Genomic DNA, 225473 nt, shown 5'->3' on the forward strand with positions numbered 1-225473 from the left:
AGCAGCCGGCACCAGCCTCCAAGACACCAACACAGAGACGTGGATGAGTTCCGCTCCACAGGACACAGGCACAGGGGGAAACTGTCTTCAGACAGGATTTCCTCAGGTGTGTCCCAGGGGGTATTAGTCCCAGAAATGCTTGGCCCCAAGTAGGCATTTGAGCGGTGGCAGGGGGGAGCTCACTCCAAAGTCACTGAGTTTGAGAACTCCTGCATTTCAATTGCCCCTACCAGAGATTAAATACACAGAAAGCAGTAAGAGTCTTAACATCTCTGGCCATCAGGAAGCCTGATTAATGTCCCTTAATACAATATTTCCCACATTTATTTGACCACAAAACTGTTTTTTTCCCCATGACCCCTATTAATATCTCCACAAACAGGTCAGGGTCAAAGACAGCTTCAGAAAGACAACTCTTACAACCTGAATTATAAGGCTTAAAATAAGTGAGGAGCTACAGAAGAGGAAGGGAACGAAGGGGAAGAGACTGGTTCAGGTCTGGCAGACTTTGAGACCGGACAAAACAAAGGACAACCAATGATTGCAATGAATGTCCGGAACGTTCCGCCTACTGGTAGTGCCTTTTTTTCCAGCTCATTCCTGGTAGGCAGAGGCCGGGGTCGCTGTGTTCGTGTTCCCGTAGCTCATGGCCACCGGAAGGGGACTGTGGGAATTAGAAGTGACACTGTATCAGTTCCCTGCCTGTGCACTTTCTTCCTTTCAATTTTATCTCACTGTGGCAAACATTTCCCTGGGAAGAGCAGAAAAATGAAATACCCTGTCCATTCAGTTCAGCAAATAATCCACCCCGGTGCCAGCCTTGTGCTACATGCCAGGACCACGTGGATGCACAAGCCATGTTTAGATAACAACCCAGTCGGGAGGGCAGCAAGGGCAGCAAGTTCAGCAAGGAGGCAAAGGGCCCCTCCCTCGGGGCGCCCAGGTTCCTGGGAGCACACAGAAGAGTGTGGTCTGGCCGGTTGTCAGGGTTTCCTGCAGCCTCGAGAAGCACACCTTCTCCCTGCTTCCAGGCGGAGGGCTGAGCTGCAGGAAGGGGAGAGGAACCTCCCGGCAGAGAGATCTGCAAGCGCAGTCTTGGAGGCAGGGGAGAGAGGGTGGGGTGGCCTGGGGCCTGCTGTAAGTGGCTCGGGCTGGAGCAGAGTTTGGCAGGATGGGGAGGGTGTGGACAGACAGATTAGAACAGATTCTACCTGGAAGGAAGCAGTGGAGCTGGTTGCTGACGCAGTGAGTTGCAGTTGTTGATAAGGGGGTAAGTAAAGAGGAGGGAGGAGTGGAAGATGACTCAAAGGGGGTGAGCAAGTGCCTGGAAGAGGAGAGACGTGGGAGCAGACTGAGAAAGTCAGTAAATCTGGATGCAGGAAGGAGGTGGAAAGACAAGTTCAGACCTCAACAAGTTAAACAGGTTATCTAAGAAGTCCAAGCATTGGTGATGTCGGTAGTGATAATGACAAGGAAGATGACTGTGAACTCCCTCCTCCCTCTTTCTCTCCTGGCTATAGGAGTTGTGCAGGGGATTGGCAGAAGGACAGTGATCATAAGAGAGAGTGTGTCTTCTCTAGAGAGTCCTTGGGAGCAGGTAGAGCTGATGCAAATTTCTCCCTCCATCTCTGACACCCTCCACGCATTCATTCTTCTGCAGAAGACAGACTGGACTGGTCAGGATGGTCCTGCACGACCACCCCCAGAGCCCCAGTGGTCCAAAATCAGGATCTCTTCTTTCCACTCTCCTCCCTCCCCTTCACAAAAGACTGGCCCTACTAGCCCTACCCCAACCCCTTGTGGGGTAATTCCATCCTCCTCCTTCTGGAAAATCATGATCCAGACTGGCCACCACCTTAGCCCCTCCACCCCCAGCTTCTAAGGAGCCTGGGGGAGCCATCTACCTGAAGAAGCAGAGAGCCAGTACCACTACATACAGAACAGAGCCATGCAGAAAACAGAATACCGAGGCACCCTCCTCTTAGGATGCATTATCTTCAGGGTAGATGCTAAATTCTAGTAACACATTCCCTGGGGCGTTTTCAAATCCAGGCACACTGGAGCTTTGTTCCAGCCTCACTCTGGCCAAGGCCTGGGCTTACCTCCAGCTTCCGACTGGCTCTGGCTGCTGCCCCTGCTCAGATCTGGCAGGTACCACCTAATAAGCCAAGATTGCTGCCCCGGTGCTGTGGGCAGTGAGCTCTGTTAACTCCACCCTCAGGCCCCCATTTGCCCACTTCTGTTTTGGTATGTTCCTGCTCCTTCCTGATGCTTCTAAATGCCACATTTTTCTGCCAAGAGCTCAGGCATTGGCACATCTCAGCCCCATCTTCAGTGATCTTGTGGTTCTTTGTCACATACAGAGTCCACCTCTTTACCACCCACGTCTGGGCAGACAAGCAGGAATTGCCTGTTTTAAAGACTTCCCAATTTCTTCCAGAGTTCAATTTCTTCCAAAGAGCCTGGCATATCCTAGCTGCCAATGTGAACTGTGAGTTCCCAGAGAGGCTGAAGGCACTTTTCAACATGCGTCACTTTTGACACATCTAAAATATCCTGCTCCCAACACTCCACGAGCACCAGCCCAGATGGACTAGCTGCTGGGGAAGCGTGGGTCTCTGAAAGGCCTCTGAGAGCCCTGGGCAGAATCTTCCTGAGAAGTGTGCACTTTCCTCTCGCCCCCTCCACCCCTTCCAAGCTAAACCAGCCAAGTGGGCACCTCACTGCAGGCTTCCAAGCTCTAAGCCAGATGCCTCTCATAGAACTCCACACAGGCTCCCCATGGCTCCAAGCACTAGCATCTGCCAGGCCTGTTCTGCCCTAGAGGAAGCTGCCTACTAAGGAATCACCTTTATTCTTTTAGTTGACTGAGAACCCTTGGGAGCTTGACTTTCTGACCAACAGCTGAAATCAAGAGCCCCTAGGGCTAAGCTTCGTGAAAGCATACATGCATGGGTTTACTGCTGGGATCTTAATCCTGTTCCACTGGTCAAATGTATGTGGTTTTACGCCATATCATACTGTTTTGATTACTGTAGCTTTGTAATATAGTTTAAAATAAAAAAGTGTGATGCCTCTAGTTTTGTTTTCTCTCAAGCTTGCTTTGGCTATTTGGGATCTTTTGTGGTTCTATACAAATTTTAGGATTGTTCTTTCTATTTCTGTGAAAAATGCCATTGGAATTTTTATAGGGATTGCACTGAACAGTGAGGTTATTTTCTTTATTTCTTTTTTTTTTTTTTTTAATCTTTATTGTTGGATGTAAAATGTATTACAGATGTTCCACATTTTTCCCCCATTGACCTCCTCCTCCCCACTCTCGCGCCCCTCCCACCTTTTCCCACACTATTGTCTGTGTCCATTGGTTATGCATATAAGTTCTTTGGTTTATCTCTTCCCACCCCCCCAACCCCTTTCCCTTTGAGGTTTGTCAGTCTAGCAATGAATGTGTACTTCTTAATACCTTCACCTTTTTCACCCATTCTCCCAGTCCCCCTACCAACTGGCAACCAACAAAATGTTCTCTGTATCTATGAGAATGTTTCTGTTCTACCTGTTCATTTTGTTTGTAGATTCCATTGTTGATAGATATGTATCCATTGCCATTTTGTTTGTACATATATTTTATCTTTTTCTTCAAAAAGACCCTTCATCATTTCATATAATAACGGTTTGGTGGTGATGAACTCCTTTAACTTTTTCTTGTCTGGGAAAGTCTTTATATGGCCATAGATTCTAAATGACAGCTTTGCAGGATAGAGTAATCTTGGTTGTAGGTTCTTGCTTTTCATCACTCTGAATATTTCTTGCCACTCCCTTCTGGCCTGCAAAGTTGCTTTTGAGAAATCAGCTGACAGCCTAATGGGAACTCCCTTGTAGGTAACTAACTGCCTTTCTCTTGCTGCTTTTAAGATTCTCTCTTTGTCTTGAACCTTTTGCATTTTGGTGATGATGTGTCTTGGTGTGTGCCTCTTGGGGTTCATCTTGTTTGGGACTCTCTGTGCTTCCTGGACTTCTATGTCTGTTTCCTTCGCCGAGTTAGGAAAGTTTTCTGCCATTATTGTTTCAAACAGGTTTTCGATTTCTTGTTCTCGCTCTTCTCCTTCTGGCACCCCCAAGATGCGAATGTTGGCATGCTTGAAGTTGTCCCAGAGGCTCCTTACACTCTCCTCATTTTTTTGGATTCTTTTTTCTTTTTGCTGTTCTGATTGGGCATTTTTTGCTTCCTTATATTCCAAATCGATGGTTTCCTTCTTGGATTTACGTACTCTATTATTGAAGCTGTGTAAATTATTCTTTATTTCAGTTAATGCCTCCTTCAATTCTAACTGTGTATCCATGATTTCTAACTGGTCCTTTTTTATGCTCTTGAGGCCCTCCCTAAGTTCACTGAGGTTCTCACTAAGTTCAATGAGCATCCTTAGAAGCAGTATTTTGAACTCAGTATCTGTTAGGTTGCTTACCTCCATTTCTCTTAGTTCTTTTATTGGGGTTTTGTTCTGTTCTTTCATTTGGGACCTGTTTCTTTGTCTCCTCATTTTGGCTGCCTCCCTGTTTGTTTCAGTGTATTACTTAACGAGAGGTATGGGGCTCGCTGAGACCAGATGCTGCTCGTTTGAAAGAATTTAGGAAAAACCTGAAGCAGGATCCAAGACAGACCAATCCTATGGTTAAGCAAGTGGCAACAGCTTGGGTGGGCCTGAAAGTTGGGTGGGATGGGGCAGGGCCTCAGGGAGTCAGCAGGGCGGGGCTACCAGTGTGAGCCAGGTTGCTGGAGTCCCAGATATGGCTTCTGTCTGCCGCCCAGGGAAGGGCTCACCAAAGGAACAAAGGCCTCTAACAGCACGTTTGTCCCGGAGAAAGCCCCCTCTCCAGCCCTCGCTCCAATGCCAAACAGCTGAGTTCTCCCCTGTGTGTCTCTGGTGCCCCTCGAGCTGCGTCCCCTCCAACCTTAGAGGGAGAGAGTCAGATAAGTCTGTGCGCGGGCCCTTTAAGGAGCTGCCTGGGGCTCCAGCCGCTTCAGCCTCCCTGAGCCTCAGTTCCTGCTGGTTTTTCAAGCCAAAAGTGATGGGGACTCTCTTCCTGGCACTGGAACCCTGAGCAGGGCACCTGGTGTGGGACAGGGACCCCTCAGTCCTCAGGGAGGGCCTTCCCAGCCGAGGTGTCCTCCTGATTTTTATCCGCCACACTTGGGTGTGGGACCAGCCCCTCGCGCCTCCGCCCCTTCTACCAGTCTGGATGTGGCTGCTGCTTTAATTCCGTAGTTGTAGGACTTCCATTCAGCTTGATTTCAGGCGGTTTTGAATGATGGTTGTTCTGTAGTTTAGTTGTAACTTTGATGTGGTTGTGGGAGGACGCGATACCGCATTTACCTACCCGCCATCTTGACCGGAAGTCCTCTTTATTTCTTTTTCATGTAGTTTATTGTTTGTTGTATAGAAATGTGACTGATTTTTATGTTGATTTTGTATCCTGACACTTTACTGAATTCATGGTTAGATCTACTAGTGTTTTGGTAGAATCTTTGGAATTTCCTATATATAAGATTATGTTATCTAATAGAGACAGTTTTACTTCTTCCTTTCTGACTTGGATGCCTTTTATTTCTTTTTCTTGCCTAATGCTCTTGCTATGGCTTCCAGTACTATGCTGAATAGGAGTGAAGAGAGTGGGCACCTTGTTTTGTTCCTGATCTTATAGAGGAAAACATTACCCCATTGAGTATGATGTTAGCTGTGGTTTTGTCGTACATACCCTTTATCGTGTTGAGGTATGTTCCTTCTATACCCAATTTGTTGAGAGTTTTTATCATGAAGGATGTTGAATTTTGTCAAATATTTTTCTGTGTTTATTGAGATGATCATATATATTTTTGTCTTTTCATTAATTGGGTGCATCACTCGATTTGTGTATATTGAACCATCCTTGCATCCCAGATATAAATCTCACTTGATCATAGGGTATGATCCTTTTAATGTATTGTTGAATTTGGTTTGCTAATATTGTGTTGAGAACTTTAGTATCTATATTCATCAGAGATATCCAATGCTTATATTCTTAACCACTAGGCAACTTATTCTCAGAATGATCTGCCATCTTGGGGCAATGCAGATCTCAGGCCTTGCCAGACCTACTGAATCAGCTGCTCTGAAGATCTTAAGCACATAGTTATGTGAGAATCACTGCCCTCCAATACAGAATATTAGGTAAAATACAAGGGATCCTGAAAGGGAAGTATTCATTTAGCAGTGGCTTAAGGGCAGAACCCTGGTTGGGTGTGTTTTGCAGTCAGAGATTTATTTCCCCATTGACCTGTAGCCTGGTTTGCCTCCTAAAACTGCCTGATTTAAATGGCATGGCTGGAGCACCCAGTAACAGGGGCAGAGACCTAGCCTAGTAGTCTCCAGAGCTGGCAAGTACGGTCAATAGACTTCTACTGCCCAAAATAGCCCAGACAAATGGAAAAGGGGAGGCTGATATCCTCACTCCAAGGAGGGGCCTCCTCTTCTTGGCACAAAGGCACAATGCTCTTGCCAAGACATGCAATGTGCTGCCTGAAGGGGGTACACAGAGTTCACAGAAAAGTGCTAATGAGGCTGGCAAAGACCTGAGTAGGTAAGTACCAGAGAGTGTCTGGAAGAAACCATGTTGTGTCAGACATGAAATGCCAGAGATCCTAGGTAAGTTCTAAAAGGACAGAGAAGTGACGTACTGAATGCCAAGCTCCGTGTCAATGTCACTGAGTTTCAACCAGTTCTCACAATGACCCTACAAGATGTAGATTCATATTTGCAGTTTAAGGGAAAGAAACTGAGGCTTCCAGGTTAAGTGGGCTTCCCACGATCACACCGGTAATAACTGATAGAGTTATTAACTAATAACCAATAGATCAAATACAAAGCCACTGGCTCCAAAGCCAGTGCCCTTTCCACCATTGCTTTCCATGGTGCCCCAGCAATTGTTGGGGTGCATGTCCACAGTCTGAAGGGGGCAGGCAGCAGTGCCTCTAGACACAGGCAGTAGAAGGAGAACATGGGTCCAAACAAATCTCTAAGGGAGAGTGGAGCAAGGAGAAAAGCTCAGACCCGGAGAAGTGTCACAGTCCTGGAACCTAGATGTATGGAGAGTGAGATAGAGAAACGGGATTCTGGTCCTGGTTTGATTATTTTAGCCAGCTGTTGGTCTGGGGCCAGACACTGAACCCCTTCTTATTTCTTCATCAGGGAATGGACACAGCCGTGCTGTGGACACCAGGGCCTAGGGAGCCTCCAAGGAGTTGGGGAGTACTGAGGGTCTCAGGAAAACAGCCATGGCCTCAAGCTCCTTGAGTCTTGAGGTAACATAGTGATCACACATGGGCTCATCTTCCTCCCACATTCTATAGTCCTTCCCTCCCATCAGGACCAGCCTTTGATTTGAAATGCCCAAGATTACCTGAGGAATTGGTGGCACTGCTCACCAATGGGGTACTCTGGCTGCCTTCACACCAGCCACCCTAGGGCTGGGGAGGTGCCTCTACTATTAGTCAGTCATTGAAACACTTACCAAGTTGTGTAACAATTGTCTATTTACTTGCTTCCACCAGATGACCATGAACTTCTTAAAAGCACAGTCTTATTTACTGTTGTATCCGCAATATTAAGCACAGTCCTGCCACATAGTAGGTGCTCACTAAATGTGTGGTGCAATGAACAAATGAATGGCAACATGGTGGGCCCTCAATCTCTAAAATGGAAGGTTGAAGAGGAACCAGTGACCTGCCCTCTCAGCCCCAGGCTGCAGCCCCGGGAAGTTCCAGGGATGCTCAGGGGGTGGTGGGTCAGGAATATTCCTCAGCAGGGAGCCCCCAAGCCCTGCCCTAGAGAGCACATTCCACTTATTCAACTCACACTTCCCCACACACAATTTACTTTGCCTTAAAGAGTAACCTTGGAGCGCTCTGTCCAGATGCTTTCCTCCGGCTGCTGGTGTTTACCTTGCAAAGCATCGGGCTCAGATTCCAGCACAGGAGGGGAGCGTTTCCGTGGGAACGGAGCCAGGAGTCTCCAGGTCACCGATGCTCTGACTCTCACTTTTCTTTTTGCCTGATTAACTCTGGCCTCAAAAACACTTCCCTCTGGCATCTTTTATTTACTCAAAGTCAGAGACAGGACAGTCAGGACTCACATACCTCAGAACCAGAGAGATTCTGGAAACTTCTCCCCACCTCTTGATTTTCCAGAGGTGGAAACTGAGGCCCAGCTGGGTTGGAGGCAAAGCCAGGTCTAGAACCCTGGTCCAGCTGACTCCAGGAGCTGAGGACATCTCACTGTATCACCACGGGGGTCTCAGATCTGGCTGGTCCAAACTCCTCACTTTCCAGAGGAGGAAGCTGAGGCCTAGAACGTTCAATGACTGGCCCAAGGTCAACCAGGATGCATTAACAAGAAACTAGGACCTCACAGAGATCTGCCAACACGCAGTCACATGTGATCCACCAAGAGCTAAATACACATGAAATAGCTCTGAGGGTCCAAGGCCGCGGCGTCTGCGAGGAGAGGCAGCGGACAGACGGGGCGTGCCCAGCCGCTCACCTCGTGACACACTTCACGTCAGGCTCTGCGCTCTCTTCCAAATGAACACAGAAATGCCGTTGGGCACAGCCACACTCTAGACCCCGGAGGTGCAACTGTGAAGACCCATTTCAACCACCTCGTGGTCGGCAAGCCTCCTGTGGGGTGCCGAGGGCCTGGCAAAGGAGGTTATGGGCCTGGCCCACTGGGTGACTTCAGTGTCCTGAACTGCAAAGGAGCTGCTCTCAGCAGGAGGCTCAACTCAGTTACTTCCTGTGACCTTGGTCAAGACACTTATTTTCTCTGAGACCTGTTTTCTTTTGGGAAAACCTACTCACAGGGGTATTATGAGGATTGAATAAAATAAGGAATTCTGAGTTACCAGCAAAAAGAAAGTGATGGCCACATAAACCGCCCTGTAACCTGCCATACCAATTCCACCTGCTCCCCAGCACCCCATCACCACATTTAATGAGAACTTTTGGGTCTTGTGGGTCCTCCAGGTTGGTCATAATTGTGGCCGACACCCTGTGGGGGAGTTACTTGTAAGATTGCTTTAACTCCCATGTCAGCAAAACGATCTCACCATTTAACCGAGTAATTCCATAGCAGGTAATGCATCCTAGAGGAAATAATTCTCTGAAAGGAAAAGCTCTCTGCATGAAGTTCATCGCAGCTCTTTCCATGAAGGTAAAAAATTGGAAACATACTGCTTGTCCCAGAGAGTGAAATGGAATCGTAAATTACAGACCATTCCCCCCGTGGAATATTACTCAGCCTTTAAAAATGATGAGTATGAACACTGTAGGAATATGGAGAGATTTTCATTATATAATGTGAAATGAAAAAAGCAAGTTATATCTGCACTGTTACAAGACAAATATATTTGCTTCTGGATGCCGGGGAGAAACACAGGAAAATAAAAAGCCAATCCATTAGGATGATGAGAATGCGAGTACATTTTTTAGCATTTTGTTTTCTGCTGTTACTCTGCCTCTGTGCACTTCCATTTTTAAAAGAATAAGGAAGGAAACCTGATACTTGCTCCAGAAACAATTTAGTGGAAGGTGAGTTTCATCTGCGGGAGAACGCCTGGCACAGAGCAGGGACGCAGGGAGTGTTGGCAGAAAGAATGAATGAGTAGTCCTAGAAATACTGGAGTCGGTGTTGCCCATGTTGATCATGGGCCTGACCACAGCGGCCAAGGTCAGGGCTATGGCTATGTCTATCTCGGGTTTCTTCCACCCTGAGCAGAGGACATGGCTTGAAGGCCTTTTAGGGTAATCATGAAAATCTGGTCTTCTAGAGGACCTCTCCCCCTAGTCCCAGGTCTGAGAATATTTTCAGTAGTTCAGTTAACAAAAGGAAATCACACACACACACGTTAGCAATTTATATCACGAATGTGAAGACATTTTACAAACAACGCTGTGAGGCGCACAGTAATACATGCAGCTGCCGTCTTTGGTCACTGTGTCCCCAGCAGCCGCCGGTACATGGGAGGTGCTTGACAAACATTGAACTGAGCAGAAGCATTCAGTCCAGTCACCACGAGCAGAAGACGGGTTCTGACTCCTTCTAGAGCCTTCTACTACAGAATCTTTGGTTCTCTCCTACACCCACTCATTCATTGCAGGCACCCACCTAATGATGTCCTTACCCAAAAGAAAATGAAATCATTTGTTCTCGTATGAAATATTAGGATCCCTCAAGCCTGAGGGCTGACTTAGGAATAGAGAAGTCATTGCTGCAAGGAATCTCATATTGGAAACGTAATGGCTGCACTCAGCTTCTTCTGACTAATTTGAGGAAGCTTAGCTGCCTCAGGACCTTGCTGTCTTGTGGAGGGATCCCCACGTCTTCCCAGCCCATCATCCCGCTTGCCAGATGACGGGGACTGACTCCCTCCAATTGGCCATTTACTTTGGTTAATATTCTCTCTCTCAAAACCACCACCTCATCCCCAGAGTCTCTTTTTTAATTGGATGTATTGGGGTGACATTGGTTAATAAAATTATACAGGTTTCAGGTGTACAGTTCTATAATGCATCATCTGTATACCATACTGTGTGATCACCACCCCAAGTCAGGTCTCCTTCCTCATCCCCAGATTCTTGTCATGGGCGTGCCTTTATTTCTTCTAAAGACACAAGAAATGGACAATTTCAGAAGACATGTCTGGAGAGGGAGCTGCTCCTAGCGAACACAGTGGCAGCAGATGTCCTCAGCCGATGGGCCCCTCGGGCTTGCTCCCAGCACACTCACAGAGCTGCTTGAGGCCTCAGTGAGTTCGTACAAATCAGACCACTGAGAAGGGCCTGGCACAGACAAGGCACTCGATAAATATTAGCTTACAAGGTGCTGAAAATCAATATAGATCTGTATGCCTCTAAAAAGAGAGAGATATAAGATTACACCTAAGGAGCCAATGACTCTACTTTGGGGAATCTATACTAAGAAAATTCTCATAGATTCAGATGAATATTTATCCATAAAAATGGTCATCAGAGTATTGTTTATAATAGAAAGAAAAAAAAAGAAACCTGGAAACAACGTAAATGTCTAATAAAGGAACAAGTAAGCAAACTATGCCACTTTTCAAAAGCATGTTATTTAAGAATTTTATTGCTCTAAGAATTATCATGACAGGTGAAGAGGGATATAAAACCATCCATATAACATGGTCTCTGTTAATAGACACGCCAGATAAATATCCATGAAATAAATATCTGCGTAAGATTGGAAGGAAATACTCCAAATATTACTTGTGTTTTTTCTGAATAGTGAGATTTTTTATTCACCTCAGCATTTTTCAGATTGTATACATGTGAGTAGCAGGTATAAATTCTATAAATAAGAAAATTAAATATAAAACATTTAAGAGTCTATTACAATACAACTTGGAAAAAACAAGATGCTTCCTAGACTAGGCCAGCAGCAGGGGCAGAGCAGACCATCCTGAGTCTGAGTCCTCAGTATCTGATGGCCCTGGTGGGGTGCCAAGGGGACAGAAAGGGCATTTTATGACAGCTCTAAGCTTTCTAGCTTGAGAAATGGAATGGATGAATGATGGTGTTACAAACCACAACAGGAAATGTAGAAAAAGAAGAATGAATTGGGAGGAGAGAAAATCAATCCAGTTTGGCCTCACTGAGTTTTCAGTGCCAAAAGTTCCCTGGGTAGAGATGCCCAGTCAAGAGCTGGCTCTGTGCAGGGCTGAAGCCCGGGGGAGAGAGTTCAGTAAAGATGTGGGTATAAGCAACAGCAGTGAGTCCTTGAAGCCATGGCCTGGCTGAGGATGATTCCGTATTCTGTGTGTTCTGCAAAGGGGACAATCAGACTGTCACAGCAGCTCAGAGCTTCACTCCTTCCACCCAAAATGTGACCTGAAGTGGCCCTGCCTCCCTCAGTCGTGGGACTCCTGCTAGATTACAGTGAAGAGCCTCGCAGATTCCCTGTGACTTCAATGCTGCTTGGCGCTGCAGCCACTGCTTCCAGTGAGGGTTGCAGACCGCTCTCAGAGTCGACCACATAAAACTTGCTACTGTGTAGGAATGATGTTCAAGACGATGGCCATTGTCTCACCCAGTGACCGTCTTTTAACAATAATGCGTAAGGAAACTCTCTCAGGCTTCAGGGCCAGGAAAGTGTGAGCAAGAAGACACCATGAATCCTATAACTGCTCCTGTTTCCCTTTTTGATTTGGCCAGTAGGAAGCTCAGAATAAAATCTGTGGCCCACCTCCAGCAGCCTGATAGGATCACATACTGTGCATGTTAGGGTGCTAACTTAGTAACATTTCTTTGTTGTTTTACTGCCTTTATTTTCTTTTTTTTTTTTTTAATCCTCACCCAAGAATATTTTTCCATTTTTTGTACAGATAGAGTGGGAGGGAGAGAGAGGAAGGGAGAGAGAGAGAGAAACATCGATGTGAAGGGACACATCGAGTGGCTGCCACCCGCATGACCAACCAGGGGAAAAACTGCAACCGAAGTACGTGCCCTTAGCGGGAACTGAACCCGGGTCTCTCCGGACCGCAGGCTGATGCTCTAACCGCTGAGCCAAACTGGCCAGGGCGCCTTTATTTTCTTTGTTCCTATTTTTTCTACCATGAATTTTTGTGAACTACTTAAAGTCAAAAATTTTCTTCCATGTCATGCCTATCCATGTCATGCTTCCTATTCTCCTAGTTAAATCCAGAGTCAATACACATAAGACAGAATTGGTCCTATGAGGGCAACTGGGGTAAATTTGCACAGAAAGGATTTCACAGATCAAAAATGCAAGATGGTGGATCCAATCTGTACTTATTTTAACCACACAGCCCTACATTCCTGCTAACCACGTGCCAAGCACTGTTCTGAGCTGTTCACAGATATCATCTTATTTAATCCTTATAACAACTTCATGAGATAGGTACTATTCTACCCCCATTTATTTTCATATAGTCCTCTTAGCACTCCGGTCAGCTGTCCTGAAATGAAGAAAGATGTAGTTATTTGGCCACTGAATAAAAGAAAATTAGTTACATTTAACACCAATGCATAAATGGATGGGAAATCAAATGTTAGCCTTTGATCTGAGCCCTGGATCCCACAGATCCCACCAAGAATTCACTGAGCATCTCCCAGTACTGGTGGAGGAAACACCACACACCTAAATAAATAAATTGCCAGGCATCACAACAAGGACATTGGGATCAGGGAGGGGACAGCAAGAGAGGCTTCCCAGAGAAGGTGATGTCTGAGATCCGTTTTAATGAAAAGACCAGAGATCACTGGGGAGCAGCAAAGATGAGGAGGAAGCAAAATTGTGAGGGTGCAGGGGTGGGAGATGGCATTTGGGGGGCCTGCTGGCAGTCTGGGGTAGCAAGAGAACAGAGAGAGGGGAGGATTTGGGGAACCAGAGACTAACATTTAAGTCATGGCTTTGGCTGCAATACCAAGAAACTTAAAGTCACGAAAGGATCCAATAGTCACTTCTGTTCTAGAAAGATCCTTGGAGCAGCAATGTGAGGGAGGATGACTAGACCCAACATCGGCTGTTCCAATAATCCAAGCAAGAAACAGTGTGCGCCTGAACGAGGGCCCTGGGGTCTCGGAGGATGTGGCAGGCGGGTACGGCTGTTCGAGGTGACACCCCGGCTTCTGGCTTAGACTACAGGAGGGCAGTGCACACCCTGAAATGGGGAGGACAGACGGGGAGCGTGTTTGCAGGGTGAGGTATGCTCTGACAGTCCCCAAGCTTGGGATAGCCACACTGGGCAGCAGGAATCTTCATGATCTCAGAGACGTTATTCCAATTCTCATCCACATCTCCTTTTTTTTAATCCTCATCCAAGGACATTTTTGCATTTATCTTCAGATAGAGCAAGAAGGGGAGAGGAAGAGAAACATCAACGTGAGAGGGACACATCAACTGGTTGCCACCCACACGACCACAACCAGGGCCGGGGGTAAACTGCAACCGAGGCACGTGTCCTTAGCGGCAACCGAACCCAGGACTCTCTGGTCTGCGGGCTGACACTCTAACCACTGAGCCAAAACAGCCAGGGCTCATTCACATCTCCTTTAAATAAAACATGATGCATTTCATTCTGCCATCATAGTGCAAAAGCATTGCCCTTCGCCAGAAATTAATAACCTTTTGAATTAATAACCTTTGGGTAGAAAAACCAGTTTCATTAATGCCTCCCCTTGCACTTTGTAGGTCCATCATCTCTCGGTCCTGCTATCCCCTGAAACTGGGAGCCCACAGTTAGCACTTGAGAAGACTGAATGACTCTGTACTCAGAAAGAATGATTGGGGTCCTTGGTAATTGGGCTGAATTTAGTTCACAGACAAAAAATGCTTGTATGGCCTGTGTCTGCCCCTCAGCCACAGGGAAGCCCACCCTCTGCTGGGAGGGAGGGTGATTGGCCAGATCCTTTATCTTGGCAGAAAAGATGTCAACCATCCTGGGGTGCCACGACCCTGAACACAGGGCACCTCCTTAGGCTTCACCCAGCCTCCGGACAGAGGTGTGTGTCTTTGGACGATACCATGGTCTAACTAGCTGTCGGACTGCCTTGCAGAGTTGGGTGACTCCCCAACCCCTGCCCTAAAGTGTGGGTGGCTCAGGGACAGGGTGAGGCTCCTCCAGAAGAGAGATTCAAAGACCTTTCAGAAAATCAACAAAAGGTGAAATCTTAAAAGAAATCTTTCTTTCCCTACCCCACGCCGTGCAGTCTTTGAGAACTTCCAAACAGATATTTATCCTTTCTGCTCAAAATCTTTGGCAGCAGCTGATCACCTAGCCTAGAGTACAAAGTCCAGATCCCTCAGCATCTCAGGGCTGCTCACCCTCTGGATGCCCAGCCTTGTCCCCTGCCTCTGAGCCCTTACTTAGCTGTTCCCTCCCTCAGAAAGCCCTACTCCCTCCCACCTCCCACCTCCCACCACCCACACATACACACAAGCTTCTTTCATCCTTCAAGGCTAGAATCAGCATCACCTTCCCTGAAAACTTCTCCCTGGATGCCACACCCCCACCAAGCAAAACTGACCCCTCCTTTATGATCTTCCCCACCCCGGCCCTACCTGGTCCATGCCAGGCTACGTGATGTAATGTGTCTGCAAGTGACAACAGGTGAAGCTATATGAAAGAATGCACAGTGTCATCTAACTAAGATGCTCTATTCACTGTCTCCCTAGCACAGGAATATAGGGAATTGGAGTCAGAGAGACATGGGTTTAAATCCCCACTTGACCACTTCTTGGCAGTGTGTTTTGGTGAAACCCTTGTCCTCCCTGAGCCTCTGTCCCTACTGCCTCTCCCATACTCCTAGTGTCCTAGAGTTGCTCTAGTTTCTGACTAGCTGGTCCTGTAGCCACTGGGAGGGCAGAATGGAGGCGGCCCTCTCCACCTGTGTGTCGGTGCTCTAGGTCACCCTCCACCATCTCCCAGGGGAGAAAGGCTCATTCTCCTGGACATGTTCTTTGGGGTTCCCCAAAGCTGCAGCTCATGACCATCTCCATCACCTCCCGGGAACTCCACTGACTGTTCTTCCCAGCCTTGGGGTGTCCCGGAGCTGGCAGGAGTGGAAGAGATGCCAGGCTAAGCACCGTTCTTTATCTTCTGTTCCAGAGCCATTTGGAAGAAGACCTCAAGTTGGAAAAGGTGAAACGTTGCAGCAGACGGAGACCAGACTCCTGCTCTTCGAAGGGGGAACTGACCAGGGCTGTCAGATTCAGCTCCACCGCCCGGACACCTTGCGGCAGTGTGGCTTCAACTCCTCCCTGCCGCTGGTGATGATAATTCACGGCTGGTCGGTAGGAAATGCTGACATGTCTTTTTTTCTCTCTGCCTTTACATTTTCTTTTTTTTCTCACTCATGTGTCCAATTTTAATAAAAAGATAGGGAGCTGGTGATAACAGCTTCATGCATAATATTTGTAAAGCACATTCTAATTTTCCAAGTGCTTCCCCATACATTATCTCAAGGATTATCTCAACTCCATGAGTAAGCAAGGAGGGGAAAGTATAATCATCTCCACGTTTCAGATAATAGAATATGACTCAAAGATGTCGCACAGCAATGAAGGCCCTTTGGGATGGCAGCCCGTGCAGGTGAAGCTGCAGGTCTCACAAGAGGAGATAGGGAGCTAAAAGACAGTCTCTCAGTGAGATTAGTTGTCACAGTTAAGTTTAGTTGCAAATAACAGAAACCTAATTGGCAGGGGTTATAATACATCAGAAGTTTGTTTCTATTTCACACAACAGTCCAGAGATATGTAATCCAAAACTGGGTTAATGGCTTTGGTCAACGAAGTCCTCTAACACCCAGTTCATTTCCTTAGAGGTGGCCCTCGTCCTCATAGTCCAATAGGGCAGCTAGAGCACGAGCCATCACATCTTTATTCCAGAGAGTAAAGGGTGTACACAAGGGGTCAAAGAGCACTGAGATATACTTATTGAGATATAATTCACATACCATACAATTCATCCATTTAGAGCGTACAATTCAATGGCTTTGGTATAAGAGTGTTTTTTCAGGTTAACCTCCCAGAAGCATCCATGGAAAACTTCCAATTACACCCATTGACCACACCTAAATGGAAAGGTGGCTGAGACAGGTACAGCCTCTTAGAGAAAGTGTAGCCTTTTAGTGATGCTAAGAATTCTATTACTATGGAAGAAAGGGAGAGAGAATATTGTGGGCAATAACTGGAGCCAGACTCAGTGAGGCCTTATCTCCAAGAGGAAATTCTGACTCCCTGGTTACCAGCCCACCCACAATTTGAAGCTAAGTTCACGATATGAAACTTCCAGGATCTGGGGATCTGGTTCATGACATGGAAACCTTTTCCTGCCACCCAGTTGGAAATACTCCTGACACCCTCATACATTCTACCCTAGAGGGCAAAATGGGCCCGTCTACCCACACCACTCTTTCCATGTGCATTCTGAGAGCCTGCTGCCTGAGGCTAGCGCCTCACACGAACAAGGCGGACCCTATGCCTGGCCTTGTGGGGTGTTAGGAGCCACATGATGCCTCTGGGTGTGAGGAGTGCCTTCTCCTGCCATCCCAGAATAGCACAGAGGCTCCTGCAGTCTGCCAGCAGCTTCCCTCCCAGGATTTAAAGGGGTCCTTCCCTAGAGAAATGGGGGTTGGCAGTGAAGGCAGTGGGGGGCTTTTCTGCCCCTATAGAAGGGACCTAACATAGACTGAGGACCAACCAACTGAGCTGTCCAGCCAGGGCTGGGGAAACACTTATTAAATGAATGGATCTTACCCTGGACAGCATGCCAAGCCATCAGCTTTACTCTTCGCCCCTGTGGTCTAGTCTTCAACCACACCTGCCTCTTCTCCTCTCCCCAGACATACCACTGTCCCTTTGAGGTTCTGCACGTACTCTTCCTTCAACCTGCAACACCCTATATAACCCCACCACCACCACCACACTCAGCGGCCCACCCTTATTCTTCTAAGAGAACGCCTATTTATCCTTGAAGACATAGCATAAATGTTGTTGCTCTGTGGACCCATCAAAAGTGCCCTGCAAATTGGTTCTCAAACAAGGCACATACATAGAACAAGTCCCCGTAAACATTTCATGAGCTCCTCCTAGGTTTGGCTCATGGTGCTAGTCCCTCCAAAGCAAGCAGAATGCAGTGAGGGAGAGGACAGAAAACACAGTGGTTCTCAGTCTGGGGCTGGGGGTGGTAGCCCCCAGGAAACATTTGGCAAAGTCGGGAGAATTTTTTGTTTTCCTAACTGGGGGCAGATGGAGGCCAGAGACGCTGCTAACCTTCCTACAATGCACGACAGTCCCCACAACAAAGACGCATCCGGCCCCAAATGTTAATCATGCAGAGGCCGGGAAACCCCTCAAGCCCTTTCTCTTGGAGAGAAGGATCCAGCATTAGCCAAGAGTTGGAGGGGAGAGAGAGATGAATAGGGAGAAAGAGGAACCGAGTGCGGGCTCCCTGCGTGCCCGCCTGGGGGCGCTGACTACCCTGTGGGCCCACCCTCAGGTGGACGGCGTGCTGGAGAGCTGGATCTGGCAGATGGTGTCCGCGCTGAAGTCTCAGCTGGCCCAGCCAGTGAACGTGGCGCTGGCGGACTGGATCACCCTGGCCCGGAACCACTACGCCATTGCCGTCCGCAACACCCGCCTCGTGGGCCAGGAGGTGGCAGCGATTCTCCGGTGGCTGGAGGTAGGACCTGCCCCCACCTCCCTTCCTCTCCCCTCCTCTCCGACCAGGTGAACTAAGCTGGTGTTCGACAGCAACCCCGACAGGAGAACACCTCTAAGCTCGCAGGAATGGGAAGGCCCGGGAGGAGACCCAGGCCCAGGGCTCTCTCAGCTGCCTCACTGGCACCCCATCTTTGTAGAATCATCTTCTCCCCCCACCCCATCCACTAGTCCTTTTATGTTCCCTCCTTGGACATGCGAAGGCATCTAAACACAGCAGACCCCACACCGATGAACGGGATGGCTTCTGCAGGCCGTTCACCTCCAGGTGCAGGCAGGCAGGCGGCAGCACCGCCAGGCGGGTCCGGTGACAAAGAACAGGGTGGGAGCCGGAACCAGCTGACCCACAGGGGCTTCTGCCCAGGCAGCGCCTCCCTTCCTGCCACCGCCGTCCTGCTGTCTTCCAGGAGGCCGCTCAGCTCTCTCCAAGCAAAGTTCATCTAATCGGGTACAGCCTGGGTGCGCACGTGTCGGGGTTCGCTGGCAGTCACATCGGAAAGCACAAGATTGGGAGGATCACAGGTAACCACGCCCGATAACTGTCGGCTCCAAGCTGCCCCGCGCCCGGAGCCCAGGCCCGCTCCCCGGCCTCGGGGTGAACGCGCCGCTGCCCGGCCGCCCTGGGCTCCGGCCGGAGCCCAGCTCTGAAACAGGGGCGTCCGAGACCCCTGCTCCGAGAACTCGGAATCAGCCCCCATCACTGCCTTTCGTCAAACGGAGGCCTCTCATAAGCCAGGCAGGATCGAAAAAGGAGACTATCTGTACACTTTTGTAGCTGGAAGGAGTTCAATTTTCAACCTATAGTTTAAAAAGCCCAACGTGAGCGAGTTAAAGAATAACAGCCCTAAATCTGCTGTAACATCAGCCATGTTTGTGCCTCAGTTTCTGCATCTGTGAAACCCCTGGGTCTTACTCTGGGACCCATTTTATTTGAGGGAGGAAGCTCTGTTCCAAAAACCTCACCCCAAGCTCTGTGCCTACCCGGAAACGACCCTCCATGCTCAGGAAGAGATAAAGTCGTGCAAAGCCTCTCCTCCCACGTGCCCCTAACACCACTGCACCCCCAGGCTGCCCAGAGCTACATTAGGAAAAACACACCTGATCGAACCTTTCCCCAGCCAAGCCCCTGAGGCCCACCAATTCCCACAGTGACCCAGGCCACCCCTTAGTGTAGTGTGCCCACAGCTCCAACTTCTCCTCTGGCAGCCCCCTTCCTATAATCCGAGGATTCCATAACACCCTATCTTTCTCCACTTTACAAACACACTGTGGCCTCTGGTGCTGCTGGGCCTTTGCATGTACTGTTCCCTTTGCCTGGAATAACTTGCTGCCACTCATCCGCCCAGCTCTAGTCTACCCTCAAACTCCTACTCATCCTTCAAGACTGAGCAGCCTAAAGCAATATTTCACAGGCTAGAACAATCCAAAGGAAATTTAAGATGAATAGCATTGCTGTGACCTTTTACTTTATCAAGTAAGAACACTTTTGGCAACTACTATCTACTGGCATCATTACTTCATAAAAGAGGACATTTATTTTAATACAAAAAAAGAAAGGGATAATGGCAGGCATTTAAACCAAATAAATTTGTTATTATGAGAATCCTTTTTTTGTTTTTAAATCTTGCCAGTGACTGGGAGGCCTTGTCCCCAAACCAGTAATTGTGTCCCCACCGCTGAGATGTAACACTCAGTAGCCTGGGTGTGAGCAGACCCTCCCTCCACAGAAGGCCAACGAGGTCCATTGGCAAGGAACCAGGCCTAAAGGCTGGGTCGGAATCACAGAGGCCGCCCCAAGCCCAGGCCCCTCTTCACTCTGGCTGGTGTCGTGGGCCACGTCGGGCATTTTTAGGCAGGCCCACAAGTCAGAGGCAGCAGCATGGCTAATTAGTTGTCATCTTATAGTCAGCCTGATGGAGAAAGGCATATAAATCACACCAAGACATCCTCACTTATAGCTGGAGAGCAGGAATCCCCCCTGGCCTCCTGTCCATTCCTTCACCTCATCACGGATGAAAGCCAGGGCTGATGTGGGACATCAAAGGGCCCTCCAGAGAAGGTGAAGGAAGAAAGAGAAAACCCTGGCTGCATAAATGCTCCCCAACTACCGTCAGCCAACGACTGTCAGCCTGGAGCCGCCACTGGTCTCATGCAAACACATCTGTCACTTGAGGACTGCCGCTTTGAGCCATCCTGTTTGCTCACAATATTTTCACCAGGGAACAGTGATGTCCCAAGGCTGTTCTGGACATTCCAATGAAATGACATTAGTGCAGGAGAAAAGCCAGCTTGTTTAGAAAAATTATTGACGACATGCTGGCAAATAAATTCTTTCTTGATGGGTGGGTTAGAGCTACTTACAGTAAGCACAGTGGGCCTTTTGTATGCAAACAGATGCTGTTGAAAGTAACTGGAGAGGTACTTAAAATTGATTTGTTTAAATAAATCAAGCATTCCCTCATAACCTTATTTCTACCACCAGATAGTTCCTGCAAACCTCTTTTCTCGATAGATAATGTGCAGACTGTGTTCAATTTTCAACACCGTGGATTACTGTGGTTTTACTGCAAAAAGGTTGTGGCAAGATTTTCTGGAGAAAGATTATGCCCCAGGATTTTCTTCTTCCTGCTAGCTCATGAATGTGTAACAACATGCAAAAGCTAAAAAGAGCATTTCTCCTCTCCTTCCCTTGTTCCCACCTAAACCTTACCCTTGCTTTCCTATTAGGGTTGGATGCCGCAGGCCCTCTGTTTGAAGGAGCTGGCCCCAATGACCGTCTTTCACCAGATGATGCCAAATTTGTGGACTCCATTCACACCTTTACCCGGGAGCACATGGGCCTGAGTGTGGGCATCAAAGAGCCCATAGCACACTATGACTTCTACCCCAACGGGGGCTCCTTCCAGCCCGGCTGCTACTTCCTCGAGCTCTACAAACATATTGCCAAGTATGGCCTGAATGGTAAGGAAGAAGGCATGGCCCAGAGCACTGGCCTACACTCCCGCACCTGCATGGGGCCTCTGGATCCAGTGAAATCTACCAAGCCTATGGGTTCTGGGAAGAGTTTGGCAAAGATGCAGGACCAGGGTATATGTTCACCAAGTCCATTCAGAGAGAGGGTATGTGGGAGTGTGTGAGGGGCTTGCTGTTCCCCCAGAGAGCTCCTCCTCTTATCAGACAGAGACCCTTGGAGCCCAAGCTCTGAGCTGAGGGCACCACCAGGAATCCCCACCTCTTACCCCAACTCGGTCCAAAGTCTCTCCTGGGGTATTAACCCTTCTGAAAGTTGAGTCCTGATGCCTGTGGTTATTTCCCCTCCTCCAGAAGCTTCCTCACTCAGGCAACTTCCACCATCCTGGCTCACATGAGGATTCATTTAATAGATCATGGTTTCTTGAGCCTTAGTCTCACAAGAGTGTGAAGAATTCTTCCACCCCCGTGAGGTTTCATCAGCTGATCCTCCAGGACAGTCCTGAGATTCTTCCAATTCAAAGTTCAGCTTTAAATATACCCTCGTGACTTCCTTTGGCTCAGGGCAAAAGCTGAACTTGGCATTATCTGGGTTGTGATCCCACTTTCGGATTTGGTTGCCCTCAAATCTGAAACATTAGCATGTACATTGATAACATGCACAGGATTAAAAAAACAAAACTGTCAACAAATACCAAAATTTCCATAGACATTCCAAATTTCTCCTTTTTATAAAATATTATCCTAATCCAAACATGCCAGTTCACTGGAAGCCAACTGGAGACCCCCGCCCCCACATACCGCTCTCACCCCCATCACCCCAAACCGAGCTGAGAACACACTCTCTCTGCAACTGCCTCACCATCATCACCTCTCCTACCAGGATGACCTTCACATTCTGCATCATCCCATTTTGGCAGGACACCCAGCCTCCCAGCTACCCAGGCCTGAGAGCACCTTCTGGGAACTTCTCCGGTCAGTCCTCACATCTCCATGGGGTCATCACCCCTTTAGCCACCAGCAGCTCCTGCCTGACTGTCCATCCAGCCCTCCTCTCGGGTCTTCACCCTCCTGGAGCTCAGCACAGACCTCTCGGGTGGGCTGAGTAACTAGTTGCCTAGTAAATGCATCTCTGGCCAATGAGTGCTATTTGCTCTTTTGTGCTCAAATTCAAAGCGACACTTATTTAGCTTGCCCATTCTCAGTGTGGCTTTTCTCAGTTTTCTTCACCCTTCTGTTGGAAAGTGATCCCGTTCTGCAGTGGTTCTCACAACCGTAGTTGAACAGAAGGTAACTTGATAACTGCTTTACCATCCTCATCACCTAGGTGAGGCTAGGTGAGCTCGGATAAGTTAGTGAATGTCTTTGAAGCTCCGTTTCCTCACTTACAACGGCTGCCTCCAGGAGCCGTAGATGCAGGGAGTAGATGATGGAGGCACTCGGCTGGGTACCAGCCTCCTAGCAAGTGCTCAGCAAACGCAGCCACTAGTGCCCAAGAGCTGAGATGACTACTCTCGGGGAAAGAGCTTTGGGCAAAGTTACCTGTGATCTGCTTTCACATTAGGTACTTCACAGGTCTGGTGGTGGTTTCTCAACTTTCTTTGAGAATCATTTACTCAAGATTAGGTTAAGATTTGGAAAGTTTAAAAAAAAACAAAGGTAGCTAAACCACCTTAGCTTGCTGGAGGGGTTAGAGCCCCTCAGCCTGGGTCACAGGGGTGTGTTTTCCTGGAAGCCCACCCCAGTGTTGGTTTTACAGGCAAGTACCCCAGGGACACAGTGGCTGCTTCGGGACAGAATACAGACAATGTCAGAGGGGCCTCAGCTCTCACCAGACCATCAGCTGAGCCACTGGAGTGCCTGGGCCCCGGTTGCCCTCCGTTAGTAAGAGAAACAGCCCACACCGGCCTTTCCACGGCCCGGTTGCCCTCCTTTAGTAAGAGAAACCGTCCACACCGGCCTTTCCACGGCCCGGTTCCCCTCCTTTAGTAAGAGGAACAGCCCACACCGGCCTTTCCACGGCCCGGTTCCCCTCCTTTAGTAAGAGGAACAGCCCACACCGGCCCTTCCACGGCCCGGTTGCCCTCCTTTAGTAAGAGGAACAGCCCACACCGGCCTTCCCAGCTAATTCCCCACCAAGGCATCAGCACCTGTGCACATTCAGCCATCTGAGGAAGAAATATTTCTAAAAGGAATTATACCATCCTGCTTTCTTAAATAATTGTCTGTTTTCTTAGTGACTTGGGGTTCCTTCTAAAACACCTACTGTAACATGCTGTGGTTGCAGGGTGCCTGGGACTAGGCCTCCACACTGAGTGATGAGAGGGGACTCCTCTTCCTGAAGTTTTCGGTCACTTGTTATGTGCACCATTGTTGTGGGTCGACCTCAGCAGCCCCACCCCTCTGTCCTAAGGTGTTGCTACTCTGCCCTGAGAAACAAGATGATTCTTTGAGCTGAAGGTACTTTGGATTACAGGTTGATAATACCCTTCCTGCCTTGTGTTCCAGCCTTCACCCAGACCATAAAATGCGCCCACGAGCGGTCGGTGCACCTCTTTATCGACTCCTTGCAGCACCCTGACATGCAGAGCACAGCCTACCTGTGCAACAACATGGACACCTTCAGCCAGGGCCTGTGCCTGAGCTGCAAGAAGGGCCGCTGCAACAGGCTGGGCTACTACATCCGCCAGGGGCAGCAGAGCAAGAAGAGCAAGAAGCTCTTCCTGGTGACACGAGCCCAGTCCCCGTTCAAAGGTGGGTGCGGGCGCCCAGGGCCTTCGCAAGGACGGGAGGCGGCCAGGGCTGCAGGTTCAGAAGTTCCCTGAAGTCTTTTCCTGGAGTGACCTCAGGTTCTATTTTAGTGTTTCTGAAACTGCACAGAGTCCATGCAGTGATACTGACAACGCCTCTGTTCTCCCAAGAATGTGGCCACTGTGCGGCCCAAAACGAAAAGCCTTACTAACTCTGGACTGATCCTTGGGTAGGCCTCTCTCCATCCATTTCCATGGTCCCCTTAGCGGCTCCCTCCGCCACCCAGGTCTCATTATTACAGGGGCCTGGAGGCATCTCAAACCCAGGCTAGAGCCCAGTGCTTCCATCTGCTCCTGACCCCCATGAAAAAACAGCCCCAGGCTACACTGGCAGCTCCTCGTTTCCCCAAAAGTTTGAATTAGCTGCTCTTACAGGACGTGGTGGCCCTGTGAAGCGCTTTCCAAGATGAATTTCAGCTTCTACTGTTTCCCAGTCAGATCCTCACCTCAGGCAGAAACCGGGCCCTTGCCCGTCTCTGGGTAGAACAGGAGGTCAGGGCAAGGGCTGTGGCCACATCTTGGGCTGAAGCCAGCAGAGAAGTACTCCACTGAAGCCTCAATGTTCCTGGAGGGAACCAGGTGACATCTGTTGCCATTACCATTTCTGCCTAATCCTTCAAACAGTTCTTGAATGATTTAGCCTATTTTCCTGGCACGGGCTCACCTGCGCTGGGCGGAGCCCGTGTTGTGCTGTTTGATGATGACCATGCAAACCTGCCGAAGGCGGACGCATCGGCATCACCACTTTGCATTTGCACAGTGTTTTAAACAAAACAGTACATGCAGCCATTGATTCCCCTTCAGCCAAGCAAGGTCAGCCATGCTGGCTACTATATATGCACCCCATTTTAAAAGGAAGGCAAAACTCGGATGGAGTGACCTGCCCACAGCCTGGAGGGAGGCCTAGCACCCAGGTTCACCCAACTTCCAGTCCCGTGTTCTTTTTTTACTACCAGGCTCCTGGGGACTTTCTTTGCCCCAAAACTTTTATTTTACTTATTTTTTGTTAATCCTCACCCAAGGATATTTTTTCCATTAACTTTTTAAGAGAGAGTGGAAGGGAGGAAGGGAGTGGAGGGGGACAGAGAGAGAGAGAAACATCAGTGTGAGCGAGACATACATCAGTGGTCGATGCCTCCCACATGCGCCCGACCCGGGCTGGGGATCTTATTTTTTAGGCACAGGATTCCTCTGTTTATCTGAACTTTTTCTCTCCAGCCAGATTTCCCTTCCCAGAGCCAAGCCAGCCCAGGAAAGACAGAAATCTGCTGTGGGTGGTTGATGGCTTCTGCGAGTACTGGGCGTGAGGGCAGCCTTTCCCCACCTGAGGGGCCAGAGGGTGCCCTCTACCTTAGGGTGGAGGAGCCGGTGGTTTCTGGGAGCAGGTGAGGGAATCTGGAAGGCCTCCTACTTCGGGGAGCTCCCCTGCCACAGGCAGCCAATTAGACACTCACTCATTTGGATTAACCAGCTCTTCTTTGAAATGGCAAAGCCTCCTGGAGTGATTAAGCCTCTCAGATAATCACATTCCACTGGATCTACTTTAATCCTGCAGTGTTAGCATTTCGAGAGACTGTTCAACTTGCCAATTCCACATGCAGGGAAACCGAGGCCCAGATGGGGGAAATCATTTGCCCAAGATCACAAAGTGGATTCTTGGCAGAGCCAGCATTTAGACCCAGACCTCAAACAACTAGTTGAGTGATTTTTATTACCCCAGGAACCTGCCCTGGTCTGTTTGTTGGGGTTGAGGAGGCAGGAGAGGAGGGGTTGTTCCTTCTTGAGATCAGCTGGGAAGAAAGGCATTTTTTGCTTTTCAGGGCTGGGCTGTGCGTTTGAAGTGAGGGGCTTGGTCCAGCCCAAGGAGATCGGCTGGGGGCCTGGAGATGGGGGAGGTGGAAGAGTGTCAAGGAAAGGAGGAAGGGGAAGAAAGAGCAGTGGGCACAAGTCAGGCTGAGTTCATCCCTTTTACCAAGGCCCCAGGCTGCCCAACCACCCTGTGCTCAGGTGTGAGCTCCTTTCTAGAAAGAGACCAAAGAATCACATTAGGAAGCATTGCTCAAAACTACCAGAACTGATGTGATCACTTACTCATTTCTTCTTCAAACATCAACTAAACCAAGGTAGACTGAATCTCTACTTCAGGGAGTTTGGGGGAGACCAACCCCTGCCATGCAGTATGTGCTCAGTGCTGTCCCAGGAAAACGGACCCTGAGTCTCTTGGAAACTACACTTGGGTCTCTACCCATCTTGATGGGAATGGACCCCACGGGGCCAGTGATAACGGAGGCAGGACTGCCTGACACTGGTCAAAACCTAAACCTCCAGCACCTGACAGGTTCCAGTGATGTGCTGTGGCCTGCACTGCCCCCTCCCCTCCTCAGCACCCTCCAAATTCTCCCCAGTTCTGCCTTCATCTGTCCAGTGAGCCACCACTGGCGGTGGGGAGGAAGAGCCCTGCAGTCACACCAAGTCACCCTGAGAATGGTTCACTGGAATTACTCTCAGGTGCGACTCCACCCATTTGGAAGCGGCCGCGCCCCGAGGTGCTATTTGTATAATGCTATGCCGTCCGTATGGTAGCCGCTAACCACATGTGGCTATTTAAATTAAATCAAAAATGTAATTCCAATGTCACACGAGCCATCTTTCAACTGCTCAAATATATGGTTGCTGTATCAGAGAGCACAGAAATAGATCTCCATCGCCGCAGAAAGTTCTCTGGCTGGTGCTAGGATGAAGCCTTTAATCTGAGCCACCACAGCCACACCCATCTCCGCCCTTTGTGGCTTGATCATCTCTGACTCGGCCCCCAAGCCTGCCTCACTGGCCACCCCTGGCACTCGATGAATATGTCTCCATTCATAGAAGACCAGACTTGCCCAACCCTGGCCGCATAGAACCACATCCATAGTTCTCAAGGACATCTCATTGGACTGTGTATCTTAGTGCAGGGTCTGGCTGGGCAAGATTAAAATCGCCTCCTGGCTGTAGTTGCACAGAGGATGACTAACTTGGCCCTCATTCCTCTGGCTCCCAAGATATTTAGACAAAACCATCAAAGGATCTATTTTGTACAACCGCCCAAGAACGAGGTGGACACTGGGCGAGGACAGCCCTGCGGAGAACAGGGAGGCGGTCGCCAAGTGAACCGAGGCCATTTATCGCCCACTTCCGTCCTCCCTCTCCCAGGAGGAACCTTTAGCAGTTTGGAGCCAGTTTTTTAAGAGAGTGGAGAGGGGCACAAACCGGTGTTGGGTAAACCCTTATCTGATTAGTCCTGGGAGCAGTGGGATGAGGTAGAGGGGAGGGGAGGGGTGGGGAGGGGAGGGGTGGGGTGGGGAGGGGAGGGGCGGGGAGGGGCGGGGTGCGGCGCAGTCCAGGCACCGTGCTGGATGCTGCACAGGTCACGGAGTTCAGTATTTAATCCTCACAACCACCCAGACAGGCAGACCGAGAGAGAGGGGACAGACAGAGACAGATGTGTGGGGAGTGCGATTAATTTTCCAATAAATAAATTGAGATTCAAAGAAGTTAAATCTTCCCAAAGTCACACCATTTGTGAATAGCAAATGGCAGTGTTTGACCCCAGGTCCCTAATACTGCCCTTGCCCCTTTCACTCCACTTGGCCTTCCCACCCCCACCCTATGTCCTCCCCCTCCCCTCCCCCTCCCCTTCCCCTCCCCCTTCCCCTCCCTTCCCCTCTTCTCCTCTCCTCTTTCTCTCCACTCGGCCTCACCAGCCTTGGGAGCCGGCTTCCAGCTGGTAAGAGCACCCTTACCAGCGACTGTGACTTGGGGAGTCCGTGAGTCTTTGGCTTTTGCTCAGCTACTTCTTTGGAAGGTTGTCCCTGATTTCCAAGGACAGGTCCAGAAAAAGCAGTACACAGAGGAGAGAAAGTGCAGACTTGGGATTAGGACAAGGAGTGTCCAGAAGTGGGCTTTGCTGCCAACACATATGTGACCTTGACCTAGTGACAAGCCTATGTAGGCCACGAAGTGATTGTGTGTGAATGGGGTGACTCATTGAACCTGGCCCTATGGTGGGGCTCAGAACTGTGCCTGGGCAGTCCAGTAAGGGAACAGATGTCGCTGGGCTAATGCCTTCTAGAAGCCAGGCCTTCTACACATGGTCTCCTCGCCTCCCCACAACTACCCCGGAGGGAGCCCAAGGCCCACTTTTAAAGGAGGAACTTGAGCTTCCGAGGGGCTGCCAGTGCCCAGCTCACCACCAGGAGTGGAGGGCAGAGCTGAACTCCACTGGGGTTCCTGTCCCTCGGGTGAGGACATCCCACACCAAGCGCCAACATGGGCAGCAGGACACACTCAGCACAACACTCCTTACCCCTCACAGTCACACACACTCCTTACCCCTCACACACACACACACTCCTTAACCCTCATAGTCACACATCCTTATCCTTCACACTCACACACACTCCTTACCCCTCACACACACACACACACTCCTTACCCCTCACGCTCACACACTCCTTACCCCTCACATGCACACACACACTCCTTACCCCTCACGCTCACACACACACTCCTTACCCCTCACAGTCACACACACTCCTTACCCCTCACGCTCACACACATACTCCTTACCCCTCACACTCACACAATCCTTACCCCTCACACTCACACACACTCCTTACCCCTCACACTCACACACACACTCCTTACCCCTCACAGTCACACACACACTCCTTACCCCTCACACTCACACAATCCTTACCCCTCACACTCACACACACTCCTTACCCCTCACACTCACACACCCCTTACCCCTCACACGCACACACACACTCCTTACCCCTCACAGTCACACACACACTCCTTACCCCTCACGCTCACACACCCCTTACCCCTCACACTCACACACACACTCCTTACCCCTCACACTCACACAATCCTTACCCCTCACACTCACACACACTCCTTACCCCTCACACTCACACACACACTCCTTACCCCTCACGCTCACACACCCCTTACCCCTCAAGCTCACACACATACTCCTTACCCCTCACACTCACACAATCCTTACCCCTCACACTCACACACACTCCTTACCCCTCACACTCACACACACACTCCTTACCCCTCACACTCACACACACACTCCTTACCCCTCACGCTCACACACCCCTTACCCCTCACGCTCACACACATACTCCTTACCCCTCACACTCACACAATCCTTACCCCTCACACTCACACACACTCCTTACCCCTCACAGTCACACACACACTCCTTACCCCTCACACTCACACACCCCTTACCCCTCACACTCACACACACACTCCTTACCCCTCACAGTCACACACACACTCCTTACCCCTCACACTCACACAATCCTTACCCCTCACACTCACACACACTCCTTACCCCTCACACTCACACACCCCTTACCCCTCACACGCACACACACACTCCTTACCCCTCACGCTCACACACCCCTTACCCCTCACACGCACACACACACCCCTTACCCCTCACACGCACGCACACACTCCTTACCCCTCACACTCACACACACTCCTTACCCCTCACGCTCACACACTCCTTACCCCTCACGCTCACACACCCCTTACCCCTCACATGCACACACACACTCCTTACCCCTCACACTCACACACCCCTTACCCCTCACACACACACACACACTCCTTACCCCTCACACTCACACACACACTCCTTACCCCTCACACTCACACACTCCCCTGTCCCCACCCCAGCAGAAGGGGCAAGCATCCAGTCTGTGCCATTGGCATCACTCTAGTGGGGGTGAAGCCCAGATGCAGTCACCAGCCGAAGCTCACAAGCACATGCTAACACACCCGCTTGCCCCTCCGCCTCCTCCTTGGGCCTCACTGAGTTCAGCAGCGCCCCCGGTCTGCCCGCCTCGAGCGGTGGCCTTCTGCACAGCCCGTCCGCCGGCCTTTCGTCCCGTGACCTTCAGCCTCCCTCTTGGGTTAGCGGCGCCTCAGATCTAGGACAAGCCCTCGGTGCTGCGAGAAAACACAAGAGATCTCGTCTCCCATCTCCACCAGGGAAAAGCCATCCACAGGGAAAAGCCCTCTTTGATGTTTGCAAAGACAATCAGAATACCTCCCAGAGCTAGTAGCTAGTGATTCCGAATCATTTTTCCATGAGACCAAAAAAAAAAAGAATAAAAATGTTCACTCCTCATAAATTTCACAGCCTAATGCTCACAGTGGCTGCCTTGTGAAAATAAATGTAAGCTGTTTTAAGTGGCACCAGTGGTTCCCACAGATTAGAACCCAGGATTCTTAGGGTGTCGGAACCCAGGAGGACTCTGGTGAGGAGAACCTTTGGCAGCCGCACATTCTGGCTGTAGGTGGCGTTTGCTGACTCATTCAGGGTTAATTTCATGCTTTTCATCTTTAAGACCTGAAACCATTTCTCCTGCCCCAACAGAGGAATGTGTAGTGCTGGCCTCCTTGCACTCACAGGAGCAAAAGCATTTTCCCTAAATCATTTTTTAAATCCTTATGAAACATGTCATAAAGTAAAGTGAGCAAAATTACACTTTTTTTCTTAATGTTTGTAACAGCATCATTGTCCTAGAAGGGGGACAGGGGGATGCTAGGCAAATTGTCTTTTCTTTTTTCCCAAGAAAAACACATAGAAGAATTCAAAATAAGAATAAAGAATAATATAAGTCCCTTTTATTGTTAAAAATGTTAATTTCAAGACTTCTCCAAAAAAAGAGGCTTTCCTGGGGTAGGCGGCCATGGGCCTCCCTGTCTGTCCACGTGCTGGGAGCCCCAGCCGGGCTCCCGGGGACACCAGGGCCCTCGTTCCCTCATCTCTGTCCCTCCTCCACTGTCCACACCTTTTCTGTGAGCTCACTCAGGCCTGTTTCAGCTCACACCTCTGGAGGTTCTGACTTTCTGCAGAGGGGTGAGGAGGAGAGACAGATGATTCTCCTTCATAGGATATGAGAGCTGAAGGGTCCTTTGCAATCATAAGCGGACCTGGGTTTTACACAAGCACCCTCCCCAGAATCGGGGAACCATGGCATCTAAGACATGGAAATCAATCTCCTCCTACTGGCAATTTAAGAACAAAGGAAGACAAAAACCCATCTCCAGCACACAGACAGGAAACGTGCATCCCCACTCAGGGAGAACATTCGAGGGACGGGTGGGAGGATCCCACAGCAGTGATAGCCCAGGATGGATGTCCAGGGGTGGGAGCGGCAGGCACTTGGTCTTGGTGCCTTTGTCGAGCAGGTTTTGACCACAGATTTTCTTCGGGGGCTGAGGGTCTGCCTTTTGTGTTCAAAGGGTAGATTCAGCTTGTAGAACCGGAGCCCCAGGAGACAGTGGGGAGGGTCTTTTGGAATCACACAGGCAACTGGGTTCAAATTCTCCTCCACTTCTAAGTATCTGGGTGACCTTGGACAGGTCTCCAAGTCTCTGCCTCCTTATCTGTAATGCACCAGGATGGTTGACACCCTATCTGTCTAGGTTTCAGCAGAAAACAGGACTCCACTGGCCTGGGTCAGCAAAAGAGAGCAGGCAGGACTCCTTACCCTTGGCAGACAGTTTTAAAGAAATGAGCACAGGGTGTCAATGCACCCCGGATCTGACAACAGGCCAGAAAGAGTGAGGGGAGGGAATAGCCCAGGAAAGGGCGCTGTGGAGGAGTGGGGTGCAGTTACTGTGTTGTCAGGCTCCAGGGCAGGAAGGAGCCTCGCTCTGATCTCCTGCTGGTGCCTCCCCGGAGGTCAGTTTCGACCACAAGGCGTCCTGCAAGGCGACCCAGGCCATGCAGGCCATGGGCTCACATCCTGGAGTCCAGAGCCGGGCAGAAAGTGGATGCAGACAGCAAGAGTAGATGTAGAAAACGCCATCTAAGCAGCACGTTGTCCTTATTTAGTCTTGTTATGAGGACAGAAATAATGTGTGTAACACATTTAGTATGTGGCCTGATGCATAGTTCGATCTCAACAAATGGGAACTATTTCCTCATTGGTCCTATTTACACGTAGGGCCTTCATTGCAGCGTGTGTCCTGCCTTGTTTTCACACAAAGAGCCCTAAGCAGTCCTTAGGCGCCTGGTGCGTGCTGTGACCTGGGGACATGCTGCATCACTATGAGCAAGAATGCCCTCGGGAGGTAGAATGGGCACCGGTGCCCATCAGGCAGAGGGTGAAAAGAGGCACAGAAGCCTTCCCAGCTGCAAACCCCTCAGGCCAGGACCACAGTTCTGCTTCTCGTTTTCTTAATACTTTCTGTTGTTGTTGTTGTTGTTAATCCTTCCCCGAGAATATTTTTCCATTGATTTTTAGAGAGAGTAGAAGGGAGGGAGGGGGAGAGAGGTCATGCCCCAACCGGGGCCAGGGATCGAACCTGCCACCAGGTATGTGTCCTTGACTGGAATCGAACCCTCAGCCCTTCGGTCCTGCTGAGCCAACCAGCCAGAAGCTTTCTTGGTATTTTTTAAAACTTTTTTCTTCCAGTGAGATGCTAATAAAATGCACGCTTATTGTGACAATGCGGGACGTGTAGGAAAGCAGAGACGAGAATGAAGAGGAGCTCTCTGGCCTCTGAGACAGACTCCTCAGCTCTGACTGCCTCCCCTGTGCATTGTCTTCGTCAGCCTCACAGGACGCAGACGGTTTAATAGCCTGGTTATTGTTTGGAGTTTTCCCCCCACTTCTTTCATAAGTATTGAAATCATTCCGAAAGGATCTCTTAATGAACTTATAGGAGTAAATCACATGGCTGGGAATCTGAGCTCAGAATCAGCAGACCAGCGTCTAACTGCAGCTCACCGGGTCGTCACCGCACGACAACAGACACGTCGCTTACCTTCCGCTTCTTCATTGGTCCAGTGACGCGGGAGGGAGAAGGAAGCAGGCATCTTACAAAGTTGTTGCAAAGCAAAACGAAGTATTTACTTATGGGAAACCATTGGCTCAGTGTCTGGGACCTAGCAAAGAGCTACCTGAGAGTTATCACAATGGTCATTAACAGTCCATAGTCATTCCTCTATTCGTGAATATTTACAGTGTTTCTGATTTATTTGTAATTAAATAATTCTGTTAAGACATGTTTTAACTTAAATCTTCTTTCCACGCTTCAGCTTTTCCCCTGGGGTATAGAAAGCTATTGGTCTCAGGTTTAATTTCTGGAGCCAGATGGCCTGTACTTACATCCCAGCTATGCCTGTGTGGTCCTGGAAAAGTCACTTAACCTCTCTATGCTTCTGTTACCTCCACTCTAACAGATCATGATGTAAGGATTAAAAGAGATAATAAATGCAAAATATTTGGCACAGTTAAAATAAACACTAGCCAACATTATCATCATGCATACTGCCAGCTACACCCTTACTTTATCTCTGACAGCTTTTAGCACTGGGCTGAACCCCAGTAGACTTCCAATTAATACATATTAAACAAGGTTAAAATTGGTTGTTAGTAGTGTTTCTTGGCTCCTCTGGAAGATGCCCTGCCTCCTGATTAGGAGATCACCCCCCGTTCGGCCCTCCCACCTCATCCTGTCCACATCATACCCACCTCCCCCGCCCATGCCTATGGCCTGTGTCTTTGGGACGACCTTTCCTTTGGCCTTAGTTCAACTTGTAACACTGTTTCTTGTGACAGAGATCCCTAGACAGTCCTTAAATAGTGTAAGACCTCTCCAGAGGCTTCTGGGATGATAGGCCAAAGCCCTTGTCTTCATTGCTGCCACCCAAAGGTTCATAGACCCTTCTGGGACTTGACCCACAGCACTTATCTTATTTCTCATCCACCGTCTCATAGTTCTGAGAGTATCAAACTACTTTATTCTGGGCTGGAGGATTTAAGGATCTATTATGTACAGGTCGTTGGAGTAAATCCACCACAAAACCCAAATGGGAAGATTGGTTTATGCTAAAGGGTAGGTTTGTGTAAATAACCCAGAAACCCAGCAATCCAGGCACACCCTGCAGCTGGGCCGTTGGCAACACTCCATTCGCCACAGCTGCTAGGTTTGTGTGTAGCTACCAACCTCCAGTAGAAATGCACCATTTACGAGTTAGTAGAATGATTCATGAGGGGATAGATTTCCACATGCAGGGTACATGATATGGATGACCAAGTGTTTAGTTCTAGGATGTATGCTACCCAGTAAGAATTCTCATATAAAAAAGCTTGAAACTCAAGCCTTGAATTCTCAGAAGTGATTTTCCATCTTGCTAAATGTTAATTCATATCCTAATACTCCCAAGCAAACTTGGTCATTCATCCCACAAATGTTTAGTAAGCACCGACTGTGTGCAAGGCACTGTATCAGGACTAGTGGATTAGTTGTTGTTTAGACTCGGAAAGGCAAGTATGCAGCAAGCATGCCATAAATCCCCTATCCTTTGCTCAAGACAGACACTAGTCTTCCCAAGAGCCTGGGCATGGTCTCAGAACCCATTTCAACATAGGGCTCTAGGCAGCCTTTCAATTAACATGCCATATTAAACCTGTTTGCAATCTTGGAGCTAAAACACTACAGGTACTTAGAAAATATGGACACAGCAAGAAAAAGAAGTCTGAGCAGCCATCAGCCAATTTGGAATGAGGGAGAGGAATTTTGAAAACAGCCCACAGCTGGTTGGTATGACATTGCAGGCAAAGCCAAGGCCATCTTAGAAACCTTGCAATAGGTCCAGGCTAAGAGCACAGATGCTGCTGTGTGACCTTGAGCTAGTCACTTCACCTCTCTGAGCCCTAGTTTTCTGATTTATAAAATAAAGATGATAATTACACTACCTACCTCACAGAGTTGTTATGACAAGTTAATGAGATGATGCAATGGGAAATATTTAACAATACCTGCCTACTAGTAAGCAATTTGTTTGTTTTTTATTGGTGAAATATAGACTGTATTTAGGCAAAGAAGAATAAAATAAAATTTCCTCTTCCAAACAACCCAGTAGAAGTATATTCTGGACATTTGATAAGATAGAGAACTTTTGCCCTGGCTGGTTTGGTTCAGCGGTTAGAGCGTTGGCCTGCGGGCCAGAGAGTCCCGGGTTCGGTTCCCGCTAAGGGCATGTTCTTCGGTTGCAGTTTGTCCCCAGCCCCTGTTGGTGTCGTGAGGGTGGCAACCAGTCGATGTGTCTCTCTCACATCAATGTTTCTCTCTCTCTTCCCCCCTCTCTCCCTCTCGCTCTATCTGAGGATAAATGCAAAATTGTCCTTGGGTAAGGATAAAAAAAAAAAAAGAGCACTTTTAGGCCCAAGTACTAGAACTCGAGTTATCTTATTTCCATTGGAAAATGTGCTCATTGAACCCCCCTCCCCCAGGGCTAATTCCCAGGAACTGCCCCAGAATATAGAGCTGTGGTCATTGGGGCATATGTCTTAGCCAGAGTTCTGCCTCACCCAACACTGCCCATCAAACAGAGGCTAAAGTAAAAATGTCCGTGTGTTCTCTCGCCCTTTGCAGGGCTTAAAGGGCACAAACCCTTTGATCTATGAAAGGGGACCCCTACCACGCACCTGGGATATCCAACAGAATTGCATTCAGAAACGTGGCCATGCTGTACTCCTGTTCTACCTTCTTTTGTTGGATAATAATTATTATTATTTTGCAGACATAATATATGTCCTCTATAGACATTTAGAAAATACAGAGAAAGAAAAAGAAGAAAATAAAAAGCATTCACAATTCCACCACCCGGGGGGTGGGGGCTGTAACTGGATTATCTATCCATTCAGGCTTTTCCCTCTGCATTTAAAAATTTTTTAAACATGAGACTTTTAATTTTAAATTTGTCTGATTAAATTCTCTTTCTCTCTCCCTCCTATCCCCTCCCTGCTCCCAGTGTATCATTATCAGTTCAAGATCCAGTTCCTCAACCAAATTGAGAAGCCGGTGGAGCCCACGTTTACCATGTCGCTCCTGGGAACGGAAGAGGAGATGCAGAAGATCCCCGTCACCCTGTGAGTATGAGGAGCAACCTCTCTATGGTGACAGGCTGTTTTCTCACCGGGACTGGATGGACTCGAAACTTTTCAACCCGCTCTTCTCAGCCCATGATCATTGCCCCAAACATCCTAGCAGATGAGACATCCACCCAAACCAACGCCTCATCATCCCTCCCTGGCCTCACCCAGTCCCACCAATTGCTTTACGCTGGTGTTGCCTGCGGAGGGGGCGGGCCCACTGCCTGGTGTTGCCTGCGGAGGGGGCGGGCCCACTGCCTGGTGTTGCCTGCGGAGGGGGCGGGTCCACTGCCTGGTGTTGCCTGCGGAGGGGGCGGGCCCACTGCCTGGTGTTGCCTGCGGAGGGGGCGGGCCCACTGCCTGGTGTTGCCTGCGGAGGGGCGGGTCCACTGCCTGGTGTTGCCTGCGGAGGGGGCGGGTCCACTGCCTGGTGTTGCCTGCGGAGGGGGCGGGCCCACTGCCTGGTGTTGCCTGTGGAGGGGGCGGGCCCACTGCCTGGTGTTGCCTGTGGAGGGGGCGGGCTCACTGCCTGGTGTTGCCTGTGGAGGGGGCGGGTCCACTGCCTGGTGTTGCCTGTGGAGGGGCGGGCCCACTGCCTGGTGTTGCCTGTGGAGGGGGCGGGCTCACTGCCTGGTGTTGCCTGTGGAGGGGGCGGGTCCACTGCCTGGTGTTGCCTGTGGAGGGGCGGGTTCACTGCCTGGTGTTGCCTGTGGAGGGGGCGGGCCCACTGCCTGGTGTTGCCTGCGGAGGGGGCGGGCCCACTGCCTGGTGTTGCCTGTGGAGGGGGCGGGCCCACTGCCTGGTGTTGCCTGTGGAGGGGGCGGGCCCACTGCCGTGTGGGCTGAGCGCAGTGCAGGAGGTAGATACGAGCAGGGAGGAGGGGTGAGGCCAGAGCAGGTGTCCACAGGAAGGCCCTGAGTGCCTTTCCAGTGATTTCTGAAAAGTAGCCCAGAAATAAAACTGGTATCATTCAACTTGGCACCAACTTCCCATCCCAGCCCGCCTGCATGCCAGCCCTTCCCATCTGTCCTTCGTCCTGTTACACACCTGCTCCCAGCACACGCAGTGGCCTCGCGCCTCCCTCGGAGGCTCCCTGGCTAGAAAAGGCCCAATAGCTGCTCTTTCTCCGCATCTCTGCTCTCAGTGTGTGCTCTTCTTAGAAGTGACACTAACCTTTCACTCACTCCAGGGACGGCTCAGCTTTCAAAATTTGCCCCCAGGCTTTGGTGTCTGACCCTCACACTGCTTCAGTGGGTCGGGAAGTACTTGCTGGTGCTCTGCTCTAGAGGCAGGGAGGACCCTCAGGACGCCCCAGTGATTCCCCACAGCATTCTGCAGGAAATTATAATGAGCCAATCAAAGAAACTCTCTATCCGTCTGTCTCACCCTAAATCTAATGTTACCCACGCCCTGTCCCAGACCTCTCCCTGGGGGATTGTTCTAAGAGTGCGAAGGGTGTCCAGGTGCTCTCACTGTTGGGACATTTTTAATGTCTTGGAGATTAGTGAGTCAACTGATAATGAGGATACCGATGACTGTGCCCTGAAATCTGGCTCTAAATCAGTGCATCCTTTTAATACATGGTTTCCTATTACTGTTATGCTCTGTTGTTTAAAAGAAGCTTCTGTTTGTATGGGGAGAGACAAGCCTTGGGGGAGAGGAGGCCGTGGTGAGCTCTGCTCTGCTCATCCACCCTGCAGAGAGCGGAGCACGCAGAGGCCGTCGCCAAAGCCCACTGTCTCATGGGCAGTTTTCCCAATTTGTTCACATAAAAACTAGGAAGCCTGCGCTAACCAAAGTTAACTAGATTTTTTTTTTTATTATGGAACTCTCAGAGCCTTTATAATAGGCTACCACAGAAAACAGTACGGTTTTTTCAATGTTACTGGTCTAGAAACCCCTTTTGTATCCTGGTGTATCTATTGCTTATCTCGAAGAATAATCTGTCCAACACGTTTGAGAAATGTAGCAGAAACGGCCGTCTCAAGTCACACAGGCAAGCCTAACACATCCTGAATGTATCTAAGCATCACTTTGCTGTTACAAAGAAACTGACTGTGTCTGGTTTTCTTTGTATCTTCAAGGGGCGAAGGAATTACCAATAATAAAACCTATTCCTTTCTTATCACATTGGATTCGGATATTGGCGAGCTGGTCTCAATCAAATTCAAGTGGGAAAACAGCGCAGTATGGGCCAATGTCTGGAACACGGTCCAGACCATCATTCCATGGGGCAGCGGGCCCCTCTACTCGGGCCTTGTTCTAAAGAGCATCAAAGTCAAAGCAGGAGAAACCCAGCAAAGGTGAGTGCTGATTCGACCTCCTCCTAACATCTATTAAGCATCTACAAGTGCCAGCACTTTTATAAGGTAATACTTGCATTGATCTTATAAAGTGGGCATTATTATGTACTAATAATGGAGGACGGACCCTCAGAAAGGTGAAATGCCCACCCCAGGTTCACTCAGCCATAGGTGGAAGGACCAGGATCTGTGTCTGGGTCCTCTGAGTCCCAGTCTGTGTTCAAGTCGCCTGCCTGCGGAGTTTGAGAACCACCTCACTAACCCAGCACTTCCCAAATCCCAGCATGTGGACGCATCACCGGGTGATGTCAGCGCTGCTGGTCCAAGTGTCACACTTTGAGCGGCAAGCACCCAGATTCGACATTTCTTTTTTGTTGCTTACTCAGAGGAATGCTTTTGACAGATCACAATTGCAAAATCTTACTCCGTAGTGGCGCTTTTCAAACCCTACAGTGCCAGAGGATCACTGGAGAGTGTATTAAATATGCATAATTCCACCTGCAGAGCTTCTGACTCACTGAGGTCTGTGAAGGAACCCAGGACACACACTGTTACTGAGAAATCCTGACGTGGAACCCTGGATTACCCTTGAGAAATGCTGCTCTGTGTGATTTAACATCTCCCTCGGCCCCACGGTCCTTGGGGAGGAGACAGGGAAAAAAGGAAAGAAAGTCTCTAACTGCTACTTCAGCCCTCTCAGCAGAGCAAAGAGATGCCCAGCATATTTGCCATGGCAACCGTATTTGTCTATAGTTCTGCAAGTCTCCATGAGAGGAGATTCTGTGCTCCCCAGACATTTTCCTACCCCTTCCCCCTGCGTTCGGGACACTTGTCTCTCCTCTCCCACTGTCTTTGTTCGGAAGCACATTTCTCTCTTGGCTCGTCCCCAGGAGGGATGGAAAACAGCAGGTCCCTCACTGCTGAACTACATGCCTCCCTCACTCTCCAGGTTTCATGCCAGGAGGAGCCCAGAGCAGACTTATGCCCCCTGAGTCCCTCCCACAACTGCACTCAGATTTTATCTTCCTGGGACACACAATCCTGGCAACTGTGGAGAGCATACTCTACAGTCTGCCAACGGATTTCTCCACATGATCAATTTGGAAAATTAAACTGCTTCCCTCCTCTTCTACGCTTAGCTGTTCTTGCCTGACTCTTTGGCCTTTACATCAGCACTGTCTAAGCACATCACCCCCCCCCCACACACACACACACACACACACACACACACTCACACACTCTCAGCTGGAGAGTAATGCCTCTGCTTAGTGGCTTCACGGTGAGCTCTATGTGACTTGACCTGAAAGGTTGTATGAAAGACAACACTACCTTCTCCACTGGTGTTTATGTTGTGGCTCTCGAGAAGGAAAGAGGAGGCCCTGGCCGGGTAGTTCAGTTGGTTAGAGTGTCATCCTGATACACCAAGGTTGCGGGTTCAATTCTTGGTCAGGTCACATACAAGAATCAACCAATGAACGCATAAATTAATGGGACACCAAATCGCTGTTTCTCTCTCTCTCTCTCTCTTCCCATCCCTCCCTCCCCTTCCTCTCTAAAAAGTCAATAAATGAAAAATAAAAAAAGAAGGAAAGAGAAGAAGGAAGGGAAGGGCATTGCCGAGCTCCAACAGCCTGGCGGGCATTGAACTCCGTGCCCCTGAGCAGTGCTCTCATGTAATCTCCCCAGTGACCCTCGGAAACGGGTGGCATTGACCGTGCAGACTTGGAATCTTAGGCTCACAGAAGTCACACCGCTTGGGGACTTGGCTAATAATTGTGCAAGCCCAGACCTGGCTCGGGTTTGTCCCAGCATGGCCATTTGTTGCCCGTGCACTGTCTCCAGCGGGTCCTTCTTGCAATACTCTTGGCCCCACTGATCCGACTTTCCTCGGTGTCCTCTAAGAGTGCAGCCCTGGACACTACCGTACGTGGAATTAAACCCTTCCTGTGGCTGTGGGAGGCGCATGCTGAAAAGAGGGGAGGGGCTATGGGACCTGTAGTTTTTGATCAGTAAGTCAGTACTCGGCGCCTCTGTGTGTCGTCACAGTACCAGACATGACTCGGGAAGACCAACAAAAACGTCTGAGCTGTGGCTCTTCGCATAAATGAAAACAAGATGCATTAATTTTACTAATAATGTGCTTCAACCCTGGGCTTCTCCGGCCTAAATGTCCACACAGATCACCTGGGAATCGTGTTAAACTGCAGCTCTGCTTCAGTAGGTCTGGGGTGGGGCATGAGACTGATTTTCTAACAAGCTCCCTGGTGCTGCTGATGCTGTGAGTCCATGGACCACACCTGGACTAGCGAGGGTCTGGTACTGCATGGCCTAGGAAGTTCAAGAAGAAAGTCGTCAGTTCAGGTTGGTGGTGCTGGGGCTGTGCTGCGACGGGTTTGAGGAGGCCAGGAGGCGCTCCCAGAGAGAGGCGGGGAGCAAAGCGATACGAAGCAGGAGCTAATGGCCGCTCCATCAGCCAGTCCTGAACTCTAACTCTGACTTCACTGCTTACCACCTCTGCAGAATAAACATGTAGAATAATGGAGACAATAACCGAACCTCTCTGAGACTCCACTCTTTAGCAATAAATGGGAATTATGTAGCTCCTGAGACTAATAACAATTACTAATTTTTAATTACCTTCTACAAACCAAAATCCCAGAGCCAGGACGCAGACTCTTAGCCTCACACTCTTAATCCCTCTGCTGACTACCGGGGCGGGGTTGGTCCGGCGCTTGCTCTGTGACTCCACGGGAGATTCTTCCCTCCCAAGGCACGAAGTCAGACCAGAGGGTCTGTTCTGGGCTGAGGAGAAAGGGCAGAGAAGGTTAGCCCTACAGAAGGACATCAAAAGCAATTGGCTAACTGTAATGAGATGTTCAATTTCCACAGTCATCATATAATTCAAAACAAAAATCAGTGAATTTATCTCTGGTCAGCCATCAGTTTGGCAGGAATTAAAAGACAGATCACATCCAGAGTTGGAGAAGGTGTGGAGCGATGGGCATTCTCCTACCCCAGGGGTGAGAGTACAATGACAGAGCTTCTGCGGGAATTCCACTCGACAGCTGGCATTGGGCGACACCGACCTTATGCCCGGCGCTATTGTGGGCACTGGACACACAGCAGTGAACAGACGAGACAAAGGCCTTGGTCTCAGGGAGCTTACGTTATCAAAATTCCACATATGCGGAATATATTTGGCCAAGCCTGTGACATGACATGGCATTTCACTTCTAGGCGTCTGTCCTGGAGAAACACTAATTCGGTCTGCAAGGGGTATATATGCACAGTGTCTGCCGCAGTACTGTTTGCACTGGGAAAGTCTGTGTCCATCAGTAGGAAATGTGTCTCTGTGCACAGTGGGATGCGATGCCGCAGGTGGGGAAGAATGAAAAGATTTATGTGCACTAACATGACCCGTCTCCAAGTATGTGATTTGGTAACAAGAAAATTTTTCAGAAAAATACCTACAGAAAAACCTTTATGTTTGCATATAAACATTGACATATGTGTGAACGCACTGGAAAGACAGAGTCCAAGCCCTGAAATGAGGAGGGAGGGACACTGGTGAGGGGGACGAAAAGGATCTTTTTATATTTTTTACCCTCAACCAAGGACATTTTTGCATTCATCTTCAGATAGAGCAGGAGGGAGAGAGGGAGGAAGAGAGAGAGAGAAACATCGATGTGAAAGAGACACATCAAGTAGTTGCCACCCACACGACTCCATCCAGGACCAGGGACAAACTGCAACCGAGGTACGTGCCCTTCGCGGGAACTGAACCGGGGTCTCTGGACCGCAGGCCGACGCTCTAACCGCTGAGCCAAACCAGCCAGGGCACGGAGAGGATCTTTAATATTTGACTTTATTCTCTATTATTTGCTTTTTCAAGAATGCATTTATAGATTACTCATGACACTTTTATTTCGGCTTTAACCCTAGCAAACAAAACTGTAAGATATTTAAAGTGTACCTCACTGTGATTTGTGCCAAGTAGATTTACAGTGGTGAGTACACAAAACAGAGTTTATTCTTACATTACTATTTACTAATTACTGTATCAGTTATTAGTTACAGCTGTAAACCCACCTTGGCCCCACCCTGTACAAATACACTGTGGATTCCACCCGAAGTTAACACATTCATCACCTCACATATTTATCATTATTTTGTTTTGAGGACATTTACATGTATTCTGTTAGCAAATTTCATTTATAACGTACAGTGTGACCAACTATAGTCATCATGTTTTACATTAGAGCGTCAGACCTTATTCTGTAGCTGAAAGTTTAGACCCTTTTACCAACTGCTCCCTATTCCCCTCCCCCCGCTCCTGGCAACCACTTTTCTATGCTTTCTCTATGAGTCCAACTCTTTTTAGATTTCACATGTAAGTGATACCGTGCCGTTTTTGTCTGACTACTGCTAATTTTTTTCTAATAGGTGCAGTTGAAGCTAGTAAAACAAAGTAGCTCCACAGGCCAAGCTACTGGTCAAAGCGGTCTAGCTGCTGGTCTCCAAGAGAGGCCCAAACAATTGTGACGTCCCCTTCGGCTGGACAAGGTCTGCACCAGAGAGAGGACAGGGCAGGGCCTACACGACTGAGCCAGGCAGAGGCTGGTGTCACTGGCCTCATGCCCAGGGACCTGTAAGACCAGCAGTGACAAACGGGAGGGCGCCCTGAAGGAAGGCTGGAGTGAACCTGTCTGAGTGAACAGGAGTAGAAGTTGCGAATGTTTGCCAGGAGTCAGGACGAGGTAGTGAAAGGAACAGCAGCTACCCTCAAATCTGTGATGAGCAGGTACAGGGAGGACAAAGGGGGACTTTCTGTTCCTTACAACTGGAGTCACCCCGACTAGAGCTCCAGAAGCCTTACACTGGCTGCTTTCACCGACTTCGGTTGTGCTTTTCTCTGGAGTTAAGAAAATATTTGCAAACATAAGAATCTAATTTAAAAAGAAAAAAACATAGCGTGTGTTATATCAATTGAATATTTGACAAAGGATGAAATATTTCAATAAGCTCCATCTAAAACTTAATGCTGTGTTTGCTTTATGTTTTCTATTCAGAATGACATTTTGCTCAGAAAACTTGGATGACCTACAACTTCACCCAACCCAGGAGAAAAACTTTGTGAGATGTGATATAAACGCTAAAAAAATGAAGCAAAAGAACAGATGAGTTTTCATGAAGACCCAGTGTAAAGAATAAATGATCTCATTCCTTATCTGCAATTCCTTTCCTTATTTGGAAACCAGTTATATAAAGGAACCTTGCATAAAGTTTAGACATGGGGGGGGGGGTACATTTCACTATTATAAACTAAGCTTTCAATAACTATATTATGTAACTCTATTCAAATATTAGTGTAACCAAATATTTCCCAATTTCATCTTAAATGGTAATATATGCAAATAAGCACAAATATAAGTGCCATTTTAGATCTGTTGTTCTAATTTAAAATGTATTTTCCAATGAAGGCAAATTTCCCAAAATTCTTTGCTAGTTTATTCGGATCGGTTTGTGAGCCACGCTGGAAGGGCACCTCTTTATTACATAACTGGTGCTTCAATAAAGTGAAATTAATCACTAGCCCTGATTTTTCTCTTTTACCACTGCTTGCAACAAAAGGGATATTCCAAGTTAGGTATCAAATTTCAAACAGTCCAATAAGTGAAATAATGATGTTTGACCAGCAAATTTCATCACAGAACATGTGATGGAAACAGTAGGTATGGTGATCCCTTGGATATGTGTTTCAAGTGCTTCAGAGAGAAGGAGCATGCTGTACACATTTCATCACCGAACCTGACATTTGCACAGGCTCAGCTCTACACAGCTCACGGTGCACGTGCCCTCCCCAGAGCCGGGTAAACCAGGGCTAGTGAAAACAGGAGTCCTGAACAGACATCTGCCTCTAATCAATTTAAGATTATCTTGCATGATTCTTTTTTTTTTTTTTTAATCTTCACCTGAGGATATTTTTTCTATTTATCTTCAGATAAAGTGGGAGGGAGAGAAAGGGAGGAAGAGAGAAACATCGATGTGAGATGGGCACATCGACTGGCTGCCTCCCACACGACCCTGCCCAGGGCCGGGGACGAACCACAATCGAGGAACGTGCCCTTGACCGGAATCAAACACGCAACTCATTGGTCTGCAGGCCAACTCTCTAACCGCTGAGCCAAACTGGCCAGGGTGCATGATTCACTTTTATGTCCCTTGTAAAGACCCACAAAACTAAAGGATATGGGACCTGGCCGGTTTGGTTCAGCAGTTAGAGCCTCTGCCTGCGGTCCGGAGAGACCCGGGTTCGGTTCCCGCTAAGGGCATGTACCTCGGTTGCAGTTTGTCCCCAGCCCTGGTTGGTTGTGCGGGTGGCAGCCACTCGATGTGTCCCTTTCACGTCAATGTCTCTCTCTCTCTCTCTCTCTCTCTCTCTCTGTTCCTCTCTCTCCCTCCCACTCTACCTGAACAACAACAACAACAACAACAAAAAGGAAAACTAAAGGATATGGGGGAAGAGCAAGGAAAAACAGCTGGGTCCATGTTGCATTGTGTCCTGAATGCTACTCTAGCCTGCAAAAGTAGCTGACCACATTTTTAGGTAAAGTGTGTGTGTGTGTGTGTGTGTCTAGAAAGGAAAGATATTAAAATGAACAATATTTCCCATTATTGCTAAAATACTAGATTTACAATAAAATTATGTTTGCATTGGATTGGCATGTTTTGTTTTGTTTTTATCCTCACCTGAGAACATTTTTCCATTTTCTGCTCAGATAGAGTGGGAGGGAGAGAGAGGAAGAGAGAGAAAGAGAGAAACATCGACGTGAAAGGGACACATTGAGTGGCTGCCTCCCGCACAACCCAACCAGCGCTGGGGACAAACTGCAACCGAGGTACGTGCCCTTAGCGGGAACCAAACCCAGGTCTCTCTGGACCACAGGCTGACACTCTAACCGCTGAGCCAAACCGGCCAGGGCTGGATTGACATGTTTTATCATTAACTATCCAGAATGAGTCTGAAATAGCATGGTCCCCCATCCCCTTGTCCTTGGTTTCAATAACCCAGTTTCAGTTACCCTTGGTCAACCACAGTCCAAAACTATTAAATGGAAAAATTCCAGAAATAACTCACAAGATGTAAATCGTGAGCTGTTCTGAGTAGTGTGATGAAATCTTGCACTGTCCCGCTCCATCCCGTTTGGGATATGAATCATCCCTTTGTCCAGTGTCTCCATCTGTATATGCTCCCTACCGGTTAGTCACTTAGTTGCTGCTTCAGGCATCAGACCGACTGTAGAGGCATCATTGTGCTTGTGCTCACGCCACCCTTGTTTTACTTAATAATGACCCCAAAGCACAAGAGTAGTGAGGCTGACAATTCAGGTACACCAAAGAGAAACTATCAATTGCTTCCTTTAAGTGAAAAGATTTGTACATATAGGAAAAAACATAATATATATAAGGTTTGGTATTATCCATGAAATCACAACCAGAAATAGCCCAAATATTCATTAATACAATGCATAAGTGAATGGTGGTATATTCTTCCTAATGGAATATTAAACAGCAGTGAAAAAGATGAGCCACAGCTATACACACAAGAACAGGACTAACTCTAGAGTGAGACAAGGAGGCATTCAGGGTACAAAATGGGATTGTGCATTTTCACAGACACACACACACATATAGTATGATACAAACAAAACTAAACTTTATCATTAGGAATAGAGAAATAGGTAGTAAACTCTAAGTAAAAGCAATAAACAGTGACACTGAGGTAACTCTAGAAAGGAGGAAGAGCACACCAGAGTTCCAGGTGCCTGTAAGATTGTACTTCACTCTAGGTGGTGGTTGCACTGGTGTTTGTTTTTATAACCATTTTTTAAACTGTACATATACATTTAATGCACTCACTTTTGGCAGGAATGTCACATTTTGCAATAAATAAAGGGTAGAGTTAAAACCAACAATTTCCCACTTCAATGTGATGCCTTTTGATATTAATATGGTTTCACACAAAATATAATTAGAAATTATTTCACCTCTCACAGGAAAACTTGAAGTGACACAGTAGCTCAAAACACTTTGGGCAGAGAACTGAAGGAGCAGCCAATGTGGCAAAGGGTTAACTGGCACCTTTGAACCTCCTCTTGGTGCGGATCGCTTTCCTTGGGAAATGTGCTCATCGACACCCCCTTTCCTGAAGCACAGCTCGGTAAGGAAGTCAAACAGGGAAACTGAATAATGCAGCCACATCTTTTTCACTGCGCATGCAAAATGCTGGCTCGTGTGCTGATTTTACACACCTCTCTCCAAAGAATCTCTACTTATGAGCCCACTCAGGAAAGATAACTACTGGCAGCTAGCCTCTCAGAAAAGCCTGTTTGTGCTTTTTCTTGTAAGAGAACATAAGGAAAGAAACGGAGTGTCAATTACACGGCAGCTGGGCGCTCCGAGGCTCCTGAAGTTGGAGGGAAGGAAGCAAGCCCTCCATTCAAGCCCGGAGTGAATGCTGTCTCCTCCACGGCAAAGCTGGCTACCCTCCGTGTTCACCTTGATGATGTTGCCGCAAATATTACAAAGGCTTTGATTGCACTGAGGCACGCCCAGGGAGGCAAAGCAAGAAGCCAGCTGTGCAGTGTCGTGTCTGCTCTCCCATAGAGGGAAGTCGGGATTAGAGGAAAGTCAGATGGATGCGAGATAGAGACAAGCAGGAGGTCGCTAGATGGATAGGGGTGTGGGACTGGGTGAAAAAAGGCGAAGGGATTAGGTACAAATTGGCAGTTAAAAAGTCAAGGGGATGTAAAATACAGAATAGGGAATATTGTCAGCGACAGTGTAATAACTATGCATGGTGCCAGGTGGGCACTAGACTTGCTGGGATGGTCACATAGTAAGGTACATAAATGTCTAATCACTATGTTGTACACCTGAAACTAATATAATATTGTATGACAACCGCAACTGAAAAATACATTTAAAGAAATTTTTCAAAGAGACAAGCAAGAGGAAGACTAAAGAAGTCAATCCCCAAAGTCACCATCCACCTGCTAACCAGACCTTACACGACCTGCTTCTCCTCGGATCCCAGTGGCCTGCGCATGGTGACTGGCGCCCCGCACACCTCATGCCTTCCTCTCTCTGCATTTTCCTATACCTCCTCCTCCTCCTTCCTCTCCCCAGGATTGTCTCCTCCCTGCCTAACTGAATCTTACCTACCCACCCAGGCCCGGTTATTTTCACCAGGCATTTCCTAGCTCCGACCAGCCCACGATCTCTCCCTCCTCACGGTCTCCCTGTAACGGGAGCGACGCCCTGCACTTCGCTGGGCCCTCCGCTGCCGCCGGCGCCTCGCTGCGCGCCCTGCCCCGGCCTCCCCAGGCGCGCACTGCCCTGCTCACGCGGCTTTCTCTTCGGCAACCTCACCCGCCGCCGTGGCCTTGGTTCTGACGCACACAGGCCAACCATTCCCACATTAGACTTCTCCCCTTCGCTGTCTCACAGGCTCAGAATGTTCAAAACTGAACCCCTTATGTCCTCCCGGCACCCCAAGCCTGCTCCTCCCCATTCTCCCTGTTCTGCAGCCCAGGGGATGTCGGCCCCGCCCCTCAGTTGCTGGTGCCAGACCCCGGGATGGGAGAGGGGGGTCGTCCATGATGTGTCCTCTTCTCTGGCCCCTCATAATCAATCCCCAATCCTGTGAATTCCACCTGTATGTCTTACATGCGTCCGCATCTCTCCACCTCTGCTACCATCATCCCTCCCCACCACTCTCTCTGACCTGGACGTTTGCAACTCTTCCTGCTGCATCTGCTCTTCTCTCTGGATCCATTCTCATCACAGCAGCCGGAGTGATCTCAGGGGAGCAAATCAGATCATATCATTCCCTGCTTCAAGCCTTTAAAATGAATTTTTCCTCTTTGGAAACATTCCAAAACAATTACCCCAGCCCAGAGGCCTCCAGTCACGTCTCCCACTACCGCTCCCTCCTTCGCTACATCATTCCTTGTCCACTGGTCCCAACCGGCCTGCGCATTGGAACAGCCTTGGAAGCTTTACAAGCTGCCCAGGTCTCAGCCCCACACCTAGAGTTTGATTGACTCGGTCTGGGGCAAGGCCTGGGGACTGAGACCTAACAGCTTTCTAGGTGGCTCTAACATGCGCTACATCTGAGAACTGTGGGTCTGGACACATGGACCATCTTTCATCCCTTCCAAAGTGTAAAGCTCCCTCCTGCCTCTGGGCCTTCACGGGTTCTGTGGCTCCACCCCCTCCCTCCTCTTCGCCCAGCTTCTGCAGGGGCTTCCGGTCCCCACTTAGCTGCCACCGCATCAGGGATGGTTCAGCAGGGAATCCCACCCCACCCAAGCTTCCTCAGCTCGCTTAACATCTTTTCAGTCTTCTGGTAAAATTATTGTAGCCATGCCGTGTGGAGCCATGAACAAATGCACTTGCCAAAAAAATGTCTAAAAAGAAACACTTAACGGACCACAATGAGTTTTTTCTGTAGGAATTCTTCCAACTCTACTCTTCTAGGCTGGAGTAAAAGGTTGCAATGGCAAGTGTAAATTACATCTGGATTATTATGAGTTTACTTCATTTTAAAAGGGAGAAAGAAAGAAATACTATAGAACAATATCTTTTTCTCCCTAGAAAGGAAGCTTTTACTTTTATAGTCCAAGCCAGGACTAATGAGGCAAGCAAGGCGCCGGGGTCCTGGGGTTCAGGGAGGCGGGACTGCAGGTGGCACCTCACCTGCGCTGAGGGAGGGGCCAGGGGGCCCTGGTGGGCACTTGCACAAGTTTGTCTTCTTGAATTTTGTCCCCTGAGCACTCACTTGCCTCTGAGAGTTCCAAATCTGTTTCCATTCATTCCTTATTCATACTTTCTTTGGCTTTGTTTTGTTTTTGAGAGAATGTGTTCCATAGAAAAACAAGTTCTTTCATTTTTATTCTTCTTTCATGCTAATGGCATGTACGCTTACAAATTTTAGTTATTCTTCTTTAATGATAATGGTAAGTTTATAAACTTTCCTCTAAGTACAGAATTTGATGTATTCTCCTTTTCACTACTATCTAGACCGTTTGCAGTTTTAGCTCTAAATTCCATTTTGTTCCCAAGGTTATCCAGGAAGTATTCCGTAATTTATAAATAGACCATTCTGGACACTTTTAGGTTGCTTATTTCTAATTTTATTGAATGTGGCTACAAAAATCTCTCATTTTTAAATTTGGTAAGGCTTTCTTTGTGATCAAGCACACAATCAGTTTTTATAATGTTCTATTGGATATATGAAACTTTTTTGTTTTTTACTTGAGGGACTTACAATGATTTATATATCTATTAAATTATGTTGCTTATATTATTCTTGTCCTTAATTTTTGTATATTAGATCTGTTTCTGAAAAAATGTTTTGAAGTCTATAATATTTTTATCAAGTTGTCTTTGAATTTACATTGTTTGGTACACATAAGTTTCCCAATGTTAATTCTTCATATGTGTTTTATACGTTTCATAGTATCGCTCTTATAGTACCTTTAACCTTAAATTCCTCCTTGTCTGCCATTAATTTTGCTATCCCTATTTTCTTTATTATATTCAATTAGTATATTTGTAAATCCCTTTATTATCAACTTTTCTTTATACTTTGTTTCTATAAAATTTTTAAAGATATTTTCTTTTTAGATAGTATATAGCTGGTTTATATTTTTAGTTCAATCTAAGTGGCCCCGACTTTTAATGGGAAAATCTAGTCCATTTACATTTAGTGTAATGATTGGACTCCTATCTTATTTTATTTATTTATTTATTTATTTTTACTTTTTTCTTCCTTTTACTTGTAGTTATTTATTTTAATCCTCACCTGAGGATATATTTTTGATTTTGATATTTTTTTTAGAGAGAGAGAGAGAAACACCAATCAGTTGCCTCCCTTACTGACCCCACCCAGGAATCAAACCTGCAACCTAAGTATGTGCCTTGACCGAGAATTAACCCACAACACTTTGGTGCATGGGACGAAGCTCCAACCAACTGAGCCACCCAGCCAGGGCTACTTATATTTATTTTTGCAGATTAATAAAATTGCCATTAATTTCCCCTTTTTATCTTGTTAATATAACTTCTCTTGTAGATTTTCATTCTATTTTAAGCTACTTCCATTCCCTGATGCCCATAATCAGATAAAATTTTCTTTACCATTACGTGAAAGTTAGACATATTTCTCCTATCCAAATACTCCATTCTCCCACTGTGGCCTAAACTTTCACCTGCACACCAGCTCCACGGCCACTCCCCAGAAGAGACCTTTGAAATGCTTCCCTCTTTTCAACCCACCCCCAATGCCCAGATTTGCTTATTATTTTTAGTTAGACTGTTTTTAGAAGAGTTGTCAAGGCAGATGGTGATCAATTCAGGAAAAGAAAAGACTTTTACAGAATGGAAGACGCAGCCTTACTCAACAGGCAGGGGGAGAGCGTCTCTGGACTCTCAGTATCCCGGTGAGGGCAACACTCCCTGATTTGGGTGATAATCCCTTTCTCCTAATATTTTATATTCTGGTCCTTCCCCACTCTCCTGGAGACTTCAAGTATATTTGCTCACTAAGTAACAGCAACTGGCAATATATTCTTGGGTTACTTTGCAAGACTGAATGAATGGAAGACAGGACTTCTACCTAGGTCAATTTCCAGTCCCTTACTCCCAGTGGTCAGCAGTTTTTCATATTGTAGCTTCTGGTGTTGCAGATAAGCAGTCCGATGTTAGGATGATTCTTTCTCAGTTGGGAGTAATTGGTTCTTCTCTGTGGAAACTTGTGAGATTTTTCTCTATTCTTATAGCTCAGAGATACAATATACCTAGGAGGCTTTTTATCAATTCTTCCTGGAACCCTGTGAGATACAAGTCTCTCTTCAGCTCAGAAACTTTTCTTATATCACCGGTTGCCTCTTCTGTGACATCCCTCAGCCCCTTCTCGGTTTCTATCCATTTTCTGATTTATCTCTTTGTATTTTTGCTCTGTGCTTTGAGGTGCGTCATTCTCTTATCTTCCAGGACATTAATTCACACATCAACAGTTACTACTCTCTCCTTCAATTATTAGTCTCTTGAAATTTTTACATCAAAATCATCTTTTTCAATCTCGGGGGGAAAAACTGTTTTTGTGTGTGTGCTGCATTTGAATCTCAAGTTGTTTTTCTTTTTTGTTTTTGTGTGTGTGTGTGAGAGAGATTTTTTTGTGGGTTTTCTTTTTTTTTTTTTGGTTCCAGTTATCTATGCCAGCAGTTATTTCTGTATGGTGGGTTCTGCTGGTTATCCTCCTCCCTGGCTACTGAGCCACACCAGGAATCTTTTTCTCCTTTGGTTGCTCACTGGGGCTCTGTTTCCGCCACTGGTGTGTCATCAGCGGCAGCATTCCCAAAGCTGCAGAAGGAACCGTCACAGCCTGGCCTGGCCTGGGCAGCAGGGGGTGCCGGTCCTCTGGCGAGGCTCCAGGAGGAAACCCTTCCTGGTCTCCTCCTCCCCAGCTCAGGGGTGGTGGCAACTCAACCCACATGGTCAGCTCCTTGGAAACCAGGGAGCCCAGGCACACAGAGGCCTTCCCCCGTCCCCTCCTTAGAGCCCACAGAGCCCAGGTCACAGTCCTCAGGCAGGAAGACGGTCCTGCCCCAACCCTCGCGCAGGATTCCTGAAGCCTCACCCACACCCCAGGCGTCGCCTGCCTCCCGGAGGTCCCAGCAACTGCTTCTCACAGCAGAGGCAGATGGGTTCAACTTTAAGTAGAAAAGAAGCAGGATGTGTTCAAGCTGCTGCCTTTCCAGAAGCCACGGCTCCTCACCCTTCAGAACGTCTTGACTTCTTGTTTATTTTTGCATCCAGGGTGCTCAATAAATATGACTGAATACATGCCACCATCCTACCTCAGATCTTCTCAGGCACAGGGTCTGTTCATTGTGATGCTTTGGGAAGCTAACTCAAACTGGTTTAAACTTTTTAAAAATTGTTTTTAATATCACCAAAACAAAGTCCCAAGGTAGGGTGGGCTCCATGACGACGCGAGTTTTCTTTGCTCTGCCATCCTCGATGTTGGCTTCATCCTCGATGTTGGCTTCATCCTCGATGTTGGCTTCATCCTCGATGTTGGCTTCATCCTCGGGCCGAGAGCAAGCTGGCCGCTGATTCCAGGCAGCACGCTCAGGCCTGACAACATCGAGAAAAAGAGGGGTAGAACCCCACCTCCTAACGTGTTATCGGCCCCACCGGGTTACATGCCCACTCCTAAACCTGGCAAGGGAAACGGGATGACCAAACGCCAATCGTCCCTGACCACGTGGCTGGGCAGAGGATGCTTCCTAACCAGGGAACTCCGCTCACAAGCCACTGTTCTGGGTGCAAGCAGCCTCTCACGTGAACACAAGGGTGGTGGGCACGCGAGGGTCGCCACGTGCAAGGTCCTTACAAACGTTCTCATTGAACCCTCATCAAGGTCCGAGGTCGGCTGATGTTATCTTTGTTTCACAGGTGAAGTACCTAGAGCTTAACTAAGGTTTACAAGGTCACACAGGTAATGAACCATCGTTTCCCTCTTTAATTTTTATTTTTTTTATCCTCACCTGAGGACACTTTTTCATTCTTTGTTCAGATAGAGCAGGAGGGAGAGAGGGAGAGAGAGAAACATCGATGCGAAAGGGACACATCGAGTGGCTGCCACCCGCACGACCAACCAGGGCCGGGGACAAACTGCAACCGAGGTACATGCCCTTAGCGGGAACCGAACCCGGGTCTCTCCGGACCGCAGGCCGACGCTCTAACCTCTGAGCCAAACCAGCCAGGGCCGTTTCCCTCTTTAGAGATCCTCTGTGTCTATGAAAGCAGCCTAGCATGGCAGTCAGCAGTAGAAAACGTCCTTTATATATTGTCTTGGACCCCATGTGAGAGCTATAATTACGTCTCTTCTTTAAGACGCTGTCTTTCATATTCTGGAGCCTAGTAACTAGCAGATCATTCCTGAAGGACCACTAGCGCTCTCCCTGAAGCTGCTGGGGCTGTGCGGAGGCACTGGCTTTGCCTTGGAGGTTTTTTTTGTTTTTGTTTTAGTTTTGTTGATCCTCACCCGAGGATATTTTTCCATCCATTTTTAGATAAAGTGGAATCGGGGGGGTGGGGGGAAGAAATATCAATGTGAGAGAGACACATCAATTGGCTGCTTCCCACATGTGCCTTGACTGGGGCTGGGGATCGAACCTGCAACCCAGGTACATGTCCTTGACTGGAAATCAAACCCGAGACCCTTTGGTCCGAGGTCGATGCTCTAACCACTGAGAAAACCAGCCAGAGCTGCCTTGGAGTTTCACCTTTCTTTTATTATATAACAAGCACAAGAATCCTTACAAAACAATCCTCAGATCTTATCATGGAACAGCTGAGCCCTACACATTGCACATTCATTTTATACACACCCTTAGAAATGAACAGGAACCGGGGAAGTCCAACAAGGACGTCGTACTCCCGACTACACATGGAACTCTGCCATGGCGGCCCTGCAGCGTGTGCCGAGTGGTTCCCCTTCCTTTCCAGAGCAGTACATGCTCACAGAGCGCATCGGAGGGAAGGAACCCCAAGTTCTAGCCCCTAGCTCCCCTCCCACCCCAAGACAGTGATTCTGTTAACTATGTGGTGTGTTCCGTAGACTAGTTTAGCAATGCATTTATTTTCATTTATTTTTAACTTTTATTATGGAAATATTCAAATATACATAAAAGTCGAAACCGTGTAATGAAGCCCAGTGTTCCTATTACCCAACTTCAACAATCAACATTGACAATGTCACATGTTTGACCTCACAATGTATTTAGTGATTTTAAAAGCTATTTATTAACAAAAGAACCGGAGTTCATAAAAAAATGCAAGCAGTATGGAAAGATAAAAGTAAAATTTAAAATACTCTTCCTCTTCCAAGACCCTGAATTCTAACGTGTAGAAATAAGATGTCCATGTAACAATCTAGACATTTTCTATAAATATTTTTACAAACTTAAATTCCACACACAAGAAATCAGACCATACATATTTATTACTACTTGCTTTTCCACTCTCTATATCTCTGAATTCCTTCAGCAGTAAATACGGAGAAGTGGCCTGCAGATTTCAACAGCTATAGGGGCCCGTGGAAAGCACACTCACCCCGGGGGGTGCGGGGAGGTGACAGGTGATTTGCGTAAGTAAATTCTGTCTCTCACAGCCAGAGATTTACAAAGTGGGCTGTGTACAAAATGACCCTAGGTGTGTGCAAAATGACCCACTGGAATGTGGGGAAAATAGAACCTCCATTAATTTTTATATCATCCCTTAAAATTTTTGCATATTTTAATATACATATAGTAATTGTGCAACAATACATTTTTGTAACTTAGAAATGTTTCCATATTAGAAGCGTGTCCTCAAGATTTTTAAGTGTGGGGTACAAGATCAACGAAGTGAGACCACTGTCCCAAGCCGCGGTTCTCATGAGGAGCACAGAAAGCAGCCACTGAAGGGGGACGGAGTGGGTTCCCGGCCTGTCCCCTAATCTCTGCCACTCGTGGCCTGTCAGGGCTAACTGCTGTAACAGACCTGACACTCCAAGCCCAGTGAGAATCCCTGGGTAAGAAGTACCTGTGCCTGGCTGGGACCCTGCAGAAGCACCCACCATCTAAGCAGCAATTCCCAAAATGCTTCTCCAGGGGAAGAACAGAAGAGTTACCTAGTTTGGGAGCCTGTAAGGCTTTTGTACAGATCACAGTCAGTGTTACTACACTAAGTACCTCATTAAAAAAAATAAATAAATGAAAATAAAAGCAAAAACCTGTTTGATGTTAACTCGGTATTTCTATTTGACTGGAATCCATACCTACTCCCAACTTTTTTTTCCCATTTATTTAAAAACCTATGGAACTAAATTTTGTGGGAAAACTTTATAAAGAAATGTTGATCAGGAGGTTTCCTGCAAGAAACCACTATCTACAAAATGTTTAACTCACACCATTATGAAACAAATACCATAGATTAGAAAATGCTTGTCCATACCCATGAAGAATGAGGGCTTCATATTTAATTTCTAATTCGAGCCTTCCGAGTCCCCTTCTTCTGCCAGGAGTTATAATTTGTTGCTTACATGCTCCAAAGCTAAGCTGTGCTTTGCCATTTGTGCAAAACGTGGTGGGTACATTTTATATTCTATAAATACACGTGCATATTAGATTTGGAAAGATAATTTCTCCCTGGGGATGAGAGGAGGTGGTTGTGCCAAGGGGATTCAGAATCAGAGATGTTACAAGTTACAAGGGGTGTTGGTCATGTGTTATGAGATTAACCTTTGTGCTTATCTTGTGCAATTAGCTTCACTGCCTATTTACAAAACACACACCCTTTGTTAAAACGCAGATGTTTACTGAACACTTCCTCTAACCAAGTTCATGGAAACAGAGAGCAGTAAAGTGCAGTCCTGGAGAACCAAGAGGGAGGGCAATCCAGGCAGAGGGACAGCAAACCCACTGGCACACGGTAAGGAACAGTCAAGGAGCTGCCTTGCAGTCACATCATTTCTAAAAGCTTGTGACGGGAAGCAAGACTTCTGTGAGAGCGAGTTTGTTAGAGCAAACTTTTACAGAAAGTCTGAAACTCAGCTCAAGCATATCACCTTTGGGAAGTCTTGGCTCACAGATGCATCTCCTCTGAGTTTCCAGGTACCCCATATTTGTATCTTTGACAACACAAATCCCTCTGCATTGTAATTGTTGAGCCTCTTTCTTTCCACGAAACTTTGAGCTCCCTAAAGGCATGAATTGTATTTCCTGGGGGCTATGAGGACAAAATGCAGTTGATAAGTGAATGAAAATTGAAGTTGCCACCGAGAATAGATGATTGGTTCAAGAGCTTGGCTTCCACGAGGCAGGATTACATCGCAATGTGGTGTGTGCTACAACAGGAAGGTGTGCAGAACGCCAGACAGCACATCAGAGGACCCTTCATTTGGCATGGCGGGAGGCTCAATGTCCTGGTTCTCAGTGTATGGTTGTTAACAACTGCCAAAGTAGAAGCCAGCTCTTCAGGAAATAAACACAATGCTAAACAAAAATGAAAAAGCATTTAAAAAATACACAAAAGGGCCCTGGCCGGTTTGGCTCAGCGGTTTGAGTGTCGACCTGCAGACCAGAGAGTCCTGGGTTCGGTTCCCACTAAGGGCATGTACCTTGGTTGCGGTTCGTCCCCGGCACCGGTTGGGGTCATGCAGGTGGCAACCACTCGATGTGCCTCTCTCACATCGATGTCTCTCTCCCTCTCTCCCTCCTTCCTGCTCTATGTGAAGATAAGTGGAAAAATATCCTTGGCTGAGGATTAAAAAGAAACACACACACACAAAGGAATCCGAATGGCTAAGTTTATATATAATAAAATCAGGAGCAAATGATTAAAAACCCTATTTAACCTCTTTTCACCCATTAGATTTGGGCTCAAGCATCACTGCCATGGGGAAGTAGTCCCTGACCTGCCTGACTGGGTCCCACCTCCTTCTCCTGTCCCATCCCTGCGTAATCTGCATGGATCACCAAAGTCTTCCCCATCACAGCACTTCTCATGGTTGGAATCGCACATGTGGTCACGATTCTTTGTTAATATCTGTCTCACCTACCAGACCATAAGCTTCACACAGGCAGGGACATTGTTCGGTTCACTGCTGTATTCCTATCACCTAGCAGAGGTGCTGGCACAGCCAAGTGCTCACGGAATATCTGTCCAATGAATAACTGAGGTTAACTGGCCCATGCGAATCAGCACATGCCTACCAGAGGAGCCAGAGAATTCCAACACCCGATGGTAAGATTTCCAGGGAGAAAGGGAAAACGTGGTTAACAGGACAATTCACTTAATCAGAGGTGCCACTAATGGGGACTTATGGAAAGTAAAAATTACAATAACAAAACTAAATAATGATAAATTAATCACAACAGATTGACACCTTAATTTATAAAAATTGGCCTTTTGTGTTTAGAAATATAAAGGCTAAGTCCCATGCCCAAAAGGCAGGAGGGAAAAAATATATATATATATTTTTTTTATCCTCACCCAAGGACATTTTTCCATTTTTTGTTCAGATAGAGTGGGGGGGGGGGGAGAGAGAGAGAGAGAGAGAGAGAGAGAGAGAGAAACATCAACATGAAAGGGACACATTGAATGGTTGCCACATGCACGTCCCAACCAGGGCCTGGGACAAACTGCAACTGAGGTACGCACCCTTAGTGGGAACCAAACCCAGGTCTCTCTGGACCGCAGGCCGACGCTCTAACCACTGAGCCAAACCGGCCAAAGCGAATATATATATATATATATATATATATATATATATATATATATAATGAAAAATGATGACTTAATGTGTTGGTAATAACCTTCACTTTTCCAAAATGTTTTCTAAAACTTATACTTTGTATATGAGACAACCCTACACTATATCCAACTATTCTAATTCCTTTATTCTGAGACCAAACAAGATATCTTTTCAAAGATACATTTCCATCTCTGGGTATCATTATCATTTCAACAAGAGTTTGCTATACCAAGCTACTTAGCATTTATTCTAATCTGTGACACACAGGTTAAGTGTGGATAACCCGATCGCACTCCCTGACATGTTTCAGCAGAAAACCTAACACTTTCCTTGAACAGCTGGCTGGCAGTCCCCACAAAAACCAGGAGCAAGGAGGGGGTCTAACGGCCTGCTTGCTGAGACTGCTGAATGACTGATAGCTTCAAGCATTCACCCTAGCAGTTAAAATCAATTAATCATTCATTATAACTGGAGCAGAATATAATTAATTATGTTAGCTTGGCTGGTTCAAGTTTAATTCCACTAAAAAAATCATTATAAAAAGTCATTATGAATATAGGCCATTATCATGAATTACTGCTAAAATAAAAACAGTAATGAAAGAATTTCTATATGAATTTGAATCACATTTTTAAGAAACCTTTATGGAAATGTTCTAATACAAACATAGGAAGAGAAAATAGTATAATGAATTCCCAAGTATCCATCACCCAGCTTTAAGTTATCAACTCACATCAATCTTGTTTCAACTATATTCCCACACTACCTACTCCAACTCCTTAATTATTTCTAAGCAAATCCTAAATACCGTATCATTTTAAGCATTTTAATTTGCATCTCTAAAAGGGCTACTTTTAAAAATGTAAACACAGCCCTGGCCGGTTTTCTCAGTGGTTAGAGTGTCGGCCCGCAGACCAGAGTCCTGGGTTCGGTTCCTGCTAAGGGCACGTTACCTCAGTTGCAGTTTGTCCCCGGCCCAGTTGGGGTCGTGTGGGTGGCAGCCAGTTGATGTGTCTCTCTCACATCGATGTATCTCTCTTCCTCCCACTCTATCTGAAGACAAATGCAAAAATGTCCTTGAGGATAAAAAATAAACAAAAATGTAAACACGATACCATCATCACACTTAAAAATAATTGTAAAAATCCTTAAAATCATCAAACATCCAGTTAGTTTTCCTATGTCCACTATGGTCTCATTTTTATTGTTTGTTCAAATCAGGATCCAAATAAGTCCATAAATTGGATTGGTAGATATAGCTCTTAAGTCTCTTTTAATGTATCTTTTTCTTTTTCTTTGCAATTCTATTGTTGAAGAAACAGGGTCACTTTTCCGGTAGTTTTCCATCTGGATTTCTCTGACTGAAACCCTTGTGGTATCACTAAATGTGTTCCTTTGTTTTCTGTATTTCTAATAAAGAGGTAGTTAGATCCAGAGGTTTAATCAGGATGAGACTGGACTTTGGGCAGGAATGCTTAAGTAGCATGTGCATTTCCATTAGGAGGCATAAAATTTTTGACTACTCTCTCTTTGAGAGGTTATTAGAAGTCACTGGTGACTACTGTCTACATCCATTAATCATTGGAGGATAAAATGGTGATAGTCTATCATTCTTCAACTTATCAGCTAGAATATTTCCTTAACAGCATACTTCCAAGGTAACCATGATTTTGTAAACTATCCTTAGTAATCAAGGAGTAAAACATGAGCTTCAATCTCTTGCAGATATGATCCTTACTGATGCTAAAACTCTCTCAGCTTTCGCCAGTCGGAAGTTCTTCAACGTGGCTCCTGAATCTTTTAGACAGAATTCTAATAGCTTCCTTGCTCTCTGCTATGACAGTGTTTTCTGGACTCTTCATGAGCATTTCTTTCCCTAGATCTGGAATTAGCCATTTATCCAAGGATGTCCAAAGCTAAGAGTCAATTAAGCAGGAGTCTTCTACTTTTGTTTTTAATAAATTCATGTGGTGGCATACCTGTGAACGTTTAAGCATGGAGCTCTCAGATTTAAAACAAAAATCTTATCTATATAATCTGCTAAAGGTGGAAGTATTCTTATAGTTATGAAAGGAGCATAACTTGGTATATCCATCTGGAAGACAATGTCAAAACTTTAATCAATGACCTTTAAAAAACCTTTAACCCAATTATTCCACTTTTAGGAATTATTAGGTTTAGGATTTCCATTGCAGGATTGTTTAAAATAATGAACAATCTGAAAACCCAAATGTCCAAACAATAGGGAATTGGTTAATTTTTAAGTGTATAATACATCCATACAATAAAGTATTTACTCATTAAAATGATGCAGATACAGTATCACTGTATTGTTAAGAAAAATAGATTACAAAAGTGTGCATGTTATGCCTTTAGCCACATGCGTAGGAAGATGTCCTGTAGGCTATATCCCGAAATCCTAACACTGCAGACGGCTGTTCTCGTGTTTCCACTGCTGGTTCAGAACTGGCATCCCTGGGTCTGTCTGCCAAGTCAGCTACTACTCTTCTATCTGCTTTCCAGCGCCAAACTTTTCTTCTTATCTTTTCTCCAATATTCCTTGTCCTTGTCAGATTATACTTTCTTTCTCCAATCGCTGTGATTTGGGTGGAGATTTTGGGAAGCAGAGGCTAACAAATTTTGTTCAACCCTCCATTTGTACCTATCATCTCATTGCTTTTTATAGGAGAGAACAGACACTCTGCAGAGCCTATCAATAATAAAATATAAAATTTTCTACTGAAAATAGTGCATACATGTATATATATCTAAGACACACAATATAGCGGTACAGAACACAAGGGCTCACTTGTATACAGCCAAACCTCAGTTTTCAAATGTTTCCCATCTGAACAATTCGCTTCTCAAGCCAACAGCCCTTTCATGCTACCTGCATGATCGGTCGCTTTTCTCAGGCGACAAACAATGGAGAGAATGTGAGAGCATGAGGCAGTTTACCACTAAACCTCATGTTGTTAATATCTCAGGAAATTGTGTTGTGAATATTTGTTTTTTGCTTTTGTTGTTGCTTATTATTAAATTTTCTTTTCTTTCTTTATCTTCACCTGAGGATAGTTTTCTATTTACTATCTTCAGATGGAGTGGGAAGAAGGAAAAAAGAGAAACATCAATGTGAGAGGGACACATAGACTGGCTGCCTCCCACACAACCCTGACCAGGGCTGGGGATGAACCACAACTGAGGTACGTGCCCTTGATCTGAATCGAACCCGTGACTCATTGATCCGCAGGCTGATGCTTTAACCACTGAGCCAAACCAGCCGGGGCTAAATTTTCATTTTTTACTATACATTTCATTTCCTTTTTGTTAAATCTTCATTTACATTTCATGTCCTTTTTATTTTTAAAGTATTTATTTACAGATTAAACAGTACATTAGGCATGTTCTGTGTATAAGAAAGGTTAATACAGCAATCATTTTTGGGATCTGGAATGGATTAATTCAATTTACATGATTTCTAATGGGAAAAAATGCTTCGGTTTTCAAACAGCCTTCCAGAATGAATTAGGTTCGAGAACTGAGGTTCCACTATACCAATAATACAAAGGGTTGGATACAAAAACAATAATGGCAAAACTAAACTGGTAATAAATGGAAAAAGAGATTCAAATAGACGTTTCTTGTGATCAAGGACATGAAACCAGAAATGCTGAAACTGAAGCTGAGCTCTGTGGGGCAAACTGATCACCTATCTAGTTACTTAGAAGTCAAACATGCTTTTCAGGAAACTCATTTCCCACAATTTTAGTGACTTCTCTATGAACTGTTTCTGGTAGCTGCTTAGAACTATGCTCAACTTACTCTCTAAATCTAGATAATGAACATTTCTCATACTACTGAAGATGGGCTGTCCAGTTTTATAATGCATCTACTACAGTGACTCTCTTAGACTTTCAATTAAAGGGATTAACCAAAAAAAAACATATATACATAACACAGACACAGACAACAGTGTGATGACAGCCAGAGGGAAATGGGGTGCAAGGTAGGTGGAAGGGGCAAAGGGAGGGAAATGGGGACGGAAAGAGGCTTTGCTTGGGGCAATGAGAGCATGAGCAGGTGATGCAGTGAGCAGATGGTGTTTTACTGAGTTGTACACTTGAAACCTGTATGGTTTTGCAAACCAATGTCAACCCAATAAATACAATTTAAAAAAAGAAATATTTAACAAGAAATTAAAAGCCTTGTCAAGCACAAGCACCCACAACTGCACAGCTGCCAAGGGCACTAATCCCATTTTTGGAGAAATAATCATCATTAGGTCTTAAAATGTACAGACCATGGGAACAGATGTAAGAACTTAAGAGGAGTAGTTTGCTCAACTGGGAGAAATCCTCAGTTTTCACTAATCTGTGAATATGACAAAAATGAAGTGTTGAAAACACCTCAGAAAACAAAACTGATCAGACAGAGTTGTCTTTCCCTTAAAGTAGTCCTTCACCACCCTGGCTGGCTTGGCTCAGGGTTAGAGTATCAGCTCCACACCAAAGAGTCGTGGGATTGATTCTGGTCAAGGGCACATATCTTGGTTGTGGTTCTGTCCCTGGTCGTGCAGGAGGCAACCAGTCAATATGTCTGTCTCACACTGACGTTTCTCTCTCTCTTTTTCCCACTCACTCTATCTGAAGATAAATGAATCCTCGGGTGAGGATTAAAAAAGAGAAGTCCTTCGCCAAACTATATGATATTGCCTAATACTATGAGGATCACTAAATCCAGAAACTGATAACCAATTTTACTGCTGATTTTGTTTGTAAGTTGTTGCCTAAATTTAGAAAACTGAAAAAAATTCTAAACAAAATCTAAGCATCCAATTGTAAGCAAAAATAACAAATTTGCAGTCATCTGAATTAATCAGTATTGATGGTTTCATGAACAGAATTAAACATAACATACATCTTAATGTATCTAAATTAAACAAAAAAGTATGGCATGGCACGTTTATTCACTTAACAAATACTACTTACTAACAACTATAGCTGGCCTCAATTTTTTAAAAAAGAAAAAGAATTGGGGACAGATTATACTATGCAGGGCACCATTCTGGGTTCATATAGTGGAACCTCGGTTCTCAAACTTAATTTGTCCTGGAAGGCTGTTCAAGAAGCTATTTATTTAAAATCAAATCATTGCCCTGGCCGGGTTGGCTCAGCGGTTAGAGCGTTCGTCTGCGGTCAGGAGAGACCCGGTTCGGTTCCCGCTAAGGGCACGTACCTCGGTTGCAGTTTGTCCCCGGCCCTGGTTGGTCATGCGGGTGGCAGCCACTCGATGTGTCCCTTTCACATCGATGTTTCTCTCTCTCTCTCTCTTCCTCTCTCTCCCTCCCACTCTATCTGTACAAAAAATGGAAAAATGTCCTCGGGTGAGGATAAAAAAAATAAAAATAAAATAAAATCATTTGTTCCCATTAGAAATAATGTAAATTGAATTAATTCGTTCCAGACCTCCAAATGATTGTTTTAACCTTTCTTATATACAGTCTAATGTACTGCTTAATCTATAAACAAACACTTCCTTTCTTAAATTCATTGTGCGCGCGTTCCAGCTGTCTTTCAGGTCGGCAGGCAGCATCTTCACTTTTCCATTATCACTGCTTCCGAGATGTTATCACTGCGAACTGCTTTCTGTTAATCCAAATCAACAGTTTTTCTACCTCTTTAACTGCCTGTGATCATTGTTTCTTTCACACTCTTAAATACATTAGCACTCTTGATGGCCTCTTCATATTTTAAAATTGTGCTAATCATCCACTTTGCTAGCAACAAAAGCAAATTCAAAACACACACACACACACACACACACAAATATTCACAGCACAATTCCCTAAGATGTTAACAATGCAAAGTATAGCTATAAACTGACTCAGACTGGTACATTCTCTCCTTTGGTTGTGGCCTGAGAGACAATTTCTGTCATGCTGATGTATCAGCATGAAAAGGTCGTCAGGTCGAGAACTGAAATTTTGTGCCACAACGGAGACACTTTTTCCGTGAACTTGATCAAGAATCAAATTCTTCAAGATGGGAGACATTCAAGAACTGAGGTTTGACTATAATTATTTTTCTAGGTAAGACTGAAATGTCAAGTCTCTCCTTATTTGCTATGAATTTGACAAAGGAAAAAGATACTCAGAATTTTAAAATATTAAACTAGACTCTTAAAATAAATGAGATACTTAGCATTCAAAACTTTGCAAAATACATATATAGTAGGTCCTCAAATAACATTGTTCAGTTCAACATTTTGCTATAACTTTGATGAGATGTTGTAGGATCTTATCTCTTGTTTATATAAATCAGCCTATGGTAAAATTGGTTTCATTATACATTGTTTTGCTTTAAGTCACAGAACCTATGGACCAAGTTAAGTGAGGACTTACTGTCAATAAGACCAGGTCCCAAAATGTCAGCTCTTCCACCAAGACAAACACTTTTAAACACAAATGAATAATGACTGAGCCTAGTTAAGTGTTTTTAAAATGTGCAGATACAGAGATATCTAATCATACTTTTTTTTATATGGACTCCTAACTAGGAATAAAGATTATCTGCACTTATATGGAAAGAGACAACCCCCTTTCTACTTAACAATCTCTTTCATTTATTAAGAAAAAGTTGCCTCGTGGGAAGCATCTTTTGGTAGTTCTCGGAGTTCAAGAGAATGGAATCTTCAATTTGATTTCATCAAGTCTATTTATTAATGCATTTCAAGTTTCAAAAAACCTTACATCTTTGCACAATACTTTATTTTTTTGCAATTTTTAGTAAAAATTTCCAAAGTGAACAAAAAGATACTGTATAAAACACAGTGGACATTAAACTGACAGTAGTATTAGATCTCATTTATCTTGATCCTTTTGTTTTACCACATCTTGATTTGCCGTGGAGAGTTCAGTGCACGTATCTCTTTTCAGAAAACATTTAACTTAGACTCAAAATAAAATAGGGCAGTGTATACCTGCCAAAACCTTACCACAGGATAACATTACAAGCAAAAAATGTACATGTTCCAAAGTCTGCCACACTCAAGAAGTTACTAAGAACTCTTGCAGAATAAAAGTCACCATTTTAGAAATGCAAACCCACTTCCAAACCTTTGCACAGTCCAAAAACAAAGGCATTTAAATGATTTAAAAGCAATTACATACATATCTACCTACTTGTGTTTAGAATTATTTATAATCTATCTGGGGGTTTCATGTACAAAATTTGTCTCTAAATCATGTACAAAAAGCTGTATTTTGAAAAAAGTCACCACATACTATACAAGTTTACAAGGAAGAGATCCCATTATTTTCTCTAGCATTTTTGGCCTTGCTGGCTTGCGTCACATTATGAGAATGATTGTGTAAACCTTATACTCTTAAGAAAAAAAGGAAAAAAAGAAGCCAAAACACAAATGTTTTCAACTTTCCCTAAACTTGCCTCCTACATGAAGCCAGGAAAATCATAGCTATTTATGTCTAATTTAAGTAATGTAGTTGGAAAACAGAAGCAATAAATATGTCACAAGCTTAAAATATTCTTGTAATGCCCCCTTCCAGTCTGCATAGCAATAAGCCTGTTAATACATTAAATGCTTTTGCTTTCTTTCTTTAAAAAGCCAATTATTTACATGTGTTTAAAAAATAAATTTGGAATGGGACATTGTGCTGTTTCACCTCCTTTGTTGTTAAAATATTTTAGTGGGAAAAAAAAGTCAGAAGGCCTATCAACAGTTTTAACTACTAGTTGAGCAAATCACTCTTCTTTAGTGGTTACCAATGATCAGTGATAATATGCTAAAAAAACTGTTCAAACATTTTGATAAAATAAAGACACAGCTTTTCTTTTCCATATCAGACAAAAACCAAAAACATAATTAGCATACTTTAGATATATGGAAACATAAAAATGAGAGGTTACAAATAAAAAGAATCATTTCACTGACGTAATTTCTACTGAAGCATGAAAAAAATGTCACCTATCAATTCAAAAATGGAATTGAATTAACTGAAATAAGCAGAAATCAGACACTTACATAAAGAACTAACTCTGAAGTAGTATGCTGCATATGTCCAGTTTGCACAACACTTAACTGTGTTCTTCAGGGTAGTCACTCATGTGCTCTTAGCAGCCATTTGATAAAGACAAAATGAGTATCAGAACCAACTCCATCATAAGAAAAAGGTAAATTAATTCTCATTTCAAAACTGCCTGTGTAAAGCATTACAGAATCCTGGACCACTGAATACCACCATTCTCTGTTATCCTGAGTATGTCAATTAAACAGTAATTTTTCATTAAGAGCGGAAAAATTTTATAATACAAAGAAACATCCATATTGCAATTTCTGTTTACAATTGCACACAGAAGTACAGTGTACGTAAGAAATACATGTCTGCATATAACAAGGTATGTACATTGGCAAGTGATGTCTCCAATGTTGAGGTGGTCAAGCCTCCTAGCCTTGATTGGCAGTTGAAAAAAATATATATATATATATTTCAATTTGTGATAAAAGTTGATAGAGAGCCAAGTTTGCCTGCAAGTGAAGAAAATGCAGCAACGAAGAACAGGGAACACAGGGCACATAATAATATTCTAAGACTTTTGTGCCATTAGGTTAAAAATATCTGTCCATAAGAAAATCGGGTTCATTTTCCACCCCCCACCCCCAAATTGGAATTTTCAGGCTTTAAATTTTAAGTAATTCCACCTGGTCTGAGGACATGATCTCTTGCCATTTTTTTCTTCGACTGTTATTTGTGAGGGTTTTGTTTGGGGATGATTTAATAGGTGTCTCTTTGGAGTGAAGTTTTCCCATTGTAGGCACTAGGAAGAACCAAGGCAAAAGCTGCAGTTAACGTCTCATATGTCCCATTTGATAACTCTCCCGGGGCCTCTGACGCTGGGGTTGTTGAATGGGCTGTGGAGGTCTCCTCCTCTTTAAAGTGCCTGCGAGTCACAAACAAAAGACAGATTTACCGTAAGCTTTATACTCTTTAAAAACAAAGCTGCCATGTCAATGAGGAAGGTTCTAGATTGGTGGTATCCAACAGAAATATAATACAAGCCATATATGTAATTTAAATTTTTCAGTAGCTGTAATAAATAGTAAAAAAATAAATAAATGGAGTATTTTTTTTATTTCACTTAATCCAATATAGCCAAAATATTATTTCAAGATGTAATAGACAAAATAATGAAATATTTCATTCTTTTTTATACATTAAACCTTCAAAGTCTGATATGTATTTTACATTTACACACATCTCAACTAGCTACTCTCAAATGTGCAACAGCCACAACTTACTAAACTAATATGGACTCTGAGGACAAGATCTATGACAAAGAAATTACTGAGTGTCTTTGAGTAAATGACTTAACCTCTCTGCAACTCAAATGCCTTGTCTATAAAACAGGGATAACTAACTCATATAGTCTATTTGCGAGGATGATATGATAATTCATGTAAAAACGCTTAACACTTTGTGTGAGGGTTCAATAAATGGTGGCTAGGGGTTTGTTTTAAGTTTTAAAGGTGGAATTTGCTTCAAGTTCAAGAATTGTTTCCATGATGAAAATATAATCAGTAACGCATCTAAAAAGTGTCATGAGGTCCTTGGAAATTCCTAAGAAACTGGTATAAATTCCAGAGAGCTAAACATTAAAATTTATGTAAAGCAATGATAAAAAGTCAAATTTCCTGATTCTCACGAAGATACTATCCCAGCATGAATATATTGAGCTCTCTTGCCCCAAGTAAATGCAAGAAAACAACTAAGGGAAAATGGGGACAAATGTAAGAAACCCCTACTTTTAATCTGTTTTCTGTAGGGTAGTGGACTTGGCCTGAGACAAGAAGCTTCATGAGAAATCTGGGAGGGAGAAGAGGCAACCACATTGTATAGTTCAGGTTCTCCTCTGCCACTGCCTTGGGACAGTGTCCACCCCAACTCTAGTAAACTGAGTGCTGATCCAGGAGTCCTGAGGGCAGTATAGAAGCCACAAATACCTTGGGGAAGGTGAGGGAGAAATAGAGGGGAACTAAATAATCTGGAGCAGTTGTTCCCTACCCTTTTCTTCTGTAAATCCCTGGAGCTCATCTAAATCCTCCCTATGCTGTGTCTTCCTGAGGTAAAGGGGGAAGACCTAACCTTAGGAGTTATTTTCAGAGATGACGAATAGTTATTAGGTGACTAAAAGCCTCCACCCTAAGACTCTCCCATGGATTCTGTTTCCCCATAAGCATCATCTCTAGGGAAAATGAGCTTATGTGCCAGAAAATATATGATGCACATGAACATTAAAAACACTAACAGAAGCATAGCTATTAAAATACAAGGACCAATCATTTAAAACAAAAATGGAAGATTTTAGAATATAAAAATGAAAACAAGAAAATAAGTACCAAGCGAAAACAAAACTTTCTAGGTCTGTATGTTTCTAGACACTCAGGGTAGATTAACATTAAATTGCCAGCCATTAGCTACATTGGATTGATTTAAAAAAAAAAAAAAAACACTTAAAAATCAACTAAATAATTCATCCAGCAATCCCATTCTCAAGAAGAAAGTACTATAAAATCAGTTACTAAAGACTCATTTATAATTTAATTCTACCTGCTGAATGGTTCTGTGTTATAAATATACATACCTTCTTCAAATTATCTTACCTGGAAGAGGTTTAGGAGGAGGCAACTTTGGATTACTACTTGGAGTATGAACACTGCATATCTTAATAAATCCAGCCATTAACATGATCAGGGCAATTCCCATAAGCATTACTGCCCACCAATTATCCTAGAAAAAAAAAGATTTTTCTACTGAAAAAACTACAAAATATTTTACAATATTTTATATTATATAAAATACAGATTAGAATATATTTTAATTTTTAAAGAACATTTGTTCGTTGGGAGTTGTATACATATCATATATAAGAACATACATCTTATTTTTTAAGTATAAAAATGTATAAAGAAGAAAATAAAAATCACACATTACTTCACTTCCTAGGAAACCACTCAATCTTATTTTCCTGTCAGTCTCTTTTCTAGATAACTATGTCATACACATGGATAAACACAAAACTGGGGTCATCCTGCATACAGTTTTATATGGTATTTTTCCACATTATTAAATATTATCTGGTTTAAATATTTCCCCCTTTTTGGCCTATTACTCATATAGACCATGTTTTGTTTGAGTTTATACTCTCCATTTTAAATTCTACTACTGAGTCCAGCCGGTATGGCTCACTGGTTGAGCATCGACCCATGCACTAAGAGGTTGCTGGTTTGATTCCCGGTCAGGGCACATGCCCAGGTTCTGGGCCCGATCCCCAGTGGGGGGCATGCAGGAGACAGTGAGTCAATGTTCTCTCTCATCAATGTTTCTATCTCTCTGTCCCTCTCCCTTCCTCTGTCTCTCTAATATATGAATAAAGAAAGAAAGAAAGAAAAAATTCTACTACTGAGCCCTGGCCGGTTTTGCTCAGTGGTTAGAGCATCGGCCTGTGGTCCAGAGAGACCTGGGTTCGGTTCCCACTAAGGGCATGTACCTTGGTTGCAGTGTGTCCCCAGGCCTGGTTGGGTTGTGTGGATGGCAGCCACTCGATCTGTCCCTTTCCCGTCGATGTTTCTCCCTATCTCTCTCCCCCTCCCTCCCACTCTATCTGAACAAAAAGTGGAAAAATGTCAAGTGAGGATAAAAAAAAAGTTACAAAATAAATAAATAAATTCTACTACTGAACAGAATTGTATACTTCAATTTTTTTCTAATCATCAAAGTTAAGACTAAAATTCTACCTTTTCTGAGACCCCCCTTTTCCTGTTACTCTACTTCATTTGCAATTTGAGACCCAGTCTACCGTTGTGAAATTATTTTTATATGCTATATCTTAATTTTTATTCTATTATACAGATATATCATAGTATATTGTGTATATTCACTTATTTAAAGGTTAATGGTCTTTTTAATATGAAAAGTGGAGAATATACATATTCTAGAAGCAGGCAAACTTTACCCAGTCTAAAAAGGGACTAAAAATGTTTACTTCTAACTTAAATCATATTAAACAAATCAATCAGCTAAAGAAACAAACAAAAAAACACATTCAAGCCCTGGCCGGTTTGGCTCAGCGGTTAGAGCGTCCGCCTGAGGTCCGGAGAGGGCCGGGTTCGGTTCCCGCTAAGGGCATGTACCTGGGTTGCAGTTTGTCCCCGGCCCTGGTTGGTCGTGCGGGTGGCAGCCACTCGATGTGTCCCTTTCACATCGATGTTTCCCTCTCTCTCTCTCTCCCACTCTGTCTGTACAAAGAATGGAAAAATGTCCTCGGATGAGGATAAAAAAAAAGAAAAAAAACACATTCAAAATTTGGTATAATTTATAGAAAAATTATTGTTTCCAGTCTTAATAAATTATGTCTACTTTGCAATTCAAAATATTCAAATTGTAACATAGCATGTATAAAAGAGTCACAACTTTAAAACTATGAACCTTCACAATGGCTTAACACAGATTGTTATAATACATACATAAGTTGCTTATTACAAATAAAAATCTCATTTAAGAAGATTTTTTTATGTCTTATAACAAATAGCCTATACCATTTTCTTTATCCAGCAGTGACAACATAATTAAAGTAACAGAAACTAAAATAAAAATGCATGTTGTGGAAAAATATCCCAGGTCACTTTTCCATATGTGCATAAAGCCTTACACACACACACACACACACACACACACACACCCCCACCCCTTCTGTATTTAATTTTGAAGGAATTTCAAACTTATAGACAAGTTGAAAGTATAATACAAAGAACTTTTAAAACTGAAACCATCTGAGAGTACATTGTTAGCATGCTCTGTTATACCCGAACAGCTTAGCATATAGCTTCTACAACATTAGGGTGTTTTCCTAGACAACCACAACACAATCATCAATCAGGAAATTAGCACTGATACACTACTACCATTTAGTTCTCAGACCCCACTTAAGTTTTGCCATTTGTCCCAATACCATCCAATTCAGAATTACATGTTGCATTTAGCTGCCATGTTTCTTTAGTTTCCTGCAATCTGGGAAAAATTCCAGTCCTTCCTTGGTTTATATAATCTTGACATTTTGAAAGAGTATAGGCTAGTTATTTTGTATCACAATGTCCTTCAATCTGGATTTCTCAGATGTTTCCTTATGATTCGATTCAGGTTATACATCTTTGGTAAGAAAATCATAGAAGGGCCTGGCTGTTGTGGCTCAGTGGATTGAGCATCATCCCATGGAATAAAAGGTCCCAGTTCAATTCCCGGTCAGGGCACATGCCTGAGTTGTGGCCTCCACCCCCAGTAGGGTTGTATGGGAGGCAACCAGTGGATGTGTCTCGCTCACGTCAATGTTTATCTCCCTCCCTTCTACGCGCTATAGAAATCAATGAAAAAAATATCCTCGGGTAAGGATTAACAAAAATCAAAAAGTTCTAGGTTCATCTTGTTCTTTCCCTGTACCAGCCCTGGCATCAGCCATTTCTCCACCAAGCCCTGGATCCTTTTAGAACTGCAACTCCCCCCACCCCAACTCCACCAGCACACTACACAGATACCCTCCCACAGCATTTGTACTCTGACATCCCAAGCCAGCTCCCCCCTGAACAGGGCACCCTTCCCACCCTGCTTGGGCTCTAACACCCCATATACTGGTCTTCTTCCCTTTCCATCACTGCCCCATTCTGGTCAGGCTCCAATACCCTGCTCTATGCCATTATAGCCTCCCCATCTGGCACCCTGCTTGGCCTCATTTAATGGTTTTAGAACTGAACTGTCAAAGAAAAGAGAGTAAGGCCTAATGCAATTCAGCCTTACTGCTGAAAGATTTGGTTTTTTAAGAGAAGCTACAAATGTGAATTTCTATGTGAAAACTATTTTTAAATGCTAGCAACGCATTCAAATTTTCTAAAAACAATATATACACCATTCAAGACATATTTACACAGTTGAATCTGGCTTGAAAACCATAGTTTACAATCTACTTTTCAGAGCCATTTCTTGTATCTTACTGAGACTGCCAAATAGTTTTCTAAAATTTTCTTCGGATTTCTATAGAAAATAATGTTCAGAGAACTGTTCTCCCTGTGAGTCTTTAGGATAGTATTCCGTTTCCCCATTATATAAATTTCTATAGTCTCCTGTTGTTTTGTTTTATTTATACTCCAAATAGTAAACCCACTATTTATCAGAAGGCAGGACATTAAGGCCTGCCCTCCATCTGTCAAGTGCTGGCTGAGTGCTCTCTTCACCTCTGCCCACTGTCACATGAAGAACTATAAGCACAGCTTCTGTCCTTTTAAATACGTCATTTAATGAAGCAGGACTTTCTTCTACCTCCACTGTTTAGATTTCTGACACTCTGACCTAGTAAAATAAAGAACCAAAATTACCAGTTTGTACTGCTGTATGTGTTCTTCCTTCCTTATATCAGTGATTCTAAACCCTGGCTGCACATTACAATCACCTGAAAAGTTTAAAACTCAGGCACCAAGACCAAATTGCAGACCTAAATGGGGTAGGGGTGAGATCCTAACATCAGTAATTTTGTTAAAGCTGCCAGATGATTCCATTATGCAGCCAAAACTGAGTTACTAGTCTTTACCAGGGGTCAGCAAACCTTTCTATAAAGGGCCAAACAATAAATGTTTGTGGCCGATGTGGTCTCTGTCACAACTTATCATTGTTGCCACTGTAGTGAAAAAGCAGCCGTAGCTAACAGGTGAACAAATGAGTAGGGATGTATTCCTTTAAAACATTACAGTTAGCCATCCTTAACCATGGGTTTCCCATCTGTGGATTCAATCAATTGCAGCTCAAAAACAGTACTATTTTCAACCTATGGATGCAGAGAGTCAACTGTATGCACTGTTCTATGCCATTTTAAATAAGGAATTTGAGTCCTGACCAGTTTAGCTCAGTAGTTAGAGCATCGACCTGCGATTCAAAGAATCACGGGTTCAATTCCCAGTCAAGGGCACATACTTCAAGGACCTGGGTGCCACATTTTAGTGAATATCTGTTGATCTGAATTGAGACTAGGTCCTTTTGACTTCTGTTTTCTACAAAGTTATAACCATTATTAAATCCGGGCCTTGTCTCTCCAGTCTGCTTGTCTTACTGCCATATTTCTTGAATCTTTTTAAAAAGACTGTATATAGGTACAGAAAAACTAGTATCAGAGCTATCAAAACCACAATTTTTGTGGATAATCTAAAAACAATAACTGAGCTGTTAGAAGTGTTTCAAAAAAAATCAGTATTTGAAATATTTGGTGTATAATTTGCACTCATTAAATGTTTGTTGAATAAATGATAGCTCTCTTTTCTTTCAGACTCTGACAAGTGGACAAGTCATGCGTGATCTTTTCTTTTGAGACAGAACACATATTTTACATTCATTAACTTGGTTGTTATTCTTTCCCCTTTGAGATAACAGTGTTCTTAGCCTTCCTCCAAATATTTTAAGGTAACTATATATCTCAAAAGCCCAAAGCTTGAGGTGTTTTAATGACAATGGTAGCTTTTCAGAGTTTAGTGTCTGGGAAAATGAAACATCATGAATAGAAGATAGCAAGAAAAAATAAACAAAACAATGGTATATTTGAGTGTTAGTAAGTATGGCCACCTTTGGTAGAAGGAATAGTTTAATGCTCTCTTTAAAAAAGAATTATTAGAGAGTGTATTAAATGCTAAATTACACGTCTTCTCTTTTATATATAGTACTATAAAATTAGGGGAAAGAATACCAACCAAGTTAATAGATGTAAAATATGTGTTCTATCTCAAAAGACAAGAATGATTTGTCCAATTGTCAGAGTCTGAATGAAAAGAGAGCTATCATTTATTCAACAAACATTTAATGAGTGTAAATTATACACCAAGCTCTTATCTTTTATAGATACAGGGCTATGGGAAACTTAAGAGACAAAGAGAAGCCATGGCCAGTTTGGCTCAGAGGTTAGAGCAATGGCCTGTGAACCAAAGAGTCCCGGGTTCGAGTCTGGTCAAGGGCACACATCTTGGTTGCAGTACAATCCCCAGCCCTGGTTGGGGTCATGCAGAAGGCAACCAATCAATGTGTCTCTCTCACATCAATGTTTCTCTCCCCATCCCCCCTTCCCTCCTATTCTATCTGGAAAAATATCCTCAGGTGAGGATTAAAAAAAGAGAGAGAGAGAGAGACAAAGAGAAAACATTCAAATATTTATTTATTTATTTTATATCTTCACCTAGGACTTTTTTTTTGCATTTATCTTGCGAAATAGAGCGGGAGGGAGAGAAGGATGAAGAGAAAAACATTGATGTGAGAGAGACACACCGAGTGGTTGCCACCCACACGGCCCCAACCGGGGCTGGGGACAAACTGCAACCGAGGTACGTGCCCTTAGCAGGAACCAAACCTGGGACTCTCTGGTCCTCAGGCCGACGCTCTAACCGCTGAGCCAAACCAGCCAGGGCTCAAGCGTTTATTTATCAGTCTAATTTGTTATGTACCAATTATAATAGTTTTTTATTTAATACTAATCTAAATAAACAAAAAGGACCTATAAGATAACAAAATGATAACACAGGTATCACCCAAAAAAACTGTGAGGGAAAAAGAGTAAAACATGTAGTCAAGTCACTTTAGACAAAATAATCTTTACTGTTTCTAAAGATCCCCAGAAAAAGTCAACCATATATTTTCAGTGAATGTTCCAATATTTAACTCTCCCTCACAGCAAACACACTCTAGGCTTCCTATGGGTCACAAAAGCATGTGGGCCCACAATTCCTTGTGGTGATATTGATTGTGCCATCCTGAAGGGGGCAGAGAGCTTCCTTTCTATCCTTCAGAAGAAACTATAATCTGGACTTGGACTAAGTGTTCTATTCAACACCCCATGTGCCACTTCTCACACCAGTCTGCCAAGAGGAAAGCAACTGGGTACTAATCTTTTAGTTACTTAAGCTCTGCCTGGGCTGGCATGATAAAATGCCACTGAGAGAAACCTAAAAACATTAGAGTCTCAAAGTGCATATGCACAATTTTTATTCTTTTCTATATAAATAATGACATTTAAGAAATCTGCTTCCTTCATCTAGCAAATGTATACTGAATCCTTACTATATGCCAAGCCCTGTGACAATATGGCATCTTTGTTGTTCAAGTTTCATTAAGTGACAGCTATGTGGCCTATTCCACTAGGCAATGAAGGACTTTAGAGAACCACAGCCATCTTCCATTTTCAAGGTATTAGAATGATAAGGTAGAAATTTTCTGTTACAAGTTTTTTTAAAAGGAGCTGTTACATAGCAGAGATTGAAAAAAAATGGTTCCCAAACTTTAACACGCACTATCACCTACTGGCTCAGTGGGTCCAGGGTGGGCTTAACAATTTGCACTTCTATCAAGTTCCCAGGTGATGCTAATGATGCTGGTCAGGGGACTATAGTTTGAACCTACTGCACTAGGTCAGGGGTTGGCAAACATTTCCTATAAAAGGCCAGACATATATTTTAGGCTCTGTGGGACCATACAGTCTCTGATGCAATTACTCAAAGTGCAAAAGCAGCCATAGACAATATGTAACAAAATGGGTGTGCCCATGTTCCAATAAATCATCATTTATGGACAATGAAATCTGAATTTCATGTATTTTTCAAAAGCACGTTAATTTGATATCTTTTGGTTTTTTATAACTATTTAAAACCAGAAACCATTCTTAGCTTGTGAGCCATACAAAAACAGGTGGTGTGCTGGATTTGGCTCAGGAGCCATAATTTGCCAACTCCATTCTAGATGAATGGTTAGTTCTCAATCCTGGCTCCTCATCAGAAATACTTAAGCCCCATCCCAAGAGATTCTATGTTAATGGTTTTAAGCCCTAAGATGATTCTCATGTACAACCAGGAATGAGAACTACTGCTCTTAATGTTCCCCCAACTGACTTCTAAGGATATTTAGGGTTTAATAAGCCTTATATCAATAAAGATTTCTGGGGTCAAGTAAGTTTTAAAATAAAGTTAAAAATTTTTTTTTACTGCAGGATTTGTCACAATATGCTCACAAATCTGTAAGAGGGGACTATAGTATGTGATATTTTCCAGATTTATTTGACCACTAAACCCATAGATCTAGTGTTCTATGAAGTACTTGGGAAAGAAACACTTCTCTAAATCTTTCATAAAGAATACCAGATATTTAATACTTAAATTCATATATGTACAGCAAAATATGAGCAGAAATTAATTGAAAAATGAGAAATACAGTTGGTTATTGTCAAAACAAAAAATTTAGCTCTGGCCGGTTTGGCTCAGCGGTTAGAGCGTCGGCCTGCGGTCCTGAGAGACCCGGGTTCGGTTCCCGCTAAGGGCACGTACTTCGGTTGCAGTTTGTCCGCGGCCCTGGTCAGTCGTGCGGGTGGCAGCCACTCGATGTGTCCCTTTCACGTCGATGTTTCTCTCTCTCTCTCTGTTCCTCTCTCTCCCTCCCACTCTACCTGAACAAAAAAAATGGGAAAATGTCCTCGGGTGAGGATAAAAAAAAAAAAAAAAAAAATTTAAAAGTCAAGCTCCTGTAAATCTGAACAAATAAAAAATTCAAAAAGCCACAAAATAACAGACAAGTCTTTAAAAAGAAAGGGGAAAATATAATGATCAATTGGACCAAAAAATCAAAATCAAAGACGGTTTCTACAAGGTCAAACCTAACACTAAAGATGTAGAAAATATTAACACATCAGTAACTCTGGAAGAAACTAAAAAAAGAATTGTCAATGCCCTAAAACCCCCATTTAAAGAAAAGGAGATAATGATACAGGGTCTCAATAGATTTACTGGTAAATACTCTCAAACTTTTCGAGAACTTAATAAATCCAAAGGATTTTAGCATTATCTACTGGCCAGATAGATACACAGTAGGCACTCAACAGAGTAAACATATTTTTGAGAAATACATTCAAAACAATGTCAAAAACAACTTTATTCTAGAAAAGAAAAGTCTTTGTATCACATCATTTCCATGGTACCAGTAGCAGTCAGTAACTCATGCCCTGAAGCATTGAACTGCTAAGGTTCTTCCTCCTCAACCCTACATGAGGAGAAAAGATACAACAGTATATAACTAAAAAGAAACAACAGTATATAACTAAAAAGAAACAAAAAGCTACCAGGGACCACTGAAAAGAAAAGTCAGTGAAACTAACCCCTTATTTCGTTCAAACCAGAGTATCCCAGTAACCTATATGACTAATTAAAAGGACACTTTCCTGACATGATGAAAGACCAAAGCACAAGCTATTAATGTAGCTAAATAAACTCTACCACGTAAGTGAACTCTGCAGATAATACAAATGAGACAAATAACTTCTAGGGAACTGTATGTTTGTTATCTTACTATTTGATGTGGTTAATGGCCACAAATGCAGCAACAGCCTAATGGTACCCTTCAGGCAGTATGGGTCACACTATCCAAAAGCGTGGCATGTGTATATCAACAGTGATATAAAATAACAGCATTCTACATTCAAAGACAACTTATACAAACCAATAAGTGCCTAATGAGTTCCGGAGCACAAGAAAAGACTTCATATTACTAATTCATTGTAAGCAACACTTCACTAAATCCTCAATTCTAAAATATGAAAAAAAGGTTTTATAAATAGTTTAAATAAAAAGATCATTTCTATTAAATATTTTAATATGAATCAATGAGCTATTGCAAGTCTAAATAAAATTGAGTCAAGATTAGAGAAAGACAATGAAGGGAAAAAATACTCTTTTTAGATGACATGACAGCCTATTTAGAAAACCTAAAATATCTGGCACAACATATACTCAGTGCAACATAACTCTGAGATCACCATTATCAGATTTATTTTCAGAACATATTGTCCTCTATAGTAGACAAGTATAGCAGACCACACCTTATTCTTAATAGAGATAATCTGAAAAAAGAAATGGATCTGAGTTGAAAATAGGTAAGTACAGGGCCAAGAAAGGTAAGTTAATTAAAGTCATAGAACTGACAAAGGCCAGAAGGATGATCTGAATCCTTGTATAATTAATTCCCAAGCCTGTACTTGTTCCACCTCACCGTAGTGTCACAAGGCACCTTTAGTTTAAAGATAGTTTCTGAACACCTACTTTGCACCAAGCACAGAAATATAAAAATGAGTAATATACCATGTTTTAAAGAGACCTAAGTTAAATCAATTGCCTAATTATTTGCTTTAAAACCTACGTCTCCTAAATCCAACTTCAATGATCCTCCCACCACAGTCACTACATATCTAAAAACCATATATTCTAACATGCAAAGTATTACTCTTCCTATGTGTAATAAATACCATTTAATTGTTATTGTAGAAGGTTATTCTAAGAGCACCAAAAAGTGACAATTCACACAATTTTATGGTGTGCTTTTGAGGCATCCTCAGTCCTAGACACACACAAAAAAGGTGAGAAAAAACTGGGGGAGGAGGAAAGCAGAAGAGCTGAGTTCTAAGTCAATTTCCAAAGCAAACTAATTCAGTTTGGGTATAGCACATTCTCAAATACATCACTTGTAAGCTTCCTACTTATATTTTAATGTAATCACTTAGAAACATGAATATTTGAGTGACTTAAGATAGTCATTCTCAGCAATCTTCTAAATATTTCAGGTAATTTAACATCTGTATAACTTGGAGAAATGTGGGCTTAAAAATAATACAGTTCAGTGGATTTATGTTGGAATGAACATCCATAATCATTAACAAATCTGCAAAAGGCTCTGTATCTGATCTTACCCCGTTCAACATTCCTATCACGGACAAGATGAAGACCCAGAAATTATATTGAAACATCAGAAAAAACCTTCAGAAAATCACCAATTTCTTTTTCATCTCTCCTGTTCAGCAAAGTAGAACCCGCAGCTGGCTATCTGTCATATTGAGACAAGGGAGAAGTATAAAAAGCAAGCAGGGCTTTCCAAAACAACTCGAGGAAAAACTCCCATGAAAATGTCCTAATCATATGGACCAAAGGAGGAAGTAACCCATCCAGGACACAAACTAGGGAGCAGAGTAAACCAGAGTGACTCCCATCACCTACCAACCAATGAACAATACACATGTGGAGATTCTGATCACATTACAAGAAATTAATACCCAGGGATATTTAAACTTTAAAAGTCATTTTTGAAATAAAGTAATTCCAGTATAAACAGAAAAGTGATTTTCTCATTAACACTGGTGACCTCTGACCAAGTAAAATTATGATCAAAACATTTTAAGGTAAGTTTTCTTTATAAATAAAAACTATACTTACCACAATCCATTCAGCAATGTTTTCATAGAGTTCTGGACTAAAAATTGCTTTCTTAAGCCTAGCTAAAGGACCATCAGCATCTACTAATCTGCACCGCATGAAAACATCACAGTAGCCTCTAAAATCATTGCAAGGGGATCCAGGTTGCAGAGTGATGGTTTGACCCATAAAATGCTTGCTCCACTGTACAGACCCTGTACTGGCACAAGTTGATAGGTCCACTGCAAAAGAAGTGCCAAATATAAGTTGAAGATCAGATTTCCTAGTGGGCTTGTTGGGGAAAAAGGGAGGAAAGGAAGAAACTGCCTAAAATCATTATCATGACACGTTACATAGACTTTCATTAGTTAGGCTAGATAAAACCACTGGTAATTCACCTTAAATGTTACAATGTAAGTAAACAACCAGCAACTCTTCTCTTAATGCCTACAATGGCTTTAAAATCTTCTAACAGTGTTTATATTAAATATAGCCATAAAGCTAGCAGGTTTTTGTCTAGTTTACCATTTTAAAAATACTGTAGGGATCTAATACTAGAAACACAATGCTATACTACATTTAAAGTTTTTCTCAAGAGGATCAGTTTAGCTGAAAATTATCTGTGCAAAGTGTATGTCAAAGTTTAACACTTGAAATATAGAAGAAAATAAGGTTTTGAAACAAATTTTATACTCTTCTAGTATTTTTAAAAGCCTTACTCTTCTTCATACAGCAGACATGGCACAATTCCTTATCATCTTTGCTATCAGAACTGGCACAGGTACACTCCTCCAAGCCATATTTCTCACAGATAGAACCTGCACATTGCTGAAAGAAAAAACAGAAGATCAATTATTTAATCTCTATATAGTGAAGCCTACTATCCACAATAATATGCAGATATAAGCCTCCAATGCTAAAATAATTAAGTAGAAATACAAGCTGTGGGGGAGGGGTGGAAGCATAGATTAGTATCAGAAATTAATATAAACACATTTGAAAAAGAGTAAGTGCAAATAACACAGTACATCTTTTACAGAAATGGCAACTTAAAAAAAATCTTTACAAAGCTAAAACAGAAAAAGAGAGTAGATGAGTATCAATTTTATGTTAGTTATTATGGCTCTTTTATAAGAAGAGAAAAATGAAATTTCCCTCATGTAGAAGAAAATGATCATTTAGCCAAGAAAGCTTCAAAGGCTTCACATTCTTTAATTTAGGCTATTAAAAAGATATTAATTTATAAAACTTAAAAGCAGTACAAAATCACAAGACTAGTTATATAACTATTTTTCTCTAGAGAATATCGAACACACTCAGTGGAAAGATGAAAGTCAAGTCAGTAACTAACAGAATGCCACCAGCCATATAATACATCATGGCTTTGTGGGGAAATAGGAATGTTACTGAAACAGGGATCGAGATTAATTTTTTTTTAATTGTTTTTTTTTTTATCTTCACCCGAGGACATTTTTTTTGCATTTATCTTCAGATACAGTGAGAGGAAGAGAGGGAGGAAGAGAGAGAGAGAGACATAGATGTGAGAGACACGTCGACTGGCTGCCACCCACATGACCTCAACCAGGGTGGGGACAAATGAGGTACATGCCCATACCCTTAGCAGGAACTGAAGCCAGGACTTTCTGGTCCACGGGCCGACGCTCTAACCGCTGAGCCAAACCAGCCAGGGCGAGATTAATTACTTTAAATATGCAGCTTTAAGCATTAACAACTATTCTGAAAAAGTAGGTTTTATAAAACTAAATTAAAAGTATATAAATCAAATGCTTACCCCATTAATGCATACTTGTGTATGTCTATTACAGTCTGTAAAGTTTGGTTTAGGGTCAGATGCTGGGCAGAGAGCTGTAATGCCATTACATATTCCTTCTTTTGCACAGTCTGAATCATCCCGACACTTTTCAGTTTTTGCCTTGAATGTACACTGTGCTGTACAACAGGGACCTTGACTTGGACTAGAAGAAACATTAAATGATTAAAGAAAATCACTAGGATATTTCTTATATATACAGATGTGGTCTTAATTTTTAAATCATAAATATTGTCCTTTAAATTGTATGTTACTGACATACAATTTCAAATATTGGGATAAGAGGCTACTAAATTTAAACATTCTAGTAAGTGTAGAAAAGAAATTGTCTTATTTTTATAAGCAAGGCATTCTTAGTCTATTTGTTGTAAGTAAAAGGCTATAATAGAAAATGGATTTAGTGTTAGGCAAGTTATATCACTGTTTTTCATAGTTACATCATTCATTAATCAATTTATCAATTTGCTCATATTTATATGCTAAAATCAAACTAGGATAAACAGACCAGTCATTTAAAAAGAATCACACAAATAATATTCTATTGCTTATATCAATTACTACCCAAAGTAATTTGACAGGTGAAATAATTATATGATACTAAGTCATAAGAGTGTATAAAATCCATATTACTTAAATATTTAAAATTGAGATTCTAAAAATATGAACTATAGTCACACTTTTAAAGATAAGAACTAAATAACATGTATTTCATTGAGCATCCTTTGCATGTCCTTTTTTAACACCCACCACACAAATTACAATTACAAGCAGATCAATCTGCTAACAACAGTGTACTAATCAATGCTACAGAGTAGAAATAAATAAAATATATTGTAGAAAGAAACAAAACAACAAATAAAGTTCAAGTTTCAAAACCATATGCATCTCTTAATCTGTTTTAAATTTGTCATAAATGCCTTTAGGTGACTTTATAGGAACATAAACATAACTGGAATTAGCAAGGCACCTGCACTGTTTTCCAGGCCTTAGCTTGCATTTTCTCCCCTCTGGCTGGTTTGCATCATAGCAGCACTCATCTTTACACTGGTCGCTATAGCCACAATCACATTCTTCACCTTGCTCTACCATTCCATTTCCACAAATAGGTTGGCCAGACTCTGAGGAAAATAAACAAGACAAAGTAAGCAGTACATGTACACATTAATTTGATTTTGGAAATTAGGAGACCTAATTCTAACACTGGCTCAGTCACTAACTGGCAATGTGGCCTGGGCAATTCGCTTCCCCTGTTTTGGGCCTCAGTTTCCTCATCTATATAGTAAGGGGAATTGACCTAATTGGTCTCCTCTCAGGTCCCTTCTAAAAGTGGTAACATTCTATTTAGGCCATATCACACTGAGCTTTACTGAACAATGACAGCACTATTTATATTGTACAAATACAAATTAAGTTAGTGGTTTATGAACCAAAAAAAATTAAACAACTTTTTTAGAGAGAAAATTTCACATCTACATAGCAGTAGTAATAAAATAAGTACAATGAACTCCTATTTACCACTCAGCTTTAACAACTATCAAAAATACATTACGAACAACTCCACCTAACATATTCATGTTTTGTAAATATTCCAGGATGAATCTTAGAGATAAGTTTTCTCTTTTTTAAATCTAATCATAATACCATTATCGCATCTGACAAAATTAATCATATGCTTAATAGCATCCGACTGCCAATCCTTGTTCAGTTTTCAACTGTCTCTCTATAATTGGTTTATCTGAACCAAGTTCTGCAAAAGGTTCCTCCAAACCTTCTCCTTATGGTTGACATGTGTCTTAGGTTATTTAAATATATAACAGATTCACTCATTTTATTTTTACATGCTTTATTATCCTGTGAAATTTCCCACATTCTAATTGGCTGATTGTATCTTAGTCCATAGGTAATTATTTTTAAATTTACATTAGTTTTGCTCCTCAACTAGACCAAGCTCCTTAAGGGAAGATTGGGTCAAATATTTTGGTTCATTAAAGTCAGACTGCCTGATCTAAGCATAGTGAATAATTTTAGAGAAAATGTTAGGCTCTCTTTTAAAGTTATTTGATTTTGTCAGTCAGGTTTAAAATTAGAACAAGAATGTTACCCTTTGTAAGATCATAAAAATCACAAAACTTCAGTATCTGTAGAAAAATGATATTAATCAAATGTCTTCGTTTTACAGAAAATAAAACCTGTAGGAAAATGATATTAATCAAATGTCTTCGTTTTACAGAAAATAAAACTAACTTCTAGAGAGTTTGTGACTTGCAGGAAACCATATACCCCAGTATGGGCAAAAGACTAAACCCAAACCTCCCAGACCTAAAATCTGGTGTTCTTTTCTTTCTATACTAAATCAATGTGGAAAACAATTGTAGTACAGTTTTCAAATGGAGACTGAATAAGTAGAAGGGACTACATCTCAAATGCAGAAACTCAAAACAGAGATGGCTGAATCAAAAAGATTTTAGGAAGCCTAACTTTATATTTAGAAAGTTCGTTGTTATCTTTAACCACATAAAATACTAAAGCCCTATCCCTCTTCCCCTTTATACCTTTGCTTTTATTATATAAAACTAGATGCATGCCCTGGCCAGTTTGGCTCAGTGGTTGAGCATCGGCCTGTGGACCAGAGAGTCTCGGGTTCGGTTCCCGCTAGGGGCATGTACCACAAAAAAAACAAAAACAAAACCTAGATGCATGCACTGCACATATAAAATAAGCAAAAAATAACAATTTTTCTAAAGTCTAGTAATAATCACTTTCTAATCCATGTGACATGGAATTAAAGAGAAAGGGAGAATGATAAAGTCAGAAAACCTTTGATGCAATACTTTCTGCACATTAATTTACATCTCATATAGAAATATTACTTTAATCGGCGAATTGCTAACAGTTTAAACACAGAAAAGGAGCTTACATGCAAAAATTATAATAGGTACATATTTTGTTTTAAGAAACTAGTTTCTTTCCCATGATACTTACAAAGCAATATGCTCATTTTTTAAACCTCAACTTCAACCAGAAAGTGTATTGTGAAAACCCAGTTTACAAATGAAGAATTTATGCAGCACATTTAGAAGCTTTAGTCCTGGCCGGTTTGGCTCAGTGGTTAAAGCGTTGGCCTGTGGTCCAGAGAGAAGCTTTAGAAAAACTACACTGATAACAACAATAACAAAAATGACATCAGTGTAATTTTAATCTACCCTAAAAAAACCAAAAAGATGGCTTCAAAAAGAAAGCCAATCAATAAAAGTAAAAATTTATAATTTGAACCTTATCAACATTTAACTTTCTCCAGGAGAGACTGTGAAAAAGATAAAAAGACAAGCTACAAACTGGAAGAAAATATTTGCAGATCAGTATCTGACAAATGACTATTCTAGACTGTATAAAGAACTCTCAAAACTCAGCAGAAAAAAATACAATTAGAAATGGCCAAGAAATATGGACATTTCACCAAATACACACATGAAAAGATGTTCAACATCATTCATTAGTCATCAGAAAAATATAAATTAAAATCACAATGAGATATCACTATATATCTACTAGAAAAGATAAAATAAAAATACTAGATCACTTATACACTGCTGGTGATAATGTAAAATAGTGCAACCACTTCCCTAACCTGGAACTCACTAGCTTAGTTGGTTAAAATATCATCCCAATACGCTAAGGTTGCAGGTTCAGTCCCCAGTCAGGGTACACACAAGAATCAACCAGTGAATACATAAATAAGTGGAAAAATAAACCAACGTCTATCTGTCTCTCTCTCCCTTCCTCTCTCTCTAAAAATCAATCAATAAAAATTTTTTTAAAGAATAAAATAGTAGCCCTGGCCAGTTTGGCTCAGCAGTGAGAGCATTGGCCTGTGGTCCAGAGAGACCCGGGTTCGGTTCCCACTAGGGGCATGTACTTTGGTTGCAGTTTGTCCCCAGCCCTGGGTGGGTCATGCGGGTGGCGGCCACTCAATGTGTCCCTTTCACGTTGATGTGTCCCTTTCACGTCAATGTTTCTCTCTCTCTCTCTTCCTCTCTTTCCCTCCCGCTCTGTCTGAATAAAGAACAGAAAAATGTTCTTGGGTGAGGATTAAAAAAAATAAAAGAATAAAATAGTACAAACAAACACTCTAGAAAACAGTTTGGCAGTTAAATAGAAACAAATAATTACTAAATAATCCACCAGTTGGATTTGAGGGTATTTATTCCAGATAAATAAAAACTTACATTCACATAAAAAACATATATAAGCCCTGGCCAGTTTTGCTCAGCGGTTAGAGCATCAGCCAATGACTTGCGGGTTTGATTCCGGTCCGAGGCACATACCTCGGTTGCGGTTCGCACCGACCCTGGTCGTCATATGGGAGGTGACCAGTCGATGTGTCTATCACATCGATGTTTCTCTCTCTCCCTCCCACTCTATCTGAAAATAGATGGAAAAATATCCTCGAGAGAGGATTAAAAAAAAACAAAACCTGTATATGAATGTTTCTAGTTGCTTTATTCGTAACAGTCAAAAGTGAAAATAGCCCAGATGTCCTTTAACAAGTGGATGGTTAAACAAACCATGCTACAAAGATACCATGGAATATTACTCAGCAACAAAAAGGAACAAACTATTGATACAGGCAACAATTTGGATGAATCTCCAGAGAACTATGCTGGATAAAAGAGCCAATACCAAAAGGTTATATATGTTATATAATTTCAATTACATAACATTTCGGAAGTGATAAAAATCTTAGAAACAGAATGGTTTATTGGGGAAAGTGAGGGGAGAGCAGGAGGAAGGTGAGTGTGGTTATTAAAGGGAACGCTGAGGTTTCCTTGTTGTAACAATTGTTCTGTATCTTGACTGTGGTGGTAGATTCTTATACCTACCTACATATGTTATAAAACTGTATAGAACCAAACACATACACACACAGACAGAAATGAGAACAAGAAAAATGAGAAATCTGAATAAGATCTGTAGATTGCATCAATGTTAATATCCTGGTTGTGATACTCTAGTATACAATTTTGTAAGATGTTACCACTTCTTACAAAATTGTATACTAGAGCCCTGGCCGGTTTGGCTCAACAGTTAGAGCGTTGGCCTGCGGTCTGGAGATACCCGGGTTCGGTTCCCGCTAAGGACACATACCTCGGTCGCAGTTTGTCCCGGACCTGGTTGGGTCGGGTGGGTGGCGGCCACTCGATGTGTCCCTTTCACGTCAATGTTTCTCTCTCTCTCTCCCTCCCTCCCACTCTATCTGAACAAAATATTGAAAAATGTCCTCCGGTGAGGATAAGAAAAAAAAATTGTATACTAGAGGGTGAGGGGTACATGGAATCTGTTATTTCTTATAACTGCATGTAAACCTAAACTAAAAAATTATAGTTAAAAACAGTAGGCCACAAGGTTATGTCAATTATATCTCAATCTTTTTTTTTAATCCAGCTTAAAAAAAAAAAAAAAAAAAAGCCATGTTTATCTAGAAATCCTTCTCAGTTCTTTCTCATTTGCTGCCATATGGTTAAATCCATCTCTGAGTGTTCTTTATGTGCAAAGTGAGCAGCCTCAATTTTGCCCTCAAGAAACTTACAGTTTTGTGAAATAGAACTACATCCAAAAAAACCATAATACAAGGCAGATTACTTAGAATATTGAATGCCACAAGAGATGCTAACAGATGAATGGATAAACATGTCATATCTATACAATGGAATGTTGTTCAGCCATTAGAAAGTACCACAATGAGCCCTGGCCAGTTTGGCTCAGAGGTTAGAGTGTCTGCCCGTGGATCAATGAGTTGTGGGCTGGATTCCGGTCAAGAGCACATACCACAGTTGCTGTTCTTTTCCCGGCCCTGGTCGGGTCATATGGGAGGCAACCAATTGATGTGTCTCTCTCACATCAATGTTTGTTTCTCTCTCTCCCTCTCTCCCTCCCTCCTACTCTATCTGAAGATAAATAGAAAAATATCCCCAGGTGAGGATTTAAAAATAAAAAAGTACGACTCTCTGATACATGCTACAACTTAGATGAATACTAAAAATATTATGCTAAGTGAAATAAGCCAGAATCACACAAGTACAGATACTGTATGATCCCACTTATATGAGGTACCTAGAATAGGCAAATTCATAGAGGCAGAAAATAGATGAGAGGTCACCAGGGGATAGGGAAAGAGGGAACAGAAGTCATTGTTTAATGATTACAGGATTTCTATTTGGAGTGATGAAAATGTTTGGACATGGATAGTGGTGATGGTTGTACAACACTGTGACTGTACCTAATGCCACTGAATTATACACTTAAAATTAGTTTGAATATTTTATGTTATATATATTTAACTACAATAAGAAAAAAATTTAGAGCATTTTAATTCATATTAGCCCAAATCTGAAAAGCCTGGGTGTTAACAAGGAAAAGAGTGGATGAGCAAACTGCAATACTATGCAATACTACTCAGCAATAACATACAATACTAATGATAAATCTCAAAATATCATGCTAAGTGAAAGCAGAAGAGTACAAACTATATGATTCCATTTATGTGAAGTAAAACGAGCAAAATTTATCAATGGGAAAATCAATCAGAATAGTGGTGACGTGTGTGTGTGTGTGTCGGGAGCACAGGCTGATTGGGAAGGCAAATGAAATAACTTTCTGGGGTGATAGAAATGTTCTGTATCTTGACAGGTTACACAGGTAAATGCATTTGTCAAAGCTCAGCAAATTGTGGGCTTAGGATTTGTGTATTTTACTTATGTAAGAAATAAAAGATTCACAAACAATACTGAACTCTAATGATATGTATGCTGAACTATTTAGGGGTGAAATATAATGACATAATACACTTTAAATTACAACAAAAAATATGGACTGAAGGATGGATTGCTAAATGTGATAAAGCAAATACAACAAAGTGTTAATCATAAAATATAGGTGGTGGGTACATAGGTGTTTACTATATAATTCTTTCAAGTTTGAAAGTATTCATAATAAAATGTTTGGAAACTATACATACCAACAAAACAGTTGTTTCTCTTCTTCTCCAGAACTTGGCTTATATTTCTAATGCTACAGAGTGAAAATTTATTATTGTTGAGTTTGTCCCCAGATGTTGCTCTTGCATACATGATGTAATTGCCATTTTCTTTTTGTCCCAAATTCTTAGATTCTCCTGGAGTGCACTCTGTTCCAGAATCATGCTGTCAAACAGAATATAGAGTTACATAAACAGGGAAGTCAAAGAAGGTTTCCAGGTCATCTGATTAAATGTCATTTTCTCATCAGAAGAACAATGGAAGCTTGTTGACTTTCCTTTAGAAAAGATCTTACAATTGTTTTAGACTGTGAGATGGAAAACAATCTGCTCTTTTAAGGCTGTCTTAGAAAAGAAGGAAAAAAATCAGTGAAACTCTAACCATAACTTATAGCTTTGTAAGTAGGGAGTAGAATGGAGGACAAACTATCATAAAAGTCTATTAAAAATAAGTTCACCTACTTTTAAAACTACTAATAAGAATATAAACTACTTAAAAACTACTAAATATTCATTAAAATACATGTTAAAATAAGTTATGGCCAATACAGAGATGACAGAGGTGAAGGAAAGACAGGAAACAAAAGAGAATGGTATGGGGTTAAATACTACAGGATGGGCATCTAAGAGAGTTGAAGATTTGCTAATTCTTACATAAGAAAGATAGGTAAATGCCGAATAGGGCTAAAAATACAACAATCTGCTTTAAAATAAAAATTAAGACAAATCAGGAGGTAAAACCAAAACACTGCTTTGTAGAATAAAACAGGAGACATACATGTCTATGTACAGAAACAGTTTATGGTGTTGGTAACTACTACTAAAGTATCAGATACATACAGGAAAGTACCAAACCACAGCTCCATGGATTTTCTCAAAGTAAATATACTTAACAAGACCAGCACTGAGATCAGGAAAGAGAACACTACCAGATCTCCCCAAACCCCCGGGGGGAGGGGGGGATATGCATTCAAAAATAAAACAACCGAACCTTACCATGCTCCACAAACAATTCAAAACTTGTCAGTAAGAGTGAAAAACAATGGGTTCTAGAATAATAGTTGTATTTAATTAAATTGTTTTGAATACCCTACCCTCCAGAAAGAAAGGGACTGCCCATGGGCATTTTGTTTCTTCCCAGAGTCCATCTAAATCCTCCCTAATCTGAAGCAACTATTAAAGCAACTACTTTCATCTTTATTCTTCCTGATAGCTATTGCCTTTCTCCTGAAACTAGGTTCAGCATTTAACGACTCTTTACTATTCACCAATATTATCTTACTTTATGTTTTCATCCTATAGAACTCAGTCTGGTTTCTGATAATGTATGGCACTAGAATTATTCTCAGCATTAGAATTTTAGAAAGAGAAAGAGAAAAAAAATCCCAATACTGTTTAACTCTTGATGTCATCACAGAATATTTTACCACCTTTCAATTCAATAACTATGAAATGTGTGTTCAATATTATACATGAAAAAAACAAAATATATGAAAATATAAAGATGAATTAAGCACCATCCTGAGCCCTCAAAGGACTTACATTCTATTTTAAAGGGCTAGCAAATTTTGATATCCTTTCCTAGTCTGACTCCCTGCCCCATAAATCCATTACAGATATCACTAATCAATTATTATTTTACTAGCCGAAAGAAGATTATAATTGGTCATTAATTGCCATGGAAGGAAGAATGCATTATAAGCAAGTATGCCAGTTATTTGTCATCCTCAGAAAAGCAACACATAAAACAAACATAATATAAAGGCCATTTTGACTGTACCCCCAAAAATGCTTTGAGAGTTCAAATAAAGAGAATAGTTTCACAAGGAAACGATAATCTCAGTTTGATAAGAAAACGGAAAAGCTTTTTCCTGACTATAAAAACAACATATATTCCTTTAGAAATTTTAGAAAATAAAAACTGGATAAAGAAAAATGAGATTATAATCCACCAACCACAACTACTATTAATATTTTGTTCTATTTCCTACCTGATTTGTACCTGGTAATATTATTTTAATACAAACTTTTGGCTATACTCTGTGTACAGTGATATAAACGGATTCTTTCAGTTTAACATAGAGCAAGCTTTCAAACTTTATTTTTAAACGATGGTAGAGCATTCCATGATACTTTCCTAGTGTGGGGGAATATAGGCTGTTTAACAGTTGGATCTCCAGAGGTAGAGTTACTCAGTAAAAAGGTCAAACATTTTAAGGGTCTTGATATACACTGTCAAACTGCCTGACAAAAGGGCCATATTAATTTACATTATGTAACAGCATGGATCACGATTTCAACAGGCAAAGATGGGAAGGAATTGGTTTCCTGACAGAAGAAACATTTTAAAGAACTATAAATTACTTAATTTGACAAGAGAGAGGAGATAACATTGAAAAAATACTTGGACCCAAATTATGGAAAACTCTAAATGCTAAGATAAGGAAATTTTTATCAGCAGGTACTAGAAGTAAACTGTAAACAGAAGTGATTTGATCAGAATAATCAGAACTATAACTAGACAAAGATTAATCTGGTAAGAGTGGGCACATATTAGAATTTTCATATTGAGAGACAATTTGTCTCTCACACAATAAAGTTTATAAAGTGGTTAGCAATAGTTGTGCAATAATATTTGGAACAGGATAAATAAATATAAGGGATAGTGTGAACCACTCAGAGAGAAAGTAACTGACATAGAATACAGATTTATAACAGGAGAGATAAAGACAGATTTCAGATAATGATGTCAAGGAAGGCAGGAGTTTATTGGTTCTGGCTGATCTTACTATTAAATTACTTAAATATTTACTAAGTATCTACTATGTATATGAATGGCAGCATGAACGACACGTACAAAGGAATGGGGGTGTTTAAGCATGGTAGAACCATTAAAACTAGTCTGGTATTGAGACAAGGTATGTGGTGAAAGGGATGTAACCGATAGGGCTACAAGGATCAACCTTCAACAGATTTATGGCTTAGAACCAACTGAAGGCCAGGTCATCCAACATAGTGACTAATTTCACCTTGCAGTGACCCCTAGTCTCACTGCTCATTCACTGTAATTCGTTAGCATACTAAACAACTCCCCCAACACACACACACACACACACACACACACACACACACACGAAAAATGAAAAGCTCATATAAAGACACAAAATGACCGACAGTGTTCTTCCAAGTAGTCTCCACCCCTTTCCCTGAAAAATCCTGAATATTCTTCCCTCTTATTGAATGCCCTTCGATTAAATGAGCCTCAATAAAAGAAGTAAATCCCACTAGGGAGTGGCTGCTCTGTCTGTGGAGTAGCCAATCTGACTCACTGTTTCACTAATAAACTCTCTTTCACTTTAAATTCTATGCTAGCTCTTATGTGAGTTCTTTCCTGCTCAAAGCCAAGAATCCCACAGTGGATCACAGATCTTCAGACCCCAGACCCCTGACCCCTGGAATGCCTGCATCAGTAAGATAGGAAAAGATGGCAAGAGAGACAAAATGTGTCAACCAATTTATCCATTAGACGGTAAGTAATGTAACATAATGTACTAAAAACACCTCTCCAGCAACTGTGTAGGGTATGGATTAGACAGGAAGTGAAAAGAGAATAGACTAGATTCCCTACTCCAAGTGTGTTCCACAGACCAGCAGCAACAGCAGCATAAGGGAGTTTCTTAGAAATGTGGAAACACATGCCCCACCAAAGACTCACTGAACCAAAATCTGTATTTCAAGATCCTCAATTACTTATAAGCACATTAAGCTTTGAGAGGATGTAAACTAAAGGAGTGAAGAGCAGTTACAAGGGTGCTAAAATTCCTTTGGTGAGGGTTGGAATCAAAGGAACTGGAAGAGAAGAGAGGACACTTAACTGTCTTGGGAAACACAAATTAACCATGAACAACAGTTCTCTGTTCATCTCTAAAACTTAAATTACTCTTTTAAGAACAGATCACAAGCCCTGGCCGGTTTGGCTCAGCGGTTGGAGCGTCGGCCTGCGGTACAGAGAGACGCGGGTTCGGTTCCCGCTGAGGGCATGTATCTCGGATGCAGTTTGTCCCCGACCCTGGTTGGTCATGCGGGTGGCAGCCACTCGATGTGTCCCTTCACATCGATGTTTCTCTCTCTCTCTACCTCTCTCTCCCTCCCGCTCTATCTGAACAAAGAATGGAGAAGTGTCCTCGGGTGAGGATTAAAAAAAAAACAAAAAAACGAACAGATCACAAAAGCAGTCAAGAGGTAGAGAGATTAAATACATTTTAAAGCCCTGGCTGGTCTGGCTCTGTGGTTAGAGTGTTGGTCTGCGGTCTGTGGGTTCGGTTCCAACAAAGGGCACATACCTCGGTTGCAATTTGTCCCCAGCCCTGGTTGGGTCATGTGGGTGGCAACCACTCGATGTGTCCTTTTCACGTCGATCTTTCTCTCTCTCCCCCCACCCCCATTCTATCTGAACAAAATATCAAAAAAAAAAAAAAAAAGTCCTCTGCTGAGGATTAAAAAAAAACACAAACATTTAAAATACTTTCTCCAAAAATATTGATAATTATCTATCAATTTCTGATTGGGACTTAGAAGAGGAAAGACTTGCAACTTAGGGAGATGGCACTTATATTTTACAAACTGAAGAAAATTACAGAAGTACATTTGAGGATTTTAAACTGTAGTATATATTTTTCTAGACTCATAAAAATTTCAATTTTTACAAGTGATAAGGTACAAGTAAAATAAAGCTACAAATAGTTTTTAAATGAAAATTTCCCAAACTTGTTACTTTTACAAGCCCTAACAAAATCACAAAGGATATCTTTCAGTATTTTACATTTCTGTGTGTATTAATCTTTAGGTCACTTGAAAATCAATATAATGGACTGAGTATTAAATGATACCAAAGAATTGTTAATTTTGTCAGGTATCATAATCACACTGTGGTTATATAAGAAATATCTACTTTTTTAAAAAGAAATGTTATACTAAAATATTTAAGAATGAATGAATTTGCTTCAAATACCTTACAAAGAAAAAGGAAGAAATGTAGCAAAATTTTGATATTTGTTGAATCTGAATGCAAGCCACAACCTATTTTAAAGCATCCTAAGCTAAAAATAGTTCTTCCATGTATAAAGGACTTTAAAATAACAGAAATATTACCCCAAAGCCTAGAATATTTACTAACTGGCCCTATACAGAAAAAGTCTGCTGACCCCTGTTCTGAACATGATAGTATGCTGTACTATATAGCTCTACTTTTATGTATGTTAAAAATTTTTCATACTAGCCCTGGCTGGTTTGGCTCAGCGGTTAGAGCATCAGCCTGCGGTCCCGAGAGACCCCGGTTCAGTTCCCGCTAAGGGCACGTACCTTGGTTGCAGTTTGTCCCCGGCCCTGGTTGGGTCGTGCGGGTGGCAGCCACTCGATGTGTCCCTTTCACGTCGATGTTTCTCTCTCTCTCTCTCTCCCTCCTACTCTATCTGAACAAAAAATGTCCTCGGGTGAGGATTAAAAAAAAAAAAAATTTCATACTAAAGGATTTTAAAATATCAATCTCATTCCACAGTAGAGAAAGACAAATCTAGTAAGCCCCAATAATGTTTAAAGGAAATCAAGCAAAACCACCTTTCCACAATTTACTAACATTCAAAATGTACTTTAATAAAAAGTGATTCTCATTTAATGACTATTTTAATTAATCACATATCAAGCACTGTTCTGGGGTTGGGAGACATAGAAGTGAATGAAACAGACAAAATCCCTTGCCTTCATAAAATTCTGGCATTGTTAGGTTGACTTTTCTTTTTTTAATCACAAATATTCTATTTTCCTCCCTTTCCATATGGTCAAGTACATGTCTGTGTTCTGACATATAAAATCTAAACATTCATACATAGTTGTTTTCATTGTAATCATACCAAAAAAATCACTGACATAAAAGGTAGGTTAATAATTTTTATTATTTTATTTTAAATCTGGTAAGTAGGCAATACTTACTGGAGATCCAAAGTTATGTCCAACTTCATGAGCAAAAGTAATATGAGAGACTTTGGGGGGTACATGAGACCCATAGTTCTGAACAGTAATAATTCCAGTGTTTAAGGACTTCTTCTTACCATCTGAATAGAGCTTACTTTTTTCACATATTCCTCCAGAGCTTCCTAATTCAGAGCAAAAGATGGCTAAATTAGTATGTTTCACATATACAAAAAATTAACTTTCTAATACGTGCTGTATTAAAGGAAGACATTTTATATTTTGAGTCCAAAATACAATTAGTTCCCATATATATCAAATACTCAAAAGTTTCGTTGGTCCAAGATTAGGAGGTCATTTCAAATAAAAGTTTTAATGAAGAAACTCCCAGGATTGAGTACAAAGCCTTTATAAAATATTCCTCTTCAAAATCAAAATGTCCCCAAAATTTTACTCCCATTAATTTAGCAAAACAAATATTTAAGTTTCTGTTAAATCTGAATATATCAGAATTTACACTGAGTTCAGCCTATACCTTTCATCTTTTAAAGGGAAAACCAAGTAAATGTAAGTTGAGTAAAATATTCTCAAGTAAACTCTGAGAAAGTCACTTCTATAAATAAAAGCAGTGATGCACAGGAGTATGTATGTGATTCACTATCCTGAGAGGCAATATACTATTTATTTATTTTTTTGTACATACCCCTAGTGGGAACCAAACCTGGGAATCTCTGGTCCTCAGGTGAACGCTCCAACCGCTGAGCCAAACTGGCCAGGGCACAATTTATTTTTTAAAAGAAAAGAATTAGGGGTTGCCAGGGAATAGGAGAGTGAGGGTGGGAGAAATAGGGAGAGATTGGTAAAAGGTACAAACTTTCAGTTATAAGATGAATAAGGTTTCACAATGTATACGAATAGCAAATCATTGCAATGCATACTTCAAATATCTTACAATTTTATTTGTCAATACCTCAATAAAACTGGAAGAAAAAAAAATTATGCCACATAGGTAGAAAAAAAAAAACAAGGGAAGAGGGAAGGAAGGAGACGGGGTGAAGGAAGAAAGGTACAGCAAATGGTAACTATCAGCTATCCATTGTATTACTCTCGCAACTTTTTGGCATGTTTGAAGTTTTTCTTTTTTTTTTTAATCCTCACCCGAGGACATTTTTCCATTTTTTGTTCAGATAGAGTGGGAGGGAGAGAGAGGAAGAAAGAGAGAGAGAGAGGAAGAGAGAGAGGGGGAGAGGGGGAAAGAGAGAGAGAGAGAGAGAGAGAGAGAGAGAGGGAGAGAGAAACGCTGACGTGAAAGAGACTCACTGAGTGGCTGCCACCCGCACGACCAACCAGGGCCGGAGACAAACTGCAACCGAGGTATGCACCCTTAGCAGAAACTGAACCCAGGTCTCTTTGGACCATAGCCCGACGCTGAGCCAAACCGGCTAGGGCATGTTTGAAGTTTGTCAAAATAAATTCGAAAAATTGAATTATGATTTTCCCATGTGTCTTGAGAATACTTCCAAATTTTAAAAGGAAACCCATATTTTTATTTATACAGATTAAATCAGTGTATGGTAATAGTTCCTGAACTTCAGAGTTTAATACCAAAATTAAAATGCTTTCACATCTAAAGGCAGTTAACGTAAGAAATTAGAAAAAGAACCAACATGAAAATTAGACAGTGGCTGGCCAATCCATGTCTTTATTTACATTGTACTAAGAAAACCATAGTTCTCTGAATAACTACTGAAGACTTTTAGTGAGGAGTTCTTTAGTTTATATTCACATGTAAAAGGTTTCTCTATTCGCCCGGCTGGTGTGGCTCAGTGGTTGAGCGTTGACCTGTGCACTAAGAGGTCACCGGTTCAATTCCTGGTCAGAGCACATACCCAGGTTGTATGCCAAATCCCCCGTGAGGGGCATACAGGAGGAGGTGGCCAACTGATATTCTCTCTCATCAATGTTTCTATTTCTCTCTCCCTCTCCCTTCCTCTCTCTAAAATCAATAAAGAAAAAAAAAAAAGGTTTCTCTATTTGATTTTGTGTTAAAATACAATAAAATGGATTAACATATTCTGATAAATTATCAAATTATTTTCATACATGTATGCAAAGTTATAACCAAGTCATTAAATCATTTTTAAAAACCCAATATTTATAATTCTTGATAAAGCATATAATAAAAAGCAACTAAAAATGGATCTGCAAGAATGGCATGATACAATTACCGTCTTCTTCCTTTTAAAAATCAGAAAGTAGCCCTGGCCGGTTTGGCTCAGCAGTTAGAGCATTGGCCCGCAGACCAGATTCCAGGGTTCGGTTCCTGCTAAGGGCACGTACCTTGGTTGCAGTTTGTCCCCAGCCCCAGCTGGGGTCATGTGGGAGGCAACCACTTGATGTGTCTCTCTCACATCGATGTTTCTCTTTCTCTACCTCCCTCTCTCCCTCCCGCTCTATCTGAAGATAAATGCAAAAAAAAAAAAAAAAAAATGTCCTTGGGTGAGGATAAAAATAAATAAAATTAGAAAGTATACAGCAACAAACATAAGTTTAAACTACCATTATGATACAATTTAGGAAGCTGAAATATAATGTACTTCACAGAAAATACACTGAAAGACTATGCCATGGGTAGATTTTAACCAGCAAAAGATTGAGAACCTTCATGATAGTCAAAACTTACTACCTTTTCTACACAGAAAATTAAATAAAAAGGAAACAGCTAATGATTTATGAATATTTAATGTATTTTCTTAAGGTACCTCTGCTTTGGAGATGAGTCCTAAAGACTATATCACTATTTCTAGAAAGTAGAAAAGACAGGAATAAGGACTCTGTATATAATAACAATGTTATACATATTTTAGTTGAACAAATAGTAAATCAATATCCTGCCTTAGCGAAGATTTGTCATATGCAAATTGGTCCAATGTAGTACTGTCAGACTTGAATTAAATATAGAAGACTCCACACTGCAAATTTATCAGTCAAAAAAAGAGTAAAGAACACATATTAAAAACTCTGATAATACACTTTTCTATATTTTTTAAATCTATCTAGTATAAAAGAAGTTCATACAAAAACTTGAGTGTACTTTTCTGAAATATAGCCTTTAATTCATATCTTATTTAACATCTTAAACAACTGCATTTGGTCTTAATGACTATTACTTATAGGAAAGGTTATTTGTTACAGGTTAATAGCATATGTTGGAATAACTCAATTATACAGAAAGAAATAAAATACTATATTCTAATTTTATAAGTTATGGTTTAATTTTTTAAAATACTGTAACTAGTTTTGATATGCTGAAAAATAAATTATTAATAATATATCATATATGCCTATAACTGAACCATAACTGAGGCGCAACAATTGCTTTATATTAAAAATTTAAGATTTTACTACGTATGTCATCATTGAAAAACACATTTATGATTGACAATGAGAAGGGTGCAATGTTTTAAATTCAAGTCAAAAGCAATTACTATAGATGGATGACTCAATGACCAACAAAATATAATCACACTTTTCTATCTACAGAATAGTCTGAGAGCTAAAGTCATAGACTATCAGTCCTAAACTTTAAAAGAGACCCCCCTTTTACCCCCCGAAAATTAGAAAAACTGCATTGGTAATATAATACCTTCACAGAGTCCAAAAATACAGTTTTGATGTCAGCAGGTCTAAATGCCTAAAACTTAATAGTAGTATGCTGACTAAACAACATTGATCTGAGCTGTAATTCTGAACCAGACAGTAGTACCACTCCCATACAGGTTAAGAAATATCTGTGGCCATTTCTTTGTATTTCATGTCTGGGGGACAGTACTCACATGTAATGAGTAGGGATCAGAGATGTTAAACATTCTACAAGAGGCAATCCAGACTGAACAAAATGCCAATATAAAGTGTTCTGTTGCAATATTCTAATGATGTAATTCTCCTAGCCTTGTAATTAGACTTTTACACAACAGGTTAAGAATTCAATAGGCTGTTGATTATCTTGAGAATCCATGTGAGGTACTGTATGCCCTCAAATCCTAACATGTAAAATTAAACTCAAGCTTCTAAAGTAAGAAAAACAAAAAAGACTATTTCTACCAAATGAAATGTGTCAAAAAATGTTCTTCAGGGGGACTTCCAGTTAAGACGGCAGCGTAGGTAAACGCGGTATGGTGTCCTCCCACAACGACATCAAAGTTACAACTAAACTACAGAACAACCATCATTCAAAACCGCCTGAAATCAAGCTGAATGGAAGTCCTACAACTACGGAATTAAAGCAGCAGCCACATCCAGACTGGTAGGAGGGGCAGAGGCAGACAGGCTGGTCCCACACCCATGTGTGGGGGATAAAAATCAGGATACCTGGGCAGGGAAGGTCCTCCCTGAGGACTGAGGGGTCCCCATCCCACACCAGGTACCTTGCTCAGGGTTCCAGTGCCAGGAAGAGAAGTCCCCATAACTTCTGGCTGGAAAAACCAGCGGGAACTGAGGCTCAGGGAAGCTGACGCAGCTGGAGCCCCAGGCAGCTCCTTAAAGGGCCCCAGCACAGACTTACCGGACTCACTCCCTCTAAGTTTGGAGGGGACGCAGCTCGAGGGGCACCAGAAACAAACAGGGAAGAACGGAGCTGTTTGGCACTGGAGCAAGGGCTGGAGAGGGGGCTTTCTCCGGGACAAACGTGCTGTCAGAGGCCTTTGTTCCTTTGGTGAGCCCTTCCCTGGGGCAGCAGACAGAAGCTATATCTGGGACTCCAGCAACCTGGCTCACACTAGTAGCCCCACCCTGGTGATTCCCTGAGGCCCCGCCCCACCCAATTTTCAGGCCCACCCAAGCTGTTGCCACTTGCTTAACCATAGGATTGGCCTGTCTTGGATCCGGCTTCAGGTTTTCCTAAATTCTTTTAAACAAGCAGCATCTGGTCTCAGATAGCCCCATAATGTTTGTTAAGTAATATATAGAAACAAACACAGGGAGGCAGCCAAAGTGAGGAGACAAACAGGTCCCAAATGAAAGAACAGAACAAAACCCAAAAAAAAGAACTAAGCGAAATGGAGATAAGCAACCAAACGGATGCTGAGTTCAAAATACTGCTTCTAAGGATGCTCAATGAACTTAGTGAGAACCTCAGTGAACTTAGTGAGGGCCTCAAGAACATAAAAAAGGACCAGTCAGAAATCATGGATGCACAGTCAGAAATGAAGGAGGCATTAACTGAAATAAAGAATAATTTACACAGATTCAATAGTAGAGTACGTAAATCCAAGAAGCAAACCATCGATTTGGAATATAAGGAAGCAAAAAGTGCCCAATCAGAACAGCAAAAAGAAAAAAGAATCCAAAAAAATGAGGAGAGTGTAAGGAGCCTCTGGGACAACTTCAAGCGTGCCAACATTTGCATCTTGGGTGTGCCAGAAGGAGAAGAGCGAGAACAAGAAATTGAAAACTTGTTTGAAAATAATGGCAGAAAACTTCCCTAACTTGGTGAAGGAAACAGACATACAAATACAGGAAGCACAGGGTCCCAAACAAGATGAACCCCAAGAGGCCCACACCAAGACACGTCATCATCAAAATGCAAACGGTTCAAGACAAAGAGAGAATCTTAAAAGCAGCAAGAGAAAGGCAGCTAGTTACCTACAAGGGAGTTCCCATAAGGCTGTCAGCTGATTTCTCAAAAGCAACTTTGCAGGCCAGAAGGGAGTGGCAAGAAATATTCAGTGATGAAAAGCAAGAACCTACAACCAAGATTACTCTATCCCACAAAGCTGTCATTTAGAATCGATGGCCATATAAAGAGTTTCCGAGACAAGAAAAAGCTAAAGGAGTTCATCACCACCAAACCATTATTATATGAAGTGTTGAAGGGTCTTTTTGAAGAAAAAGATAAAATATATGAACAAACCAAATGGCAATGAATACATATCTATCGACAATGAAATCTACAAACAAAATGAACAGGCAGAACAGAAACATTCTCATAGATACAGAGAACATTTTGTTGGCTGCCACATGGGAGGGGGATTGGGGGAATGGGTGAAAAAGGTGAAGGGATTAAGAAGTACAAATTCATTGCTAGACTGACAAACCTCAAAGGGAAAGGGGTTGGGGGGTGGGAAGAAATAAACCAAAAAACTTATATGCATAACCAATGAACACAGACAACAATGTGGGAAAAGGCCGGAGGGGGGAGGGATTTAGGAGGAGGGGGGGTCAATGGGGGAAAAATGAGGAACATATGTAATACATTCAACAATAAAGATTTTTAAAAAAGAAAAATGTTCTTCGCAAATGGTCAGAGAAATACTGAATGGTTCAGGATTAACTATGGAGAGGAATTATAGAGCTAGCATCATTCAGTAACCTGCCTGAAGTTTGACTACATTCATTAGGTTAACCGATAACATTAAGATAAATAATATACAAGCAGAATGCATCTTAATAACGCCCCCCAAACAATGGCCCCTCAAAAGAAGTGTTAGAAGAGTATAGCAAGTGAAGCAGAACAAAGGAATTATTTAACATGAAGAATTTACTTTGTTAAGGAACCAATGTTTCAGTCTCTAAATTAAATAAGAGGCTACCTGCTTGACACAGAATTGTACTTATATAAAGTTTAGAGTAGTATTTCCAGATTCATATTCAAGATTGACTTTGTTTTGGGAGACTACACTCCCTTTTTTGGGCTCTCTTCAAGGCCCAGTATAATTTTAATTTGGAGGTTCCAAGTCAGCCCAGTTCATTAGCTGTTTATACTTATTACAGAGTTGAGGCAAAAGGTACTGTTTTCCTCGTTAACAAAACCCAAGACAGCACTCAACTACAATATGAAGTTAAATACAAACAAATAAAAAGTAGTGTAAAAATGACTTGAAGACAAGAAATCTACTAGTCAAACTTTTCAACCTTCATTGTTTTCCCTGGCTTAACTAAGTAACTGAAGGGGAAATAGCTAATAATTTGAGTAATTGTTCTGTGAAAATTAACACAACAAAATCCTTTCCACTACCATATATTTGAATAGTGATATATTTACAGCGTTAAATGAAATTAAGCTAAATAATACAACAGAATCAAAATTAATTAGGCCAAATAAAAATGAAAAAAAGATTAAGAAACAGTAACAGATCACAAGTTGAACAGATCAGCTATGAAATGCTGTTTTTAAAAAACAAGAGAAAGCATTACTAAGATCTACAGGCAGAAACATGAAATTTCAAAGGAAGGGTAAAGATAGAACATATTAAGGTGAAAAATAAACAACGTGAAGCAATATGATTTACCTGAATTTATAGAAACAAAACCAGTAAGTAGGCAGTTTCACGGCTCCCCAACCAGTGCTCTTCCTATTATGCCATAACAGTTAACCAAAATTATATTAAATATTATAGAGTAGTACTATTTATAACTGCTCTCTCTTAAGAAGAAAATGGATTCCAACAATATAAAACTTCTACAAAGATGCAGGAAACATTTTAATTTATTAGAAATGTCTTAGAAAGAGATAGCTTAAATGTTACAGTATATGGTACCTCGTAAAATAACTACCAAATGCACTAACCCTAGAGTCTAAAGGTCCAGATTCTACATTCTGTGTGATACTGGGTTGGTCAGCCTCTGAACTCAAGTTTTCTCACCTTCTCCAAAGAAGACATATGAAAAGATGCTAGTCACTAATCATCAGAGAGATGCTAATTAAAACCACAATAAGATATCACCTCATACCTGCCTGAATGGCTACCACCAATAAATCAACAAACAAGAAGTGCTGGTGAGGATGTGGAGAAAAGGGAACCCTAGTGCATTGTTGGTGGGAATACAGGTTGATGCAGCCACTGTGGAAAACAGTCTGGAGTTTTCTCAAAAAAATCAAAATGAAACTGCCTTTTGACCCAGCAATCCCACTTCTAGAAATATATCTTAAGAATCCTGAAACACAGATCAGAAAGAATATATGCACCCCTGTGTTCATAGTAGTGTTATTTACAATAGCCAAGATCTGGAAATTGCCCAAGTGGCGATAGGTAGATAAGTGGATAAAAAAAAAGCTATGGAATACTACACAGCTGTAAAAAGGAAAGAACTCTTACCTTTTGTGACAGCGTGAATGGACCTGGTTATTATAATGCTAAGTGAGGTAAACCAGTCAGAGAAAGGAAATACCATATGATCTCACTTATATATGGAATCTAATGAACAAAATAAACTGACGAACAAAATAGAACCAGAGTCACGGATACATGGTACAGACTGACAGGTGTTAGAGGGGAGGTTGGTGGGGCAGACGGGATGAAAGAAGGTGAAGAGAATAGCCAAAGAATGGATATACATAACCCACCGACACAGACAACAATGCAGTTAGGGCCAGAGGGAGGGAGGGTGGGGTCTGGGTAGAGAGGGGCAAAAGTGGGGGGAAAATGAGGTACATATCTAATAATGTGAACAATAAAAATAAATTTTTTAAAAAAGAAGCTTTGAAAATTGTAAAAAGGATATTCATTGCTAACCTAAAAAACAGAGCAAGAGCCCTGGCAAGTGAGGCTCAGTTGACTGAGCGACCACCCATGTACCAAGTCCTTGGTTGGATTCCTCGTCAGGGAGCATGCCCAGGGTTTCGGGCTTGTTTCCCAGTAGGGGTTGTGTGGGAGGCAGCTGATAGATGTCTCTCATATTGATGTTTCTCTCTCTCTCTCTCTCCCTATCCCTTCCTCTCGCTCTAAAAAATCAATAAAAACATATTTAAAAAAATAAAAAATAGACTAAGAAATAGAAAGGCAAGGCAACAGAACAAAAGATGCTATAATATTAATAACAAATCATAGAATAAACTAATAAAAAAGGAATAGAAAAGCCTGTCTTAGCCTGGATAAAGCAGAAGTTGACTTTTTAAAAAGATAAAAATGATGCATCGGAAGAATTGTTGTATATATAGCTCAGAAAATGATAGACTAGTGATCAAACTATATATAGCAAAATTCATATTCAAAGAGTCGATGATTCTTTCCACTGATCTTTCAATTAATAAATTTGTATTTCTCTAAACTAGGCTATTGAACTTATTATACTGCAACTCACAGACGCTCACCCCCACTACAGTGGGAAGGGAATTATCCTATCCCAGCTTTCTCAATGACAGAAGCTTTCATGACTAAGGCAGAAACCCCAGCAGAGTGCTGGCCCAGGTGGTGAGGCCAGTGGAGTTGTGAGAACTGGGGCCTCCTGCCTACATCTTCATTTTTGTTAAAATAATGACTAAAGAAACCTGGCCAAGTGGCTCAGTTGGTTGGAGTGTTGTCTTATGACCAAAAAAGTTGTGGGTTTGTTTCTCAGTCAGGACACATACCTAGGTTACAATTTCAATTCCTGGGCAGGGCGTGTTCTAGAGGTAACCAATCGATGTTTCTTTCTCTCTCTCTCTCAAAAATCAATAAACATATCCCCAAATAAAAAATAATAATAATAATAATGACTAGAAAAAATAATAATAAAGGCAGGCTTTCATTTCTTTCTACCTGCTGCTCCTGACCAGGGTTACTCTCCTTTCTAACTCGCTATAGAACAGAAGCAAGAACATAATTTTCCCCTCTTGACTCTAAAACTTTCTTTTAAACATTATTTAAAAAATAATTTCTAACATTAACTTTTGTGAAAAAAAAAAAATTTTGCTTTTGGTTTCAGAAATGAGTACCATTTTTTTTCCCATAAATTTATTTATTTCAGCTACTGGGTGTACCAAATGTTAGGATATCTCCCTATTGGTACTCATTTCAAAATAAAAAGCTGCTTCCTCTATTTTTCCATTTATATCATGTTAATTAATCTTGTATAGGCATCACTTTCTCCTACACTTTATAAAATTCAGTCTGCCCTGAAAATTGCTTTTTGTTTCAAGTATTACATCAAGCAAGACATAGTTAGATAAACTACCTGAAGGTGCTCCAACCCAAGCCAGACCCAGAACACCATCATCAAAATCTCGGTCTGTGAAGACATAGGCCAAACAGTAATCATCATGATTCTGCTCAGAATTCAATTCCAGAAACTTCTCCACACCAATATTTGGAAAACGGAAGGGATTTGTGGGGTCTTTCTCATCAGCAGTTGTATTGATCTAAAATCCAAAAACAATTAATGTTAGCAGAGTCTTAGTGTAAGTCTTTATTCACATCTTTCTGATCTGTGTGAACAATATGTTTGGGGCTCCTAGGAAAGCAGGCCTCAATTAAGGCTTTTACAGTTGTACCCACTGTCCCCAATCCCTGAGCTGATTACAGAAGCCAAAAAGAAAGACAAGATAGAATGTTACATTTCTGAGCAAGTATTCACCAGATTCCTGGACACTGAACACTTGGGATGGAAAAACAAGTTCTGCTTTCAAGACTTCTACTAAAGTACGAACAGTTTCTCAAATTTAATCATCTGAGCAAGTCTCTTTAAGTTCTAATCGCCTATTTATGGTGACAAATGTAAGAACATAAACCCACCTTTCAGCTAATTACCAGAACATAAAACAAATATTGAACCCAAGACTGTCAATTCAGCAGATAAACCATTTTCTTGGTTCTCCTTGCAAGTTCAATTTTTGTTCCTGATGTGGCAAAAAATGAATAAATAAATAAAAAATTTTCCCTGACAATTTATTTCTTGTACTATGTCAGGTTGAGTTCCTCTAGAATGTTTCTTTTGACACTTAGCTACTGTACTCCCAGTACAGGTTCTTCCTTTACAACCTGAAGAATAATAGGGTTCTGATAACAAACTTTTGCTAAACAAAAGCTCTCATTCATAAGCCCCTGCTTTGTTTCAGAGACCACACCCCTATCTGTCCTTTGAAGTCCTAGAACAATCTGGCTTTCCTCAAGTAAGTCAGAGAATTACATACATATTGTTATTAGAGAGTAAAAAGGAGTATGCGTGAAAGTAAACAGTTTTTAGAAGGCAAACCTCAGTCTATGTCAGAAAATGTCAGTAGTAAGGGAGGATATTAACAGTTGATAAAATAAGAATTACTGGTCTGTTTAGGATACATGCTCTTCAGTAAAACCAAGGGACTTAGCAGCAGAATAGTAATTGCTAGGGATGGATTTCAGAACATCCATTTATCCATTAACAATTAACCAAAAAAAATCAGTTGTAGTCATCTAACACACACACCCACAAAAATAATTCAAAAATAGCCCTGGCCAGTTTGGCTCAGCGGTTGGAGCATTGGCCTGCGGTCTGGAGAGACCTGGGTTCAGTTTCCGCTAAGGGCACATACCTCGGTTGCAGTTTGTCCCGGCCCTAGTTGGGTCGTGCGGGTGGCAGCCACTCGATGTGTCCCTTTCACGTTGATGTTTCTCTCTCTCTCTCCCTCCCAATCTGAACAAAAAAAAATAATAATAATCCAAAAATAAGCACGCTATATATGATAAATAGCCCATGCTTAGAAACATGCTTTAGATGGCTTTCCCCCACTAAATATAGAAATGAAATTCCCTGATACTTCTATAAATACCATAAACAATACACTATACACTATAAATAAAAAGTGTACCTAAATTTTAGTTATCTATGTTAAAAATGAAAGTATTAATAGTTAAATATTTGCTAATATAAATTTCTAATTATTTGATGAGTCACAAGTAATCTTCAACAGATGAAATTTAAAGTTTTAATCCCAGTTAAAGCCTGAAAACAACCAACTGACACATTACCCATTTTTACAGTATGTGCATTTCGTCATAATGAAAATAATTTTACTAAAAAAAAAATGTTTCACTAAAATTTGTTCAGGTGGTCACTACTTTTCACTCCTTTACACTTTATTGCTCTACCTAGTAAACAGCAATACTTACACCAGTTACTACTTTTACGTGCTCATTTAAAGATTTATATTGCTCTTAAAATACAGGAAAACAATTACAAATAGTTCTTACATTATCTTTCTATAAACGATATTTCACCTTAAAATAACCCAGTTTTATATTTAACCATACTACTTCTAAAAGGACCATCTTCAGCTACGTTATTAGATATATTATATGTAAGTACTAATATTATAAGTAGTCAATCACATTGTAAGAAAAATAAGAACACAAATATAACAACAAAACCCTAAGGCAAATACTTTTATAAGATAATTTTTTTTTAATCCTTACCCGAGGATATTTCTCTATTTATCTTCAGATAGAGTGGGAGGGAGAGAAACGGAGAGAGAAACATTGACGTGACAAGGACACAGGGCCAGGGACGAACCGCAACCGGAGTACGTGCCCTTGGCCGGAATCGAACCCAAGACTCATTGGTCTGCAGGCTGAACCTCTACCACTGAGCCAAACTAGCCAGAGCTATAAGATGATTTTTTTAAAAACTCAGGTTATTTATCTAGTTTATAAATTCAGATTCTTAAAAGCTATAGACATTGAAACAATTCATATGTAGAAAACTTTTGAAACAATTAGCCCAATTTTGTTAGTAATGGAATATTTACTTATTTGCAATTTATAAGATTACAATTAATAATAAGTGGCCTGATCAGCATTTCTCAAAACGTGTCTGCAGTTCCTTGGAGTCTCAACTGATGTTAATATAAAAAAAGGTTCAATGATCAAATTTATTTAGAAAAATATGGGTTTCTTTCACGAAGGGCTTCTCAAAATCTGCAATATGTTAGTGTGCACTGTGAATTTTCAAGAAGATGGTATATAGAATTAAGTAGTTTTTCAACTTTCAATTTTATAAACCACTGTATCTATCCTTCCCTCTGCTGGAATACACTGAAATACACTGCACAAGGTGAATCTTTAAAAACTGGGGAATAATACCAAGAGGAAAAAATGTCAAGTACTGTGTAGTTATTGAGAAGTTAGAACTTTCTAACTGGAATGTTAATCAGATAGAAAACAGTACCGCCATACCTATTTTGCAGCCCAGATTAAAGTCCTATAGATTTCATTCTAAAATCATAAACCCAGGTATCCCCTCTACGTGCGTGCATATGTGTATGTGTATAAAAGCCAAGAGTAAAGACAAATTGCATCAGTAAATACAATTTAAACTATTTAATGTATATAAATGAAGTAAAAAGTACACCTTTTTCTTTTAGTAAACACGGTCCTTATTATTTCTCTTTTGTAACATTCTTAACTATTAAAACTCCTTACCCTTATGCGTTTCACCATAAAACTGATGTTACGGATTCCAGAGAAGTCTGTGGTCTGATAAATTGTATCAATTGCTTTAACATGACTGGATATCTACCAATTCAAAAAAAAAAGAGAAAAACATTTTAGACACAATGTTAAATGTGGAAAAGACAATTTCCATCTTCCAAATCAGAAATTATTCATTTTCCACCACATTCAAATTTTAAAATGTCTACATCATATACCACATGAAAAAATGAAACAAATTAGTAAGCTGGAGCTAAAAGGAAAATATTTTATTCTTTTTCCAGACTCCTCTCTGGTCCAAACCAAACATGCGCTCTTCTCAGCCATATAAAACTATTTCCTATATGATACTTTTATGCCTTCTCACATGCTGTTTCCTTATGCCTAGGGTATTCACCCTTCAGACTCAGCTCAGCTCAAACATCTATGAGAACTTCCCTGATAGTATCAGAACGTTCAGTCATTATCTGACTTGGTCTTTCTATTACAGCACTAGTACACATTCTGTAAGGTGTTTTGTTTTTTCAAACTATTTTTAAATTTTATTTGTTTTGTTGATCACTTACTATATATACCAGGCACTGTTTTAGATGCTGAGGATATAAAGGTGAACAAAATAGAAAAGGTACCTATTAATTCATAGATATTTATTTGCCAGGATTGGGGGGGGGGGGCAGGGAGTAGTAATAAAAAAATAAATAAGATGTTCAGATTTTGCTAAATTCTAGTAAGAGATTAACATGGAATACAGTAATAGAATACAAAACGATCCTCTATTTACCTACCTGACTACCAGTTAAACTCTCTTGCGTCTAAACCCCTCTGTATAGAGAGCCTGGCTGGTGTGGCTCAGTGGATCAAGCATCAGACCAAAGACTGAGAGGTCCAGGTTCGATTCCTAGTCAGGGTACATGCCTGGGTTGCAGGCTCAATCCCAAGTAGGGGGCGTAAGAAGACAGCCGATCGATGTTTCTTTCTCAAATCAATGTTTCTATCTCTCAATGTTCCCTTCCCTTCCTCTTTCTCAAAAATCAATAAAAACATATTTAAAATAAATAAATAAATAAACAAACCATTCTGTATACAACCTTCCCATCTTCATTTACAAAAAGTACTTGCTGTCTGGCCAGTGTGGCTCAGTAGTTGAAAGCTGACCCATGCACCAAGAGGCTGCCGGTTTGATTTCCAATCAGGACACATGCCCAGGTTGTGGGCCCGATCCCCGGTGCGGGACATTGTCTAGCTCTCTCGCCCTCTCCCTTCCTCTCTCTCTAAACCCAATAGAGGAAAACAGATTTTTTTTTAAAAAAGAAAAACTTGCCCTGGCCAGTTTGGCTCAGCGGTTAGAGCGTCGGCCTGCGGTCCTGAGAGACCCGGGTTCGGTTCCCGCTAAGGGCGCGTACCTCAGTTGCAGTTTGTCCCAGGCCCTGGTCGGTTGTGCGGGTGGGAGCCACTCGATGTGTTCCTTTCACATCGATGTTTCTCTCTCTCCCTCTCTGTTCCTCTCTCCCCCTCCCACTCTACCTGAACAAAAAATGGAAAAATGTCCTCAGGTGAGGATAAAAAAAAAAAAAAAAAAAGAAAGAAAAGAAAAAGTACTTGCTACCATTTATGTCAAAACATTGTTTTATACACACACACACACACTATTTTCAAAGAAATTATATAAGATAGTCAAGTAGAAGCATTAACAATAAAAATTTCAAAAGTAGCCCAGGTTGTAAAACATTGATAAAGAAAAGTTTTAACAATGCTGATAGATTACATTAAAAATTCATGTTGTCGCCCTGGCCGGTTTGGCTCAGTGGTTGGAGCGTTGGCCTGCGGTCCAGAGAGACCTGGGTTCGGTTCCCGCTAAGGGCACATACCTCAGCTGCAGTTTGTCCCCGGGCCCTGGTAGGGTCGTGCGGGTGGCAACCACTCGATGTGTCCCTTTCACGTCGATGTTTCTCTCTCTCTCTCTCTTTTCCTCTCTCTCCTTCCCACACTATCTGAACAAAAAATGGGAAAATGTCCTCGGGTGAGGATATAAAAAAAAAATTCATGTTGTCTATGGACAGACCTGGAGATTATTATGCTAAGTTAAATAAGCCAATCCGAGAAAGACAAATATCATATGATCTCACTTATATATAGAATCTAAAGAACAAAATAAACTGATGAACAAAACAGATCCACAGATATGGAAGCATGGAACAGACTGACAGATCCCAGAGGATAGGTGGGAAGGAGATCCGGAAGAGATTAATCAAAGAACATATATGCATATAAGCATAGCCCATGGACACAGACAATAGGTGAAGGCTAGGGTGGGGTGGGAGAATGGTGGAGGGGGGCAAATTGGGGATATCTGTAATACTCTCAACAATAAAATAAATTTAAAATATAAAAAAATAAAATTTAAAAAATGAAAAAGGAATCATCACTAGTGATCAGATGGACATTAAAATCACAAAATATAATGCTAAATACAATGGGTATACAGAACAGAAATTAAATACTTCTTGTTGAAACAATTCCTCTATCCTTTACTCTTTTAAGACCACAAATGAAAATTCAATCCTCTCTTCGAAGCTAAGTTTCAGTGTCATCTTCTTTTATAGTATACTTTTCTTACACCTCTCTTTTGAATAACATTAAAATATCCTAACTGGTCTTTCAGTTATCTGTGTACTTATCTTACATATTTTATTATATCACAATTGAAAATATATACTCTTTATTTTTCAAAAATGAGGTACGTGCTTTTACTTTTTATAAAAATTTTTTATAGAGAGAGGAAGGGGAGGGGGAGAGAGAGAGAGAGAGAGAGAGAGAGAGAGAGAGAGAGAGAGAGAGAAACATCAGTTGGCTTCTTCCTGCATGGGGATCGAGCCTGCAACCTGGGCCTGTGCCCTGACCAGTGGAACCAGCAACCTCTCAGTATGTGGGATGACACGCAATCCACTGAGCCATAGCAGCTGGACAAAGTTTTTAATTTTTAGAGGAAAATATAGCTATAATGATACAAGAACTCCTAAAATAGTAGGAAAATTATAAATACCTGGGCAATCACAGCTTCTCGTGTTCCATAATATTTAAAGAACAGATGATCAGTCTGAATATAAAGCTGACAAGTATTTTTTTCAGCTACAGTTGTACGTTTTTTCCTCAAGAGTTCGGGACCATTAACAGCATGTTCTTCTTTAGGTGTCTATATGTCAAAGAGAGACATTTCTAATGATTAGCATGCTTCACTAACATAATTTTATACAGAACACATTACAATTTCATATTTTGCTTTATTATGAGTATACAATATAAACTATTTCATATTATAAACAAGAGTACACATTATAAAAATTTCATATTCTGCTTTACTGTGTAACACCATATGCATTTCCCCATACCATTAAAAATTCTTCATAAACATCACTTTCAGCCTTATAACATCTACTTCAGAGATGTTTGTTTATTCAAGTGATTCTTTCACATTTTAAACATTTTCTAAACATACCTTTTAATATGTAATCATTTGAATATAAAGCAAGTCTTATAGTAATTTATTAAATACTTTGATATCTTCTTCCATCTCAACTCTGTAAACCCAATCTATCACCTAGCCCTGTAAAATTTGTCTCCTAAATACCTAAGGAACCTACCTAATATCTCTGGCTCTATCACATTAGCCCACGCTACCATCATTTATTAACAACAGTGCTGCAATAAGAGCAATATAATCTATCCATATCCATTACTGGCCTTTAATCTATTCTCTATACTGTAATCTTTTCAAAATGCAAACTTGAAAGTATTACCCACCTGCAGAATATATTTCAATGACTTCCTATTTCTCTAAGGATAAAGCCCTAAATCAGCACTTTTAGACTCTACTTACCTGTCCAATTCCTTCCCATTCCATATTACTTCACAGAGCGACCCTACAACAATACCCAACTCTAGCTCTCTGTGTACAGCTACACAGGCCTTCTTTCCAATTATCCAAGAGAGTCCTTGCACATTCTGTTGCTACCTCTTCTGATCTAGTTAACTTCTTCCTTTATACTTAGTGAAGGTCAATTCATCCATTATAGTACCTCATAGAACCATGTCCCATGTCCTTACGCAAAGGAACTTTACAGTTTATTGTGTGGTTATTTGATTAATGTCTGTTCCCAGCCTAACACCTATTACTTCAACCACTAGAACATGAGTTCTAGAAAAAAGACACCATCTCTGTGTTTGCTTCTCAGTATATTGCCATCACCTAACAGACTTGGCAGGCAAAAGGAATGTTCAATAAGTACTTGTTTAAAGAATTACCACTGCAATCAAATCCAAGTACTTACACATTTGTTGACATGTAAAAGCACCATTTTAAAAGAATTTTGATGACACCGTAATAGAGAATTCAAATTAAATTTTAAGCCACAATTTCAAATTTACAATTTTGTTCTTCCTTGACAACTCCATGTTTGACTATTCTCTTAGGTATTGTCTTCATTTTAATGTTACCTATTTTCACAGAGTACATCATTCTAGGTTGGCAGTAACTCTGTTTCAAAACATTCCATTGTCTTCTGGTTTCGACTGTTCCCAATGAGGAATGAGCTGTCATTTTTACTGTTGCTTCTTTGAAGGTAACTGGACTTTTTTTATTGGTGCTTTAAAGAGTATATCTTTTGGTTTTTGTACTTTTGTAATAATGTGCTAGAATGTCATTTTCATCATTATAAAGTATTTATCATGCTCTAATTACAGGGCTTACTAAATTTATTGTTTGATATCCTGTGACATTTAGAAAATTCTCTGCCATTATCCCTAGTTCACTCTCATCTTTTTCTGAGATATCAATTATACACGTTAGACCTTAGTAATGTATTACCTATATCTCTTATGCTCTTTTCTGTATTTTCTCTCCTGTCTTCTTATGACATGCATCTTGATCTAAATCCACCAAATTCTTAATTTCTGTTGTATTTTTGAAGTTTAGAATTTCCATTGGTTTTTTTGTCCATTTTTAATTTTTTGCTACAATTTTAATTATCTCCTAAATAAGTTTTTATTTTTTTCCCTTTTTATTAAATTTATTGGGGTAACATTGGTTAACAAAATTATACAAATTTCAGAAGCACAAGTCCACAATGCATCATCTATACACTGTATTTTTTATTTTAAAGAATAGTTTATTGAGCCCTGGCCGATTTTGCTCAGTGGTTAAAGCATCGGCCTGTGGTCCAGAGAGACCCAGGTTCGGTTCTCGCTAAGGGCATGTACCTCGGTTACAGTTTGTCCCCGGCCGGCCCTGGTTGGGTCGTGTGGGTGGCGACCACTTGATGTGTCCCTTTCACGTCGATGTTTCTCTCTCTCTCTCTCCCCCTCCCACTCTATCTGAACAAAATATCAAAGGGTGTCCTCGGGTGAGGATAAAAAAAAAGAATAGTTTATTGATTTTTAGAAAGAGAGGAAGGGAGAGGGAAAGAGAGAGAAACAGCTATGTAAGAGTGCAACACCAGTTGTCTCCTGCATGCTCCCTACCAGGCATCGAGCCTGCAACCCAGGGAATATGCTCTTGACTGGGAATTTAACCAGCAACCTCCTGGTACATGGGACAGTGCCAAATCAACTAAGCCACATAGGCCAGGTGCATACACTGTATTGTGTGTTTGTTCACCACACCAAGTCAAGTCGCCTTCCATCACGATTTACCACCCCAATACATTCCTCCAACTCTACTAATGCTCCCCTCCTCTGCAATCATCACACTATTGTCCGTGTCCATGAGTTCTTTTCTTTTTCCTTTTTTGCTCAATCCCTCTATCTCAGACACCCACCCAACCACCCAAACTGCCCCATGTCCCACCCCCCAACAGTTGTGAGCCTGCTCTCTTATCGATGAGTCTGTCTCTATTTTGCTTGTTAGACCATTTCGTTCATTAGATTATACATAAGAGTAAAATATAGTACTTGTCTTTTTCTCACTGCCTTATTTCACTTAGCATAAAGCTCTGTAGGTCCATCTATGCTGTCGCAAAGGGTAAGATTTCCCTCTTTTTACAGCCGAGTTGTATTTTATTGTATATATGTACCACAGCTTGTTTATCCACTCATCTATTGATGGACACCTAGGCTGCTTCTAAATCTTTGCTATTGTAAGTAACTCTTCAATTAACATAGAAATGCATATATTCTTTCAAATTAGTGTTTCGGGTTTCTTCAGATATGTTCCCAGAGTGGAATCACTGGGTCATAAGGTAGTTCAATTTTTCATTTTTTGAGGTAACTCTATACTGCTTTCCAAGTGGCTGCACCAATCAGCATTCCCATCAACAATGCACAAGGGCTCCCATTCTCCACATCCTGACTAACACTTGTTGTTTGTTGATTTATTGATGACAGCCATTCTGACAGGTGTGAGATGATACATCACTGTGATTCTAATTTGCATTTATCTGATGATTAATAACACTGGGCATATTTTCATATGTCTCTTGACCATCTGTATGTCCTCTTTGGAGAAGTGTCTATTCAGGTCCTTTGACCATTTTTAAATTAAATTGTTTGTTTTTTTGGTGCTGAGTTTTATAAGCTCTTTATACATTTTGGAAATAAACCCCTTATTAGATGTATCACTGGAGAAGATATTCTCACATTCAGTGGGTTGTATTTTCATTTTGTTAGTTTCCTTTGCTATTTTTCTTTTGTGTCCATTGCCCGAGGCGATATATCAGAAAAAATACTGCTATGAGAAATGCCTGAGATTTTACTTGCCATGTCTTATAGGATTTTTATGATTTCACGACTTACATTAAGTCTTTAATCCATTTTGAGTTCATTCCTGAGTATGGTGTAACAAGGTGGACTACTGTAATTTTATTGCATGTATCTGTCCAATTTTCCCAACACCATTTATTGAACAATCTTTACTCCATTTTATGTTCTTGTCTCCTTTGTCAAATATTAATTAATTATAAGGGCATAGGTTTATTTCTGAGCTCTTTATCCTGTTCCATTGATCTATATGTCTTTTTTTATACCAGTACCATGCTGTTTTTATTACTCTGACCTTGTAGTATAGTTTGATATCAGGTAGCATGAGTCCTCCAACTTTGTTATTCTTTCTCAAGATTGCGGTGGCTATTTGGGGGTGTTTGTAGTTCCATATAAATTTCTGGAGTATTTGTTCTAGTTCTGTGAAATACACCATTAGTATCTTGATAGGAATTGCACTGAATCTTCAGATTGCTTTGGGTAGTATGGACATTTTAATGATGTTAATTCTTCCAATCCATGAACATGGTATATGCTTCCACTTATTTGTATCTTCTTCAATGTCTTATAATTTTCCCAGTACAGGTCTTTTACATCCTTGATTAAATTTATCCCCAGGTATTTTATTCATTTTGAAGCAAGTGTGAATGGGATGGTTTTCTTAGTTTCCCTTTCTAATAGGTCATCATTGGTGTATAAAAATACAACTAATTTCTGGGTATTTATTTTGTATCTTGCCACTTTATCGAATTCATTTACCAGTTCTAGCAGTATTTTAGTGAAATCTTTAGGTTCTTAAAGTATTGTGTAACCTGCAAATCGTGACAGTTCTCCTTCCTTTCCAATTTGAATGCCTTTCATTTCTTCTTGTCTGGTGGCTGTGACTAGGACTTCCAGTACTATGTTGAGTAAGGCTGAGGAAAGCTGACATCCCCACCTTGTTGCTGATCTTAAGGGAAAAGCTTGTAGTTTTTGCCCATTGAGTATGATGCTGGCTATGGGTTTTTCATATATAGCCTTTATTAAGTTGAGGTATGTTGCCCTAGATTTCCATTTTGCTCAGTTTTTTACATAAATGGGTGCTCGATTTTATCAAATGCATTTTTGCATCTATTGATTTGATTGGGTGCTTTTTATCCTTCATTTTGTTTATGTGGCTTATCACATTTATTAATTTGCAGATATATACCAACCTTGCAACCCCAGAATAAATCCTATTTGATTATTATGTATGATCTTTTTAATGTATTGCTGGATCCAAGTTGCTAATATTTTGAGGATGTTAGCATGTATATTTATCATGGATATTGGCCTATAATTTTCTTTATCTAGTTTTGGAATTAGGATAATGCTAGCCTCATAAAATGAGCTTGGGAGTCTTCCCTCCTCTTAAATTTTTTGGAATAGTGTAAAAAGGATAGGTGTTAGTTCTTCTTTGAATGTTTGATAGAATTCAGCTGTGAAACCATCTGGTCCAGGACTTTTGTTTGTTGGGAGTTTTTAAAATTTTTATTACTGTTTCAATTTCACTTGCTGTAATCTGTCTACTCAGATTCTCTGATTCTTCCTGACTCAGTTATGAAAGTGTGCATGTTTCTAGATATTTATCTATTTCTTCCAGATTGTCCAATTTCTTGGCATATAGTTGTTTGCAATATTTTCTTTTTTTTTATCCTCACCTGAGGACATTTTTCCATTTTTTGTTCAGATGGGGGGGGGGGGGCACATTGATGTGAAAGGGACACATCGAATGGCTGCCACTGCATGACCAACCAGGGCCGGGAAAAACTGCAACCGAGGTACACGTCCCTAGTGGGAACCGAACCCGGGTTTCCCTGGACCACAGGCCGACGCTCTAACCGCTGAGCCAAAGCGGCCAGGGCTGTGCTATTTTCTTATAACCCTTAGTATTTCTTTGGTGTCAGTTGTTGCTTCTCCTCTATCATTTCTGATTTTATTTATTTGGGTCATAGCTCTTCTCTCTCTTTCTTTCTTTCTCTATTTTCTTAAAGGTTTGTCTATCTTGTTTCTCTTTCCAAGAATCAGCTCTTGATTTCATTGATCTTTTGTATTGTTTTTTTTTAGATTCTATTTTGTTTATTTCTGCACCGATTCTTATTCTGTCTTTCCTTCTATACACTTTCGGTTTTGCTTGTTCTTTTTTCAAGTTCCTTTAAGTGTATAGATTGTTTATTTGAGATTTTCCTTTTTTCTTTAGATGGGTTTGTAATGCTATGAATTTCCCTCTTAGGACTGCTTCCCCTATGTCCCATAGATTTGGAGTTGTTGTATGTTAATTTTCATTTGTTTTCAGTTAACTTTTGATTTCTTCCTTGACCTCATTGTTAACCCATTCGTTGTTTAGTAACATGTTATTTAGTCTCCATGTCTTTGTGTGTTTTTCAGTTATTTTCTTGTGAATGATTTCTAGTTTCACACCACTATGGTCTGAGAAGATGCTTGATGTGACTTCAATCTTCTTAAATTTATTGAAACTTGTTTTGTGTCCTGACGTGGTCTGTCCTAAAAAATGTTCCATGGGCAGTTGAAAAGAATGTATATTCTGCTGCTTTGGGGTGAAATGCTCTGAAGATATCAATTAAATCCATCTGATCCAGTGTGTTATTTAAGGCTACTATTTCCTTATTCATTTTCTGCCTGGATGATCTATCCATTGATGTCAATGGGGGTGGGGGGGTAAAATCCCTTACTATAACCGTATTACTGTCAATCTCTCCCTTTATGTCCATCAAGATTTGCTTTACATATTTAGGTGCTCCTATGTTGGGTGCATAAATGTTTACAAGGGTATATATCCTCTTGCTAGATTGCTCCCTTTACCATTACACAGTGTCCTTCGTAGAATTTCTCTTACTATATATCCTTTGTTTTAAAGTCTTTTGTCAGATATATTACTACCCCAGATTTTTCCTTATAAATAAAATTTTTAAATGAGAAAAAAATGTCCTTTGTATTTACCTACATATTTATTATGCTTTGTTCTTCACTTCTTTGTATAAATCTGTATTTCCATCTCTTATCCTTTTTCTACCTGAAGAACTTCCATTAATAATTCTTGCAGATCTACAAATTCTCTCAGCTTCTGTTTGTGTAAAAAAGATCTTTAGTTTATCCTCATTTTGAAAATTATTTTCACAGAATAAAGAATCCTACTTTGGTAGGTTTTTTGTTTGTTTTTCTTCCCAACACTTTGAAGACGCCATTATAGAATCTTCAGTTTGCACTGTGTATGAGAAGCCAAGAGTTATTGTCACTAGTGTTCCCTGTATATAAGTGCACCTTCTTTTCTCTGGCTGCTTTTATTTATAATTTTCTCATTTTCAGTAGTTTCCAATAATGTGATTATAACATGCCCTAGTATGGTTTTCTTTGTGTTTATCCTACCTGGGTTTCGCTAAGGTTCTTGACCATAAATTAAAATTTTCCTTCATATTTAAAATTTTGGAGACATTAATATCAAGTATCAGGACTACTTCTTTATTGTAGGCAAGTTAACTGGCCTCTTAGCATTAAAAAATACCTATATTCTCCAGTGTTATAAATCTTTTTGTTAATACAGGAACACATGCCCAAGTTCCATTCTTTTTTTCCTTTATTGATTTTAGAGAGCAAGGAAGGGAGAGGAAGAGAAATAGAAACACTGATGAGAGAGAACACTGACTGGCTGCCTCCTGCATGCCACCCACTGGGGATTTGGCCCAAAACCTGGGCATGTGCCCTGACTAAGAATCAAACCAGTGACCTCTTGGTGCATGGGTTGATGCTCAGCCACTAAGCCACACCAGCCGGGCCATTTCCATTTGTTTTCTTTTTTTTTTATACTCACCCAAGGACATTTTTCCATTTTTTTCAGATAGAGTGGGAAGGAGAGAGAGGAAGAAAGAGAGAGAGAGAGAGAGAGAGAGAGAGAGAGAAACATCAATGTGAAAGGGACACATCGAGTGGCTGCCTCCCGCAGGGCCCAACCAAGGCTGGGGACAAACTGCAACCGAGGCACGTGTCCCTAGCGGGAACTGAACCCAGGTCTCTCTGGACCGCAGGCCAACGCTCTAACCACTAAGCAAAACCGGCCAGGGCTCATTTCCATTTCTTAAATGCAAACTAGTATTAAAATCCTTACCTGTGTTACTTCCTCTACACCAGTCATCTGGTACTTCCTCATCCTTTCAAATACTGAATGATCTGCACAGCCCCCCTGTGGACCATATTTATGGGGATAGTCTAAAACACAAAGAAGAAATATCATTATTGTCACATGTTCAGATATTATAAATTATCTTATAAATGAAAATGTAATCGTCATAAGTAATATAGAAAAGGAATTGTGCTAGGTATCCTAATTCTCAAATCTGGTAGGTTCCTAAGTTCTCCCTCAATAAAACACCACTGGTCTCTAAATCTTTATCATATAGATGACATGTGAATTACAAAACCAGAACAATAATCACTGTATAACAATAATCACTGTATACTCCCAACCTTTCCCACTTTGGACATACAGAACATCTTAATACTGCGATTTACTTTATTTTGTAGTTTATAACTTTCCCTTCAAATGCATTAAATTCCCAAGGTGCAAAGTACAAAACAATCTCAATATGAACTATAAGTAGGCTAATATAATGTTATATTTGGTTTGAATTCCTTCCATGAAAACCAACTGGCCTCAGAAACATGTTTCAGGGCACAGTATAAGCAGACAGAGTTTAAATGTATTAATGTATAATTCAAGTAAATACTTTATAAACCAATAACTATTTTATCACCATTTTTCTCCCTTTATAAAAACAACGGTTAATGTATCCTTAAATGAATTGGTTCTATTTCCAGATAACTATTTAATTTAATCTAGTCATTTAAAAGTTTACTCTACTCTCAAAATTCACATACTTCTCCATTAAGATCCTGCTTAGTGGCCTGGCTGGTTTGGCTCAGTGGTTAGAGCATCAGCCGGCAGACTGGAGAGACCCGGGTTCGGTTCCCGCTAAGGGCATGTACCTCAGTTGCAGTTTTTCCCCAGCCCCTGTGTTTCTTTCTCTCTCTCTCTCTCTCTCTCTCTCTCTCTCTCCCTCCCTCCCTCCCTCCCTCCCTGCCTCTCCCTCTCCCTCTGTCTCTCTCCCTCCTGCTCTATCTGAAGATAAATGCAGAAATGTCCTCTGGTGAGGATAATAAAAAAGATCCTCCTTCATTTATGACCATATTTTATAATTCAATATAGTAACCATAATTAAGAGAATTGTCAAAATTAAATACCAAGACATGGGTGAGAGGGAAAGCACTGAAAAATCCTTATGTAGCTTATAGATATAATCTACGGAATTATAATTTGAAACACTGCAGGTAGTTTAAGAAAAATCTAGAACCTAAAGTGGAGATTAGTAATCTATTTCACTGAAAATACAAATTTAACACAACACAAATCTAAACTGGCAAGTAGAAAGTAGGCACATGGATAACCTATCTACACTAATATAACAGCTGTGATTTAAACTTTAAATTCATTTTTATGTCAAGATTGCCAACAGCTGTAAAATTCTAATCAATAAATGTAAAAGAAATGACAGACTTAAAAGTTACTATTTTACAACCCCACTCATTGGTTAATGAAGCTAAGGATCATCAATGGGTGCTAAAACCACTGAGTAAAAGATATAAGATAACAGGATATTGATAGTCTCTGAAAGTGTCACCCCAACAGATTACTTAATAATTATAAAAGAAAAAGGTACCTTCACATCAAAGCTATATAGCGATTACCACCTCATTTACCAAGTGATCAAATTAAGCATTACCAATAGTAGAAAAACTTGGTATTATGTGCCTCCTGTTGTGATGCAGTTAAGAAAACATTCAGCTTCACCTATGCAGCATTCTTGTCAAAATATGTTAACTGAATCTAATCACAATGAGACACACCAAGAATGTGAAACATTCTATAAGTCACTGACCTAGACATGTGGAAAAAAAAGGCAATGGCATTAAAAATAAATAAATAACAGAAAAAGTTGAGAACTGGAGGGTTGGAGGAGCCTGGAAGTCAATACATTAAAAGAGACATGATAAACAAATGCAGATAAAAATTTTTTAGAACTGAAGAAATTTTATTATAGACTATACAGTAAATTATAGTAAATTAATGTTCATTTTTTAGGGGTAAAACACTATTACAGTTATTTAGAAAAAGGTACATATTCTTAGGAGATGTGTGCTTCAGTATTTAGCAGTGATGTTTCATGTGGTCTGAAGTCTACTTTCAAATGGTTCCCCAGCCCTGGTGGGTTTGGCTCAGCGGTTAGAGCATCGGCCTGCGGGCCTATAAGCCGTGGGTTCAATTCCGGTCAAGGGCACGTACGTACCTCATTTGCAGTTTGTGCCTGGCCCTGGTCAGGGTCATGCAGGAGGCAACCAGTTGGTGTGTCTCTCTCACATTGATGTTTCTCTCTCTCTCTCCCTCCCATTCTATCTGAAGATAAATAGGAAAAAAAATCCCCGAGTAAGGATTAAAAAAAACAAAAAACAAATGGTTCCCAAAAAAAGTTTGTTGAGGGAGGTGTAAAATACTCAAAAATGGAAAACCAGAAAGAAGGATGTATGTGTTCCTCGTATAATTCTTGCAGCTTTTTTAAGTTTGAAATCTTCAAAATTAAATTAGAAGTAAAAAATTACAATATCAGTGGAACAAGCTCAAATGATTTTGAAATGGAAAGGTACCACAACTGAAATGAACAAGAAAAAACCAATATATTTATTATTTTATCATTTCAAAAGCTCACTTGAGCAAAGTGAAAATACAATACCATCCAACATATATTTAAAGAATCTACCATAAAGGCTGGAAAGTTTCACAGTGTAATATGCCAAATTTTTCAGTTCTCACCATTTAGTTGATTTGAGGTATTATCAAACCACACTGCCTTCTTTTACTTCTATAATTTTAACCTGAAAATGTCCCAGTGAGCCTTGCCCAGTTTCTTAATGGAACCTTGCTTGCCTGGACCACAAGCTAAAGAAGTTCCTCCATGTCAAGAACACAATATAAAGGCATATTCATAGACAAGTGTACATACGCACTCAAATTCCTTCTTCAGTTAACAGACTTCAGCTCTCTTGAAATTTTCCTACTTGTTTTAATTATCATATAAAGTCAAGTCCACAGTTTGATATTACTTATACATCCATTACTTTGTGCTATTTTACCCAAAATAGTATAGTCTAGTATCCAGTGACTAAAAATGTGGCCTGATTTTTTGGCGTTTTCCCTTAAATCATGGATAAGAAAATAATGTATCTATTTCTTACCAAATAACAAGGTGAATGAGGAGGAATCCTTCTGCTGACTCTGGCAGCAACTAAGCAGATAAGTAAAAAATGCTCTAGTAGTACTGATATACAAAATATTTGGCCACAGAAAACAGATAATACTAAGTAATATATTTTCAAAAGCTTGTTTTAATTTGTTTCATTGTGATAAGCAATTAATTTATTATTCAATTAGTATATTATGTTCTTATTTTTCCTTTATGGATCAGTTTGTGGTGCCTTAATATAGATTGTTTATTACAATAACAGTTAATAATCTATTTTACATTTATCTTAGACTAATTTATTCAATGAAATAACCATGCATTTAACATTTGATGAAATTCTTGAATTAGACATCTCCCAACACATAAAAAAGACGTATTTTAAACTACAGTTCTAATTTATCATAAAGTTTCATAAAATTATCTTAATAATTTCCATACCCAAACTGCTGTCTCTCATACATGAACATGAGCACAGACACAGGAGCATGGACACCAGTGGTGCCACTTCCAAATAAAAAAACTACTTAACTTAGAAAAGCCCTGTGATTAAATCATTATGGCCTGTTTTCAGATGACTTCCCCTCAATGTCTATCATACCTGGTCTCCCTAGACCACATGCCTTACCACTACCAAGTATTTTTTAAAAGCGTACGGGACTAGGAAATAATCTGTTTATCAAAATATACAACCTTCCCCCAAACCCCTCCTAACAATACATTAATCATGTAACCAGTAAAAAAAAAAAAAAAGAGTTTTTAACTGTTCAGAGATTTTATTTAAAAAATCAGTTTCATTCTTAGCACAGTATGGCAGTCATTGACCAAACAGGTTCCTCATTTATCCTGAACAAATCTAGACTAAATTTCCCAGCCTCCCATCCAAGCTAGGTGTGACATAACTTAGTTCTAGTTGAAGAAATGTGAGCAGTAGGGAAGTGCATCAGCCAGGGTCCTTTTCCCTAGTGAACAGCTGTTAGGAGACAACTGGGAACAGCATTAAAGTATAATATAGCACAAAATAAAGTAGCCTGGATTTCTACTTACTTGTTGAAGAAAAGCTGCATGATAAGGAATACTCACATTTAACTTTTACATAGTGAGAAAAGAACTTTTAATGCATTTTGTCACTGAATTTGGGGGCTGTAGTTATCATTACCTTAATACATGATGAAAACTTTTGTCAAGAACAGAACTTATTTTATTATCTGCTCTTCAGTAGCTATTTGGCAAATTTTTTATTATAGACAATAGCAAAATAATATTGCTCTAGCATATCAGAAGTTCTTTAGCAGTGTTGGTATTTGTTATTGTTTTCATTTATAACTAGTTTTCGCTCATCCTAAGATACAACTTCTGCCAAAAAATCAGTCATATAGTTAAGCTGAAGACTGATACAGTACAGTAATTAACTCTATGTTTTAACTAAAGATAGAACGAAGCTCATAGAATCTACAATACACAGATTAAACATACTGCATGCTTAGAAGTGCTATTATCATTTTCAAACAGTTTCTCAAAAAAGGATTTACTCAATGCAAGATTTTTCAGTTTCAGAAAAGAAAAAGCTGTTAGATTCATTAGCAATCTAGTTATAAGTCAGTTGATATGCCTGATTTTATTCAAATCTGGGAAATAACAAAGACCATAATCTGATCATGACAGAAATTAGGATTTACTTTCTTTCAAAGATATTATGAAATATACTTTGAATCAGCTCCCACACAGGCACAAAAGACCTGCTACAAAGTATTTCTGAGAAAGAATTTTATAGCTTCCAAACCTTGCGCATGGCATTTTTTAACTGAACATCTTACATTTTTAAATTCAAGACAGAACAAAAATATCCCCATCTTAAACAACTATAACATCATTTTTTTAATGTAACAGAGAAAGCTAAAGAAGAATATACATGTCTGATTTATATATAATCAGTAACTCCTATTATATAACAAAATATACTTTCCAGATATTAATAATACTATAAACACATTGGCACTCTGTGTCATCAATACATTGGCACTGATGCTGGGCATTTGAACATGGCAGGGAAAAAATTTTCTCCTCTAAACTTGTAGGTTCTTCTGGCTGGTATAGGAATTAAATTAACATGAGACAGATTAGCAGGAGAAAACCAAATTTAATTCCGTACATAGAGGAACTCCATAAAAATATGAAGCCCAAAGAGCAGCCAGGTAACTGAAGATTATATAACAACCTGACCTAAGAGAAAGGAGATAGAGGTCTGGGACTTCAAAGGGGAAGAAGACATTCACAAGTAGATAAAAGAATAAATGTTTGCCATGCCATGCAGAGACAAACAGACACAGAGGAATGTGAACAAATAGGTCTTTCTAAGTCCCTCACCACCACCACTGATATCACTGCCATTAACCTAGTTATTAATAACAGAAAAGGAGCAAAGGAAAGGCCAAATATTATAGGTATGTCATTTGGGCAGCTTCACCAGGAAGTTACAACTTTACACTCTCCAGGGGTCCAACTGGAGGGGAGACAGATGCATGTATAAATATCCAAATGGCCCTTTGCAGAAAAAAGGTTCCCCATTCCTGTCCTAAACAAAGGAGTTCACTCTCTTGGTTCATCGTGTGCTCTTGGCTCTTGGCGTGTTCCACCTGACTCCTGGCTTGAGGAGCTCTCATGTCTCTGCTTCCTGGGATTCACCCACATGGCCCACAGATATGTAGACCCACACACACAAAGAACTAATGGACTGACTATAAACTAGCCTGATGCTGAACTGGACCCAGCTGCAATACGGAACAAAAACTCTGGACACTGGCTCTGATTTTAGCTCTACTGAAGACCCAACTAAATTTTTTATATATCTGGACTAAGGAAAATAGGACTTTGGAAACCAGGATTGTAATTCCACACAAATAAAAGTCACTTATTCTCCCATGCAAGTCTCAGAAAATTCATTGTCTCAAGATATCGTAAGGACTCCACCCCCAGCACTCAGTGGGAAAGAGGATACTCCAACTTCCTACCACCTTACTGAAATTCTTTATAGTTAGCTCTGGTGATAGCTCCCTTCCTGGAAAAAGCCCTCTAACTTCTTATAAGCACTTACAGAAGAAGTCAAAAGAAAAATTTCCTAAGTCTTCTGTTTCTTACAAATAATCAGCCTGGCCCAGGCAAAGTGGTGTGGCTCAGTTGGTTGGAGCGTCATCCTGTACACCCAAAAAGGCTGCAGGTTTGATTCTGAGTCAGGGCACATACCTATGTTGCAGGTTCAATCTCCAGTCGGGGCACGTACAGGAGGCAACCGATCAATGTTTCTCTCTCACATCTATGTTTCTCTTTCTCGCTGTCTCTCTTTCTTCCTCTCTCTCTAAAAATCAATAAATAGCCCTGGCTGGTTTGGCTCGGTGGTTAGAGCATCGGCCACAGACCAATGAGTAGCAGGTTTAATTCCTGTCAAGGGCATGTACCTCAGTTGCAATTTGTCCCTGGCCCTGGTCGGGGTCCTGCGGGAGGCAACCAGTTGATGTGTCTCTCTCACATCAATGTTTCTCTCTCTCTCTCTCTCTACCCCCTCCCCTCTATCTAAAGATAAATGGAAAATATCCTCAGGTGAAGATTAAAAAAAAAAAAAAATCAAATATATCCTTGGGTGATGATTTTTTAAAAATAAAATAAATAATCAGCCTAAAATAATCCACATGCCAAAGACACACATTTGCGGTACAAATTTTACCTGCCTACAAACATTAAGATTAAGGTAATCAAACAAGTGGTATCTAATGGGTATCTAATCTACTTGATAAAACACATAAATTGATGTATTTATATACATGAACAAATATATAGACATACAATGCATTCATATTTGTATCATTGTATATACAATTGATATAGACACAACATGTGGATTTCTTTCTACCACTCCTCCACAGTCAGAAGGCAAACAAGTACCAGTGTATTACCACATAGCCTATAGGCTACTATCAGCAGGAATTGAAAGGAAGCCAACAGAAACCTAGCACGCCATCACTCCCCAGAGTGAAAAGATGGCCTAGATTTAATAACAAGATTCCCTGCCCCATCCCACCCTCAACAGGTAGCATTTGGCTGGAATCAATCAAGAAGAGAGTACCCATGTTTCAGAAAATCAATTCTTCTGATTTATCATCTGGCAGGGGTAAAAGAGAATCCTTCTGCAGCATTCCTAACCTCCATCAGGATGATTCCAGCAGAAATCAAAGGGGGAACCCCAGAATTCTTCCTACTCCTAGAAGATATTCCCCTGTCCTTCACTTCACTAAATGCTCACAGCTATTTACCACTATCTGCCTTGGGACCATCAGGACTCTTGTCATTGTGGCCCAGCTTTCAGAGGCATGAGACTAAACCACCAACTACTCCAGCTTATTATAGGTATTTGCTACCCCCCTACTTCCCTCTATTTTCTTATTTTTAGCTCCTAACTCATTGCCACTCTTTCTGACACTACCCTATCAAAATTCTTAGTGATTACAACATTCTTGTTGATGATCCTTCTAATACACTCATACCCCCTTTTCTGATAGTCTTACTTCAAATTCTCACTTATATGGTCATACTTTTGAACCTGTCATTATTGATAATTGAAACCCCGTCATCATTTCAACTTTTAAATCATACTTTCTTTCCACAGTATCTTTTCAGAACATTTCCTCTAGACTCCAACAATCCTTCAACACCACTAATCCCTTCAATCTACCAATGCTACCACCTTGTTCAACTATCCATCACTGGATGTTCTCTCTTTTTTTCCTTTTTCACTTTAAATTGCATAGTGAATTATTACTATAGTTACTCCACTGCATTTACCTTAAACTCCCTTGACACCCACCTCCCAACTCTGAACGCAATCCTATTTAAATTCAACTCTCTACCTACACTGCTCCAGCTGAACAGGGCTGGAGAAAAACTGTTAACTAGGACTACCCTCACCCTCACTCAAAAATTGTAATCTTTAACCTAAAGCAGTTCATTTATGCCACCTGGCAATGATACTATATTTTCAGAGTCCATTCCCAATCCGATTTACCTAGTTAACCACTAGCAGTCGTCACTTTGCCACATTACTAGAGGCAGTGAAATTGACCATGCAAGCTAAAACTACGCAGTGATCTTAATAATCAATGGGAAATTGTTCCATGGCCTTTAAAATATTTTATCAAAATACTGAACTTCTCTTATATTGTTTAAATATGTAGGAAAATGAAAAATAATAAAAGTATATTGTACACTGTAATTTAAAACATTAGAAGCCCTGAACCAGTAGATTGGAGGACTGTCCACATATGCCAAGTTTGAGGATTCAATCTCCGGTCAGGGCATATACAATAGTCAATCAATGAACAAATGAATAAATGAAACAACAGGTTGATTATTCTCTCTCTCTAAAAAAAATTCAATAAAAAATTTTTAATTAAAAACACCAAGAATTTGAATATTTAGAAAGAAAACGAGTGTTTTCTTTGTAAATTATATTTTACATATCATAAATTAAAGACATATATTCCTTTTGAAAGCTTGATATTTAGGATAAAAATATTTCCAAAACAACAAAGCAGTATTTATATATCCATCAAATTCTGTGAGCACAAAACTCTCTCAATAGAAAAATAAAACGATCGTGTATAAAATTCTTCCTATATATTTTAAAAACTTCTCTAAAACAGCCCATTTTCCCTGGTTATCACATTAACTATGAAAATGAACAATGACATTTTCCCTCTAAAACTACTGACAATATAATCCCCATTTCTAGAAAAAGCCTTTGTTCAACTAATGAATAAACCCTCATTGAGCTGCTAAATCATAGGATACTCTGTAGTTCCCCTTGAAAAGGCCAAAAGGCATATTCTTTCACAAAGAATGAATCATTGGTGTAGAATAGTTTGGCCTATTTAAAACAAAGATCAGCTTTAAATCTATTGCCTTTCTTCCAGTTCCTTTGCATGCCAATCTCTTGCTTTTGTTTTGTTGTAGGAGGTGCAAACATAAATAATACATATATTGTGATACCGCCTCAAGCAGGAAATAGCTCTAGTTAACTCTTAATCATCAACTCCAGGAAGGGGGAACATTAACAGTTCAGATATTCTGCCCAACAGAACCATGCACAAAACACCCATATCTCACTCCACACTAACTAGAATAGACATTGCATCCTCACTACTCCCAGCAAGGCTTCCTTCCCTCTATGTGACTGGCAGGTTAAGAATGTGACTGCAAAGTCCAAGGCCTTGATAAAGAGATGACTCTCATCTTATCACCAAGTTAAAACTTGGTGTATTCACTCCAATAATATGCTATGAGTCACCAAATCCAATCAAATAACCCAAATTTTATTACATCAATCGAATTTAAAATAGATTCCACAGATATACAATGCACAAAAAGTAGCTTTGTTAGTATCTGGAGGGTAGGTGTGGTCCTTGCCCATGAACATGTCATTTATTCCCTGAGTCGCCAAAAATCAACACGGATTCACTGAAGGATAGAGAAGAAAGTAGGCTGCTCCTTTTTTTAGAAGAAATTATGACTTTGAAGGTGTTAAAAACAAGAAAACAGGCCCAGAATTGAGTCACTTATTCTAGCCCCATGTCGCCAAGCCAAGACTAATTTAATAGCAGTTTGAGCTTCTCCCAGAAATAGAATCTTAAACAAGTCAATCAGGAATCACCTACCTGGTCGGCACTAGAAAGGTAATCTGTTTCATAGACAACTGCCATGCCCTAAATGAACCAATCACTTTTTGCTAGTATAACTTCCTTGTTCCCCGCCCACTCCTGCCTACAAATCTTTCATTTTGTAACAGCTCCTCAGAGTTCCTTTCTACTTGGTAAAGGAGATGCTGCCCAATTCATGAACTGCTTAATAAAGCTCTTATGAGCTTTAAAATTTACTCAGTTGAACTGCTTTAACAGGGATGGAAGAATGGGTAGGGAGGACCCTAAATGTTCTTCCCTCTTTTAATTCCAAGGGTTAGGAGTCCCCTTCTCTCTAATACTCCCTTCCCTGTCCACCTTTATCCAGTCTCTGGGGAAGGTGAGGAGACAGCATAAGAAGAGGGGCATAGCCCTGGCCAGTTTGGCTCATCAGTTAGAACATCCACCCGTGGACCAATGAGTCTCAAGCTCAATTCCAGTCAAGGGCATGTACCTCAGTTGCGGTTTTTCCATGACCCTGGTCACGTCGTGCGGGAGGCAACAAGTCGATGTGGCTCTATCACATTGATGTTTCTCTCTGTCTCTCTTCCCTCCCTCCCACTCTACCTAATGATAAATAGAAAAATATCCTCGGGTGAGGAATAAAAATTTTTAAAAAATAAGAGGAACATAGTATAACTGTCCCAGGCAAGGAGAAGAAGCTTAAGATGGTGCCCTTTTCCACATGCACTCATAACACTGATCTGCCAGGTACAAAAGTGGGGAGCTGGGACGGGCAGGTCCCTCTCCACCTTTGGTTTTTAACAAAGGTTAGTGTTGTAGGCCAATCGGATCATGGACAACAGGTTAGTAAAAAAAACGTTGCTCTATTATTCTGATCAATTACAAATAAAATCACTAGACTCTAAAGTGCAGTACAACAGAAACCTTTACCATGGTTATCACTTTATCTACAGTATCTAAAAATTAGGCACTCAAATGATGTTAATTCATTAATCATTAATCATTAAACCTGTAAAAGTGAAACTTGTAATAAAAACTTGTAACACACTAGTTCAAAGTGACCACGATTTCCATTTACTTGATTTGAAACTATATACTATACACAGAAAATGGGTGATTCTGAGCCAAGGAAGATGCCAGTTTATTTTCTTTTCTGAAGTTCTGAGCTGTAGCAGCTAACATGAAATACTCTTGTAGCTACAGTAATAGTTATTTCTCCTATCATCACAGATTCTTATCTCTAGCAGTCAAAAGTCTATCCCCTATCTTCAAAGTTCAAGTCAAAGTCAAATGCGAACTCCCCTGGAAAGTCTTCCTAAATACTCTAAGACTTTCTCAGTTTGTACCACCCTCAGTGCTTTGATGACATTTAGGTTATAGCACTTACCACAGTTAGACTATAATTGACTGAGAATTCCCCTGAAGGTGGGTTTTTTTTTAAGTCTTAAACATTTGTTGAATTTAATTTTTCAGTCAGCAGCAGATTTCCATGCCTCTTTTCAAAGGTCATTCATTAACCAAAGACCTGTAAACTGCTGACTCTAATAACCTTTTTTTAACCTTTATTCTACCTGCAATAACTAAGACCTGTCTCCCATTTTAAATTGTTTCTACAGGAAAGTGTGTTCTAAATCCCTAACTACTTTACAGATTAAGTATAAAATAGGGCTCGTTCAAAATTAGGGTCGGTATGCACATAAATATCCTAATTGTATGTCAATGGTATTCTTAATCGCCTTAATTTATTTACAAAACAAATAACGGGAGCAAAAAACGTATTTACCGAACATTACCAATACAAGAATAAATGACACAGAGCATACACCCTCAAAGAACATACACCTAGCTAAGTATTCAGTATCCCTATAATCATCTACAGTTGATTAAATTTTGGCTGAATTTAATTTACCCATGCAACAACAGCTGATTTTTCCTTCCATGCCTCTTCTCAATGGTCAATCATATGACCAATAAACTATAAACTCCTGGATTCAAAACATAAGGATGACTCACCAATACAAAACAACAGTAAAGAGAGGGCACTCAGAACTGAGGGGCCAGAAGGATTCTAGATTATACCTGAATTATATTTTGAAGAATGAGTATAGGTTTAGGGGACAGAATCTATATACAACTAGCATAAGATGAACATTCAAGGCTTGTCTTAAATTTCCAAAATGCCCCCTTCTCTAGAGCTTCGGTATTAGACCAAGACATTAGTATTAGACCAAGACATTATAAGTCCTTAGTATTTTTTTATCCCCTTGCCACTTTTCAAAGTTTATCTTCTTTAATCAATTAACAGTTGGTGAGTTAATATCAAAAACTTTACAGTAATTTTGTTTATAGTAATAACCCAAAACTGGAAACAATCCAAATGTCCATCAACAGGAGAATGCAAAAACAGATTACATTATCTACACAATGGAATATTACTCATCAATAAAAAGCAATAAACTATTAATACACACAATAACATAAACAAATCTCGAAACAATTGTGCTAAGAAGCCAGATTTTTAAAAAGAGTACTTAGTGTACCCTGGTCTGTGTGGTTCAGTTGGTTAAGTTTTGCCCCATGCACCAAGAAAGTCACCAGTTCAATTCCCAAAGAACATGCCCGGTTGCGGGCTCAATCCTCAGTAGAGGGTGTGCAGGAGGCAGTTGATGAATGGCCCTCTCTCATCAATGTTTCTCTTTCTCTCTCCCCACCCCCTTCCCTTGCCCCCCTCTCAAATCAATAACATATTTAAATAAATAAGTAAATTAATAAATAAATGGCATATAACTGCATTTACATAAAATTCTAGAAAATGCAAACTAACCCACACATTAGTGCCTGAGGAAATACAGGTTGGGAAGGAGAAAGTACACTGAGCAGGAGGAAGCTCTTGAGGGTGATAGATACATAAACTATCTTGATTATGGTGATAGTTTCACAGCTGTATACATGACTAAAATTATCAAATTGTATACTTTACATATGAGCGGTTTATTGTGTCAATTTTTCCTCAATGAAACTGTTTAAAAAAAAATACCACCCTAGCCAGTTTGGCTCAGCGGTTACAGTGTCGGCCTGCGGTCCAGAGAGACCCGGGTTCGGTTCCTGCTAAGGGCATGTACCTCGGTTGCAGTTTGTCCCATGCCCTGGCTGGGTCGTGCGGGTGGCGGCCGCTCGATGTGTCCCTTTCACATCAATGTTTCTCTCTCTCTCTCCTTCTCCCACTCTATCTGAACAAAAAATGGAAAAATGTCCTCAGGTGAGGACAAAAAAAAAAACACAAAAAAAAAACAAATAAGAAAAAATACCAACTAGAGACAACCAAACACAATGTGTGAACCTTCATTAAATCCTGTTGTTTGTTTCTTAAACAAACTTTTTTGCTGAACAACTGGAAAAATATGCCTGCAAACTGTGTGTCAGATATTTTTTAATGTCTATTTTTAAAATTTCTTTTACTTTTTCACTTATAGTTGACATACATTATATTAGTTTCACATGTATACCCAGTGATTAGACATCACATAACTTACTAAGTGATCATCTGACGCCATACATAGTTATTCAAATATTACTGACTATATCCCTATGCTGTATTTTACATCCCCAAGACTATTCTGTAACTACCAATTTATACTTCTTAATCCCTTCACCCTTTTCACCCATCCTCCCAACACCCCTCCCATCTGGCAACCATCAAAATGTTCTCTGTATTCATGAGTCTCTTTCTGTTCTGCTTGTTCATTTGTTTTTCAGAGTCAATTGTGGATAGATAAGTACTTACTGTTATTTTATTGTTCATATTTTTTTTTCTTCCTCCTCTTCTTAAAGAAAACCCTTTAACATTTCATGTAATACTGTCTTGGTGGTGACGAACTCCTTTAGCTTTTTCTTGTCTCGGAGGATCCTTATCTGTTCTTTGATTCTAAATGACAGCTTTGCTGCGTAGAGTAATCTTGGTTGCTGGGCCTTGCTTTTCATCACTTTGAATATTTCTTGCTAATCTTTTCTGGCCTACAAAGTTCCTGTTGAGAAATTAGCTGACAGTCTAGTGGGAGCTCCCTTGTAGGTAACTGCTTTTCTCTTGCTGCTTTTAAGATTCTCTTTAATGTCTGGCAGGTGTGGCTCAGTGGATTGAGCGTCCGTCATTCCATGGACTAAGAGGTCCTGGTTCAATTCCTGGTCAGGGCACATGTCCACATTGTGGGCCAAATCCCCAGTGGGGGGCATGTAGAAGGAGGTTAATCGGTGTTCTCTCTCATCAATGTTTCTATCTCTCTCCCTTTCCCTTCCTCTCTAGCTCTAATCAATAAAAGGAAAAAAAAGTAAAAAAAAAAAAAAATTATCTTTAACATTTTGCATTTTAATTATGATGTGTCTTGATGTGGACTTTTTGCGTTCATCTTGTTTGGGGCTCTGCACTTCCTGGACTTGTAGGTCTGTTTCCTTCACCAAGTTAGGAAAGTTTTCTGTCATAATTTTTTCAAATAGGTTTTCAATTGCTTGCTCTCTCTTCTCCTTCCACAAGCCCCATGATGTGAATGAATGTAGGTAAGCTTAAAGTTGTCCCAGAGGCTCCTTGCACTACCCTCATTTCTTTTTGTTATTCTCTTCTCTTTTTGCTGTTTTAATTGGGTGTCTTTTGCTTCCTTATCTTCCCATTGTTGATCTGACTGTTGGCTTCATCTACTCTCCAGTTGATTCCCTATAAATTTTTCTTCATTTCAGTTAGTGTATCCTTCATTTCTGACTGGTCCTTTATGCTGTTGAAGTTCTAAGTTCCTTGAGCATCCTTATAACCAATAATTTGAACTCTGCATCTAATAGATTGCTTGTCTCCATTTTATTTAGTTTCTTTTCTGCAGTTTTGTTCTGTTTTTTCATTTGAGACATGTTTCTTTGTCTCCTCATCTGGGCAGCCTCCCTGTGTTTGTTTCTATGTATTAGGTAGAGCTGCTACATCTCCCAGGCTTGGTAGAGTGGCCTAATGTAGTAGGTGTCCTGTAGGATCCAGTGGTACAGCCTCCCCATTCACCTAACCTGGACATTCCAGGTGTGCCCCAACCCCCATGTGAGCTGTGTGCACCCTCCTGTTGTAGTTGAGCCTTAATTATTGTTGGAACATCAATTGGAGGAATTTACCCACAGGCCAATCAGCTCCAAGGATTTGCTATGAACACTATGGAGAATTAGCAGTTAGGGGCGCACCCCAAGGAGCAAGACTTATCTCAGCAGGGCTCTGGTGCCTGCTAAGTCCACCCCTTAAATGTATCACTTGTGGAGGTGGTTGGGTGGTGCTTCGACATGGTATGAAGCTGTTTGCCAAATGTGCTGGCTCTGGGACCTCCCAGGAGGCTCAGGCCAAGGTCAGCCACTGCCTGTGTTCTACCCAGGGCCACCAAGCATGAGTTACAAAACAATCTGCAGATGGCTGCTACTTGTGCTGGGCTTGGAGATGCCCATGAGAGGCCTAGTTTTGTACCAAGGCCAGCTACTGCTAGTATGGGGCCTGTGGCCACTTAGTGAGAGGTACAGCACATGCAGAGACTAGATGCTGCTTTTTTGAGAGATTTTAGGGAGGTCTGAAGCAAGAACCAAGATAGGCCATTCATATGGAAAAGCCACTAGAAATAGTTTGGTGGGTCCACAATTTGGTACTGCAGGATCTCAGGGCAGGTATTATTAAATCAATATTAAATTTCTAGGTATACGACTATAAATTTGTACAACCTTCTTAGAGAGTCATCTAGCAATGTATAACAAAATTTATGTTTTTTTTTCATCCATTTTTAGAGACAGAGAAAGGGGGGGAGAGAGAGAGAGAAAGAAACATTGATGGGTTGCCTCCCATACATACCCTGATTGGGGATTAAACCTGCAAGTCAGGCATTTGTCCTGACTGGGAATTGAACCAACAACTCTTTGGTGCACAGGAAAACACTCCAACGAACTGAGCCACCCAGCCAGGTTTATATATCAACATCTAAATGTCTGACAACAGTACTTATAGGAATTAATCTTAAGCAAATAAAAAACAATAGAATATTTTGCCGCTATTTAAAAGAAAAAGTCAGAGCTATATTTATTAGCATAAAAACAAATCTATAAGGTATTATAAATAAAATTTAAAATAGATCTGAAGGGCTATTTACTAAAATGTTAATAGTGTTGGACACAAGCCATCTTCTACTTAAAATTAAATAGAAAATGAAAAAACATGTATATTGTATATAGTCATCTGATATTCAGCAAACCCAAAAATATTCCCAGATTTAGAGAAAAAGTAGTTTGGATCAACAAATTCTGGAAGAGACAGGAATACTGATGTGTTCTAACACCCTTATTTCATACATGAAGAAAATGAGACCCAGAAAAAGTTACTTGCAACAGTTCACAAAGCTATTCTAATGCAGCAACCTGATTTCCCTTCTAACTCCTGTCTAATACATTTGCCATGCCTCAGTTCTCTGGTACATTACCTGTTCTGCTTCCTTCCCACCTTGTCTGCCAATAATTTGTTGTATAATCTTGAGCATAAGAATGAAATCCTGAAACAGCTTTAACTAACTGACCTACAAGGTCACCATAAATCCATGACTCTAAGACACTATTTGCTGAAATGAGTAAAATCCACATCAATGAACTCTTACTATGTTTAAAAATAAATATATCAAGATTGCTTATGAAGATTATCTATCTAATCTCCAAATTTTCAAACCATGAACAGAATTTAACATTTCTATAATAAATCAAATACCACAATACCTCTTTAGAAGCAGCATAACCTTTGACTTTAACCAGCCATTAAACTAGCCTTTCATAACTTAGATTATAAGCAAAAAACACTGTAGTGGAAGCCAGGAGACAGACCTGTCATGACCATAGGATACACAAGCTGTTTAAGACTCTTTAGGCTTCAACTTCCATCATCTTCAAACTTAGGGTTTTGAAGAATTCTAGTGCTTTTTGCAATACTAAAATTAGATTTCTATTAAATTCAGTGCAACCTCAATCTTCTGGTTCACTTCCAACAACTCGATTTTCCATGAAGTTTGCTGACTAGATGATGAAGGAAACAATCCCCTTATTCATAAAGAAACAATGCCCCCAAAAGAAAATCATTATTTTTAAAAATGCATATGGTTGTGAAGTCTTAATTTAAAATGGTCTACAACATTTTTTCTATATCCTCAAACATTTGACGTAACAATAGATGAAAACTCTATTTAGAACTGTATCTTTAATACAATATCCAGAGTTGGGGAGGAAAAATAATTTTACTTCTCTCTTTCTAAATTCTTTGGGCTAAACTAATAATCAAATTAATATTAGAGGAATAAAAAGGAGAACATGACCAAATTTATTATGTGTATACAAAACAGCAGATCCAAAGAAATATGAGTCCCAATGAAGAAGGTCGTGGTTTGGGACTTCAAAGAGCAAGAAGGCAATTCACATCAAGATAGAAAGATGGAACAGAGAGGGACTTTGATCAAAGGTGTTGCTAGATTCTTCTGTCTACCACACTTAGTTCATATTAAACTCTAGTTATCTATAAAAGAGCTCCCTTCCTGGGGCAGGTCCTCTATCTAAATTCTTTAAGGTAGTTAGGAAAAAGGTCAAAGGTTCTGAGTCTTTGTTTCTTAAAAATTAACCAGCTTAAAATAATCCATATCTCAAAGGCGTATTTTAGAGTGGCAAACTCTGCTTCCCCTCACTAGATTGTACAATAAATTAAATTTCTTATTCATTTTCTTTGTGAAAACATTTCAAACATTGCAAAACAAAATCATGAAGTGGTATTTCTCAGAAGAAAAAGAACAAAATTTCCAAATATAATTTTATTTCTTCAAATCAGCTCTAAAGCTGCTTTACAATATAAGAGCTTTGTTATTTTTAAATAATCACATATTTCTGAAACAATCATTCATGCAGCTAAAATATTTTACACATTTTTAAAATTATATATATATGCAAATACACATATACATACACATATCTGGCAACCAATCAGAAAATGTCTTGCTCTAAGATTTTCTCAACTTGACTCTTATTTATATAAATAAAATAGAATAAAATTTCTGACTTTATAATATGAAAAGGCTGGGCATATAGTCTCCAAATTCTGCCAAAAATAATTAAGCCCCTTAGTGTCTCTTTTAATCTGATCCCAAAAGGGGGGGGGGGGGGGGTTCCAATTTAGTATCTTACATATCTAACTAAATATTATTTAAAAAATAACTACCATTTCATGGTCATAGCAGCACTATTTACAATCACTAAGATCTGGAAACAGCCCAAGTGTCCATCAATAGATGAATGGATAAAAAAGTTGTGGTACATATACACAACGGAATACTATGCAGCTGTACAAAACAAAGGTTTCTTATCCTTTGGGATGACATGGAGGGACCTGGAGAGTATTATCCTAAGTGAAAAAGCCAATCAGAGAAAGAAAAATATCATCACATGATCTCACTTATTTGTGGAATATAATGAACAAAACAAACTGATGAACAAAATAGACCCAGAGACATAGAAGTAAGGCACAGACTGACAAACCTTAGAAGAGGGGTTGGGGTGGAGAGGGAAGAGATAAACCACACAACTTATATGCATGTATGTGTAACCAATGGACATAGACAACAATGCTGGGGACCGGGGGCGGAGGGGAGGGTATGGGGAGGATTGAGGGTGTCAATGGGAGAAAAAGGAGAAATATCTGTAACAAAAATAAATTAATAAAAAAAATAGAATATCTATCATTTCTCATGGCCTTCTCAACTTCTCTGCAATTGTGCTTGTGAATTATTTAGAGAAATAAATTTATATTTCCCTAGAGGTTATGTTGGGGAGTGGAGGAGCAAAGACAGAGTCTAAAGTTTTGGATTTCTTTCAAATACTGTCACTATGCTTTAAAAAGTTCAGTATTTAAGATCAGTGCTAAGTAAGACATGTGATTAAAACAAATAGTGGAGAGATTAACCATTATACTTGTATACACTGTGGGGGTTTCAAAGTAATGGGCCTTTCCAATCACAGTCTTAAACCATTCTGCTACTAAAATAATTATCAAGCAATCAGGGCATTCCATTCCTCAATCTTTCCAAGTGTCTGACAGAGTTTATCACAACTTAATATGCATAAGCAGATTTTCAAGCTCCAGACTGGACCTTAAGTATGGCTAGAAAACTTTAATATAGTCCTCAGAATTTCCTGTTACATGTGGAATGACCTTATCAACCTGATGTCAAATATGAACTAGCCATCATCAATACTTTCCAATTCAATTCTTCCTTCTTTCCTTTGTCCCAATAGTACCACAAAAAGAATTGGAAATCTTAGTTACTGTGACAAAAGTCATTTAAGTCAACAGCTTCAAAAACACAATATGAAACTAATTGATTTTTTAACAGTTTTAAAAGCAACATCCTCAAGTTTCCACAAATAAGGATGCTTTGACATGAATGATGCCTTCACCTTGAAATAGTTCAAGTTTAACAATCTCAACTTTTCAAAATAAGAAGTAAGGGGTCTTGTCCATTAAAGCACAAGGGAAGCCCTGGCTGGTTTGGCTCAGCGGTTAGAGCGTCGGCCTGGGGTCCTGAGAGACCCGGGTTCGGTTCCCGCTAAGGGCGCGTACCTCGGCTGCAGTTTGTCCCCGGCCCTGGTCGGTTGTGCGGGTGGCAGCCACTCGATGTGTTCCTTTCACATCGATGTTTCTCTCTCTCTCTCTGTTCCTCTCTCTCCCTCCCACTCTACCTGAACAAAAAATGGAAAAATGTCCTCGGGTGAGGATAAAAAAAAAAAAAAAAAAAAGCACAAGGGAAAAAAGCAACAAATATAGTCACAGCTAATACACATGCCGAAAGTAGGAGTGCCCTGCTATTTCAAGCTCTCTGGCTTTTCTATACCATACACATGAAAATAAATTTGAAATGAAAAGAATAAACCCAAACACTCTTATTCTGCAGCTTCAAATAATTACTTAAAATCTTTTTAAATTCAAAGGTGAAATATTTTTATATATAAGTACAGCATGGAAAAATTACTTAGACCTTTGCCCTCTCAGAGAGGCAGTACACAAAAGGGTGCAAGGGTATACTATTTCCAACTAATTATTCCAAGCAATCATATGTCAATCATTCCTGAAAGCTGACTTCAATTTAATTAATCCTAAAATTAATTAAATTAATGCCCTGAATTAACAAGATTAGCAGTATAGTTCATGGGCAATGTTTTTCCCCCCAGTTTCTTTAAAATAAACTGTGCCAAGCCCTAGCTGGTGTGACTCAGTGGGTAGAGAGCGTTGGCCCATGCACCAAAGGGTCATGGATTGGATTCCCAGTCAAGGACACATACCTGGGTTGCAGGTTTGATCCCCACCTGGGGGGAAGACATGTGCAGAAGGCAACCAATTGATGTGTCTCTCTCATACTGATCTATCTCTCTCTCTCTCCACCTTCCCTTCTACTCCCCCCTTCCCTTTCGCTCTCTCTAGAAATAAATGGAAAAAAATGTCCTCAATGAGGATTAACAAAAATAAATAAAATAAAATAAACTGTATCAAGAGGCAGAGGAGTAAGTAGTATTCTTACCTTGCCATAACTGTTCATACTTCTATGTCCTAGCAGAGAGTGCTTTTTACAATCTAAGTACAGAACTGAGTAAGTGAGAATTTTAAGCTAATAACTACATGTAGTTACCACCATTACATCTTAGTGGGTATCAAAGTGCCTAGAGAAGTTAAGTATTTTCACTGTAGACTGTCTCTGTGCTCTGGTATAGCCTCAGAAGCCATTCCTTAAGGTTCTCCAGAATAGCAATGTCCTTTTCCATTGTAGTTAATGTCCTTTTCCATGGTAGTTTCATACATTTACACCTACATTTACAAGAACAGTATTAAGTGGAGGGCAGCCTAATACTCCTCAGAACTCCTACCCAAGGCTGGTGAGCTTTGCTTTAGCTGAAAATAACACATACAGGGAGAGACCAAATACACTCACACATACATACACAGTGATCTAAACAATCGTGCATTACTTTCATTGTGAATATAAATTACTGGCACTTAAATTATATGAAAACAGTAATATACATTAAAGAGGCATCCTTTACCTTTGAATTAGTTGTAAAATAAAATACCCACTGCTAAAGATATTGAGAGAATTTGGCTTAAAACAACAAAAGATACAAATGTGTGATTTTTAAGGAGGCTCAGAAATTTCAGAAAAGCCCCATAAATCTGTGGAGTGATGGTAATATGAATGTATTCTTCCATAAGTGAAGCATCAGAGCACCTGGTTAAAAACACGAGATCCACAATCAAGTGAAAGAAGTTTTCTAAGTCTTAGTTTCCTCATCTATAAAGTAGGAACGATATGTGTGCCTATACCTCATAGGGTTATTGTGGAGATAAAATAAAAAACTTCAAGTGAAGAACTTAGATATTCTACATGGAGAGGTTCAAGGACCAATTAAAAGTAACTTTATCTATCCTCTAGAAGAAGGGTAGGCAAACCAGTCTGCTGGACAAGTGAGTCCTTTTGTTGGCATGCAAGTTAAGGATAGCTTTTACATTTTTAAATGGTTGAAAAAATTTTAAAAACAGTATTTTATGTCACGTAAAATTATATGAAATTCGAATTTAAGTATATATAACTAAAGTTTTATTGGAACACTGCCACACTTGTTCCTTTACATATTTTCTATGGCTGTTTTCGCACTACAATGGCAAAACTGAGTAGTTACAATTGAGCTCATATAGCCCAGAAAGCCAAACTTTACTATCTGGTCTTTTATAGAAAAGGTTTGCCAGCCCTTGGTCTAGAATCTAGAATTTATCAACTACTTAGAAACTAAAAGGTTAACACATGGATGGCTTTCTTAAACTATGGGTACCATGACAGATTTTCAGATCATTTTCTCAAAAATAATTGTCTTAATTTGTAATCATTAAAAACTCTGTTTAAGGCAATTCCTCCCCATACTCCTATCATCATATTTTTACATTTCAACTTACCAGAAAAAGTTACAAACAAAATCACTCTAAAAATTACTATTTTAAAGCTCTAATACCACAATTGATATTAATAATAAAAAGAATGTGAAATAGCCTCCTTACCTTGAATATTTATTTACTTGGACAAATAAAAATTAAGAGCTGAAATCAAGGTAAAGTTAAATGCCAAAAGGAATAGAAAACTAAATCACATCCAGTGTCGTTGATCCTGCAAGCTAACTCATTATCTTTGGGAAAAAGAAAAGGCTGAGCAATGTGCTCAATTAATATTTAACAAAGGTGACAAGAGCATACAGTGGAGTAAAGACAGCCTCTTTAATAAATGGTGTTGGGCCCTGGCCGGTTTGGCTCAGCGGTTAGAGCGTCCGCCTGCGGTCCAGAGACCCGGGTTCGGTTCCCGCTAAGGGCATGTACTTCGGCTGCAGTTTGTCCCCGGCCCTGGTTGGTCATGCGGGTGGCAGCCACTCGATGTGTCCCTTTCGCATCGATGTTTCTCTCTCTCTCTCTTCCTCTCTCTCCCTCCCACTCCATCTGTACAAAAAATGGAAAAATGTCCTCGGGTGAGGATAAAAATAAATAAAAATAAATAAATAAATGGTGTTGGGAAAATTGGACAGCTACATGCAAAAACAATGAAACTAGATCATCAACTTACACCATACACAAAAATAAACTCAAAATGGATAAAAGACTTAAATGTGACCCATGAATCCATAAAAATTCTAGAAGAACATGTAGGCAACAAAATTTCAGACATCATACGCAGCAGAATTTTCACTGATACATCACCTAAGGCAACAGAAACACAGGAAAAAATGAACACATGGGACTACATCAAACTCAAAAGCTTCTGCACAGCAAAAGAAACAATCATCAAAATGGAAAGGCAACCCACTGTATGGGAGAACATCATTGCCAATGATATATCAGATAAGGGGTTAATTTCTAATATAGAGTGCTCATACAACTCAACAAAAGGAAGACAAAGAACCCAATTAAAAAATGGGCAGAGGAGCTGAACAGACACCTCTCCAAGCAGGACATACAAATGGCCAAGAGACATATGAAGAAATGCTCAACATCACTAATCATCAGAGAGATGCAAATTAAAACAACATTAAGGTATCACCTCACACCTGTCAGAATGGCCGCCATCAACAAATCATCAAACAACAAGTGTTGGCGAGGGTGTGGAGAAAAGGGGACTCTAGTACACTGCTGGTGGGAATGCAGACTGGTGCAGCCACTATGGAAAACACTACGGTGTTACCTCAAAAAACTAAAAATTGAACTTCCATTTGACCCAGTGATCCCGCTTCTAGGAATATACACTAAGAAGCCTGAAACACCAATCAAAAAGAATATATGTACCCCCATGTTTGTAGCAGCACTATTTACAATAGCTAAGATCTGGAAACAGCCCAAGTGTCCATCAGTAGACGAATGGATAAAAAAGCAGTGGTACATATACACAATGGAGTACTACGCAGCTATAAGAAAGATCTCTTATCCTTTGAGACGACATGGAGGGACCTGGAAAGTATTAACCTAAGTGAAACAAGCCAAACAGAGAAAGACAAGTATCATATGATCTCACTTATTTGTGGAATATAATGAACATAACAGTCTGAGGAATGGGGTAGTCCCAGAGACGTGGAAGTGGGATACAGACTGACAGTCCCCAGAGGAGGGGGTGGTAGGGGAGAGATAAACCACAGAACTTATATGCATGTATTCATGAACAATGGACATGGACAACAAAGCTGGGGACAGGGCAGGGAGGGAGGGGGAAGGGGGAAAAGGAGAAACATCTGTAACAAAAATAAATTAATTAATAAAAAAATTTAAAAAAAAAAGAAAAGGCTGACATAAAGGAAAATATCTGAAAGACTGTAACACGTAAAGTGGGCAAATACAATTATATGATGAGGAAGAAATGAAAGTGGAAAAAAAGAGCAGAATATGTTTAAACTACTATACATACAAGTAGATAACAGAGAAACAAGAAAGAGAAGATGCGATTAAAGAAAAAAAAAACAGAACAAACATAGTGGAAGGCACTTATAGGAAGTATAAAGCAAAGAGAAAAATTTAATTAAAATATGATGTGATGATAAAGATGAGTTTGAAATCTTTCAAATTACTCTTTTCCTCTCCTTCCTTTCCCAAAAGGCCTGTTTAATTTTGAGAGAACATAGGGAAAATGTTTCAAGATTTCATTATGTATCTGTGAAGAACCTACTCCAAACATAAATAATATTTGAAACGTTAAAGAAGCAAAAGAAACAGAAACCGCAGTTGGAGAAACTACATACACTGGATAGAGAAGGTAAATCTTCAAAAAGATTAATAAAATTACAGAATAACATACAAATTAAATAGATGATAATTCTGTTGGCAGAAAGGAAGGAGGCCAAGGAATTCATAGTCCAACTAGTGAAGGAAGACTATAGCTTAGAGACTAAGGAGAGTCTGAAATACCAGCAGAGGAAGTTGGAAAAGGAATCAAATAAGGATGAGTAAAATTGTGGGCAAGTAAGCCTTGGCCAGTGTGGCTCATTTGGTTGGAATGCTGTCTTCTGCACTGAAGAGCTGCAGGTTTAATTCCCAGACAGGGCACATATCCAGGATATGGGTTTGATCCCTGGTCAGGGCATGTACAGGAGGCAACTGAAAGACGTTTCTCTCACACATCAATGTTTCTCTCTCCCCCCACCCCGTCCCTTTCTCTCTCTCTCAAATTAATTTAAAAGAAAAACATATCCTACCCTGGCCGGTTTGGCTCAGCGGTTACAGCGTTGGCCCATGGATCAAAGAGTCACAGGTTCGATTCCAGCCAAGGGCACATACATCGGTTGCAGTTCGTCCCCAGCCCTTGTTGGGGTCCTGCGGGAGGCAGCCAGCTGATGTGTTTCTCTCACATCGATGTTGCCCTCTCTCCCTCCCACTCTATCTGAAGATATGTGAAATAATGTCCTCAGGTGAAGATTAAAAACACATATCCTCGAGTAAGGATTAAAAAAGAAAATGTGGGCAAGCATCATTAATAAATTTATGATTTAGCAAGCAGCTAAAATCATAAATGTTTCCCATCTAGAATAATTATGCTATTTTCTGTAGTAATAGAGGGTCAGAAAAAAAACAAGCATTTAGACAGATTGTCATAGCTGATGGAGGAAAAAGTCAAAATGGTTATGACTTTCCAGTACCTTACTAGGGATGAGAATATTATTATTTTTTTTTTTTTTTTTTTTTTTTTTTTTTTTTTTTTTTTATCCTCACCCGAGGATATTTTTTCCATTTTTGGTACAGATAGAATGGGAGGGAGAGAGAGGAAGGGAGAGAGAGTGAGAAACATCGACGTGAAGGGACACATCGAGCGGCTGCCACCCGCACGACCAACCAGGGCCGGGGACAAACTGCAACCAAGGTACATGCCCTTAGCGGGAACCGAACCCGGGTCTCTCCAGACCGCAGGCCGACGCTCTAACCGCTGAGCCAAACCGGCCAGGGCGAGAATATTATTATTGACAATAGATTTCTGGCTGTAGAAAGAAGAATAAAACCAGAAGGAAGCTGCTAAGCTAAAAAAAAAATAGGCAAAAAATTGAGAGACTAGTCTAATTACAGTCAAAAATAAACTATGAGCCCTGGTCAGTTTGGCTCAGCGGTTAGAGCATCGGCCTGCGGTCCTGAGAGACCCGGGTTCGGTTTCCGCTAGGGGCATGTACCTTGGTTGCAGTTTGTCCCCGGCTCTGGTCAGTCGTGCGGGTGGCTGCCACTCGATGTGTTCCTTTCGCATCGATGTTTCTCTCTCTCTCTGTTCCTCTCTCTCCCTCCCACTCTACCTGAACAAAAAATGGAAAAATGTCCTCGGGTGAGGGTAAAAAAATAAATAAATAAATAAACAAACAAACAAACTATGAGAATTCAAGAGACATATAATCAAAGAAATGAATTTCTGTGGTATTTCATTCAAGTGTTTTCATGATTAGATGACTGTGGATTTATAGACAATAGTAGAAATTAAAAGGTGATGTCCAAATACATTTTCTACTCTTAAAACACAGAAAAAGAACTCTCCCAACAGATCACCATTGTATAAAGACCATAGTAGAGGATAAAATCCATAATGATAAATCTGGAGTCTTATCAAATTGAAGTCATTATTTCAAGATTTAAAAAAAAAAATACCTAAAATATTTTTTTTTAATTTATTTTTGTTAAAGATGTTTTTCTTTTTTTCCCCCATTGACACCCTCCTCCCAGTCCCACCCTCGCCCCCAGCATTACTGTCTATGTCCTTGTTTATGTATACATGCGTATAAATTCTGTGGTTTATATCTTCCCTCCACCCACATTCACCTCTTCTGAGGTTTGTCAGTCTGTACCCCACTTCCATGTCTCTGGGTCTATTTTGTTCCTCAGCTTCTTTTGTTCATTATATATCACAAAAAAGTGAGATCATGTGATACTTGACTTTCTCTGACTGGCTTATTTCGCTTAGCATAATATTCTCCAGGTCCCTCCATGTCGTCTCAAAGGATAAGAGATCTTTCTTTCTTATGGCCACACAGTATTCCATTGTGTATATGTACTAAAATATTTCTTAATCATTACAAAAATACCTATATTTTTCTTAATTACTCACTACCAATATCCACACTGCAATTTTCATAAAAAGATAGTGATGCTTCAGTAGGCCATACACACAAAGGTGTTACTGCATTAAATGACTGGTTGATATCAGAATATAGGACTTCCACTTCAATCACAGTTGGTTAACTTATAGTTCAAATAGAATTGGCTGAATCATATCAACAAAGTAGCACTGGCATGGATTGGTAAGGAAATTGCCTCATTGCACTATAGATCTATTATTCATTAAACTGAGGCTTTGGTTGTGAAACTATTTTCTAATCTGATTAATAGCTCAAGAAAGAAAACAGCTCAAGCTTCATTTGTCTCCACATAGTTTTAACTATTTATATGCCTTTTTTCAAAAAGCTACTTGATAAAAATTAAATACTTACTAATATCATCTTCATGATAAATAACAGAGTGAAAAGGCAGAGTTCGGTCTTTAATATATCTCTCTGCTGGCTCAACATAAAATGTGCCACCATGAGTCTGGATGAATCCTTCAAATCTTCCATCAATAACAGAACCATGGCTAAAACTTCCTTCTTCACCTATTAATGAAAGCAACAAACTCTTGAAAATTTAATTTGCATGTGAATGTTAAATTAATTTTTCTTTAAAAAGTTGTTACATATATTTTTAAAAACCTAAATATAAATTCACTGGGAAAATTAATTTCAACATTAAACATATCAACCTGAGTTTAAGATGTGAACAGCAATTAGTACTTAGTTCAAACATACACAATTACTAGCAACAACAATGAAATAGACATCTGTCTTATTGACAATCATATTCCCAGCATCTAGCATATTGTCTGGTATGTAAGTAGTACTTACAATAAATAATTGTTAAATTAACTTAAACTTAGAAAGAGGCAACAGACCCATTGATGAAATAAACACTTTCAAAATAAAGATATTAAAGTTTCTTTTGAAATTTTACTCTAATTACTGTAAAAAAAAAAAGTTCCTTTCCAACCTGATATATTCTGTAGAAGACTTGTTTGTGGCTTCCTTACCACCTTTAAGTTTTATAAATATATTTTTAAATAAGATAGTGTCAAATATTTCAAAAGCAATCTGAACAAAAGTATACCAACAATCTCTTTGATGATACTGGACACAGATTTATAATACTGCCCCATCAATTTCTCTAGTGGAAGAACATAACAAAAAAAGATATTTGGGTTCTTAATTTAGTCAAAAAGAAAAGCTGAGCACTAAACATCAAACAATTTGAAGAGATGGAAGACAGAATGAGGGGGCTTTAAAAGTTAAATTTAGCCCAGCTGGTGTGGCTCAGTGGATTGAGCATCATCCCATGGATTGAGAGGTCCCGGTTCACTTCCTGGTCAGGGCACATGCCAGGGATTCCCAGAAGGGTGCGTGCAGGAGGCAGCCGATCAATGTTTCTCTCTCTCTCTCCCTTCCACTCTCTTGAAAAAAAAAAAATTGCCCTGGCCGGTTTGGCTCAGCAGTTAGAGCGTCGACCTGCGGTCCAGAGACACCCGGGTTCAGTTCCCACTAAGGGCATGTACCTCAGTTGCAGTTTGTCCCCAACCCTGGTTGGGATGTGCGGGTGGCAGCCACTCGATGAGTACCTTTCATGTCGATGTTTCTTTCTCTCTCTCTCTCTCTCTCTCTCTCTCTCTCTCTCTCTCTTCCTCTCTCTCCCTCCAGCTCTATCTGAACAAAAAATTTAAAAATGTCCTCAAGTGAGGATTAAAAAAAAAAAAAAAAAAATCAATAAAAATATTTTTTTTTAATTTATGAAAAAAGCTAAATTTACTTACAATTTTCTCATTAAAACAGAAATCAGGCTTTCCACAATTTCTAAGTTGTAGATTAAAATTAATTAGTTGACTCTGAAGTAATCATGAACTGAAGCTAAGAGCCCAAGACACTGGTATTTTAAATTACATGTTTTTTAGCTGCAAACTCAGTCTTATACTTGCCTTGACCATTGCCTAGCAAAATAAAGGCAAGGACTACAAGTCACTTGTCCAGAAAGATAAATAATAAAAATTTTTTAAAAACAGAAAACTGCTATCTAACATTAAAAACCTAGACTGATAAAAAAACATTTTCCTTTGGTCACCTAACAGTAAGAATACAAGAAAGCTGTTATTTAACTAGTTTAATCTACAAGTGAGGAACTTTAGTATCCCAAGAGGTTACCGTTTCGATTCCCAGTCAGGGCACATGCCCAGGTTGTGGGCCTGATCCCCAGTGGGGGGGCATGCAGGAAAGGGAAAAGTGATGTTCTCTCTCAATGTTTCTAGCTCTCTCTCCCTCTCCTCCCACCTCTAATATTAATAAAGAAAAAAACTATTAAAAAAAAAAAAAGAAATGCCTCATTCATAATGGCATAATGAAAAAACAACAACATTTCTTTAAGCATTTAACTTTTCATGTTATAATTTTGGGTGGAAATCTCTCTGATATGTAGAAATAAAATTTAACTTTCAACTCTGTCTTAATAACCAAGGATTACCTTGCATATTTATTAATGCACAGAGTTATAACAATGATATTTTGCACTTCTCTAATATCTCCAGAAGACTGAATTTTTAGCTTTTTTATGACTTCTATAATTATTCTGTTCTTCCTAAACTATTAAGCTGTCAAATGTAACTTTCTATTGGGTTAAATGTATGTGTTCCCTACCTTTCCAATACCTTTATAATCTGGTGTAGTAAGAGAAATGTGTTAGAATTGTAAACAAAAGCAAATAGATTCTGAAGAAGGAAGGCCCTAGGAGGAATTTCCTATCAACGATTGTCATATTATTTTTGGCTGTTAGGATGATCTTCACAGTTTCCTTTTTGATTTTTCCTCTCCTCTTATAAAACAAAGTAAAGTTACTATTAATTTCTTGTTTGGATGATTAGAAAATTATTGACGTCATTAAAGTATTTTTTTAAATCTAACTTTGGAGGTGCTGAGAGAGTCAAATATTCATATCTTTCAGAAGTCAGACACTGCATAATTCAACATTAAACAAAAATGTAAAGATAGATCCAAGATTAATTAATTCTTCAAAGACAATTATACCCTTCATGGTATATTCGAATCTCCTCAGAATTTATCCCATCTTTTCTAAAATATTTGCCTATGATTCAACATGTATATTTCCTTGTGTAAAAAAATATTAAAGAAAAGTGTTCTTTTAAGATTCAACTTACCATAAATATGTCCAGTGTAAATATGAGAGGTATCATAATCAAGTACTTTATTTGATGTTTCTACTTTAAATTCATCACTAAAAAGGGAAGTGTCCCTCTTCATTCGTAGGTTGAAATGTCTGCCAAATGAGATGGGAAAGGAAAAAGGAAATTTAAAGGTTCCAAATTTTAAACAATTATTTTTTTAATAAAAAATCTGCAAAATGTGGACTGTTTCACACAATTTGTCTATTTGGGAAATAAACTGACCAAAATTTTCTTTAAAATTCTGCTCTAAAATTCAACCTAATAGCTGTGACATAATTCTAACTTATATATAATTAAACAGTAATTGTCTAGGATATATTTAAAAATAAATGCCAACTGGCTGATTCCTACATGGTAAAACAAGATCATTCCAACAGCAACTACTTTGCTTGGAAATAAAAAACAAACCTCTGGACCCAATTACTATTACTACTACCTGTCTTCCCTCTCTAATAATTTGCAGCTTTGACATTTCCCCTTTTCACAGTTCAAATAATACATAGGAAACGCATCTATTTTAGCTACTTAACATCCCAATGATATATGCTCTTTCATTTACAAACACACACACATTTCAACCCTTTATTTTTCCCAGAGGCTTCTAACTCTTCTAATTATCTTTGGACCTTCCTCAGTTCAATTTGGGAACCCTAAAAGACCATGATATTAGCTGACATATACTCATTCTAACCCTATAAAAGAGAGAAAGACCAAAATGTTGAAGTGAAATTAAATAAAGAATCTAGGGTTTAGAATCAAACTTAGAATCAAATCTTAAGCCTAAAATTTACTAATCCAGGACTCCTGCGTGTGAAATGAAGATAATACATTCTATGTATGCAAAGTCATAAACACAGTATCTGGCACACAGGAAATATACAATAAATGGTAACGAATGAGCTATCATAATTAAACTTTAAAGTATATCAAGTCCCGCCCTGGCCGGTTTGGCTCAGCAGTTACAGCGTCGGCCTGCGGTCCAGAGAGACCCAGGTTCGGTTCCCGCTAAGGGCACGTACCTCGGTTGCAGTTTGTCCCTGGCCCTGGTTGGGTTGTGCGGGTGGCAACCATCCCTTTCACATCGATGTTTCTCTCTCTCTCTGATGTTTCTCTCTCTCTCTCTCTCTTCCTCGCTCTCCCTCCCACTCTATCGAACAAAAAATGAAAAAATGTCCACGGGTGAGGATAATAAAATAAATAAATAAAGTATATCAAGTCCCTTTTATAATTTCTATAAAATCCTGCACATAACACAATTTCTATCGATAAACCTGACCCGTTTTCAATTAGCCAACCTTCAAATGTTAGGAAGATGTGGAGTACTGGAACTCTCACAAATTGCTCGTGGAAGTACAAAATGCTACAATTACTTTGGAAAACTGGCAGTTTTTTTATAAAGTTTAAATATACAAAAATCCTATGACTTACAATTACACTTCAAAAGAAATGAAAACATAAAACATATGCCCAAACAAGTAACTGGACACAAATGTCCATAGAAGCTTTATTCACAATAGCCCAAAACTAGAAATAACCAAAATGTCTATCAACAAGAAAAGAGATAAAAAGATCATGGCTTATTCATACAATGGCAAACTACCAACAATTAAAAAAGATCATATACCCTTGACCGGTTTGTCTCAGTGGGTAGAGCACTGGCCCATGCACCAAAGGGTCTTGGGTTGGATTCCCAGCCAAGGCACATACCTGGGTTGCAGGTTCAATCCCGGGTCAGGTTGGGGTCGTGCGGGAGGGAACCAATCGCTGTTTCCCCGTCTCTCTGTCTTTCTACCTCCTTCCTTTCCTCCCTCCCTCCCACCCTATCCAAAAAATCAACTGAAAAATAATCTCAGGTAAGGATTAACACAAAAAAATAAAAAGATCATACTACTGCACTTTTGTGAAGATATAAAGAAGACAAACAGTATAATTCCATACATATGTAAGTTTAAAATAGGTAAAACCTATCTATAGTGACAAAAAGCAGATAGTAATTGCCGGGGTGAGAGAGACTAAAGAGCAAAGAGGTACGAAGGAATTTATTGCTACAATGGAAACATTCCATATGTTGATTTCAATGAGAAATTATCATATTTTATGTAAATTATACTTCAATAAAGTTGATATTAAATGAAATAAAAACAAAACTAATATTTAAGTGAATAGGGGTTAGCAGGACACACTCATTAGGTTCAGAAAGTGTATTCCTTTTTTAACATTGTCTATTGTGTATTTTCCCTAATTTCATGTTAATCTTTGGCACCCTTTTATTTTAAGGCTGTACTTATATTCTACTTGCCCAAAACTCTGACCAAAAAACTCCTATGGCTGCCTGGCCAGTGTGGCTCAGCAGTTGAGCGTCAACTCATGCACCAGGAGGTCGCTGGTACGATTCCCAGTCAAGGCACATGCCCTGGTGGTAGACCCAATTCCCAGTGGGGGGCAGGCAGGAGGCAGCCAATGTTCTCTCTCATTGATGTTTCTCTCTCTCTCTCCCTCTCTCTAAAATCAATAAAGAAGAAAAAAACAAAAAATAAAACTCATAGGGCTTCCTCAGGTGCTGTGACAAGGACTCTAGCCTAAGAAGGCATCCTCAGAGCCTTAAGGTTCCAATCTATTGCAACAAATAATCAACAAAGTCAAGCACATCCTCTAAATGAAAACTCCACAAATTTAAAAATAGTCTATCCTGAACAAACAGGAAGCCTGTCTGAATTCTTGTGATACATTCTGTCTTTTCATAGAATTACTTCTGCCAACTATAGAAAATTCTTGATCATATATGTGAGTACAAATACATTATTTTTTAAAGGAGCACAGTATTTTGAAAAATCATTAATTTATCATTAAAAATAATTTTAATTTACTAAATAAATACTACCTCTAAAAGAGCATCTTTGTTAAACAGACTAAATAAAAATTATCCAAGAGCTTAATATATTTATCATTCAGGATCAATTATTCTACAAAGTTGTTATACCCTAAAATCACTATAAGCAACAGCATTAGGGGGAAGGGTAAGAGTTTCAGAAAGACATTAAAGTTCAATATAAGAACAATCTATGCTACACTCTTTAACCTCCCCCAAAATAGTTTCACATCACTTAAAGTATCTAAGCAGACAGCAACCTTAAAGTGAAGTTATAACAGAGAGAATTTAAGAATACTTGAGATAGGCCCCTGCTACTCCTGATATTGATTTCATAATAAGAAAAATGTTTCATATATATAGAACATTATTCTTAGTATTGATTTCAACTGGATTAAAACCATATATAAAAATCAGTTCTTAATGATCCATGTAGAGTCAAGCAGCAATAAAGACAATAAAACAAAATTTTTTTATCATGCCTCCAAAATGAACTGTTTTTATTAATCATATCAAAATTAATTTGCATCTAAAGCATATATCAACAGATGAGGAAATGAAACAGGGGTGAGCCTGGAAGGCAGGTAAATGGTAGAAAAAAGCAGATTGAATTAAAGTCTCACAATATATGAGATAAAAAAAAAAAAAACTACAAATGAATGATCTATTAATTCTATTAATTAAGCCCATAGATTCCAATTCACTACTTTGATTCTACTACCATCGGTGTGATAGTTTGTATCTTCAAACTATTTTAATATTTATATAAATTATAATTTCTTGCCTGACCAGTGTGGCTCAATGAATTGAGCATCGTCCCATGGACTGAGAAGTCCCGGTTCAATACCTGGCCAGGGCACATGCCTGGCTTGCAGGCTCAATTCCCAGTAGGGAGTATGCAAGAGGTAGCCAATGGATGTTTCTTTCTCACATTGATGTTTCTCTCTCTCTCTCCTTTCCTCTCTGTCTAAAAAAATCAACGAAACATTTAAAAATTATAATTTCTTCTCAATATTCCTACTGGATAATAGCAGCTGACTAACAACATTCTGTCTTCCCTGTTTCTCAACAACCCTAAATAAAAAACCATCTGAAAACATAACTTGATTCTTTCATTGTTTAAAACTTTGGGCCCAGAGGTCAGAAAAACCACAGTGAACACTGCCTTATAAAAACCATTGTATTCTGGGAAAACAGTCTGGTGGTTCCTCAAAAAGTTAAAAATAGAATTACCATATGATCCAGCAGTTCGTATTCTAGGTATATGTACTCAAAGAAACTGAAATCAGGAACTCAAAGAGATACTTTACACCACTATTTAAAACAATATTATTCACGATAGCCAAAAGATGGAAATAACTCATATGTCCATCAACAGATGGATAATAGACTACATGTGATAAACACATACAATGGATTATTCGGCCTTAAAAAGGAACAAAATTCTGATTCATGCTACAACATGGATGAAACTTAAAGAACATTACGCTAAGTCAGTCTACCATAAAAAAACAAATATTGTATGATTCCACTTATATGAGGTACTTAGACTAAGCAAAATCATAAAGGTGGAAAGTAGAACAGAGGTTATCAGGAATGGGCTGAAGGGCAGAATGGGGAGTTACTATTTAATGGGTATATAATTTCTACTTGGAATGATGGAAAAAGCTCTAGAAATGGATAGTAGAGACAGTTGCACAACACTGTGAATGTACTTAATGTCACTGAATTGTACACTTAAAAGGGGTTAAAATAGTAAGTTACAAGTTATTTTTACAATAGAAATAAACAAATAAAACTTTTAAATCATTGCATTCAAAACAGATGGAGTATAAAATAAAATTATGTAGGCAGAGATACCTTTCTTAGAGTTGCAAAATTCAAAGAGATTTGGTTAAGATAGTGGTATTATGATGAGAATAATAAAATTATACAACTTTCTTGTCAAAGTGATATAGGTTTATAATTTTTAGCATTTTTACATATATTACTGTATTTTATCCTCACAGCAACACTGCAAAAAAGGCATGACGCATAATTTTATCAAGGTCACAACACTAGAATTAGGACTAGAATTCCAGCATTGGGTTGCTGCATTTTATTTATTCTTTCTACCATACCACAAATGCTTTTCAAAAAAATTAATATATTCTGAGTGTTGTAGTAGTCTTAATGTAATAGTATCAGTCTCCACAAGTCACCTTTTAAAATCTGAACAAAAGAAAATAAGATATATTGCACTGGCCAGTTTGGCTCAGCGGTTAGAGCGTTGGCCTGAGACCCAGGTTCGGTTCCCGCTAAGGGCACATACCTTGGTTGCAGTTTGTCCCTGGCCCTGGTTGGGTCATGTGGGTGGCAACCACTCAATGTGTCCCTTTGACGTCGATATTTCTCTCTCTCCCTCCCTCCCTCCATCCCTCCTTTCCACTCTCACTGAACAAAATATCAAAAAATGTCCTTGAGTGAGGACTTAAAAAAAAAAAGTGGAGGGAAAAAAAGAGAAAGATATAGAGATGAAAATTTAACCTTATTTGACTTTCACTGAAAACAGTTCTTCGCAACACCACCATAAGAAATTCTCTTTGATTATTAATGCTTAAGCCACTTTTAAGACTAAGGCTAAACTATGTTCCATTTTACTATGTTTCCAGTTTTATTCTTTTTATAATTATAATATAATACACTGTCATTAAACTTTAGAGTTCCTTTGAGACAATAAGATGCTCTGTATAAAGAACACTATTTGCACTGGGAATGTTTTTCTACCTGTAGATGTAACCAGTATATTGATTCTATGAAACAATAATATTTTGTCTCTTATCTTGATTATAGTAGTTCTATTATAATTCTTTGTTGGCTTTCCTCAGTGGCACTGTAGTAAAGTTATAAAGAATGGAGTGAAATTATATGAGGGCAAAATCAGTTAACAAATGACAGCAATTTGAAAACAATACACCGGATTCCGATTTTTCAGCCTCAGTGATGTGAAGCTGCAGTTGTACCATGTGGTGAAAACAGCTGCTTTCCTTTCTTAGGCTTTAGAAAAGCACTCTAGCCCGGCCGGTGTGGCTCAGTGGTTGAGCATCGACCCATGCACCAAGAGGTTTGATTCCCTAGGGGCATGCAGGAGGGGGTCGGTCGATGTTCTCTTTCATCGATGTTTCTCTCGCTCTCTCTGCCTTTCTCTCTCTCTAAAATCAATAAAGATAAAAAAGAAAAGCACTCTACATCTACAGCAAATGAGTAAGAGAGGTACCAGAACCACATTTTCTGCAGTAACAAAATAAATTATGCTAAGATATGATTCTATAAGTTTTTGGAAGGTCATGTACCTTCTACATCATTATATAAACAGGCACCTTTCTATACATTAGAACAGTTAGAACAGTAAAAATAGAGCGTAAAAAGTTGCCTTTCCCTATATGATTGCTGTTTTGGCTAAAGATAGTATATAGCTTTGAGTCTCGAAAGAAAACAGAGAAATTGGTTAAGGGTGTATACCTCAAACTGAAGTCATATTAAGACCAGAAGCTTCAACTAATGAAGTATCTTGGTAACAAAGGGAAGAAACCTGAGAGCAAAAACTGTGCTTCCAAGTAGATGAGCATAATCCAGCAGCCCCAGAGATCAAGACTGTCTTCATCAGTAGAGATCTATCATGTGTAAATGGAACAAGCCTGTGGTAGGTCTGAGTTAGTGATTCCTAGAAAAACAACTTAACTTAATAGGATAGCCCTGACATCTCTAGTTGTTCTTTTCTTTCACCTTCTTAATAAAGATGCTTGAGAGAAACTCACATGCAAATTATGTTTTAAGATAACTTGTCAATATTAACATAATATATCACTGAATCCAATACCTAGCTTACTTCTACTAGTACAATTTTTGAAACAGAAAAATCTTTTCAAATTATGTTGAAGAGCCCTGACCGGTTTGGCTCAGAGGTTGGAGCATCGGTCCGCAAACCAGAGAGGCCCGGATTCAGCTCCCACTAGGGGTACATAACCTCAGTTGCAGTTTGTCCCAGGCCCTGGTTGGGGTTGTATGGGTGGCAGAGTCAGCCCATGTGTATTCCAATGAGCAATATCTGAGATATCCTCCACAAAAATTCTAGTGCTCAACAGTTTGAAAAACATTAGTTCCAGGCTTAACTAATGGACCTGAGGTAGATAAATTATCTCAAATAAGCAAAAATACATAAACAAAAATCCTCAAGAGTCCCCAAGGAAAATAAAGTAACAATGAAACTTAAGCTAAAATCAGTGATTTGATCCTGTTTTTAAGAATAAAGACAAGTAGATGATCAGAGTAAGTCTTTCCCCTATAAAAGAGAGCCAAGAGGAAGAATCTGCCATAATGACATGATAACAGAACATGATTACATGTATTATCCATGACTACAGAATAAGGAAATTTATCTATAGGAGAAAGAAAAAAATAGGTTTCTGTAAATACTTTCTGATCTTAAGTAACTATGTAACTAAACAATTGGCAAGCAAAACTAATGTATATACAACACTGAAACAATGACAAGATTTAAGAGTGAAGCTTTAATTATTCAGATATTTATTGTAAATCAAATGTATAAAACCATAAAGATCACCTAAATTTTCTAATTTCACAAATCACAGAAGGCTGGCCTGTACAAAATAACATGTATGAAATCAGAGTTTGAATCTAAAGCAAAGTCTTCTTAGTCAACCAATGATCTTTCCACCACATCAAGCTACAGTTCCCTCCTTAGGGAGCTCAAGGACAGCAAAATATAGGATATCTTCCTAGTTAAAGTGGACCAAATCTCTGTTGGGAGGGGGCATGTAGGAGACAGCCAGTCAATGTTCTCACTCAACGATGTTTCTATCTCTCCCTCTCCCTTCCTCTCTCTCTAAAACTCAATACAGAAAAAAACACTTTCTTAAAAACATAGTCAATGATACTATCACATCTAAAAGAAGAATGTGTCAATGGAAGGGACAATAAAAGAAGGCAATCAAAGAAGTTAAACCAGACTTCCGGTCAAGATGGCGGTGTAGGTAAAGGTGGTATTCCGTCCTCCCACAACCACATCAAAGTTACAACTAAACTACAGAACAACCATCATTCAAAACCGCCTGAAATCAAGCTACATGGAAGTCCCACATCTACTGATTTAAAGCAGCAGCCACATCCAGACTAGTAAGAGGGGCGGAGGCACGACGGCTGGTCCCACACCCACCTCGGCTGGGAAGGTCCTCCCTGAGGACTGAGGGGTCCCCGTCCCACACCAGGTGCCCCGCTCAGGGTTCCAGTGCCAGGAAGAGAAGTCCCCATAACTTCTGGCTGGAAAAACCAGCAGGAACTGAGGATCAGGGAAGCTGATGCGGCTGGAGCCCCAGTCAGCTCCTTAAAGGGCCCGTGCACGAACTTATCGGACTCTCTCCTTCTAAGCTTGGAGGGGAGGCAGCTCGAGGGGCACCAGAGTCTTACAGGGAAGAACTGAGCTGTTTGGCCCTGGAGCGAGGGCTGGAGAGGGGGCTTTCCCCGGGACAAACGTGCTATCAGAGGCCTTTGTTCCTTTGGTGAGCCCTTCCCTGGGGAGGCAGACAGAAGCCATATCTGGGACTCCAGGAACCTGGCTCAGACTGGTAGCCCCGCCCTGCTGACTCCCTGAGGCCCCTGCCTCGCCCCACCCAACTTTCAGGCCCACCCAAGCTGTTGCCACTTGCTTAACCATAGGATTGGCCTGTCTTAGATCCAGCTTGAGGTTTGTCCTAAATTCTTTTAAACAAGCAGCATCTGGTCTCAGATAGCCCCATACCTCTCGTTAAGTAATACACTGAAACAAACACAGGGAGGCAGCCAAAATGAGGAGACAAACAAACAGGTTCCAAATGAAAAAACAGAACGAAACCCCAAGGAAATAACTAAGCGAAATGGAGATAAGCAACCAAACAGATGGTGAGTTCAAAATACTGCTTATAAGGATGCTCATTGAACATAGTGAGAACCTCGGTGAACTTAGTGAGGGCCTCAAGAGCATAAAAAAGGACCAGTCAGAAATCGTGGATGCAGAGTTAGAATTGAAGGAGGCATTAACTGAAATAAAGAATAATTTACACAGCTTCAATAATAGAGTACGTAAATCCAAGGAGCAAACCATCAATTTGGAATATAAGGAAGCAAAAAGTGCCCAATCAGAACAGCAAAAAGAAAAAAGAATCCAAAAAAATGAGGAGAGTGTAAGGAGCCTCTGGGACAACTTCAGGCGTGCCAACATTCGCATTTTGGGGGTGCCAGAAGAAGAGCGAGAACAAGAAATCGGAAACCTGTTTGAAACAATAATGGCAGAAAACTTTCCTAACTTGGTGAAGGAAACAGACATACAAGTCCAGAAAGCAAAGAGAGTCCCAAACAAGATGAACGCCAAGAGGCCCACACCAAGACACATCATCATCAAAATGCAAACGGTTCAAGACAAAGAGAGAATCTTAAAAGCAGCAAGAGAAAACGGCAGATAGTTACCCACAAGGGAGTTCCCATAAGGCTGTCAGCTGATTTCTCAAAAGCAACTTTGCAGGCCAGAAGGGAGTGGCAAGAAATATTCAGAGTCATGAAAAGCAAGAACCTACAACCAAGATTACTCTATCCTGCAAAGCTGTCATTTAGAATCGATGGCCATATGAAGAGTTTCCCAGACAAGAAAAAGTTAAAGGAGTTCATCACCACCAAACCGTTATCATATGAATTGATGAAGGGTCTTTTTGAAGAAAAAGATAAAATATATGAACAAACAAAATGGCAATGAATACATATCTATCAACAATGGAATCTACAAACAAAATGAACAGGCAGAACAGAAACATTCTCATCGATACTGAGAACATTTTGTTGGTTGCCACATGGGAGGGGGGTTAGGGGAATCGGTGAAAAAGGTGAAGGGATTAAGAAGTACAAATTCATTGCTAGACTGACACCAGCACGACCCAACCAGGGTCAAAGGGAAAGGGGTTGGGGAGGTGGAAAGAGATAAACCAAAGAACTTATATGCATAACCAATGGATACAGACAATAGTGTGGGAAAAGCCGGGAGGGGTGTGGGAGTTGGGAGGAGGGGGTCAATGGGGGGAAAAATGAGGAACCTCTGTAATACATTCTCCATTCAACAATAAAGATTTAAAAATAAATAAATTTAAAAAGTGTTTAAAAAAGAAGTTAAACCAGCCATGTACATCCAAAGAAAATGATCAGAACAGTGAACTTGGTTGTGTGCTACTTCACTTCATAAATATTTACTGAGCACTTCCTAAGGCAAGCACAGTGCTAAGAGGAGGGATACAGGCATGAATAACACAATTCTCAGAATACATTGTAGCTTACACATGTTTCGTGAGCAGAGAAGGGAGGGAGGATAGGAGGATAAAAGGAAGATGGTCTCACAGTAATGAACACTATGATGAAAAACAAAACAGGATGAAAGGACAGAGTAGTAGGAGGAAAGAAGGATGCGATTTTACAAAGGGTGGTTGGAAGGATTTCTCTGTAGATGACATCTGAACAGAGACCTGAATGCAGTAAAAGAACAAGAGCTGTGTGGTTGTGAACGGGAGGTGGGGAAAGGTTTCACACAGAGAGTAACTACAAGTGCAAAGGCATGCACTGTGGGTTGGGAAAAAATCACTGGGGCTACAGTGGTATAAAGAAAAGGGAGGAGAGAGGAGATAAGACAAAAGAATAAAATCTGGCACACAGAAGGGACTCCAAAACCTTGTTGAATAAAGGTGTGCCTGGGTAGCTAGCAGGTTATTCTTTTTGTGGCAAACTCTCTCTAAAACATCTCCATGATATATCTCTTCAAACTACAATATTCCCTATTCCCTTTAGGGGGAAGTGAGAAATAGAAAGGGAACATGCCCTTCTGCCATACAGTCTTATTATTTCCAATTTCTCCTTTTTTTTTTTTTTTAATCCTCACCCGAAGACATTTTTCCATATTTTGTTCTGATAGAGTAGGAGGGGGAGAGAGAGAGAGAGAGAGAAACATCGACGTGAAAGATACATATCGAGTGGTTGCCACCAGCATGACCCAACCAGGGCTGGGGACAAACTGCAACCAAGGTACATGCCCTTAGCGGGAACTGAACCCGGTTCTCTCTGGACCACAGGCCGACACTCTAATCACTAAGCCAACCCGGCCAAGGCCAATCTCTCCTTTTTAAAGATAAAACCTATCATCTCTTCCCTACACTCCCCAATTATTCAACTCCCATCCACATTTTCCACGTCCAGGTAAGCCTGAGGTTCCCCGTTCCTCCAAGTTCTACTCCCAGGCTCTGCCCATCCAACTGTGGCTAATCAAGTAGTTCTGGTCTCCTTTCCTGTGTATAAGTGGGTACTATATTTACTTCTCATCCTCAGTCTCCCTCCCACTTAAAATAAAGTTTCTGAAGAAGCAGGGGTATTGCTCTGCTATAGCAAAGTGTTTGATAGCTTTTTGATTTGTCTTATCATAATCTCAACTTCTAGTAGAGAAAAACACAATGATGGGAACTTCTACAGGAGATTTAATACTGGATAAATAATAATAGTTATTTGATGAAGTGACAAGAACTTGGGGAGAAGAAATCACCATCATCCTATCACTTTACACTTTATTAAAACAAACAAACAAACAAAAAATCCACCATAAAACAGCAATGGTTTAGTAAAGGAGATTCTTAAATGTTCATAGAAAGTACAGTTAATTAAAACCTCCTATTTGGGGACTACAAATACATACAAGTGAAGTTGAATAACTAGGTCTCAAAACCATTATTAAATATCAAGTTGGATAAAGTGACCTCAAAAGTCTCAAGATAAACTATGTGAAAGGCTCATTCAGTTTGACAGGTGAGAGTAAACTATTTGTCAAACTGAAAAATAAAAATATTTTAGAACTAAAATAAAATAGTACAGAATGTAAACTGTAATTGAAAAATAAATTTTTTTTTTTTTTTAATCCTCACCCGAGTATATTTTTCCATTTTTTTGTACAGATAGAATGGGAGGGAGAGAGAGTGAAAAACATCGACGTGAAGGGACACATCGAGTGGCTGCCACCCAGACGACCAACCAGGGCCGGGGACAAACTGCAACCGAAGTACGTGCCCTTAGCGGGAACCGAACCCGGGTCTCTCCGGACCGCAGGCCGACGCTCTAACCGCTGAGCCAAACTGGCCAGGGCTAAAATTTTTTTAATAATTTAAAAAATGAAAAAAAAAAGTTCGGTTAAAAATATACATCTATTTTGGGAGTCATGTATATGACCAGAACAGCTTTACTATGAACAAATAAAACGTGTTTGTACTTCACACATTTAGGGTAATATTAGCCAACCTATATTCAAAAGATAACTGGGTCCTTGCAATCAATCATCACAGAATTGGTAGAGATGGTTCCTCAAAGGTACTGGCCCAATAGGCTCTCGTTACCAAAATATATTGGCTATTATCAAGAATCATTAGAAATTCAAACCAAAAAATGATATATTTTTTAAAAAATCTTTATTGTTGAATGTAAAATGTATTACAGAGGTTCCACATTTTCCCCCCATTGACCTCCTCCTCCCAACTCCCACCCCCCTCCCGGCTTTTCCCACACTATTGTCTGTATCCATTGGTTATGCATATAAGTTCTTTGGTTTATCTCTTTCCACCTCCCCAACCCCTTTCCCTTTGACCCTGGTTGGGTCGTGCTGGTGTCAGTCTAGCAATGAATTTGTACTTCTTAATCCCTTCACCTTTTTCACCGATTCCCCTAACCCCCCTCCCATGTGGCAACCAACAAAATGTTCTCAGTATCGATGAGAATGTTTCTGTTCTGCCTGTTCATTTTGTTTGTAGATTCCATTGTTGATAGATATGTATTCATTGCCATTTTGTTTGTTCATATATTTTATCTTTTTCTTCAAAAAGACCCTTCATCAATTCATATGATAACGGTTTGGTGGTGATGAACTCCTTTAACTTTTTCTTGTCTGGGAAACTCTTCATATGGCCATCGATTCTAAATGACAGCTTTGCAGGATAGAGTAATCTTGGTTGTAGGTTCTTGCTTTTCATGACTCTGAATATTTCTTGCCACTCCCTTCTGGCCTGCAAAGTTGCTTTTGAGAAATCAGCTGACAGCCTTATGGGAACTCCCTTGTGGGTAACTATCTGCCGTTTTCTCTTGCTGCTTTTAAGATTCTCTCTTTGTCTTGAACCGTTTGCATTTTGATGATGATGTGTCTTGGTGTGGGCCTCTTGGCGTTCATCTTGTTTGGGACTCTCTTTGCTTTCTGGACTTGTATGTCTGTTTCCTTCACCAAGTTAGGAAAGTTTTCTGCCATTATTGTTTCAAACAGGTTTCCGATTTCTTGTTCTCGCTCTTCTTCTGGCACCCCCAAAATGCGAATGTTGGCACGCCTGAAGTTGTCCCAGAGGCTCCTTACACTCTCCTCATTTTTTTGGATTCTTTTTTCTTTTTGCTGTTCTGATTGGGCACTTTTTGCTTCCTTATATTCCAAATTGATGGTTTGCTCCTTGGATTTACGTACTCTATTATTGAAGCTGTGTAAATTATTCTTTATTTCAGTTAATGCCTCCTTCAATTCTAACTCTGCATCCACGATTTCTGACTGGTCCTTTTTTATGCTCTTGAGGCCCTCACTAAGTTCACCGAGGTTCTCACTATGTTCAATGAGCATCCTTATAAGCAGTATTTTGAACTCACCATCTGTTTGGTTGCTTATCTCCATTTCGCTTAGTTATTTCCTTGGGGTTTCGTTCTGTTTTTTCATTTGGAACCTGTTTGTTTGTCTCCTCATTTTGGCTGCCTCCCTGTGTTTGTTTCAGTGTATTACTTAACGAGAGGTATGGGGCTATCTGAGACCAGATGCTGCTTGTTTAAAAGAATTTAGGACAAACCTCAAGCTGGATCTAAGACAGGCCAATCCTATGGTTAAGCAAGTGGCAACAGCTTGGGTGGGCCTGAAAGTTGGGTGGGGCGAGGCAGGGGCCTCAGGGAGTCAGCAGGGCGGGGCTACCAGTCTGAGCCAGGTTCCTGGAGTCCCAGATATGGCTTCTGTCTGCCTCCCCAGGGAAGGGCTCACCAAAGGAACAAAGGCCTCTGATAGCACGTTTGTCCCGGGGAAAGCCCCCTCTCCAGCCCTCGCTCCAGGGCCAAACAGCTCAGTTCTTCCCTGTAAGACTCTGGTGCCCCTCGAGCTGCCTCCCCTCCAAGCTTAGAAGGAGAGAGTCCGATAAGTTCGTGCACGGGCCCTTTAAGGAGCTGACTGGGGCTCCAGCCGCATCAGCTTCCCTGATCCTCAGTTCCTGCTGGTTTTTCCAGCCAGAAGTTATGGGGACTTCTCTTCCTGGCACTGGAACCCTGAGCGGGGCACCTGGTGTGGGACGGGGACCCCTCAGTCCTCAGGGAGGACCTTCCCAGCCGAGGTGTCCTCCTGATTTTTATCCGCCACACTTGGGTGTGTGACCAGCCCGTCGCGCTGCCGCTGCCGCCCCTCGCGCCTCCGCGCCTCCGCCCCTCCGCCCCTCCTACCAGTCTGGATATGGCTGCTGCTTTAATTCCGTAGTTGTAGGACTTCCATTCAGCTTGATTTCAGGTGGTTTTGAATGATGGTTGTTCTGTAGTTTAGTTGTAACTTTGATGTGGTTGTGGGAGGACGCAATACCGCGTTTACCTACCTGCCATCTTGACCGGAAGTCAAAAAATGATATTTCTTTACCCTTATACATGACTATCATGTGTTCAAATCTGGACTACTCTCTGTGATTAGATCCAGCAAGATCAAACAGAACTAGAGAAATTCCAAGAGGATAAATACTATGGACTAAGAATATTGCTAACGTTCAGCTTAAGAGCAAGCAGCAGCAACTGACCACTCCCCTCCTTGAAACACTTGTCCCTTAACTTCTATATTATGCTCCCATCTTTTCTTCTACTTTTATTTTTTACCACTCTTAAGGCTTTACATCCTCTCCTGTACTTATCTCTGAAAATATTGGTATTTAGCAGGGCGCTCTCCTAGGCCCTCCTCATAACACTAGAGGTGATAAAGGAAAGTGAATAGATTTGAAAAATATTTTGAAGACAGAATTTATTGGACTTAGTTGACATGTAGTGAGATATAACAGAAGAAGTCAAGTATGACTGTTTAGTAGTTTGAGCAACTGAGGGGCTACAGGGACCATTTACTGAGATAGGGAATACGGGAACTGCTATAAATTTGAGGAGAAATCCTAAATTCAGTTTTGGACATGTTATGTGCAAAGTAATTATAATTTAAGATTTCAGAGATAATACAGAAAAGGTTATGATACTAAGGAATTAATATTCAGAAGCTATTTCCAAGAGGAACTGTAGTCCTGGCCAGGTGGCTCAGTTGGAGCTTCATGCCGTACACCAAAAGGTCATGGGTTCAATCCCCGGTCAGGGTGAGTACGGGAGGAAACTGATTGATGTTTCTCTCTTCCATCGATGTTTCTCTCTTCCTCTCTCTCTACAATCAGTAAACATATCCTCCAGTGAGGATTTTTTTAAAAGAGGAATTGTAAATGTGATTACCAAAAAATTTTCAAATGTATTTATCAGTTCAAAATTATCACTACTACAAAAGAAGATTTCCCTGAAGCTTAATAGAACAATCCAAACTAGAATATTATAAATCTGATAAACTAAACATAGCCATTCAACACAGTTACAAAAAGAATTTTCAGGAATAATGAAATAGGATACACATTTAAATAACCTTTAGACATTTAAAAACCTTGTTACACTTTTAAGAAATACTGCAGCAACTTACATCATGAAGCTTAATCACTTGGAGAACAGAAAAAAACAAGGCAATGAATCCTAATTACACCTGAGCTAAAGTGTTTATTTCACAAAAGACCCAACTGCATATGCCACATTTAAGTATAAAATATAACTTACAATTAAGGAAAATGATGGATGGGCTTTACTACTGGACATATACCCAATTTCTGACATTTACTGTCTAAGTCACCAACTCTAGAAATTCTGACATTAAATAGTCTATCAGATGCAGCCTAATTTAGACCAAATTTTAGAGCAAACGATGTACTCAAAGAATTAAAAATAGTCAGAAAAACACTTTTACACCCTTCCATTCCCTTTGCAAAATAGGAAGGAGGAAGCTCAGCTTAAGTTTTTCTTAAAACTCATTCAATCTCCTCCACATAAAGCCTAGTTAATGATTTAAAACCTGTGAAATAAAACATATTTCCTGTTAAAATCATATCTAAAAAGTTAAACTCGGAGCAATCATCAGCTCTTAACTTAGCTTCTTAAATACAGAATTAACATGAACACAACTCAGCTCTTGTTTTTTCTTTTTTTTTTTTATCCTCACCTGAGGACATTTTTCCATTTTTTGTTCAGACAAAGCGGGAGGGAGAGAGAGGAAAAGAGAGAGAGAGAAACATCGATGTGAAGGGACACATCGAGTGGCTGCCACCCGCACTACCAACCAGGGCCGGGGACAAACTGCAACCGAGGTACGCGCCCTTAGCGGGAACCGAACCCGGGTCTCTCTGGACCGCAGGCCGACGCTCCAACCGCTGAGCCAAACCGGCCAGGGCTGTTTTTTCTTGATTCACTAAGTAATCCAAGTAGCCAGTGTTCTCTCAGATTTTTTAAAATCATATTTATAAGCTTTTCATTTCTGTGTGAAGAAGAATCAAGCACGAATAAAATACATCATATCCTAAAAAATCCACGGCTTAGGCAAAGAGCAGTGTGAAATGTACTTAAACTAATACTAATAATATATGCTAATGGGCACTGTATGAGATATAAACTAGGTACTAAATAAATAGCATTTTCCTTTAGGCAATTTTGTTGGGAAAGATTTAACTACCAAGTCACTATTTTTCATAATTTTGTTTTTCCACACTCTTAACAATAGCATTTTTGGCCCAGCTAATGTGGCTCAGTGGTTGAGCATCAACCTATACTCTAAGAGGTCACCAGTTCAATTCCCAGTCAGGGCACATACCCAGGTTATGGGCCCAATCCCCAGGGCGGAGCATGCAGGAGGCGGCCAATTGATGTTCAATCATTGATGTTTCTTTCTCTCTCTCTCCCTCTCCTGCCACCTTCCCCTCACTCTAAAATCAATTTTTAAAATTACATTAAAAAAATAGCATTTTCCATAATTCAAATGTGTTCTCTTGCTCTTCTTTTTGAGTTGACATCCATTTATGTTCCCTGGACTCTTACCTCTGCTTGTCAAAGCGTGCTGGTCTGCATACAGAGTTAACATTGCCCTTGGTTTCTTCTACTATATGACAAAAATAGCCCTACCCGGTGTGACTCAGCTGGTTGGAGCATCATCCCATGTACCAAAGGGTCATGGATTCGATTCCCCATTGGGGCAGATTGCAATGCAGGTTTGATCCCCAGTCAGGGCAAGTGAAGGAGGCAACCGATTGATATTTCTCTCTTCCTTCCTCTCTCTAAAATCAACAGAAACATGTCCTCAGATGAGGATTAAAAAATAATAATAATAATAAAATAAATTTAAAAAGTTCAAGACACTTCCAGACTAACCCAACTCCAGTCAGGATCCGTCAAAGGAAATATTTATGCCTTTTACAGGTTATCTGGGCCACATTCTTGATAATAAGTATTAGGATAAAAACACATCTTAGGTTTGCTAAAAAATTAAGAAACCGTTTTCTCAATTTTAAAAATTGCTTTACTTGATAAGTTCTGATAAATGGGATGCCTGAGTGATATGCCCCAAGAGCACTCTTCTTCTAGGCTCACTTAGCGATAAGTATGTCAATTAACAGTATTTATCAATTTTATTATCTTTGTTTACATGCATATGTCCTCTGTCCCAATGAACCTTAGTTGTATATTAACTGAGACAACAAAATAAAATACCTGAATATGGATCTATTCCTAGAAAATGTAGTGTTAAACAAATTTCTGATCAAAGTACCTAAGATGACCACTAATACAGAGCTCACGATCTCCTAGTTCCAGATCCTATGCCTCAGCCACAAGTTCTCTCTCATCTTTGAATATTGTAGCATTTTATCGGTAAAGCATCATATCACATTTCCCCCCTATACAATGACTTACACATTGCTTGCTGCTCCAGTAAGATCTACATTTGGTATCTTTTTCTATAACCAACAGCCTAAACTAGCTAATGTATAACTAGCAGTCAGTATTTTTTGGATGACATCATGTACTCACACACTTGCACGCGCGCGCGCTCTCTCTCTCTCTCTCACACACACACACAGGCAAAACAACAACAACAAAAAAAACAAAAGGAGGTAGGCATTTAGTTTTGTCACATATTCAATATGATAGGTCAAATAAAAATCTAACGATGTAACAGGAATGTGGTATCCAAACCAAAGGCAGCTAGAATCTAAACTTTTCCTTCTGGCAGTCACACCATATTTGGAATATAGCATTAAATTTATTTTGAGGTGGTAGCTAGAAACTTAGGGAGGCTTAATGATAGCATATTATTTCACGGTACTAAAAAAGAATGAATAATTTAAAAATATCTGAAGTTAAGGGTCATAAACATTTACATGAAATGCTGCCACTAAAATTTTTATCCAGAAAACAGACTCTGAATTGAATAATTTTCTCTCCTTCAAATCAAAGTAGGAGGTTTTATAACTTAAGTACTTTTTTCTACAATGATCATTACTTTGTCATGTGAAAAATAAGTTAATTTAAGTAATACATTTCCATGTACAAAATATTTTTGTTTCATATTATTTCTTATTATCTGATATTTCATCCATCAAAATTTTTCTTAAGCGTCTATCTATACTATAAGTGCAAATGATGGACACATTAAATAGCAGCCAGGTTCTCTGACTGTGAGGAATAAAAACACAGTTATAGAAAAATAAACAAGAAATACAAGCATGAAAAGGAAGAGAGAACTAATATAATGACAGTTATACAGATAAGCAATTTAAAAGTCCAAAGGAAGGTGTAGGTAAAACTCCAAAGAGGTAGGACTTGAATTGTGCATTAAAAGGTGATGAAAATTGTTTAAGATAAGTGACACAGAACAAACTGTACATGGTTTAATCAGCAATCAGATCGTTCTGGGTGAAACAGACAATGTGGGAAGTGGAGTAAGTTTAGAATAAAAGACTAGAATTAATTTACAGAGAACCTTGAAAGCCAAGTTAAGAAATCTAGCTAATAATTGTTAATTGAAGATTTTAAAGCAATAAGCTTTAAAAAGGAAGCATTTAAGGAAGAGTCTTCTTATAGCAATACATAGGATAACTTTAATGATAAATGGAGTGGAAGGGGGGAAACCTATTAAGAGGTGAATAATAAATCAAGGTTACACCAGTAAAAAAAAAAGTACAAAAGGAGAAGATTTACTTATTATAGAAGGCAAGTAAGAGTCTGACAAAGAATACTCTTAAGATTTTGTACCTAAGTATCCGTGACAGACAGAAAAAACTGGGGAGTTGAGACAGCCAGGACTGGGCCAAATCTATACTGTGTAATTTTAAAGACGTTAACTCCTCTGACCCTTAGTTTCCTCAGATATAAAAAAGATATTGATCTTGTTTGGGTGTTGAGGGGATTAAATAAGAAAATACATATAAAGTATCTATGTACCTGGAATACAAGCACTAAATAACTGTGATTTTTACCTCTCCCCCTTGGCTCCCTGTTCTTTTTCCCTTAACAATCTGTCTGAGAATTGAGCAGTACAGTAGATAATCTATCTACAAGTTGTCATTTTAGAACTGATGAAAATGAATTTGTGAGGTATTAAATTACTTATTCAATGGCATATAACCAGCTACCTTCACTACTGGTACCAGCAGACAGATATATTGACCATAAAACACATAAAAAGTAGTGGAAAACTATGAACATAAAATCTTCTTTAAAGACATATCCTCTAATAATGCAATAGAGGATCCAATTCATAAATTTAAAAATATTTAAATGACTGTTTCCTTAACAATATAAAAAGTGCAATTCATTTTATAAGAAAACTTTTTTTTAATTTATATACCAAATTCCAGTGTAGGCTGAATTTCTAAATAGAATCTTTCATTAGAGGTGGTCAATAAAGGATGTAAATTTCTTCTTTTAACTTAGATTGAATATAGGGGAACTTCAAACACAGTCAGCAATAAATTTACTCACCTTCCATGGGCATGGAAATCTAGACGTAAAAACTGCTCCTCATGTGAAATTGCTCTTTTGGCACGCTGGTGTTTTTGGTGTAATGAATCCACATCATAAGATAATCCTTCATAATGTCTAATGTATTTAGTTAAAGGATTTCCATACTGACCTATGAAAAATAAACACTTTGAATTAGTATCATCTTGAAGGCTCATTCTAGTTCTAATATGATTCCATGATCCTTCACATATCTACAAATATGTATGAAACAATTTTCTCACTAATCCTAATATTTTATTTTCACTTAAAAAAAAAAAAACTTATTATAATGGAAATGTCAACCATATACAAAAATTTGGATGTTAGCCATAGGTTTGTCAGGTTGAGAATGTCCTCTTCTCTTCATACTTTGCTAATAAAAACTATCAGGAACAAATGTTGACTTTCGTCACCTGCTCTTTCAGCATCAATTAAGATGATTACACTGGTTTTTTTTTTTCTTTTTAGTTTATTAACATAGCAAATTGACTGATTTTCAATGTTAAAACAATCTTACATTACTGAAATAAATGGCACTTGGTCATGGTTATTATCTTTTATAATACTATTGAAGACACTGTGCTAAAATTTTGTTTAGAATTTCATCTATGTTCATAAGAGACACTGGTCTGTAGTTTTCTTGTACTTACTGTCTTTCTCAAGTTTTGATATCAGAGTAAAAAATGAGATGGAGCCCCGGCCAGATGGCTCAGTAGTTTGGAGCACTGTCCCATATACCAAAAACGTTGCAGGTTCGAGCCCAGTTGGAGCATGTATGGGAGACAAACCTTTGATGTTTCACTCCCTTCATCTCTCTCTTAAGTCAATAAACATATCCTCAAGAGAGAATTTAAAAAATAAATAAATGAGCCCTGGCTGGTTTGGCTCAGCAGTTAGATGGTTGGCTCCTGGACCAAAGAGCTGCGGGTTCAATTCTGATCAAGGGCACGTACCTCAGTTGCAGTTTGGTCCCCAGCACTGGTCGGGGTCGTGCCGGGGTCGTGAGGGAGACAACCAGTCGATGTGTCCCTCTCACATCGATGTTTCTCTCTCTCCCCCTCCCACTCTTATCTGAAGATAAACAGAAAAATATCCTCGGGTGAGGTTTAAAAAAAAACACACACACACAGAAAAACAAAAAATAAATGAGAAGTATTATCTCTTCTTTGGTTTTCTGGACAAATTAATGTAGAATTGGTATTATTTCCTCCTTAAATGTTATATAGAACTCACCAGTGAAGCCATCTTGGTCTAGAGTTTTCTTTATAAAAAGATTTTATCTACAATTTATATTTCAACATAGATATACTATATATAATATACATATAAGTAATATATATCAACTATAATTTCAATTTCAAAATACATAAAGAAGTATTCCAGTTACATCCAAGTCATTGATGTTATGGAGATAAGGTGGTCCATAATTTCCCCTTACATGTTTTTATATCTTCTGAATCTCTTCTTATTGATACTGAAAATCTATACTATCTCTATTTTGTTCCTAATTAGGATAGTAGAGATTTTATTAATCTTCTCAAAGGACCAACTTTTATTTCCTTTGATTTTCCTTCATTATTTTTGTTTTCTATTGTTGATTTTAAGTTGGTTTTCACTTTGGTCTTTAGTATTTATTTTGTTCTACTTTAAATTTAATTGCTCTCTTTATTTTCATAAGGTGAGGCCATTGAGTTAAGTCCTTTCTGTTTCTAATCCATGTATTTAGTGCTATAATTGTCCCTTTAATACTGCTTCAGCAGTATCCCACAGATTCTGTTGTTACCATTTCATTCGTTCAACACACTTTCTAATTTCCCTTTGATTTCTTCTATGATCCATGCACTATTTAGAAGTGTGTTAGTTTCAAAATGCTGAGGATTTTTTTAGTTATCTTTCTGTTACTGACTTCCAATTTAATTCTACTATAGTCAGAAAACATACTTTGCATGACATCAGTTCTTTTAAATACATTGAGACTATTTTATGACCCAGAATATAGTCTATCTTTGCAAATGTGTCATATGCACTTGAAAAGAATGTGCATTGCACTGTTAATGGATGAGTGTTCTAGAAATAGCAATCTCTGTTCTTAATGAGTGTTCTAGAAATGTCAACCGAATCAAGTTGGTTGACGGTGCCATCCAAGTCTTCTCTACCCTTACTGATTTTCTATATACCTATTCTAATCTTGAGAGAGGTATTGAAATCTTTGCCTATGATTGTGACTTTATTTCTCCTTGCAGTTCTTTGCTTCACTGATTTTCAAAGCTCTGTTATTACATACATAAATGTTAATTATTATGCCTTTTGGATTTTCTCCCTTATAATCAAACGATCTTTATTCTTTGTGATATTCTATGTTCTAAAATCTACTGTTTGATATTAATATAGTCATTCCATCTTTTTTTAAACTAATATAGTATATACTTTTAACCTATTTGTGGCTTTATAATTAAAGTGAGTTTGCTGTAGGCAGCAAATAGTTGGATGTTGCTTTTTTAATCCAATCTGACCATCTCTGTCTTTTAATTGGGGTGTTTAGACCATTTACATTTAAAGTGACTAGAAATATGGCTAGGTTTAAATCTATCATCTTGCTATATATCTCTTCTGTTTTTTGTTCCCATTCATTCGTTTGGACTATTTGGTTTTTTTTCCAATGATTTCATTTTCTCTCTTCATTGGTTTATTAGCAAAACTCTTTGTTTGGTTGCTTTAGGGCTTATAGTATATACCTTTAACTTATTCTAGTGTACCTTCAAGTGATATTATAACACTTCAGGTATAAAATAAGAAATTGACATTAGTATACTTCCATTTCTCTCCTCCTGGCTTCTACGCTATTGCCATCACATGTTTTATTTATATATATTTTATAAATACCATAATACAGTTATTGTTTTGATTTAAACTGACAATTATCTTTTGTTGTTGTTCATCTGCACAAGGATATTTTTTCCAGTGATTTTGAGAGAGAGGAGAAGGGAAGTAGGGAGCGAGGGATAGTGAGAAAGAGAGAAACATCAATGTGAGAAAGACACATCAGATTAGTTGCCTCCAGCACACACCCCAACCAGGGCCATGTACCAAACCTGCAACCCAGGTGTGTGTCTTTGAGCCAAACCGGCCAGGGCCCCAGGTGTGTGTCTTTGACAAGGAATCAAGTGCAGATGGATACTCTGACCACTGAGCAACACCAGCCAGGGCCTGACAATTATCTTTTAAGAACAATTATCTTTTAAAGATATATATATAAAACAAGACAAAAATCTTCTCTGTTATCATTTCCAAGTCTCTTCATTCCTTTTTGTAGATCTACATTTCCATCTGGTATCATTTTCCCTGTACCTGTATGACTTCGTCTAACATTTCTTCTGTTGGTAAAAAACTCTTTCAACTTTTGTTATGTCTAAAAGTCTTTATTTTTTAAAGATATTTTCACTGAGCATAGACTTCCAGGCTGACAGATTATATATTTTTTCCTTAAATACTTTTTAAATGTTGCTCAACCATCTTTCCATTTGTCTTCTTTCTGACAAGAAATTTGCCATCCTTATCTTTAGTCTTCTGGAAATAACATGTATTTTCCCTTCCCAGTTGCTTTTAAGATTTTTCTAATTGGCTGAGAGCAATTTGATTATGATGTGGTTTGGTTTTTCATACTTCTTGAAATTTAGTTTCAGTAAACTTCTTGGATCTACAGACTTCAAATTTTACAAGTTATTTCTTCAAAAATATTTTACTCCCCCCACCCAAGGAACCAATTAAAAATACATTATGACAAAATTTTCCATTGTTCACTCTGACAGGCTTTTCATAATTACTAAAAATTCTTTTTCTGTTTCATTTTGAATAGTTGCTATTACTATGTCTTCTAGTCCACTAATATTCTACAACATCTAATCTGTTGTTAATACCATCCATTGTACTTTTCATTGAAAAGATTGTAGTTTTCATCTCTAGAACTTAGATTTTTGTATGTTTCCTATCTTCTGTGTCTCTATGTAACTTTTTAAACACAAGGAATACAGTTATAACACTTTTAATGTTCTTGTTTGTTAATTCTAATACCTGTGTCAGTCTGAATTAGTTCAAATTGATTGCTTATTCGTCTCATTATGGATTGTGTATCCCTGGTTCATTCCTGTACGCCTCATAATCGTTCACTAAATGGGTGCCAGGTATTGTGAATTTCACTTCGTTGGGTTCTGGACTTTTTCTGTATTCTTATAAATATTCTCAGAATTTGTTATAAAACAAAGTAAAGTAGCCTGGAAACAGTTTGATCCATTTGGGTCTTGCAGTTATGAGTGCTCAGTTTAAGGCAAATCATTCACTACTACTGAGGTTAAGACCTATCTGAGTACTCAACCCCATTGCCCTACAAATTATGAGTCTTCCCTGTGTGGCCAGTGAGAACAGGTACTATCTTCTTGTTCTATATGAACATGAGACACTATTCCTTTCCCTGGCCTCAGGTAGTTTCCTCATATGTACACACTGATCAATAATCTGCTGAACACTCTAGGCAAATCCTCAACAGATCTCAGGGATTCTCTCTATGAAGCACACTTCACTCTGATATTCTGTAGGCGAATTCTGTTTTGGTTTCCGTTGACTATCCTCTGTTTCATCTCAACTCAAAGAGTTTGTTGGCCTCCACCACACTGAAGATGGAAATTCTCCCAAGGAAGGAAGCTGAAGCAATCACAGGATTTGCCTAATTTGTTCACTCTCTCTCAGGGATCATTGTCATTCACCTCCTGGTGATCACTGTCTTAAAACCATTGTTTCTCATTTTATTACCTAGTTTTCTTGTTTTTTTCAGTGATGAGGATAGAGTTGGTCCTGGTTTCTCCGCCTCCATCATGAGCAGAAGTCAGAAATAGAGATTCCTTAACAAATCAAGTAAAATTTCTTTCATAAAAAAAAAACTGCCCTCACCCTGGCCAGTTTGGCTCAGCAGTTAGAGTGTCAGCCCACAGACCAAAGAGTCACGGGTTTGATTCTGGTCAAGGGCATGTATGTGCCTTGGTTGCGGTTCGTTCCCGGCCTTAGTCGGGGTTGTGCGGGAGCAATGTATCTCTCTTAGATCAATGTTCTTCTCTCTCTCCCCTTCCCAATCTCTCTGAAGATAAATGAAAAAATAGAAAGGGAGAGAGGAAGGGAGGAAGAAAACTGCCCTCTTTAATAAAACACCAAACTTAAAAAAAAAAAAAAAAACTATAATGGTTTATCTCATGTATTATATAAAGCCTAAGTGTTCCATCACTAAATTTCCTGTTTATGCAGTCAGTAGCTAGTCACTATATGATTAAGAACACAAACTATTAAGTCAAATCATCTGGGTTTAAGTTCTGGAGACTGATTCAATCGCACAACAAGGTAAACATACTTAACATTACTAAACTGTATTCTGTACTAAACTGTATACTTAGAGATTGTTAAGACAGCCCTGGCTAGGTCACTTGGTTGAAGCATTGTCCCATACACCAGAAAGGCTGCAGTTTCATTATGGGTCAAGGCACCTACCCAGGTTGAGGGTTCGGAAGCAAATGATTGATGCTTCTCTCCCACATCGAGTTTGTTTCTCTCTTTCTCTCTCTCTCTCTCTCTCTCTGTCTCTCTCTGTCTCTCTCTCTCCTACTCCCTATGCCCCATTCCTTTTGCCAAAAAAAAAAAAAATCAATAAACATGTCCTCGGAAAAAGATTTAAAAAAAAAAAGAAATAGCTAGTACAGCAAATCTCACTATAAGTATCATTCACTAATCTAAAAAAATTATCTGGATTTGAATTCCATTACCTCCATTTATTAGCTTGTTACCCTGATCCAATGGCAAATTCAGTTTCAGTTTCCCATCCGTAAAATGAAGATAATCAGAATACCTCTTTTAAGGCTTTTACAGGGACTAAATGATTTCAGCTATATGTAGAAATTAGCAAAGTGAATACCATACATTATGGTATGGTTGGCATAATCATCATAATCATTATTAACTCTTCCCTCTCTTCCTGCTCCTTTTCCTCCTTGTTCCACATTTACCTTTCAGAACTACATGCACAAACTGAGGACATAAATTTAGGATTAAAGACAGATGGTTTGAATTCTGACACTTCCTAGCCATGACCATTATACCTTTTTTAAATCTCAAGGTTTTTTTAATCTGTAAAGTAGCAATAACAATGGCTACCTTAAATGCATGTAAACTGCTTAGTACTAGGTTGGCATGGAAAAAAAACATTCTATTTAAACTATTATTGAGTCACTTCACCATACTCTTGAATGCCCTGCTGATCTCAAGAAAGGTGACAAGAATGGAGTCCAAAATCAGAATTCAAAACTGTCTTTGCAACTAGCAAAGAAAATACAATGAAGGCAGGGTAAAAGAGACAATAAAGCTTGCTTGTATGCAACTTTTAAAAATCAAGGCTAAGTAATGAAATCAAATATTATACTAATACATTTCCCATTTTCTTTAAAAATATTTTTAAGTTTATACTTGGGTTTCAAAAAAAATATCCCACACAAGAGAAAATATCAAAAAGAAATCCAGAATGGGAAAGTTGTAGTATGAGAACTTTGGAGTAATTTCTTTCATGTTGAAGATCAAATGTAGGATTCCACTGGGTTACTGAATTGCATTTCTTTTAAGTGGAATGAAGAGCCACAGCACAAACTTGGGTCTGTAAAGTCACTGCTTCCGCTCCTTTCTGAGAACTAAAAACATCAGCCTTTGAAGTCACAGTTCAGATAAAGTATTCTGCTACTTCTCATAACTTAAAACAATAAGTACCACTGTGCCATTGAGGCAAATGTGATAAAAGCTCAATTATTTGCATGGGTGGAACACAACTGAAAGAGTTATTAAACAAAGTCACCTTTTCTCTGTCCCCACACAGAGATTTTATAAAACAACATAATGTTTACTTTTACTAACAAAGGACCTGAGTAATAATTTTCTGAATCTTTATACTTGAAAAAGAACATGATTTACGGGGTTTAACTGGGAAAGTTTAAAAAGCTACCTAGGGACACAGGGTTATCAAGTCTACTTCATTAGTATCTTCTATATAAAAGCTATGTTTCTGTGTTAACTATACCTAAATATCAGTATTTATGATATAATCTCAGTAATGTAAAAAGAAAATCACTGAAGGTAAGATAATGTCTTAAAACTGTATTACATAACTTATTTCACCCAATACTTAATAAAACCAAGGGGGAAACCATGAAAACAAACAAACAAAAAAACTATAAAAGATCCTACTCTTCCACTTAAAAAAAATCCTGAAGAATTGCAAATAAGAAAAGGACGTAACCAATGTTTATGGAGCCTGCACAGGCTCACAAATGCCAACTCTATTCGCAACTCTGTTCAATGGCATTCTGTTGATATTTTTAAAATGTGGGAACCCTGGCCTGTGTGGCTCAGTGGCCAGAGCATCAGCCTGTGCACCAAAGGGTTTGGGGTTGGATTCCCAGTCAAGGGCATCTACCTGGGTGGCAGGTTCCATCCTAGCCCAGTCGGGATACATGTGGGAGGCAACCAATCAATGCGTCTTTCTCACATGGATGTTTTTATCTCTTTCTCCCCCCCTTCCACCTTCTAATCTCTAATAAAAAAAATAAAAAAACTATGAAAACAATGATGAGCGGAGTATTCACACCACTGAAATCAGAAATGGTTACAAATCAGAAGATGTTTTTTTCTTGATTTCAAGAGAGCCAGTGTACTAATACAACACTGGGCATAACCTGATGGTATAATAACTCAAATAAACAGCCAAGGAAATATGCAGACCACTCGAATGAGAACGTGGAAAAGCTTAGCACAATGGACGCCTAATGCTGCCCCTAACAATCAGAAGTCATACAATTCACTTTTTTATAAATTATCAAAATAGAACAGAGTTCTGAAATTTCCAAAAAGGTTGAAAGGTTGTTTATGATCATCGGCCCCATGAGTACAGAAAAGTAGATAAAATACAAAATAATCAGTTCTTCAAACTACAACTTGAGGTGAAAAAATACACTGGTTGCAGAGATAAGGAAAAAAGCAGCTACCCACATTTTATCACAGCAAAAAGAACAGGACAGAGAAAAGCTACACAACCATGCACATAATGCTGTCCAAATATACTAGAACAAAAACAATGAAAGAAACAAAAAAAGCAAAACAAAAACCCAATTAAGAAGGAAACAAAAATCATTTGGAAAAAATCCTGGACAAATTGGAATCAGTCTTAGGTAACATTAAGGAATACCTACCATCCAGAGAAGAAAGACCTGTAATATATCAAGCTTTGGGTATAGGCCTCAGAAAAAAACAATTTATTCATTGGGTAAAATTAGCTACAGATTAAATAAAGGGTGTTCCGGAGCTAACCTAACAAAGCTTAAAGGCAATCATCGAAAGAATTTAATTGATTCCAAGTAGTTTAACTGTACACCAAAATAGTCTAAGAGTGTTTAAAGGCGAGATAAAATCAAACACACAAAAAAGGTAACAATCAGAATGATCTGCGTCCAATAAAAAATTACCATGCATAAAAAAAAAAATCAGGAAAATATAAATATATTTTTCAACCATAAGTGAGAAAAAAATCAGACATTAGAAACAGAAATTATAGAGCATAAAATTAGCACACAAAGAGGTTAAAACAACTATTATAAATATGTTCCATGTGTTAAGGAACATACAGGAAAATACACATGTTGGGAGGGTGGCAAAGATATAAGTATAAAGCTACAGACCCAAGAAAATCAAGAAATCCTAAGCAGAATAAATATAAAAGAAAACCACACAAAGGTAATCATAAACTAATGGCTGAAAACTAGAAACAAAAACACCTGAAAATCAGTTGTGGGTGAATCAGGACCAAAAGACACATTACATATGTAGGAGCAAAAGTATAAACGACAGCATAACTTGATATATAAAGTCAAAAGATAACACAGCAATACGTATAAAGTACAAGAAAAAAAATATCAACCTAAGATTCTATACCCAGTAAAACTATCTTTCACAAACAAGGGTAAAAGGGGGAAAAAAGGTAAAATGAGCCCATTTTCAAACATCAAGGCTAACAAATTCATTACTAGTAGAAAGGTAAAAAGAAGTATTTTATGCAAAATGAACAAAATCTGGTGAAAATCTGTGTTCACACAAAGAACAGTGCAGAAATGATGAATATATGAGAAAATAAAAAAGATTTCTTTTCTTGCCCTGGCCGGTTTTGCTCAGTGGTTAGAGTGTCAGCCTGCGGACCAGAGAGTCCCTGGTTCGGTTCCCACTAAGGGCACGTACCTCAGTTGCAGTTTGTCCCCGGCCCTGGCTGGGTTGTGCAGGAGGCAGCAACTCGATGTGTACCTTTCACATCAATGTTTCTTTCTCTTTCTCTCTCTGTCTCTCTCTCTCTCTCTGTCTCTCTCTCTCTCTCTCTCTCTCTTCCTCTCTCTCCTTTCCACTCTATCTGAACAAAAAATGGAAAAATGTCCTCAGGTGAGGATTAAAAAAAAAATAAGATTTCTTTTCTCATTTTCCAATCTTTTTAAAAGTCAGCCCAGCCGACGTGGATCAGTGGTTGAGTGTCAAACCATGCCCCAAGAGGTCGCTGGTTCGATTCCCAGTCAGGGAACATGCCCAGGTTGTGGGCCAAATATGCAGTGGAAGGGCATGCAAAAAGTGGACAATGTTCTCTCTCATCAATGTTTCTATCCCTCCCCCCTTCCTCTCTCTCTCAAATCAATAAAGAAAAAATATTTTTTTAAGTGACTTTTTATTTTTGTATGTATAGATGTTTGTATTTATTGATTTGCTAATCTTCACCCAAAGATATTTTTTTCTATTTTTAGAGAGAGTGAAAGGGGCCCAGGCCAGTTTAGTTCAGCAGTTAAAGCATGTGTCAGCGGACCAAAGAATTTCAGGTTCAATTTCCATTAAAGCACACATACCTCAGTTTCAAGTTAGATCCCCAACACCCATCAGGGTTGTGTCAGAGGCAACCAATCAATGTGTCTCTCACATTGATGTTTCTCTCTCTCTCCCTTCCTATGTAAAAAAAAAAAAAATCAATGGAAAAATACCCTCAGGTGAGGACTAAAAAAAAAAAAAAAGAGAGAGAGAGAGAGGAAGGGAGGAGAGAGGGAGAGAGAGAAGTGCCAGGGATAGAACCTGCAACCCAGGTACATGCCCTTGACCCTAAATCAAACCCGTGACCCTTTGGTGCGAGGGCCAACGCTCTAACCACTGAGACACACAAGCCAGGACAACAGTTAAGTGACTACCTTTTAAAAAATATATTGTGACATTTATAATATAAATAGAATTAAAATGTATGATGATAAAAACAAAATGCAGCCCGGTCAGTGTGGCTCAGTGGTTGAGCGTCAACCCATGCACCAAGAGGTCTGGTCGATTCCCAGTCAGGGCACATGCTCAGGTTCTGAGCCTGATCCCCAGTGAGGGGAATGCAGGAGGCAGCCAATTAATGTTCTCTCTTATCAATGTTTCCATCTCTTCCTCTCCCTTCCTCTCTCTCTCTAACATCAATAAAGAAAAAAAAAAAAATAGAGAAGAAAAATGGAAGTGTACTTATACTATAAATAGTGGTATATTATATTATTTGAACGTATATAAGTTATAGATGTATATTATACAGCCAAGTACAACCTCTAAAAAAAATACATGTATATCATATAAGCCAAAAGCAGAGATAAAATGGAATCATTTAATAAAGTAAATTCTTCCTAATAAATGCAGGAAAAGAGGGATATAAAAAAAAAAACTATGAACAGATGGAACTAACAAAAAACAAACAGTAAGATGGAAGTTCCAAATTCAACCATATCAATAATTACATTAAAAACAAATCATCTAGCCCTGGCCAGTTTGGCTCAGCGGTTAGAGCGTCGGCCTGCGGTCCAGAGAGACCCGGGTTCAGTTCTGTTGCAGTTTGTCCCCGGCCCTGGTTGGTCGTGCGGGTGGCAGCCACTCGATGTGTCCCTTCACGTTGATGTTTCTCACTCTCTCTCTCTTCCTCTCTCTCCCTCCCATTCTATCTGTACAAAAAATGGAAAAATATCCTCGGGTGAGGATAAAAAAACAAAAACAAAAAAAAAACAAATCATCTAAACACAACAATTAAATGTCAGTCATTTTATTTTTTAAAAAAGGAAAACGTAACTCTGACCGATTTTGCTCTGTGGTTAGAGCGTCGGCCTGCAGTCCAGAGAGACCCAGGTTCGGTTCCCACTAAGGGCACGTACCTCGGTTGCAGTTTGTCCCCGGTCCTGCCTGGTTGGATCATGCAGGTGGCAACCACTCGATGTAACTCTTTCACGTCGATGTTTCTCTCTCTCTCTCCTGCCCTCCCCCTATCTCCCACTCTATCTGAACAAAAAATCGAAAAATGTCCTCAGGTGAGGATAAAAAAAAAAGGAAAATGTAAATAGGCGCGGTCTAAGGGGCACTTTAAACACAAAAATAAAGATGAGTTAAAGTAAAAATTATGGGAAAAGTTATACCATCCAAGTACTAATTAAAAAATGGCTGGAGTGGCTATAGTATTATCAGAAAAAGTAAACTTCACAACAAACAAAGAAAAAGTATGACGGAAAAGGACATTTCATAATTCATCAAAAGGAATACAATTCTAAATGTGCATCATGTAACAGAGCTTTAAAGATAACAGAGCTTAATTCTAGGCCATAAAGCTTGTTTCCACAATTTTTTTTAAACTTTTCCCTAAATTTTATTTTTCTATTACAATTCACATTCAACATTATTTCCTATTAGTTTCAGATGTACAACATAGGGGTTATACAATCACATACTCTACAAAGTGGTCACCCACCCCTGATATTTCAAGTACCCATCTGACACCATACATAGTTATTATATCACTGACTATATTCCCTATGCTGTACTTTACAACCCCATGACTACTGTGTAAGTACCAATTTGTAGTTGTTGTTTTTTTAATCCTAATCCAAGGATATTTTTCCACTCATTTTCAGATAGAGTGAAAGGGAGAGCAACATCAACATGAGAGAAACACCCACACATCGATTGCCTGCCTCCCACACAACCCCAACCAGGGCAGGGGACTGAACCACAACAAAGGTATGTGCCCTTGACCAGACTCGAACCCTTGACTCTGGTCCATGGGTCAACACACTAACCACTTACGAGTCTAAGTGGTTCTCAACCTGTGGGTCGCGACCCCTTTGGGAGTAGAACAACCCTTTCACAGGGGTTGCCTAAGACATTACAGTAACAAAATTACAGTTATGAAGTAGCAACGAAAATAATTTTATGGTTGGGGGTCACCACAACATAAGGAACTGTATTAAAGGGTCGCAGCATTAAGAAGGTTGAGAACCACTGACTTAGACAAACCTGCCAAGGGTCAATTTATACGCCTTAATCCCATCACCTTTTTCACCCAGACCGCCAAACTCCTCTCCTCTGGCAACCAATAGTCTGTTCTCTATATCTATTTTGTTTGTTAATTTATTTTATTCTATAGACTCCACACATAATTAAATTATATGTTATTTGTCTTTCTGATTTATTTCATAACATACTACCCTCTAGGTCCATCCATGCAACTGAATATGTTAAGCTTTCATTCCTTTTTATGGAGAGTAATATTTCATTGCATATACGTATCACCACTTATTTATCTACTCCTCTATTTATGGGTACTTCTGTTATCACCACATCTTGGCTATTGTAAATAGTGCTGCATGAACATAGGGGTGTATATATTATTTTGAATTGGTGTCTCAGGTTTCTTTATATTTACATTTACATTTATATTTAGATTTAGATAGACCAAAAAAGAAATCACTGGGGCATAAGGCAGCACCAGTTTTAATTTTTTGAGGACCCTCCATTATGTCTTCTTTTTGTTGATTTTAGAGAGAGGAAGGGAGAGGGAGAGATAGAAACATAGATGAAAGAGAACATCAACTGGCCACCTCCTGCATGCCCCTCACTGGGGAATGGGCCCACAACTTGGGCGTGTGCCCTGACCGGAAATCGAACCAGTGACCTCTTGGTGCATGGGGCGACACTTAACCACTGAGCAACACCAGCTGGGCCATAATTTTTTTTTTTAATTAATTTTTGTCACAGATGTTTCTCCTTTTCCCTCCATTGATATCCTCCTTCCGATCCCACTTCCTGCCCTCACAGCATTGTTGTCTATGTCCATTGGTTATGCATATATGCATATAAGTTCTTTGGTTTATCTCTCCCTAACCCCCGCCCTCTCCTCTGAAGTTTGTCAGTCTGAACCCTACTTCTATGTCTCTGGGTCTATTTTGTTCATCAGCTTATTTTGCTCATTACATTCCACAAATATGTGAGATCATGTGATATTTGTCTTTCTCTGAATGGCTTATTTTGCTCAGCGTAATACTCTCCAGGTCCCTCCATGTCATATCAGAGGATAAGAGCTCTTTCTTTTTACAGCTGCATAGTATTCCACTGTGTATATGTACCACAGCTTTCTTATCCACTCATCTATTGATGGACACTTGGGCTGTTCCCACATCTTAGCAATTGTAAATAGTGCTGCTATGAACACAGGAGTACATGTTTTCTTTCTGATTGGTGTTTCAGGCTTCTTAGGATGTATTCCTAGAAGTGGAATCACTGGGTCAAATGGCAGTTCCATTTTTAATTTTTTCAGAAAACACATGTTGTTTTCCATTGTGGCTGTACCAGTCTGCAGTGTACTAGAGTCCCCTTTTCTCCACATCCCTGAGAATTCTTGTTTGAGGATTTGTTGATGGCAGCCATTCTGGCAGGTGTGAGTTGATACTTCATAGATGTCTTAATTTGCAACTCTGATTAGTGATATTAAGCATTTTTTCATGTCTCTCAGCCATTTGTATGTCCTGTTTGAAGAGGTGTCTATTTTGGTCCTCTGCCCACTTTTTAATAGGATTCTTTTTGTCTTCCTTTTGTTGAATTGTATGAGTATATATTTTGGAAATTAACCCCTTATCTGATGTATCATTGGCATTATGCTCTCCCATATAGTGGGTTCCCTTTCCATTTCAATGCTTGTGTCTTTTGCTGTACAGAAGCTTTTCAGTTTGATGTAGTTCCATGTATTGATTTTTTTCCTTTCTCTTGCCTTAGGTGTTGTATTAGTGAAAATTCTGCTGCATGTGATATCTGAAATTTTGTTGCCTACATTTTCTTCTAGGACTTTTATGAGTTCATGAATCACATTTAAGTCTCTTATCCATTTTGAGTTTATCCTTATGTAAGTGTAAATTGGTGGTCTAGTTTCATTTTTTTGCATGTAGCTGTCCAATTTTCCCAATATCATTTATTAAAGAGGTTGTCTTTATTCCATTGTATGCTCTTGCCACCTTCGTCAAATACTGAGCATAAAGTCTTGGGGTGAATTTCTGGGTTCTCTGTTCTGTTCCAATGATCTGTATGCCTGTTCTTCTGCCAGTATCAGGCTGTTTTGATCACAATGGTTTGTATAATCTGATATCTGGTATTGTGATTCCCTCCTACGTTAGTCTTCTTTTTCAAGATGCCTGTGACTACTCACAGTCTTTTTGGCTCCTTATAAACTTTTGGAGTATTTGTTTTAGTTCTGTGAAATATGTCACTGGTATTTTAATGAAGATTTGCATTGAATCTATAGATTGCTTTGGGTAATATGGACATTTTTATGATGTTAATTCTTCCAATCCATGGACAAGGTATATGCTTCTACTTTTTTATATCCTACTCCATTTCTTTTTTCAATGTCCTGTAGATTTCTGCAAACAGGTCCTTTACTTCTTTGGTTAAGTTTATTCCTCCTATCTTAATTTCTTTGCTGCAATGGTAAATGGGATTTTTTTTTTTTTTTTTTAGTTTCTCTTTCTGTGAGTTCCACACTGCTTTCCATAGTGACTGTACTAATCTGCATTCCTACCAACAAGGGTTCCTTTTTCTCAATATCCTTGTCAACATTTGCTGCTTGCTAATTTGTTGACAATAGCCATTGTAATAGGTGTGAAGTGGTATCTCATTGTGGTTTTAATTTGCATTAAGGTCCTCTCCTCAACTATTAATTGGATTGTTTTTTGGTTGAGATGTATGAATTCTTTATAAATTTTGGATATTAACCCCTTATCAGATGTATCACTGGTGAACATATTCACCCATTTAGGAGGTTGTCCTTTTGTTTTGTTGATGGTTTCCTTTACTGTACAAAAACGTTTTATTTAGATGTAGTCCCATTGTTTTCTTTTTTCTTTTGTTATATCAGGGGAAAAAATATTCCTAAGAGAAATGTCAGAGATTTTGCAGCCTATGTTTCCTTTTAGGAGTCTTATGGTTCTGAGACCTACATTTAAGTCTTTAAACCATTTTAAGTTTATTCGTCTATAAGGTTTCGTTTTGTGTGAACCTGTTCAATTTTCCCAACACCATTTATTGAAGAGACTACCTTTAGTTCTTGTCTCCTTTGTCAATTAATTGACTATATGGACATGGGTTAGGGTTATTCTATTTCATTAATCTATGTCTATTTATGCCTGCACCATGCTGTTTTGATTATTATAGACTTGTGCTATAGTTTAATATCAGGTAATATGATTTGGGGTTGCCGTATTTTCATTTTCATTTGTCTCAAGGTATCTTTTTGATTTCTGCCTTTATCAAAATGTTAACCCATTCATTGTTTAGTAACATATTTAGCTTTTATTTTTTTCTTATAATTGATTTCTAGTTTCATACCACTCTGGTCAGAGAAGATGCTTGATATGACTTCAATCTTCTTATACTTATTAACACTTGTTTTTAGCATACCATGTAGTCTATCTCGGAAAATGTTACATGACCACTTGAAAATAATGTGTTCTGTTGCTTTGGGGTGAAATGCTATCAAAATATCAATTAAATTCATCTGGTCCATTGTCATTTAAAGCCCCTCTCATTGTTGATTTTCTGTATGGAAGACCTATCCATTGATGTCAATGTGGTGTTAAAGTCCCCTATTATGACTGTATTACTGTCAATCTGTCCCTTTATGTCCATCAATATTTTCTTTATATATTTACATGCTCCTACATTAAATACATAAATGTTTTTAAATTTCAAATGTTGTCCTCTTACTGAATTAAGCATTTTTTCCTTGTGTAACGTCCTTCTTTGTCCATTTTTTAAAAAAATTTTTTCCTTTATTGATTTGAAAGAGAGAGGAAGTGAGAGGGGGAGAGAGAGAGAGAGAGAGAAACTTCGATGAGAGAACACTGATTGGCTGCCACCCGCATGCCTCCCCCTGGGGATCGAGCCCACAACTTGGGCATGTGTCCAGACCGGGAATCGAACTGGCAACCCCCTGGTACATGGGTCAATGCTCAACCACTGAGCTAGACCAGCCAGACAGTTGTCTATTATATAGCCTTTGTTTTCAAGTCTATTTTGTCAGACTAACTCAGCTTTTCTTTTGTTTCCATTTACATGAAGTATCTTTTTCCATTCCTTTACTTTCAGTCTGTGTGCCTTTCGATCCAAAGTGGGTCTCCTATAGATAGCATATATACAGATCTTGGTTTCTTATCCATTCAGCTACCATATGGTCTTTTGATTGGAGCATTTAATCCATTTGCATTCAAAGTGATTATTAATAGATACATATTTATTGCCATTTTATTGTACATATTTGTTTCCCCTTTCTACATATTTATGTTCCCTTTTTCTTTCTTTCTTCATTTTAAGTTAGTTCCTTTAGCCATGGACAATATGTCTCAGTGGTTAGAGTGCTGGTCCACGAACCAAAGGGCTGTAGGTTTGATTCCCAGACAGGTGTATGTACCTGGGTTGCAGGTTCGAACCCCAGCCACAGTGAGGGTCATACAAAAGGCAAGCAATCGATGTATCTATCTCACATTGATGTTTCTCTCTCCTGCTCCCTCTCCCTCCCCTCCATTCTATCTAAAATCAATGAGAAAGCCCTGCCCGCTTTCACTCAGTGGTTAGAGTGCTTGCCCATGGACCAGAGAGTCCAAGTTCAGTTCCTGCTAAGGACACATACCTCAGTTGCAGTTTGTCCCCAGCCCCGGTTGGGGTTGTGTGGGTGGCGACCAGTCTCTGTTTCTCTCACATCGATGTTTCTCTCTCTTCCCCTCTCTATTCCTCCCACTCTATCCGAAGATAAATGCAAAAATGTCCTCAGGTGAGGATTGATTAAATAAACTTAATAAATAAATAAACAAATAAAATCAATGAGAAAATATCGTCAGGTAAGGATTAACAAAATAACAAACAAAAAATGAAAATAAAAAAGTAAATTAGTCCCTTTAACATTTCTTGTAATAATGATTTGCTGATGTCCTGACCAGGTAGCTAAGTTGTTTAGAACATTGTCCCAATACACCAAGGTTGCAGGTTCAATCCCAGTAAGGGCACATACAAGAAGCAACCAATGAGTGGATAAATAAGTGGAACAATGAATCAATGTTCCTTTCTCTTTCAAATCAATAAATTAAAAAAAAAATTTTAAATACTGGTTTGATGATGATGAACTCATTTTGCTTTTTCTTGTCTGGGAAGCTCTTTATTTCTCCTTCAATTTTTAAATGATAGTTTTGCTGGGTATAGTAGGCTTCATTGTAGGTCTTTGCTATTCATCCCTTTGAAAATGTAACACCAATCCCTTCTTGCCTAAAATGTTTCTATTGAGAAATCAGCTGACAGCATTATGGGAGCTCCTTGTGGGTAACTAACTGCCTTTCTCCAGCTACTTTGAAGATTCTCTCTGTCTTCAATCTTTGACATTTTATTATTATTATTTTGGTTGTCCATAGTTTATTGATAACATTACAGCACAGCAGAAAGATTCAAACAGTTCCACGCAGTGTTTTGAAATTCATCCCAATTGTAGGCTCAGTGACCTGCAGGTTGGACAGACTGCCAAAGTCTCTTGCTTTAGTGTTACCTTCGCATCAGGATCAATTTCAATGATCTCCTGATGCAGGGCTGAGACCTCGGGAACATAATTATCTCTCCTTTTCCTGCAGCTTAATGGAGATACTTCTCACGGGGCCTCTCTGAGTCTGCTTCGTCAGATGTGTGACACAGCCCGCTATCTTCTTCCAGAGCTTCTTGCTGGGGATAATGGTGATCTCCTTGCACAAGCACTTTTTGGTGTAGAAGTCACTGCCCAGGCGCATGTAACACTTCTTGATGATGATGTGGGCCGCCTTCTTCACAGTCTTGGTGTGAACACAGCCCATCTTTGGTGGGTCCCTGGTAAAAGAGCAACCTTTGCCATTTCAATTACAATGCATCTTGGGTTCACCTTGTTTGGGACTCTGCACTTCCTGGTCTCATGTATCTTTTTCCTTCACCAAATTAGGGAAGCTTTCAGTCATTATTCCTTCAAATAGATTTTTAATCCCCTGCTCTCTTTCTTCTTCTTGTACTCCTATGATGTGAATGTTGTTACAATTGATGTTATCCCATAAGTCCCTTACTATCCTCATTTTTTTCAATATTTTTCTTTCTGCTGCTGTGACAGGGTGTTTCCTACTACCTTATCTTCCAAATCACTGATCTGATAATCTGCTTCATCTAATCTGCTGATTTCTTATAGTGTATTGATTTCAGATATTGTATTCTACATTTCTGACTAGTTCTTTTTTATGATTTCTCTGCCCTTTCTTATGCTTACTATCTCTTGTTACAGTTCTCACCAAGTTCCTCCATTCTTCCCCTAGGGTCTTAAATATCTTTATGACCATTGTTTTGACCTCTGTATCTGGTAGATTGCTTGCTTCCATTGATTGCATTTAGTTGTTTTTCTGGAGATTTCCTCTGTTCTTTCATTTGGGGACATGCTTCTTTGTCTCTCCATTGCCTTTCTGTATTTGTTTCTGTGTATTAGGTAAATTTACTATGTCTCCCAGGCTTGGTAGGGTGGCCTCATATAGTAGGTGTCCTGTGATGCTCAATGGTGCAGTCACTCTATCACCAGGAGTGTTCTTTGGGTGGGTTATGTGAGCTATCCCATTGTAGTTGAAATTGATGGCTGTGTGCCTATCCATGGACGGGGATAACCCTCAGGTTGGCTAACTGTGAGGACTAACCCTGACCACAGTGTATGAACTACTCTGCAGGTGCTGACCCCATAAAGTAGTATTCCCCCCTGCAGAGTCTGGTGCCAGCTGTGACCTCCCCTAAGTTGTGCTGCTTGTAGAGCTAATTGGGTTATGCATGCTCTATTGTGGTCTGAAACCAGCTACTGGGTGTGTTGGTTCTGGGGCCTCTTGGAAGGAACTCTAGTGCAGATCAACATCAAACAATGACTGTGACCAGCCCTGGACTTCTTGTTAGAAGCTATAAAGTAATACAGTTAGTGGCTCCCTCTTCTGGGCCAAGGTGCATATGAGAGGGGCCAAGCTGCATACTGAGGCTGTCTGCCATCAGTACCATGCCTGGGACAGATCTGGAAAAGGCCCAAGACACCCTGAGATCTGTCTCTACCTGCCAGCTATCTGTTAGACTCAGCCACTGACAGACCCTCTGGTAGTATGTGAGTTGCATGAGGCAAGTTTTCAGTGAGTCACCAGGTAGGGGCAAGTGGTGTTCACCAGACTGATGCAGATTCAAACTTGGCACCAGTACTAAATCTAAGGGCACTCAGCCAAAGTCTCAGTATACACCAAGGCCAGCTGCCATCTTCCTGGAGCCTGCGGGCTTCAGGGAGTTGGCAAGGTGGGGCTAAGTGCATCTCCCTAGGATAATGCCACAGGAGGGGGGGACACCCAAAACAGGAACACCACCACCAGTGGGGCATGCAAAAAAATGGCCCTCACCCTAAAGCTACATAACTCATTCAGTCTTTCCCTGTGTGTCTCTGAAATCCTTTGAGTTTGCCCAGATTTCCTCAAGAATTTTTCAAGAAAGACTACAACATGGGACCAGGCTGGCTGCACACAACAGATTCCTCTGCAAGGTGCAAGCTTGGCAGAGCAGGGCCTAAAGTTTGGGAAGACAGGGCTATTACATCTCCCCAAGTTGATGACATATGGAGGGCAGTGCTGGACCAAGGAAAGATGGTGTCTGTGATCAGTGCGGAAGAAGAACTCAGCACAGGGACATTGGCAGCTGTTCCTGCAGCCCTCTCCCTGAAACCATACAACCCAATCTCTCCCTGTATGCCTCTAGTCTCCTCTAAGCCATTGTCCCTCTGCCAGAGCCCAGGTGAGTGCCTATGAGAGAGATTTTGTGGGTTAGCCCTATAAGAGGGTGCCTGGATTTCCAGCAGTATCCTGTTTCACCCTGGCACTTGGAATCCCTGATGTTTTTCATGGCCAGATATTATATGGACTCCTCCTCCCAGCACTAGTGCTCTGGGCTTGGAAGCCAGCAATGGGGTTGAGACCCCATGCTCCTCAGACCTCTGCAGCTGAGATAACCCTCCAGATTCTCAACCCCCACATGTAGGTGTAGGACCAGCATTTTTCACGTCTATGCCCTTCCTACCACGCTCAATGTGACTTCTTCTGTATATCCTTAGTTGTAAAACTTCAGTTTAGCTAGTCTTCAGATGTTTATCCAGGTTCATTGTTCCATAATTTAACTGTAATTTTTATATGATCCTTGGAGGAGATGAGTGTAATATCACCTCCACCACCATATTGGATCCCCTCCTCTCCCCATACATTTTAAAAACTAGAAATCATAGAGCATGTTTTCTGACTATAGTGCTATTAAATCAATTGGAGATATTTGAAAACATTCTCAAACATTAGGGACTTAACACACTTCTACACAACCCATGGATTAAAAAAGAAATCAAAAGGGAAATCAAGAGTCCTGGCTGGTGTGGCTCTGTTGGTTGGGGCATTGTTACGTACACCAAAAGGTGGCAGGTTCAATTCTTGGTCTGGGCACATACCCAGGTTGTAGATTTGATCCCCAGTCAGGGTGTGTGTGGGAGGCAATTTATCCATGTTCTTCTCTCATATCTCTGTCTCTGTCTCTGTCTCTCTCTCTCTCTCTCTTCCTTCCTCCCTCTAAAATCAATAATAAATAAATAAATAAAAAGGCACAAAAAAGGGAAATCGGAAGGCATTATGAATTGACTGCAAAGGAACTTTATGGACTGACATGAATGTTCTAGATTATGATTATGATAGTTGTTACATGACTATATACATTTCTCAAAATTAATTGTTGAATTTTAATTTGTTGAAATTAGACCTCAGTAAAGCCAATTCAAAATTTTTTTTTATCCTCACCCGAGGACATGTTTTCATTTTTTGTTCAGATAGAGTGGGAGGGAAAGAGAGAAACATTGACGTGAAAGGGACAATTAATTTTTTTAAACTTTTCTCTAATTTATAAAAATTTCCCCCAAAAAATCCAGAATAAAAACCAAAGACAGTTCTAAATATTCTGACTTTTCCTCTTTCAGTAAAATAAATAAAATCAACAGTCTACTCAGCTCTACGAATTAAGCATCTTATAATGATTCATTAGTCTTAAATAACTACAGTTTTGTTAATAGGATATATGTAATAAGAGATGCAGGAAATAAAAAAAAATGACAGTGATCACAGATAACAGAAAGAAAAAACATTTGGAGAAACCAAGCATCAAGGAAAAATATTAGTTGAGAAAGTGGCAGCTACACCATTTCAAGAACTTCTTAGCAGTACTGAAGGTCCAACTCTACATTTAAACTAAAAAGCTCAAAGAAAGTCTGGGAGCCTACTACTCAACCTGTGTTCAAAATAACAAATTCATTCATTAAGTATTACCACTGAGAGTGGAAATTTATTTGTTGATGTTTCAGGCTTTACCCAATTAAATTATTTTCTATGTACAGCATTTGGTGTTTTCCTAACACATAGAACCTTGCTATTCAAACTCTGTTTGAGAGATGAGGTATATGAGCATTTCCTGGGAAATTATTAGCAATGCAGAATCTTGAGCTCCCTCCCCTCTGATCTACTTACTAATCCTCCAAAGTGACTCAGGCTCTCTCTCCCCAGACCTACCCTATTCCCAGAGTGATGTATATGCACATTCAAGTTTGAGAAACTCTGCTTTTCTATACACAAAAATTCCCTGACTTCTACCAGAAGCTATTTTCTTCTTTTTCTACATGCTTGTTTTACTCTAAGATTTTAATAGTATATTTACAGGGCTAGTTACTACTAGTGCTACCACTTAAGTAAAAAACACCTTAACTAATGTCACAGGTAATACACTAATTAGAAAAAGTTTCCAGGATAGGCAAACTATAAACCACAGGCCATTTTCAGGTGGTCAACTATTTTTTGTAACATAGTTATTTGCTCATTCATTTACATATTTTCTGTCACTGCTTTCATACTACAACAGCAGAGTTGAATAGTCACAACACTGCAAAATAGATATCAAATCTATAGGAAGCCACTTAAACATTTAGTTTCATTTCTGTTGAAGGGAATTCATGAGTCCCTTGATGTTGCATGCAAATTTCTAAGAACATTATTCTTCTCTACCCCCCTTCTTTGTTGATTCTGCTTTTCATATTTAAATTGTTTATTCATCTATTTACAACTCTATCTTTTTTAAAACTTATTACACTAACTAGGACCATCAAACTAGGCTGAGTAACTGTAAGTGAGGGCATTTTTTTTTTCTTTATTGATTTTTGTGAGAAAGGGAGAGATTGAAACATCGATGAGAGAGAATACCGACTGGTCACCTCCTTCATGCCCCCACTGGGGACTGAGCCCACAACCTAAGCATGTGCCTTGACCAGGAATCAAACTGGCAACCTCTTGGTGCATGGGTCGATGCTCAACTACTGAGCCACACCTGCCAGGCTGTAAGTGAGGACATTTTTACTTTGTTCCTGACTTTAATAAGAATACCTTTAGCCATAGTAGGTTTGGCTCAGCAATTAGAGCGTCAGCCCGTGGACCAGAGAGGCCCGGATTCAGTTCCCGCTAAGGGCATGTACCTCGGTTGTAGTTTATCCCCAGCCCTGGTTGGGGTCGTGTGGGTGGCAGCCAGTCGATGTGTCTCTCTCACATCAATGTTTCTCTCTCTTCCTCCCTCTCTCCCTCTTGCTCTATCTGAAGATAAATGCAAAAAAAAAAAAAAAAAAAAGCTCCATATCTTTAAATGAAAAAATTAAAAAACTAATACATATGCCTACTTTTAAAATGCATTATATTTTTTCAAAATGCACATTGATAGCTTGTTACATATAAGAAATATTCTGACTTGATAAACTTATTAAATAATGTTTATAAATTGTATGTAATAATAACTTTATTGAGCACATTTTATCTGCCAGGCCCAGTATTCCACATTTTTTCATTTAATCTACCTAATAGACCTATAAAATAAGAACAATTAGCCCATTTTAAAGAAAATTGAGGTTTGATGCCCTGGCCAGTTTGGCTCAGCGTTTGGAGCATCGGCCTGCGGACCAGAGAGTCCTGGGTTCGTTTCCTGCTAGGGGCACGTAGCAAAAAAAAAAAAGAAAATTGAGGTTTGAGAGAGAGATATATAAAAAGCCCAGGGTCAAAGAGCAAACAAGAGGTAGTGCCAAGGAGATAATTTTGGTTTCAACGACTTCATGATTTTTCTACAATTCTTTACCCTCATCATAAGCAAGGTAAGTCATCATTCACATTTCTGATGTGACTACAAAAAACTGAAAAGGAAAAAATGATCAAAACAGAGAACATGGCAGGGACCTTTCAAAACCTAAACTGATAAACTGACATCTACCTAAGATGCAGAAAGACATGTAATGAAATACCAAAGAATATACTTTTTATAGACCAAATACATACACACACACACACACACACACACACACACCCTTCATTTCCACAGCTCGTGATTGAAATTGGCACAGTTTACTCTATAGGAACCCATGCCAATCGCCAAGCCTTGCACTCCTTCATTCAGTTAGACATCACAAAATTGCCTGTTCTCACATGCAGTGTCTGAACCTACTCAACTGAGATTTGTTCTTATACTTTAGCAACCAGTCAAAAGCTCAAAAAATAGGAACAGAATGCAGCTCTATCACCAAATCGTACTGATGCAGTTTAATATTCACCCATCTCCTCAACTCTATCTGAACAGAGAATGACCTCTAATCTACTCACCTTTGTATCTGATCCCCTCTTGTTACAGATCTTCCTGATTCCCTAGTTCTAAGCTGCTTACTTGTCTCCTCTAATTCCTAATCAACTACTCTACTCCTGATGCTGTTACTTGCTATACTTTCCCAGTTTTCATCAATCCAAAAATATACATCCCCCAGTATTAACAATATCAGTGCTTCTATAATATCAAAGTAGTACCAGACACAAATAGGAATCCAAAATTTTGTGTTTACTGCAAATCAACATGCAAATCCTACAAAGAAAATTTAACCCAGAATCTACATTTTTTCCCCATAAATAATATAAAGCATTCTCCATTATGATCGTACTTAATTCTCATACTTCTCATACAATATTCTCTTACTTGAAGTAATATTCTATTACTTAACAATAATACTGGAACCTTCAGCACTTTTATTGTCCTCAAGACTAGCCAGGTGTCCCCAGAAACCAGCAGTATATACTATAATTACCCAAAAACATCATGTGAAAAACACCAATACTGCTCTGCCCCTCCAATGTCACTTTTGTACCAGAAATACAAGAAAAAAATATTTCATAATTGTCTGAAAGATGCACACTACTGGCAAAACTTTAGCAAGCAAACATGTCTGCTCAGTTCAGAATTCACGTCTCCAGTCATGCCTGATTAGAGAATCTTACTTTAGAATACTAGTTTGCATGCCGGTGTCCTAGTTGCAAATAAAAGGCTAAGAATCAGAATTAGGGAGATTGAATTCATAACCCTGAAAATGGGTCAAACGTAGCAAGGTTCCAAAGGCTCTGGAATAGCCGAAAACAATGACAAATAACTAACTGCCCTCTTTGCTTCCACTCTTACCCCTACAGTCTATTTTCTACACAGCAGAAAGAGTAATATTCAAGTAAAGTCACATCGTGTTACTACTCTACTCAAAACCTTTCAAAGATTTCCCAACTGTACAAAGTCCTAATCATGGCTTACAAGGTTACATATGATCCTTATCAGGGGCTGCATTCCCCCCACTCCACTCTGTAGCTTTCTCACCTTATCTTCTACCACTCTCCCCTTATTGTGTGCTACACCCACATTACTCTCCTTATTGTCCTTCTGCCTAGAACACCTTCCCCCAAAGCAGGGTTGACTACCACACTTATTCACATATCCAGTCAATTTCTCTGATCACCCTATCTAAAAGCATACTGAGCCAGTCATTCTCATTCAATACACTTCTTTAGCTTTCTTCAATATTATTTTTCACTGACATATAACCCTCTACCACTAAAATATAAGTTTCATGAGAACAAGGACTTTGTTCAATGATGTACCATCCAGTATCTAGAACAGTCAGACAGAAAATGTGTGCTCAGTAAATGTTTGTAGTAAGAACTGATGAATCCACTCAATGTTTCATGAAAATTTCCATTTTCATTTCTATGTATAAAGAAAGCAGCCCATACCTTGCCAGTAAGAGAGCCATAAATCAATCATCAGAAAATATATGTTCCTATGATACTCACCCAAGAAGTATATTTCTAACAGGTCAAGCAAGCATTTGCAAAATGCAGCTGGTTAAAAACATAGATTTATTCACTAGACATGTTTTTAAAAAATCTTCTACTAATGCTATGAGTGTGTTTCAGATATCTGTCTTTGCAATTACTCACGCAGCTTTCAACCATTTTGCAGGACTTTTGGAAAGTTATAACTCTCACAGTCCTGTTGCAACTAAGTTTTTCAATAACCACAGAAGTACATGGTCAACAAACCTCAGTGTATGTTACAACACTTTAGCAAGCATTACATTTATTTATAAATAGAACTAAACATCATGGGTTAGAATCCCACTTTTGCCACTTACTAGTTGAGTCATCTTGAACAATTTACTTGTATCTCTGTGCCTTAGGTTTCCCATCTGTAAGATAGAGGAAATAGCAATACCTGTACCCAATAATGTTGTTATATGGAATAAATGAATTAATAGAGCTTAGAATAGTGAACAATACATAATTCGGTAAATCACAGCTAAATTAATGAATGAATATATTACCTCACTTAACCCTTGTATCAACCGTATAGGGCAAGTATAATTAATTTCACAATGAGGCAAAGTGAAGTTAAGTGACCCACCAAAGACAACAAAAGTTCCTTCTAGTTCTAACATAATGTGATTCTAAATCCACTCCAAAATGAAAATGGGTTTTTAAAAGTTTTATCTTGCCCTGGACACTGTGGCTCAGTTGGTTGAGCATTGACAGTGTACCAAAAAGTTGTTAGTTTGCTTCTTGGTCATGTTACATGCCCAAATTGCGAGCTTGATCCCCAGTGGGGGGGCATGCAAGAGGCAGCGGATAGATGTGCTCTCATCAATGTTTCTCTCTTCTCCTTTCCTCTCTCTAAAAATCAATAAACTATTCTTAAAAATAATAAAATCGATAAAAACATATTTTTAAAGTTTCACCTTAACAACACAGTAAAGTTTATAATCTTATTGGATATAATCAGAAAACCATGGAGATACTCAACATTTCCCATTAGTCCAATTTTTACAGTGAATGACAATGGCTAAGTACTTTAAAAATAAACTTTTTCTTTTAAGTAAAAACACATAGCAGTTGAAAAAAGTAACTTAGTTTTTACAGAGAAAATTCTAACTCATTCAACCTACCTAATTTTTAATTAACATGGCATAAAAAAATACTCAATGAGCAAAACAAATATGCTAACAAAAATGGCAGTTTCATTTCATTTCAAAATCAACTAAAGTGCCCTGGCTGGTGTGGTGCAACTGGTTGAAGCATTATCCCACACATCGAAAGGTGGCAGGTTCGATTCCTGGTCAGGGCACATACCCAGGTTGCAGAGCAGATACAGGAGGCAACCGATCATTGTTTCTCTCTCCCTTCCTCTCTCTAAAAGCAATAAAAAGCATATCCTGGGGTGAGAGACCGAAAAAAGTCAACTAAAGTAAAAAGATTTAGAAGCTAAGTATTTCCCGACATACCTAGAAATTCTAATTCTTATGTAATTTACACAAAGTGAAATTATTTAGTTCAGTAATCTATTCACTCAACACATAATATAATGACACTTATTATATGCTTGATTTTTTTTTTTTTTTTTTATCCTCACCCGAGGACATTTTTCCATTTTTTACTCAGATAGAGCAGGAAGGAGAGAGAGGAAGAGAGAGAAACATCGACGTGAAAGGGACACATCGAGTGGCCGCCACCCACACGAACCAACCAGGGCCGGGGACAAACTGCAGCCAAGGTACATGCCCTTAGCGGGAACCGAACCGGGTCTCTCTGGACCGCAGGCCGACGCTCTAACCGCTGAGCCAAACCAGCCAGGGCATGCTTGATGTTTTAAGTGCTGGGAATATAGTAGTGGACAAAACAAACCTAATGAAGCTTTATTCTAGAGAAGGAAGACAAACAATGTAACAAAAACGTAAATAACTTGAAATTGCTGTTAGAGTGTCACTGCAGCATAACCAAATAAAATGTGCAAAGGAAGGAGTATTTTTATATGAGGTAACAAGAAGATCTCACTAATATTTGAGCAAAGACAAAGTACTTGATGATACTGAACTACATACCTCAAAAATGGTCATGATGGTACATTTTATGTTATGTATATTTTACCACTATTTCAGAAACAAACAAAGGGAAAAACAGTACAAGCCCTAGGAGGATAAGTGTATAAGTGTACATATATATCATGTAGGGCCATACAAGCCACTATCAGGACTTCAGCTTTTCCTTAAAACAGTAACCCACTGAATGGGGTTTTATAAGTTCTTAATTTTATCACATGCTTTACTAAGGAACGACTCACATAACTTTAAACTTATCATTTTAACCATTTTAATGTATACAATTTTCCAGTAGAAGGTTTTAATCAAGTAGCTTTTGAACAGGATCACAGTTACTGCTACACTGAGAAGAGACTAGGAGAACATGGAGAACAGGCAGCAAGCTTTACAGTAATTCAAATGAGTTGAATGTTGGCTTGTATCAGCCAGCGTAGTAGCAGTGGAACTAGTGAGAATTAGTCAAAATCCGCATATACTTGGAAGGCGGAGCTAACAGGATTTGATGGAGACTGTATGCAGGGTGTAAGAGAAAACGTGTATCAAGAATAACTCAAAAAGTGTTGTGTTTTGTTTTCCTTTATTGATTTTAAAGAGAGGAAGGGAGGGGGAGAGAGAGAAAAACATCAATGAGAGAGAACATCGATTGGCTGCCTCCTACATGCCCCTCACTGGGGATTGGCCCCACAATCTGGGCATGTAGCCTGACAGGAATCAATCCAGTGACCTCTTGGTGCATGGGTCGATGTTCAACCACTGAGCCACACTGGCCTGGTTCAAAGCATTTAAGCTGAGCAACTGAAGAACTGAGCTCCCACTTACTAAGATGGGAAAGACTATAGGACAAAAGGCTGGGGATAAGGGAATCAGGTTTGTTTTTGGACATGTTAAATTGGAGTGCCCACTAGACATCTAACTGGAGATGCAGCTGGGATACAGAAGTCTAAAATTCAAGGAAGAGGTCTGGGCTGCAGATTCAAATATGGGGATCACCATTAAAGCAACTAATAAGTACAGGCACAGAAACTACTTTGTCCAGAGGTCCACTGCCATTTAAATTAATATATGATGCCCGGCTGGTGCAGCTGTGGTTGAGCATCAACCCACGCACCAAGAGATTGCTGGTTCAATTCCCAGTCAAAATACATGACCAGGTTGTGGGCCCGATCCCCAGTGGGGGCACGCAGAAAGTGGTCAATCGATGTTCCCTCTCATTGATGTTTCTCTCTCTCTCTCCCCCTCTCCCTTTCTCTCTCTCTAAATCAATAAACATTTTAAAAAATTAATTAACAGCCCTGGTAAGTTTGGCTCAGCGGTTAGAGCATCGGCCTGTGGTCCCAAGAGACCTAGGTTCGGTTCCCGCTAAGGGCATGTACCTCGGTTGCAGTTTGTCCCCGGCCCTGGTTGGTCATGCGGATGGCAGCCATTCAATGTGTCCCTTTCACGTCAATGTTTCTCTCTTGCTTGCTTTCTCTCTCTTTCTCTCTCTCTCTCCCTCCCTCCCTCCTCCCCACTCTATCTGAACAGAAAATGGAAAAATGTCCTCAGGTGAGGATTAAAAAATTTTTTTAAGATTTGTGTTCCATAATTCTTCCTCTAATTTAAATCCTTTATTTACATGAAGTAGATTTGTATGAAAGGGAATACAGCCTACAAATCTAGGAATAAAAAACAAAATAACAACAATGAAATAAAAACACAAAAACTAGTGTTCTGATGCTGTCCCTGAATATAGGCCTGGGGCTTCTTTTATCACTCTGATATATTACCCACGCAGGGCAAAATGCATGACATGGAAGGCAACATGAAAGATTCCAAGGACAGGAATCTGTAACTCCTTTTATCCCTTCTAATAAAGAACAAAATACTCACTGAAAATATTCTCATGTTAAGTTCTTAACAAGGGACAAACAGATCTGTTACCTGATGATGATGAAAATAAAATATATTTAACCTAGAGTACAGTATGATGTTAGCAATCTGACAGTGAAAAATGACAATTTCCACTGAGGAAAATTTCTACATAATTGAAGTTTATCTATGTGCCAAATATCTTTCCATTTGAAACATTACTGATTTTTTTCCTCTACCTTAACATCTTTACTAGGCTCATCCTTATAACCACATGTTTATTCTAAGAGGTCATATTTATGTGATAACCGCAATGCTATTATATGTTATTGTGCCATTGTTCCCATATAAAATAGCTCTATCCTGCAGTGTAGTTATTCAGCCAATGCTTCCTCCTTCCTATACTGTTACTTTATTATACCTAAACAGAACACATACCAACAGCATTTACTTTCTGGTCCTTAGTTGTAGTGGCCAGAAATCCTGCCTTCATAAAGCATACAATAAATTTACATGGTGCCTAGTACTTACAAACTTCATGGGTTACTTAAACATCCCCAAACTTAAAGAGAAAATAATCTTCTTCTTGGTTATATCAGATAATGTCCTTAACCTTGTAAGATCCATACTGAAGTATTTAGGGGTACAACTTACTTTCAAATGGTTAGGGGTGTAGGTGAGGATTAGCATATTAGACAGAATAAGCAATTGTGGCAAAAAATAACCATTAAATTTAAATGAAAGGTATCCAAGTGTTAAATGAACTATATATACTTCTAATCTTTCAGAATGTATAAAAGTTTATAAGATAAAAAGATAGAAAAAAGATGAACACAGTGTATCAAGCAAATGCCTATGTGTAAAACTGGTAGAATAATAACTGAATTGAACCTGTAAGATAGAGAAAATAGATTTAAAAAATTTTAGAAGAAAAACTGGGGGGAAAAGTAAAGTAATACCAAAAAATCACCTGTATGCAAGAGTAGGAAATGACCAGCAGGTGTAAGAAGCAGAAATAAATGTAACCTAAGAGAACAGGAGGTTTTCTCCCTTTTTACAATTTGAGAACAGTACAGTCGTCCCTTGGTATCCTTAGGGGATTAGTTCCAGGACCCATGCAAATACCAAAATCCATGGATATTATATAAAACGGCACAGTATTTGCACATAATCTATATGTGCGAAAAGGCTACAGAAGGGAATGCCTACACATAACTTCATTTGTGTGGATTCAGTGTAGTGCTCCATACATGGCAAATTCAAGTTCTGATTTTGGAACTTACTAAAATTTTTTTTCCTGAATATTTTCACTCTGAGGTTGGTTGAATTAGTAGATGGTAAACGTACAGATACACAGGGCCAACTGTATTTTTATATCCTGTAACTTTACAAAGTCACCATTTACTAACAGTAATCTGCCTTAAAATAAAATTATTTTCCCTGATTACAAAAGTGATTGCTATAGAGACATATACCTTACACCTTACCATCCAGAGATTTAGTATATATCCCCAATTTTTAAAAAAGAATACATGCCCAGCCAGTGTGGCTCAGTGGATTGAGAATTGTCTCATGGACTAAGAAGTCCTGGTTTGATTCCCGGTTGGGGCACATGACCAGGTTGGGGGCCCCATGGGAAGTGGGGAGCATGCAGGAGGCAGCCAATCTATGTGCCTCTTTCACATCAATGTTTCTTTTCTCTCTCTCTCTCTCCCTTCCTCTCTCTCTAAAAAGTAAAAATAAATAAAAAACATATTGTTTTAATCGGGTACCAAGAGCATTTTACCCCAACATAAAAGTGTATTTCCTTCCTGACCTGGCCAGTATGGCTCAGTTGGTTGAGCATCTCAATCAGATCACTGACAGGGTACTGGTTCAATTCCCAGTCAGGACACATGCCCGGGTATTCTGTCTAGATCCCCAGTAGGGGGCGTGCAGGAGGCAGCCAATCGATGTTTTCACTTGGATGTTTTTCTCTCTCCTTCTCCCTCTCTCTCTCCTTAAAAATCAATTTTTATAAATCTTTTTTAAAAAATAGTGTATTTCCGCCCAGCTGGTGTGGCTCAGTGGTTGAGCATCAACCCATGCACTGAGATCGCCGTTTCAATTGTTAGTCAGAGCAACATGCCCAGGTTGTGGGCCAGATCCCCAGTGGGGGACTGCAGGAGGCAGCCAATCTATGTTCTCTCTCATCAATGTTTCCATCTCTCTCTCTCCTTCTCCCTTCCTCTCTTTCTAAAAATCAATCATGAAAAAATAATAATAAAAAACTCTATTTCCTTCCTAAGGAACTTGAGTCATCAACTGTGTTTTAGGTATCATGTGTTGACCAATGCTTCTCATATTTGATATGTATTCACTATGATCTTGAAGCACTAAATACCATTAACAAAACTGTTCTCTTGTATAACAAAGGTAGTCTTCCAGGAACTATCATGTCCTATATTTCAGTAATATACTTAGGTGCCTTTACTGCACTCTTTGAAACACTACTTCTATAATGTGACTCCAAACTTAAACCACAATATCCACTTCTTCACTATAAACCAGTCAAATCATTTTTTACAAACAACTATCTACACCTCACAGTTACAAGTGAAAACTCAAGATAAAGAGGGTGTGTCTACAATTATAAGCATATTTCAACACACCCACTTTTTTAGATTAGCTAGCTGGCTCAGAAGTGAAAGTAAGCAGTTCTTTTTAAAATATAAACTAAATCACCCTGGCTGGTTTGGCTAAGCGGTTAGAGCATCAGCCCACGGACCAGAGTCCCGGGTTCGGTTCCTGCTAAGGGCACGTACCTCGGTTGCAGTTTGTCCCCAGCCCTGGTTAGGTTCTGTGGGTGGCAGTCACTCGATGTGTCCCTTTCACATGGATGTTTCTCTTTCTCTCTCTCTCTCTCTCCCCCTCTCCCTTCCCCCTCCTACTCTATCCAAACAAAAAATGGAAAAATGTCCTCGGGTGAGGATAAAAATTTTTTAAAATATAAACTAAATCAATCACAAAGAACACAAACATCAATGATTAAAACCTACCAAATGGCCCTGGCCGGTTTGGCTCAGCGGTTAGAGCGTCTGCCTGCGGTCCGGAGAGACCCGGGTTCGGTTCCCGCTAAGGGCATGTACTTCGGTTGCAGTTTGTCCCCGGCCCTGGTTGGTCGTGCGGGTGGCAGCCACTAGATGTGTCCCTTCACGTCGATGTTTCTCTCTCTCTCTCCCTTCCTCTCTCTCCCTCCCACTCTATCTGTACAAAAAATGGAAAAATATCCTCGGGTGAGGATAAAAAAAAAAAAAAAAACCTACCAAATGTATTACATCTCTATCACTAACTTATGATATGCAACTTAAAAATACCAAAGTGGAAATGTACATAAAATTTAGATTTCTATGCTAATATGAAATTACTTTATACCATTTCAAAAAGTTTATACACAAGTAGACAGTAACCCATGTAAGGGACTGTGACTTTCAACCTGCCTAAACACACACACACACACACACACACAATGGATCCAGCCACTACTATATCTATCCAGATCCTGCATTTCATCTTAAACTCACTCTTACTACTTCACCCTTCTCCCATATTATATATATCCCAAACCATCTGCCTCTGCCTCCTTTCAGGAAATCTGAATGTACAAATAAAACAATTCTACCAAAGGTGTTACTGATGATAAAGTGAGGGGAAATGAAGGTATGAAAAAGACATGGAAATTTTTGAGAACTTGTAAGTTAAATTTTTGAAGAAAATAAATTATGAAAAGTTGAAACTGGGTAGAATTTTCTGAAGATAGATTTGCAATGTTGCTGATTGAGTACCTCAAAATATCTTTCCCCATAGAAATTAAAATTCTACTATAATCTATGGCTCCTCTTGGTGAACAAGCAACTGGTTTAGTTGGGTTTTTAAATCATCCTCATGAGCCATCAATCATTCAATCACTATTATAAATTAACAAAATCGGGGTTTTTTTCCCCTACCACAAACTGGACAATGAAGAATGAAAAGTGCTAAAAGATTAAATGATTAAGTACATGTTTCAGAACTGCAATGTTTAGAGCACTGGAGTTCTGAATAGGAATACAGGAGACTTACGAAACTTGAGTAATGAATTAAGACAGTATGTTATCACCCTGGTCGGTTGCTCAGTGGTTAGAGCTTCAGCTCGAGGACCAATGGGTCTCGGGTTCAATTCCCAGTCAGGGGCACATACCTGGGTTGCAAATTCAATCCCAATCAACCAATCAACGTTTCTTCCCTTTCTCTCTCTCCCCCAATCCACTCTCTAAAAATCAATGGAAAAAATATCCCCAAGTGAGGATTAACAAACAAACAGTAAGCTATCAGAAATACCAAAGAAAGAAGATTCAAATATCTTCTAGATTCAAATATCTTTTAAATGTCGGCACTACTGACATTTTGACCAGATAATTCTTCACTATAGGAGAGTCTATCCTGTGCACTGTAAGATGTTTTGGCAACATCTCTGTACTCTACCCCACTATATGCCAGTAGCATCCCTCAGGTTGTGACAAACAAAACTGTCTCTAGACTACTTACCAATATTTTAGTGTCTGTTTTGTATATAATGTTTTAACTATATGTTAATTTTTTACAGAACACAAAACTGCATAAATACCATGATGTAAACTCGTAATAATAGGCATTTTAAAAGACTGAAAGATTAATTATTATAAAGGTATAAAATTGTGTTGGAGAGCGCAGCCAGTGCAGTTCAGTGGTTGAGCATCGACCCATGGACCAAGAGATCACCAGTACAATTCCAGGTCAGGGCACATGCCCATGTTGCGGGCTCAATCCTCAGTGGGGGGAGTGTACAGGAGGCAGCCAATCGATGTGTCTCCCTCATCGATGTTTCTCTCTCTCTCCCCTTCTCCCTTCCTCTCTCTCTCTAAAAAAATCAGTAAAACATATTTTAATTTATTTTTAAATCCTCACCCAAGGATATTTTTCTATTTATTTTCAGATAGAGTGGGAGGGAGGGAAACAGCGATGTGTCTCACATTGACCGGTTGCCTCCCATACAACCACAACCAGGACCAGGGATGAACCTCAACCGTGGTATGTGCCCTTGACCAGAAGTGAACTCGCGACTCATTGGTCCATTGGCCGACACTCTAACCGCTGAGCCAAACGGGCCAGGGCAATAAAACATTTTTTTTTAAGTGTATTGGAAAAAGAATTATGGATTTTCTTAAATTGTATGTACTAATGTTTGCTAATGATGTTCTAGTACTTCAATTTCATAAAATACATTTTATCCATTTATATGTTGTAACTAATAGATTTCAAACAAAAGCAGGCCTGGAAACACCATAATTATAATTTTGTTTTTTTGTTTTTTTACTGATTTTAGAGAGAGAGGAAGGGGAGGGAGAGAGAGAGAAACATCAGTGAGAGAGAATACCAATTAGCGGTCTCCTGCATGACCCCCAACTGGGGATTTGGCCCACAACCTGGGCATTTGCCCTAACCAAGAACTGAAAAGGCGACCTCTTGGTGCACTCAACCAGTGAGCCACACCGGCCGGGCAGCTGTTGTCATTTTTTGCCAATTTAAGGGAAAAGAGATCAGTGACCCTAACTAAATAGTCAGGTATTGTATGCTTTGTTTCATTTATTTGTTGTTGCTCCTCAACCAAGGATATTTTTCCATTGATTTCTAGATAGAATGGAAGGGACGGAGGGAGGGAGAGAAACAATATGAGAGAGACACATCTACTGGCTGCCTCTAGCACACACACAGACCTGCAATCCCTTGGTCCTCAGACTGATGTTCTAACCACTGACCCAAAGCGGTCAGAGGTATTGCATGTTTTAAAAATTCTTGCAACACCAGGCTGGTGTGGCTCATGGGATTGAGCATTGTCCCATGGACTGAGAGGTCCCAGTTTCATTCCCAGTGAGGGCACATGCCTGGGTTGGGGGCTTCATCGCCAGTGTGGAGCATGCAGGAGGCAGCTGATCAATGTTTCTCTCTCACACTGATGTTTCTATGTCTCTCTCTCTAAAAAAAAAAAAAATTATTCAATAAAAAACATATTTTAAAAAAATAAGAAAAATAAAATTATTGCAACTAGTTGAAAATTGCTGATGTATGGGATGGCTTAAAATGGGCCTTCCTAAACTGACACAGCTAACTAGATTATTAATCTGCAGTTAAAAAGATAGTCAGGGCTCCATAAAAGACAAAATGTACTCTAGCACACTGCTGATGAGAATGCAGACTGGTGCAGCCACTATGGAAAACAATATGGTGTTTTCTCAAACAATTAACAATGGAACTGCCATTTGACCCAGTGATCCCACTTCTTGGAATATATCCTAAGAAGCCTGTAACACCCGTCAGGAAGAATATATGTACCCCTATGTTCAAAGCAGCACAATTTACAATAGCTGAGATCTGGAAACAGCCCAAGTGACCATCAGGAGATAAGTAGATAAAAAAAAGCTGTGGCACAAAGCTGTATTACACAATGGAATACTATGCAGCTATAAGAAAGAGAGATCTCTTACCTTTCGAGATGACATGGAGGGACCTGGAGAATATTATGCTAAGCAAAATAAGCCAGTCAGAGAAAGACAAGTACCACATGATTTCACTTATTTGTGGGACATAATGAACAAAATAAACTGTCGACCAAAAGAGATCCAAAATCATGGAAGTAGGGAACAGACTGACAAACCTCAGAGGGATGGGGGGGTGGGAGCGGTGGGAAGAGATAAATCAAAGAATTTATATGCATATATGCACAATCAATCTACACCTAGGCTGGGGAAGGCGGAGGGCGGTGTCAATGGGGAAAAAAGGGGGACAGCTTTAATACTTTTAACATTAAAAAAAAAAAAAGTAGACTAAAAAAAAAGAAGTGAAAGAAATAGTTTATACTTTTAATACTTTGGGCCAAACTTCCAGAAAACTTATTTCTATAGGATGTATGGTACAAAGGAAAGTATTTACACCAGATTTTTAAATATTAAAAAAATGTCATACTCTAAAGTTCATTTTATGTACAATTTCATCAAACCAAAATGTTAAGGGATTGAAGTTACTGCTACAGCTAAAATACACTCAAACACACCAATTAATTTTTTTTAAAAAGACACCAACTATCCGACATATTTGTATTAAAAAGTAATCATCTCAAATACATAAAAAGTCTTTGAATTATATTTAATAAAATAGGTCCAATAAATTTCTAATGTGGTTACAAATAATTTTTAAAAAGCATTTTATGACCCTGGCTGGTTTGGCTCAGAGGTTAGAGCATCGGCCCACAGACCAAAAAGTCTCGGGATCGATTCTGGTCAAGGGCATGTACCTTGGTTGTGGTTCGGACCCTGGCACTGGCTTGGATGGTGCAGAAGGCAACCAATCGATGTGTCTCTCTCACACGGGTGTTTCTCTCACTCTCTCTCTCTCAATCTCTGTCTCTGTCTCTCCCTGCCTCTCCTTCCCACTCAATCTGAAAATAAACAGAAAAATGTCCTTGGGTAAGGACTTAAAAAATTAATTAATTTTTAAAAAGGGCATTTTTGGTATATATTTGAGTATATATCTACATAGACACTTACTGGAATCTAGAAATTTTATACTATCTTCCTACAAATACAGCATAGGTTGGGACATGTGCTAGAAATGGACAGCATTAGAAAAGTTTAAATTTTATAATTATAAACACTTTATCTTCCAGCTTTTCATCCATATTAAGAACAAGAAAAATTAATATAAAACAGTAACTGATAAAGTTAGAAAGGAAGAAGTAACTAAAAGGGCTTATTAAGTACCTAAAAATGATTTACACTTTAACATTAAATCCATATTTCCACTACTAATTTTCCTAATCTACACAAATATATTCTTTCTCTCATACACTAAAACAAATACAAAATTCCATTTGAATGTATTCTATTCTACATATCTCATCATTTCAACTTCTTACAAACTTGACAATAGCTCAGATTAATAGATGAAAATAGTATAGTATATTACCATAAACTTACAATTATCTCCATGTACCCAAATGCTACAATCTTAATGCTGATTTTAAAATATTCATGTGGTGTGTTTTTTTTTTTTTAATTTCTGCTTAAAACATCAAAAAGTGCAACAAGCCTTTTAACCACTGCAAATGCAAAATGATACTTTATAAATGATTTCAGAGCTCTGAATTTAGAAAATGTTCATCTGCCCAGGCCAGGTAGCTCAGTTGGTTAGAGCACTGTCCCCATACGCCAAGGTTTCAGGTTTGATCCCCAGTTAGGGCACATACAAAAATCAACCAATGAATGCATAAATGAGTGGAACAATAAATCGATGTTTCTCTCTCTCCTCCCTTCTTCTCTCTCTCTAAAAAAATCAATAAATATTTTTAAAAATAAAAGTAAAATGTTACTCTGTGAGCCCTGGCCAGTTTAGCTCAGCGGTTAGTGTCGGCCCGCAGACCAGAGAGTCCAGGGTTCGGTTCCTGCTAAGGGCACATATCTTGGTTATGGCACATATCCCCAGCCTGGTTGGGGTCGTGTGGGTGGCGACCAGTTGATGTGTCTCTCTTACATCGATGTTTCTCTCTCTCTCTTTCCCCCTCCTCTCTCTCATACTCTATCTGAAGAAAAATGCAAAAGTGTCCTCAGGTGAGGATAAAAAAATAAATAAAATGTTACTCTGTGGATAAAAGAAAATGTTTGTGTAACAAGGATTTTAACCCACAAAGATTATGCTGTTACTTTACTTTTTTTTTCTTCAACCATCAGACTACATCAGTTTCTATTTACTATTTCGTTCTTTTTTTAAGACATTTTATATACTACATTAGTAGTTTAAAGTACCTCAAGTGTTTGTCTTACTTTTTAGTACCTCATACAAGTCAGTGTCTAACTTCTTATAATCACAAAAAGTGAAAACAGACAGAAAAGTGATTTGTTGGAAGCCACATTTAGAACGTAAACACAAATGTTAAACGAAAAGTATAGAGGATCTCTAGAACAAGATGCTAAAACTAAACATCTACTACTAGAAGCTGTTAATCTAAAATTTATTATCTAACAAATGAATACTACAAACTACAGCAGAAGTTTACCTACAAAGTTATCAAACTCGGACTAAGTAGAATACAAGACAAAAATATGCTTGGCGGTGCAATCATAAGTCAAAGTTACAAACAAAAGAACACAATATACTACACGAAATATTCAGATATTTTCTAAATTATCGAACTAGGTTATACTCATCCAAAGCATTCCGGATATTTTTTTCGATCCAATTCTTTAAAAATACGTTAGGGTTTTTAAGTATACTTTGGCAAGTCAAAAAGTTTATCTAAAATAAAGCACTTTACACAACAAAATGGTGTAGCTGTTCCTAGGATACAATAGAAACAAAAATCATCTTCAAAACCCAATCAATAAAATATATGCTTTCAGTAAATTTAACTCCACTTTGGGGGGTCAAGGGTTTCCTCTGTTTTGACAACTACCCTGAAATGTCTATTCCACCTGAGAGTTTAATAAAACTCTTCAAGTTGGGTCACCCAGGGACCGTCACTCAGCCCACAGATAAAAGAACATCCCCAAACGGCTTACCTTCTGCTGAACCAAACCCTTTTCCCTGAGCAACAGAACGTTTTCAATGAACATAAACACACCTTCCTCCGATCTCTCTCCAAACACTCCGGCACAGCGGAAGCCACTCGGCTCAGACAGGCAGGAGACCACAGTTGCCCCTCCACCCGCGGCCCCTACAGAGAACCGGGTCGGTCTGGATCGCCGCCCCTGGTAAAGAACAATTCACCAGCCCGGCCGCACAGAGAGCGCAACTTCCCACGAGCCTGCACCGCGGTGCAGACTCCGGAATCCGCCACCGGGCTGGGGATGAGGGCGGAAGGGTGAGAAGGGTGAGCGCGCAACCAGGGCAGCAAAGAACGCCGGCCCCGCGGCGGCTGCCCCGGCGCCCGGTGAGCAGGCTGGAGTGATGGAGCCACTGGCCTGGGCTCCGCGGCTCTCCCCTGGAGACCCGGATCTCCCGACTTTGCTTCTCTGAGAGGCGACCCCCCAATCCCCTGCCACCGGGGCGGCAGGGGGCGGCGAAGGCCTCGCCGGAGGCTCGGAGCCTCCTCGGCCCGCCACGGAAGGGAACGCGGTCAGGGTACGAGGGACAATAGGGAGCGGGGAGCACTACGCGCCAGAGTGGCGCCGCCGGCCGGCCGGGCTGACTGACGCGCCCGCCGCGCCGCACGCCTGGGCTCTGCTCGGCCGGGCCGCCGCTGCCGCCGCGCGGTCCGCGGGGGTCACGGCGCCCCCGGCGCTCCGGGTCGTGCCTCACCTCCCAGCCCCGCCGCCCAGGACAGGAGCAGAATTAACACTCTCAGCAACACCATCTTCCGCTGCCGCCGCCTCCTCACGGGTTAACAGCAGCACATCGATCCGGAGGGAGAAGCTGAAGGGGCTTGGTCCGGAGACTCTACGGGAAGCCGGGACCTCCCCCGGCAGGAGAAACGGCGAAGCACCTCCCTCTCGCTCCACTTCAGGGGCCGGCAACGCGTCCAGCTTCTCCAAAACAGGGACCTCCCTCCCCCTCGTTCGTTTCCTTCCTCTCTTCCCCGCTTTCCTTCCCTCGCTCCTTTCCTCTTCTCTATCTCCCTCCCCCAAGCCTGGGACCTGCCTCCTTCCTCACCACGTGACGCACGGGCGCCCAACGGGCACGCGGAGCCGCGCCCCTTCCTCCTGCCCCTCCCCCTCCCCCAGGCGTCCCAGGGGCGCGCGCATGCGCGCGAAGGCCGGTTCTCGGGCTGCTAGGCCCGCCGCCGCTTCCTGTCCGCCGGCGGAGAGCTAGGATTGGGCTTGGGGGGCGGAGTTCCCTCTGGTCCCGCCCCCCGGCGGGAGCGCGTCTCAGCGGATCGTGCTCCGCTACTTCTTACAGCTGCTGAGACCTGTGCGTTGGAGAAAAATGAGAGAGTGAAAGATGTTTAGGACTGTTTTCCATTTCTTAACTTCGCAAGGAACGTTTTTTGTTTCTTTTTCGGCCTCTGGTGGTGCATGGCAGCTAGTAAGTAAACAAAAGCAAAGTACCAACAAGCAGTAATTATACTGGTGACAGCCACCCGTGATCAAAACACAAATGTTAAGACCTTCAAGCATCGTAAAGACACAACCTAAGGCGTGTTTTTTTGAGCTCTTTACAGATTGTGTCACAGACTTGGCCTTAGCCGTTCTGAAAGCCTGCAGCGTAGACCACAAAGGTCCTAAATCTCCAGCCCCCAAAATTGTCATGACCACTTTCTGTCTTGTCTCGGAAGAGAATTTTCAAATCTCCTTCACCTCAACTTCCTAACTTGTTTCAAGTTTATATTTGCTTTCTTAGTAACTCACTTTGAATCTTTAAACTCGTATTTCATGAACTACAGATTTAAGCAGAAGACCTGAACCATAGAACTTTAAAATAAATAGATGAATAAAAACGGAGAAAGATCCTTGAGGTTGGTCTTGGCAAAGACTTTTTTGGATATGACACGAAAACAAGCAATAAAAGCAAAAATAAATAAATGGACTACACCAAACTAAAAAGGTTCTGCACAGCAAAAGAAACAATGAAGAAAATGAAAAGGCAACCTTCAGAATGAGGAAAAATATTTCCAAATCATATATCTGAGATAGGGTTAATATCCAAAATATGTAAGGAATTCTTACCACTCAATAGCACAAAAGCAAACAATCCAATTTAAAAATGGGCAGAGGAACTAAATAGACATTTTCCCAAAAATATCCAAAAGACCAACAAGTACATGAAAAGATGCTCAACACCACTAGTCATTAGGGAAACACAAATCAAAATCACAATGAGATGTCACCTCACTGTGAGAACAGCTATGACCAAAATGAAAAATGTGGCAAGAAAAGGGAACCCTTGTGCACTGTTGGTGGGAATGTAAATTGGTACAGTCACTAGAAAACAATACAGAGGTTCCTCAAAAAATTAAAATAGAACTACTATATGATTCAGCAACCCCACATTTTTGTTGTTGTTAATCCTCACTATAGCATATTTTTCCATTATTATTATTATTTTTTTTTTTTTTTAGATAGAGTAAGAGGGAGGGGGAGAGACAGAGAAACATTAATGTGAGAGACACATCAATTGTTTGCCTTTGACCAAGAATCAAACTCACAACCCTTCAGTCCAAGGGCCATGCTCTAACCACTGAGCCAAATCAGTCAGGGCAGCAACTCTGCTTTTGGATATACAGTACCTGGAAAGGAAAGGAAATGAGGATCTCAAAAGAGATATCTGCATTCCCACGTTGATTGCAACATTATTCACAGTACCTATGGTATGAAACAACCCAAGTGTCTCTCTATGGATGAATGGATAAAGACAATGTGATACACACACACACACACATCAGAATATTATTCAGCTATGAGAAAGGATATCCTGCCATTTGCAACATTATGAATGAACCCTCAGTTCATTATTCTAAGTGAAATAAGTCAGACAGAAAAAAATAAATGTATGTGAACTCTAAAAGTGCCAAACTCGTAGAAACAGAACAGAATGTTGGTTACCAGATGCTGGGGGGTGGGAAAATAGGGAGATGTTGGTCAAAGGGTACAAATTTCCAGTTATAAGATGAATAACTCCTGGGAAGCTAATGGAAACTATATACTACCGCGTTATATACGTCAAGGTTACTACGAGAAATCTTAATGTCCTCACCACAAAAAATAAATGGTAATTAGGTGTTAACTAACCTTATCGTGATAATAATTTTACAATATATAAGCATATCAAATCAATACATTGTACTCATTAACTTTACACAATATTATATGTTGATTATATCTCAATAAAGCTGAAAAAATTAAATAAATAAATGTAAACAATTCAGTGGCATTTAGTAAATTCACAATGCTGTGCAACCATCACCACTATCTAGTTCCAAAACATATTCATATGGCAAGTGAGAAAAAAATCATGTATTTCATGAGCTAGAACTTTTTGATATCTTTTAATTAGATATTCTTCATCTATGTGGCATTCTGATTGCATTGGCTAAATAAGGGAATATAAATGTTAATAGTATTGATGAGAATAATATATTGGAAATTCTATGCTTCTTTTTATTCTGACTTTTTTTTTTTTTTTTTTTTTTTGCTTTTAAAAATGTTTTTATTGATTTTAGAGAGAGAACAAGGGAGAGAGGTAAAGAGGGAGAAACATTAGGCACCCCATCCGGGGAACAAACCTGCAATCTGGGCATGTGCCCTGACGAGACATCAAACTGGTGACCCTTCAGTTTGATATCTCAACCAACTGATCCACACAGGCCAGGGCTTACTCTAAATAGTTTTTCAATTTATTACCATTAACATAAGTCAAGAGCATGTTTCTTTATTTTTTATTTTTATTTTTTTTACTCAGATAGAGTGGGAAGGAGAGAGAGGAAGAGAGAGAAACATCGATGTGAAAGGGACACATCGAGTGGCCGCCACCCACACGACCCAACCAGGGCCGGGGACAAACTGCAGCCAAGGTACGTGCCCTTAGCGGGAACCGAACCTGGGTCTCTGTGGACCGCAGGCTGACGCTCTAACCGCTGAGCCAAACCGGCCAGGGCAAGAGCATGTTTCTTTAATTCTCAGTTTGAGAAATGAATTACTATAGTTTTGCTCGAACAATAGTAAGCTCAAATTCATTCAGACGTTCTAAAATAATCATTAATTGCACCATTTATAATGAAATTATTAAAAGATGGCAGAATCTCATGAATAGATGTTTTTCACCCTTTCTTAAACTATCCAATCTTAGGGAACAGTTACATGCAACATTACAAGGTGTATCACTTGTGCTTCTTGCTTTTCTCTTTTGGTGGTGCTGTCAGCAAATGATGCTTTGATTTTGTAACTATTAGACCACCTTGTGTCATGTTTAGTGTTGCAAAGTTTTTGTTGTTGTTTTTGTCATTAAGTCCAATGATTAGAGGCAAATGGAACTTTGTCTTTAAGTTCAACTGAAAAAAATCCAAAATCATATTTTGTATTACCAAAGTGGTCACTGAAAATTATGTTTAAGATGGTATTTTTGTTTGTTTGTTTGTTTTTGTTTTTCCTTTATTGATTTGAGAGAGAGAGGAAGGGAGAGGGAGAGAGAGATAGAAACATTGATGAGAGAGAACATCGACTGGCCACCTCCTGCATGCCCCCCACTGGGGCATGTTCCCTGACCGGGAATTGAACTGGTGACTTCTTGGTTCATGGGTCGATGTTCAACCACTGACCCACACCAACAAGGCTAAGATTGTATTTCTTATTTTATTTTACTTATTTATTTATTTTTATCTTCACCTGAGGACATTTTCCCATTTTTTGTTTAGATAGAGCGAGAAAGGGAGAGAGAAAGAAAGAGAGAGAGAGAAACATGGATGTGAAAGGGACACATGCCACCCGCATGACACAACCAGGGCCGGGGACAAACTGCAACCGACGTACGTGCCCTTAACAGGAACCGAACCCGGGTCTCTCTGGACCACAGGCCGATGCTCTAACCGCTGAACCAAACCGGCCAGGGCTGTATTTCTTATTTTAAAACATGAATACACTCCATACCAGCATCATAATGAATGGTATTCTAATGTTACAAATTTGGACCAGTATTCGGTTTGAAGTTTTAACTTCCTACATTTTTGGTGTTTTGCAAATATATGGTTGACTGATGAAATGTGGAAATATAAAGTCTGCATTTATACCATGATAGACTGCCTGGGTTTGACTCCCAGCTCTACCATTTATAAGCTGTGTGGTTTTGGCCATTTCACCAATTTGACCTCAATATTTCTTTTGTAAAATGAGAATGATAAAATATTTGCCTCACCCTGGCTGGTTTGGCTCCGCGATTAGAGTATCAGCCCTCATTTGTGGTTCATCCCCGGCCCTGGTTGGGGTCATGGGCGGGAGGCGGCAGGGGGCAACCAGTTGATGTGTCTTTCTCACATCGGTGTTTCTCTTTTCTTCCCTCCCACTCTATCTGAAGATAAATAGGAAAATATCCTCAGGTGAGGATTAAAAAAATAAATAAAGTAAAATTTAAAATATATATATATATATATTTGCTTCATGGAATTGTTGTATTTTTGTTTTGGGGTTGTAGTTTTTGTTTTTGTTTTTTTAGATTTTTAAAATTTAATTATAGAGAGAGAGGAAGGAAGGAAGAGGGAGAGAGAAACCAACGTGAAAGCAAAGTATCAATTGGCTGCCTGCTCCACGCCCCCTACTGGAGATCAAGCCTGCAACCTGGGCACGTGCTCTGACCTGGAATCAAACCAGCAAACCTCAGGTGCACCAGATGATACCCAACCAAGTGAGCCACACTGGCCAGGGCTTATAAAATTATTTTGATAATTAAAGTTAAATTAATTAACATTTATAAAATGATTATAACAGTGCCTGGCAGGTAATAATCGCTATATATGTGATTGTTAAGCAAAAATATATAAATATCATAGCCCTTCCATGAACACTCAAACATCCATTCAGAAAGTAATTAATAGCATTATTTCCTTAGCAATAATACACAACTTTGATGCTACCAGTATAATAAAAGATATCCTCAAGATTTAATAATGAGAACTTTGGCTATGTAAAGTATATTATACAAGTAATACTACAGAAAAATGCTTTTGCACGACTTGCAGCCAATCTGGTATGTTTCAACAGTTACATTTTATTTTATTTTTTGTAATTTTTATTAATTTATTTTTGTTACAGATATTTCTCCTTTTTCCCCCGTAGACACCCTCCTCCCGATCACCCACTCACCCCCAGCATTGTTGTCTATGTCCATTGGTTACGCATACGTGCATAAAAGTCCTTTGGTTTATCTCATCTCTCCCCCCGCACCCCTCCTCTGAGGTTTGTCAGTCTGAACAGTACTCCTTTCTATGTCTCTAGGTTTATTTTGTTCATTATATTCCACAAATAAGTAAGGTCACATGGTATTTGTCTTTCTCTGATTGACTTATTTCGCTTAGCATAATACTCTCCAGGTCCCTCCATGTCACCTCAGAGGATAAGAGATCTTTCTTTCTTACAGGTGTATAGTGTTCCATTGTGTAAATGTACTGGTTTGGTGGTGATTAACTCCTTTATCTTTTTCTTGTCTGGGAAACTCTTGATATGCCCATCAATTCTAAATGATAGCTTTGCAGAATAGAGTAATCTTGGTTGTAGGTCGTTGTTTTTCATCACTTGGAATATCTCTTGCCACTCCTTTCTGGCCTGCAAAGTTTCTTTTTTATTTTATGTTGTTTGTTTATTTATTCATTCATTCATTCATTCATTTCTGTTACAGATGCTTCTCCTTTTTCCCCCATTGACACCCTCCTCTCCTTCCCTCCCTGCCTTGTCCCCAACTTTATTGTTCGTGTCCATTGGTTATGTGTTCATGCATATAAGTTCTGTGGTTTATCTCTCCACTCCCTCTTCTGTGGATTGTCAGTCTGTACCCTACTTCCACGTCTCTGGGACTACCCTGTTCTTTAGACTGTTATGTTCATTATATTCCACAAATAAGTGAGATCATATGATATTTGTCTTTCTCTGCTTGGCTTGTTTTGCTTAGGATAATACTTTCCAGGTCCCTCCACATCATCTCAAAGGATAAGAGATCTTTCTTTCTTACAGCTGCATAGTACTCCATTGTGTATATATACCACAACTTTTTTATCCATTCGTCTAGTGATGGACACTTGGGCTGTTTCCAGATCTTACCTATTGTAAATAGTGCTGCTATGAACATGGGGATACATATATTCTTTCTGATTGGTGTTTCAGGCTTCTTAGGATATATTCCTAGAAGTGGGATCACTGGGTCAAATGGCAGATCAATTTTTAATTTTTTGAGAAAATACCATATTGTTTTCCATAGTGGTTGCACCCGTCTGCATCCCCACCAGCAGTTACTGGAGTCTCAACAATTACATTTTAAATTTACAACTCCTAATAAACTAAATGCTTGCTGGATGTCTCACTGTCATGCCAAACTCAACATATTTAACTTCCTATTTCTACTATTGGCTCTACCACTCTCCCAGGAACCAGGGATGGAGAGTAGAATCATCTTAGACTCTTCTTTGATTCTCCTTGTCTACTCATAACCAGTCACCAAGTATTAGATTCTCTCCTAAAATTGTCAATCTTGTGCCTCTAACCTTTCTACTACTGTCACCTCAATTTACAGTTATTTTCTCTTGCTTAGACTGCTACAGTCTCTCACTTCAGTCTCTGGTTCTGCTTTCAAATCTCACCTCAATCCACTGCAATTTACTTCCATTCCCATCATTCCCAAGAAGTTACTCTTTGTGGGGCTATCAGAGACCCATCAGTCATCAATGCCACTGTACACCTTCACTCCTTATCTAACCCCTTGGTCAATTAACAGTCTTTCCTCAAAATTCCCTTCTCCAATATTATCCAAATCTTCCTCTCTCCTGATTTTCTTCCTTACTTTTACTGCATCTCTTCCCTGGGGCTTTTTCTTGTCTTTATTTTTAACAATTTTTTAATTAATTAATTAATTAATTAATTATTTTTTAAGGGAGAGAGAAGAAGGGAGAAGGAGAAACAGAAGCATTGACAAGAGAGAAACATCAATTGCTGCCTCCTGCATGCCCCACCCCCACCCCCGCTGGGGGTCGAGCCCACAACCTTGGCACGTACCCTGACTGGGAATTGAACCAGTGACCTCTTGGTGCATGGGTCAATGCGCAACCACTGAGCCACACCAGCCAGGCTTCCCTTTATTTTTTAAATATCACTGTTCCACAGGATTTTGTCCTTGGCTTTCCTATCTTCTCATTCTTCACTTGCATGATTAATTTTTTACTACTCCCAGAAGCCTATGACTCACTAAGCTGTAAACTCCATGAAAACAAACCTGGGTCTGTCTGGTTTCGAATTCTATCCCATTGCCTAGCCGATAGTCAGCACTTCTCCTGGACCTGTATCCTAGTTGCACCATTTACTAGCTCTGTGACCTTGAGTACATTAAGACACTTGTGCCACAGTTTTCTCATCTTTAGAGTGGGGAAAATAGTAATACCTATCTCAGAGGGTTGCTGTGAAAGTTAAATAAATTAATAGATGTAAAGCACTTAGAATACTGCATGGCACATAATAAGCATTATAAAATTTTAGGTGTTTGTTATCATTACTTATCCAACGTTTACTAGCTAACTGCACCCTGAAGTTACACAGCCACACCAAATTCCACATGTTCCAAACTGAACAAACCCCTATCAACCTACCCAAACCATTTCTTTCTTCTTAAATTTCCTTTTTTTTAGTGGCAACACCATCCAAGTAATTAACTAAATTCCTGTCCCATCCCAGTAGGTGATCAAGTCATCTTTCATCTCCATGGTATGAAATTCTCCCATCTACCTCTACTGCCACAGCCCTAGCTCTGGTCTCCTTGTCTTACAATATCCACTCCCTGACATTTTGCCACCACTGTTGCCAGAGTAATCTTTTTCTTTTCTTTTTTATCCTCACCCAAGGGTATGTCCATTGACGAGAGAGAGAGAGACATGGATATGAGGGAGAAAAACCAATCAGCCACCCCATTCCCCCAACCCCTGCACCCCAACCCCCACTGCCCCCGCATGCACCCCCGGACATGACCCCACCAGGGATTGAACCTGAAACTCCCCAGTTTGTGCCCTGACTGGGAAATGAACCCACAACCCTTCTGTGTAAGGGAGGATGCTACAACCAGCCCAGCCACCCAACCAGGGCCAGAGTGTTCTTTTTTTTAAATTTTTTTAATAGTTTAATGTATTTTAATAGCAAACTTACAGGAACAGCACAGAAGACAGACAACATTAAAAACATGTACTTGCATGTAGGACAACTCAGTGAATGGATGGAATCTACTGTATGATAAAAATGCTACAAACACCATTTGATTGCCATCAATAAGAAATTTACTTGTTTTAAAAAAAATCCAAATGCTGGCATTGTCCAGAAAAATTTAACAGGTTTATTCATATTGTTATAAAGTTGAACTGCTGAAACTTGTTCACTGAAACATTTTGACTTGCATAAATGGCTTATGTCCCTGCATTTATATTTTAAAAATTCACACACAAATGAAAATGGAAAAACTGCCAATACCTGATTTCTGCCCCCTATTTTTAACTTGCAATCATATACTTAGGTACCTTTTGACCCCATGGAAAAAAAATATCTAATGTTCAGAACTACCAATAACAGGAAGAAGAGAATTTTTTTTTTAAACAATGAAATGTGCCCTGGCCAGTTTGGCTCAGCGGTTAGAGCGTCGGCCTGCGGTCCGGAGAGACCTGGGTTTGGTTCCTGCTAAGGGCACATACCTCAGTTGCAGTTTGTCCCCAGTCCTGGTTGGGTCGTGTGGGTGGCAACCACTCGATGTGTCCCTTTGACGTCGATGTTTCTCTCTCTCTCTCCCTCCCACTCTATCTGAACAAAATTATAAAAAAAGAATGAAATGTTTCCCATCATAGTGGATTCTTAAGCACGTTCTCCACATATGCGGCATGCTAGCTGGATGTCTTTTGGCATAATTGTTACACATTTGGCATGGAGAGCACACAGGTTGGTGTCTTCAAAAAGGCCAACCAGATAGGCCTCACTTGCCTCCTGCAAAGCACCAATAGCTGCACTCTGGAAGCGCAGATCGGTTTTGAAGTCCTGAGAAATTTCTCGCACCAGACGCTGGAAGGGAAGTTTGCAAATCAGAAGTTCAGTGGACTTCTGATAACATCTAATTTCACAAAGTGCCACTGTACCAGGCCTGTAATAATGAGGTTTCTTCACCCCTCCAGTAGAGGGTGCACTCTTGTGAGCTGCTTTGGTAACCAGTTGTTTCCTAGGTGCTTTACCACGGGTGGATTTGCGGGCAGTAAGCTTTGTAGGAATCATGGTATAGAGACCTCTTTACTTACCCCTCTTCTCCTTCGGCTGGAGGTCAGGGAGCGGGAGGCAGTGCAGGTGTTCCAGAGTGTATCTTTTTTAAAAAATACATGTATCATTTTATCCCTGGCCAGTGTGTCTCGGTTGGTTGGAGCATTGTCCTGAGCACCCAGCACCACAAGGTTTCCGGTTGGATTCCCAGTCAGGGCACATACTCAGGTTGGGGATGGGGGGTTGATCCCCAGTGGGGCCCTCGAGGGGGAGGTGAGGGGGCCCACCCACAAGTGCTTCTCACACCGATGATTCTCTCTCTCTCTCTCTCTCTCACTCGCTCTCCCCCCCCCTCCACCTTCCTCTCTCTCTAAGTCAATGAAAGCATGTCCTGGGGTGAGGAGATATATATATAACCTTCATGATCTGGTCATTGCCTTCAGTGCCAGATGAGCCTTTCATCATTTTCTTTCTTACTTTACCTTCTAAAAGTCATAGGTCAAAGATCAGAATAACAGCCCTGGCCGGTTTGGCTCAGCAGTTAGAGCGTCGGCCTGTGGTCCAGAGAGACCCAGATTCGGTTCCTGCTAAGGGCACGTACCTCGGTTGCAGTTTGTCCCCGGCTCTGGTTGGGTCATACGGGTGGCAGCCACTCGATGTGTCCCTTTCACTTTGATGTCTCTCTCTCTCTCTCTACCTCCCATTCTATCTGAACAAAAATGGAAAAATGTACTCAGGTGAGGATAAAAAAAAAAAAATCAGAATAACAGTAGTATCTGGCAGTTCGTAAGGAAATGGAAGTCACAAAGCTCGTGCATGGCAAAGCCAACACGCAAACTGAAATCTGACTCCAAAGCATGTGCTTCAATCACTAGACTGTGCTGCTATTCAACTGTGGTTGTCTTCCCAAACACATTTCCCTCCGAAACCTTTGCATAGAGTATTTCCCCCACGAGGAATACCTCTCCCATTCATCCTATATATTTAAAAAATAGGTTCAAAGAATTCCTTCAATAATTCATTTTGAGACACTTTTTTGTTAGGATTTTGCTTTCTGTGTAAAAGGGGATCAGAGAAGAAAAGAACTTAGAAAATCCACCTTTGGGGAAAAGAGAAGAGTGAAAAATGGTATTTAAAACTTAAGGTATTTAGAAGGTATGTAATAACTTTCAATTTCCTTTTGAATGTAAAGGAATTGCAATTGTTAAAGATATGGTTCCTCTGTCTGGTCCCCGGGCCGATGCTTTAACCACTGAGCCAAACCGGTCAGGGCAAAGATATGGCTCCTCTGTTAAATATTTACTAACTTTATTACCAGACAAAATTTAATATCTACCATTTACATACTTCTAATGTAGCTTTATCAAAGTACACTGTATTTGTTTAACACCTTCCCTAGTCCTTAAAGATAGTTATAAATTACAGGGGTTTTAAAAATAGGGTCTCAGAGATTTAGCAAATATATATAACAACAAATGTTTCTTGAATCTTAATGTTAGAATAAGATCCATTAGACTGATTTTTTTTTTTTTTATCCTCACCTGAGGACATTTTTGTATTTATCTTCAAATAGAGCAGGAGGGAGTGAGGGAGGAAGAGAGAAACATCTATGTGAGAGAGACACATCGACTGGCTGCCACCCACATGACCCCAACCGGGGCCTGGGACACCAAGTTATGTGCCCTTAGTGGGAACTGAACCCGGGTCTCTGTGATCTGTGGGCTGATGCTCTCTCTAATCACTGAGCCAGACCAGCCAGGGCCCATTAGACTGATTTTTTCAAACATTAGGGCTGGCTCCTCGCTGCCTAAAACCATGATTTCTTATTCTAGTATTTAAGGAGCTCCACAAAATAACTCATTTGTCCAACTTTTTCTCTTTTCTCCTTTAAATGAACCTCCTAATCCATCCAGTCAAACTGGTCTACACTTGGAGACCCAAAGCATCTTGAACTTTCCCTCCTCCATACTTTTGTCCCCCCTATTTCCTTTCTGCTTACACAGTAAAGACAGCAGGCTTGAAATAGAGTCACTTATGCTAAAGCTCCAAGTCAACAAACTGAGACTTAACTTACAGTTTCAGCTCTCCCAGAAATGGAATCTAAAACCAGTCATTAGGAATCGCTTGATCAGCACTTGTTAGGTAATCTGCCTGAATAGACTTCTGCCATTCCAGAAACTAACTTTGTAATAACCATTTTGGCCCACTATAACTTCCTTGTTCCCTCTCCCTTCTGCTTATAAAAGTCTTTCATTTTGTACAGCTCCTCAGAGCACCTTTCTACCTGCTAAATCAGATGTGCCCTGATTCGAATCGATTTTTATTCGATAAACTCTTAAAACTTTTCATATGCCTCAGTTATCTTTTAATAAGTATTACCTAGACTTTAAAAGTCTGATCATAGCCTGGTAGCTCAAAAACCAAATTAGGCTCATTGACCTGTTTGGTTTGACTTGTAGTAAATTCTTTTTCTTTTTTCTTTTTTTTTTTTATCCTCACCCGAGGACATTTTTCCACTTTTTTGTTCAGATAGAGTGGAAGGGAGAAAGAGAGAGAGAAATATCGATGTGAAAGAGACACATCGAGTGGCTGCCACCCACACAACCAACCAGAACTGGGGACAAAATGCAACCGAGGTACGCGTCCTTAGCGGGAACTGAACCTGGGTCTCTCTGGACCACAGGCTGATGCTCTAACCACTGAGCCAAACTGGCCAGGGCTCTTTTTCTTATTTATGTCAATTTTCAACAATTAGGAACTTTCATGTTAAAATCAAAATTCCAGATTTTCTGTGAAAACTGAAAGATTAAATAGATTTAAGTTCTAACAAAACATCAATTAGCTGAAATTGAGTAGGCTGCCCTTCTTGGATGGGGCTGGTCTAATGTCATCCTAGCCTGAATTATCCTTGCTAGGGACCTCTGTTTTAAGAACTAGATCAAGCCCGGCCAGTGTGGCTCAGTGGTTGAGGGTCGACCCATGCACCAAGAGGTGGTCAGTTCGATTCCCGGTCAGGGTACATGCTCAGGTTGTGGGCTCAGTCCCCATTGGGGGTGCATGTAGGAGGTGGCCAATCAATGTTCTCTCTCATCGATGTTTCTATCTCTCTCTCCCTCTCCCTTCCTCTCTCTCTAAAATCAATAAAGAGGAGTAAGATGGCCACCGTTCTGTGTGGCCACAACTCAGCAAAAGCTCTGAGCACCCTCCAAATCCTGAGTATCCCCACACAGTTCCTGTCCAGTCCACCCTCCCTCTACCGGAGCCCAAGATTTTGGATGATGAGATTAAACCAGACTTTTATGTAGCTGTTCCAGAAATAATGCCTAAGCTTAATCCATTAAAGAAGAAACTGAAAAAAAGATTTCCAAAGCTTACTCGAAATTCCATTGGTTGTGACATCCCCAAAATGCTTGAATTACTTAAAACTGGACATGAAATTAAGGTAGATGAAGAAAGGGAGAACTTTCTCAAGACCAAAATAGCAACACTGGATATGTCAAGTGACCAGATAGCTGCCAATCTGCAAGCTGTTGTCAGTGAAGTTTGTAGGCACAGACTGCTGAATTTGGGACCCTTTGTGGTAGAGCTTTCCTTCATGGTTTGACAAGACAAGTGAGAGTTTGTTACTAAAGATGGAGCCATTGTTGCTTAAAGAAGTGGAAACCAAAGAAAGTAACAGAGAAGCTGCCTGAATGTGTTGTATTGTGAAGTTATTTTTAGTAGATGAAGAAGCAAGAGAGGAAATATAAAACTCTATAATCTCTAAAAAAAATAAAAATAAAATAAAATCAATAAAGAAAAAAAATTAAAAAAAAAAAAAGAACTAGACCAAGTTCTTGTCTTGACCATTTTCTCAGTGATTAGAGCATTGGCCCAAACACGGAAGGGTTTCGGGTTGGATTCCCAGTCAAGGGTATGTACTTGGGTTGCAGGTTCATCACTAGCCCCATTGGGGTGTGTGAGGAAGGCAACCAATCAATGTGTCTCCCTCACATCTCTCTCTCCCTCACATCCCTCCCTCCTTCCTTTCCACTCTCTCTAAAACAGAAAAGAAAAAAAAAAGTCAGTGGAAAATATCCTTGGATGAGGATTAACAACAACAACAACAACAACAACAACAACAAAAGAACTAGACCAAGTTCCAAGTAGCCCTGAAGTGTTTTCCTACACCCCTGGGGCCCCACTAATCTCAATCACAGTTTAGTCTAAAACACCTGTTGTTTATATCCCTCATCTGCAATTAATCATATGTTACTCCCCGTCCAGTGTGGCTCAGTGGATTGAGCACTGTACTATGGACTAAGAGGTCCTAGTTCGATTCCCGGTCAGGGCACATACCCGGGTTGTGGGCTCAATCCCCAGTGGAGGGCAGGCGGGAGGCAGCCAATTGATGTTTCTCTCACACATGGATGTTTCTGTCTCTCTCTCCCTTCCTTTTTTAAAAAATAAATAAATAAATAAATAAAATAAAAACCATGTGTTACTTTATGGAAATTCTTGTATTGTTATTCTGATACTGCACAGGGCAGAAATAGAGAGGTTTTGAGGCAAACAGAAGGCACCCAAAACAAGGGTTACAGGTAATAAAAATAATTATTGTTCATTCATGCAACAAATATTTGTTCAGCTACTGATTAGAAGACTTCCAGACTGGCAAAACAATATTCTTGACATAGTACCAGGCACCAGGATACCTTTTACACAAGTAATCCCATTTACTCTTCCCAATAATGCTATGAAGTAGACATATCCCATTTTACAAATAAGGAAACAGTGCAGAACAGGCTTCTAAACCAAATTTGTTTAACTCTGAATCTTGTAGTCATTTGAATTACTGGGTGAATCTATCCTTATTATCACTACATGGTCCAGAATCTACTTTTTGGCTTTGAAGGTCCAGAAGCTTAATTTTTCCCACTGTGCCCTGAATTATCAGCCAACAAGGACTGAGTTGTAGGTGCTATACTCTCAGGAGTTTATGTCTTGATCAAAATGTCACCTCATTATTTTACAAGTTAGACATTCATGTTAGCGAGTCAATGCATTCTCCTTTTTATCTTCAATATTTGAGAACTTAAATTATAATCGAAAGTGGCTCAGTAAACAAGGTGTCAGTGCAGATGAAATTAATGGAGAATTTTACTGGATAGTTCATCCAACTATCCAACTTACTACGTCATTCTATTGAGACTATGCCACTCTACTATGCCACTCTATCAAGAATCTGTCAAGGAACCAGACAGATACCAAGCCATCCACTTGCTCACGTAACCTCTACCTTAGATGGTTATTGAAGCACACTGTGACAAACTTTTTTGTTTTGGGATCTTCTCTAGATTCCATGCAGACCACCACAACCCTTTCTGTTATTATTCACTTTCTTCAGTAATAAAATAATTTGATTAGGCCACAAATTTTTAAAAATATATTTTTATTGCCTGGCCAGTGTGGCTCAATGGTTGAGCGTTGACCTGTGCATCAAGAGGTTGCCGGTTCGATTCCCGGTCAGGGCATATGCCCAGGTTGTGGGTCTGACCTCTTGGTGACCTCTTGGTGTATGGGTGGACGCTCAACCAGTGAGCCACACCAGCTGGGCCTACTTGAATATTTTAAGCCTGGGTGACAGAGATTGATATTAACATGAAAAAATGTGGGAAAGACAAGAACAATAAAGCATTTTGAGATCAGGATGATATAGTTTTAGACATGACTTTGAAGGTGGACACACACACACTCAGAACTCTCGAGAGAGAGTTGAAAAAAATGACCAAATGACTAACTTTGGAACATTGTGGAGTTCTGACAGATAAATGAAAAATAACATTGGCTATAGGAGGTAAATTTAGAAGCTTTTTACTCTTGCTAAGGTTTATTTATTTGTCATAGGGGTGAGGAGAGGAGGCTTCCCCTAATGCTAGAAGTGATTCTCAAATTCTTTCATGTACCAGAACACCTAGAGATCTTATTAAAACACAGACCTTGCCCTGGCCGATTTGGCTCAGTGGTTGGAGCGGCGGCCTGCGGACCAGAGAGTCCCGGGTTTGGTTCCCGCTAAGGGCACGTACCAAAAAAAAAAAAAAAAAAACCACACATACACAGACCTCTATGATGTTGGGCTCTACACCAAGAATTTCTGATTCTGTAGAATCTGGGGTGGGAGTAGAGAATTTTCATTTTTAACAAGTTCCCAGGTGATGATGACACTGCTAATCCAAAACTACACTTTGAGAACATCTATACTAGAGTTGAAGGATATCTGGCAAACTGGTGGGTTGGCAGGGCAGAAGTATGTTTGAAGAAAGAAGTCCTAAAGCATGATATACTCGATCCAATAACAAAACCTTAACCACTTGGTGTAAGACAAGGGTAGTAGGGATTCTGAGATGAAGGTAATGAAATAGATTCCTTGAATTAATCCCTGGTGTAGCCTATCTAAACCCATATGTAGGTTCCACTTTTAAAATGGACTGCATAAGTAAAATTGAGAGAACTGTTCCACAAATACTGTAGCATATTATAACTATAATAACAGGAAAAAGAAGGTCATTTGCCTCCATTCTCTATCATGTATCTCCAACACCACCAGGACAGACTAGCATCTGGTGAAGCAGCATGGAGTAGAAAGAGCACCTGGTAGAATATCATAGAATTGGATTTGTTTCTGAACAGGTGTGGGACTCCTCATGGGGGCTCTCAGAAATAATTAAATAGGGAATGTACTTTGCAGGAGGCTGGAGTTTCTTCATAAGCAGTTGATGGCCATAGCCAGGGCAATTTGAGTTACATGGAAACCCTTGATTTTAACTCAGAATTTTTAACTTAGAATTTTTTCACCATATCTTGAATAGAAAGCTACAGGGTATAAAGGTATATATGCCCAATATCTTCTGCTCAGAGCCAACTTTTAATTCAGCTAACAGTAAACAACCATCAAATTATTTTTAGTAGAACCATCAACAAAATTAAAGCAAAATGTTTGAATTACAGTTCTTATACGTTTATGCAGGATAAACTGAGAAAGAGAAAAATATAGTCTGGGGAATAATTAGAATGCTGCCACACTCTAGTAATAAGGTAATAAGCACTAAGCCAGGGGGTGGCTACAGACAAATGAGGGAGGAAAGTGGTATATAATATCAGCAAGACTTGATAGATGAGATAATATTCAGTAAATAAATTAGGGTAAAAGTTAAAGATGGCACCATCTTTTCTGTCATGGCAGCTAGAAAAGCTATGACCCAATTAAGAAAAACAGAGAATTTAAAAAGAACAATCATTTTGATATATTAGATTTCTTAAGCCTGAGGTAAATAATCAGCCTGTGATTTTAATTAGGAGAGTGTAGCTTAATCCTCCTTAATTATCTCACTTTAAAAGATGTTTTTTCATCTGGATTTTTATAACAGTTATTGCTTATACCACTCATTTAATATTAGTAACTGATTTATATTCTCAATAATCATTACATGTGAATATATCTTATTTCTCAAAACAGATTTTGCCCTCCCAAAGAGTAAAACCAATGTTTTACAATTGTATCCTCAATAACTTACTCTCTGGCACTATCAACAACTCCATACTAAGTATATTTTTTTATAGCATATGGTTCAGATATCATTTGAAAAATATAAAGAATACATTAATAATTATGATCAATATTCTATGATATGAAAGGTCAGAATGCCAAGAAACAATAAAAAGGAACTAGAGCCTGGCTGGTGTGGCTTAGTGGTTGGGCATCAACCCATGCACCAAGAGGTCACCAGTTTGATTCCCAGTCAAGGCACATGCCCAAGTTGTGGGCCCAATCCCCAATGAGGGGCATGCAGGAGGTGGCCAATTGATGTTCTCTCTCATTGATGTTTCTAATCTCTCTCTCTCTCTCCCTTCTTCTCTCTCTAAAATCAATTAGGGAAAAAATTTAAAAAGAAAGAAAGAAGACAGGAAATCCAAGAAGGTAAAGAATTAATATGGAAGAGAGGAGAAAGAAATTTATAAAATAATCATGAAGAGAAATCCCTAGATGACCCTGTGCAGAACAAGTTTATAGAACAAGTCCAAATCAGAACAAGAGGTGAATGTTCTAGGAGGGATGTACCCCAGATTAAAATGGATTTTTGGGTGACCAAAAATGTGGCTGAGATAGTAGTAAATGAAGAGTTAAGTACAGAAACAAAATGATGAGGCAAT

General features: G+C 40.1%; 3 protein-coding genes and 1 pseudogene across 9 annotated transcripts; 1 reads left to right on the forward strand and 3 right to left on the reverse strand.

Annotated features, from left to right (window-relative positions):
- Positions 1-1149: 1149 nt before the first annotated feature.
- LIPC (lipase C, hepatic type) lies at positions 1150-44932 on the forward strand. 2 transcript variants are annotated; one of them, XM_036243973.1, is made up of 10 exons: positions 14269-14366; positions 15679-15863; positions 18070-18252; positions 18698-18812; positions 21018-21251; positions 23769-24014; positions 35913-36030; positions 38118-38336; positions 43406-43536; positions 44837-44932. In XM_036243973.1, the coding sequence occupies exons 1-9, from the start codon at positions 14330-14332 to the stop codon at positions 43515-43517; spliced, it is 1449 nt and encodes a 482-aa protein (XP_036099866.1). In that variant the 5' UTR covers positions 14269-14329; the 3' UTR covers positions 43518-43536; positions 44837-44932. The 2 variants fall into 2 exon arrangements, with proteins under 2 accessions (XP_036099867.1, XP_036099866.1); XM_036243974.1 differs by lacking the exons at positions 14269-14366; positions 44837-44932 and adding an exon at positions 1150-1270 and having other exon boundaries at positions 43406-43953.
- A 20692-nt stretch (positions 44933-65624) lies between these two features.
- Positions 65625-208156, reverse strand: ADAM10 (ADAM metallopeptidase domain 10). 6 transcript variants are annotated; one of them, XR_004960629.1, is made up of 18 exons: positions 193741-193787; positions 172554-172642; positions 167727-167877; positions 147632-147750; positions 144837-144995; positions 117909-118009; positions 110061-110210; positions 107009-107101; positions 103791-103974; positions 93879-94042; positions 87873-88056; positions 81825-81975; positions 80819-81002; positions 79746-79854; positions 79048-79268; positions 68386-68512; positions 66427-66665; positions 65636-65836 (listed from the first exon to the last, which is right to left on the reverse strand). XR_004960629.1 is itself a non-coding variant. In XM_036271289.1 (17 exons), the coding sequence occupies exons 4-17, from the start codon at positions 147732-147734 to the stop codon at positions 66571-66573; spliced, it is 2025 nt and encodes a 674-aa protein (XP_036127182.1). In that variant the 5' UTR covers positions 147735-147750; positions 167727-167877; positions 193741-193794; positions 207673-207697; the 3' UTR covers positions 65625-66570. The 6 variants fall into 6 exon arrangements, 5 of the variants coding, with proteins under 5 accessions (XP_036127182.1, XP_036127164.1, XP_036127142.1 ...); XM_036271289.1 differs by lacking the exon at positions 172554-172642 and adding an exon at positions 207673-207697 and having other exon boundaries at positions 65625-66665; positions 193741-193794; XM_036271249.1 differs by having other exon boundaries at positions 65629-66665.
- LOC118636239 lies at positions 185600-193796 on the reverse strand (annotated as a pseudogene).
- Positions 208157-216856: 8700 nt separating the features above from the next.
- On the reverse strand, positions 216857-217301 carry LOC118636230 (histone H3.3A-like). The gene has a single exon (XM_036271300.1). The coding sequence runs from the start codon at positions 217299-217301 to the stop codon at positions 216891-216893; it is 411 nt and encodes a 136-aa protein (XP_036127193.1). The 3' UTR covers positions 216857-216890.
- Between the last annotated feature and the right edge of the window lie 8172 nt (positions 217302-225473).

This window comes from Molossus molossus, unplaced genomic scaffold (genome assembly GCF_014108415.1).
Source record: "Molossus molossus isolate mMolMol1 unplaced genomic scaffold, mMolMol1.p scaffold_m16_p_1, whole genome shotgun sequence".
Classification (NCBI taxonomy): domain Eukaryota; kingdom Metazoa; phylum Chordata; class Mammalia; order Chiroptera; family Molossidae; genus Molossus; species Molossus molossus.

Excerpts from the sequence above, each read along its gene's own strand:
- ADAM10 (XM_036271249.1), bottom strand. The coding sequence starts at position 172,617 with ATGATGGAGGCGGAGAAACCAGGACCAACTCTATCCTCATCACTGAAA. Across the intron at positions 88,057-93,878 it reads GACATAACTTTGGATCTCCA|CATGATTCTGGAACAGAGTG; the intron begins GTAAGTATTGCC and ends TCTGTTTGACAG. Across the intron at positions 79,269-79,745 it reads TGTCTGCTGTATGAAGAAGA|TGGACCTATCAACTTGTGCC; the intron begins GTAAGGCTTTTA and ends CTTCTTTTGCAG.
- LOC118636230 (XM_036271300.1), bottom strand. The coding sequence starts at position 217,301 with ATGATTCCTACAAAGCTTACTGCCCGCAAATCCACCCGTGGTAAAGCA.
- LIPC (XM_036243973.1), top strand. The coding sequence starts at position 14,330 with ATGACTCTGTACTCAGAAAGAATGATTGGGGTCCTTG. Across the intron at positions 14,367-15,678 it reads AAGAATGATTGGGGTCCTTG|AGCCATTTGGAAGAAGACCT; the intron begins GTAATTGGGCTG and ends CTTCTGTTCCAG. Across the intron at positions 38,337-43,405 it reads GCAGGAGAAACCCAGCAAAG|AATGACATTTTGCTCAGAAA; the intron begins GTGAGTGCTGAT and ends TTTTCTATTCAG.